The 288,358-nt window shown below is 44.5% G+C and overlaps 1 protein-coding gene across 5 annotated transcripts; it reads right to left on the bottom strand.

The window, feature by feature from the left end:
- Window positions 1-95,558: 95,558 nt before the first annotated feature.
- WASF1 (WASP family member 1) lies at window positions 95,559-273,524 on the bottom strand. 5 transcript variants are annotated; one of them, XM_033939544.1, is made up of 9 exons: window positions 273,503-273,524; window positions 205,268-205,428; window positions 184,683-184,817; window positions 175,983-176,136; window positions 167,629-167,746; window positions 155,761-155,933; window positions 140,578-140,757; window positions 120,470-121,113; window positions 95,559-96,412 (listed from the first exon to the last, which is right to left on the bottom strand). In XM_033939544.1, the coding sequence occupies exons 2-9, from the start codon at window positions 205,398-205,400 to the stop codon at window positions 96,255-96,257; spliced, it is 1,695 nt and encodes a 564-aa protein (XP_033795435.1). In that variant the 5' UTR covers window positions 205,401-205,428; window positions 273,503-273,524; the 3' UTR covers window positions 95,559-96,254. The 5 variants fall into 5 exon arrangements, with proteins under 5 accessions (XP_033795435.1, XP_033795432.1, XP_033795433.1 ...); XM_033939541.1 differs by lacking the exon at window positions 273,503-273,524 and adding an exon at window positions 273,066-273,196; XM_033939542.1 differs by lacking the exon at window positions 273,503-273,524 and adding an exon at window positions 272,871-272,981.
- Window positions 273,525-288,358: the final 14,834 nt, after the last annotated feature.

Genomic DNA, 288,358 nt, shown 5'->3' with positions numbered 1-288,358 from the left:
AATGTGTGGTTTTTAGAGCCCCAGTCAGAAAAGGAGACAGAATCAGCAGAAGGCAAAAAATGGGCCAGGCACGAAAGAAGAACGTGATCCATACCTTCAAATTTCATTAGAGCAGATGCTTCTGAGCAAGGGTACCAACACCCAAAATGGTCCATCCCGTGGCCCAGCAGTCATATATCCATATGAATCCAAATAACTCTATGGACTCCAACACCCACACCCTCTGCCCCTCCTCCAACCTGTGGCTGTAAAACTAGAAAAATGCCTTTCCCCATTCCCCTCACCCAACCTCTTAAGCCCACTCCTCATTCCCCTATGCCCTTCACACCTTTCACCTTGCTCTCCCTTTCCCCTGTCCCTCACCCAATCAGCTTCACTTCATGTTCTCCTCTGCACTTCATACCTTTCAACTTCACTCATCCTTCCCCTTTGCTCCATCCAACCTTTCAACCCCATTTCCTCTTCCCCCTCACTCATCCTTTCACAAAAGTCAACACAGTGATGGGGTGGTGGGTTCGGCTATAGGAGCTTCGGTTCTTGGCCAAATCTCATAATTCTGAGTGTATGTGAAAACTCTACTTATTCATTCTATAAACCAGATATATAACTTATTGACTTACTTTTAAATTCAGGAGTTTTATTTAGCAGTATTGTATTCAACTACTTTGACTCCCTAGTCCTTTAAGTTTTGATAGAACAAACTTCCCTACTTTATTTATTTATTGTGACGAAGTCTTCACACCTTTCAACCACACTTTCCTTTCCCCTCTGCCCCTTGCTCAACCTTTTAACCCCACTCCCCTTTCTCCTATGCCATTCACATCTTTCAACCACGCTTTCCTTTCCCCTCTGCCCCTTGCTCAACCTTTTAACCCCATTCCCCTTTCTCCTATGCCCTTCACACTTTTCAACCACGCTTTCCTTTCCCCTCTGCCCCTCGCTCAACCTTTTAACCCCACTCCCCTTTCTCCTATGCCCTTCACACCTTTCAACCACGTTTTCCTTTCCCCTCTCTCAACCTTTTAACCCCACTCCCCTTTCTTCTATGCCCTTCACACTTTTCAACCACGCTTTCCCTTTCCCCTCTGCCCCTCGCTCAACCTTTTAACCCCACTCCCCTTTCTCCTATGCCCTTCACACTTTTCAACCACGCTTTCCTTTCCCTTCTGCCCCTCGCTCAACCTTTTAACCCCACTCCCCTTTCTCCTATGCCCTTCACACTTTTCAACCACGCTTTCCTTTCCCTTCTGCCCCTCGCTCAACCTTTTAACCCCACTCCCCTTTCTCCTATGCCCTTCACACCTTTCAACCACGCTTTCCTTTCCCCTCTGTCCCTCGCTCAAACTTTTATGTAGGACCATTTCCCTATGGGGTTGTAATTGATGCTCCACACAGGTTACCCCCTAATGCTTTTCAATAGGCATGTTACATAGAAACATGATAACATACATGATAACATTTTCTTCTATACTGCAAGTCTTCACAAAGATTCAATGCGGTTTCCAACAATGAATGATGGCGGAACAATGAATGATGGCGGAAAAAGGCCAAATGGCCCATCCAGTCTGTCCATCCACAGTAACCATTATCTCTTCCTCTCTCTGAGAGATCCCACTTGCCTATCTCAGGCGTTCCTGAAATCAGACACAGTCTCTGTCTCTACCACCTCTACCGGGAGACTATTCCACGCATCTACCACCCTCTCTGTAAAAAACTATTTCCTTAGATTACTCTGGAGCCCATCACCTCTTAACTTCATCCTATGCCCTCTCATTCCAGAGCTTCCTTTCAAATGAAAGAGACTTGCCTCATGCATATTTATGCCATGTAGGAATTTAAATGTCTCTATTATATTTATTTATTCAATTTTCTATACTGTTCTCCCAGGGGAGCTCAGAATGGTTGACATGAATGTATTCAGGTACTCAAGCATTTTTTCCTGTCTATCTATCTAATGTACCTGAGGCCAGGGTAGGATTAACCAATAAGCCAACTAGGCACATGCCTAGGGCCCGAAATAGTCAGGGGGCCTGATGAAGGAGGGCATCAACATTGTTTTTTCCAAATGGCGATGGACCCCTCCAGCATCGATCGGCAACGCGGGCCCCACCCGATCGGCAGTGCGGCCCCCCCCATCGACAGAAAGTAAGACAAGCAAGCAACGTGGGTAAGAAAGGCAACGGGAACTGTAATTGTGCAAGCGGTGCTGCTTGCCCAAAGCTTCCCTCTGACGCAGCTTCCTGTTTCCGCCTGGGCGACTGGTGGGGTGGGGCGGGGTAGGGGGGCCTAGTGTACTTGTGTGCCTAGGGGCCCTCGACGAATTAATCCTACCCTGCATTAGGCTTTTAGGCCAGCTGCAATTATTTTGTAAATCCCTGAAAACTTTGTTGTTCCCACAATTTTTAAATGGTTTAATTACAGCCTCAACAAAATGATAATATTATAGTTATTTTTCCTAAGCACTTTAGTTTTTCATTAGTTCTTCCTTCGCTTATGTTTTCTGCTATGTACTTCTTGTCTTAATTATATGTGAACCGAGTCGAGCTCCACTGGGAGATGACCCGGTCTAGAAACCAAAGATCAGAATAGATTAGATTAGATCCCAAGGCAACTCACTAGGCGAACGGAACGTGACTCTTCAACTCGAGCCAATGCCGAATCCACCATCTTATCCTCCCCAAAACGCTGCTCCTCTTTCTCTTTCTTTAACACCTTTCCCGGACATGTCAACCCCCAATTTTGTGATAAATTAGTCCATATACTACAGTATATAGCTATGTAGCAATTGAGGCACAAACTGAGTCATAAATTCTCACAGAAAATAAAATTTAGGGTCAGCAAAGCATGGGAACCCCAGAGAGCATCACACAATCTCAGTGTTTTTTTAGAATTGGCTCAGCACCCATAAATCTGGTGCTTAATTTCTAGCACCAGTTAGAGAAGGATAATTTTCATCTTCTACCAACCTGGCTACGCTCATGTCACTCCTCTCCTCTCCTTAGGTCACTTCACTGGCTCCCTATCTGCCATCATATACAGTTCAAGCTCCTATTGCTGACCTACAAGTGGGTTCATTCTGCTGCCCCTCAATATCTCTCCTCATACACCTCCCAGAGAACTCTGTTCCTCAGAAAAGTCACTCTTAATGTTACCCTTCTCCTCCTCTGCCAATTCCAGATTTTGTTCCTTTCATCTAGCTGCCCCCGAGTTTGTCCATCAAGCCCCTTCCCTTCCTGTGTTGAAAAGCAGACTGAAAACCCACCTTTTTGATATAGCTTTCAATCCTTAACCCTACTCCCGTCCCAAGCCAAAAGATTAACTGTTCCCCTTAACTGTATCCACGACATCCTGTTTGTCTGTCTTGGCTGTTTAGATTGTAAGCTCTTTGGAGCAGGGACTGTCTCCTTCGTGACTCTGTACAGCGCTGTGTGTGTCTGATAGCACTATAGAAATAATTCAGAGTAATAGTATGTTTTCAGGTGCCTCTTTGTCTTTATAAATGCTTAGCCTACATAACAGAAAGGAGCTGCTGCCTTGAGGGTGTAAATATCCACTTCCAGATTGATCATTTTAAAATGTGTGTGGGTGCTTCTGAGCTCTGCCCAAACTCAGACTCTGTACAAGCAATCGGCACCATCATGACACATCTTTTTGACTCAAGTCAGTGTTTTGTAAGAGCCAGTAATGATGTTATGCCCTAAAGCTCATCTTTTTTTCTTTAAGGGGCTTTTTTGAGGGGTACCGAGTACCAGCACCTTTTCCATTGCTGGATAAAAATGACCTTTGGTGCCCAAGTAGTGACAAAAGGGCTCAGGTTTTGCCTTTTCATGGATTCTGTGGCTAGTTGCAGAGGGCCTGGGCTACTGTGGAGTGTGTCCCTCAGGGTCTCTTTCATTTGAAAGGAAGCTCTGGAATGAGAGGGCAGAGGATGAAGTTAAGAGGTGACAGGCTCAGGAAGAATCTAAGGAAATACTACTTTACAGAACAGTCTCCCGGAAGTAGTGGAGACAGAGACTGTGTCTGAATTTAAGAAAGCCTGGGATAGTCACGTGGGATCTCTTAGAGAGAGAGAGAGACGATGGCAGATGCTGCGGATGGGCAGACTGGATGGGCCACTTGGCCTTTATCTGCTATCATGTTTCTAGGTTTCTATGTTGATCAAGTTACTCCAGAAGAATATAGCCTGGTATTTGCTCGAAAAAATGTACTGGTTAGAGAACAGAGAAAAACTGAAAGGAGGTCACAAAAGAGAGAGAAACCCAACTGTGTGCTTTTGTGCTCTGAACGCATTTTCTCTTCGTTATTATCAGCCTCCTATTACCTTCCCAGTCTTTGGAGCTGCCGATTATTATATCTGCCACTGCAGGGTAAATAATATCTCGTCAGGCTCCTTGAAGGGCTGTTTGCAAGTTTCCCGTAAAGCTGCTGATTGTTCTAACTTGCAAAATGTCGATGAGAAACATTTTAAATGTAATGCCAGGTGTTAATCCGACGTGGAAAAGGGAAGAGCTAAAATGAAGTCACCCCGAGTGCCTCCTTTCTGGGTCAGCAGGAAGAAGGTCCCACCTGTGATGCTCATCTTGTCCCAGTTTGCTGGAAGCAGAAAAGACACTTCGGAACTGCAATTCACAATTTGTTTGTGTAAAGGTCTCGTCTCACAAGGGTCTGTGTGCCAGGTTGGTGGCCTGAAAGAAATGCTGATGAAAGAACAGGGCATAGCCTGATACAGGACATGTAAATATTTATCTCATAGTAACATAGTAAATGAACGCTCCATCCAGTCTGCCCATTAGTTATACCCATTAAAAATACATGATTACTCTTTGATATTTCTGAGTCATAGACTTTAAAGTCCACCTGGTTCCAAATGCTGAAGTTGCCATCCAAGTTCACTCCAGCCCATCCAACTATTCTGTTTGCAGGATATCTACCATAACCAAAGACTCAGCATTCCCGCAGATGAGCAAGGCACGTAAATGCTCTTACAGCCAGTTCTGGAACCAGTTACCCACACAGATAAGGTCACTAGACTCATTAATGACCTTCCGTAGAGCAGTAAAGACCTTCCTCTTTCGCCAATCGGAACATCAGTGACCAGCTTCCTCATTTTACTTCTCCAAGTACTCTTTGCTGGGACCAGTCTGGATTCTAGAATAAGATCTGTAACTGTCTAACTGTAACCTATGTGTTGTCATGACTAGTCTGTTCTTAAATCGATTGCGAATGTCAATTTGTAACCCGTTCTGAGCTTCTGGGAAAACGGGAGAGAAATCGAAATAAATAAATAAATAAAGTCTGGCCAGTAACATCATCATGTTCCAAGTTAGTGGAGTTCCCATCGATGCCTTCCCCAGCCCAATCCTACACCAAATCACCACATATGGGACATAGACCGTGCAAGTCTGTCCAATATCAGCCTTAGTTAAGAACATAAGAATTGCCGCTGCTGGGGTCAGACCAGTGGTCCATCCTGCCCAGCAGTCCGCTCATGTGGCGGGCCCCAGGTCAAAGACAAGTGCTCTAAATGAGCCCAGCCTCACCTACGTACTTTCCAGTTAAGCAGGAACTTGTCCAACTTTGTCTTGAATCCCTAGAGGGTGTTTACCCCTACAACAGACTCCAGGAGAGCATTCTATAATTTACATTCTTCGTTTTCTAATTAGAGATCCCCTATGTTTATCCCACGCTTTTTTGAATTCCATCACCATTTTCCTCTTCACCACTTTCCTCGGGAGGACATTCCAGGCATCTACCACCCTCTCTGTGAAAAAGAATTTCCTAACATTGCTCCTGAGGCTTTCTCCCTGTAACCTCAAATTATGCCCTCTAGTTTAACCATTTTCTTTTCTCTGGAAAAGATTTGATTCTATATTTAATACCTTTCAAGTATTTAAACATCTGTATCATATCTTCCCTGTCCCTCCTCTTCTCAGAGTACTGTATACATATTTAGGTCTTCCAGTCTCTTCTCATACTTCTCTTGGTTCAAACCCCTTACCATTTTCGTCACCTTCCTCTAGACCACTTCAAGTCTTGTTATATCCTTCACCAGATAAGGCCTCCAAAACTGAACACAATACTCCATGTGCGGCCTCACCGATGACCTATACAGGGGTATCAACACCTCCCTTCTTCTGCTGGTTATTCCTGTCTTTACAGCCTAGCATCCTTCTGGCTACAGCCACTGCCTTATCACACTATTTAGATGCCTTTAGATCCCCAGAAACAGTTACCCCAAGGTCCCTCTCTCTGTCAGTACTTATCAGCCTATCACCTCCCAGGACATACATTTCCCTCTCTAAAACATCGGAGGTGACCAGTGGACTGCCGCAGGACTCGGTCCTGGGTCCACTCCTTTTCAACATATTCATAGGGGATCTGACTCAAGGGCTTCAAGGTAAAATAACACTATTCGCCGATGACGCCAAACTATGTAATATAGTAAGTGAATGCAGTTTACAGAATTATATGGCGCAGGACCTGCTTACATTGGAAAGTTGGTCCTCAACCTAGCAGCTAAGCTTCAATGCTAAGAAATGTAAGGTAATGCACCTCGGAAGCGGAAATCCATGCAGGACGTACTTCTTGAACGGAGAAACTTTAACTAGGACTTCAGCAGAACGAGATTTAGGAGTAATCATCAGTGCAGACATGAAAACTGCCAATCAAGTGGAGAAGGCTTCATCTAAAGCAAGGCAGATATTGGGTTGTATCAATAGAAGTTTCGTCAGCCGAAAGCCTGAAGTCATAATGCCGTTATACAGGGCCATGGTGAGACCTCATCTGGAGTACTGTGTGCAATTCTGTAGGCCACATTACAGTAAAGATGTGTGCAGAATTGAATCGGTTCAGCGGACGGCCACCAGGATGATCTCGGGGCTCAAGGGTCTCTCGTACGAAGAGAGACTGAACAAATTGCAGCTCTACACTCTCGAGGAACATAGGGAGAGGGGAGACATGATCGAAACATTTAAGTACCTTACGGGACGTATCAAAGTGGAAGATGATATTTTCTTTCTCAAGGGACCCTCGGCCACAAGAGGGCACCCGCTCAAACTCAGGGGCGGAAAATTTAATGGCGACACCAGAAAGTATTTTTTCACAGAGAGAGTGGTTGATCATTGGAACAAGCTTCCAGTGCAGGTGATCGAGGCAGACAGCGTGCCAGACTTTAAGAATAAATGGGATACCCATGTGGGATCCCTACAAGGGTCAAGATAAAGAAATTGGGTCATTAGGGCATAGACAGGGGGTGGGTAAGCAGAGTGGGCAGACTTGATGGGCTGTAGCCCTTTTCTGCCGTCATCTTCTATGTTTCTATGTTTCTATTTCACCTTCCCCTCAATCAAGAGAAACACCCACAAGAGATTCATCAACAAACTCCTACCCTACCAAGCCGCCTCCAGGGATCCTGAATGGAGCCAAATGGTCAGAACATCCACAATCTACATGCACTTCAGAAAACTCCTCAAAACGCACCTCTTCTCCAAAACCAACAACCCACCTTAAATCCCCAGAAAAACTCTGCCGACTCCATTGATCCGACTCCATGTTGCTATGCTCAGACTATGAACTCCTTTATTTATTTATTTATCTCCCTTCTCGGTTAGGTCCTCTTAATTCTCTCTCTGCGATTCTCCAGTCTCTCAGTTCTCTTCTCCTTTAATGTAGCTCGCTGACTCTTCTCAGCCATTTGTATGTAAACCGCCTTGTACCAAAAGGCACTCGTGGTATATAAATAAAGATTTATGTTATGTTATTTCTACCCCCAAATGCCTCACTCTGCACTTCTTCACATTGAACATAAGAACATAAGAACTGCCATCTCCATTTCAGACCTTCGGTCCATCAAGTCCGGCGATCCGCACACGCGGAGGCCCTGCCAGGTGTACACCTGGCGTAATTTATAGTCCACCATATCTTTATATGCCTCTCTTAAGGAGATATGCATCTAGTTTGCTCTTGAAGCCTAGGACGGTCGATTCCGCAATAATCTCCTCTGGGAGGGCATTCCAGGTGTCAACCACTCTCTGAGTGAAGCAGAACTTCCTGACATTAGTCCTGAACCTGTCCCCCCTTAGCTTCATTACATGTCCTCTAGTCCGTGTCAAATTGGACAATGTAAATAATCTTCTCTGCTCTATTTTGTCGATTCCTTTCAGTATTTTGAAGGTCTCGATCATATCCCCACGCAGTCTCCTTTTCTCAAGGGAGAACAATCCTAGTGTTATAAGTCTGTCCTCGTATTCCAGTTTCTCCATACCCTTCACCAGTTTTGTTGCTCGTCTCTGCACCCTCTCCAGCAGTTTTATATCCTTCTTTAGGTAGGGAGACCAATGTTGGACGCAGTATTCCAAGTGGGGTCTGACCATTGCCCTATAAAGCGGCATTATTACTTTCTCCGATCTACTCGAGATTCCTTTCTTTATCATGCCCAACATTCTATTTGCCTTCTTTGCCGCTGCCGCGCATTGTGCCGACGGCTTCAGGGTCCTATCTATCAGTACACCCAGGTCCTTTTCTTGTTCACTCTTCCCCAGAGTTGCACCTGACATTGTATACTCGTATTCCTTATTCTTATTGCCTAAATGCATTACCTTGCATTTCTCCACATTGAACTTCATCTGCCATTTCTCCGCCCATGTTTCTAACCGACACAAGTCGCTCTGGAGTTTCTCTATATCCTCCTGCGATCTGATCGCCCGGCATAGTTTTGTATCGTCTGCAAACTTGATGATCTCACTGGATGTTCCTTCCTCCAGGTCATTGATATAAATATTAAAAAGGATCGGCCCAAGTACCGAGCCCTGGGGTACACCACTAGTCACTTTCTCCCAGTCGGAGAACTTCCCATTTATGCCCACTCTCTGCTTTCAGTTTTCCAGCCATTTGCCTATCCATCTTTGTATATCCCCCTCTATGCCATGGCTTTGTATTTTCCTGAGAAGTCTTTCGTGTGGAACTTTGTCGAACGCTTTCTGGAAGTCCAAGTATATTATGTCCACCGGCTTCCCATTATCAATTTGCTCGTTCACGGTCTCAAAAAATTGGAGTAAATTTGTCAAACATGATTTCCCTTTCCTGTATCCATGTTGACTGGGTTTCATCAAGTCGTGTGCGTCCAAGTGCCGGACTATACTATCCTTTATCAGTGCTTCAACCATCTTGCCGGGGACAGACGTAAGACTCACAGGTCTATAGTTGCCCGGTTCCCCTCTCGATCCTTTTTTGAAAATTGGGGTGACGTTCGCTATCCTCCAGTCGTCCGGTATCTGTCCAGTTCTGATTGTCAGGTTTGCAAGTTTTTGCAATAACTCTCCGATTTCAACCTTCAATTCCTTTAAGACTCTCGGGTGAATTCCATCCGGTCCAGGGAATTTTAGTTGCCAGACGCTAGACCATTCTTCTAACTTTTGCAGATCCTTTTTCATGTTTTCCATTCCCTCCGGGGTGTCCACTCTGTTACAAATCTTGGTATCATCCACAAAATGGCTATTCTTACCTTCTAACCCTTCAGCAATGTCACTCACAAACATATTGAACAGAATCGATCCCAGCATCGATCCTTGAGGAGCTCCACTACACACCTTTCCCTCCCCTGAGCAAATTCCATTAACCACCACCCTCTGGCATCTGTCCGTCAACCAGCTTATAATCCAGTTCACCACTGTATTGTTACAGGAATCAGGCTGAAGAGTGGTTGCAAAGGACAAAAACATGGATTTTAGCAATGACAGGCCAGGGCTGAGCAGATAGAGGTGAGAGGTCAGACAATGGGCTTTAAAAAAGAAACTGTAGGACCTCTTTTTATTTTTCAATGTAAGAAATGAATGACTGTGTGTGCAATAATAAATCTTTGCTCATAAGTAGACCTGTAATAGAGCTATAAAGTGAAAACGCAAAACAAAGAGACGTCCAACAGTTTTTCAGTGGAGAGCAAACTACTAAACAAAAATGGAAAACTGCAGAGATGATGTAAGTGATTCAGGAACTATTATTTTCCACAATGTGGTTCTCAATGTTAGAAACCGGGACCCGACACGGTCCATGTTTCGATGAAACTTCTTCCTCAGGGGTCCGAGATGTCTTAAAAGCCTCAATGGTGGAAAGCCATAAAAATAATAGATACAGCTGAATAGTAAGAATAGTAAGAAAAGGGTCCTGTAGCAGGTACTGAAAACGAAAGCACTATAATGTGATCATGCAAGAAATATGTAGCTAGAAGCCGTAGGATTCGATATCTCAGAGTCAGTGCTGTGAAACAGAAAAGCAACACAATGTACTGATGCCTACTACTTTTAGTCATAATGTTACAGTTGAAGACGGATTTGTTGTTCCTGGAAGTTATGTATTGGGACTTGACTTAGCGCAGCCTTGCAGAGATGGCGGAACATTGTTCATTAGTCACGGCTTCCTCCCTGTCATTATTATGAGGTGAATCGGCAGAATGGAGGTGACAATTAACTGAAGATCTTCGAACACAGAAATATTCCACATGGAGGTAGATTAAAATTACAAAAAAAGAAGAAGGGCCTCGATCTTCTTATATGCAAAGGATGCCTTACAGTACATTAATCCAGTAATATGAAAAATTTTATTAACTGAATAAATACAGCCACGCAGCCTGTGACCTTAACCACTGCCCCCATACCTATTGAAAGCCTCAAGTACACTATTCCGCTCCCTGCTCCTACAATGGATACAATCTCTACTCTTAGATGGACAATTCCCACAAGACCTCAGTGAAATCATCATAACCCCAAAGGAACAACGAACCAACCATCCAACTACACACCCATAGCCTCAATCCCACTGTACGTCAAGCTGATGGAAGGTCTCGGAGCCATAACATTCCTAGAAAACCACAACTTACTCCGCTCCACACAGTCTGGTTTCAGAATCAACTACAGCACTGAGACCCTACTAGGAACACTAATAGACATAGCTAGACAACATCTCTGTACAGGCAAGAAAATCCTGCTCATACAACTAGACCTCTCTGCAGCCTTCGACCTGGTAGACCATGACATCCTCCTACAAACACTAGACTCCATAGGAATCTCAGGCAAGATACTCTCATGGTTTAAAGGCTTCCTACAATCCAGAACGTACAGGATTAAAACAAATAAAGAAAAATCTGAACCATGGTCCAACCCCTGTGGAATTTCCCAGGGATCACCTCTTTCTCCCACACTATTCAACTTATACATAGCCTCCCTCAGCTCCTACCTAGACAAACATGGCATAACCTCATATAGCTATGCAGATGACATCACCATTCTCCTCCCCTTCAACCAACCAGAATCCACCATGACAGGCACAATACACAGAACACTCGAAACAGTAGCAACATAGATGACAGAGCACAAACTAAAGCTTAACTCTGACAAAACAAAATTCATCCTCCTAGAAAACAGCAAAACTCCAACCTTAACAAACCTAGTAATAAACTTGATCTCATACCCCATTCAACCCACACTAAAACTTCTTGGAGTACTGATTGACAGAGGCTGTACCAAGCAACCACAAATCAACAAAGTAATAAAAGCATCATTCGTGACTATGAGAAACCTAAGACAAATTCAAAAATTCTTCGACAAGAAACAATTCCAACTTTTGGTACAATCTCTTATCCTTGGACTAATAGACTACTGCAACCTCCCTTGCCCAGCGGCCTTGATAAAGCAACTACAAACAATACAAAATACAGCCCTAAGGCTCATCTACTCATTGAAAAAATATGACCACATCACAGAGGCATACCACGACTCACACTGGCTCCCAATAAAAGCAAGAGTACACTTCAAATTCTATTGCCTACTATTCAAAGCTATTAACGGAAACAGCCCAACCTACTGGAACAACCGACTAACCCAATCCACCTCAACCAGGCACAGGAGAACCCACTCACCATTCACACATCCACCAACCAAAAATGTTAAACGAGGAAAATTATATGACAACCTAATAGCCACCAAAGCAGCTAAACTAGACAGACAAATCACCAATCTTTTGTCTTCGACTACAGACTACAAAATCTTCAAAAAAGAAACCAAAACCCTACTCTTCAAAAAATACATAAAACCTATCTAACACGAACAGTTCCTTCTCAAACTCCACCTACCACAAACTCTACCCATATCTAATCTAAAATGTTTCTTTTTTTAAAAAAAAATCTTTATTCATTTTTATAACTTACATCAAGTGTAACAAAAATTAACATCATTTTAACTTAAATATATCACTTGAAATTCTATAATTAATCATACTCAATATATTTTATCCCATTCCCTCCCAACTCTTCAATATATCATAACACATATATCATATAATAAAGACTTTCATTCAAAGCACCTAGTGAAAATTCAAAAAATTACCCCCCCTCCCCATTATTTCATTTGTACTAACCACACATCTTGAAATGTATTAACATTTCCTTTCTGAAGAGCTAATGTTCTTTCCATTTTATAAATATGACACACTGAATTCCACCAAAAACTATAGTTTAATCTAATCCAATTTTTCCAATTGCATGTTATTTGTTGTATGGCGACTCCTGTTAAAATAAGTAAGAGTTTATTATTTTTGGAAGATATTTGTCTCTTAACCCTCATAGACATGCCAAATAATACTGTATCATAGGATAATGCCACATCATTTTCTAACCAACTATAAATTTGGCCCCAAATTGATTTCCAGAAAGCCATAATAAATGGACAATAGAACAATAAATGATCTAAAGTCCCTGCTTCAAGATGACAATGCCAACATCTATCCGACTTAGAGCAATCTAATTTTTTTTAAACGAACAGGGGTCCAGAATGCTCTATTTAACAGGAAAAACCATGTTTGTCTCATAGATGCAGACATTGTTCATCTCATCCTCCAAGACCAAATTTGTGGCCGTTGAGACGCTTAATCTCAATGCTCCAAATGTCTCTCAGACCAGTCTTTGGATTTTTATTCCTGGTGTCCCAGAAAATCCACCTGAAAGCATAAGAACTCCAAGCTATATTGATTATTAAGATTTTTCCATTCAAGGAACCCCACCTGATAAATACATACACTCCCTAGAAACCAACCCAATAATTAATATAATATTGTGCCTTTTCCACCTTTCTCTCTTGGTGTATAAGTCTGATACATATATAGAGAATCTTTTTCTGGGAGTGTGATTTTATTCACATGTTTGATAACTTTATAAAGTTCTCATTTAGACTCTGGTCTGGTGCTGGTCACCTATGAGATACAGCCCGAGCCATAATTCCCCGTTTATTTATCAAGAGCTCATAATGATGTCCATTATTTAAAGAACTTTTTCTACTCTATTTATTTTTCCCAGTTCAGACTTTTTAGTCCAAGGGATTAAGTGTGTTAGCCAATTGTTAATTGGATTTCATTACTATTTTTTGGATAGTATTGGCTATTGTCCAAAGGGTTATATATTTTTGTGCTGTTTTGGTAAATTTAACAAAAGCCATGAATGATCCAGCCTTTTCTGTATCCTTGGATGCAGAAAAGGCCTTTGATTGGGTAGAATGGGCCTTCATGTATCAAGCAATGGAATGGTTTGGTATAGGTTCAGGATTTATACAAATGATCCAAACATTATATAGCTCCCCTACTGCTAGATTGTATATTAATAATACTTTTTCCAGAATGTTTTAGTCTGTAGAGGGGGGGGGGGGTTAGACAAGGTTGCCCTTTGTCTCCTTTACTTTTTGATATTGTATTAGAACCCTTGTTATTAGCTATTCAGCAAGCGAAGGAGATACAGGGTATTCCTTATTCAGATCGGGAATATAAAGTTTCTGCTTATGCAGATGATATATTGCTTCATTTGAGAAATCCAGAAACAACCATTCCAACCTTACTAGAATTGTTAGAAAAATTTGGAAAATTTTCAGGGTACAAGATAAATTGGAGTAAATCAGAAGTTCTTCCACTTAATGTCCATTGTACAAAAGGTTTATTTGAAACATTCCCCTTTTTATGGAAAGAAGATGGAATAAAATATTTAGGCATTTGGATAAAAAACACATTGGAAGAAACAATGAAAGTGAATGAAAAATTGTTATTACAGAAGGCAACAGAAATATTGGTGGGGGAGAGTTCAAACTATTAAAATGATGATTTTGCCTGTGGTTTGTTATCAAATGGGTATATTACCAGTTTTTTTTCAGGGGTCCTTTTATAAAAAGTTAAATTTTATTCTTACAAAATTTATTTGGCTGGGCAAAAAGGCTAGAATTGCTTCAGTATCTCTACAAAAACCGATTACAGAGGGAGGGGTAAATTTTCCCAACTCTATAGGTATCATCAATCCTATATTATGCGCCAGGGTATGTATTGGATCCTCCTAGAGCCTGTTGATAATATCCCGGATTGGTTATGGTTGGAATGGTGCCTCATGTTTCCTCTTCGATTATGCCATGTACTTAGTATCAAAATGCCTAGATTATATAAAGAAAATAGATTATTTGTTGACACATGGAAAACAATAAGATATGTGAGTAATTTATCACCTATTCCAATTCACAAATCAACAAATCAAACTATATGGCTGAACTCCAAGATTCAGATTGGCAGATTTAAGGTCATCTGGAAGCATTGGATGATTGCAGGAATACCTGTATTAGAAGATGTTATTTCTAACGGTAAACTGCTTGAGTTTTCACAGTTGCAACATAAATATGGCCTTGATAATTCACAAAATTTTAGATGGATGCAACTGAAGCAGGCCATTCAGGCGGGGTTCCCTGAATGGAAAAATCTTAATAATCAATATAACTTAGAGTTCTTATGCTTTCAGGTGGATTTTCTGGGACACCAGGCCGCTCAGTGGTACAAATTAATATCTGGATTTATGAATAAAAAATCAAAGACTGGTCTGAGAGACATTTGGAGCATTGAGATTAAGCATCAAATTACTGTCTCAATGGCCACTAATTTGGTCTTGGAGGATGAGATGTACAATGTGCTTCCTCCGCCCGACGCCGTGCAAGCAGGAGGACTCTGCTCTCTCTTAGAGCCCCTGCCTCTCCAGCCACCGGGGATCGCCGACGCAGCCCGACTTTTGAGTCGGATTTTTTTTTTTTTTTCTTCAGCCCTTGAGGGCCACCAAAAGCCTCTCCCCCCAGCGACTTCCTAGGCAGAGGAAGGAGGAAGTTTCTGCCATCTTGTCCCTCCTTCCTCCGCCCAACGCCGTGCAAGCAGGAGGACTCTGCTCTCTCTTAGAGCCCCTGCCTCTCCAGCCACTGGGGATCGCCGACGCAGCCCGACTTTTGAGTCGGATTTTTTTCTTCAGCCCTTGAGGGCCACCGAAAGCCTCTCCCCCCAGCGACTTCCTAAGCAGAGGAAGGAGGAAGTTTCTGCCATCTTGTCCCTCCTTCCTCCGCCCGACTCCGTGCAAGCAGGAGGACTCTGCTCTCTCTTAGAGCCCCTGTCTCTCCAGCCACCGGGGATCGCCGACGCAGCCCGACTTTTGAGTCGGATTTTTTTCTTCAGTCCTTGAGGGCCACCGAAAGCCTCTCCCCCCAGCGACTTCCTAGGCAGAGGAAGGAGGAAGTTTCTGCCATCTTGTCCCTCCTTCCTCCGCCCAACGCCCTTAGAGCCCCTGCTTCCTCCAGTCACCGGGGATCGCTGAAAGCCTCCTACCAGTGCAGGTTACTTATCTGGCTGCCTCTGCCCAACTTTAACTGGGTGTTGCGACCCAGTTCTACCCCCCCCCCAGATCCCTGAAACCACGCGGATCTCAACCAGAGAAGGGCTACTGGCCGGTTTTCAACCGCCCTCATTCCCAGCTCTCCCACAGCTCTCTTCTTTTGCTCCTGCATTGAACCTTACAGTCACTCTCCAGCCGCTAACCAACAACATGTCACCCCCCCACTACCAAACTCCTATGCACACTATTACTTCTCTCCCTACTCACAACAAACTGGAGAACAGCAGGCCACCACTTTTCACCAATACCAATAGTGACAACAACATACAGGCAGACACTATCACCCAAGAAACTTCACCAGACAAGAAACCTAATAGAATGCACAACAGCCTCACAAGAAAGCATCCCACCCACTTGGGGATGAAAACCACCCCCCAACACAAAGAAGTCGGGTCATAAACTCCCCCATACACCCAAGAACCTCCTTCACCCACAGATTAGCCCCAACTACCACAAACATCTTTTCTCAATCCCCTGTGCATACATGAACATAAGATCAATCAGCCCAAAGGCAGACCTAATAAAAGACTGGATAGTTAATGAACAGCTAGGCTGCCTTTTCCTATCCGAAACCTGGCTATCCTCCTACTCGGACCCAAGCATTACAGAATTTTGCCCCAAGGGATACAAACTTGAATTAGTCTGCCGAGAAAAAAAGCGAGGGGGCGGTTTGGCCATCCTAGTAAAAAACAACCTTACCATCACTGTCCTAGACAAACACTCCACCCCACAATCAGACCTGCTTGCCGTCCAAATTTCCAGTAACTCATTCAAAAACACCCTTACCTGCATCCTCTGCTACATAGCTCCAGGAAAATGGAACACCACAAAACACGATCTTGAATATTTCATCTTCCGGAACTCATTAACCTCAACACACAACCTGCTCCTCGGAGACATAAATCTCCACCTAGAAGACACCTCCTCCAAACAAGCTTCTGGCATAATTTCATACCTCAACGCACTCTCTTACCAAATTCTATATCCTCAACCCACACATGAAAAAGGCCACCAACTTGATATTGCAGCCTACATGTCACAACACCCCCACGCACCGAACATTCATATCTCCAATGGGGCCTGGCACCCCTCCCTCTGGTCTGACCACTTCAAATTCACCTTCAACATCAACTGGACTCAAAGCACAAACAAGCACGAAACCCACAAAACCTCCTTCAAAACCCGACCAAAAATCGACCCTTCTACATTCTGGACCACAGTAGACCCATTAATCGTCTCCATAGACCACGATGTATTCATTCACCAGTGGCGCTCGCTGAGCGAAACAACCTTGAACGGTCTAGCCCCAGAAAAGACAAAACACAAACTCTGCAGATCTTCAGACAAATGGTTCGACACAGAACTTCTTCAACTAAAGAGACACTGCAGACAACTCGAAAGAGCATGGCAAAAAAAGAACCAAGAACCAACCAAAGTAGCTTGGAGAAACCTAATAAAACAATACAAGATCAAACTTAAGGAAAAACGAAGAGCTTATTACTCCAAACTAATAGGCACAGAATCCTTAGACACAAAGAAACTCTTCCAACTTGTGAAGAACCTCACCGACACTCAACCATTCCTAACCACTCAAGGAATCCACCCTCCAACGGCCACCCAACTAGCGGACCATTTCAAGAATAAGATTGCCAATATTAGAGCCTCCTTCAACAACTCACCGTCCCTCCTAGACGAGATCATAATAAACCCTACAACAGATGAAGCCACTGCAGCTGACAGGCACTGGTCCAACTTTACAAAGGTGCAATGGCTGGACATGAACAGACTCTACAGAAAATACAGTCGAGCGTCATGCGACCTGAACAACTGCCCGTCATATCTACTGACAAACGCATCCCCAAAATTTAGAGCTTGCCTCTTGCAATGGATCCAAACAACTCTCACGGAAGGCCAATTCCCACAAGACCTAGGGGAAATCATAATCACCCCAATACTGAAAGATCCCAAAGGACCAATAGACACCCCCTCCAACTACAGACCCATCGCCTCAATTCCATTATATGTTAAACTAATAGAAGGCCTGGTTGCCAAATACCTCACCAACTACCTTGAAGACCACAACCTACTCCACCCAACTCAATCGGGGTTCAGATCTAACCACAGCACCGAGACACTGCGAGCTTCCCTTCTAGATATAGCCAGACAGCACCTTAGCAAAGGAAGAAGGATGCTGATAATTCAACTCGACCTCTCTGCCGCATTCGACCTGGTCGACCACACCATACTTCTTCAGATATTAGAAGCAATAGGGATCTCAGGCGAAGTATACAACTGGTTTCAAGGATTCCTTAAAACAAGAACATACAGAGTAAAAACAAAGGATCTTATATCGGAGCCTTGGACCAACCCCTGCGGAGTACCCCAAGGTTCCCCACTGTCACCCATGCTCTTCAATCTTTACATTTCCTCCCTCGGTACCCTGTTAGACAAACTCAAAGTAACTTCATTCAGTTATGCAGACGATATCACCATACTCCTCCCCTTTGACACACAAGACCCCACCAAATCAGGCACCCTGGAAAAAACTCTAGAAGCAGTGGAAAAATGGATGACAGAACATAAACTGAAGCTCAACCCAGATAAAACTAAATTTCTACTGCTTGAAAAGGACAAAACCCCTTCTATAACTGAGCTAGAAATAAAAACCACCAAATATCCCCTACAACCCACTCTCAAACTCCTTGGAGTAACAGTAGACAGAGGTTGCACTCTTCAGGTGCAAATCAACAAAATCACACAAAAAGCTTTCTTCACCATGCGCAACCTTCGCAAAATCAGAAAATTCTTTGAAAAAGAACAATTCAGACTCATAGTTCAATACCTAGTCCTAAGTCTATTGGATTACTGCAATATCCTCTACCTTTCTTATCCTACCTACCTACCTAATAAAACAACTACAGACCGTGCAGAACACTGCCCTCAGAATGATCTATTCCCTTGGAAAATTTGACCACATCACCAACGCCTTCCTAGACTCACACTGGCTTCCAATACAAGCCCGCATCCAATTCAAACTATACTGTATGTTATTCAAAACCTTAAACGGAACGGCACCCACCCACCTAAACAACCGTCTAAACAGGAACCTCTCAACCAGACAGAGGAGAACCCAATCCCCTTTCTCCTTCCCCCCTTTTAAAGGAACTAAACGCAAAAAGATGTATGACAACTTACTTGCAACACATGCAGCTAAATTGGACCCCTCCATCACCAACCTACTGACAGCATCAACTGACCTCAAGGCTTTCCGCAAAGAAATCAAGACCCTACTATTCAAGAAATTCACCCAAACGTCCTAATCCCTTCCTTTTCCCCTCTCTCCCCCTCTTAGAATCTACTCATCAAAATTGCTTTAGACCTTACGCCTTAATTGTAATTTGTATTTCTCTTCCTGGAAATGTCCAGTTATCGTTCTGATGTAATCCGCTTAGAACTGAAAGGTACAGGCGGAATATAAGCCAGTAATGTAATGTCTGCATCTATGAGACAAACTTGGTTTTTTCTGTTACACAGAGCATTCTGGACCCCTGTTCAGTTACAAAAATTAGATTGCTCTAAGTCGGATAGATGTTGGCATTGTCATCTTGAAGCAGGGACTTTAGATCATTTATTGTTCTATTGTCCATTTATTATGGATTTTTGGGAATCAATTTGGGGCCAAATTAATAGTTTGTTAGAAAATTATGTGGTATTATCATATGATACAGTATTATTTGGAAAGTCTATGAGGGTTAAGAGACAAATATCTTCCAAAAATAATAAACTCTTACCTATTTTAACAGGAGTCGCCATACAACAAATAACATGCAATTGGAAAAATTGGAATAGATTAAACTACTGTTTTTGGTGGAATTCAGTGTGTCATATTTATAAAATGGAAAGAACATTAGCTGTTCAGAAAGGAAATTTTAATAACTTTCAAGATGTGTGTGGGCCATTAACAAATTATTGCAATGAGTAGGTGTTATTTTCCCTGATTTGTACAAATGAAAGAATGGGGTGGGGGGAGGGGGGGACTTTATTATATGGTATATGCGTTATGAGGTATTGAAGGGAAGGGAGGGAAAGGGATAATTCTATGTAATTTAAAGAATTGTAGAATTTCAAGTGATGGATTTAAGTCAAAATAGTGTTATTTTTCGATGCACTTGATGTAAGTTATAAAATTGAATAAAGAATTTAAAAAGAAATATGTAGCGTGATAAATATTCTTTGCAAATTTCATGTAATAAAGGGACCCTGAAAAGCCACATGAGCAAATGAAAATGATAAATATGAATGCTCAAAATCAGCTATTTCCACTGACAGTTTAAAGTGATGTCTGAAATGTCGGCCCTTTGTTGCAATGCAGGCGCAGAGATACATGCGCCAATGATGCGCTGGTCCAAGCGCTCCTGCTCCTCCAGGATTCGCTGCTGGGATTCATTAGCGTCTTGCCCGTAATATCAATTTCATAAATACGTTTCTCCCATCCAAGTGGTTTTCAGGAAACATTTTCGCTCCAAAGGGGTTCCATTGGTCTGGCATTGTCTATCCAGGTCTAAGCTAGCGACAGCAAGTGTATAGAAATGCTCATCTTCACTGGCTAACTATTTAGGGAGAGGACAAGTTTTGTATCGTAAGAGTAATATAGGGCTTTGTCTCAGGAGTTTCAGCTTTCCAGAATGGCTAACAGAGGTCCAACACTGATGACTACCATATGATCGAAATTCCCTGCAAACGACTAACACGGGATGGAATCTGGATGAAGGTTGGCTTCAGGCACCAATGACAGCTATCGCTTGGTCACTGCACAGTCACGGTCACAAATGCCAAATCAAAAGGTGGTGTTCAGTGGATAAAGCATGGGATGAACCCAGAGGATCTCTGATTAGAAACTGAATGATATAAAATGAAGAGCTAAGGCCGGTACTGGGCAGACTTGCAGAATCTGTGTCCTGTATATGGTAATTCATAGAAACATGATGGCAGATAAAGGCCTATAAAATACTGATTGGAGTGGAACGAGTAAATGTGAATCACTTGTTTACTCTTTCCAAAAATACTAGGACTAGGGAGCATGCAATGAAACGACTTAGTAGATTATAAAGAAACCAGAGAAAATATGTCTTCTGAGGGGTACAGGAGCGTCCATCTGTAGACCAGACATGATGTCCCAGGAGGTGTGCTGTCGGCCTGGTGCCAAAATCCAAGATGGTACGGAGTCAAGCCTGATGACTATTATCCAATGCTTCTCATCCACGTTGGCACTAACAATACTGCCAGGTACCCCTGTGAACGTATCAAAAGTGACTTTGTGACTCTAGGAGAGATGGTGAAGCAATCGGGTGCGCAGGTGGTATTCTCGTCCATCCTCCCTGTCGAGGGTAAATGCCAGGGCAGAGAAGCACGCATCTTGGAGATGAATGCATAGCTCCATGAATGGTGTTGACGAAAGTGTTTCGGCTTCCTGGACCATGGGATGATTTTCCAAGGGCTGCTGAGCAGTGATGGGAAGAAGTGTCTTCACCAGCAGGTTGGCTAATCTACTCAAGAGGGCTTTAAACCTGAAGTGATGGAGCAGGGTGATCACAGCTCCCGGGTGATTATAAGCCCTCAGGTAAGTAAATCATTAAATACTTCTACATGGAAAAAGGGGGAAAGAGGGGCAATGTCTGGAAAGCAGTACATACTAATGCTTGAAGAATGGGAAACAAGATTCTGGATCTAGAAGCTGTGTTGGAAGAAGAGAAGTTGGATATAGTGGCGATCATGGAGAACCATGACTGGGATGTAGTTATATCTGTTCAGGAAAGACAGGATAGGAAGAAAAGGAGGGAGAGTAGCGTTATAAGTTAAAGATCATATGAAAGCCACACAATTGCAGGATCTGCAGGGCAAGGAAGAGGTACTGTGGGACAGATGGGATCTCTTAGGGAGCGGAGGATAGCGGATGTTACAGATGGGCCATTCAGCCTTTATCTGCTGTCATGTTTCTATATGGCTCCAGAAAAAGGAAAATGGGCTGAGACATCCAGGTTTTACTTTGACTGAAAGCGATGGAAGTAAAGAGGACAAATGGTGACATCTGGATTTTACGTCCATTGAAAGCAGGGTTACCATATGGCTTCCATCTTAATGCGTTTTCTGGAGTCAAATGGTAAGCCTAATCAAGGGGAAAAGCCCCAGTGTATGATTTGGAGCAAGGACGCTGTTGAAATGGGGAAATGAAAGCTGGCTGATAGAGAGGAGATGGAAGACGCCACACTAGCTCAGAGAGATTTAAATAAAGTGCTGACAAACATGAATGATTCCAAATTAGCTAAGTGGGTTACAAGTAGGAATTAGAACTTTGCACAGTGTGAGCCATTCCCAAAGCAAGTCAGCATGCAGAAAGAGAGCTTGAGGAAAATCGTGCACATGAAGGGGATATGTTATGCTTTAATAAATGACCCCATGCATGCAAGTAAGTGTTATAAGCAGGGTTGCACCTGCCCAAGCACTTCCATAATGAAGCCACGTGCACCGATATTGACTCCCAAGCTGGTGTTAATATTTGGGTTGCATTGTAGCAGGCTTATAAATAATCCAGGGCGCATTTATTTAAGCATGGTCAATATTTGCACTTAACACACAATAAATGCCGAGATCGATGTGTGGTGAGGCGTGTCCAGTGTGTCCCCAGGCGATTACTCTACCGGAATGTTCTTTAACATGTGTTCAAGTGGTGCTTGATTGAGGTGCCAGTAAGGTCACCTCTGCAAACTGCACAAGCTTATTCTCTGCTCAAAATCGGCGCAGTTCCTGCCCCTTAGCCTGGCCGGCAGTTAACACCTGAATAAGGTACAAGGAAAGAGTTTCCACGCACATGCTCTAACATTCAACATGCACTCATCCACACACCGACTTAAGAATATAAGAATTGCTATACTGGGACAGACCAAAGGCCCATCAAGCCCAGTATCCAGTTTCCAACAGTGGCCAACCCAGGTCCCAAGTACCTGACAGAAACCCAAAGAGTAGCAACATTCCAGAGCTGAGATTGTGATGTCATAATGCCTCATTCCACCAATGCCTAAGAGCCAACCTCACCAGTGATGTCACAATGGTTGGATTGTCCTATACTTGGCTCACATAAGAACGTAAGAATTGATGTACTAGGACAGATGAAGTTTCAAGTTTATTTCGTATTTGATTAAATCGCTTTTTTCAAAGATTAACAAAGTGATGACCAAAAAGTTTTTTTATTTTTTAAAAGAGAGAGACATACAATACTATATAGGGCTAGACAGACGTGCATTTCATAGGGAAGATCAGGGGAGAACTACAATTTGATATAGGAAAGAGAACAAGTAAGGATAAAATAATAGGAGTTATATTATATTAGATCAGTACTTGCCTACTTCAAATGGAAACAGTAATTCAGCTAAGAAGGCAAATTAATTAAAGGCGTCTCTATATAAGAAACTTTTTAGTTTTGATTTAAATTTTTTGAGGTTTTTTTCTTCTCTTACCTGAGCTGGTAATAGGTTCACGTTTGGGGAGCAGTGACAGAGAAGAATGTGGTAAGTCTAGCATTTATAATTCGTAGGGATTGAATAGCAAGTAGATTTTTGTCCTCGGATCGTAAGGAGCGGGAAGGAGAATATGGAATAATGACTCGGTCTAGAAAGGTCCATCAAGCCGAGAATCCTGTTTCCAATACTGGCCAACCCAGGTCCCAAGTACCTGACAGAAACCCAAAGAGTAGCAACAGTAGAGTAGCTGAGATTGTGATGTCATAATGCCTCATTCCACCAATAAGAGCCAACCTCAACAGTGATATCACAATGGCTGGATTGTCCTATTCAACATCTTTATAAGAGACTTGGCAGAAGGGCTTCGAGGTAAAATAACATTATTCGCCGATGACGCCAAACTGAGTAATGTAGTGTGCAAATGCACAACAGACGAAGATTCAGTGCCCGACAACATGATGCACAACCTACTCCTACTGGAGCGATGGTCTAGGACATGGCAACTAAACTTCAATGCCAAAAAATGCAAAGTTATGCACCTGGGCAGCCAGAATCCATGCAAGTCTTATACCCTTAATGGCGAGATCCTAGCAAAAACGGTAGCAGAACGAGACTTGGGGGTAATCGTCAATGAGGACATGAAGTCTGCCAATCAAGTGGAGCAGGCTTCATCCAAGGCAAGACAAATCATGGGCTGCATACGAAGGGGTTTCGTAAGTCGTAAGGCAGAAGTCATTATGCCATTGTATAGATCCATGGTGAGGCCCCACCTGGAATACTGTGTGCAATTCTGGAGGCCGCATTATCGCAAGGATGTGCTGAGACTGGAGTCGGTGCAAAGAATGGCCACCCGGATGGTCTCGGGACTCAAGGATCTACCATACGAAAAACGGCTTGACAAATTACAGCTATACTCGCTCGAGGAGCGCAGAGAGAGGGGGGACATGATCGAGACGTTCAAGTATCTTACGGGCCGCATCGAGGCGGAGGAAGATATCTTCTTTTTCAAGGGTCCCACGACAACAAAGGGCATCCGTTGAAAATCAGGGGCGGGAAACTATGAGGTGACACCAGGAAATTCTTTTTCACTGAAAGAGTGGTTGATCGCTGGAATAGTCTTCCACTACAGGTGATTGAGGCCAGCAGCGTGCCTGATTTTAAGGCCAAATGGGATCGGCACATGGGATCTATTCACAGGGCAAAGGTAGGGGAGGGACATTAAGGTGGGCAGACTAGATGGGCCGTGGGCCCTTATCTGCCGTCTATTTCTATGTTTTTATGTTTCTATGTCCTATACTTGGCTCACATAAGAACATAAGAATTGATGTACTGGGACAGACTGAAGGTCCATCAAGCCAAGTATCCTGTTTCCAACAGAGACCAACCCGGGACGTGACATGACATCAAAAGGGAGCCAAGGCTGGCACAAGCAGAAGGTGGAAAGTGAACATTTCAAGAGGTACGCAGGGGATGGGGGCACTCAAGTGGCAGGGAGGAATCCATGACCCAGTGATGCAAGGTCAATTTCCTCACTACGCCATTGCAAGACTTTTCCTTTCCCTTTGCCTGTGAAGTAGCATGACTCGTGTTTCTGAACTAATAAAGAGTTTCGTTGCACCCCTCATGCGTGTGTCTGACCCCGAAACCCACTCCAGCTATTACACATGGGTTTTTCTAAAGGATAGGTGCCTTGTTTTGAATACGCCTGATTCACGTACAACTTAAGGCCTGGTTTTCATTGACCAAAATGGATGCGTCTAAATGTTACTCAGATGTACAGGTTCTAAAGCGCAATTCTATATATGCAAGCGCCTTTTATAGAATCGTGCTGAGCGTTGTTCTGGTCAGTGCTAAATTTTGGGTGCTACATACAGAATTTGGGGGACTGTGTATGAAGGATGCCAGGTTTTGAAAACCTGTCCAGTCACCTGGACAGTCCCAGACATCTGGTAACCCTGAGCTGGCCCCATGTACAGGGCAGAAATAACTCTTTGATGGACCTAGGCAAATAAGCACACGGCCCCATTGTAATATATAAGGTCTGGAGGGCCCGGAGCATGCGTGGATGTATGTTGTCACACACCCGGTATTGGCTAGTCAGAATGGCTACCGGGTGCTGCGCACAAACACAGTTCCTGGACGTGCCTTCGCGAATTGAAAGGCCCTGCTGGTGATAATAATGTCAGGAAACACAAAAATGCTCAGGATATCTCAGCTTTTAAAGATAGCACACTTTATTTAATACAGTCTCTGTGCTCATGTCCAAATCAAAAAGTAAAAGAAAACCAAAAGAAAGCTCAGTAGTCCAGCTTATTTCAGAGCTAAACATGAGCAGCCCTTTCCTCAGGGTAAGTCTTTATCAGGTAGTCCTTATTATTGACACTTAAAGTCAGTTTGTTTTAGCAAGCACACTGTGTTAGCCTGAGTATTCTACAGGCTTCTCCCCTTTTAAACCAGCCAAACTGGCGGGGGTGGGGGAGTTGCTGAATTCACTTCATTAACTTGCCAGAGAATGGCCCCTCTATCCCAACCTTGGATCTTTGTGAATTCAAACCCCACAACTCCCACTGAAAACAAACAGTAGCTCTTTATCCCAAAAGAAAAAGGAAAAACAAAACTCAAAACAGAGTTCACAGTAGAGGTCTGCACGGGAACGGGGATCGCGGGGATCCCGCGGGTCCCGCGGGGATCCCGCGGGTTCCCCCCCTGGCCCACGGGACTCCCACGGGGACGCCCCCCTGGCCCACGGGACTCCCACGGGGATGCCCCCCTGACCCACGGGACTCCCACGGGGACGCCCCCTTGCCCACGGGACTCCCACGGGGATGAAAACAACCTACCTAAATTCTGGCGATGCAAGTCTGGCGTCGCGTCGGGAAATAGCCATGTTGAGCAGTGAGCTCAGCACGTACACAGATGAAAGCCTTGCTTGCTGATTGGTCCGGCGGCCCCGCCCCACCGTGCCGCCGGACCAATCAGCAAGCAAGGCTTTCATCTGTGTACGTGCTGAGCTCACTGCTCAACATGGCTATTTCCCGACGCGGGCATTAGGCTGTTTTTTGTCATTTCGGGTGGGGGATGGCAGCGGCAGCAGCAGCCTGAAAAAGAAATCATCCTGGCCGGGTTCGGTGTCATGCTCCGGAGCTTCTACAGCCTTCCTATCTCCCTCTCCCTTCTACCTGCGGCTCTCTTCGGCATCTCAGCAGCAGTGATCGACACAAGCTTCTGGCGTCGGGGCCTACCCTCTGCGAGTCCCGCTTGTTTCAACTTCCTTTTTCCACAAAGGCGGGACTCGTAGAGGGAAGGCCTCGATGTCGGCAGCTTGTCTTGATCACCGCTGCTGACGAGTTGCTTAAGAGAGCCGCGGAGCAGGGGGGTGTTGCCAGGTGCAGGTAGAAGGGAGAGGGCCAGATGCAGGACTCGTGGGTGAGGGAGGAGAAGAGAGAGAGAAAGAGAGAGGGGAGGGAAACAAAAGGAAATATTTCATACTGGGCTGGGCCGGAGTGGAGGGAAGGTGGAAAGATTCTGGCTACCGGGTGCAGTAACAAAGGAAAAGGGGGGAAAGCTGAAAATGAAGATAGTGACACAAAGAAGAGAAAGTAAGCAGGACCTACTGAATAAGGATAGAGATACAGAGGGGACATGAAGAGGAGGTGAAATAGAGACATATAAGTAATGCTGAAAAAGTGTGTGGGGGGGAGATAAAGACATTGAAAGGGCAAATGGTGAACATGGGGTAAAGACAAGGACAGAGACAAATGAAGATTCTGAAAAAGTGGTGAGATAGGGATATAGGTGAGATGGACACAAAGAAGGGTGATGCTGGAAAATAGGTGGAATGGTAATTCTGACAGACACAGAAGGGAAATGCTGGATCAAGGAGAGATGGGGCTCAGGCTGGATGGAATGAGGAGAAATGCCTTGTTGGCCCGGAACTTCCTCTCCTACGTCAGAATTGACGTCAGGGAGCGGAATGCTGGTCAGCGCGACGCTTCTGCAGGGAAAGCTTGGGACAGCGGTGGCTTGGGGACTATTCCCCGATGGCGGTGGCAGCAAACCGAGTGGCTTGGGGGAGGGCACGGAGAAAGAAAGAAAGGGGGCAGACAGAGAGACAGAAAGAAGGGGGAACAGGGAGACAGAAAGAAAAAGTTGGGGGAGAGAATGAGGTCTGGAGGAGAGGAAACATACAGGAGGCTGAAAGAAAGGAAGAAAGATTGGATGCACAGTCAGAAGAAGAAAGTGCAACCAGAGACTCATGAAATCACCAAACAGCAAAGATAGGAAAAATGATTTTATTTTCAATTTAGTGATCAAAATGTGTCTGTTTTGAGAATTTATATCTGCTGTCTATATTTTGCACTATGGCTCCCTTTTACTAAACCGCAATATTGTTTTTTAGCGCAGGGAGCCTATGAGCATTGAGAGCAGCGCGAGGCATTCAGCGTAACTCCCTGTGCTAAAACCTACTATTGTGGTTTAGTAAAAAGGGAGGGGGTGTATTTGTCTATTTTTGTATTTTGTTACCGAGGTGACATTGCATAGAGTCATCTGCCTTGGGAAATGTATATGGCAGATATCTTTGTTTTGTGTTCAAAAGAAAAGGAAATGCATTTCTGGTTTTATTTCTACAGTGTTGAAGTACTTGTTGGCCCTTGCTGTGACTGGTGGGGATCCCCAAGCACCGCCAGCAGAGGACCTCCTCTAGAGATGGTCAGAACTCCCCTCCACCAAGCGCAGCAGTCGCTGGCAGCATCCATGAGCCACTGAGGTGCCAGCATCTGTGACTCAGGGACGCTACTGCTGCCTGCCAAGCTTGGCAAAAGGGACCCCAGGCCAACTGCAAAGGAAGTCCTCAGCTGACAGTTTGTGGGTTCTCATCAGCTGAGTATTTATATTTTATATTTACATTAGAGGTTCTGGTAGAAACCCATTTACAAAGTATGTATTCTTCCCAATTAATATTTCCAAATTAATAGTCTCTTTGCTTATTTGTAAATGGGTCTCTACCAGAGCCTTTAATTCAGTAGCATAATTAAATAAAATAACTATTTCTGAAGTTTATAGGGAAGGATGGTGACGGAGGGGATTCCTCGCGGGGACGGGTGGGGACGGAGGGGATTCCTCGCGGGGACGGGTGGGGACGGAGGGGATTCCTCGCGGGGACGGGTGGGGACGGAGGGATTCCTCACGGGGACGGGTGGGGACGGAGGGATTCCTCACGGGGACGGGTGGGGATGGGTGGGATTTTGGCGGGGACGGGTGGGGACGGGTGGGATTTCTGTCCCCGCGCAACTCTCTAGTTCACAGTCCTTAGAGTTTCTTTAGGGTGAGACTTAATAAAAATGCTCACACACACACAGTCCCAGCCAGCACAAGTCCCAGGTGCCTCAAAACACCAATCAGTTTTGTAAGAGAAGAAAAAACATAGAAAAAACAACTTAACTCTCTTCCATGCAGTCTTCTCCAAGCTCGCAGGTAATATCCATTGCTTCCTCAGGTAGGCTTGCCAAAGGGAAATCACTCAGGTCCTTCATCTCAATCTCGTTCCCTTGCTGAGCCACGGGAGCAGCACCTGGCCATGAGTCTCCTTCCAAGGTTGGATCCAGACTGAATCTTCCCAGCTTGGACTGCTGGTTATGACCAGACCTGAGAAAGCCACGCCCTATCCTGAAAGGGGAATGGGTTGGCTTTTGCTGAGCCTTCTGGTGTTGCTCAATTAGTCTCAGGAGCTGGGTGCTAGCTTGATTAAGAGCCTGCCTACCAGAGTGCTTTTTAGCAGGGACTGTTCTAGGTTCAGGGAAGTTCTCAAACTCATCCTGCTTCCCCTCCCCCCAGGGCTCCTGCTCTTGGGCACTCTCATCAGGGCTAGAATCCTGTTCTCCCCTGTTAGCACTGCTGCTACATTGATCAGCCCTTTTAAAGATTAGGGGTTTTTGTATTTTCAAAGGCACAAACCTGACCTCAGTATCGGGTTTGTGACATAGTGACGTCATCCGCTCATGCTCACAGGCCCTCCAGATGTAGCCAGAGTTTATCAGAGCTTTCCAAAACCCGGACAAGCTGCTGGGTTTTGGAAAGTCCATCCAGGACCCCGGACAGTCTTCTATAGAAAGGACATGTCTGGGTTTTTCCAGACATCTGGTAACCCTATCTCAATCCGTCCTCTTTTCTCTGGAGCCATAGGGTGGAAGTAAAACCCGGATAGCTCAATCCGTCCTCTTTTCTCTGGAGCCATAGGGTGGAAGTAAAACCCGGATATCTCAATCCGTCCTCGTTTCTCTGGAGCCATAGGGTGGAAGTAAAACCCGGATAGCTCAATTCGTCCTCTTTTCTCTGGAGCCATAGGGTGGAAGTAAAACCCGGATAGCTCAATCCGTCCTCTTTTCTCTGGAGCCATAGGGTGGAAGTAAAACCCGGATAGCTCAATCCGTCCTCTTTTCTCTGGAGCCATAGGGTGGAAGTAAAACACGGATAACTCAATCCGTCCTCTTTTCTCTGGAGCCATAGGGTGGAAGTAAAACCCGGATAGCTCAATCCGTCCTCTTTTCTCTGGAGCCATAGGGTGGAAGTAAAACCCAGATATCTCAATCCGTCCTCTTTTCTCTGGAGCCATAGGGTGGAAGTAAAACACGGATATCTCAATCCGTCCTCTTTTCTCTGGAGCCATAGGGTGGAAGTAAAACACGGATATCTCAATCCGTCCTCTTTTCTCTGGAGCCATAGGGAGGAAGTAAAACACGGATATCTCAATCCGTCCTCTTTTCTCTGGAGCCATAGGGTGGAAGTAAAACCCAGATATCTCAATCCGTCCTCTTTTCTCTGGAGCCATAGGGTGGAAGTAAAACCCAGATATCTCAATCCGTCCTCTTTTCTCTGGAGCCATAGGGTGGAAGTAAAACACGGATATCTCAATCCGTCCTCTTTTCTCTGGAGCCATAGGGTGGAAGTAAAACACGGATATCTCAATCCGTCCTCTTTTCTCTGGAGCCATAGGGTGGAAGTAAAACCCGGATATCTCAATCCGTCCTCTTTTCTCTGGAGCCATAGGGTGGAAGTAAAACCCAGATATCTCAATCCGTCCTCTTTTCTCTGGAGCCATAGGGTGGAAGTAAAACCCGGATATCTCAATCCGTCCTCTTTTCTCTGGAGCCATAGGGTGGAAGTAAAACCCGGATAGCTCAATCCGTCCTCTTTTCTCTGGAGCCATAGGGTGGAAGTAAAACCCGGATAGCTCAATCCGTCCTCTTTTCTCTGGAGCCATAGGGTGGAAGTAAAACCCGGATATCTCAATCCGTCCTCTTTTCTCTGGAGCCATAGGGTGGAAGTAAAACCCGGATAGCTCAATCCGTCCTCTTTTCTCTGGAGCCATAGGGTGGAAGTAAAACCCGGATAGCTCAATCCGTCCTCTTTTCTCTGGAGCCATAGGGTGGAAGTAAAACACGGATATCTCAATCCGTCCTCTTTTCTCTGGAGCCATAGGGTGGAAGTAAAACCCGGATATCTCAATCCGTCCTCTTTTCTCTGGAGCCATAGGGTGGAAGTAAAACCCGGATATCTCAATCCGTCCTCGTTTCTCTGGAGCCATAGGGTGGAAGTAAAACCCGGATAGCTCAATCCGTCCTCTTTTCTCTGGAGCCATAGGGTGGAAGTAAAACCCGGATAGCTCAATCCGTCCTCTTTTCTCTGGAGCCATAGGGTGGAAGTAAAACATGGATAGCTCAATCCGTCCTCTTTTCTCTGGAGCCATAGGGTGGAAGTAAAACCCGGATAGCTCAATCCGTCCTCTTTTCTCTGGAGCCATAGGGTGGAAGTAAAACCCAGATATCTCAATCCGTCCTCTTTTCTCTGGAGCCATAGGGTGGAAGTAAAACACGGATATCTCAATCCGTCCTCTTTTCTCTGGAGCCATAGGGTGGAAGTAAAACACGGATATCTCAATCCGTCCTCTTTTCTCTGGAGCCATAGGGTGGAAGTAAAACCCGGATATCTCAATCCGTCCTCTTTTCTCTGGAGCCATAGGGTGGAAGTAAAACCCGGATATCTCAATCCGTCCTCTTTTCTCTGGAGCCATAGGGTGGAAGTAAAACCCAGATATCTCAATCCGTCCTCTTTTCTCTGGAGCCATAGGGTGGAAGTAAAACACGGATATCTCAATCCGTCCTCTTTTCTCTGGAGCCATAGGGTGGAAGTAAAACACGGATAGCTCAATCCGTCCTCTTTTCTCTGGAGCCATAGGGTGGAAGTAAAACCCGGATATCTCAATCCGTCCTCGTTTCTCTGGAGCCATAGGGTGGAAGTAAAACCCGGATATCTCAATCCGTCCTCTTTTCTCTGGAGCCATAGGGTGGAAGTAAAACCCGGATAGCTCAATCCGTCCTCTTTTCTCTGGAGCCATAGGGTGGAAGTAAAACCCAGATAGCTCAATCCGTCCTCTTTTCTCTGAAGCCATAGGGTGGAAGTAAAACCCGGATAGCTCAATCCGTCCTCTTTTCTCTGGAGCCATAGGGTGGAAGTAAAACCCGGATAGCTCAATCCGTCCTCTTTTCTCTGAAGCCATAGGGTGGAAGTAAAACCCGGATATCTCAATTTGTCCTCTTTTCTCTGGAGCCATAGGGTGGAAGTAAAACCCAGATATCTCAATCCGTCCTCTTTTCTCTGGAGCCATAGGGTGGAAGTAAAACCCAGATATCTCAATCCGTCCTCTTTTCTCTGGAGCCATAGGGTGGAAGTAAAACCCGGATATCTCAATCCGTCCTCTTTTCTCTGGAGCCATAGGGTGGAAGTAAAACCCGTATAGCTCAATCCGTCCTCTTTTCTCTGGAGCCATAGGGTGGAAGTAAAACACGGATAGCTCAATCCGTCCTCTTTTCTCTGGAGCCATAGGGTGGAAGTAAAACACGGATAGCTCAATCCGTCCTCTTTTCTCTGGAGCCATAGGGTGGAAGTAAAACCCGGATAGCTCAATCCGTCCTCTTTTCTCTGGAGCCATAGGGTGGAAGTAAAACCCGGATATCTCAATCCATCCTCTTTTCTCTGGAGCCATAGGGTGGAAGTAAAACCCAGATATCTCAATCCGTCCTCTTTTCTCTGGAGCCATAGGGTGGAAGTAAAACCCGGATAGCTCAATCCGTCCTCTTTTCTCTGGAGCCATAGGGTGGAAGTAAAACCCGGATAGCTCAATCCGTCCTCTTTTCTCTGGAGCCATAGGGTGGAAGTAAAACCCGGATAGCTCAATCCGTCCTCTTTTCTTTGGAGCCATAGGGTGGAAGTAAAACCCGGATAGCTCAATCCGTCCTCTTTTCTCTGGAGCCATAGGGTGGAAGTAAAACCCAGATATCTCAATCCGTCCTCTTTTCTCTGGAGCCATAGGGTGGAAGTAAAACCCGGATATCTCAATCCGTCCTCTTTTCTCTGGAGCCATAGGGTGGAAGTAAAACCCGGATAGCTCAATCCATCCTCTTTTCTCTGGAGCCATAGGGTGGAAGTAAAACCCGGATAGCTCAATCCGTCCTCTTTTCTCTGGAGCCATAGGGTGGAAGTAAAACCCGGATATCTCAATCCGTCCTCTTTTCTCTGGAGCCATAGGGTGGAAGTAAAACCCGGATAGCTCAATCCGTCCTCTTTTCTCTGGAGCCATAGGGTGGAAGTAAAACCCGGATAGCTCAATCCGTCCTCTTTTCTCTGGAGCCATAGGGTGGAAGTAAAACACGGATATCTCAATCCGTCCTCTTTTCTCTGGAGCCATAGGGTGGAAGTAAAACCCGGATATCTCAATCCGTCCTCCTTTCTCTGGAGCCATAGGGTGGAAGTAAAACCCGGATATCTCAATCCGTCCTCGTTTCTCTGGAGCCATAGGGTGGAAGTAAAACCCGGATAGCTCAATCCGTCCTCTTTTCTCTGGAGCCATAGGGTGGAAGTAAAACCCGGATAGCTCAATCCGTCCTCTTTTCTCTGGAGCCATAGGGTGGAAGTAAAACCCGGATAGCTCAATCCGTCCTCTTTTCTCTGGAGCCATAGGGTGGAAGTAAAACACGGATAGCTCAATCCGTCCTCTTTTCTCTGGAGCCATAGGGTGGAAGTAAAACCCGGATAGCTCAATCCGTCCTCTTTTCTCTGGAGCCATAGGGTGGAAGTAAAACACGGATAGCTCAATCCGTCCTCTTTTCTCTGGAGCCATAGGGTGGAAGTAAAACCCGGATAGCTCAATCCGTCCTCTTTTCTCTGGAGCCATAGGGTGGAAGTAAAACCCAGATATCCCAATCCGTCCTCTTTTCTCTGGAGCCATAGGGTGGAAGTAAAACACGGATAGCTCAATCCGTCCTCTTTTCTCTGGAGCCATAGGGTGGAAGTAAAACCCGGATATCTCAATCCGTCCTCGTTTCTCTGGAGCCATAGGGTGGAAGTAAAACCCGGATATCTCAATCCGTCCTCTTTTCTCTGGAGCCATAGGGTGGAAGTAAAACCCGGATAGCTCAATCCGTCCTCTTTTCTCTGGAGCCATAGGGTGGAAGTAAAACCCAGATAGCTCAATCCGTCCTCTTTTCTCTGAAGCCATAGGGTGGAAGTAAAACCCGGATAGCTCAATCCGTCCTCTTTTCTCTGGAGCCATAGGGTGGAAGTAAAACCCGGATAGCTCAATCCGTCCTCTTTTCTCTGAAGCCATAGGGTGGAAGTAAAACCCGGATATCTCAATTTGTCCTCTTTTCTCTGGAGCCATAGGGTGGAAGTAAAACCCAGATATCTCAATCCGTCCTCTTTTCTCTGGAGCCATAGGGTGGAAGTAAAACCCAGATATCTCAATCCGTCCTCTTTTCTCTGGAGCCATAGGGTGGAAGTAAAACCCGGATATCTCAATCCGTCCTCTTTTCTCTGGAGCCATAGGGTGGAAGTAAAACCCGTATAGCTCAATCCGTCCTCTTTTCTCTGGAGCCATAGGGTGGAAGTAAAACATGGATAGCTCAATCCGTCCTCTTTTCTCTGGAGCCATAGGGTGGAAGTAAAACACGGATAGCTCAATCCGTCCTCTTTTCTCTGGAGCCATAGGGTGGAAGTAAAACCCGGATAGCTCAATCCGTCCTCTTTTCTCTGGAGCCATAGGGTGGAAGTAAAACCCGGATATCTCAATCCATCCTCTTTTCTCTGGAGCCATAGGGTGGAAGTAAAACCCAGATATCTCAATCCGTCCTCTTTTCTCTGGAGCCATAGGGTGGAAGTAAAACCCGGATATCTCAATCCGTCCTCTTTTCTCTGGAGCCATAGGGTGGAAGTAAAACCCGGATAGCTCAATCCGTCCTCTTTTCTCTGGAGCCATAGGGTGGAAGTAAAACCCGGATAGCTCAATCCGTCCTCTTTTCTTTGGAGCCATAGGGTGGAAGTAAAACCCGGATAGCTCAATCCGTCCTCTTTTCTCTGGAGCCATAGGGTGGAAGTAAAACCCAGATATCTCAATCCGTCCTCTTTTCTCTGGAGCCATAGGGTGGAAGTAAAACCCGGATAGCTCAATCCATCCTCTTTTCTCTGGAGCCATAGGGTGGAAGTAAAACCCGGATAGCTCAATCCGTCCTCTTTTCTCTGGAGCCATAGGGTGGAAGTAAAACCCGGATATCTCAATCCGTCCTCTTTTCTCTGGAGCCATAGGGTGGAAGTAAAACCCGGATAGCTCAATCCGTCCTCTTTTCTCTGGAGCCATAGGGTGGAAGTAAAACCTGGATAGCTCAATCCGTCCTCTTTTCTCTGGAGCCATAGGGTGGAAGTAAAACACGGATATCTCAATCCGTCCTCTTTTCTCTGGAGCCATAGGGTGGAAGTAAAACCCGGATATCTCAATCCGTCCTCTTTTCTCTGGAGCCATAGGGTGGAAGTAAAACCCGGATATCTCAATCCGTCCTCGTTTCTCTGGAGCCATAGGGTGGAAGTAAAACCCGGATAGCTCAATCCGTCCTCTTTTCTCTGGAGCCATAGGGTGGAAGTAAAACCCGGATAGCTCAATCCGTCCTCTTTTCTCTGGAGCCATAGGGTGGAAGTAAAACCCGGATAGCTCAATCCGTCCTCTTTTCTCTGGAGCCATAGGGTGGAAGTAAAACACGGATAGCTCAATCCGTCCTCTTTTCTCTGGAGCCATAGGGTGGAAGTAAAACCCGGATAGCTCAATCCGTCCTCTTTTCTCTGGAGCCATAGGGTGGAAGTAAAACCCAGATATCCCAATCCGTCCTCTTTTCTCTGGAGCCATAGGGTGGAAGTAAAACACGGATATCTCAATCCGTCCTCTTTTCTCTGGAGCCATAGGGTGGAAGTAAAACACGGATATCTCAATCCGTCCTCTTTTCTCTGGAGCCATAGGGTGGAAGTAAAACCCGGATATCTCAATCCGTCCTCTTTTCTCTGGAGCCATAGGGTGGAAGTAAAACCCAGATATCTCAATCCGTCCTCTTTTCTCTGGAGCCATAGGGTGGAAGTAAAACACGGATATCTCAATCCGTCCTCTTTTCTCTGGAGCCATAGGGTGGAAGTAAAACACGGATAGCTCAATCCGTCCTCTTTTCTCTGGAGCCATAGGGTGGAAGTAAAACCCGGATATCTCAATCCGTCCTCGTTTCTCTGGAGCCATAGGGTGGAAGTAAAACCCGGATATCTCAATCCGTCCTCTTTTCTCTGGAGCCATAGGGTGGAAGTAAAACCCGGATAGCTCAATCCGTCCTCTTGTCTCTGGAGCCATAGGGTGGAAGTAAAACCCGGATAGCTCAATCCGTCCTCTTTTCTCTGAAGCCATAGGGTGGAAGTAAAACCCGGATAGCTCAATCCGTCCTCTTTTCTCTGGAGCCATAGGGTGGAAGTAAAACCCGGATAGCTCAATCCGTCCTCTTTTCTCTGAAGCCATAGGGTGGAAGTAAAACCCGGATATCTCAATTTGTCCTCTTTTCTCTGGAGCCATAGGGTGGAAGTAAAACCCAGATATCTCAATCCGTCCTCTTTTCTCTGGAGCCATAGGGTGGAAGTAAAACCCGGATATCTCAATCCGTCCTCTTTTCTCTGGAGCCATAGGGTGGAAGTAAAACCCGGATAGCTCAATCCGTCCTCTTTTCTCTGGAGCCATAGGGTGGAAGTAAAACACGGATAGCTCAATCCGTCCTCTTTTCTCTGGAGCCATAGGGTGGAAGTAAAACCCGGATAGCTCAATCCGTCCTCTTTTCTCTGGAGCCATAGGGTGGAAGTAAAACACGGATAGCTCAATCCGTCCTCTTTTCTCTGGAGCCATAGGGTGGAAGTAAAACCCGGATAGCTCAATCCGTCCTCTTTTCTCTGGAGCCATAGGGTGGAAGTAAAACCCAGATATCTCAATCCGTCCTCTTTTCTCTGGAGCCATAGGGTGGAAGTAAAACCCAGATATCTCAATCCGTCCTCTTTTCTCTGGAGCCATAGGGTGGAAGTAAAACCCAGATATCTCAATCCGTCCTCTTTTCTCTGGAGCCATAGGGTGGAAGTAAAACCCGGATATCTCAATCCGTCCTCTTTTCTCTGGAGCCATAGGGTGGAAGTAAAACCCGGATATCTCAATCCGTCCTCTTTTCTCTGGAGCCATAGGGTGGAAGTAAAACCCGGATATCTCAATCCGTCCTCGTTTCTCTGGAGCCATAGGGTGGAAGTAAAACCCGGATATCTCAATCCGTCCTCTTTTCTCTGGAGCCATAGGGTGGAAGTAAAACCCGGATAGCTCAATCCGTCCTCTTTTCTCTGGAGCCATAGGGTGGAAGTAAAACCCGGATAGCTCAATCCGTCCTCTTTTCTCTGGAGCCATAGGGTGGAAGTAAAACACGGATAGCTCAATCCGTCCTCTTTTCTCTGGAGCCATAGGGTGGAAGTAAAACCCAGATATCTCAATCCGTCCTCTTTTCTCTGGAGCCATAGGGTGGAAGTAAAACACGGATATCTCAATCCGTCCTCTTTTCTCTGGAGCCATAGGGTGGAAGTAAAACACGGATATCTCAATCCGTCCTCTTTTCTCTGGAGCCATAGGGTGGAAGTAAAACCCAGATATCTCAATCCGTCCTCTTTTCTCTGGAGCCATAGGGTGGAAGTAAAACCCAGATATCTCAATCCGTCCTCTTTTCTCTGGAGCCATAGGGTGGAAGTAAAACACGGATATCTCAATCCGTCCTCTTTTCTCTGGAGCCATAGGGTGGAAGTAAAACCCGGATATCTCAATCCGTCCTCTTTTCTCTGGAGCCATAGGGTGGAAGTAAAACCCGGATATCTCAATCCGTCCTCGTTTCTCTGGAGCCATAGGGTGGAAGTAAAACCCGGATAGCTCAATCCGTCCTCTTTTCTCTGGAGCCATAGGGTGGAAGTAAAACCCGGATAGCTCAATCCGTCCTCTTTTCTCTGAAGCCATAGGGTGGAAGTAAAACCCGGATAGCCCAATCCGTCCTCTTTTCTCTGGAGCCATAGGGTGGAAGTAAAACCCGGATAGCTCAATCCGTCCTCTTTTCTCTGAAGCCATAGGGTGGAAGTAAAACCCGGATATCTCAATTTGTCCTCTTTTCTCTGGAGCCATAGGGTGGAAGTAAAACCCAGATATCTCAATCCGTCCTCTTTTCTCTGGAGCCATAGGGTGGAAGTAAAACCCAGATATCTCAATCCGTCCTCTTTTCTCTGGAGCCATAGGGTGGAAGTAAAACCCAGATATCTCAATCCGTCCTCTTTTCTCTGGAGCCATAGGGTGGAAGTAAAACACGGATATCTCAATCCGTCCTCTTTTCTCTGGAGCCATAGGGTGGAAGTAAAACCCGGATATCTCAATCCGTCCTCGTTTCTCTGGAGCCATAGGGTGGAAGTAAAACCCGGATATCTCAATCCGTCCTCGTTTCTCTGGAGCCATAGGGTGGAAGTAAAACCCGGATATCTCAATCCGTCCTCTTTTCTCTGGAGCCATAGGGTGGAAGTAAAACCCGGATAGCTCAATCCGTCCTCTTTTCTCTGGAGCCATAGGGTGGAAGTAAAACCCGGATAGCTCAATCCGTCCTCTTTTCTCTGGAGCCATAGGGTGGAAGTAAAACCCGGATATCTCAATTTGTCCTCTTTTCTCTGGAGCTATAGGGTGGAAGTAAAACCCAGATATCTCAATCCGTCCTCTTTTCTCTGGAGCCATAGGGTGGAAGTAAAACCCGGATATCTCAATTTGTCCTCTTTTCTCTGGAGCTATAGGGTGGAAGTAAAACCCGGATAGCTCAATCCGTCCTCGTTTCTCTGGAGCCATAGGGTGGAAGTAAAACCCGGATAGCTCAATCCGTCCTCTTTTCTCTGTAGCCATAGGGTGGAAGTAAAACCCGGATATCTCAATTTGTCCTCTTTTCTCTGGAGCTATAGGGTGGAAGTAAAACCCAGATATCTCAATCCGTCCTCTTTTCTCTGGAGCCATAGGGTGGAAGTAAAACCCGGATATCTCAATTTGTCCTCTTTTCTCTGGAGCTATAGGGTGGAAGTAAAACCCGGATAGCTCAATCCGTCCTCTTTTCTCTGGAGCCATAGGGTGGAAGTAAAACCCGGATAGCTCAATCCGTCCTCTTTTCTCTGAAGCCATAGGGTGATAGTAAAACCCGGATAGCTCAATCCGTCCTCTTTTCTCTGGAGCCATAGGGTGGAAGTAAAACCCGGATATCTCAATTTGTCCTCTTTTCTCTGGAGCTATAGGGTGGAAGTAAAACCCAGATATCTCAATCCGTCCTCTTTTCTCTGGAGCCATAGGGTGGAAGTAAAACCCGGATATCTCAATTTGTCCTCTTTTCTCTGGAGCTATAGGGTGGAAGTAAAACCCGGATAGCTCAATCCGTCCTCGTTTCTCTGGAGCCATAGGGTGGAAGTAAAACCCGGATAGCTCAATCCGTCCTCTTTTCTCTGAAGCCATAGGGTGATAGTAAAACCCGGATAGCTCAATCCGTCCTCTTTTCTCTGGAGCCATACAGTGGAAGTAAAACCCGGATATCTCAATTTGTCCTCTTTTCTCTGGAGCCATAGGGTGGAAGTAAAACCCGGATATCTCAATCCGTCCTCTTTTCTCTGGAGCCATAGGGTGGAAGTAAAACCCGGATATCTCAATCCGTCCTCTTTTCTCTGGAGCCATATGATAACCCTAGTAATATGTATATATATTTCTAAACTCCCAGAAATGGGATCCCATGTGGCTCTGACTGCAGAGAAAATCTTCTACTACTGCTACTGTTTATCATTTCTATAGTGCTGAAAGGTGTACACAGCACTGTACATTTACTGGCAGAAGAAGCACCGTTCACCATCCCTGCCAATCGAAGGACAAAACACAGGGGACTGGGAGAACAGATGAACCTGTGCATGTAGCAGTGGCTTTTCTTTCAATTACAACTAATTTGGCAGGGCTGGTGCATGTTTTCATTTGGAATATGGCTTTTACTGACTGTCCCTGAGCTGGTTGTCTGGGCATTGCCTAACATGTCACCATTGTGGAGGCACAGCGCCATCTGGTGACTGAGACAGTTCCTGCCACACAGTATCAGGACATCAAACTCTGCCAAGTCACAGTCACAGTCCACCGAAGTAAGGTTTGGCCGTAGTAAGGACAGTCTGACCTGCACAGGGTTACTCAAGCAAGCAGGTTTCATTAAATGAAGCTGGGAGGAGCAAAACTTAAAAAGCAACATCAGGAAATAACTTTGCCTGGAAAGCATGGTGGGGAGGGGACCAAAACAGTGAAAGGAAGATCCTTCTCCATATGTAGTTCCCCCCACTTATCCCTCTTGTTAAACTGCATCTTTTGTCATAAGTCTGCGTTGCCTGATTTTATATTTTTATGTATATAAACTGCTTAGAAGCATGATAAGCGGAATATCAAATTTTAATACGACTTGAAACTCTTGGAGTAGACTTGGAGGAGCTAAGAAAGACCAAGAGGTACATAGAGGAGACCTACAGGGATGTTGTAGAAAAGTCCCATCTCCAGTCTGGTTGCCTCTGTGCTGCCTCGGAGGAGGGAGGTCCTTGTCAAGGAGAGCATGACTCTGGTGAAGTAAGTGGCAATCCTGTAACCAGGACCTGCCCACCAGGGTATGCAGTGTCCTCTCGCACCGATGATGTGTCTTCAGAGGCTTCTGCCCAAGAAGGAAGGGTTAGGACAGTCATTATAGTGGGAGATTAGCCGGGTGGCTGGTGAACGTGAGGATCTCTTGGTCACTTGCCTGCTTGGCGCAAATGTGACGGAGCTCATGTGTCAACTAGATAAGATTTTAGATAGTGCTGGGGAAGGAACCTGCTGTCTTGGTACATGTGGATACCAGTGACATAGGGAAATGCGGTAGGAAGGTTCTGGAAGCCAAATTTAAGCTCTAAGGCAGGAAGATAAAATCCCAAACCTCCAGGGTAGCATTTTTAGAAGTGCTCTCTGTTCCACGCGTAGGTCCCAAAAGACAGGCAGAGTGCCGGAGTCTCAATGCGTGGATGAAGCGATGGTGCAGGGAGGAGGGTTCTAGAATTGTTAGGAACTGGGCAACATACTGGAAAAAGTGAACAAGCGTTTCACATCCATCCTTTTCACTCCACTAAGTATTTTATAGACTTCTACTACTATTTGTTATTACTATAGCGCTGTACATTTTAACATACAATAGACAGTCCCTGCACAGAAGAGCTTACAATCTAATTTAGATAGTTCACTTCAGGGTTGGGGAGATTATGGTAGAGGAAATGATACAGTGGGTAAAGGTATCTGACAGCAGTGACTTGGAGTTAAGAGTTGAAAACAGATTTAAAAAGTGGGCTTTTAGCTTGGATTTGAACGCTGCTAGGGATGAAGCAAGATGTATTGATTCAGGCAGCCTGTTCCAGGCATACGGTGCTGCAAGAAAGAAGGGACGGAGTCTGGAGTTGGCAGTGGAAGAGAAGGGTACAAATAAGAGGGGCTTGCCCGATGAACGGGGATCACGGGGAGGAGCATAGGGGGAGATAATTGAAGAGAGATAGCGGTGGGGCTTCAGAGTGAATGAACTTGTAAGTCAGCAAAAGGAGTTTAAACTGTATTCGGAAATGGAGAGGGGTAATGTGAGAATAGCGGCTCTCACGGAATATGAGTCGTGCAGCAGAATTTTGAACGGATTGAAGAGGCGAGAGACGGGTGCGCGGGAGACCCGAGAGAAGTACATTGAAGTAGTCTAAGCGCGAGGTGATGAGAGTGTGGACAAGAGTTTTGCTTGTGTGTTCAGAGAGAAGAGGACGGATTTTGGTAATATTATAGAGGAGGAAGCGACAGGATTTGGCGGTTTGTTGGATCTGAGCAGAGAAGGAGAGAGAAAAGTCAAAGATCACCCCAAGGTTGCGAGCTGATGAGACAGGGAGGAGGAAAACGTTATCCACAGAAATAGAGAATGGTGAGAGGGAAGAGGTGAGTTTAGGTGGAAAGATAAGGAGTTCAGTTTTAGCCATATTCAGTTTGAGTTGGGGGGGGGGGTGGAGACATCCAAGCGGCAATGTCAGACAGGCAGGCTGAAATTTGGGCCTGAACTCCCGCAGAGATATCTGGTGTGGAGAGGTAGATCTGGGAGTCGTCAGCATAGAGGTGATATTGAGAGAGAGGGGATATAGGGAAAAGAGGAGAGGGCCCAGGACAGAGCCTTGGGGTACACCGATAGACAGTGAGATGGCAGTATCATATCATCCCTCAGCTGTCTCTTCTCCAAGCTGAAGAGCTCTAGGCACTTTAACCTTTCCTCATGCGCCCAGGCGGAAACAGGAAGCTGCGTCAGAGGGAAGCTCTGGGCAAGCAGCACCGCTTGCACAATTACAGTTCCTGTTGCCTTTCTTACCCGCCTTGCTTGCTTGTCTTACTTTCCGTCAGTGGGGGGGGGGGACCGCGTTGCCGATCGATGCTGGAGGGGCCCATCGCCATTTGGATAAAACAATGTTGATGCCCTCCTTCATCGGGCCCCCCTGACCATTTCAGGCCCTAGGCCTACTGGGCCTATTGGTTAATCCTGCCCTGAGTGGTACACCTCTGCCGAAATTCTATTTTACAAATATTTGTATTTTTTACTGTATTATTGTATTTGGCAGATTGTCCAGCTCTTTTTAGTGTAAACCGCCTAGAACTTTTGGTTATGGTAGTATAAAAAAATAAAGTTATAATTATTAAAAAGAGCTCTGTGTCAGCCAGTGACAGTTTCCCATCTAGGGAGTTACCTCCCAAATGAATATAATGCACAAATATGACTCTGAGCCGTACAAACTAGAGAGCTGCACGGGGACGATGGGGATCCCGCAGGTTCCCCCTCCGAGTCACAGGGATCCCGTGGGGACGCCCCCTCTGGTCTCCACAGTAGACACTTTCAGCAACTTGTAACTGGATTCTTTAAGCAGTCACAGAACACGTGCTGGGTTTTATGGCACTTGGCAAACGAGAAAGGCTCGCTGAAGTCAAGAACTATTCCAAACTAGCAGCCCTAATCTCAACTATTGCATTCAGTAGTAATAACTTCCTATCGCTTCCAATCTTTTAAGCAGGCACCGATTTTCACAGCATAAGCCGCCTCAAACTTCACCAACTCGGCCAGTGTTTTGTGGTTCTTGTTAGGGCATAGACAGGGGGTGGGTAAGCAGAGTGGGCAGACTTGATGGGCTGTAGCCCTTTTCTGCCGTCATCTTCTATGTTTCTATGTTTCTTCTGGGTTTATTGATATTAGGACGGTTTTCTTTTTCGATTCAGACTTCAAGCCTTTCTCGTTCGCCAAGTGTCATAAAACTCAGCACGTGTTGTGTGACTGCTTAAAGAATCAGGTTACAAGTTGATGAAAGTGTCGACTGTGGAGATCAGTTTCTCCCGATACCAATACATAAATACAAAAAAAACTAAAAAAGAAAAAATATTTAAAAGAAACTAAGAAAGATAAAGTAGAAAGGAAACAGTAAGAAGTAAAGAGGATAAAAAAGATATTAGGGAGGATGGTGGTTTAGGCTGATGATTATAATCAAGATCTAGATCTGAGGGCGTTTTTCCACCTTAGGATAGGAAACATATTGTGTGACTATAATCTGGGTTTATGGTTCTTATTCAATGGATTAGTAGAATTACTAATTAGTTTATAGTGTCGGTTCTAAATTATTTTGCTAGATCTACAGGTAGCCATTTGAATATTTTTGTTGTCCAGATGACGGGGCCATGAGCCACTCTTGCTATATAGTCAGTGTTGCCGTCAGTCTGGACATCAGAGCTCAACATCCAGAACTTTTTCAACCATTGCAGCTGATATTTTTTAAAAAACCATTAACTTCAGCAGCTGATTATCGACCTGTTAAAATCCCAAGCAAAGAAAAGAGATGAGATGCCACCCGCTTGAGGTAGGAGGTACTTGTATAGCCTAAGGGCCAGTGTTGTGGCCACTCAGCAAGCTCCAGGAATGCCCTCTTTTCTGTGCAGTGTTTGCATCCAAGCAGCCATGCTACACACTCCCCCCACGGTGCCTGTCATCCAAACAGCAGGCCCAAGCACTTAATTCAATCTGAAATGCTCCTTCAGCCACCTGCCATGCTCTTGATTTCTACTGACTGTCCCAAATAGAGCTCATTCTACTTTGTCAACAGAGCAATTGCTTAACAACAAAGAGTAATTGCTTAATTTCGGAGGCAATTACTAATTAGCATTGACTAGGCAAGCATTTTAGCTGGGTGCCTGATTAGGCCAAGGATAATCAGATGGTTTTCTAAAAGACTCGGGAGTTTGCAGTTCTGCACTGAATGGCAATCGGCTCCCTGCCGTGAATGCCAGGCGGCATCAGATGGCCCAGTTACCAAATAGTTCCTGCTGATGAATTCAAATAGAACTTCCTGACCTGATGTGTAGAGAAAATGGGATATATCCAGCCTGGAGCAACCCTCAGAGTTATTTCTGCTTATTCCCCACAGATTCTGCACATCTGCACCTTTTAGAAGCATCTCTACACGTTCTAAGCAATTTAAAGAAGACCTTTCTTATGCACCAAAATTTCCATTGCATCCCTGTAAAGGTCAGGCCACCGGTGCACCAAGTCCAAGGTCCTTTCTCTGATAGCAGGCAATCCAGATCACGTTGAAGTATCCACCAAGGAAAACCTGCAAGATAGAGGGAGGGAGAGAAACATTATTTCCTAAGGTTTTGCTCTTTTTCCCTCTCACCCTCTGCCAAGACCAATACATCCACTCAGTGGCATACTAAAGAGGAGCAGGGAGGCTGGACTGTACTGGATGCCATCTTGGTGGGAGCGCAGGTTCTTTCCTACTCTCTGCCCCTCCCATTTCTCCTCCACCACGTGCCTTCACATCCTCCCCGTATCTCTAGCTCTTCACCGGTGTGAGCAGTAGCTCTAACTTCCAGCTCACACCAGCCATGGCTCTTCCTCTGATGTCACTTCCTGGTCACGGGATCAGGAAGTGACTTCAGAGAGAGAGCCACGGCTGGTGCAGCAAGTTGGACATGCTGCTCACTCCTGGGATGTTAAAGAGATATGGGGGAAGGGGTGGGGAAGAAGTGGGGCTGAGAAGAGGGCAGGGTCACCACTTCCTCGGGCGCCTCTCACCCTCACTACACCACTGCATCTAGTGGGGAAGAGGGGGAGGGAAAGAAGATACAATTAAAAGCTGTTTATATATTACATAAAGGTACTTATTTTGCACCTGGAGCAGAGGAGGGTTAAGTGACATGTTCAGGGTCACAAACACTAGGCAGTTGCCTAGAGCAGTGGTTCCCAACCCTGTCCTAGAGGACCACCAGGCCATTCGGGTTTTCAGGCTAGCCCTAATGCATGAGAGAGATTTGCATATAATGGAAGTGACGGGCATGCAAATCTGCTCCATGCATATTCATTAGGGCTAGCCTGAAAATCCGATTGGTCTTGTGGTCCTCCAGGACAGGGTTGGGAACCACTGGCCTAAAGCACTGAAATTCTGGGGAGTGGCAAAAGGTTGGAGGCCGGTACATTAAATCCCCTCCCTCTCAGTTGTCCAATCTTAGCCCATATCCCTGCGGCTCAGCCCACGAGGCTCAGGACTGAAATTCACTGTTTCTGGTCAACGTCAGTCTCATGGTACGAGCTGTGAGATCTCATAACCTCTTGGCTCAAACTGGAAGACTGCCCCAGCCAGTGGAGGAAGCTATTACTCTGTTAGACCACAGGGCTGAGCACCAGGGAAAGTGTTGGGTTAAGACCTCGGGGGGGGGGGGGAGGGGAGACCTTCCCAGGAGGTTGCAAGAGGAGCCAACGCCACAGGTACAGGCAGGTGTAAGATTAAAAGTTTGACTGCAACACTAACTATCCTTACACTGGCCCAACTTTCGGAACTGACAACTGTCTGAAAACAGCAACAGCCGAGACTGAGATGTCCAGCTTGTTTTCATATACAATCAGTTCCCAACTGGTGTTCTACAAAATGTCTGGCAGTTTATTGCCATATGACAAACTACCACAAGGGGGAGCCAAACAGTGACTTTCTTACTCCATTACTGGTTTCCTTCTGAAATCAGAACCATGCAGGATCACTAGGGCCCAGATTCACGAAAAATAGCGACTCAATCACTGTTGGCTGATTCTCTGGCCGATTTTCCAACAGCGATTGATTCACTATCAAGTATGCATGCAAACGATTTGCACAGAGGTGCAAATCATTTGCATGCAAACCCACCGACTCAATTGCTCAATGAGTGATTGAGTTGGTGCAGAGCCCTGACAATAGTGAAAGGATAAGCATCCTCCTGTCACTGCTGTCAGGGCTTCTGCTTTTTTTTTAATGGGACAGATGTTCTGCGCAAATTAAACGTGCATCATCTGTCCCATTAAAAATGCTGACAATTGCCCATCCCTCCCAAGCGACCATTCCCCTGCTTGCCTGATCCCCCGAAAAAAACGGCAGGAGGGATGCCCACTCCCTCCTGCCACCCAACACTTCCCCCTCCACATGCTGTACTTAAATATTATTATTATTATTATTATTATTATTAGGTTCTTATATCCCGCCATACCCAGAGAGTTCTAGGCGGTTTACATTCGTTACATTAGGATCCGGTCTGAACCCGGATTTACAAAAATTTTATCGGAATTGCAGGTAGCGCGGAAGGAGTCACAGGTTTATCGTAGTTGGGTTAGAGGATAAAATGGAGGGAGTGGGAAATCAGAAGAGGGGGGGGGAGAGGGAGGTGGGGGTGGGGGGGGTTGGAGTGTATGCGGGGAGTAAGGACTAAGGGTCTTGTTCGCGGAAGAGGTGTGTTTTGAGAAGTTTTCTGAAGTCTAGGTAGGTCGGGGCCTCTAGCATCATTTGGGCTAGCCAAGGGTTCAGCTTGGCCGCCTGGAAGGCGAAAGTTTTGTCGATGAATCTTTTGAGCTGGCATGATTTTATGGAGGGGAAGGTAAACAACTGGATTCTGCGGGATTTCTTGTTGGTGCGATACATATTGAAATGTGGGGAGAGGTATTTTGGTGAGAGACCAAATACTGTCTTGTAACAGATGCAGGCGAACTTGAAGAGGACTCGGGAATCGAAGGGTAGCCAGTGCAGTTGGTGGTAGAAGGGGGTGATGTGTTCCCATTTGTTCAGGCCGAAAATGAGGCGGACAGCTGTGTTTTGAATCAGTTTTAGTCTTCTGGTGATTTTCTTTGTGGAGCTTAGGTAAATGATATTGCAGTAATCCAGTATGCTGAGGATAGAGGATTGAACTAATAGTCGAAATGCAGTGTCATCGAAATATTTCTTTATGGTACGGAGTTTCCAGAGTGCTGAAAGGCCTTTCTTGACAATGAGGCCGGTGTGGTTTTCTAGGGATAGATGTTTGTCAAGCGTGATTCCTAGTATTTTTAATGTTTGTTCGAGTGGGAAAACCAATCCTTTCACCTGGATTGTGGTGTCTTTGATTTTGTCTTTGGGGGTGGCTAGAAAGAATTTTGTTTTGTCTGGGTTGAGCTTTAGTTTGAAGGAGAGCATCCAGAGTTCTATCTGGCTGAGTATGCTAGTTATGTAGTTGAGAAGATCCTGGGATAGACTGGTTAGAGGGATGACAATTGTGATGTCATCTGCATAGATGAAGAATTTTAGCTTAAGTTTGTGAAGGAGGTTACTGAGGGAGGCGAGGTAGATATTGAACAGGGTGGGGGATAAGGGGGAGCCTTGTGGTACACCGCAGGAGTTCACCCAGCTGTAGGAGAAGTTGTCCTTTTTGTGTACCCTGTAGGATCTGTTTCGTAGGAACCCTTGGAACCAGCTGAGTACCCGGTCTGAGATTCCAATGTGGGCCAAGCATTCCAGGAGAATAGTGTGGTCAACTAGGTCAAACGCACTGCTTAGATCAAATTGTAAGATCAGGGCGCTGGTGCCCCGACTGAAGAGTATGTGCAGGTGGTCTAGTAAGGAGGCGATGATGGTCTCTGTGCTGTGGTCCGTGCGGAAGCCCGATTGATTGTCGCTTAGGATATTGAATTTTTCCAGGTATGCGGAGAGTTCTGCTTTTACTGCCCCTTCCGCGATTTTGGTGAATAGTGGTATGTTAGCTATTGGTCTGTAATTGGAAGGTGCGTTGGAAGAGTCCTTTATGCTTTTTATGATTGGGGTTATTAAGATATGTCCTTGTTCTGGAGGGAAGTTTCCTGCGGATAGTAGGGAGTTGACCCATAGTAGCATGTTTGCTTTGAAGTAGATCGGAGCCGTTTTCATCACATTTGGGGGGCAAGTATCTAGTTTGCAGAAGGATTTGGTGTATTTGTTATAATATTTGTTGAAGGTTTTCCAGTCGATTGTGGTAAATTGGTTCCAGTTTAGGTCGGATCTAGACCCTTGGTCTGGTTTAGCTATGTCGGTGTCAGGGAGGATGGGAAAGAGCTCCAGTGGGTTGGTCTTGGTGGGTAGTGCTGATCTTAGTTTTAGGATCTTGGAGTTGAAGAAATCCGCTAGGGTGTTGGCGGTTAGTGTTGAGTCTTCCTGGTTGTTAGTGAGTGTTTCAATGTTGTAAAGGTTATTGACGAGTTTGAAGAGGTTGCTGCTGTTGGATGTGATGTTTCCAATTAAGTGTGAGTAGAATTTTTTCCGTTTTTCCTTGGTAAGGTTTTTGTAGGTTTTTAGTTTGAGTCTCCAGGCAGTTCTGAGTTCCTGGTTCCTGATAGGAGGGATGCCCGCTCCCTCCTGCTATTGGCCCCATCGGCATTGGCACCCCCACGCCGAACAGCAGGAAGGATGCTCACTCCCTCCTGCCACTGCAATGCCCCCTCCCCTGCGCCCATAACCTTTGGCATTGGGAGCAGGAGGAACCGCAAACACCTCCTGCTCCTCCGTCTGGCCTGCTATGCCACTGGGCCTTAGGCCTCGCCATGGTGCATTTTTTCTGTTACAGCTACTATTTGGAATTCCCTTCCATTACACATTAGAACAGAACAAAATTTAGATAAATTTGAGGGCAATTTAAAAAGCTTTCTTTTTAAAGATGCTTATGAGTAATTCACCATTTGGATATTTTATTATTTTTAACTTACCCCCTCCCCTCCTTGATGTTATTTCCTTTTTTGATCTCTTTTCTTTAATTAATGGCGTTCTCTCCCCTTTCCTCTTGTTTTACATCCCATCCCAGTATGTTAGTAGTTCTGTACTAAGTCATGTTTGTTTTAATATAAATTCCCCCATTTATTTTAATGTACAATGCTTTGAATTCTATGTTAAGCGTTTAATCAAAATTTAAATAAACTATAAAACTATGAACTATGCACAGGGAGGGGCCTAAGGCCCTGATTGGCTCAGACTCCTCATGCTCCTCCTTTGACAGGGACCTGAGGCATCTGAGCCAATCAGGGACTTCCTTAGGAAGGAGCCTAAGGAAGTCCCTGATTGGCCATTAATAATAATAATAACTTTATTCTTGTATACCGCCATACCCAGTGAGTTCTAGGTGGTTCACATTAATTAGACATGGTAACATGCAGTTAAGTATTAACTGAACGGATTTACATTAATTAAACATAGTTACGTGTATAGTTACATGTGGTACACATTATTTAAACATAGTTACATGCAGTTAAGTATTAATTAAACAGTTTTACGTAGAGTTAAGTGTTCAATTAAATAGGGATGCGGGCAACGAAGTAGATAAAATTGGGGAGAAGGATAGAATGGATCGGGGGATGGGGGTGGGGGCGAGATAGAAAAGGGGGGTGGAATGGGGTTAGATGAGAAGGTAAGGAATAAGAGGTTAGTTTTCATAAACTACAAAAGATCACAGAAACAGGAAGACAGGCAAAAATATCTGAAAACGTTAAGAGAGGCTGGTCGTGTAGTCAGGAAAGCAAAGATGCAAATGTAAGAAAAATAGCTAACATGGTAAAATGAGAAGACAAGACATTTTTTTAGATATATTAGTGATAGGAAGAAGTGCAAAAGTGGCATTGTGAGACTCAAAGGTGAAGGGGAGGAATATGTAGAATCTGATAAAGAAAAGGCCGAATTGCTTAACAAATATTTCTGTTCTGTGTTCACGGCTGAAGCGCTGGGAGTGGGATCGCAGAAGACAAACGTGAATAGGGATGGAGGAGTAATAGACACTGATCAATTTTCAGAGGGTTGTGTTCAGGAAGAGCTAGCTAAAATAAAGTAGACAAAGCGATGGGGGCAGATGGTGTACATCCGAGGGTGCTGAAGGATGTACACCACTGACTGACCTTTTCAACGAGTCTCTAGAGTCAGGAGTGGTACCGGAGGACTGGCGAAGGGCGGATGTGGTCCCTTTCCACAAAGTGGAAGTAAGGAAGAAGTAGGGAATTACAGGCCAGTAATTCTGATTCTGTGGTAAGCAAATGAATAGAAACGCTTTTAAAACAGAGAATGGTCAAGTTTCTGGAATCCTGTGGATTACATTTGGGCTGCAAAAACCAGAGGGAATGGTACAGTTTAGGGGGTGAAGAACTTATGTGCACAACAGAAGAGCGGGACTTGGGTGTGATTGTATGTGATGATCTTAGAATATTGTGTACAATTATGGAGGCTGCACCTTCAAAAAGATATAAAAAGGATGGAGTCAGTCCAGAGAAAGGCTAATAAAATGGTGTGTGGTCTTCATCATAAGGCGTATGGGGACAGACTTAAAGATCTAAATCTGTATACTTTGGAGGAAAGGCGGGAGAGGGGAGATATGATAGAGATGTTTAAATACCTACATGATGTAAATGCATATAAGTTGAGTCTCTTTCATTTGAAAGGAAGCTCTGGAATGAGAGCATAGGATGAAGTTAAGAGTTGATAGGCTCAGGAGTAATCTAAGGAAATACTTTTTTACAGAAAGGTTGGTGGATGCGTGGAACAGTCTCCCGGAAGTGGTGGTGGAGACAGAGACTGTGTCTGAATTCAAGAGAGCCTGGGATAGGCACATGGGATCTCTCGGAGAGAGAAAGAGATAATGGTTACTGCGGATGGGCAGATTGGATGGGCCATTTGGCCTTTATCTGCCATCATGTTTCTATGTTTCTAGCTTTTGCCGTCACCTTTGCAACCTGTTTGGCCACCTTAAGATCATCACATACATTCACACCCAAGTTTCGCTCTATCTACTCTATTGTAGATTTTGTTATCAAGTGACAATAGTGCCCCTTTCATTCAAAATACAATTTTCTTAGGTTAAATATTCAATTCATGACTTTGCCAATATAAGGAAATAATCATCAAGTGCTCAGTTCCACCACCAGGTCATTGCTAATGCAGTTCAGACCCCCATCACTGCACTTCTTTGTTCCCTGCCGTCCATAAAGCATAGTGTGCAATGGCTTGGATGTTACTCAAAAAAGGTGCTGGTATTCCAATTACCTATATAGTTGTTTTAAAAAGCTATCAAAAACATCTTTAGAACTGTACTTATCTTGCTGTTCTTGTTGCGTTTAACTATCAAGTGTCATGAACTGTATGAAATCAATCCATATAAAGTGCTGTCCTGTGTCGTTTTAAAATAATATAGTCATGCTTGCAATCAAGTCTAATCTTTCACTGCCCTATATAGGTAACGTTACGAATAAATGTGTGGCCGTCGCTATGGAATAAAAACTTCTGCAACAGTGCTCAGAGCCCAAAGACGTGCCAGCACGGTTGCAGAAGCTTTTATTCCATAGCGACGGCCACACATTTATTCATAACTTTGAAGATTCTCAAGACTCCTGAGGCAGACCTGTTTGGCCGAAACTTGGACATGTCTAGTCATTGAGTTGTTGGATGAATAAAGTCATTTGAACCATCAGATGAGTTAAAGGACATTTGTATTTCTGTGTACTTCATTCTGATTAGGACAATTCCACTCTATTTTTTGCAGGTTTGGATCTAGCCATACTCCTAAGTTTCTCACTCCCTCTGTGGATGATTTTTTGGTGTTGCCTTTCAGAGTTAATTGATAACTCGGGCTATTCCCCTGTTTCCCCTCCCCCCCCTCCACACACACACACACACACATTTGTTAATTAGAAGTAGTTCAGTTTTTTCCCTCTTGGCTACTAGTCCCTTTATTTGGAATCAACTGAAGATTTTTCTCTAGGCCTGTCTTGAATTTCTGCTTGGTCTTTATGACCCATGTCTTCACTAGGATGACCAGTTGGATGCCATCTGCATAGATGTAGCATTCCCATCCTTGTTCTCTGATGAATTTCCCCAATGGTGGGTGGAAGATGTTGAACAGTATGGGTGACATGGCTGATCTCTGCGGTACTCCTATGTCTGCTTCCTTCCAGTTGCTTGTAGATCCCTGCCATTCTACTCTCGTTAGTCTTTTTGACATAAAAGGATTTTATCCATGCCATGACTTTTGCTTTGAGGCCTAATTCTCCGCATCTCAATTTTAGCAGTGTGTATTGGACTAGGTCAAAGGCTGCTGAGAGGTCCTGGAACCCCAGCATCACGTCCTCTCCTTTAGCATGATGTTTGAAAACCAAGACCTTACACCATGAACGGTGAGACCTTAGCTAGAACTTCAACAGAACGAGACTTGGGAGTGATCATCAGCGCAGACATGAAAACTGCTGATCATGTGGAGAAGGCTTCATCTAAGGCAAGACAGTTGTTAGGTTGCATCCGCAGGAGTTTCGTCAGCCGGAAGCCTGAAGTCATAATGCCATTATACAGAACCATGGTGAGACCTTATTTGGAATACTGTGTGCAATTCTGGAGGCCACACTACTGAAAAGATGTGCTGAGAGTAGAGTCAGTGCAACGGATGGCCACCAGGATGGTCTCGGGACTCAAGGATCTATCGTACGAGGAAAGGCTGAAAAATTTGTGGCTGTACTCACTCGAGGAACGTAGGGAGAGAGGAGACATGATTGAGACGTTTAAGTATATTACCGGCCGTATCGAGATGGAAGAAGAGATTCTCTTTCTCAAAGGACCCTCAGCCACAAGAGGGCATCCGCTCAAACTCAGGGGCGGGAAATTTCATGGCGACACCAGGAAATATTTCTTCACCGAGAGAGTGGATGATCCTTGAAACGAGCTCCCGGTGCAGGTGATCGAGGCAAACAGCATGCAAGAATTTAAGAGCAAATGGGATGCCCAGTGGGATCCCTTAGAGCAGGAGTGTCAAAGTCCCTCCTCGAGGGCCGCAATCCAGTCGGGTTTTCACGATTTCCCCAATGAATATGCATGAGATCTATTTGCATGTACTGATTTCATTGTATGCTAATAGATCTCATGCATATTCATTGGGGAAATCCTGAAAACCCGACTGGATTGCGGCCCTTGAGGACCGACTTTGACACCTGTGCCTTAGAGGGTTAAGCCAAGGGAACCTGTCACCAGGAGTGGGATTCCTAGGATAGTAGACTTGGGGGTGGGTCAGTAGAGTGGGCAGACCTGATGGGCTATGGCCCCCAAGACAACAGGATGACCTGGATATGGAAATAATCGAAGATATAGAAAATATCACCTTGCGTGGGGACACAGTATTGCTAGGTGACTTCAACATGCCTGATGTGGATTGGGTTACACTTACCTCTGCTTCCGGCAGCAGCAGGAGGCTATTAAACTCTATAAAAGGAGCAAGCCTCAGGCAACTGGTGTTGGAACCGACAAGGGATCAGGCAATACTGGACCTGATACTTACCAATGGAGAAAGTGTCACAGAGGTCTCGGTGGGCGACACATTGGCCTCCAGTGACCACAACATGGTATGGTTCAATATCAGGAAAGGTTTCACTAAATCTACTACACTAACCAAAGTCCTCAAATTCAAGGACACAAATTTCAAAGAAATGGGAGACTTCGTTCACCAGGCGCTACAAAGCCAAGAAGAAACCGATAACGTGGAAGACATGTGGTCGACTTTGAAAGCAACCATACAAGAAGCAACAAACCGCTATGTAAAATCAGTAAGTAAACGGCGAAGGAACAATAAGCCACAGTGGTTTACTGCGGAGATCTCAGACCTGATCAAGGAGAAGAAAAAAGCATTCATCTCTTACAAACAATCAGGGAAGCAGGACTCTAGAGCAGACTACCTGGCCAAATCAAAAGCCGTCAAAACAGCAGTCAGGGAGGCTAAATTCCTCATGGAGGAGTCTCTAGCAAAGAACATCCAGAAGGGAGATAAATCCTTCTTCAGGTATATCAGTGATAGAAGAAAAAACTCAGGCGGGATTGTACATCTTAGGAAACCAGACGGAGACTATGTGGAAAAGGATTCGGAAAAAGCCCAACTATTAAATGAATACTTCTGCTCAGTCTTCACCCGAGAAGCGCCAGGGCTCGGCCCTCAGCTACAGACAAGGGTTGGCTCAGTTGACCCGTTTAGTAACTTTGAGTTTACGCCCAGCAGTGTCTAAGGTGAGCTGTCAAAGCTCAAGGTTAACAAAGCAATGGGGCCGGACAACCTGCACCCCAGGGTGCTTAGGGAGCTGAGTGATGTCTTGGCGGAGCCACTGTCCGCGCTCTTCAACCTCTCCCTTAGTACAGGCAGCGTCCCGTTGGACTGGAGGACGGCTAACGTCATTCCACTCCACAAGAAAGGCTCAAAGATGGAGACAGCAAACTACAGACCAGTGAGTCTAACATCGATAGTGAGCAAACTAATGGAAACTCTAATCAAACACCAATTAGATAAGATCCTGGATGAGGAGAATCTACGGGATCCCCGACAACATGGATTTACTAAGGGGAGATCCTGCCAATCCAACCTGATCAGCTTCTTTGACTGGGTAACGGGGAAGCTGGATATTGGGGAGTCCCTGGACATCGTGTACCTGGACTTTAGCAAAGCATTCGATAGCGTACCACACCGCAAGTTACTGAGCAAGATGAGTTCTATAGGATTAGGTAACACATTGACGAAATGGGTTGGGAGCTGGCTTGGAGGTAGGCTCCAAAGGGTGGTAGTGAACGGCACCCCCTCCGAAATGACGGAGGTGATTAGTGGAGTACCACAGGGCTCAGTCTTGGGCCCAATCCTATTCAACATCTTTATAAGAGACTTGGCAGAAGGGCTTCGAGGTAAAATAACATTATTCGCCGATGACGCCAAACTGAGTAATGTAGTGGGCAAATGCACAAGAGACGAAGATTCAGTGCCAGACAAATTGATGCACGACCTACTCCTACTGGAGCGATGGTCTAGGATATGGTAACTCAACTTCAATGCCAAAAAATGCAAAGTTATGCACCTGGGCAGCCAGAATCCATGCAAGTCTTATACCCTTAATGGCGAGATCCTAGCAAAAACGGTAGCAGAACGAGACTTGGGGGTAATCGTCAGTGAGGACATGAAGTCTGCCAATCAAGTGGAGCAGGCTTCGTCCAAGGCAAGACAAATCATGGGCTGCATACGAAGGGGTTTCGTCAGTCGTAAGGCGGAAGTCATTATGCTATTGTATAGATCCATGGTGAGGCCCCACCTGGAATACTGTGTGCAATTCTGGAGGCCGCATTATCGCAAGGATGTGCTGAGACTGGAGTCGGTGCAAAGAATGGCCACCCGGATGGTCTCGGGACTCAAGGATCTACCATACGAAAAACGGCTTGACAAATTACAGCTATACTCGCTCGAGGAGCGCAGAGAGAGGGGGGACATGATCGAGACGTTCAAGTATCTTACGGGCCGCATCGAGGCGGAGGAAGATATCTTCTTTTTCAAGGGTCCCACGACAACAAGAGGGCATCTATTGAAAATCAGGGGCGGGAAACTACGAGGTGACACCAGGAAATTCTTTTTCACTGAAAGAGTGGTTGATCGCTGGAATAGTCTTCCACTACAGGTGATTGAGGCCAGCAGCGTGCCTGATTTTAAGGCCAAATGGGATCGGCACATGGGATCTATTCACAGGGCAAAGGTAGGTGAGGGACATTAAGGTGGGCAGACTAGATGGGCCGTGGGCCCTTATCTGCCGTCTATTTCTATGTTTCTATGTTTCTAAATGGCTTTCTTTCCCAGAAGCACAGTCCTTGCTACAAAGGCTCTTGGGCGTAGGAGTCCAACGTCTACCCCAGACAACGCCAGAAGTGAAGAATCAGAGGACAGGTCCAAAGCATGTGTCCCAAAGAGGCATGGGCTTCTGCGCACTTTGGGCAATTATGAGTAAAAATTTAAAGCTGCAAAACTACCTTCAATTGTAATTCCCAGTGAGTAACATTGGCAGACACCCTCTTGATGGTTTTCAGCACCTGTCGTACATGTTGGGCTGTCAAAGAACGCTGCAGGTCTTCCTCCCAGGAAGCCGCCAAAATATCTAGATTAGGTCCCGGAGGCCCAGTAAATGAAATTTAAGAGGGATCATCTGTTGAGCTGAGAGACTAAAGAGCTCAGAGAGTGCTTCACGACTGTCCTCCGTGAGATGTTCAACTGGCAGAGACTGAACATAATATCGTATCATAGAAACATAGAAACATAGAAAAAAGCAGCAGAAAAGGGCTATAGCCCACCAAGTCTGCCCATTCCAAGTATCCCCTCCCCTGAATTTACTCCCTTAAAGATCCTAAGTGAGTATCCCATTTTCTCTTAAAATCCGTCACGCTGCTGGCCGTTATCACCTGGAGTGGGAGTCTGTTCCAATGATCCACTACTCTTTCGGTGAAGAAGTACTTCCTGGAGTCGCCATGAAACTTTCCTCCCCTGATTTTCAGCGGATGCCCTCTGGTGGTCAAGGGTCCCATGAGCCAGAAGATATCATCTTCTGACTCGATGTGTCCCGTGATGTACTTATATGTTTCAATCATATCTCCCCGTTCTCTTCTTTCCTCAAGTGAGTACAGCCGCAATTTTTTAAATCTTTCTTCATACGTGAGATCCTTGAGCCCCAAGACCATCCTGGTGGCCGTTCGCTGAACCGACTCGATCCTCAGCACGTCCTTTCAGTAGTGTGGTCTCCAAAACTGAACACAGTACTCCAAGTGAGGCCTCACCATGGCTCTGTACAACGGCATCATAACTTCAGGTCTCCTGCTGACGAAACCTCTGCGGATACACCCCATCATTTGTCTTGCCCTGGAGGAAGCCTTCTCCACTTGATTGGCAACCTTCATGTCCTCACTAATGATCACCCCTAGGTTGCGTTCCGCCGTGGTCCTAACCAAGGTCTCACCATTTAGTACATAAGTTCTACGCGGGTTTCTCTTACCCAGATGCATTATCTTGCATTTTTTAGCATTGAAGCCTAGCTGCCAAGTAGTTGACCATTGTTCCAGCAACAGTAGGTCGTGTGTCATATTATCAGGTAATAAGCTTTTGCCTACTATGTTGCAAAGTTTGGCGTCGTCGGCGAACAGTGATACCCTTCCTCTAAGTCCTTGCGTCATATCTCTTATGAATAAGTTAAATAGAATCGGGCCCAGGACCGAGCCCTGCGGCACTCCACTGATCACGTCCGATGCTTCGGATGGGGTACCGTTCACCACCACCTTCTGAAGTCTACCGCTCAGCCAATCCCCAACCCATGTAGTTAGAGTGTCTCCTAATTCTATCGATTTCAGCTTGTTCAGTAATCTTCGATGAGGGACGCTATCAAATGCTTTACTGAAGTCCAAATATACCATGTCCAGTGACTCTCCGGCGTCCAGTTGTCTAGTAACCCAGTCAAAAAAGCTAATCAGATTAGATTGGCAGGATCTGCCCTGGGTGAACCCGTGTTGGTGTGGATCACGCAGTTTTTCTTCGTCTAGGATTGTGTCAAGATTCTGTTTGATCAGTGTTTCCATGAGTTTACACACTATAGACGTGAGACTCACTGGTCTGTAGTTTGCTGTCTCTGTCCTGCAGCCCTTTTTGTGGAGTGGGATTACGTTGGCGGTTTTCCAGTCCAAGGGGACCCTTCCTGTGCTTAGGGAAAGATTGAAAAGAACAGATAATGGTTCTGCCAGGACTTCCCTTAACTCCCTGAGCATTCTGGGGTGTAGGTTATCCGGTCTCATGGCTTTGTTTACCTTGAGTCTTGATAGTTCGTCATAGACGCTACTGGGCGTAAATTCAAAATCTTGAAACGGGTCTTTCTGGTTATCTCCCGTCTGCAGCTGTGGACCAGCTCCCGGCGCTTCGCGGGTGAACACTGAACAGAAGTATTTGTTTAGTAGTTCTGCCTTCTCAGAATCTGATTCCGCAAAGTTATCGTCCGATTGCTTCAGGCGTACTATCCCATCTTTGTTTCTTTTCCTGTCACTAATATAGCTGAAGAAAGATTTATCCCCTTTCTTAATTTTCCGTGCTAGCTCTTCCTCCATTCGGAGTTTGGCTTCTCTGACTGCTGTTTTGACAGCTTTAGATCTGTCTAGATAGTCCTCTTTCGCCCCATCTCTGCCTAAATGTTTGTAGGTGATAAATGCATTTTTTTTTCTGTTTAACTAGGTCTGAAATTTCTTTACTGAACCATTGGGGTCTTTTGTTTCTCCTGCGTTTACTTACTGTCTTTATGTATCGGTCTGTTGCTTCGTGTAGGATGGACTTCAGAGACGACCACATATCCTCCACATTGTCAGATATTGCTTGTTTATGTAGCTCCTGATGGACAAAATCTCCCATGCGGTTGAAGTCTGTGCCTCTAAAGTTGAGAACCCTTAGAAACATAGAAACATAGAAACATAGAAAAATGACGGCAGATAAGGGCCATATAGCCCATCAAGTCTGCCCACACTATTTACCCACCCTCTTAGGTCTTCTGACCTCTTAAGTATAATTGTAATTATACTGTCACTCTACTGACCTGCTCATTGTAATTATACCGTCACTCTACTGACCCGCTTATTCAAGTCCTAGTGACCCTATCCTTGGCATGACCTCGTAGGGATCCCACATGGGTATCCCATTTGTTCTTGAAGTCTGGGATGCTGCGTGCCTCGACCACCTGCACTGGAAGCTTGTTCCAATGCTCGATCACTCTCTCCGTGAAGAAGTACTTCCTGACGTCTCCACGAAACTTCCCTCCCCTGAGCTTGAGCGGATGTCCTCTTGTGGTCGAGGGTCCCCTGAGAAGAAAGATATCATCTTCCACCTCTACCCGTCCCGTGATGTACTTAAATGTCTCAATCATGTCTCCCCTCTCCCTACGCTCCTCGAGAGTGTAGAGCTGCAATTTGCTCAGTCTTTCCTCGTACGGGAGACCCTTTAGCCCCGAGACCATCCTGGTGGCCATCCGCTGAACCGATTCAATTCTGAGCACATCCTTACGGTAATGTGGCCTCCAGAATTGCACACAGTACTCCAGATGAGGTCTCACCATGGCTCTATACAATGGCATCATGACTTCAGGTTTCCTGTTGACGAAGCTTCTCTTGATGCTGTGTTTGTCTTAGGGAAACCTTTCTTGAGGTTGAGCCATACCATATTATGGTCGCTGGAGGCCAGTGTGTCTCCTACTGAGACTTCCGTGACGCTATCTCCGTTGGTGAGAACTAGGTCTAGTAACGCCTGGTCCCTGGTGGGCTCCAATACCAATTGCTTGAGACGTGCACCCTTTATGGAGGTTAATATTCTTTTGCTGCTACCCGTAGTCGCGGAGAGTGTGTTCCAATCTGCATCTGGCATGTTGAAGTCTCCTAGCATTACTGTGTCCCCGCGCAGTGTGATGTTCTCTATATCCTCGATTAATTCCATGTCTTTGTCCTCCTGTTGCCTGGGAGGTCTATATATCACCCCAAGGTATAGGCATTTTTCATTCCCTCTGGCCAGGTTCACCCAGAGGGATTCCCCGGTGTATCTAACATCTGTGATTCTGGTGGTTTTGATGCTTTCCTTAGTGTATAGCGCTACTCCTCCTCCCAATTTACCCTCTCGGTCGCAACGAAGTAGGTTGTACCCTGGTATAACCATATCCCACCCATGCGATTCCGTGAACCAGGTTTCGGATATCGCTATCACGTCAAGATCGGCGTTTGTTATCTCAGTCTCTAATGCTAGAATTTTATTGCCCAAGCTGTGTGCATTAACATACATAGCCCTCCATATCTGTGAAGAGATTCCTTTACGAGCTAGTGTGGCTCCTAAATGATCTGTGATATTTCTCCCTGAATTATTGTGGATATCATTGATACTTACCTTAGACTTGGTAGTGTGAGTGCGACTTGCCTCCTCAGGGTGGTTTCTTACTGTTCTGGGATATAAGTATGTACCCTCCCCCAACTTACCTAATTTAAAGCCCTATGGAGTAGGTGGGCCAATCGATGTCCAAATACGTTTCTACCTCTTCTGGTTAGGTGGAGTCCGTCTGGTCCTTGTAGTCCCTGGAGCGTCTCGCCGTGGTTTAGGAATATAATAAGCAAATAAAATAAAATCTGTTTTAATAATAATTTATTCTTATATACCGCCAAACCATCAGTTCAAGGCAGTTCACAGCAAGAAGACGCTGTACAAACAGTGAATTACATACATGGCAATTAAGTCACATATTTATCAAACAGGTAAGTTTTAAGAATTGTTCTGAATAAATAGTAAGACTGAGCTTGGGGAATAAGAGCATTCCTACATGAATTCATTGCACTAGCCTGGAATGCAAAAGTTTTCCCTACGAATCTCTTGCTGCGACATGCTTTTACCGATGAGAAGATAAACCAATAGATTTTTTGTGGATTCTTATTTGAATTATAAAATTCAAAGTGGGAAAAGAGGTAGGTTGGAGTCAATCCAAATAAAACTTTAAAACAGATACAGCCAAATTTAAACAAAATTCTAGCCGCAAATGGCAACCAATGGAGCTTTAGATAATAGGGGCTTACATGGTCATATAACAGACTGCTGTATTCTGAATCTATTAAGAGTTTTTTTAAAATAAGATTCCAGATAAACAATATTGCAGTAGTCCAGAATAGACAAAAATCGATGACTGAACCAGTAACCTAAAAGACGTTAAATCAAAAGATTTTTTAATAGTACAAAGCTTCCATAGTACATAAAGCATTTTTTAATCAGTAGATCAGTATGGTCGAATATTTTGACCATTTACTCCTACCTGTATGTTCCGTGATCCGAATGTCCATGGCAGGCAGGAATGCGCATGCGCGCTTACAGTTCTATGAGCTTGGGAGGAAAAACGGCACCACACTCACATACCCCAAGGATGTTCTCACCGAAGTAATTTTTAAGTTCAGCGGTAAGTTATGGCCAGTTATTTTTAAGTTCAAAGCCACCGCCGCGGCTCCTCTCACGAGCCGCACCTGCGTCGGAGAAGGCTTCCGACACAGGCGGGGATCAAGAGAGGAACCGCGGCGGCAGCTTTAAACTTAAAAATACCTCAGACACAGAACTAAACGGTGGGCAACAGAACATCAGGAATTTCTTGCGATCCCGGCTGCTCCTCACACACACTAGCCCGCAAAACAGTTTCCCACGCACCCAAGCACCCTCTAAGCACGGGCCTCCCTGCTCTTCAGCTCCTCCAGGCAGCGGCAGACCTATCCACAGCCAGGGAGCACTGTAAGGCCCTCTGCTGCTCTTCTGTCTGCCCTCCTCTTCTAAACAGCCAGATGCTGGACAGAGGGAGCAGGTAAGTGGAGCTGCAGTAGAGGAGGAGCAGGAAAGAGGTGCTGCTGGACAGGGGGGAGGTAACAGGCAGGGAGGCCTACTGCTGGACAGAGGGAGCAGGGAAGAGGTGCTGTTAGACAGGGGGGAGGGAAGGTAACAGGAAGGGAGGCCTATTGCTGGACAGGGGGAGCAGGGAAGAGGTGCTGTTAGACAGGGGGGAGGGAAGATAACAGGAAGGGAGGCCTACTGCTGGACAGGGGAGCAGGGAAGAGGTGCTGTTAGATAGGGGGAAGGTAACGGGAAGGGAGGCCTACTGCTGGACAGGGGGAGCAGGGAAGAGGTGCTGTTAGACAGGGGGAGGGAAGGTAACAGGAAGGGAGGCCTACTGCTGGACAGGGGGAGCAGGGAAGAGGTGCTGTTAGACAGGGGGGGGAAGGTAACAGGAAGGGAGGCCTACTGCTGGACAGGGGGAGCAGGGAAGAGGTGCTATTAGATAGGAGGGGAAGGAAACAGAAAGGGAGGCCTACTGCTGGACAGGGGAAGCAGGGAAGAGGTGCTGTTAGACAGGGGGGGAAGGTAACAGAAAGGGAGGCCTACTGCTGGACAGGGGAAGCAGGGAAGAGGTGCTGTTAGACAGGAGGGGAAAGTAACAGGAAGGGAGGCCTACTGCTGGACAGGGGGGGGAAGGTAACAGAAAGGGAGGCCTACTGCTGGACAGGGGAAGCAGGGAAGAGGTGCTGTTAGACAGGAGGGGAAAGTAACAGGAAGGGAGGCCTACTGCTGGACAGGGGGGGGAAGGTAACAGAAAGGGAGGCCTACTGCTGGACAGGGGGAGCAGGGAAGAGGTGCTGTTAGACAGGGGGGGGAGGTAACAGAAAGGGAGGCCTACTGCTGGACAGGGGAAGCAGGGAAGAGGTGCTGTTAGACAGGAGGGGAAAGTAACAGGAAGGGAGGCCTACTGCTGGACAGGGGGGGGAAGGTAACAGAAAGGGAGGCCTACTGCTGGACAGGGGGAGCAGGGAAGAGGTGCTGTTAGACAGGGGGGGGAGGTAACAGGAAGGGAGGCCTACTGCTGGACAGGGGGGGGAAGGTAACAGAAAGGGAGGCCTACTGCTGGACAGGGGGAGCAGGGAAGAGGTGCTGTTAGACAGGGGGGGGAGGTAACAGAAAGGGAGGCCTACTGCTGGACAGGGGAAGCAGGGAAGAGGTGCTGTTAGACAGGAGGGGAAAGTAACAGGAAGGGAGGCCTACTGCTGGACAGGGGGGGGAAGGTAACAGAAAGGGAGGCCTACTGCTGGACAGGGGGAGCAGGGAAGAGGTGCTGTTAGACAGGGGGGGGAGGTAACAGAAAGGGAGGCCTACTGCTGGACAGGGGAAGCAGGGAAGAGGTGCTGTTAGACAGGGGGGGAAGGTAACAGAAAGGGAGGCCTACTGCTGGACAGGGGAAGCAGGGAAGAGGTGCTGTTAGACAGGGGGGAAGGTAACAGGAAGGGAGGCCTACTGCTGGACAGGGGGGGGAAGGTAACAGAAAGGGAGGCCTACTGCTGGACAGGGGAAGCAGGGAAGAGGTGCTGTTAGACAGGGGGGGAAGGTAACAGAAAGGGAGGCCTACTGCTGGACAGGGGGAGCAGGGAAGAGGTGCTATTAGATAGGAGGGGAAGGTAACAGAAAGGGAGGCCTACTGCTGGACAGGGGGAGCAGGGAAGAGGTGCTGTTAGACAGGGGGGGGGAAGGTAACAGGAAGGGAGGCCTACTGCTGGACAGGGGGAGCAGGGAAGAGGTGCTGTTAGACAGGAGGGGGAAGGTAACAGGAAGGGAGGCCTACTGCTGGACAGGGGGAGCAGGGAAGAGGTGCTGTTAGACAGGGGGGGAAGGTAACAGGAAGGGAGGCCTACTGCTGGACAGGGGGAGCAGGGAAGAGGTGCTGTTAGACAGGGGGGGAAGGTAACAGGAAGGGAGGCCTACTGCTGGACAGGGGGAGCAGGGAAGAGGTGCTGTTAGACAGGGGGGGAAGGTAACAGGAAGGGAGGCCTACTGCTGGACAGGGGGAGCAGGGAAGAGGTGCTATTAGATAGGAGGGGAAGGTAACAGAAAGGGAGGCCTACTGCTGGACAGGGGGAGCAGGGAAGAGGTGCTGTTAGACAGGGGGGGGGGGAAGGTAACAGGAAGGGAGGCCTACTGCTGGACAGGGGGAGCAGGGAAGAGGTGCTGTTAGACAGGAGGGGGAAGGTAACAGGAAGGGAGGCCTACTGCTGGACAGGGGGAGCAGGGAAGAGGTGCTGTTAGACAGGGGGGGAAGGTAACAGGAAGGGAGGCCTACTGCTGGACAGGGGGAGCAGGGAAGAGGTGCTGTTAGACAGGGGGGGAAGGTAACAGGAAGGGAGGCCTACTGCTGGACAGGGGGAGCAGGGAAGAGGTGCTGTTAGACAGGGGGGGAAGGTAACAGGAAGGGAGGCCTACTGCTGGACAGGGGGAGCAGGGAAGAGGTGCTGTTAGACAGGGGGGGAAGGTAACAGGAAGGGAGGCCTACTGCTGGACAGGGGCAAGGGGGAGGTAAAAGGAAGGGAGAAGGGCTACTGCTGGACAGGGGGAGCAGGCAAGGGGTGATAGTGGACAGCCGAGGAAAGAGAGAGATAGAAAGAAAGAAAGACAGACAGACAGACAGACAGAAAGCATCCAAGGAGAAAAAAAAGAAATACAGAGACACACATCTATTCTAGCACCCGTTAATGTAACAGGCTTAAAGACTAGTAATAATAGAACAGTTTATATATCGCAGGACCTTGAAGTTCTATGCGGTTTACAATAATTAAAAGATGCTACAAATTGAGTGGATTTAACAAAGTTAAAAACTAGTGATTAACAGCTCTAGGGATCAGTTATTGTGGGATGAGGTTAGTTGCCTAAGTACTTTAGGAACAGATATGTTTTTAGGCGTTTCCTAAATTCCCCATAAGTAGCAGATGTAAGAAATTGTTCTAAATGGAGTTCATTTTCATTGAGATCTTATCAGGTACTTGTGTGCCCTGGATTGGCCACTGTTGGGAACAGGATACTGGACTTAAAGGACCTTCGGTCTGTCCCAGTATGGTAATGCTTTCCTTTTAGTGAAAAAGACAGAATTCATAGAAAGCTGCACTTCTCCTTCATGTCCACCAAGTGGCAGTATACAGCCACTCTCAGTTCAACCTGGAACCTGGCTCAAAGGCTGATCTCAGCATATCTGAAAGGGAGAAAAGTCAGAATCCTCAGAAGGGACAAACATTTCCAGACTCAAGGCAAAGGATGGAGCACTGTCGCACAGTTAAACACCACAGTTTCAATGTTATTTACCAGGGACTACATAGAACTTCAGTGTTTTTGGAAAACAAGAGAATTTGTAATGAGTGAATATTTGTATTTATTTATTCCATTTTCTATACCGTTCTCCCAGGGGAGCTCAGAACGGTTTACATGCATTTATTCAGGTAATCTATCTAATGTACCTGGGACAATGGGGGGATTAAGTGACTTGTCCAAGGTCACAAGGAGCAGCGTGGGTTTGAACCCACAACCTCAGGGTGCTGAGGCTGTAGCTTTAACCACTGCGCCATATGAAATTTTGAAGGAACTATATAGTAGCCACAGATATTGTTTATTGTGAGCTTCTATACTGCTACTTATGACTGGGGAGTCAATTCAGAGTGGTTTGCATGAGCTTCTGTAAAGGTGTTACAACACAGAGTTATTAAGACCGGCATAATTATGGCATAATCATCCTACTTATGTTACTGGCACATCAATCGTCCTATCTATATTCACATCTAATATAAGAACATAAGAATTGCCGCTGCTGGATCAGACCAGTGGTCCATCGTGCCCAGCAGTCCGCTCACGCAGCGACCCCCGGGTCAGAGACCAGTGCTCTAAAATGAGTCCAGCCTCACCTGTGTACCTCCCAGTTTATCAGGAATTTGTCCAGCTTAGTCTTGAAACCCTGGAGGGTGTTTTCCCCTACAACAGACTCCAGAAGAGTGTTCCAGCTCTCCACCACTCTCTCTGTGAAGAAGAACTTCCTTATGTTTGTATGGAATCTATCCCCTTTCAACTTTAGAGAGTGTCCTCTCGTTCTCCCTACCTTGGAGAGTGTGAACAGTCTGTCTTTATCTACTAAGTCTATTCCCTTTGCCATAAATTTATCTTCTAAAATGTAAATGTAACATCACTGAAAATGTATCGTCCTAAATGTAAGTGTAACATTACTTAAATTGTAACTTCACTTTAAATGGACAGTCTCTTCATTTGTTAACCGCATAGAACTTCCATGGTAATGCGGTATACAAGAATAAAGTTATTATTATTTTGAATGTTTCGATCATGTCTCCTCTCTGTCTCCTCTTTTCAAGGGAGAAGAGACCCAGTTTCTCTAATCTCTCTATGTACGGCAACTCCTCCAGCCCCTTAACCATTTAAGTCGCTCTTCTCTGGACCCTTTCGAGTAGTACCATGCCTTTCTTCATGTACGGCGACCAGCACTGGACATAGTACTCCAGGTGAGGGCGCACCATGGCCTGGTACAACGGCATGATAACCTTCTCTGATCTGTTTGTGATCCCCTTCTTTATCATTCCTAGCATTCTGTTTGCCCTTTTTGCCGCCACCACACATTGCATGGATGGCTTCATCGACTTGTCAATCAGAACTCCCAAGTCTGCGAGGTCTCCCCAAGTACCGCCCCAGACATCCTGTATTCGTGCATGAGATTTTTGTTACTGACATGCATCACTTTGCACTTATCCATGTTGAATCTCATTTGCCATGTCGTTGCCCATTTCTCGAGTTTGATTATGTTTCTTTGTAGATCTTCGCAATCCTCCTGTGTCTTCACTACTCTGAATAACTTTGTATCATTTGCAAATTTAATCACCTCACTCATACCAATGTCCAGATCGTTTATAAAGATGTTGAAGAGCACGGGTCCAAGCACCGAGCCCTGCGGCACCCCACTGGTGACACTCTTCCAGTCCAAGTATTATCAATTTACCCCCCACTCTCTGTTTCCTACGCTCCAGCCAGTTTTTAATCCATGTGAGTATTTCACCCTCGATTACATGGCTCGCAATTTTCTGAAGTAGTCATTCATGCGGAACCTTGTCGAACGCCTTCTGAAAATCCAGATATACAATGTCAACTGGGTCGCCCTTGTCTATCCGCCTATTTACTCCCTCAAAGAAGTGCAGCAAGTTCGTCAGGCAAGATCTGCCTTTGCTGAAAACGTGCTGGCTGGTCCTCATTAAACTGTGTTCATCAAGGTGATCAATGATGCGGTCCTTTATCAGCGCCTCTACCATCTTTCCCGGTACTGAGGTCAGACTCACCGGTCTGTAGTTTCCCAGATCTCCCCTCGAACCCTTTTTGAAGATCGGTGTAACATTCGCCACCTTCCAGTCTTCCGGAATCTTTCCTGATTTGATCGACAGATTGGCTGTTAGTTGAAGCAGTTTAGCTACAGTCCCTTTCAGTTCCTTGATGACCCTCGGATGGATGCCATCCAGTCCTGGGGATTTATCACTCTTAAGCCTATCAACCTGCCTGCATACCTCTTCTAGACTGACCATCAACCCTGTCAATTTCCCGTCTTCGTTTCCTCCATATAGCCTGATGGGTTCCGGTATGTTGTGTTGGTCCTCTTCAGTAAATACAGACGAAAAAAAAATGTGTACAATTGGTCTGCAATTTCTTTATCCTCCTTTAGCACTCCCTTTATGCCATGGTCATCCAATGGTCCCACCGCTTCCTTCGTGGGTTGTTTCCCCTTAATATATCGAAAGAACGGCTTGAAGTTTTTCGCCCCCTTGGCTATTTTTTCCTCGTAGTCTCTTTCAGCCCCTCGTAGTCTCTTTTAGCCCCTTTACACACCTCCTAAGGAGTTGACCTATTTAACGAAATATAGTCTATATACAAGTAACTGTATCATTGTTTTATGTTTATCTTTGAAGTATTATCTTCCTCAGAGTCTAGTTTGCTGGGCTTTAGCCCTTGGTTTATTTATGTCCTTTTGTGTTCTTCCTATCGAGTTCCTGATATTTTTTTTTTGGGGGGGGGACTAGCCAACTGTCTGCTCTATGTTGTTTTATTGGCTAAAGTAGTCTATGAAGAGGATGGTCTTTATCCCTTTCTTTAACTTTCTGGTGTCTTTTTCTAGTTTTAGTTCCTTCGGAAGGGCATTCATAGAAACATAGAAACATAGAAGATGACGGCAGAAAAGGGCTACAGCCCATCAAGTCTGCCCAATCTGCTTACCCACCCCCTGTCTATGCCCTAATGACCCAATTTCCTTATCTTGACCCTCGTAGGGATCCCACATGGGTATCCCATTTATTCTTAAAGTCTGGCACGCTGTCTGCCTCGATCACCTGCACTGGAAGCTTGTTCCAATGATCAACCACTCTCTCTGTGAAGAAATACTTTCTGGTGTCGCCATGAAATTTTCCGCCCCTGAGTTTGAGCGGGTGCCCTTTTGTGGCTGAGGATCCCTTGAGAAAGAAAATATCATCTTCCACTTCGACACGTCCCGTGAGGTACTTAAATGTTTCGATCATGTCTCCCTTCTCCCTACGTTCCTCGAGAGTGTAGAGCTGCAATTTTTTCAGTCTCTCTTCGTACGAGAGACCCTTGAGCCCCGAGATCATCCTGGTGGCCGTCCGCTGAACCGATTCAATTCTGCGCACATCTTTGCTGTAATGTGGCCTCCAGAATTGCACACAGTACTCCAGATGAGGTCTCACCATGGCCCTGTACAACGGCATTATGACTTCAGGCTTTCGGCTGACGAAACTTCTGTTGATACAACCCAATATCTGCCTTGCCTTAGATGAAGCCTTCTCCACTTGATTGGCAGTTTTCATATCTGCACTGATGATTACTCCTAAATCTCATTCTGCTGAAGTCCTAGTTAAAGTTTCTCCGTTCAAGAAGTACGTCCTACATGGATTTCCGCTTCCAAGGCGCATGACCTTACATTTCTTAGCATTGAAGCCTAGCCGCCAGGTTGAGGACCAACTTCCCAATGTAAGCAGGTCCTGTGTCATATAATTCTGTAAACTGCATTCACTTACTATATTACATAGTTTGGCGTCATCGGCGAATAGTGTTATTTTACCTTGAAGCCCTTGAGTCAGATCCCCTATGAATATGTTGAAAAGGAGTGGACCCAGGACCGAGCCCTGCGGCACTCCACTGGTCACCTCCGATGTTTTAGAGAGGGTACCATTAACCACCACCCTCTGAAGTCTGCCACTCAGCCAATCATTGACCCATGCAGTTAGTGTCTCTCCTAACCCCATCGATTCCATCTTGCTTAGCAGCCTGCGGTGTGAGACACTGTCAAAAGCTTTACTGAAGTCCAGGTACACGACGTCCAAAGACTCTCCCAAGTCCAACTTTCTTGTTACCCAGTCAAAGAAGCTGATGAGATTGGATTGGCAGGACCTACCCTTGGTGAATCCATGCTGACTGGGATCCCGAAGATTCCCTTCATTCAAGATCGTGTCCAATTTGCTTTTAATTAGTGTTTCCATGAGTTTGCACACTATTGATGTGAGACTCACCGGTCTATAATTCGCAGCCTCTGCCCTGCAACCCTTTTTATGCAGAGGAACGACATTAGCTAATTTCCAGTCCAGGGGAACTTTCCCCTTACTTACCTTGGAGCCATCACCAAGTACATACTATTCCAGACGCTTTTGTATTTGATGTCTCTGAAGGAGTTAATTTCCAGCAGGTGATTTTGGCTCGAGTGTAGTGCCTATGGTGTTGTGTGCTGATGTAATCTGGCCGCTAGATATTGTGGTTCAGAGAAATACATGATTTTGTGCGTCGGCAGTAGGATTTTGAATTTCACTCTGCTTTCAGTCGGAAGCCAGTGTAGTTCTTTCAGTAGCAGGGTGGCACTCATATGCCTCAATTTGCCCAGCAGAAATCTTGCTGCTGCGTTTTATACCATTTGAATCTGTTTAATCATGTATTTTGGAACACCCAGTAGGATTGCGTTGTAGTAGTAAAAAATTGACAGTACCAGGGTTGTTATTACGTTGGACATTGCTTGGTGGATAAGGTAGGGTTTGAGTCCTCTGACCCAGTAGAGTTTGCCATATGCATTTTTCACAATGCTTTGATCTGTGTTATGTCTAGGTTTGGGTTCAACCATACTCCTAGATTTCTCACCCCATCCATTTTATGGTAAAAACGGATAGCGTAACATAACGTAACAATTAGCTTATATACCGCAGGACCGTGAAATTTTATGTGGTTTACCAAAAGTAAGATATACAATTGAATGAAAGAAATTAGTTAGCCAAATATTTGACAAATAAGTATGTTTTTAGATGCCTTCTAAATTCCAAGTAAGAACTGGAGGACGCAATTGATCCAAATCCTTACCCCATAGAGCCACCTTGTAAGACAAAAGATGGTGATTTTTTTTAAGTTGACAACCTTTTATGGGCAGAAAGTCAAAATTCAGATGCGAACTTCTATGTTTATTAATAACAAAAGAAAAAAGATCAGTTAAATATTTAGGGATAAGATCAAACAAAACCTTGTAACAAAAACAACCAAACTTAAACTTCACCTGGGCCTTCACTGTCAACCAGAGTAATTCCTGAAAAAAAGGTGTTATATGGTCATATTTCTTCAGTCCAAAAATTAATCTGACCACAGCATTTTGAATTACGCCTAGTCACTGCATATTTCTCTGAGATACTGCTAGATAAGCAATATTGCAGTAATCAAGTTGACTAAGTATAAGGGATTGCACTAAGAGTCTGAACAATGAGACATCAAAGTAAGCCTTAATGGATCGAAGCTTCCAAAGGGTAAAATAATCCCTTCATAACCAAAGAGTCTACCTGAATCCTCATGGTCAGGCCCTGATCCAATATCACACCCAATATCTTAATGGTTGACTGAATAGGATAGCTATGTTTATTTATAATCAAAGAACGTAGCTAGTTTTAAGAAAGGTTTGGACAAATTCCTGGAGGAAAAGTCTATAGTCTGTTATTAAGACATGGGGGAAGCCACTGCTTGCCCTGGATCGGTAACATAGAATGTTGCTACTCTTTGGGATTCTGGAATCTTGCTATTCCTTGGAATTCTGTATGGAATGTTGCTACTCCATGGGTTTTGACCAGGTACTAGGGACCTGGATTGGCCACCATGAGAACGGGATTCTGGGATTGATGGACCATTGGTCTGACCTAGTAAGGCTATTCTTATGTTCTTATGGTATTGCCGTTCAATGTTGGTATCTTGGGCTATTTTCGCCCCATGTGTTAATTAGTAATAGTTTCGTTTTCTCCTTGGGGGCTACTACTCCATTTGTTTGGAGCCATCCGAAGATTTTCCCCCGGCACGTTTCGATCTTTTGTTTAGTTTTCACATTTTGCTTCTTTAGTGGAATGATCAGTTGGATGTCATCTGCGTAGATGTAGCATTCCTACCCCCGTTTTCTGATCAAATTCCCCAGCGGTTGGATGAAGATAACGAAGAGCATAGGTGACATGGTTGATCCCTGCAGTATTCCTAGGCCCATTTCTTTCCAGTTGCTTGTATTCCCCTGCCATTCCACCCTCGTTAGTCTTTTTTGTAAGAAAGAATTCTATCCAACCATGACAATATAAGTTTCAAGTTTCAAGTTTATTCAATCTTTTGATGGATCGCCTATAACAGTTTCTAAGCGATGTACATAATATAATACAAAGAAATAAGAAACTTAACAAAATAGCTATATTAACATAACATAAAAACATTTAAAACTTACTTGGGGGGAAAGGGAAAAAATAAAAGTTACAATTTCGGGTTTCGTAAGAATAAGGGGAAAGAACAAGAGGTAGGGTAAAAGAGGTAGTACAAGGTGGCTCAAGCACACTTCATAAGCAATAAAACCAAAACCAAAACCAAAAGTTACAATTTCGGGTTTCATAAGAATAAGGGGAAAGAACAAGAGGTAGGGTAAAAGAGGTAGTACAAGGTGGCTCAAGCACACTTCATAAGCAATAAAACCAAAACATAAGAAATTTAAAAGAACTGTTAAAAATCAAAGGCATCTTTAAATAAATATGTTTTTAAAAGTTTTTTAAATGTTGTAATATTTTTTTCTATTCTAATAAATTGAGGGAGTTTATTCCACCTTTGTGGACCAGCGACAGTAAATATATCTGCTCTTCTAGTGCCTATGATTTTTAGAGATGGAACAGCTAATAAGCATTGATCAGTAGAGCGAAGAGATCGATGAGGTTTGTATGGGATTAGAGATTTGGAGATGAATTGCGGTTCATTGGATGTTAGAGTTTTGAAAATTAGGAGCATTAGTTTAAAAAAGATCCTATGATTTACTGGTAACCAGTGTGCATCTATCAGTAGTGGAGACACATGGTCAAATTTTTTAGAATTATAAATTAATTTTATTGCTGTATTTTGAATTATTTGTATTCTTCTTATTTCTTTTTGTGTGATATTTAAGAATAGGGCATTACAGTAATCAATTTTCGCTATTATAAATGAATGGATTAGAACTTGTACAAAACCATTTTAAACCCATCTCCATTAACCGCTGTTATCATATTCTCTGGCAATGAGTTCCAGAGCTTAACTATTCACTGAGTAAAAATAATATTTCTTTTAAAAAAATATTTCCATGTAAGTTCATCGAGTGTCCCCTAGTCTTTGTAATTTTTGACGGAGTGAAAAATCGATTCACTTGTACCCGTTCTACTCCACTCAGGATTTTGTAGATTTCAATCACATCTCCCCTCAGCCGTCTCTTTTCCAAGCTGATGAGCCCTAACCTTTTTAGTCTTTCCTCATACGAGAGGAGTTCCAACCCCTTTACCATCTTGGTTGCTCTTCTTTGAACCTTTTCTAGTGCCACTATAGAGGAGAGTGTGGCATAATGGTTAGAGCTACAGCCTCAGGACCCTGAGGTTGTAGGTTCAAACCCCTCACTTCTCCCTGTGACCCTGGGCAAATCACTTAATCCTCCACTGACCCAGGTACATTAGATAGATTGTGAGCCCATCGGGACAGATAGGGAAAATGCTTGAAGTACCTGTATGTAAACCGCTTTGAGTGTAGTTGTATAACTACAAAAAGGCTGTACAGTAGAATCTCAGTTATCTGGCACCCATGGGGATTGGTGGATGCCAGATAATTGTAGTTTCTGTTTATTTGAAAGTTATTGTAAAAATAGTATTGTTTCCCTTCCCACCTCACTCTATCATCCCCCTGCCCACACTTGTAGGTCCAACATCTTCCTCCCTTCTTTCTTGGTCACTTTCTCTTTCCCCTTCTCCCCCTACTCCCTCCCTCCCTTATCCAAAGCAGCAGAGCCGGTCCTGACAACCTCCTCCATCCCTCCTTTCCCAAAGGAGTAGAGCTGGTCCTGACAACCCCCCTCCTCCCCTCCCTTGGAAGTGAAGCGGCAGAGGAAATGGACTGCCAAGGCTTGTCAGAAGTTGCATTTACCGGCGCTTCCTCTATTCGCCACCTGCCGCTATATCATTGGGTGAGAGAAGGAAGAGGGAAGGAGGGGGGTGTCAGGACCAGTTCTGCTGCTTCGGGAATAGGGGGAGGGAAGAGGTTGTCAGGACTGGTTCTACTGCTTTGGGAAAGGAGGGAGGATGAGATTGTCAGGACTGGTTCTACTGCTTTGGGATTGAGAGAGAGAGGAGGTTGTCAGAACCGGCTCTACTTCTTTGGGAACAGAGGAAGGGGGTTGTCAGGACTGGCTCTGCTGCTTTGGGAATGGGAGGGAGGGAGATTGGTGGCTGTCCTAATGCTCCAGGATCTGGAGGGAGTAACATTGGTATAAACTGACCAGATACTTGTTTATAGCTGGTCTATCAAATTATAAATAAACTTGGAAACTTGGTTGCCATGATACTTTGGGAGCTAGAGGGAGGGAGATTTGTGGCTGCTGCGGATGCCTCTGGGGCTGGAGGGAGGGAGGGGAGGTCATTGGATCAGGAGCACCACTTTGGATGTTGTCTTAGAAGAACTGGAGACAATTTTTTTGCCGATAATGTTTTTGCCAGTTGATTGAGAGTGTTGGTTAATTGAATGCCGGTTAGCTGAGATTCTACTGTATACACGTTCCAATCCCTTTCCCCCCCCCCCCTATATCTTTCTTGAGATAAGGAGACCAAAACTGAACGCAATACTCCAGATGAGGTTGCACCGTGGAGCGATACAGGAGCATTATAATATTCTTAGTCTTGTTAACCATCCCTTTTTTAATAATTTCCAGCATTCTATTTGCTTTTTTGGCCGCTGCTGTACATTGGGCGGAAGGTTTCATTGTATTGCCTACAATGACACCCAGTTCCTTTTCTTGGGCGCTAATCCCCAAGGTGGACCCTAGCATCCAGTAACTGTGATTCAGGTTATTCTTCCCAATGTGCATCACTTTGCATTTGTCCACATTAAATTTTGTCTGCCACTTGGAGCCCGGTCTTCCAAATTTCTAAGGTCTTCCTGCAATTTTTCACAATCTGCATGCGTTTTAACAACTTTGAACAGTTTAGTGTTATCTACAAATTTAATCATCTCACTCATCGTTCCAATTTCCAGATCATTTATAAATAAGTTAAATAGCACCGGTCCCAGTACAGACCTCTGTGGCACTCCACTGTTTACTCTCTTCCATTGAGAAAAATGACCATTTAACCCTACCCTCTGTTTTCTATCTGATAACCTGTTCCTAATTCACAACTGAACTTTGCCACCTATCCCATGAATCTTTAATTTTCTCTGGAGCCTCTCATTTAGAAAGACATGGGGGAAGCCTATGCTTGCCCTGGATCAGTAACATGGAATTTTGCTACACCTTGGGTTTTGGCCAGGTACTATACAGCCCTACAAGACAAACCAGAAACAGCAATCTATTTGCATACCCAAGCATTACCGGCTGCAAATACAAAACCTTTCTGGATAGAACTTTTATGTACCAGGCAAACATACAACAACACTGGTTTGACAACTACATCAATGGAGCAAGCTTGACCTATGACACCTTTAGAAAAGCCATAAAAACTGCCTTATTCGACAGAAATATTGCCTAAAAAGTATCTACACAATCCCTAAATCAATTCCTAATATTTCAAACATGTCCATTTCTGCGTATAAGACAATAATTTATTCTGCATTCTGTATTTCTTTTATCTCTGCATATTGTAATTCGCTGACTGTCCAGCCCTCTTCAATGTAAACCGCCTAGAAGTCTCACTATTATGGCGGTATAGAAGAATAAAGTTATTATTAGTAGTAGTAGTAGTAGTGACCTGGATTGGCCATCGGGAGAACAAGTTAATGGCTTGATGGACCATTGGTCTGACCCAGTAAGGCTATTCTTATGTTTATAACTCCTAATTTGTACTCACGTGTAAAGGACCCATTTCTGTTGTAATCTATCCCACCATAAGCAATTCCCGAATCCCTTGTTTGCCTGTCTTAATTAAAGATCAAACACGGCTTGTCTCACACGTGTTTCGTGTATAGTGCTGCATGCGTCTAATAGCACTATAGAAATGTTAAGTAGTAGTATTCCTTTTTTTTTATTTACCAATAAATATTTTTAAGAAAAGAGGCTAACCAGTGTGGATTAATGGGCATTGATGGAACACAAATCCTTCCTTAGCTGAATAATAATAATAATTTATTTCTTATATACCGCTATACCAGAAGTTTGAAGTGGTCTACAACAAAAGTACATTACAGTACACAATGCTATAACACCCACCCCACTACTGCTAAGAGCTGCTCGTCCCTCTCCAGTCTTCTCTTCTGGGAATTTATTGCAATGGCTGTTTTGGACCATTTTCTAATTTTGAAAAAGCTCTCTCTCACATGCACAAAAAACCCTGTTCCTGGACTCCAGATGGTGTTCTAATAATTTATTTTCAATTGCTGTTCTTTTGAAACCAGCTTGGCAGAGAAAACCACGCTGATAATATGTTCCATAATCCATATCATCCTGACAATTTGTCACAGACACTGTTGGCAGCTGTATCAGTTTGGCTCCCGGTGCCAGGGACCATGGGAAGGAAGAAGCAGCATGCCTGTAAAACCGGTAGCGCTGACCTGTGACACTGCAGACCATATTCTTCACGACTGGTCAAGCCATTATGTAGCTGCAGGAGAACGAATCTTGCATACCATCAGCAAGCTAAGCACCAGAACCTGAGCCATCTGTCCTTTCAATTAACGAGTTTCAGTCAATTCCAGCATGCAACCCAATTCTTTTTAACAAGACACCCACGCCAGTTCTCAGGCTAATCCCATGTGCAATGCCAGGCAACAGCTCTTACAAGTAGAATACAGTCAGGAACAGAGCATAGAATGAATTCATTCCATAACATTGCCTAGCCTAAAAGGATTATGGACTTGCAGAGCCCATTGTTCTCTCCACCAAAGTCTTGTCATAGGATATGTACTCTCTTGTGCTGATGCTTTATGAGGACATGAATGGTTTCAGACTCACAATGTTATTCACATCGGCAGGAAAGAAGGGATGGCAGGGAGCAAGTGCATGACCAAAAACGTTCAAATATTTGACAGGTTGCAATAAAGCACGGAAAGGTGGTGTTTTCCACAGAGAAGGAAACTGGAGGACAAGGGATTATGAAGTTTAGTTGCAGCAAGGAAGCTACATAAGAAGCATGAGCCAGATGGATTCTAGTTATGGTTATTGATGCACAAAATGTCGATCTTGGCCCAAGTACTTCATGACTGTGAGGTAAAATAGTTGGGAATTATGACAGATTCTAATATTTTGAGGAAAACTATGCCTGGTTTGCCAACTGAAAATGGATTTAGAACCCCAGAATGTCCATGGTAGGTTGTAATCTCTAATTTTGCCCTTGACTATTGGAATAGTCTATATGTCATAGTTCATGGATCCACTCTGTACAGATTATACAGAGTCCTGCTGCCTACTGAATCTTTAATCGGTGTAAATATAATCACATTTCACCTATGGCTGTGTTTCTGTATATTGTTTAAAGGACAGCATAACTTATTCAACTCTGATCTGCTCCTATGACCCTAACAGATTAATTACTCAGATCATAGAAACATAGAAGATGATGGCAGAAAAGGGCTACAGCCCATCAAGTCTGCCCACTCTGCTTACCCACCCCCTGTCTATGCCCTAATGACCCAATTTCCTTATCTTGACCCTCGTAGGGGTCCCACATGGGTATCCCATTTATTCTTAAAGTCTGGCACGCTGTCTGCCTCGATCACCTGCACTGGAAGCTTGTTCCAATGATCAACCACTCTCTCTGTGAAGAAATACTTTCTGGTGTCGCCATGAAATTTTCCGCCCCTGAGTTTGAGCGGGTGCCCTTTTGTGGCTGAGGATCCCTTGAGAAAGAAAATATCATCTTCCACTTCGACACGTCCCGTGAGGTACTTAAATGTTTCGATCATGTCTCCCTTCTCCCTACGTTCCTCGAGAGTGTAGAGCTGCAATTTGTTCAGTCTCTCTTCGTACGAGAGACCCTTGAGCCCCGAGATCATCCTGGTGGCCGTCCGTTGAACCGATTCAATTCTGCGCATATCTTTACTGTAATGTGGCCTCCAGAATTGCACACAGTACTCCAGATGAGGTCTCACCATGGCCCTGTACAACGGCATTATGACTTCAGGCTTTCGGCTGACGAAACTTCTATTGATACAACCCAATATCTGCCTTGCCTTAGATGAAGCCTTCTCCACTTGATTGGCAGTTTTCATGTCTGCACTGATGATTACTCCTAAATCTCGTTCTACTGAAGTCTTAGTTAAAGGTTCTCCGTTCAAGAAGTATATCCTGCATGGATTTCCGCTTCCGAGGTGCATGACCTTACATTTCTTAGCATTGAAGCCTAGCTGCCAGGTTGAGGACCAACTTTCCAATGTAAGCAGGTCCTGCGCCATATTATTCTGTAAACTGCATTCACTTACTATATTATATAGTTTGGCGTCATCGGCAAATAGTGTTATTTTACCTTGAAGCCCTTGAGTCAGATCCCCTATGAATATGTTGAAAAGGAGTGGACCCAGGACCGAGCCCTCCGGCACGCCACTGGTCACCTCCGATGTTTTAGAGAGGGTACCATTAACCACCACCCTCCGAAGTCTGCCACTCAGTCAATCATTGACCCATGCAGTTAGTGTCTCTCCTAACCCCATCGATTCCATCTTGCTTAGCAGCCTGCGGTGTGGGACACTGTCAAAAGCTTTACTGAAGTCCAGGTACACGACGTCCAAAGACTCTCCCAAGTCCAACTTTCTTGTTACCCAGTCAAAGAAGCTGATGAGATTGGATTGGCAGGACCTACCCTTGATGAATCCATGCTGACTGGGATCCCGAAGATTCCCTTCATTCAAGATCGTGTCCAATTTGCTTTTAATTAGTGTTTCCATGAGTTTGCACACTATTGATGTGAGACTCACCGGTCTATAATTCGCAGCCTCTGCCCTGCAACCCTTTTTATGCAGAGGAACGTTATTAGCTAATTTCCAGTCCAGGGGAACTTTCCCCTTACTTAGGGAGAGATTGAATAGCTCAGCCAACAAGATTTTAATTTTTTCAGCTATAAGTACTTCCCATTGCTGTGGCTTGACGTTCAAAGACACATACGTGAGCTTGGTCAGTAGCAGACCCTCATCAATGGAACAGCCTGCCCAGGCAGAAAAAGGATGATTTCATGTAACCTTTTCCTGCCAGATTCAGTATTATGTTCATGAACTGGTCCTTCTCTCCCCTACTAGGTGAGGTAATTACATATAGCACAGTTACTTACTGTAATGGGTGTTATCCAGGGACAGCAGGCAGATATTCTCTAAATGTGGGTGACATCACCGACGGAGCCCCCTAGTGGACGTTTTCACAAGCAGACTTGCTTGAAGACCTTCAAGCTCGTGATTGGCCCGCACATTCGCATGTGCCCCTCCCACCCGGTCTACGGCATGCGTCTCCTCAGCGTGTCCTCAGTTTAGATAGCTAGCAAAGAAGCCAACCATGGGGAAGTGGGTGGGTTGCGAGAATATCTGCCTGCTGTCCCTGGATAACACCCATTACGGTAAGTAACTGTGCTTTATCCCAGGATAAGCAGGCAGCATATACTCTACATGTGGGAGACCTCCAAGCTAACCAGAATGGGATGGAGGGAGAGTTGGCAATTTAGGAGAACAGATTTTGCAAAACGGACTGGCCAAAATAGCCATCATGCCTGGAGAAAGTATCCAGACAGTAGTGCGAGGTAAAGGTATGAAACGAGGACCAAGTGGCAGCCTTACAGATTTCCTCAAGTGGAGTCGAGCAGAGGAAAGCAACTGACACCGCCATCGCTCTGACCTTGTGGCCTGTGATGCGACCCAGCAGGAAGAGACCAGCCTGAGCGTAACAAAAGGAGATACAAGCGGCCAACCAGTTAGAAATGGTCCGCTTTGAAACAGAGTGACCCAAACGATTAGGGTCGAAAGAGAGAAACAGTTGGGAAACAGAACGATACGGAGCGGTGTGCTTCAGGTAGAAGGCCAGCGCACGCTTACAATCAAGAGAATGCAGAGCCACTTCTTCAGGGTGAGAATGGGGCTTTGGAAAAAATACAGGAAGAACAATGGATTGGTTGATGTGAAACTCAGAAACAACCTTAGGCAAGAACTTAGGATGGGTACGGAGCACCACCTTATCTTGATGGAAGACAGTGAAAGGAGGGTCCGCTACCAAGGCTTGAAGCTCACTGACCCGGCAGGCAGAAGTGAGAGCAATAAGAAACACAACCTTCCAAGTAAGATACTTCAAGTGAGCCCGTGCTAGCAGCTCGAACGGGGGTTTCATTAAGCGAGCAAGGACCACATTAAGATCCCAAACCACAGGAGGAGGTTCAAGGAGCAGATGAACGTGGAAAAGGCCTTTCATGAAGCGGGAAACCACAGGATGAACAGAGATAGGCTTCCTGTCAATCGGCTGATGAAAAGCAGCAATGGCACTAAGGTGGACTCGAACCGAGGAGGACTTGAGTCCAGTGCCAGACAAGTGTAACAGTTAGTCAAGGACAGCAGATAAGGAGGCAGACAACGGCTCCTGCTGTCGAGCAGCACACCAGGAAGAGAAACGGGTCCATTTCTGATGGTAACATTGGCGAGTGGACTCCTTCCGAGATGCCTCCAGGACGTCCAGCACCGGCTGTGAGAACTGGAACGAGGGCATTAAGTCTCGAGGAACCAAGCCGTTAAGTACAGAGACTGAAGGTTGGGATAAAGCAGAGAACTTTGACTCTGTGTAAGCAGAGAAGGAAAAACAGGCAGAAGAAGAGGCTCCCTGGAACTGAGTTGCAACAGAAGGGAGAACCACGGCTGCCGGAGCCACCGAGGAGCTATCAGGTTCGTCCAATCCAGCAGGAAAGCATCTGCCTCGAGTCTGAGTGGGGTATAGACCCTGGAGCAGAAGCGAGGAAACTTGTGATTGTGGGGGGACGTGAACAGATCGACGTCCGGAGTCCCCCAATGAGCAAATACCTGACGCACGGTCAAGGAATGGATGGACCATTCGTGAGGCTGCAGCACACGACTCAACTTGTCCGCCAGACAATTGTGTTGGCCCTGAATGTAGACCGCTCGAAGGAATATGTTGCGGCAAATGGCCCAAGCCCAGAGCCACATCATCTCCTGGCACAGGGACCAGGAACCCATTCCCCCCTGTTTGTTGATATAATACATGGCGACCTGGTTGTCCGTGCGGATCAGCACCACTCGGTCGCGAAGCAAGTGACAAAAAGCCTTCAGGGCGAGGAAGATCGCTCAAAGCTCCAGCAGATTGATGTGACAAAGTCGGTCGGCACTGGACCAAAGACCCTGAGTGCGAAGACCGTCCAGATGAGCCTCCCAAGCGGAAGGGAGCCCGAAAGCTCGGACCGGAATTGTCGGCTGGGCATTAGTTTGACGTGGTTGCTGTTGTTGAGGCCGCTTTGGGGGAGGTCGGGAGTACGCAGGAGTAGATTTCTGCGGATACCTCCGGAGAGGAATTTTATATTGCTGAGCTGGGGGGACCTTCGTCTTAAGTTTCACCAGAGAGGCAAAGGACCGTTTGGGGTCCGATAGGCGCTTGGTGGCCGCTTCGATAGATTCATCGAAGAGCTCATGACCCACACACAGGAGATTGGCAAGACGATCCTGTAGATTCGGATCCATATCCACAAGATGGAGCCAAGCGAGGTGACGCATGGCGACCGCAAAGGCTGTGACCCTCGAGGACAACTCGAAGGCATCTTAGGCCGCCTGGAACATATAGAGGCAGAGCTGGGAGAGGGTCTCATCGAGGAGGCGAAACTCCCAATGCCGAGATTCCGGGACGTCCTCCCGGAACGAGCGGAGGGTGTCCACACAGAACTGGAGGTAGGACGTGAAGAGAAAGTTATAGTTGAGGACACGATTTGCCATCATTGAGTTTTGGTAAAGACCAAACGTTTCCATCGTACTGCTCTCACGGCCCGGAGGGACGGCAGCGTAAACCTTAGAGGGGTTGGACTTCTTCAAGGAAGACTAAACCACCAAGGGCTGATGAGAAAGCTGAGAACTCCCTAACCCCTTATCCAGAATCGTCCGGTAACAGGACTCCGACTTGGAGGGAATGGCCGTGACCTCATAGGGGGTCTCCAGGTTCCGGAGAAAGGTTTGCCGGAGAACCTGGTGCCAAGGCAAGCGTAACGCCTTGCGGGGCAGATGATCAACACCCATCTCCTCCAGATATTCCTGGATATAACGGGACTCAGACTGGAGGTCCAGTTTCAAGGCCCTACCCATGTCAGAGATGAAACGAGTAAAGGAGAAGTGTCAAGAAGAAGACTCATCCTCTTGAGGAGACCCTGAGCGAGATCTGGGGGCAGCCAAGAAAGAGGGAGAAATTTCCCTCGAATAGTAAGCTGGGACCTCAGAGTCCCGCGAAAGGGAGACTGAAAAGGCCCTACTAAAGTGTCTGGGGGGCAGCGTGGGTCATTCAGCGCAGCTCCCTGTGCTAAAAACCGCTATCGCAGTTTAGTAAAAAGGGAGGGGGAATATTTGTCTATTTTTGTATAGTTGTTACTGAGGTGACATTGCATAAAGTCATCTGCCTTGACCTCTTTGAAAACCCGCGGAATATAAATGATAATTAACATTTTCTCTGCGTACAGCGTGCTTTGTGTTTTTAAAATTTTATTGTTGGTAGATCATTTTGACTTGGCCACAAAGGTAAGGGGGAGGGAGGGAGGGGAGCTGCTGAAAGACATCTAGTAATCCTTGCAGGCTTGACTGTGCAGGGAATTATTTTTGTAAAATCATGTTTTGTTATGTGACTGGCATTATCTAGACTTTAATTTCTATGAATGAATAAAATGAAAATGATATAAAATTACTTGCTTGCGGGGACCACATGTTCCGGCTCACACAAGGAAGAAGGGGGTGAAAGGGAAAAAGTTTCTCTTCCTTGGAAATAGATTCTGAAGTGACCTCATCAAAGAAGACCAGCACCAAATGTACAAGAAATCCCTTAAACAATGTCAAAAGAGCCCAAAATAGAAAACTGCTACTGCCTTGAGACTCCATTATTGAAGGAATCAACTTGAAATCACAGAAGAGACAGGAAAAGGTTAAATGCCTCATGGAATCCTCAGGTACAAAACACAAACCAAATTGTGAATAAAATCAGAGCAGACAGTAAGAATTATAAAATTGATGTCATTATCCATCTGAAAAAAAAGGCGTACTAGAAATAATGCCTCAGCAATACAATTTTCAGAAGTTCTATTTGCTCATGGTAAGGGAGAAGAGAGACTGCTAGTGATGGTGGGGGGGACTGATAGAAGATATGAAAGAAGGGTGGTAGAAAGGAACAGATGGTAAAGGAGGGAGGGAAGGGTGGTGGTGGAAAGGAATAGAACAGACATTGAAAGAGGGTAGAGAGGAACAGACCCTGAAAGGAAATGTGGAAGGCAGAGTGGGGAGAAGACGCTGGAAGGGAAGAAGACAGATGCCAGACTATGGGAGAGCGGAGGGAAGAAGATGGGTGCTAGACCGGGGTGGAGAATGGGATGGCAGTGGCGGTGATGGGGCGGTGAAAGGGATGGCGGTGATGGGGCGGTGAAGGGAACGGCGGTGATGGGGCGGTGCAGAGGATGGTGGGCCGGGGGCGGTGCAGTGACGGGGACAGATTTTTCCCCGTGTCATTCTCTAACTTCAAGCTCATATGAAGCTTAATGCAACAAAGACAAAATTATTATGGTTTGGCCCAGAAATTGGTAATTTGCCATCTTCAGTTATTCTTAAATCCAGTGATATTTTGCATATAGAATCATCTTCAAGAGTATTGGGGGTTGTTTTGGATTCTTTTCTCTCTTTTCAATGCCAAGTAAATAATCTTACCAAAAAATGGTTTCTTTAGGCTCCACATGCTGAGAAAAGTTCATTAACTGTTCCATCAAGATCATTTTGCAGTATTGGTTCATACCATTATCTTGGTACAGTTGGATTACTGTAATTCCATAGTGGAAAGACTGAATGAATTATTTGCTTCGGTCTTTACATAAGAAGATGTATATCAATGTGCAAATGTGTTTATGTATTATCACACTTATTGTACATATAAAAATGAATAAAGATTTACAAAAAAAAAAGAAGATGTAAGAGATCAACCTGACTTGGAAATGGTTTTCAAGGGTGATGATGCGGAGGAACTGAAAGAAATCTCGGTGAATCTGGAAGATGGACTAAGCCAAATCGATAAGTTAAAAAGTGATAAATCGCCTAGACTGGATGGTATACATCCCAGGGTACTAAAAGAACTCAAACATGAAATTGCTGACCTGCTGTTAGTGATCTATAACCATCACTAAAATTGTTGGCAGTACCTGAACATTGGAGGGTTATGCTGATTGGCCAAGATTAGCTGGTTGGCCAAAATTGGCCAATGTTACGATGATTTTTTAAAAGGGTTCCAGGGGAGATCTGGGAAATTACAGACCAGTAAGTCTGACTTCAGTATTGGGCAAAATGGTGGAAACAATTATAAAAAATAAAATTGTGGAACACGTAGAAACATGATTTAATGAGACGGAGTCAGCATGGGTTCATGTTTCTGTTTTATCCAAGAAGATAGCATTTCAGAGTGTCACTGTATAAAAATTCTAACGTTGTTATCTATCTGGGAACAAATGACCTGGCCAACAACTCCACACTTGCAGCACAGAAAGCTTTTTGGGAGCTTGGTGAGGGCTTGAAACCTTTTGTAAATACTGTAGCTTTTTCAGAAGTACTGCCTGAATATGAAAAGGGAGAGGAAAAAGTAAAAATCACAGAGGATTTCAATAGGTGTCATCAAGAAGGCTTTAAGTACAGTACATAGGTGGATGGGGAAAGACAAGAAACTATATGGGTTGCTGAGAAATTTAGACAATGTTTTTAGGCATTTAAATTAGAAGGTGGGGGTGGCATATGTATGAAATACAATTATGGAGGCCACCCACAGCAAAAGACAAGATGTGATGATAGTACAGATAGCAACGTAAACAATATTAGCAAGTCACTTCTTGGCAGTGAAACTCAACATAAACTTATACAAAAAACAAGTTTAATGAAAGATAGCTGGAAAATAATGACCACAAACGCTCGCAGTCTATGCAACAAAGTTCATGATCTGCAAGCCCCCGATGTTAAAGGCAGATCTAGATATTGTTGCAATCACAGAGAATGGTTCAGCGACTCCCATGGATAGGACGCAAACATACTCTTTTTAGGAAGGACAGAGATGGTCAAAAAGGTGGAGGGGTAGCTCTCTATGTAAAGATCGATATCCAAGTGACTGAAATGGGGACCTGGAGCGAGGAAGAAGAAAGATGGATCGCTCTGAAAAGAGAAGATGAAACTTCCATATATGTGGGTGTAGTCTACAGACCTCCAACTCAATCACTGCAAGGTGATAAAGATCTGATTGCAGATATCCAAAAGTTTGGAAAGAAAGAGGAGATGCTGCTGTTGGGTGACTTCAATCTGCCGGACACGGACTGGAAAGTTCCATCTGCGGAATCGGAAAGAAGTAGGGAGATTGTGGATGCCTTTCAAGAGGCTCTGCTCAGACAATGGTGACGGAACCAACGAAGAAAAAAGCGATACTAGATCTAGTCCTCACAAATGGGGAGAGTATCTCTAATGTTCGAGTGGGTGCCTATCTGATAAATAGTGATCATCAAACAGTTTGGTTTGATATAAAAGCTAAAGTGGAGCGCGGCCACACAAAACTCAAAGTCCTAGATTTCAAACGTACAGACTTTAATAAAATGGGACATAAAGGAAGTGGAAAAACAGTGGTCTAAGCTGAAAGGAGTAATAAAAATGGCTACTGACCTTTATGTGAGAAAAATAAATAAAAACAAGAGAAAAAGGAAACTGAAATGGTTCTCTAAACTTATGGCGGAGGAAATAAAGGCAAAAGAGTTGGCGTTCATGCAGTGGCGTACCAAGGGGGGGGCGGGAGGGGCGGTCCGCCCCGGGTGCCAGCCCTGAAGGGGTGCTCCCGGCCTTGCCGTTCAGTCCCCCCACACCCCCGAAGGACCGCTCGCCCCACTGACCTTCCTGCACCACCTGTGAAGCAGCAAGCAGCAGGATTGCGAGGTCAGCTATCCCTGAGCTGCTTGGGCGCTGCTTCCTGCACCGCGGTCCCGCCCCTCCTCTGACGTCAGAGGAGGGGCGGGAACGCGGCGCAGGAAGCAGTGCCTAAGCAGCGCAGGGATAGCTGACGTCGCGATCCTGCTGCGGCTGCTTCATAGGTGGTGCAGGAAGGTCAGTGGGGCGAGCGGTCCTTCGGGGGTGGTGGGGACTGAACGGCAAGGCCGGGAGCATAGGTAGTGCTGCTTCATAGGTGGTGCGGGGAGGCCAGGGGGGGCGAGTGGTCCTTCAGGGTGGGGCGGGTGGGCAGGCAGGCAGGCATTCAAGGGGGAGGGGGGTGACAGGCAGGCAGGCCTTCAAGGGGGGGGGGGGACAGGCCTTCGGGGGGGTGTGCAGACCTTCAAGGGGAAGGGACAGGCCTTCAAGGGGGGGGCAGGCAGGCCTTCAAGGGGGGGCAGGTCTACAAGGGGGTGGGCAGGCCTACAAGGGGGTGGGACAGGCCTTCAGGGGGGGTGCAGGCCTTCAGGGGGGGTGCAGGCCTTCAAGGGGGGGGACAGGCCTTCAAGGGGGGGGACAGGCAGGCAGGCCTACAAGGGGGGGGACAGGCCTACAAGGGGGTGGGACAGGCCTTCAGGGGGGGTGCAGGACTTCAGGGGGGGTGCAGGCCTTCAAGGGGGGGACAGGCCTTCAAGGGGGGGACAGGCAGGCAGGCCTACAAGGGGGTTGGACAGGCTTTCAAGGGGGGGACAGGCCTTCAGGTGGGTGCAGGCCTTTGGGGGGGGTGCAGACCTTCAAGGGGGGGGACAGTCCTTCAAGGGGGGGACAGGCAGGCAGGCCTACAAGGGGGTGGGACAGGCCTTCAGGGGGGGTGCAGGCCTTCAGGGGGGGTGCAGGACTTCAGGGGGGATGCAGGCCTTCAAGGGGGGGACAGGCCTTCAAGGGGGGGACAGGCAGGCAGGCCTACAAGGGGGTTGGACAGGCCTTCAAGGGGGGGACAGGCCTTCAGGGGGGTGCAGGCCTTTGGGGGGGGTGCAGACCTTCAAGGGGGGGGACAGGCAGGCAGGTCTTCAAGGTGGGGGGACAGGCCTACAAGGGGGAGGGACAGGCCTTCAAGGGGGGGACAGGCCTACAAGGGGGTGGGACAGGCCTTCAAGGGGGGTGCAGGCCTTCAAGGGGGGACAGGCAGACCTTTAAGGGGGGACAGGTCTTTGGGGGGGACCCTGGTTTAGAAGTACACGGAGGGAAGGGGGTGTTCAAAGAGACGTGCATATGCCAAACTTTGGGGGGGGGGATGAAGAAATAATGGGTCTGAAAATAGAGGAGAGGGAGAGAAATGATGGACCATGAGATTTAGGGAGGGAAGGAACTGAAAGGGAGAGAAATTGGACACAAGGGATGAAGTGGAGGAGGGATAGAGATACTGGATAGGAGGGTAATTGGGAAAAGAAAGGAAGAGATGGTGGACTCTGGGGTGGTGGGGAAGGAGGGAGAGATGCCGGATGAAAGGGTAGTTAAGAAAAGGTGGATCTGTGGAGGGAGATGAAAAAAAGGAAAGATGCCAGACTTCCTGGGGAGGGAAGGGAAATGGAAAGGGAGGACAGAGTTGGCAGATGGATGGTTAGCACGCAGAAAGAAGAAAGATGGAGACCCTGGCAAGCAAGTTATCAGAAGAAAACCAGAGCCTTGGACCAACAAGATTTGAAATATAACCAGACAACAAAAGGTAGAAAAATTAATTTTATTTTCTGTTTTGTGATTATAATATGTCAGATTTGAAATGTGTATCCTGACAGAGCTGGTGTTGGACTGCAAACGTGAGCTAGGATTTAACAGAGAGAGGAAAAGTCCTTTTTGTTTCTTTATTTTATTTACACCACAGCGCCAGTGTGGTTAGGAGAAGCCAAAGGGGGTGAAAAAGCTATAAAACCCACCAGGAGTTTTGAAAAAAATCACCCAACTGGGCAGGAAAATCAAATTGAAAAACCAATTCAATAGGCTGAATCGGATCGAAATTTTTTTTCCTGAATCTGGCAGCAGTAGTTTGCGCTACTGTCTTAGACTTTAGGACCTGGGATTGGGGAGAGATGGCATCCTCAGTACTTTATAATGCAAGTGAAACGAGGATTTGGTCAGACTTTTGAAGGGTCTGCAGAAAAAAAATATTGTATAGGCCGGGGACATGAAACAGCAGGAAATGGGAACTTTTCTTCCTTCTATTTTTGTGAATGGAAAGGCTGAGGATGTCAGAGAGTTCAGTTAAAATATGTGCTTTATAAGAAAATATAATAATGTGTTTTATAAAGTTTATAGCATAGCTGGCCTACCCAGTGAGGTGTTTCTAGTGGTGGTGGTGGCAGCGTGTCAATGTGTTGAGAGGAAGAGGTGGTCTGGGAAATTCTGCTGAGCAAACTCCGGGCCCATTTCCACCCCCCAGTTAGTCCACTCCACTCAATTGGTTCACACACTGAGTGGGTCTTTGGGTGTTGTGTTGGGATCTCTTCCAGTGGTTTATCAGTATCTCCTTCTGGTCCAAGGAAGGAAACTTTGTTATCCTTAGCATTGACCTACAGAATATGTTTGTAACAGCGCTGCTTGTGTAGCATTAGGCTATGTAGTGATCGAAAGAAAAAAACAGACCTTTGCACATTTTTGCACTATATGGTGGGTGTATGAGGAGATTCACATTTCCTGCACAGCTAAGTCCATGTGAAGTTACCTTGTGCTGTATTTGACATCTAGCAAGGTCTCTGTTTGAAAGGAAAGATCTAAACTTAAAAATGAAGTGGCCAGAAGTTATGGTAAAAGCAGATAGTGTAGCTGGTTTTAAGAAAGATTTGGACAAATTCCTGGAGGAAAAGTCCATAATCTGTTATTAAGACATGGGGGAAGTGTCTGCTTGCCCTGGATCGGTAGCATGGAATGTTGCTACTCTTTGGGTTTTGACCAGGTATTAGTGTCCTGGATTGGCTACCATGAGAATGGGCTACTGGGCATGATGGACCATTGGTTTGACCCAGTTAGGCTATTCTTATGTTATGTTCTCATCTGTAGGGGCCTTTATTTTCACTTCTTATTTTAATGTATTTTTTTTCTGGGAACTTATCAGTGTTTTTTATAATGGGAAAAAAATGGAAGAGAATTAATGTGTGTGGGATGAGGGGGTAACTAATTTCTTCAGCTAAATAATTCAATCCACTTCAAACAGACATAGGAGAACTCACGCACCATTCACACACCCTCCAACCAAAAACGTCAAAAGGAAAAAACTGTTCGACAACCTCCTAGCCATTCGAGCTGCAACACTCGACCCCCAACCCTACAACCAATTGACATCGACCACATACTGCAAAACCTTCAAAAAGAAATAAAACCCTTCTATTCAAAAAACACATAAAACCGAACTAACACAATCAGAACTGTCCCAAGCATCACCTGCAACTACTCCATATGTACTTCTGATGTCATGACAATTCAGACATAATTTATGTTATGTTATGTTTGGAATATAAGAAAATTTTCACTGCCTGTTTCTATTCTGACCATTTATTCCATTTCATGGTCATTACAAAAAATATTTTTTTACATGGGGGGGGGGGGGGGGTGTCAAAAAATGATGGGCCCCGGGTGCCACATACCCTAGGTACGCCACTGCGTTCATGAAATATAAAAATACCTAAGAAGAGGAGTACAGAAAGGACTGCCAGGTGAACCTGAAAGAAGCCAAGAGAGAGATACGTCTGGCAAAAGTGCAAGTGGAAGAACAAATGGCTAGAAATGTAAAAAAGGGAGACAAATTTTTTTTCTGATATATTAGTGAAAGGAAGATGAAAAATGGAATTGCGAGACTAAAAGATGATATGTATCGATATGTGGAGAGTGATGAGGAAAAAGCAAACATGTTAAACAAATATTTCTGTTCTGTATTCACAGAAGATGATCCTGGAGAATGACTAAGATTGTCTGGCAGTTACACATGAGAATGGAGTAGATACCACACTGTTCACGGAAGAAAGTGTTTATGAACAACATGAAAAATTGAAGGTGGACAAAGCATTGGAACCAGACAGGATCCATCCCAGGATATTGAGGGAGCTCAGAGAGGTTCTGGCAGGTCCTGTTAAAGATTTGTTCAACAAATCTTTGAAGACAGGAGTGGTTCCCGGGGATTGGAGTAGAGTGGATGTGGTCCCTATTCACAAAAATGGTCGCAGAGATGAAGCGGGAAACTACATGCCGGTAAGCCTCACTTCAGTTATTGGAAAAATAATGGAAGCTTTGCTGAAAGAAATGATAGTGAAATTCCTAGAATCAAATAGTTTTAGTAAAGGTAAATCGTACCAAACAAATCTGATTGAATTTTTTGATTGGGTGATCAGAGAATTGGATCAAGGGTATATTCTAGATCAGGGGTAGGGAAATCTGGTCCTCGAGAGCCATATTCCAGTTGGGTTTTCAGGATTTTCCCAATGAATATGCATTGAAAGCAGTGCATGCAAATAGATCTCATGCATATTCATTGGGGAAATCCTGAAAACCTGACTGGTATATGGCTCTCGAGGACCGGAGTTCCCTACCCCTGTTCTAGATGTAATTTACTTAGATTTCAGCAAAGCCTTTGACACGGTTCCTCATAGAAGGCTCTTGAACAAACTTGATGGGCTGAAGTTAGGACCCAAAGTAGTGAACTGGATTAGAAACTGGACAGATGCCAGAGGGTGGTGGTTAATGGAATTCACGCGGAGGAGGGAAAGGTGAGTAGTGGAGTCCCTCAGGGATCAGTGCTGGGACCGATCCTGTTCAATATATTTGTGAGCGACATTGCCAAAGGGTTAGAAGGAAAAGATTGCCTTTTTGTGGATAATACCAAGATTTGTAACAGAGTAGACTCTGAGGAGGGAGTAGAAAACATGAAAAAGAATCTGCAAAAGTTAGAGGAATGGTCTAATATCTGGCAACTAAAATTCTGTGCAAAGAAGTGCAGAGTAATGGATTTGTGGAAACTATGTGCCTTGCCTTGCTACGTGCCTACTTTGAAATTTGTCTTTAAAATTCTCGTTCAGTTTTTATTGTTGAGCCTTCTTGACTACTGCAATATCATTTACTGTATTTCCCTATATATAGGCCGCGGCCTATAAATGAGTTTTAGAAACCCGTGTATAGGGGTGCAGCCTAGTTATATGGGGTGGCCCCATCATCCCATTTGAAATCATCTCCCCCACCCCGGTACCTTTTTAGGAAGCCTCCTCACTGACGCGTGGCTCGGATCTCCAGCAGTGCAGGGCAGCCGCGATCTCTTCGGCATCTGGCCTGCCCCCGCACCGCTTGCTGAATGGCTGAGGTCAGTTCTCATGAGTGCTGCTACGAGCAAAACTTATCAACAGCCTGCTACAGATAAAAGCTAAGAATCAAGCAAATGAATTGTTCATTCACTGTTATTAACTTGTACACTAATAAATGATGGGATTATATGGGACCAATGATAGCGCATGAATTGGTGGTGTTGACAAGACAAATTCTACAATCAAACAACTATGAGCACTTGTAGTCACCATTCCTTATATAAAACCATAAAAAGGATAGAGTTTACTCCCTATTAGAAGCACATTAGTAGGGTGTTGTGTCATTGACAGAAATTCATTACATTAATACAGAAGAAATATGACCACATGACTCCATTGTATCGTGAACTGCACTGGCTCCCCGTGGAGGCCCGTGTTGCTTTCAAGTTGGGGTGTTTGTGTTAAAAAGTTGCTTTTGGATCAGCCCCATCATATTTCGTGGATATACTTCTTATAGCACCTCATAAGAATAGCAGAAAGTCTTTTCAACAGTTGGGGCAAGAAGTATTTTGAACAGACGCTAGCATATCAAGCAGCAAACTATGACAGAGATTTTCACCATTTACGGCTCATATCTTGTTCCTATGAACAATTTAAAAAACAACTGTAAAATTTCTGCCTTAACAATCCATACTGTATCTTTTGCAAAAGCTTTTGTAAACCACATAGAACTTATGGTTATGCGGTCTAGAAATCTGGTGTTATGTTATGTTACTTCAGTAGATAGAACCTACGCACACTACCGGGCAGGGCTCTGGGCTTCTGGTCCAGAAATATCTAAGAAAAAGGACCATTTCAATTAAATGATTAATTTATGTAGCCGTCATTTATTATGTTACTATGTATGTCACAGATGGGTGGTAACAACTCCACTGCAAGATGTTGCCAATAACCCAAGAATTGTGGCTATACTTTTATAATCTGAAGTTGGGGCTGAATGAAAGGACATGACTTGGAGATCTGAACCCTGCTTCTCCCTAGGATTGCTGAAACTTCTGGCATGACTTCCGGACCTGGTTTTTTGAGCTGCTGAGAAGGTGTGTGTGAACCAACTAGCCTGTTGAAAGAACAGCCAGTAATTTCAAGCCTGCCCTATCTGAGGGTTTTCGATAGTTTCTAATTTCCACACTTATCCAAAATGTGTTTTGGTACCTTTTGGTAAGTCCCAGATTATAGTTCTATCTAAACCAGAGCAAGATTCTACTTGTGTGGAGAACTATACGCCTATTTCATTGATCGTTATGCTAAAACACTTTCAATGAGGAGATGGGTGGTGTCCTCAGTGGTTGCAGCTGTAACGGGCTTTGGTGTCTCCGATTCCCTTAGTTGGCTTGCTGGCAATGAAGGTGGAGAACATGGTTCCTTCTAATGTGGTGATGGATGTGATAATGCGAGTGCTTAAGTTCTTAGCAGAGGGTTTGGATCTGGCTGATCTTGTTTTCATCTGGCATAATCCTCAGTTAAGGATACAAGATGCTGTGGTTAGTTGGGCTGACTGGCAAGACAAGGGTATTTGGTATGTTACTCAGCTTCTCTATGGGGGTGAGTTTAAGGCTTTTGAGGAGTTGAGACAGGAGTTTGGTTTAGTTTAGGGGTGTTCAAAATATACTGTTAGTTACAGCTTCAGCATTGTTTGAAAGATTGTAGTTTATTCGGTTTGTTCAGAAGGGAGGTTCTGGTTTGGGGAATTTTTGTGAGGGGTTAATCGGGCAGAATAAAAAAGTCTCAGCCGTGTACCGGACGTTTAAGTTAAAAGGGGTTAATTGATGTATGGCTTTGGAGCACATTTGGGAGCATGGTTTTGGGGAAACAGTGGGGAGGATGACTGGGTGACTTTTTGGACAAGGGTTTCAGTCACACAGTCCCTCATGTGGGTCATCGGGCCCTTTGGACACCCTATAAATGTCACAGTTGTCAAAGGTAGGGAGTCGTTTGTTGGTCTTGTGTCTGAAGGTGGGGACTTTTCAACATATGTTATTTGCCTGTTCTTGTGTACAATTGTTTTGGAAATCAATATGGGGAAGAGTTTTAGCTATTTTTTAATTTTACGTTCCACTAACTTACAGATCGGTTGTTCTGTGGCCTTGGCTTCAGTGTTAAATAAAGCAAAAGCTAAGTTATTTGATGTACTAACGGGTTTAGTGATTCAGCATGCTGGAAGAATAGTTGTGAACTTTCAGATTGTGCCTGGTGGAACGATATTTGTTTGGTGTGGGAGTACGAGGAAGTAGTTGGCGTGTTTTCTAAAAGTATGGAGTTAGTTGGATTCTTCTTGTCAGACTGATGTATAAATTGATAAATCCTGAAAAAGATATCTTGACAAAACTGCTTGGTATAAAAAGCATCTAAAATAATCATTTTATATTGACATTACTTGTGCAGTCATCCAAGCAGATTTTCACTTCTCCCATGCTAGTACTTCATAAAGCATGCGTGTATAATTGTACAAATATACACCCTGCTGTGTGTTAATCCCTGCAAACAGGATTTGACTGCTGATCTGCTGTAACTCGGTAGACAATGTAAAGAGAAATTCGATGCATGGCGTAGCGTTTGTTGAAGCTCTGAAGCTCTTTGAAAGGAAAATGACCCCCCTGCGTGTACTACATGAATTAAGGCTGAAATGGGAAAGCAAAGGGGGAGGGATCCGATATACCTCTTTTCTGTGGCTGCAATCTAGAAACTGCAGCTATACACACTGGCCCCCAGAGAGCTGGATGGGAAGAGAGGAAAACACTAAAGATTATTTCAATTTCCAGGTGGAAACTCTGATATTTACATTACATTAATGATTTTTATTCCGCCATTACCTGTAGAAATGACATTGCTTGTGGATGCCCATAAAATGTAGAAATTGCAAGGAAACGTGGTTCAGGCATGCTTGGGCTCCCTCCTGCTGATGATTGGTGCCGGGGCAGTTCTTCGGCAGGCGGGCTTGGGCTCCCTCCTGCCGATGATCGGTGCGGGGGGTTCTTCAGCAGGAGAGATTGGACATCTGTCCTGCCGGGGAAGTTCAGGGGGGATCGTGGCAGGAGAGATTAGGCATCTCTCCTGCCGCAGTCGTTGCAGGGGGTGGGGGACGACGGTTCCAGGATTCTGTAACCGGCGTTGTTTATGACAGACACCGGTTAGAGAATCCTGCTTTTAGGGAAAGGACTGGCCCCTCTTTCATCTAAAAGGTTTTGTTTTGGGCGTTTGGGACTTGGGAGATTTTTTGGTCAGAATGTGTGGTAAGGATAGGCAGTCTGGATGATTACACTGCTGAACGTAGAGGTAGGCCATTCTAACAACCCTTCATTTTGGATGTTTTTTTTGAGAATGAACATTTCCCTGCTGCCTACTTTCTGCGCCTAGGGACTTGGATGTTTCTTTTGATTATGCCCCTCTATGTGTCCACTGAGGCAAGCAGTTATAAAAAGCATGAGAACAGCATTTTTCATGCTCAAGTAGACACTTACAAAATTGTCCTGGAATGTGGCTTGGCATTTTCAAAAGGACATTCAAGGAAGTACATCATATATGGACACCCATTTCCTATGTATTTTAAAGCTGGATCTGGTTCTAAAATAGATGCCCAAGTACTGGCTACGTCCAGCAAAAACATGCAAACTAAGAAAAGGGCATACAAGAAATATAGACGTCTTTATTGCAGCAGAGGAATGTCCATATTTTAAATGGCTGAATAAATGTCCCTGTGGAAGAATTCACTAATGATCAGAACAGTGGGCTGAGAATCAGAAGCTGCAATTTCAAATACCAGTACAGTTCTTTGTAAATTCCTTTTATTTTTTAAATTGTAAGCCCTCCAGAAAGATAAAAATACCTCCTGTGACCTCCAATACTCCATCCAGTGGAGAGCTGCTTAATCGGAACACCTTTCTGTAACTTGGACTTGCTAAGTTCCAGATCTAAATTCAGATGGCCATCATTGTGGACATGCATGTTCCTTCTCCCTTCAGCAACTTGAGTTTGATGTAATTCTTTTGGCTCCTCCCTAGTCCTCAAAATACCACACCTCCTTGCCATATGGACATACTGCAGTTTTAAACATTCATATCCTGGATGTATAAAACAGGAATTTTGATGTCCATGTAATATGGAAGCCTAAAAGCCAGTTTTCAGACATCCAAAACATGAATAGAGCTTCTAAAATGGCTCTATGCATAGAAGCAGGAACTCAGAATACAAAACACTTAGACATTGTCAGGATGAAGGAGGGGTGAGTGACACTTGTGTATCTTCTAAAACACAAGCACCAATTCTTATGCTCCTCCTCCTGCCTTGGGGTACATATAACTTTAGAAACATAGAAATAGACGGCAGATAAGGGCCACGGCCCATCTAGTCTGCCCACCCCAATGACCCTCCCCTACCTTTCTCTGTGAATAGATCCCACGTGTCTATCCCATTTGGCCTTAAAATCAGGCACGCTGCTGGCCTCAATCACCTGAAGTGGAAGACTATTCCAGCGATCAACCACCCTTTCAGTGAAAAAGAATTTCCTGGTGTCCCCGTGCAGTTTCCCGCCCCTGATTTTCCACGGATGCCCCCTTGTTGCCGCGGGACCCTTGAAAAAAAAGATATCTTCTTCCACCTTGATGCGGCCCGTGAGATACTTGAATGTGCAATTTTCAGGGACACTATTTGATAAAAGGTACATACATGTATATATGGCCTACATAAAGTCTCTTAGAGAGAAGAAATAGTGGATGCCTTTATCTGCTGTCAAGTTTCTATATGCGTCTATGAGCCCTGACTATCTAAATCCCTGATATAAAATTACATTTTGGAGCTGCTTTCCATTTCAGTTTGTTTCCGATATTAAACCCCGAGGCCCAATGCACTAAAAAATGGTTGTTAAGACTGTGTGGGTCGCTGTGGTCCGATTTTTAATAAAACAAAAACTGGTGAAACATACACACCCATCACAAAGAAGAGAGATGGCACACAGCCCTACAATATATCAAACTGGAAACTTTGCCACATGGGAAAAACATTCAGCATCCAACGTGGTATATATCATTCAATGGAAAAAATGTAAAGGAGAAACAAGCCAGATACTATATTAAAAACTGTAATGCCAACCAAGATATCACCTCTGTAGGATGACATTTCAACAAACAGAAAATTGCATCAATGATTTTATGGTGAGAATACGGAAAGGAAATTTTTAAAACTACCCAGGGACATAAGACTTTTGAAATCAAAATGATAAAACTATTTTGAAACCCACAAAACAGGACTCTTTCATTTTTTTATGACTTTGTCACCTCACCCAAACCACCCCCTCCCTCCAGTGACTTGTCACTAAAATGCTTTGATGTTCCACTTCCATATACTGACAGTTGTCAACATCTGCCTATTTATGATGTTTGAAGGAGACAACAACAACTGTGGACATTTAAAATGAAGTATTTATTAAATCAAACTGTTATTTGTAACAGTTACATAAGTTACACAGCATGTTTAAGTCAGAAGTTTTCACATGGAAAAAAAGTTAATTCTTGTATGCAGGCAAAATGATACCACACAACATGTACTTCAGGAAAAGATTTACCATCACATTCAAAGAAGGCCATAATTAAATACATTAAAAAGAAAAATGAAACAATAAAACCAAGGCTCCTTCTTTCCCTAAGGAAGTTCAGCACTGCACCCTACACAAACCAACTTAGGGGACAGTGTTTATCGAGGCAGTGATTTTGATAACTAGGAATAAGGTTCCTTAAAAAACATTTTCAAAAACAGAATTTCAATCTCAGTTGCCTTAATTAACTTAAATCTCACAAAGTGCATATGTGAATATGTGAAAAAAACAAAACAAAACACCCTCCCTCAGTTTGCCTGTCTGTCAGCAGCTGCCTCATGCTTAATACTTAGTGGTCTATCTGAACAAACTGATAGTCTTCCAGAGAAAATGGACAAAAAAAGCCACTGGCAAATGCTTTGCTTTGTTTTCCCTGATGTGCTAGCTTGTCATCTTGTAAACTTAAAAGCAAGGATTACTCAGGTCGTGTAAAGGGAAGGAGAACAAGAAGCCTCAAGCACCACAACGAACATCAGCATTTGGGCTCTTTTGTAGTGTACACGGCCTACTCCAACCACTCCACTTCATCAAACTCCGAATCGTCTTCGGAATCGCTGTACTCCACAGCAATGCGGCGGGATAAGATAGTGGCTACGTCATTCTCAATGCGTTCGTGCTTAGCTTCCTGTTCACGCTGCTCCTCTACCTTCCGAAGCTGGATACCTAGAACACAGCCAGGAAACAACGCAGTGCTTTACAAAGGAAATCAGACTCTACCAGGATCAAGAGCATTTCTAGATGAGTTATAGGCAACACATACAATAAAAATATACATTAAAACAACCTGAATATGGAAGACCCTTTTATAACTCAGCCCCAAAGACCTTGGTAAACAGCAAGGTTTTCAGCTCTTTGTTGAAGGAAAACCAAATTTGGCTCCTGCTACTAAGCAAATGAAAGACCATGCTGTAACTATCCCAACTCATACAAAAAAATATCATACAATAGAAAACTTGTAAATTCACCTAGTCATAGACCAATGTGTCATGTCTTTACAACTTCAACATGTTTAGTAAAGTAAGGTAAGTTTTTAAGCTTAAGAACATAATAGCCATCCCGAGTCCCATCAAAGGTCCATCAAGCCCTACACCATATTATTAGAAAATTATTGTACTAGTGAAGTTTCCCTAACGCAGCTGCTGTGAACTACAGCCCATGTCAGGAACCAACAATAAAACTACTGCATTGTATTTCAAGACTAACCCCCTCTTTTACTAAGATTTAACCGTGCTAAATCGGTTAGCGTACCTTAGTAAAAGAGGGGAAAGTTTAGTTATTTCATCTACACTGCAAATTTGATGCTAAAGTACTTTAGTGAGCATGTACCCCCAGATTTTATATAGATTACCAAAATTTGGGTGCGCAGAGCAGATATGCGCAAATTAAAGAGGGGTAAAAGCGGCTCTCAGGGAAGACAAGGCCTAGCAGAGATATTAAATGAATTCTTTGCTTTGGTCTTCACTGAGGAAAATATGGGGGAGATGCCAGAAATGGTATTCAATTCTCATGAATCAGAGAAACTCAAACAAATCTCTGTAACACTGGAAGATGTTCACTGACTCCCAGTTCGCTTTAGGATCCAGTTTAAATGCGCGTACATAATCTTCAAGCTTCTCTATGGAATATTTGATCCTTTTGTCCCCTTAATGTTGGAATCCCCTTAGACTTTGCCATTTGAGAAACACACAAAGATATGTTAGCATTCCCTTCCGTTAAGGGAATTAAATCTGTTGGGAAGCTCAGTCGATCAAGTTTGTAGAGATCTGGAATGAACTTCCTGACTCCATTAGGCTTTTAGGCCAGCTGAAATTATTTCGTAAATTCCTGAAAACTTTGTTGTTCTCGCAATTTTTAAATGGTTTAACTATAGACTCAATGAAATGATAATATTTGGATTTCAAATATTTTTATTGATTTTCAATAACAAATAGAGAACAAAATCATCAATTAACAGGTGAACAGAAGGGTTCAATAGAACCAACCGGAAAACCAAAAGGATATCATACAAAGTATCTCAAATAGCAAATCTGAGGAAAACCAGAGGGTCCGGGGGAATCCTATATAAAACCTGGGGAGGAAATAAAGAGAAAAGAAGAAATAAAGAGAAGATGAAGATGAATCAAGTTAGAGAGATATTAAAAGAGAGAAGCTAGTATATAAAGGATACGGGACGGACATCCCACCCCCATATGGGAGAGCGAACAAAGAAAGAGAATAAGGACGAGGTCAAAGGAAACTAGGGAATGACAACGGTTAAGGAGAAAAGTGTTGAATGGGTTCCCCATATACGGGAAATAATCCGATTTCTGTTTGAAAATTCTGCTGCTTTCATCTCGTACAGGTGGATCATTAGAACAGTGTTCCACCAGAAAACCACATTAAGTAAGTCGGCAGACTTCCAGTTGTGAAGAATCATTTGAATTGTTAAAGCGATCAATATATTAAGAAGAGATTGTTGACTGGTGGAAAGAGGGTCTGATACCGCTAAAGCTCTAAACAGTAAGATATCAAATGAGAACGCAGAGGAAATAGGAAGAATGCGCTGGATAATGCGCCAGACTTGGGTCCAAAATTCCGTGAGGATAGGGCATGCAAATATCATATGATGGAGATCCACCAAGTCAGATGCACAGTGCCAGCATAAATTAGAGTCTCTGAGGCCAGCTAGAAACATCTTATTAGGTGTCCAGAAGACTTTGTATGCAATAAAATATAAGGACTGGGATAAGCTGGCAGATGCAGTAGGGCGAACGATTCTACTGAAATAATGATCCCAGTCCTTATCAGAACCTCTCCAAGTAGTATAGGGTGACCAAACATCAGTAGTTCTCTTAGATCTAGGGTATAGATGAGAGCGAAGTTCTTTATAGAAGAGCGATTTGGTATGACCAAGTTCCAGACCTATATGTGAGAGTGTCATGAAGGCAGTCGTTTGAGTATATGTAAAAATGGAAGGAGAGCATTTTATCAAGCAATGAGAGAGTTGAATCCAATGAAAGCATTCGGAGGGTGGTAGGGCAAACTTGTCCATGATCTGAGCAAAAGATAAAAGCTTCCCATTGTCTACAATCTGATTCAATGTCCAAACCCCCCTATCTATCCAGAAGTGCCAGCAAATGAGACGATTATCGATACGAAAGGAGGGGTTGTACCAGATAGGCGAGAAGGACGTAAGGCGTTGAAATTATAATATTATAGTTATTTTTCTTATGCTTTTCTTATGTACTTTGATTTTTAATTAGTTTTTCCTTCTCTTATGTTTTCTGTTATGTACTCTAGTCTTAATTATATGTGAACCGAGTCAAACTCCACTGAAAGATGACCCAGTATATAAACCAAAGATTAGATTAGATGTAATGGGTCAATTTGACAAATTGAACAGTAGCAAATCGCCTAAACCAGATGGTATAATCCCAGAGTGCTGAAATCCAACATAGTACCAGAAGATTGTAAGATGGCCAACATGATGCCAATTTTTAAAAAGAGTTCCAAAAGTGATCCGGGAAATTATAGACCAGTGAGGTCTAATGTTGGTACCAGGCAAAATGGTAGAGACTACAGAACAAAATGACACAACATATACATGAGCATGGATTATGAGAAAACCAACATGAATTTACTCTAGGGAAATCTTGCCTCACTAATCTACTACATGTGGATAAAGGTGAGCCAACTGATATTGTGTATTTGGATTTTGAAAAGGCATTAAACAAGTACCTCATGAAAGATGTCTGAGGAAATTAGAAAGCTATGGGATAGGAGGTAATGTCTTATTATGGATTAAGAACTGGTTGAAATAGAAAACAGAGAGTGGATTTAAATGATCAATATTTGCAATGGAGAAGGGTAAATAGTGGGGTTCCCCTGGGGTCTGAGCTGGGACTGCTGCTTTTTAACCTATTTATCAATGATCCAGAGATGGGAATAACTAGTGAGATAATTAAATTTGCTGATGACACAAAGTTGTACAAAGTTGTTGAATTACAAGATGATTATGAAAAATTGAAAGATCTTGTGAGACTGGACGATTGGGCATCAAAATGGCAGATGATGTTTAATGTGAGCAAGTGCAAAGTGATGCATGTGGGAAAGAGGAATCCAAAGTATAGCTACGTGATGCTGGGTTCTATGTTAGGAGTCACTGCTCAGGAAAAGGATCTAAGTGTCATCATTGAGGATATGTTGAAACCCTCAGCTCAGTGTGCAGTGACGGCTAAGAAAGCAAATAGAATATTAGGAATTATCAGAAAAGGAATGAAAAACAAAGAAAGAAATGTTATTATGCCTTTGTATCGTTCTATGGTATGGCTGCAATCCTGGTTGTCATATCTCAAAAAAGATATAGCAGAATTAAAAAAGGTAGAGAGAAGGGCGATGAAAATGATAAAAGGGATGGAATGACTTCCCTATGAGAGCCGGCGTGGCTTACTAAAGAGGTGAAGGAAGCCATAAAAGAAAAGAAGGACTCCTTTAAAGCATGGAAACGCACGAAAACAACCGAAACTTGGAACAAACACAAGGATGATCAGAAGAAGTGTCACAAGGCGGTGAGGGATGCCAAAAAGGGCTATGAGGAGAAAATAGTGCAGGAGGCCAAAAACTTCAAGCCCTTCTTCAGGTACATGAAAGGGAGAAAACCCGCAAAAGAGGCAGTGGGTCCGCTGGACGATCAGGGAAGGAAAGGGTACATCAAGGAAGACAAACAAATTGCAGACAGACTAAATTCCTTCTTTACGTCTGTCTATACAAAGGAAGACACTGCAACAATTCTGGAAGCAGTGAAAGTGTTCAAAGGAGTAACAGAGGACAGCCTTACCACAGTAAAAGTGGACTTGGACCAGATTTACTGCCAAACTCAAAAGTGACAAATCTCCTGGACTGGACGGAATTCATCCGAGAGTCTTGAAAGAGCTAAAAGTGGAAATCGGAGAACTATTGCAAAAACTTGCCAACCTGTCAATCAAAACAGGACAGATACCGGACGACTGGAAGATAGCGATTAAAAAAGGATCAAGAGGAGTACCGGGCAACTATAGACCTGTGAGTCTCATGTCGGTCCCTGGGAAGATGGTTGAGGCGCTGATCAAGGATAGCATAACCCGGCACTTAGACACACACAACCTGATGAAAGCCAGCCAACATGGATTCAGGAAAGGGAAGTCATGTTTGACGAATCTTCTTCAATTTTTTGAGACAAACTGATAATGGAGAACCGGTGGATATTATATACTTGGATTTTCAGAAAGTGTTCGACAAGGTTCCACTTGTAAAACTCCTCAGGAAACTGCAAGGCCATGGAATAGAAGGTGAAATGCTAAGATGGATAGGCAAATGGCTGGAGAACAGAAGGCAGAGAGTGGGCATAAATGGGAAGTTCTCAGACTGGGAGAATGTGACTAGCGGTGTGCCCCAGGGCTCGGTACTTGGGCCCATCTTATTTAATATTTTCATCAACGACCTCGAGGATGGAACATCCAGTGAGATCATCAAGTTTGCAGATGACACAAAGCTATGCCGGGCCATCAAATCGCAGAAGGACAGTGAGGAACTCCAGAGTGACTTGAGCCGATTGGAGAATTGGGCAGATAAATGGCAGATGAAGTTTAATGTGGAAAAATGCAAAGTGATGCACTTAGGCAGAAAAAATAAGGAACACAAATATAGTATGTCAGGTGCAACTCTGGGAAAAACCGAACAGGAAAAGGACCTGGGTGTATTAATCAATAGGACTCTGAAGCCATTGGCGCAATGTGTGGCGGCTGCGAAGAACATGAATAAAATGCTAGGCATGATAAAGAAGGGAATCACGAGTAGATTGGAGAAAGTAATACTGCCGCTTTATGGGACGATGGTCAGACCACACATGGAATACTGCGTCCAACATTGGTCTCCATACCTAAAGAAGGATATAAAAATGCTCGAGAGGGTGCAGAGACAAGCAACAAAGCTAATAAAGGGCATGGAGAACTTGGAATACGAGGAATGACTTAAAGAGACTGGGATTGTTCTCCCTTGAGAAAAGGAGACTGCGAGGGGATATGATCGAGACTTTCAAAATACTGAAAGGAATCGACAAAATAGAGCAGGAAAAAACAATATTTACAATGTCCAATGTGACACGGACAAGAGGATATGGACTGAAGCTAAGGGGGGACAAGTTCAGAACAAATATTAGGAAGTTCTGCTTCACGCAACGAGTGGTGGATACCTGGAATGCTCTCCCTGAAGAAGTAATTGCGGAATCCACTGTTCTAAGATTTAAGGATAAGTTATATGTACATCTCCTTATGAGAGGCATAAAGTGACATGGTTAAGGGTAATCTAGATACACTTCTCCTTATGAGAAGCTCAAAGTGATATGGGGACTAAAACTATGCCAGGGTAGACCTGGAGGGGCCTCCGCGTGTGCGGATCGCCAGACTTGATGGACCTGGGGTCTGTTCCGGGGATGGCACTTCTTATGTTCTTATGAGGAAAGGCTAAAGCAGTTAGGGTTCTTCAGCTTGGAGAAAAGACGGCTCAGGGAAGATATGATAGAGGTCTATAAAATACTGAATTGAGTTGAAATAGGAAGATGTGAATCACTTGTTTACTGTTTCCAAAAATACTAGGACTAGGAGGCATACAATGAAGTTACTAAGTAGATAATTTAAAAACAAACCAGATAAAGTATTTCTTTGCTCAATGTGTAATTAAACTCTGGAATTCATTGCCAGAGAATGTGGTAAAATCAGTTAGCTTAGCAGGGTGTAAAAAAGGTTTGATTTCCTAAAAGAGAAGTCCATAGGCCATTATTATAATGGATGTAGGGAAATCCTCCCTTTATTCCTGGGATAAGCAATTTAAAATCTGTTTTAGTACTTGGGGCCTGTGTTGGCCACTTTTGACAACAGGATACTGGGCATGATGGACCTTCAGTCTGTCCCAGTATAAGAACATAAGAAAAGCCTTGTTGGGTCAGACCAATGGTCCATCAAGCCCAGTAGCCCCTTCTCACGGTGGCCAATCCAGTTCACTAGTACCTGGCCAAAACACAATGAGTAGCAATATTCCATGCTACCGATCCAGGGCAAGCCGTGGCTTCCCCCATGTCTTTCTCAATAAAAGTCTATGGACTTTTCCTCCAGGAACTTGTACAAACCTTTCTTAAAACCAGCTACGCTATCTGCTCTTACCACAACCTCTAGCAATGTGTTCCAGAGCTTAACTATTCTCTGAGTGAAAAAAATTTCCTCCTATTGGTTTTAAAAGTATTTCCCTGTAACTTCGAGTGTCTCCTAGTCTTTGTATTTTCTGACGGAGTGAAAAATCGATCCACTTGTACCCGTTCTACTCCACTCAGGATTTTCAAGACTTCAATCATATCTCCCCTCAGCCATTTCTTTTCCAAGCTGAAGTGCGTGCCCTAACCATTTTATTCTTTCCTCATACGAGATGAGTTCCAATCCCTTTATCATCTTGGTTGCTCTTCTTTGAACCTTTTCTAGCGCCACTATATCTTTCTTGAGATAAGGAGACTAGAATTGAACGCAATACTCCAGATGAGGTCGCACCATGGAGCGATACAGGGGCATTATAACATTCTTAGTCTTGTTAACCAACCCTTTTTTAATAATTCCTAGCATCCCGTTGGCTTTTTTGGCCACTGCCGCACATTGGGCGGAAGGTTTCATTGCATTGTCTATGACAGTGGTTCCCAACCCGTCCTGGAGGACCACCAGGCCATTCGGGTTTTCAGGCTAGCCCTAATGAATATGCATGAGAGAGATTTGCATATAATGGAAGTGACAGGCATGCAAATCTGCTCCATGCATATTCATTAGGGTTAGCCTGAAAACCAGATTGGCCTGGTGGTCCTCCAGGACAGGGTTGGGAACCACTGGTCTAAGATGATACCCAGATCCTTTTCTTGGGCGCTAACCCCCAAGGTGGACCCTAGCATCCGGTAACTGTGATTCAGGTTATTCTTCCCAATATGCATCACTTTGCATTTGTCCAAATTAAATTTCATCTGCCATTTGGATGCCCAGTCTTCCAATTTTTCACAATCCGCATCCGTTTTATCAACTTTGAACAGTTTAGTGTCATCTGCAAATTTAATCACCTCATTTGTCGTTCCAATTTCCAGACCATTTATAAATAAGTTAAATAGCACCGGTCCTAGAACTGACCCCTGCGGCAATCCACTGTTTATTCTCCTCCATTGAGAAAAATGACCATTTAACCCTACCCTCTGTTTTCTATTCGATAACCAATTCCTAATCCACAATTGAACTTTGCCACTTTAATTTTCTGAGGAGCATCTCTTGAGGAACTTTTATCAAAAACTTTCTGAAAATCTAGATACACTGCATCAACCGGCTCACCTTTATCCACATGTTTATTCACACATTCAAAGAAGTCAAGCAAATTGGTGAGGCAAGATCTCTCTTGGCTGAACCCATGCTGACTCCATCTCATTAAATCATGCATGTCTACGTGTTCCACAATTTTATTTTTTATAATTTTTTCTACCATTTTGCCCAGCACTGAGGTGAGGCTTACCGGTCTTAATTTCTTGGATCTCCCCTGGATTTCTTTTTAAAAAATTGGTGTACTGTACATGTCTAAGTCGTGTCAAGCAGGTTCCTATGAATTTCAATTTCTGTGTCAGGCATAGTTGTGATTTGGGGTAGATTATGACAAGTGTTGGAAGTTCTAGCATCCAAAGTCATAGAAACATAGAATCATAGAAGATGACGGCAGAAAAGGGCTACAGCCCATCAAGTCTGCCCACTCTGCTTACCCACCCCCTGTCTATGCCCTAATGACCCAATTTCCTTATCTTGACCCTCGTAGGGATCCCACATGGGTATCCCATTTATTCTTAAAGTCTGGCACGCTGTCTGCCTCGATCACCTGCACTGGAAGCTTGTTCCAATGATCAACCACTCTCTCTGTGAAGAAATACTTTCTGGTGTCGCCATGAAATTTTCCGCCCCTGAGTTTGAGCGGGTGCCCTCTTGTGGCCGAGGGTCCCTTGAGAAAGAAAATATCATCTTCCACTTCGACACGTCCCGTGAGGTACTTAAATGTTTCGATCATGTTTCCCCTCTCCCTACGTTCCTCAAGAGTGTAGAGCTGCAATTTGTTCAGTCTCTCTTCGTACGAGAGATCCTTGAGCCCCGAGATCATCCTGGTGGCCGTCCGTTGAACCGATTCAATTCTGCGCACATCTTTATTGTAATGTGGCCTCCAGAATTGCACACAGTACTCCAGATGAGGTCTCACCATGGCCCTGTACAATGGCATTATGACTTCAGGCTTTCGGCTGACGAGACTTCTATTGATACAACCCAATATCTGCCTTGCCTTAGATGAAGCCTTCTCCACTTGATTGGCAGTTTTCATGTCTGCACTGATGATTACTCCTAAATCTCATTCTGCTGAAGTCCTAGTTAAAGTTTCTCCGTTCATGAAGTACGTCCTGCATGGATTTCCGCTTCCGAGGTGCATGACCTTACATTTCTTAGCATTGAAGCCTAGCTGCCAGGTTGAGGACCAACTTTCCAATGTAAGCAGGTCCTGCGCCATATAATTCTGTAAACTGCATTCACTTACTATATTACATAGTTTGGTGTCATCGGCGAATAGTGTTATTTTACCTTGAAGCTCTTGAGTCAGATCCCCTATGAATATGTTGAAAAGGAGTGGACCCAGGACCGAGCCCTGCGGCACTCCACTGGTCACCTCCGATGTTTTAGAGAGGGTACCATTAACCACCACCCTCTGAAGTCTGCCACTCAGCCAATCATTGACCCATGCAGTTAAGTGTCTCTCCTAACCCCATCGATTCCATCTTGCTTAGCAGCCTGCGGTGTGGGACACTGTCAAAAGCTTTACTGAAGTCCAGGTACACGACGTCCAAAGACTCTCCCAAATCCAACTTTCTTGTTACCCAGTCAAAGAAGCTGATGAGATTGGATTGGCAGGACCTACCCTTGGTGAATCCATGCTGACTGGGATCCCGAAGATTCCCTTCATTCAAGATCGTGTCCAATTTGCTTTTAATTAGTGTTTCCATGAATTTGCACACTATTGATGTGAGACTCACCGGTCTATAATTCTCAGCCTCTGCCCTGCAACCCTTTTTATGCAGAGGAACGACATTAGCTAATTTCCAGTCCAGGGGAACTTTCCCCTTACTTAGGGAGAGATTGAATAGCTCAGCCAACGGTTTCGCCAGGACATCGCTTAATTCTTTGAGCACTCTTGGGTGCAAATTGTCTGGTCCCATGGCTTTGTTCACCTTGAGTCTTGCCAGTTCACTGTAAACGTCACCTGGTGTGAACTCAAAATTCTGAAACGGGTCTTCTGTGCTTTGTGTTGCCTTCAACTGCGGACCGTGTCCCGGTGCCTCACAGGTGAAGACTGAGCAGAAGTATTCATTCAGTAGTTCGGCTTTATCAGAATCTGCTTCCACGTAACTTCCGTCCGGTCTTCTAAGGCGTACTATCCCGCCTGTGTTCCTTTTTCTGTATACCTGAAGAAGGATTTGTCCCCCTTTTTAATGTTTTTTGCCAAAATTTCTTCCACTCGAAGTTTTGCCTCCCTAACTGCCATTTTGACCGCTGTAGACCTGGTCCTATATTCTACTTTTGCCTCTCTTTTCTCCGTGCGCTTGTAGGAGAGAAACACTTTTTTCTTCTCCTTAATGAGGTGCGAGATCTCCGCGGTGAACCATTGGGGTTTATTGTTTCTTTGTCGTTGATTTACTGATTTTATGAAGCGGCTAGTTGCTTCATGTATGGTTGATTTCAGTGTTAACCACTTAGTTTCTACATCATCGGTCTCCGCTTGGTCCTGCAGCGTCTGATGGACGAAATCTCCCATGCGTGCGAAGTCTGTGCCCCGGAAATTGAGTACCTTTGTTTTCGTGTTTGATCTAGGGAAGCCTTTCCTAAGGTTGAACCATACTATATTGTCGCTGGAGGCTAGCGTATCTCCTACTGAGACCTCTGAAACGCTTTCCCCGTTGGTGAGTACCAGGTCGAGGATCGCCTGGGCCCTAGTGGGCTCCGTTACCATTTGTTTGAGACATGCTCCCTTTATGGAGGTTAAGAGCCTCCTGCTATCGCTGGTTGTCGCTGAAAATGAGTTCCAGTCTGCATCAGGCATATTGAAGTCCCCTAGCAGTACAACTTCTCCTCGTAGAGTGATATTCTGTATGTCTTCAATTAATTCTGCGTCCATGTCTTCCAGTTGTCTTGGGGGTCTGTATACCACACCTAGATACAGGCATTTTTCTCTGCCTCTTGCCAGGTTTACCCAGAGGGACTCCCCGGTGTACTTGACATCTGTGATCCTGGTGGTTTTGATGTCCTCTTTAATGTATAGAGCTACCCCCCCTCCTAACCTGCCCTCTCTGTCCTGACGAAGTAGATTGTAGCCCGGTATAGCCATATCCCACCCATGTGAGTCCGTGAACCAAGTTTCAGATATTGTCACAACATCTAGGTCGGCATTCCTTATTTCAGCCTCCAATTCTAGAATTTTGTTACCTAAACTGTGTGCATTGACATACATGGCCCTCCATATCTTGTGTTTGCTAAGTCCCTGTGAGGCGTATCCTACCCGAGTCGGTGTGACTCCCAAAGAACTGTTTGCAATGTGGGTACTTACCTTGGACATGGAAGCGGAGTTTCGACTCACCTCATCAGGATAATTCCTTTCTGCACTAATATGTGAATGGGTACCTTCCCCCGACTTACCTAGTTTAAAGCCCTGTGAAGCAGGCGGGCTAGTCGGTGTCCGAAGACGTTCTTACCCCTACTGGTCAGATGGAGTCCATCTGGTCCCTGAAGTCCTTGTAGCGCTTCCCCATGGTTTAGGAATCCGAAGTTCATATCCCGGCACCATCCCTGTAGCCACTCGTTCGTCCTCAGGATACGTTCATCTCTGGCTCTTCCCTTGCCTCTAAGTGGGAGGATCGATGAGAAAACCACCTGCGCTCCTGTCTGCTTCAGCCTCTCACCCAGTGCTCCAAAGTCTCTGGTGATGGTCTCCGGTGTGTTCCTGGCAGTGTCGTTGGTTCCTATGTGGACAAGAAGCATAGGAAAGTGGTCTCGGGGCGTGAGTAGTCTATCCAGACTGGCGGTGACATCTCGTATCCTGGCTCCAGGCAGACAGCAGACCTCCCTAGATTGCAAATCCGGTCTGCAAATTGGTCCCTCGGTGCCCCTCAGCATGGAATCCCCGATGACTATTACTCTGCGCTTCTTTGGGGGGAGCCGGTCAGTTGTCCCTGGAGATGGAGCTGTGTGTTGGGCCTGCTCCTGTTCCTCATCGGCAGTTCCTTCCTGAAGAATCTGGAATCTGTTCCGCAGGGTGAGTTGAGGGGTTGATATATAGCTGCCCTGTTTGTAAGAAGAAGGAGAAGATGAAGAGATTGAAAATGGGGGGGGGGGGGGGGTCTCCTATGTTTGCCCGTGGAGGAGGTCACCAGCTGCCAGGAGTCAGTGCCGCTAGCCATTTCCTGTATCCCAATTGTTGGTTTCAAAGCTGATGATTTGGGTGTCTCGAGGATGGACTTGTCATGGGCCTGCTCGGTGATTTGGGACAGCTCCTGGACGACTCCGTCGATGTAGGCCTCGTCCTCTCGGATGCTTCTCAGGCGTATCACCTCCTCCCTGAGGCTCCTTAGTTCCTGCATGAGATCTCCATCCAGCTGCGCAGCCTCCTCTGTCTGTGTAGAGACTGTAATGTAGTGCTGGGGGATGGTCTCGGTCTGCACAGAGACCTCTGTCCACCGTCCTGGGTCTTCCTCCTTCTGCACGCAGTCCGTGGTCGCTTCCTGGATCCCCATAGCGACTGGAATACTGGTCTTGATTGTAGACTTCACGCTTCTTGTCCTCCCTGCCATTGCTGTACAATTATTCTTTTGCACCTTCCTCTTATTTGTTCTTGAGTAGCCAAATGTCCAAGTAAGGAAACATATGTATCCCCAATCTGTAGAGCAATGCAGTGATGGTACCAAAAGTGGTGTTTCCCTGCTACAAATCTCATTCATGATCTGGATGTGGGTATAAGCATCCTTTAAAAGTTCAGAGAACATAAACATTCTTCTTGTATCAAGGGTATGAAAGTGGCTAAGGAAACTATCCTGAACTTTTATACATGTCCCGTAGAGCTAGAATGGGATGTAATTATTCCATCTTTTTTGTGATAAAAAAAATACATGGAATAAAATCCCTTCTCTCCTTCTCTTGGTGGAATGGGTTTGACCACATTGGCCTGTAAGAGGGAACAGAGTTTCTTGGCAAGCAATTCCTGATTCTGAGAACTTAACTTTGATGTTCTCAGTGAGCAATATGGAGGACTGTGTCTTCTTGCTTGGAAAAAATTCAGCTCCTCTCTATGGGTAGGCTATCCTGGATTGTTATAGAGATTGAGATTATGCACTGCCAGAGTCAGTGTAAAGATCATATGTGTTTCGACTGCATTGCTAGCTGGGACTTTTGGGCCCTTTGCTAATTTGGAAGGTGGAGGATATCTATGCTTTTCAGAGCTAAAGTACCTCCTGGGAGAGAAGGCTGAGATAGGAGTTGGCCTGGAGAAGGTAAGTGTGACTAAGCATGTCTCAATAATAGTGAGCTCTTGCACTTTTTCTCTGAAGAGATTTTCTATAAGGTATGGATCATCACCTAGTTCCACCTGCACTTCTGGCCTGAGGCCCACACCCATGTGAATCTGCAGACACCAATCTTCACCGACAAGGCTCTTTGTGCTATACTGAAAATACCATAGGCTGCACAGACCATTAATATTCAACTCACAAGAAGTTTGGCTACTAGCTGAAAAAGTTCATCTGCTTTTTTCCTAGGGAAAGTGACTAACTCTGCCACACTGTGCAGAATTATCTACTAGTGTATGCTAAGAACATAAGAACAGCCATACTGGGTCAGAGCAATGGTCTATATTGCCTAGTTTCCAATTTCCAGGTCACTGCACCTGGCAGAAACCCAAATAGTAGCAACATTCCATGCTACTGATCCACGACAAGCAATGGCTTCCCCCATGCCTGTCTCAATAGCAGACTATGGACTTTTCCTCCACAAACTTGTCCAAACTTTCTTAAAACCTAGCTACACTAACCGCTGTAATTGCCTTTTCTGGCAACGAATTCCAGAGCTTAACTATTCTTGTGTAAAAAAAATATTTCCTCCTATTTGTTTTAAAAGTATTCCCAAGTAATTTCATTGATTTTTATTGAGTGTCATTTGTTTTTTGTACTTTTGGAAAGGCCAAAAAAATCAATTCACTCTTACCCGTTCTATACCACTCAGGATTTTGTAGACATCAATCACATCCCCCCCCCTTAATTGTCTCTTTTCCAAGCTGAAGAACTGGTACATAGCTATATGAGATCTAAGCATAATATTCTGATTAAAAAAAATTTCCCCAAAGATTCCAAGGTTCTCACTACTCTCTTTGGCAGCATAGAGAAATCAGTCTTTAATTTTTGACTCTTCTGAAAACAGATCTGACCATCATGGAATGGTGAGGAAGGTACAGCTTCTTAGATCTCAGAGCCTTCTGGACTCTATACATATCGTCAACTACTTTGTTCACCTGCTATACAAAAAGGGGGTGGGGGAGGACTCCCACATCTTCATCTATACTTGCCTCAGGATTCTGTGAATGGACACTGGGAGGAACTTAAGAAGATATCTCCCTGAAAAAAAAAAATGTTGAATGAGAGCTCCTTAGGGGGAGATTTACATCTCTTGTGTAGTAGGGAGGGGTTTGAAGGGAGACTAGTTGACTCCTCCTCTGAGAACTCCTCTGTCTCTTCTTCAGATTCCTAGGAGTGTTCAGACTTGGACTCATAAAAGTACTGTCTGTCTCAAATGACTTTAAATCCTGTGGCGTTAAGGCATTGAGGATCTTCGGTACACCAAGGAAGCTTTCTCCTCTACTGGGCTGGAGATCAACACCAGCATGGTTTTCACCAAGCTTAATGACCTTCAATACCTTGGTGTAGATGAATCACCAGCAAGAGTAGACATGTCTGTTTCAGACTTTAAGTTCAAATTAAAAACCTATCTGTTCAAGGACGCTTTCAACGTTTAACTGTACTGTTAAGGATGCAATCTTTTTGAATCTGACTGATGTACTTGCTACCAGTTCCCCTTCCTAATGTTCGTTCTACTTGTACTTTCTTTATAAACAATGTAGTTCTACCACTTCCCTCTTGTACCAGTTTGTCCGTTTGTCTTATTAAGTCCTCGTACGACAAACCTTCATTGTACTTTTAAATATGTGCACTTTTAATATTGGATGTGCACCACCTTGAATTCTGATTTGGTGGTATAACAAGATTTTAATAAACTTGAAACAATCAACTGCTACTTGCTGAGCACTCTGTCGACTATGGGCATAGGAGGGCAATTTTTCTCATGGGTGAAATTGTTGTATACTAAGCCGCTGGCTGCTCTGTTGATCCATGGTGGATGTACGGAGTCTTTTGAATTGGAATGGGGTACTAGACAGGGCTGTGCCCTATCACCCCTTCTTTTCGCCTTGACGATGGAGCCTTTCGCTAACCTTATTCGTCTTCGTCAGGACATTAGGGGCTTTACTCATGGTGAGGACTCTACTAAGTTGCTGCTTTTTGCAGATATTATACTTACTGTCACGCGCCCGGTGCTCTCTCTCCCGGGAATAGTGGCAGAACTTGAACGTTTTGGCCAGGTTTAAGACGAATATGGATAAGTCCGAGATTCTTAATTTGTCGATGACTCCGGGTGATAGGGTTCAGTTACAACGCCGGTTCCCTTTTAAATGGGCGGCTAAATGTATCAAATATTTAGGGATTAATATTACTTCTAGTCCTCAGTCTCTTTATGATTTGAATTTCCCTCCTTTGCTCATGTCCCTTTGGGAAGATTTTGATAAATGGGAGGCCTCTTCTATCTCTTGGATTGGACGCATCCAAAGTGTGAAGATGATGGTATTACCGAAACTTTTATATCTTTTTCAAGCTTTGCCGATTCCACTCTCGGAGGTCTTTTTCCACAGGCTCTCTAGGAAACTGTTTCAGTATATTTGGAAAAGTAAGCCCCCACAGGTTCAAAGGAGCTACACGATGGGAGGGCTGTCATTAAGTGAGAGTACCCAAGAAAGGGACTTGGGGGTAATAGTAGACAAGACAATGAAGCTGTCGGCGCAGCGTGCAGCGGCCGCTAAGAAAGCGAATAGAATGCTAAGTATAATCAAGAAGGGTATTACAACCAGAACAAAAGAGGTTATCCTGCTGCTGTATCAGGCGATGGTGCACCCACATCTGAAGTACTGCGTCCAATATTGGTCACCATACCTAAAGAAGGATATGGCAATACTCGAGAGGGTTCAGAAGAGAGCGACATGTTTGATAAAAGGTATGAAAAACCTTTCTTTTTTTTTTTTTTTGGTATTACACAGGCACCTTTATTTTCCATAAAATAACAACACGACATGGTTACAGCATACAGCATACATTCCATTAAAATCCATGGCCAGGGGCCTTTTCAAACTTCCTGGTCATTCCTTGGGTCCTCCCTAGACTCCGTCTCCTCCAGGTCTTCTCAAGTCCTTCGTCCGACCCTCCATTGGCCCTCTCCATCTTTGGCAACTTCCAGTGCCATTACCGGTCAATCCGCCAGTTGCCACCATCTCAGCCAGTCCCTCTGCCAGACACTCCTTAGATCTTGGCCAATGCTCCCAGGGCCTCTCAGGCTGCTTCCCAAGGAGTCTTTGAACAGCTCTTAATGCCATCACCAATCTCTCACCGACCAGCCACCTCACCCCATCAGCCTTGGACTCTGCCAGCTCTTCCAGCTGCCTCTTGTGGGGCCACTGCCAGGCCCTCACTCCCTGGCCTCTTGGATCCCCACCACCTAGATCCTTCTTCACTGGTCCCAATGCCGGTTGTCATACGCTGAAAGATTGGAGAAACTGGGGCTCTTTTCCATGGAGAAGCAGAGACTTAGAGGGGACATGATAGAGACTTACAAGATCATGAAGGGCATAGAGAAAGTGGAGAGGGACAGATTCTTCAAACTTTCGAAAACTACAAGAACAAGAGGCCATTCGGAAAAATTAAGATGGGACAGATTCAGAACCAATGCTAGGAAGTTCTTCTTCACCCAACGGGTGGTGGACACCTGGAATGCGCTTCCAGAGGAGGTGGTAGAACAAGGTACGGTATTGGAGTTCAAGAAGGGTTTGGACAATTTTCTGAAGGAAAAGGGGACTGCTGGGCATGATGGACCTTTGGTCTGACCCAGCAGAGGCACTTCTTATGTTCTTAATTCCGGGACCATGGTGGGATGGGTGTCCCTTGTTTGAAGCGTTATTATGTGGCAGCCCAATTGAAGGCATTTCTGACTTGGTGTAAAGCTCGCTCTAAAAGTTGGGTCAAGATCGAACACCCACACATTGCTGATGACCTCTGTGTTGGGCTTCCCTGGCTGTCTTTGCCGGAGGCCCAGGCTTTATTGCGAGGCTCTAACCCTTTTCTTTCTCTTACCTTTAACATTTGGGCCCATACTCGGGCTCGTTTGCTTCCTGGTAGGTGCTATTTTTTTGTCTACGCCCCTTTGGGTGGCAGAGGGGTTTACACCTGGTAGACTGGACCTGCGATTTAAAACTTGGGCCCTCCAGGGCCTTGCGGATTTGGGGGATTTTCTCGAGGAGGGTCGGATTGTGTCCTACTCGGATTTACAGGAGGCTTACAATTTGGAGGACCTGGATTTCTTTCACTTTCGCCAGGTCTGTGATTTTCTCCGGCGTAGGGCCCTAGGCGAATTGTCGATCCCAGAAACTTTATTGGAATGGGCCATGGGTGGCAGTTGTGGTCGTGGATGTGTTTCTCGCTTTTATAAGGCACTTACTTCCCAAAATGCCCTACCTATCAAATATATTCAGGTTTGGGAGACTCTGTTGGGGCGGACCTTTGCTTCTCGATGGTGGGCCAATCTTTTCAAACGCTTGCTGCGCCCCTCTATTGCTAGCTCTTTGGTGGAAAATGGATACAAGATGCTCTATCAGTTCGTTTGCACCGTATTTATCAGCACACCTCTGACTTGTGTTGGAGGCAGTATGGGCAAAGAGGTGCGTTTTTGCACATTTGGTGGGATTATTCTAAAGTGGTCCCCTATTGGTCTATGGTGTTTGATATCCTTACTGAAATTTTTCATAGGCCAGTTCGTAAATCTATGGGCAGTGCTTTATTGCATATGCCGCATGGGGCGTTGCCATGCTCCTGTCAGACCTTGGCCTTTCATGTGTTTACAGCTAGCAGATTGTTGTTGGCTGCACAGTGGAAGCAGGTTCACCCACCTACTCGGCAGCATTTATTGGGGAAATTAGTGTTTATTTTTTGCATGTCTAAATTGACAGCTCTCCTGCATAATCGCCTCTCTCAGTTTTTGAAAGTTTGGGGTCCTTACATTAAGTGGTTGTTGGTTTCCTAGTGGTCTCACCCAGCTACTTTGGTGGTTTCTAGTTGGTTTTCTGCACACAAATGGGATGGGGGCTTGGGGAGAGGGGAGGTAGGAGGGGTTGCGTTTTGCGTTGGTCTGATTTGTCTCGTACTGAAGAATCCCAGTATGACTTTTGGTGGGGTAGAGGGTTGTGCCTGTATTGGATGTTGGTTGCCTTGTTTATGGTTTTGTATTGTTTTGCATTTTCCCAATAAACTTTTGAAAAACAAAAACAAACAAAAAAAAAGAAACTATCAACTGCACCACCTTGAGCCTTGACACTGATACACATGAAGTCATAGCTTTACATCAGGTAAAGAAGAACTCCATATATTCTTCAAATTTCCTCATGAGCTTCTTCTCGAAGGAACCTTGAGATGCATCAGAAGCTGTGTCTTGGCTCTTCAGAGGCTGTCATTGTCCTCATGTTTGGAATACTTAGAGGATACCAAAGCTCTTGGTATCAAGCTTTGAGGGGGACTGATGTTGATGTGACTTGGCCTCTGCTTGCCATCCAGCATCCTTTTCCCTCAGTGTGATAAGGATTAGAACGAATCTTTCCTCTTCTTTGGGAGGAGATCAGAGAAATGACTGACCCCACTGGCCTCTATTGATACTTGATGTCAAGGATGATCGATGCTGACGCATTCTCAGTGTCCAGTATGGCTCCTGAAGCCATGGAGACCAATGTTTTCCATGCCAATGGACTGAATTTGTGCCAAAAATAGTGTAATAGTTTAAATACATTTAATATACCATCCTTCACAGTTATAATTTCTGATGTTTCTCTCAACCCTTGATTCCGCATTTTGACATCTGCGAACAACACAATTTTGACAAGTTTCCTAACTGGGTAACCCCCCTCCCCCAGCCTACATATGACTCAACCAGGCTGTAGAAAAAGCAATGTTACTTACCGTAACAGTTGTTATCCAGGGACAGCAGGCAGCTATTCTCACTAGTGGGTGATGTCATCCGACAGAGCCCCGATACGGACTTCTTGCATGTCTTGCTTTAAGAAACTCAGAAGTTTTGAGATGCCCGCACTGCGCATGCGCCAGTGCCTTCCCGCCCGATGGTCCGGGCGTGTCTCCTCAATTCAGGTAGCTAGCAGAGAAGCCAACCCAGGGGAGGTGGGTGGGACGTGAGAATAGCTGCCTGCTGTCCCTGGATAACAACTGTTACGGTAAGTAACATTGCTTTATCCCAGGACAAGCAAGCAGGTATTCTCACTAGTGGGTGACCTCCAAGCTAACCTCAATGGGATGGTGGGAGAGTTGGCAACTTAGGAGAATAAATTTTGTAACACTGTTTGGCCAAACTGTCCATCCCTTCTGGAGAACGTATCCAGACAATAATGAGAGCTGAATGTATGAACCGAGGACCAAGTGGCAGCCTTACAAATCTCCTCAATCGGTGTCGATCTGAGGAAGGCTACAGAGGCTGCCATCGCTCTGACCTTATGGGCTGTGACCTTACAGGGAAGGGGTAATCCAGCCTGGGCATAGCAGAAAGAGATACAAGCTGCCATCCAGTTGGAGATGGTACGCTTTGATACAGGTCGTCCCTACTTGTTCGGATCAAAGGAGACGAATAGTTGAGGAGCAGCTCTGTGTGGTTTGGTGCAATCCAAGTAGAAAGCCAAAGCACGTTTACAGTCCAGAGTGTGAAGAGCTGATTCTCCAGGATGAGGCTTTGGAAAAAGCACTGGAAGAACAATGGATTGGTTGAGATGAAATTCAGAGACCACTTTAGGCAGGAATTTCGGATGAGTGCGGAGGACCACCTTGTCATGATGGAATACTGTGAAAGGCGGGTCCGCCACCAAGGCCTGAAGCTCACTGACCCTGCGAGCAGACGTGAGGGCCACCAGAAAAACCACTTTCCAAGTGAGAAACTTTAGTGGAGCCGTTTTCAGAGGCTCAAAAGGAGGTTTCATAAGCCGAGAAAGGACAACATTGAGATCCCAGACCACTGGAGGCGGTTTGAGAGGAGGATTGACATGAAAAAGTCCTTTCATAAATCTGGAAACCACAGGATGAGCAGAGAGAGGTTTCTCTTGTAGAGGCTGATGGAAAGCCGCAATAGCACTCAGGTGGACTTGTATAGATGTCGACTTGAGACCAGACTGAGACAGGTGTAGAAGATAGTCCAACACAGAGGATAAAGAGGCTCACTGAGGCTCCTTAGAGTTGGAAACACACCATGAAGAAAATCTAGTCCATTTTTGGGAGTAGCATTGACGAGTAGCAGGCTTCCTGGAAGCCTCCAAGACCTCCCTCACCGCCTGGGAAAACTGGTGAGGGGCTACGTTGAGAGGAACCAAGCTGTCAGGTGGAGAGACTGCAGGTTGGGATGAAGTAGAGAACCCTGATGCTGAGTAAGCAGTGAATGAAATACCGGAAGGAGGAATGGCTCCCTGCTGCAGAGTTGAAGTAGAAGGGAGAAACAAGGCTGTCGGGGCCACCGAGGAGCTATCAGAATCATGGTGGCATGGTCGGACCTCAGCTTGACCAGAGTCTTTTGAATGAGAGGAAATGGAGGAAACGCATACAGAAAGCGATTCCCCCAATCCAGCAGAAAAGCATCTGCCTCGAGGCGATGAGGAGTGTAGATCCTGGAGCAAAACTGAGGCAGCTTGAAGTTGTGGGGAGCCGCAAAGAGGTCTATCTGAGGCGTTCCCCACTGAGCAAAGATCTGATGAAGGGACGTGGAATGGAGTGTCCATTCGTGAGGCTGGAGTAGACGACTCAAGTTGTCTGCCAAGACATTGTCCTTCCCCTGAATGTAGACAGCTTTGAGGAAGGCGTTGTGGCAAACCGCCCAATCCCAGACTCTGAGAGCTTCCTGGCAGTGGGAGGCCGAGCCCGTGCCCCCCTGCTTGTTGACATAATACATGGCGACCTGATTGTCTGTGCGAATGAAGACCACCATGTCGTGAAGCAGATGTTGAAAAGCTTGAAGAGCATTGAAGATGGCTCTGAGCTCCAGAAGATTGATTTGATGGAGTCGGTCCGCACTGGTCCAGAATCCCTGAGTGCGAAGACCATCCAGATGCGCTCCCCAGGCATAGGTCAAGGAATCGGTTGTGAGAACCTTCTGGTGGGGAGGAGTGTGAAACAGCAAACCTCTGGATAGATTCGAAGAGGTCATCCACCAAAGTATAGACTGCCGAAGAGCAGGTGTGACTACGATGTGTCGAGACAACGGATCCGACACCTGAGACCATTGAGACGCCAGGGTCCACTGCGGAATTCTGAGATGGAGTCTGGCAAACAGCGTCACATGAACTGTAGAGGCCATGTGCCCCAGGAGGACCATCATGTGTCTCGCTGAGATGGACTGGCGAGAAGACACAGACTGGCAGAGATGAAGAAGAGCATCCATGCGCTGAGGAGGAAGGAATGCTCGAAGACGGATGGTATACAGGACCGCCCCGATGAAGGGGAGCGACTGGATAGGCTGTAGATGGGATTTGGGGAAGTTGATCTCGAAGCCCAAACTCTGCAGGAAGGAAATAGTGGCCAGGGTCGCCGAGACGACCTCCGGAGCCGAGGGGGCCTTGATGAGCCAGTCGTCAAGGTAGGGAAATACCTGGAGACCCCTGTTCCGGAGTGCAGCGGCCACCACCACCAGACACTTCGTGAAGACTCTGGGAGACGAGGACAGGCCGAATGGAAGCACTCGATACTGCAGATGTAGATGTCCCACCCGAAATCTGAGGAACTTGCGGGAGGCTGGATGAATAGGAATGTGAGTGTAGGCCTCCTTGAGATCCAGAGAGCATAACCAGTCATTCTGCTCGAGGAGGGGATAGAGAGAAGCTAGGGTCAGCATGCAAAATCTCTCTTTGACCAAGAACTTGTTGAGGACCCTGAGGTCCAGAATAGAGAATAGAGTAGATAGGACTCGAGGCCGTAGATCGGAGAGGCGGAAGATTCGTCGCCTCCCCAGATGCCGCCCAGGCTTGATAGGGGGTACGGAAGAACTCGTCCTGCTTCCGGCTATGCCCAGGACTGGGAGGCCTCGAAGGTGGACGCCACACCGACTCATGGGGAGGAGTAACAGGCTCCAAGGGAGGTAAGTCATTAAGGGAAGCTTTCCTCGAAGGAATAGGCTCCAAGGGAGGCATGTCACTAAAGGAGGCCTTCCTCGAGGCACTAGGCTCCAAGGGAGGCAGGGCACTACTCGAGGCCGTCCTTGAGGAACGGGACGCCGACCGTCGCTCCTCCTCACCGAGCAACGAGGTCGTGCATCGCGGTGGAGGAGGAGGGGGCGGTCCGCCCCTCGGAATCGGAACTGGGAGGTCACCCTGGATCGAGGCAATCAGCCAGGGTCCCATGGTGGTCATGAGTTCCACAAACTGAGCCTCCAGAAGGGACAGCAACAAAGCCGATATGGAGGGATCCGCACCAAAAGGGGGCCCTTCCGCACGGTCTCCGCGCTCCTTCGGTGCCGAGTGCTTTTGCTTGCCAGCCTTCGGCACTTTGAGCACCACCAGTGGAATAGTAGGGGTCGGTACCTGGTCCGAGGAGACGGAGGAAGGCACCGGCGCCGAGGTCGAGGCCGAAACCGGCGTGAACGATGCCGGTTTCAGAAGACTTGAAACAGCCGGGGAGGCAGAGGGCTTCGCAGATGGAGTCGAAGCAGCAGTCAATGTCGAAGCTGAAGGATCCAACGCAGCTTCCATCTTGAACATGGACTCCCACAGAAGACAGCGACGCTTAAACGCTCGCGCTGTCAGAGTGGAGCAAGGCTGGCACGATTTCGGAAAGTGATCCGGACCCAGACACTGGAGGCAGCGTCGATGCGGGTCCATGAGCGAAATCGCGCGCTGGCACTTGCTACACTTTTTAAAACCGGTTATTGGCCGGGACATAGGCCGGAAAAGCTCCGCCGCAAGGTCGAAGGCGCGGGGCCCAAGCCACGCGGCCGACCCGGTGTCGGAAGAAAAATTTTTTTTTTTTAAAAAGAAATCAAAGAAAGAAACAACACACGGCAAGAGTAAAAGGAACTCAACTCGCGGCGATGCAGAAGGCAAAAAATCGAATTCAATGGGCGCAGAAATGAAGTAAACTTCTCAGCTCCGCGGAAGAAAAAGAACTGAGGAGACACGCCCAGACCATCGGGCGGGAAGGCACTGGCGCATGCGCGGTGCGGGCATCTCGAAACTTCTGAGTTTCTTCAAGCAAGACATGCTTGTGAGACGTCCGTATCGGGGCTCTGTCGGATGACATCACCCACTAGTGAGAATACCTGCCTGCTTGTCCTGGGATAATAAATGAAACTTTTAAGTGCAGAAAATCCTTACTCAGAAAAGTATTACAGGGGCTTAAACTGACTCATGTGACCAATGACAGGACTTAAAAGTTTAAGCAACAAAACCTGAAAAAAGACATGGATAGCCAATTACTGATGTAAGCTGAAAGGTGCACAGAAAAGTGTGATTGACTGCTCCTCAGAAAAATAGTGACTGGCTAGATCCTATATGACATTGGCTGGCACATGCATAGTACAACTTTCTAAAAGCTGTAAACAAGCTGGAGAGCATTTCCACACATCCAGTTGGAAGAGGATTTTTATTTTGCTTACCTAGGACAAACTATCTTAACTAACTCTTCCAGATTCAATGTGATGCTCTTTAGGCTTATTACATGAAAACTTTTCTGGTAAAATATGTTGGATATAAATTCGGATTTAAGTAAATTATGTGAGCACTGAAAGGATAACCTAGGGAGAGGAGAAACACAAACAACTAACTTGCAATTGGATTGGATATTTTAGATAACACTTATCACAATGTATTAAAACAGTTTATATTTTAAAAAGAGATACTAAAGAAGTAATTAAAAGACTGACAATCTTAATACTGATCATACTATGTTTGAGAATATTAAATTTCAAGTTCAAGTTTTATTGTGTTTAATATACCGACCATCAGCGTGTATCTGGCTGGTTTACAATGCAAAAAAAAAAAAAATGAAATAAAAGGTAAAATAATAATTATATATATATATATATATATATATATATATATATATATATATATATATATATATATGAGGGAAAAGTGAACATTAAAATGACGATAAACAAGAACTTACATGAATTTGAGGGTAATAAGGGGAAGGAAGGGTCAATAAGTACATTATTAAAATGAAATTTAAAAGAAAGGGAGGGGGGGATAAGACATAGTATACAAATAGAGGATAATTACCTTTCCGTATTGCTTCCAGAAGAACACTTCTAGCGTCACTAATTACTGGAAGAGTTGAAGGATGGCGTTTAGGTTCAGATGCAGGGTTTATCTGAGATGGTGGTGAAGGAGGCATTAGTGGAGCATGAGGACCAGGGACAATGGATGTCAGAGGGTGCAGACCAGGGGGTGGGTGAGAAATAGGCGCCACTGGAACAGGTGAGGATGGCTGAATGCCAGGAGGTGGCAGTGGTGGAGGGGGTGGGGGGGGGGGAAGCCCCTGCATAATGTCATCCTGTGGAATATTTTCACATACTTGGATGGCTCTTGGGACTGGAGGAGAGGGCTGTACTAGGGGTGGCGCTATTGGAGGAGGAGCTGGGTGAAGGACCCCAGGAGCAATTTGCAGGGGAGCTGGAGGTGGTGGGACTGCTACTGCTGGAGCCTGCAATGCAGTTGTAGGAGGTGGAGGTGGTGGAGGAACTGGTGGTGGTGGAGTAGAAGTTATTGCAGCTCGTAATGAGGAACTTGACAAAGCTGATGGAAGAGGGGGTGGAGGTGGTGGTAAAGGTGGTGGAGGAGGTGGGGGCATAGGGTTCACAAACACTGGTGTTCTGCCTGTAGCTGGCGACTGTGGGCGATTTTCTATCAAACCTGAGGTGGAGCTGAAATAAGGAAAACAAGAAGAAAGCAAAGTTACAAATGCTGACTGCAATATCAATAGCTATGATAATTAAAGGGCCTACTACTGTATTTATGCTCCTAACTTTAAAAGTTAAGTTTCTTTTTTTTTTCCAACCACCCCGTTGTTTGCAGGATATCTATTTTTATTTAATAATCTTTATTCATTTTTAAAAACACTTTCAACAAGTGAAAATAGAGTAATTAAACATTGTACACTTTAGACATCACTTAATATATAATACAGATCAATACCCTCCCCCCACCCACCCTATTCTCTATCATTAAGATATCTATAAAATTTTATCTTAGTTTCCGAAATACACTATACATTACACATATATAACCATTTAGACTTATTTATCAATCCTCAAAAATACCACCCTTCCCCCCAATTAGCATCCTTAAAAATAATCAATTAAAAAACTTATATTCCTCCCCCCCCATGTGCATTTTATCTAACAGCATTTTATCTAACAACCTAGAAGAAGGAACATCCAGTGAGATCATCAAGTTTACAGATGATACAAAGCTATGCCAGGCAATCAGATCCAAAATTACTTGTGTCAGTTAGAGAAATGGGCGGAGAAATGGCAGATGAAGTTTAATGTGGAAAAGTGCAAAGTAATGCATTTAGGCAGAAAGAACAAGGAACACGAACATAGAATGTCAGGTGCAACTCTGGGTAAGAGCGAACAAGGAAAGGACCTGGGTGTACTGATAGATAGGACCCTGAAACCATCGGCACAATGCACGGAGGCGGCAATGAAAGCAAATTGAATATTAGGCATGATAAAGAAGGGAATCACGAGTAGAGCGGAGAAAGTTATAATGCCGCTTTATAGAGCAATGGTCAGACCACACTTGGAATACTGTGTCCAACATTGGTCTCCCAACCTAAAGAAGGATATAAAACTGCTGGACAGGGTGCAGAGATGAGCAACAAAGCTAATAAAAGGTATGGAACGACTTAAGAGACTGGGATTGTTCTCCCTTGAGAAGAGGAGACTGCGAGGGGATATGATCGAGACCTTCAAAATAATAAAAGGAAAAATAATTATTATTTTTTTTTTTTTTTTTTTTTTTTTTCAGGGGGGACACAGGGTCCTTTTATTTCTTATAGACAAATTGTAAAGAGTGTTTTATCAAATTAAATAGAGTCTTGTTCCCCTGTATGGACAACACTCATTCTAAATAACAAAATAATTCATGAATATATTGAGAGTGTCATTTTCCAATTAAAATGTGCAAACTTCATTACAGAATTTTTTCTAAATCAATGTCCCTGATAAATCCACAGATAAGGTGACTTTCAACTTATTTTATACCCTTCCACCCCACCCCATACAGTGTGCTGAAGCTTTTCTTTGAGAATGCTTGGATTGGGTCTTTGCTTCCCCACCTACCCTTCCATGCACTTTGTAGAAAAGATATTTAAAATTGCCAGCAGGATCAGGAGGTCAAAGAAAAACAACGGACTTCCTTCTACCCGTTTCTGCTTGCAAGAAACTCTTGGAAAAATAATTATTTACAATGTCTAATGTGACATGGACAAGAGGACACGGATTGAAGTTAAGGAGGGAACAAGTCCAGGACAAATATCAGGAAATTCTGCTTCACGCAACGAGTAGTGGACAACTGGAATGCTCTCCCAGAAGAGGTTATTGCAGAATCCACTGTTCTAGGATTTAAAAGCAAACTAGATGCACATCTCCTTATGAGAGGCATAGAGGGGTATGGGTGACTTAATTTACGCCAGGTGTACACCTGGCAGGGCCTCCGTGTATGCGGATCGCTGGACTTGATGGACCAAAGTCTGATCCAGTGATTGCAGTTCTTATGTTCTAAAAGACATCAATGGACCCTAAATTAATTTAAAGTTTTTAATATTCCCTATCAAATCAGCTCTCATTTTCTCATATTTATAGATTAGACATAGACTTGCCCACCAGAATGTAAAGTTAAGTTTCTAAAGTGGCCTCTTTAAAAATTTACTAGGGGTAAGTGCCTAATTTTATAAGAAAATAAGAACAGCCATACAGGGTCAGACCAAGGGTCCATCTAGCCCAGTTTCCTGTTTCCAGCAGTGGCAAATCCAGATCATAGTACCTGGTAGAAATCCAAAATTCCATGCTACCGATCCAGGACAAGCAGTGGCTTCCCCCACATCTATCTCAAAAGCAGACTATAGAGTTTTCTTTCAGGAACTTGTCCAAAACTTTCTTAAACCCAGCTATGCTAACTGTTGTAACCACATCCTCTGGCAAAGAGTTCCAGAGCTTAACTATTCTGAGTAAAATACATTCCTCCTATTTGTTTTAATGTATTCCCAAGTACAGTAAAACCTTGGATTGCAAGTAACTTAGTTTACAAGTGTTTTGCAAGACAAGCAAAACATTTTATTAAATTTTAACTTGTTATATAAGCAATGCTTTGCAATACAAGTGCATACAGTATACACACATTACAACTGAGCCGATGGTTCTTCTCTCTCTGACAATGCAGGAGTGCAGTGACTGTTCTAAATGAGCGAGGTCTTGCAATACATGTATAATAATAATAATAATTTATTTCTTATATACCGCCAAGGCCAATAGTAGTTTGAGGCGGTTTACAACAAAGAAGGGCTAGACAATCAGCGAATGGTACAATCAGAGAAAATGGTAAATCAGAGCAAAAGATAGGTACAACAAAGAGGGGCTAGACAGTCTGTGTACGGTTAGAACCAAGAAGAAAGTAATGTGAAGGGTACAGTTCGAGAATAAAGGGTAGAGGGGAATAATGGGGGGTATGATCGTCAGAAGGAGAAACAATTTAAATGAGTAAACAGGACAAGGTGAGATAAAAGAGGGCGAAGCAAGAGCATAGAGGTCTTAGGGTGTAAATCGGGTGAATAGGTTAGTTTTTAGTAGTTTCCTGAAGTTTAGATAGGATGAAGCGCGAGGGATAATGTTGGCTAACCAATTGTTAAGCTGATCTGCTTGGAAGGCGAGAGTTCTATTCATATATCTTTTGTACCGGCAGGCCTTTAGGCCCTGATTCTCCAAAAGTGCGTCCCGATTTTAGGCAGCTGTAGGCGTCCTACAGCTGTCTAATCAGCCAATCGGGATGCACGTTTTCTAAAAAAAATGCTCCCCAGGCAGGCCTGAAGGCGCCTCCGGGAGCCTAGGGAGACCCGCAAGACGCCTAAGCTCGCCTAAGGGCCTTATGCGGGCCTAAGGCGAACCTAGGTGGCCCTACGCGTCTCCCTAGTAGAGGAAGAAACCTTAAAATGTAGGCCAGCAAAATGCTGGTCTACATTGTAAGTAGACGCAGCCGCTATACTTATCGCGGCAAGGGATCTCTCTGCCGCTATACATATAGCGGGCCGCGGCCTGTCCGATCGGATGCCCCCCCCTCCGACACTACCGACCGCCCCCCCCCCGACACTACCAACCGCCCCCCCCGACACTACCAACCGTCCCCCCCGACATTACCGATCTCCCTCACACCCCGACACTACCGATCACTGGCAGGAGGGTGTCCAATCCCTCCTGCCCGAAGACGCACCCCCCCCCCGGCGCTAACAACCCCCAAACCTCCAAACTAACCTGTTCTTCAGGCCAGACAGTCCTTGCCCGCCTCGTCGAAATGAGGCGGGCTCGCCCCTTCCCGGCCCATCCCGCCGAAGCCTAAGGCCTGACTGGCCCAGGCTCTAGAAGCCTGGACCAATCAGGCCTTAGGCATAGCGGGTCCGCCCATCCCACTAAGTCTAAGGTCTGATTGGCCAATCAGGCCTTAGATTAAGTGGGGATGGGCGGACCCACTATGCCTAAGGCCTGATTGGTCCAGGCTTCTAGAGCCTGGGCCAATCAGGCCTTAGGCTTCGGCGGGATGGGCCGGGAAGGGGCGAGCCCGCCTCATTTCGACGAGGCGGGCAAGGACCGTCTGGCCTGAAGAACAGGTTAGTTTGGAGGTTTGGGGGTTGTTAGCGCCGGGGGGGGGGTGCGTCTTCGGGCAGGAGGGATTGGACACCCTCCTGCCAGTGATCGGTAGTGTCGGGGTGGGAGGGAGATCGGTAATGTCGGGGGGGGGGGCAGTTGGTAGTGTCAGGGGGGGGCGGTCGGTAGTGTTGGAGGGGGGGCATCCGATCGGACAGGCCGCGGCCCGCTATACTTATAGCGGCAGAGAGAACCCTTGCCGCAATAAGTGTAGCGGGCCGTGTCTAATCTAACCCGATTCTCTAACCAGCGTCTGTAACATGGACGCCGGTTACAGAATCGGGGTTTTAGTGTAGGCCGATTCTGAATAGGACGCCTCTCCCGGGCGTCCTATACAGAATCAGGGCCTAGGTGTCTTGCGGGCCTCGCCTTCAATATAGGCGTGTGGGATCCCTAGGATAGCAGACTTGGGGGTGGGTCAGTAGAGTGGGCAGACATGATGGGCTATGGCCCTTATCTGCCGTCATCTTCTATATTTTTATATGATATACGAGTGCTTTGGATTACAAGCATGTTTCTGGAACGAATTATACTCGCAAACACAGGTTTTACTGTAATTTCATTGAGCGTCCCCTGATTTTTGTACGTTTTGAAAGGGTGAAAAATTGACTCACTTTTATCCCTCAGCCATCTCTTTAACAAGCTAATCAAATTGGAGGGGGGCTGCGCTATACGTTAAAGAGGGAATTGAATCCAAATAAACATTCTGCAAGACATTGATAGTAGCGAATCCATATGGGAATTCATATGGGCTGAAATTCCATATGTGAAGGGAAGGAATATACAGGTAGGGTTATACTACTGTCCCCCGTGACACAAGGAGCGACAGATGAAGAAATATATTTAGAGATTAGGAAAGCTGGCAAACTGGGTAACAATATAATAATGGTTGATTTCAATTACACTTATATACTAAACTTGCATTTGTTATTAAACCACCCAACACTCCTCTATATAATATCTGCACCAGATCACCCCTACTAACTACCAAATATATTAATAAAAATAAAATAGAGTGGAGAAAAAGACCTCCGTTAGTCTTCCTTGGTCAGAAAAAAACCTCCATTCTCAAGTCATATTCAAAAATATGAAAGATAATCTGGAGACGCCTCAGGCAGATTTAAGGACTGAAATTCTACACCCTCAATATCAATGTCTTGAGGGCCAAGGTCTGGGAGGTGGGATGCAGAACAGACTCTTCATTCTGAGTGATGAGGGTTGGAAAACACTCCAGTTGTTTAGAAGACAACTCCAGAAGATGTGTGAACCAGATCTTTCCCGGCCAGTATGGGACAATCAGAATCCTAGAAACATGTTGGCAGATAAAGGCCAAATGGCCCATCTAGTCGGCCTGATCGTGCTTGACTTTCAGCAAAATCTTCTCTATGAGCGGTTATAGGAGGATACACATTAGGGTGGTCCATAAGACTATAGACAATTTCCTGGAGGAAAAGTCATAGTTTGTTACTGAGAAAGACATAGGGGAAGCCACTGCTTGCTCTGGATTGGCAGCATGTAATTTTGGTACTCTTTGGGTTTTGGCCAGGTTCTAGGGACCTGGATTGGCAACTGTGAGAAAGGGCTACTGGGCTTGATGGACCATTGGTCTGACTCAGTAAGGCTAGTCTTATGTTCTTATGGTAAAAATTCAACCTTATCAGAATATGTCTCCACAAGTCTGAATATGTTCCACCTCATGTAGATAAGATATGGTTAAAATCTGAAGTAATTTGGGACAAATTTAGAGGTCGCTCATGGACCTACAATATCATCATAATGCGGCTAGCTAGGTATTCATAACAATGCGGTTATGTGGTTAAAAACTGTTACTCAAAATAAATCTCGGGGATAATAAAATAAAGCCAGCACTCGCAAAAATATATCACAGAACAATAGTGCCTAAAAAAATAGCATATATTATTAAATTAATGCACAAGCATAAGAGCAAGAAAAATCTCATAAAACAAATAACACACACTGGTCATTAGAAATGAAGGCCAATGGAAGAGAGAAGCAACAGAGTAGATATTCAACTTTTTTGAAGTGAACTTCTGGTTCTTGCTTTTTTGGACTTTTTGTGTCACACTCAGGGAGTGTTTTGGATTACATACCAGTTTGGACACTGAAGCTCCTGGATTAGTGTTTTCCTGTTCGACCTCGTGCTGCTGCATTGGGACCTTCTACAGAACTTGAGCAGTGTTCAGATAAGTAACCCTTTTTTTCATTCTAATTTTTTGCTGGTTACTTGATTTTAGTATTTAGAACAGGGGTGCCCAAAAGGTCTACCGCGATCGACCAGTAGATCACGAAGGCAACGTGAGTCGATCGCGGAGCCCATCCTGGGCTCCATGATAGACTCGCGTTGCCTTCCGTTCTACCTGCTTCCCGACCCTGTAAAGAGGACCCTGAAGCATCAGGCTGACCAATGTTCCTCACTCGACATCAATTCTGACGTCGAAGAGGAAGTTCCAGGCCAGCCAATTGCTGACTGGCCCGGATGTTCCTCTCCGACGTTAGAATTGACGTCAAGTGAGGAAGGTTGGTCGGCCTGGCGCTTCAGTGTCTTCTTTACGGTGGCGGCCTGTTCCCTGGGTGGCTTGGGGGAGGGCAGGGAGACAGAAAGACAGATTGGGAGACAGACAGAAAGGAGACAGGGAGACAGAAAGCAAGAAAGGGGGCAGGGAGAGAGAAAGACAGACATACAGAAATAAAGGGGGGCAGGGAGACAGAAAGAAAGATGAAGAGAGGGAGAGAGGAAGAAAAAGTTGGGGGAGGGAATGAGGTCTGGAGGAGAGGAAGCATACAGGAGGCTGAAAGAAGGGAAGAAATATTGGATGCATAGTCAGAAGAAAGTGCAACCAGAGACTCATGAAATCACCAGGCAACAAAGGTAGGAAGGAAAAATTATGTTCTTACCTGTTAATTTTCTTTCCCTTAGACGCAGCAGATGAATCCAGAGACCAATGGGATAGCTCACATCTACCAACAGGCGGAGCTAGAGAAACTGATTAACAGGTGGTCCTATTGGCTGGCACTCCTCCTGTTGATTCAGTATAGCTCCTTGCCCAAGCATCCGTAACCATCAATAGGCATAGCATGTAAAAAACTTATTTCCCATAACAAATCTCAAAATGGAATAATACAGAAAACAACCGGTCATAATAACAAACTGCGCAAGTTGCAAAAGAAAAAAACAGAGAGACAATATCCAGAAAGGGTGGGGCTCTGGATTCATCTGCTGCGTCTAAGGGAAAGAAAATTAACAGGTAAGAACATAATTTTTCCTTCCCTAGCAACAGCAGCAGATGAATCCAGAGACCAATGGGATGTAGCAAAGCAATCCTCAATCTGGGTGGGAAGCAAACGCCGCCTCCGCAACAACCGAAGCACAAAACGCAAAACAAATCTCCTCCAAGGAAAAACCTCTGGGCCGAGCCCAAGAAGTAGCCATCGCTCCGGCAGAATGGTCACGAAGTTCCTTCGCCAACCGCTTCCCTGCCAGCAAGCAAGCATAAAGAATGTCCTCCTGGACCTATTGAGCGATGGAGGCTTCGGACGCCGCCATACGTTTGAGGCGTCCCTTGAAGAATACAAAAAGGAGATATAAACAACTAAAAGTCGTTAGAAACCGAGCTCACGGAGAACGCTACGTACGTATCAAAAAATGCAGTGAATAAAAGCACTGCTCCCAATTTCTCCTCCCAGGAAGAAGGAAGGAAAAGCGAGCATGACATAAAAGAAAGGAGACAACCCCCTAGAAAGAAAGAGTGGTACCAGCCGAACTGATACCCCATATATCGGAAATCAGAAATAGGAATTCCCGTTGAACAAGGCATGCAACATAGAAAACTGCAGAGCTGAAGCCAAGGCCACAAGAAACCCCATGTTCAATGGCACAGCCCTTTAGAGTCCCAAAAGACAAGGATGAAATGAAGCCTTCAGTAAATTGAGAAGAAGTACGTGAAGATCGTACTCCAAACCGGGCTTTCCAAGGGGCGCATGAATATACCGCACTCTGTTTAGGAACTGGACTACATGAAGCTGAGAAGTAACGAAGAGCAATATACCTAGCCTTTGTAACAAGCCAAGAATGGCACTAGAAGCTGAGGGGAATTGAACGCTAAACCCTCGGCAATACACTTGTGTCAAAAAGGAACTCTGGAGTGGTTCAAACGTGAAGAAGCACCCAAGAAAGGAAAAACCTCCAAAAGGAAGCAGAAGCCACAGGAGAAGACGTCCGTAGCACCTGGATAAGAGAAGAAACAACCTGTTCTGCCTAACCCTTACAAGTAAGCCAAGGTTATTTAAAAAACCAGGTCGTAATACTACAGTTAGTACAAACATCCATGTTGATCGGACCCTAGGCGAGCAAAGCCGGAGATACCAGGAAACTTCTTAGTCCGGCTATCGAAAGACTCATCAAATCCGCACAGCAAGGATAGATGGCGCCGCCAATCCAGAGATTCTACAAATACTGTGCCTGGAAAGCGAGCTCGAGATGGCAAATCCAAGCCATCATCAGCCCGTGGAAACACCGAAAAAGAGAAAGCAGAAGCGAGAAAGGAGCCATGCAGCTACCCCCTCTAACTCCCCCTTCCTTTACCCGCCGAAGAAGCCAGGAAGCTTAGAATTGAGAGACGAGGCCATGAGGTCTAGGTCAAGGAGATCTCACGTCCATAAAAAGAGCTAGAACGCCCGAGCCACAAATCTCAATATCCAGGATGCAGAAGATTCCACTATTACCAACATGCACACTTTCCAGCGCGTACCCAGTGCTGTACACTGTAACATACAAGAAATGGGCCATGCTCAGATTCCGCGGAGCGAAAGTCTTCCCAAACTCTTATCCTGAGCCATAAAAGGATCTGCCGCAGAAGATGAAGATGAGAGTCCATCCATTGAAGCAGAACAACTTCACCTGCCAACTGAGTACAACCCTACGGCCCAAGCTGTAGATAAAAAACCCCCATCCTAATACCGACCAAAGGGACCGTTAGCGGTATTCAGGAAGAATGATCTGGAGCTTCAGAAAGGTAGCCTGACCCTGCTCAAGAGTAGAAGAATGAACAACCACTGAGTCGCCTCTGAAACTCAGACTCCTGGAGCTGAGGATGGAAGCCACCGAGCCCCCCAACTCAGCCCGGGATGGTCAGTGGTCATGAGCAAATCCAGCAAAGACTGAGGCAGGCCTTGAAAAGAGAAAACGCGCTGAGCCACCAAATCATACAGAGCGTAGCAGGAGGAGCATACCAAATAATTGGAGTCCTGAGATACCGGGAAATCCCAGAACCAAAGCACTACCGCAGTGTGCTCACGCGAAAAGCGAGCCCAAGTTACCAGTGGAGCCAGCACCTAGGAACCCAGAACCAGCACCGAACTTAAGTGCATGGTCGTGGGGCCCTAAGAAGGTGGCAAACCTGAGACAGCAACCCATCGCCCCAGGCTCCGGCAAGAAACACAACGCTCTCCCACATGAACCACCAAATCTCCCTGAAATATCAATAAGTAGGGAATGAGAAAGGAAATCATCCTTGGGAGTCCGTCAAACGGACCTGGCTGGAAGAAGTCCAACGCAAGCAGGTATCTAATAAAGGAAACCCTCCTAATCGATAACCTCCTGGAAAGCCATGGATAGGCGAAGAGCATCCATCAAAACCGATAGCGCTGCTCAAAAAGATGCAAGCGAAGCAAGAGCGGAGTCCGCGACCCTAGTGAAAAGGAAAACCTGCTCACAGTGTGTCCTCGGAAAAGACAATGCAGAGAAACTACTGCAACAGAATGAGATCCAGCCCCAGACAGATTAAATCTCCCGTCCCAGGCCCCATGATGTAAATGGAATAACTTCCTTTAGTTCTGGAAGAACCAAAAAACACAGAAGGAAGCTCAAGACAAGGGACTCCAAGAAGGAAAGGGAAACCGGAGGAAAATGCAAAGCATCCGTAAAAGCTGTCAGCAGCCTGAAAAAATCGTCAAGGCCCCCGACCTGAAATCATAGAATACCCCCTCTCACGAGAAATCCTCCAGAGCAGGGAGAGGAAACCAAGACCCCTCTCAGAATGAAGAGCAGAAGGTCGGGGAATGGCTGGACTAGAACCGTAAAATCTGGAAGAAGAAAGGGACCCTTCTATGAAAATTCCAGGTGCGCAATCCCCGAAGGAGTAGATCGGCACTCTGAAAAGAGTACCATATCCATGCAATGATAGCGGAAAAAAAACATACAGCCAAGTAAATGAAGATACACGAGATGTGATCAAAATACTGCAGTTACCGCTCCAGGCAGGTAAGAAACCAACCTCCAGATATCTTACGCCCCTCTCAAAAACCAACCTGCGGCAAAAAGAGAGAGACAGCATAGAGACCTGGCCTGGGAGCAAAACGGCGAAAGGGGACCCTATTCGAACCGAGCCACTAAGCAATAGTCTCAGTGAAAGAATCGACACCCCCTTGTCCACCAAATGACGGCCCCGGGCCACAAGTAGCTGCACAGCATTTGCTGGCTGCAAGGTGGGCCATCCAATATGATGAAGTAGCAGATGGCAGTCCCAGACCATATCTGAACAGAGTCCGAAACCTGGAGGATCCGCCACCCAAAAAGAAAGGTAGACAGCCCTTTCACAGGAATAGGAGAAGCGCCATCTGGCTGCAACGCAGAACATGCGAAGGAAACAACCATGAAAGATTTAGCGAAAGTGTCACCAACCACCTGCAATGACAAGCAGAGATCCAGAGAACAAAAAACCTCCCAGAAGGCAAAGCCCCGAGAGAAACAAGGAGAATCCCACACAAAGCACGGGCAAACTCCAAACCTAATGGTACTCAGCCGCGATGCGCTGTGGGCCGAACCAGAGTAAAGGGCATATAAACAGGGCAGGCAAACACTAAGAGAAAGTGGCCACACCACACTCTGCCGTATCTAACAAGCCTGGTGCCGAACACAAGCACGCACTAGAAACCCCAGGCAAAATGTACCTAAACACTCTCAAGACCAAAGACCGCATCCATGATGCGTTATTGGTTCCCTGGTGTTATTTTTTTTTTTTTTGTTATACAGAACAAAAAAGAACATCGAGCTCATCTACGTCCAACAACCCAGGCACTTCGGTCCCACCGAAAATGAACGCCTTGGCAAACACTGCGGCTCAGGCGATCGTGAACGATCCCGGCCCGCCAAAAATAACTGCCACGTGCAGTGCTGTGGCACCGCCGACAGCTAAGGAGAACGGCCCACCGAAAGGCAACAGCCTTATGAAGCGCTGCGGCTCACCCAACAGCGAAACAGCTCGGTCCTAAGGAAATGGACAACGCTGCGGCTTGCCGACAGCGTAGGAGCTCGGTCCTGATGAAATGCACAGCCAGAGACCACGCTGCGGCACTGCCGACAGCACAAAGAGCTCAGTTCCGCTTAAAGTACATCCACAGAAACCTGATTCTGCTGAAGCAGAAGAGCTGAAGTGTACCCTGCCCGCGCGCGGGAAAATGTCCGCCATGCCACGGCTTGCAAGATACAAAACCGGAGGCCTCCAAAAAACATATTCGCAAACTTGAAATACTCAATGTACATAACACCAAACTGCGCACACTTAGCACAACTGAAATTCCACATGTCAGTGCTGCCCAAACAAAACCGCAGCGGGGATAACACAAACTACAGCTGTGGTACTCACGCGACTCAGAACCCGCCTTATACGCCGGAACCGCCAAGACAAGCAAAAGCAGTGGGATAGTGCTGAGTGAAGCCAGTAAACGTCGGTTGTCCAAGACAAACCTGGCAGAATGCAGTATCCGGGTCTCTTTTTTTTTTTTTTTTTTTTTAATAAAGGGAAAGAAGAAAAAAATGGAGACTCAGGCAGACCATCTATCAATGGAGGGAGGGTGAGGCAGGGACAAGGGGGGGGCCCAAGTGTAACCTCTAAAGCCGGCACCGTTCAGCCGGACACCCCTGTCTCACTGAAGAGAAAATCTCAACAGGAGAAATAGCACTGCCAGTTCACTGAAGAGAAACCTCAACAGGAGAAACAGAATGGCAGTCTCACTGAAGAGAAACCTCAACAGGAGAAACAGAATGGCAGTCTCACTGAAGAGAAACCTCAACAGGAGAAACAGAATGGCAGTCTCACTGAAGAGGAAACCTCGACAGGAGAAATAGCACTGCCAGTTCACTGAAGAGAAACCTCAACAGGAGAAACAGAATGGCAGTCTCACTGAAGAGAAACCTCAACAGGAGAAACAGAATGGCAGTCTCACTGAAGAGAAACCTCAACAGGAGAAACAGAATGGCAGTCTCACTGAAGAGAAAATCTCAACAGGAGAAACAGAATGGCAGTCTCACTGAAGAGGAAACCTCGACAGGAGAAACAGAATGGCAGTCTCACTGAAGAGAAACCTCGACAGGAGAAACAGAATGGCAGTCTCACTGAACAGAAACCTCGACAGGAGAAACAGAATGGCAGTCTCACTGAAGAGAAACCTCAACAGGAGAAACAGAATGGCAGTCTCACTGAAGAGAAACCTCAACAGGAGAAACAGAATGGCAGTCTCACTGAAGAGAAACCTCAACAGGAGAAAATAAAGTTCCAGCCACAGCCAGAATTCAGGAGCTAGTTGAATAGCGACCTTTTCCTGCTGGGAGATAGAGCATACTGATGATACAGGAGGAGTGCCAGCCAATAGGACCACCTGTTAATCAGTTTCTCTATCTCCACCTGCTGGTAGATGTGAGCTATCCCATTGGTCTCTGGATTCATCTGCTGCTGTTGCTAGGGAAAAATGATTTCATTTTCATTTTCAATTTAGTGATCAAAATGTGTCCGTTTTGAGAATTTATATCTGCTGTCTATATTTTGCACTATGGCCCCCTTTTACTAAACCGCAATAGTGTTTTTTAGCGCAGGGAGCCTATGAGCATCGAGAGCAGCGCAAGGCATTCAGCGCAGCTCCCTGCGCTAAAAACCGCTATCATGGTTTAACTAATAAAAATAGTACACATTTAATTTTCCCCACCATGCCCCACCCGGCTACTTTTTCATGCCACCCGGCTGGAAAAAATTTCTGGGGAGAACACTGTCACTCATATGTGAAAATACTACTGGCTTGATTGTCCTCGGAAAATAGTTGAGCCCTGTGAAACAAGAATCAAATAAAACTAAAACCTAAATTCTATCATTGAATTTCTTGAGTTTCAGAGTTCCTAAGCAAACCGTTCTGCTAAGACAAAGCCTTTTGCAGAACATCAGCATTTCATGCACTTTTTACTAACTTCCTCCCTAAGCAGTTCAAGAGTATTCGCTAGTCTCAAGATCTGAGGGGTAGGAGGGGGGGGGGGGGGTCCCATAGAAGTAGCAGGTGTCTTTCCTTCATTCTCAGATCCCAGATTTGAACAAGTTGCACCCATGGCACATCTGAGTCTTGCCAGCCCATTCAATTTGTGGCTCAACTTCATATCGTCTGTAATGCAACAGAGTACTAGTACTTAAGAGTTTCATGCAACTAAATTGACAGGTATAAAAAATGCATGGAAAAGCAGGAGACACTAAACATCGGAACTTCAAAATGAAATCACAATGCATACTTCTGCTGGCTGAGCCTCAGCTTTGGTGCCATCTGTTATCCCCATGGGGAAAAGTATGTTATTACAGCATAGGTGCGGAGGTACTTGGCAGGTTCAGGGTTTTTTTGGTAAGGTAGCTGTGGAGTGCTCTCCTATTTCATCACTGGGATAAAAACTAAGTCTTATGGGTTTCCAGCCATTTATTCATTCAGATGACATCTTTATTTTTATTTATTTTACAAATGACTTACTAGTGATATTACCCTAAATCCAAACTTGGTTTCAGTATAATAGAGTCTTGGGCAGGTGCTTTTAAACTAAAACTAAATAGGGAAAACACACACCAGCCATCATTCAGAGCAATTTAAGTGGGCAGGAGAGGCCATGACCTGCTTAAATTGTGGTGATCTGCCCAACTGCCAATATTCAGTGGCACTAAACCAGGCCCATAGGCCTTATCGGCCATCATTTTCTATGTTAGTATGCAACTTTTCTGCATCTCCTCTGTGCCAAGTCCTGCCATCAGAGGAGCCCCTTTACTTTTCCTAGTAAAAGAAAGTTAGGAGGTCACGTGACGCTATGAGCTGCTGAGGACACGTTCCTGCTCCGCTCCGGGGCCCCGATCCATCTCCACGAGCTTCACTCTGTTTTACAGCACCCTGGCCGCCCCGATTTGTGGCACAACGGATCCGGAATCAATGGACCAATATCTGACCCGCTCGCAAGAAGCGGCTCGCCCTCCCTCCACCCGAAAAACTCCGGCGCACATGAAGCCTGGCGACACGAAAATGGCGGCGGCCTCGGCCGCGGCGGTGTCTGTGCTGGCCGACACTGCTATTGCAGACATCCAGAAGGCAGTGGCACAGGTGCTCGGGCCACAGCTTGAAACTTTAACAGCCCAAATGAATCGTTTGGAGCACCTCTTCACAGACACTGCGGTGCGCACTACAGAGTTGGAGCAGAGGGTGTCTGCAGCGGAAGACTCTGTTAATTCCCACAAGCTGGACTTAGCAGCCCTGCAGGAAACGGTACGCCTACAGGCTGACAAGCTGGACGACCTGGAAAATCGGTCGCGCTGGAATAATTTACGGTTTTTGGGTGTACCCGAAATAATCCCAGACGCGCGCCTTTTGGCTGAATTGGAGGGTTGGCTCGAGCTGGAATTTTCTGATGCTGTGGCGCCTGGCTCTTTCTGTTTGGAACGGGCCCATCGCTTAGGCGCACGACCTACCCGTGAATCCAGACCACGTGTGGTAATTGCAAAATTTCTAAACTACCGACACAAGATGGATATATTGCGGCACTCCCGGGCCAAGAAGGACTCCTTAAAATTACGGGGTTCTGTTATACGTCTTAGCCAAGACTACTCATCTGCACTTACTGACCGGCGAAAGGCATTCTATCCTCTATGCTCCAGATTGGGGGAGCTTAAGCAGCGCTTCCTCTTTGTCTATCCGGCTCTGCTGAAGATCCAGTATGATGGTACTTGGCACCCCTTCTCAGTGGCTTCGGAAGCAGCAGACTTTATTAACCAACATCTTGGCTCTCCCTCGGCCCCACCTTGACTTTTTCCATCATAGTCTGGTTCCTTCAGGGCCAGGGTGGACTTTTCTGACTCTTGATGGTTCCTGTTCATTGTGTTGAGGCTCGAGTTATGCTTCCATGTTTTCTTTCGTAGTTGGGTGGATTGGGGCCCCGTAAGGTGTCTTCACGGTCCTCTTGCATATTCCTTGGGATATGCTGTTTGGGTTTTTTGGGGGATGGGAGGGGAGTTGGATGTTTGAATGGGAACAGTATACAGGATTACTTGTTTGGTTGTTGTTCTTTTTCTGGCCTCCTTTGCTTTACTGTTTTTTGTTCTTGCTATTTTTTTCTTTTGTTGCTTGCAGGGTGCTACCAGGGGTATCAGGTGAAGAGCACTTGGGTGAGGCTGGGTGCCTGGGTGCGGAACTTGTTTCTTACTTGTTGTATGTTACCTATGTCAGTGGATCCTGGGTGACAGCTCACTCCGTATTGTTTCCTGGAACGTGTCCGGGATTACGTCCCCGGTGAAGCGTACAAAGCTGCTAAAACAGTTGAAACACCATCGTGCTGATTTAGCTTGCTTGCAGGAAACTAAACTGACGGTAGAGGAGCATAAGAAACTACAACGGGGATGGGTTGGCTCAGTGTTTTATGCTTTTTCTTCGGGTAAAAGGGCTGGGGTATGCTTGCTGATCCGTAAGGGTCTGAAGTGTGCTGTCACAGTGTGTCACCGGGACACTCAGGGTAGAAATTTATTGTTGCATATATCCTTGCAGGGTACAGAATTCCGCTTACTGATTACCTATGGGCCTAATTTCTATTCTCACTCCTATTTCACTACTTTGATCTCTCTAGGCCTCTTGGATTCTTCCTTTCCTCTTATTGTGGCTGGGGACCTTAACCAAGTTTTAGATTCCTCTCTGGATCGATCTACTGTCTCCACTTCGCCAACCAACACATCCACAAAGGGAGTATCATTTCTCTGTAAGTCCCTGGGATTGGTCGATCTCTGGCGGCTTCTCCACCCTTTTGAAAGGGACTATACTCACCAGTCTAGAGCGCATGGGTCCTTCTCCCGCTTAGATTATCTTTTGGTCTCGGAACATCTCTTTTCTCGTGTCACTGAGGCCGCTATCGGACCCTTGGAGGTATCTGATCATTGCCCTATATGGATAGATGTGGCTTGGGGTGTTCCTCCCCAGGGATCCCTCCGGTGGCGCTTTCCTTCCTATTTACAAGATGATCCGCACTTCTTGACTTATTTACATAAACAATGGGAGGATTTTCTTCTTACTAATGGTCAGCATCAATCTACCCCTGCCCTCTTTTGGGAGACAGCCAAAGCAGTTCTTCGGGGGGAAATTATATCGTATGTTTCTGCTCGTCGTAAACGGATTTCGTCTGGCATCCTTAGATTGGAAAAACAATATTCCCAATTGAAAGCTAAATTTCTTTGTCATCCCACAAACACACTGAGGGAGGAACTTCACGCGGCTCAGGTGGCCCTTAACGCCTTATTGCACGATCGAACCAAGCGCTCTCTTTTTTATAGGAAATATCGTTTCTACCGGTATGGTAACCGGACAGGAAAAATGTTAGCTACCCTGACGAAGAACTGGCAGGATGATCGCTATATCTCTAAACTTAAGGCGGACAACGGTTCTTATCAAACCAAGACAGCGGATATAGCGGACGCCTTTTACCGGCATTTCTCTACCTTCTATGCCAGTCCTGGGCCCTATAGTGGTCCCGATGTTCTTGATTACTTAGAGGACGCTGGTATGCCTCGGTTCACTGATCTGCAGAGGTCTGTATTGAACGGACCCTTTCGGGGCACGGAGATCCAAAAGGCGATAAAAAACTTACGCTCTTGCACGGCTCCAGGCCCCGACGGGTTCTCCTCTGAATTTTATAAGATGTTCTCTCTGCAGGTGTGCGAGCCTCTTTTAGGTTATTTTGTCGTGGCGTTGGAGACAGGAGCGTTTCCTTCTCATGCTAATTCTGCCACTATTACGTTATTGCCAAAGCCGGGTAAGCCACGGGATGAAGTCGACTCCTACAGACCAATTTCCCTTATTAATGTTGATTTGAAGATTTTGGCTCGCCTGCTAGCCAATCGGTTGACACCTCTCTTGCCCCATGTGATTTCTCCGGCGCAGGTAGGGTTCGTGCAGGGTCGACACTCTGTGGTCAATGTTCGACGGGTGTTGTTGGCTGTCTCCAGAGCCCAGTCTACTTCCACGCTTGGACTTTTGGTGAGCCTGGACGCAGCCAAGGCTTTTGACCAAGTCCGATGGCCCTATCTTTTCCAGGTTCTTAATTACGTGGGGTTGGGGGGCTGGTTTGGGTCTGCTTTGCGTGCGCTCTATTCTGCGCCCTCAGCCTCAGTTTTAGTCAATGGGATTCTAACTAAGTCCTTTGAGGTGGGTCGGGGGACGCGTCAGGGTTGCCCTCTTTCCCCATTGCTTTTCCTTCTTTATCTGGAACCCCTACTGCGTACGATTCAAGGAGATGATGAGTTGGTTGGTTTGCCGGAAGGCTCTTCCCAATTACGTGTGTTGGCTTTTGCCGATGATCTCTTGTTTACTCTGGCCCACCCGCAACGCTCTCTGGAGCGTGCTCTGGAGCTTCTAGATGAATTTCATTTGTTCTCTGGGTTGACCCTCAATAAGCAGAAGTCTTTCGTGTTACCATTGCAGCTCTCAGTACGTGACACATGGACGGGTCCCTTTCCTTTAGTGTGGGCTGACTCCTCGATTAGATATTTAGGTATTCTAATACCCAGGGACCTGGCTACACTTTACTCTATCAATGTACTTCCTTTGTTGGCTGGGACCGAGCGGCGGCTCCGGGCCTGGCGCTCTTATCCGTTATCCCTTTTGGGGAAAATTGCCCTGTACAACATGATGGTGGTCCCTCAATAGCTTTATCTTTTTCAGACTTTACCTATTCTTTTACAGCGTTGTCACTTGTGGCTTCATCACCGTTCCCTCCGCTCCTTTTTGTGGGGTGGTAAGCGGTCTCGCATTCCTCTATCTTCTCTATCTTTACCAACTGCACAGGGAGGACTTGGGCTGTTACATCTGGGTAGATTTAATATGGCTTGTCAACTTAGGCATTTGAATGATTGGTTCTGTGCTACATCTTACTTTTCCGCTGCTGCAGTGGAGTACAGTTCCTTAGCTCCTTACCATTTCAGTTACTTACTTCATGTGAAATGCTTGCCCCCCCGGCGGCAGCTGTATGGGGATTTATTTCTCCTTCCTTTACGAAAAATTTGGAAACAGCTTTGTACTCAATTAGCTCTTCGGTTTGATGTGACACCGTGTCTACCCATTACTGGTAATGGTGATTTTCTCCCTGGTATGGGCTTGTGCGCTCATCCCAGGTGGCCGGGGAGGGGCATGCATTACTTATTTCATGTTTTACAATCTGATGGCACGTTACAGTCTTTCCAGACACTCTGTGCTTCCTCTGCCTTGATGGCTGGGGATTGGTTTTCTTATGGACAATTGCAACATTATGTTCAATCCCTTCCTAGTTCGTCCCTACGTGAAGATGTTCAGGAGAAGCTGTCCGAGGCAATCAGTCTTACTGCTCAGATGCTCATCCCTCTGCGATTTCATCATCGCTCTCTTCAGGAGATGGCTGGAGAATTGGATTATGCAGCTTTGGCTACTAAGTGGTCTGTGGAGCATCCTTCATGGGACGAAATCCTTGGTCGCTGTGACAGAAAGGGAACGTTATTATAAATTTGTGGTCCGGGCCTATTTTGCCCCTGTCCGAGCCTTCCATGCACATATCTGCTCAACTGATGCTTGCCCCAAGTATGCGGCCCCTCGAGCTTCATTGGGTCATATGTTTTGGCTATGTTCAGGAGTTCGGGCTTTCTGGAAACGCCTTTGTCTTCATATAGCAACATTCTGGAATTGTACCTGGACTCCCACGACCACCTTTCTTTTCACCCTGAAGTTATCTTTGCATCCAATTCGTCCTGGCGCAACGGTGTTTGTACGGAAGGCCATACTGGTGGGCATCAAAACCATCCTTCAACGTTGGCTGTCGCCCAATACGCCTACTGTTTCGCATTGGCGAACTCAGATGATTCACCTAGCGGGATGTGAACGCTTAGACATTGCTAATGTGGACTCTAGATGTGGTGCCCTGCATCTTCGCTGTTGGTTACCTTTCTGTTTGACTTTGACACCGACGGTGCGCAGCAGATTATTGAATTGATCTGTTGGCCTTTGAGTACTGTTCCCATGGGATGGGGTGGGATGGGGGTGGGTGGGCTGGGTTTTGTTGGGGATTCCTGATTGTATTTGGTGGCTGTTTTCATGTTTATTTTTTTTGAAACTAATAAACAGATTTAAACATAAAAGAAAGTTAGTACTCACCTGACAAAAGTCGGTATTGGTTTTCCATCCCCTGTACCAGGCATGGGTGGAGGTGGCGGAGGCTCATGCGGTCTGATTATCACCCGGTCTTCGGCTCTCGTCAGGAGCTCACTCATCTGACTATAGGGTAATGCTGCCAGTGAGAATGGTCCATCTATGTGATCCATATATGCCTGAGGTCTAAGAAGAAAGAGAGAGCATTTCTAGAAATGTAAATAAATAACCAAGAATCTGGTTTGCTAAAATGAATCCTTTATTGCCTCAGTTTTTATTTCAAAGAAGCAGAAATGCACTTTTGTACTGATCAGAAACTCCATAAGTTTTAGTTGAATCCTGCTTAACTTTGCACCATAATATCAACTTTTCCCACATGAAAGCACAGCTATCAGTACTATAACCCCTGCTTTCTTCTGGTTGTGCCGATTCTCAATCTACCATAGCAAGACAACTTTCAATCTCTCATTTATCAGCATAGTTTCCAAACTGAATTTAACTGCAGACCTTAGACAATATATGTGCTGGTATGTGAAACTTTCCTGATCCATGCCATAGAGAAAGTAATTTTATAGTGTTTCATAGAAGGAAAGGAGAAATTAGGTTCTTACCTGCTAATTTACTTTCTTTTAGCCTCTCCAGACAAGCATAGGGTTAATCTTACAAGCAGGTATGTATCTCATCATGACCAGCAGGTGGAGACAGACAAAACTTTGGAACTGTACATATCATGTGACCCCTCCCTAATTACCTCAGTCTGCCGAATAGCCAAGCAGAACTAAGAACTATATACAGAAAAACAAACAAGACTCCAAACAGGAGCATCCACAAATAAAAACAGAAATGCTGTTGGAAAATGCAAAGGAACAAATGCAAATAGCAAAGGAACAAATGCAAATAGCAAACAGCTTGTCAGCCAAGCCACAGTCGCTGTTCTTAATCTCCCCGGCTCTAGAAAAATGCTAGAAACCGATCGAAAAATGAAAATCTGCACGCAAGAACACAACAATAGAAAGGATGGGGTCCTATGCTGGTCTGGAGAGGCTAAAAGAAAGTAAATTAGCAGGTAAGAACCTAATTTCTCCTTCTTTAGCAACTCTCCAGACCAGCATAGGGTTAATCTTACAAGCGGGACGCACCCATAGCAGTCCCCATCATGGGTGGGACCCCAAAAGGGCAGATACCAGAACTCGCGCGAATGTCCACATGGTAGTGTCTGACAAAAGAATGTAGAGAAGACCAGACCACCGTCTTACAAATATCCAGAGGAGGCACCAGCAAAGACTCAGTCCAAGAAGCTGCCTGTCCACCAGAATGAGCCTTGAGAAATTCCGGAACAGTCTTTTTCTGAAGAAGATAAGCGAACACGACAGTTTCCTTGATCCAGCGTGCAATGGTAGCCTTGGAAGCGCCATCCCTCCTATGAGGACCTGCTATAAGGAGAAGATGATGATTTGATTTTCTGATCTTCTGGGTCCTCCGCAAGTAGGCACGAAGGATCGATCAACATCCAATTTGCGTTACTGTTTCTGCTCAGAAGAACCTGCCTGACTACCCAGGACCGGGAGGACCACAGTGATTGACATAAAAAGGAGAAACTACCTTTGGCAGAAAGGAAGGAACGGGCCTCAACACTACCCACTCCCTAGAAAAACTCCAGGAAGGGATACCTACAAGAGAGAGCCTGCAGCTCCGAAACACGTTTAGCAGAAGTAATAGCTATCAAGAAGACCACCTTAAGAGTAAGGTCCTTCAACATGCAGGCACCCAAAAGTTTAAACAGGGAGCGCACAAGCCCAGACACGACCAGATTCAAAACCCAAGAGGGAACAGACGGTCACACTGGAGGATTGAGCAACTTGGCCGCCCGCAAGAAGCAAACAACATCATGAATGGGAGTCAGATGCTGACCCCGTTATAACCCACGAAAGGCTGAAAGGACCACAAGCTGAACCCAGAGAGAAGACCAAGCCAGGCCCCTGTCCAGGCTATCCTGCAAGAACTCTAAGATGTTAGGCAGGGAAGAACAAAAAGCCACCTCTCCCCGCATTGTACACCACTCCTCAAATATACGCCAAACCCGCAAATAAGCCCGAGAAGTAGAAAGTCTGCGGGACCCCAAGAGAGAGATCACTTTACCTGAATACCCCTTTCTACCTAGGCGTTCCCTTTCAAGAGCCAAGCCGTAAGACAAAAAAGGGAGCCTGATCGAACAGGGGAATGGGGCCCTGAGTCAGAAGATAAGAACATAAGAATTGCCGCTACTGGGTCAGACCAGTGGGCCTTCGTGCCCAGCAGTCTGCTCACACAGTGGACCCCAGGTCAAAGACTAGTGCTCTAAGGAACTTGTCCAACTTTGTCTTGAATCCCTGGAGGGTGTTTTCCCCTATAACAGACTAAAGAAGAGTGTTCCAGTTTTCTACCACTTTCTGGGTAAAGAAGAACGTCCTTATGTTTGTATGGAATCTATCCCCTTTCAAGTTTAATGAGTGCCCTTTCATTCTTCCTACCTTGGAGAGGGTGAACAATCTGTCTTTATCTACTAAGTCTATTCCCTTCAGTATTTTGAATGTTTCGATCATGTCCCCTCTCAGTCTCCTCTTTTCAAGGGAGAAGAGGCCCAGTTTCTCCAATCTCTCACTGTACGGCAACCCTTCCAGCCCCTTAACCATTTTAGTTGCTCTTCTCTGGACCCTTTCGAGTAGTACAGTGTCCTTCTTCATGTGCGGCAACCAGTGCTGAACGCAGTATTCCAGGTGAGGGCGCACCATGGCCCGGTACAGCGGCATGATGACCTTCTCCAATCTGTTCGTGATCCCCTTCTTTATCATTCCTAGCATTCTGTTCACTCTTTTCGCCACCACCACGCATTGCGTGAATGGCTTCATCGACTTGTTGATCAGAACTCCCAAGTCTCTTTCCTGGGAGGTCTCTCCAAGTACTGCCCCAGACATTCTTTATTCGTGCAAGAGATTTTTGTTACCGACATGCATCACTTTACACTTATCCACGTTGAACCTCATTTGCCATGTCGATGCCCATTTCTCAAGCTTGATTATGTCACGTTGCAGATCTTCGCAATCCCCATGTCTTAACTACTCTGAATAACTTTGTATTGTCTGCAAATTTAATCACCTCACTCGTTATACCAATGTCCAGATCATTTATAAAGATGTTGAAGAGCACGGATCCAAGCACCGAGCCTTGCGGCACCCCACTGGTGGCGCTCTTCCAGTCCGAGTATTGTCCATTTACCCCCACTCTCCGTTTCCTATGCTCCAGCCAGTTTTTAATCCATGTGAGTATTTCACCCTCAATTCCATCGCTCGCAATTTTCTGAAGTAGTCATTCATGTGGAACCTTGTCGAAAGCCTTCTGAAAATCCAGATATACAATGTCGATTGGGTCGCCCTTGTCTATTTGCCTGTTTACTCCCTTGAAGAAGTGCAGCAAGTTCGTCAAACAAGATCTGCCTTTGCTGAAACCATGCTGGCTGGTCCTCATCAGACCGTGTCCATCAAGGTGATCAATGATGCGGTCCTTTATCAGCACCTCTATCAAAGAGGCAGAGGAAAAGGATCTGACACCAGAAGCCGCACCAGATCCGCATACCACGGACGTCAGGGCCAATCCGGAGCTACCAAAACCACCAGGCCCGGGTGTAGAACAATGTGGAGAAGAACTCTGCCCACAATGGCCACGGAGGGAACAAATACAACAGCCCTTCCATTGGCCATGGTTGAACCAGAGCATCCAGACCCTCGGCCTGACCGTCTCTGTGACGACTGAAGAAGCGGGAAGTTTTGGCATTAACTCCTGTGGCCATCAGGTCCATTAGGGGCTGACCCCAAGACTGCACTAACAAGTGAAAGGCCACATGGCTTAGACACCACTGTGATGACTGAGGAAGTCCGCTTGAACATTCTCCACTCCAGCTATGTGTGAGGCCGAGATGTCCTGAAGATGCAACTCTGCCCAGAGCATGAGCAGAGCCACCTCCTGTGCCACCTAAGTGCTCTTGGTGGCCCCCTGACGAGTGACATAGGCCACCGCCGTGGCAAAGTCTGACATACCCCAGACCGATTTGCTTGACAAGGCTAACAGCTCCAGATGGATGGCTCTGGTTTCCAGAACACTGATCAACCAGGTCGCTTCCTCTGTGGAGCAGGTGCTCTGAGTTGAGTGACTTAGACACAGAGCTCCCCAACCGAGAAGACAAGCATCCGTGAGAAGCACTGACCACTGTGGCTGATTCAGACTCATCGCTTGAACAAGATGGGAGGTTTAGAGCCACCAACGAAGACTGGAGCTAGCCAAGCCCCTCAGAGAAACACGGTGATCTAGACTGAGAGTCTGGAGTGACTACTCTGAAGCAGGGAATACTGAAGAGGACACATGTGGGTCCGAGCCCACCTCACCAAGTCGAGGGAAGCCACCGTTGACCCCAAGACTTGGAGGAAATCCTGCATCCGAGGACACCGGGATGCCATAAGCAGTCGAATTTGATAGTGTAATTTGCTTACCTGGGCCTCTGGGAGAAAGACCTTCCCCAAGAAGGTTTTGAACAGCACCCCAAGATTCTCCAGGCACTGCGAGGGGGCCAACCGGCTCTTGGCAAGGTTGACAACCCAGCCCAGCGACTGCAGGAACTCCACCACCCGAGCCGTGACCCGGGTGCTCTCCTGGAAGGATTTTGCGAGAATCAACCAGTCATCTAGGTAAGGATGCACCAGAATGCCCTCTGTCTGCAAGGCCGCCACAACAACCACCATAACCTTGGTGAACATTCAGGGAGCCATGGCCAGACCAAAAGGGAGCACACAGAACTGAAAGTGCTGGCCCAAGATCGCAAAACTAAGGAAGCGCTGATGGGAGGTCCGGATTGGAATGTGCAAGTAGGCTTCTATCAGGTAAAGAGAGGTTAGATACTCCCCCGGCTGAACCACCAGAATCACTGATTGCAGTGTCTCCATGTAAATAGATGGAACTCTGAGAGCCCTGATGACCCCTTCAAATCTAAGATGGGCTGAAAAGTCCCTTTCTTGGGCACCACAAAGTAAATTGAGTACCTGCTGGTGCCCAACTCCTGAGGGGACACTGGAACCACTAGCAATCTTTTAAGGATCTGGCAAAAAACCTGCTTCTTCCATGGTACATGACAAGGAGAAGCTAGAAAATGATTTGGCAGGAAATGGGCAAACTGCAGAGCAGAACCGTCCTGAAACACCTGAAGGAGAATTCCGGTTGGACCCCTTTCCTGCGGACCGTCGGGATATTACTACAGTCTCCACCTGCTGGTCATGATGAGATATACTGTATACCCGCTTGTAAGATTAACCCTATGCTGGTCTGGAAAGTTGCTAAAGAAAGGGCTCTTAAACAGAATACAAGTGCTGTCCGATGTAGACCATATACAGCTGTTCCCAGGGGCATAGTTAGGACAGAATGGGGTTGGAGTTATTATGTACACATGTATTTGATAAAACTAACTACCAAAACAATCCCACAAAACAATATCAATTTATAACGCAGCAGCACCATAGCAAATATAAGCCTGGTTTGGGAACTGTTACCTTAGAAGTCAACTTCAGAGATCAAAGTGCTCTATTTTTTTATAATTTATGTGCAATTTCTTCTCTCTGGTTGTGCAGAAACTCCTTAGACAGAAATGAATTGTCAACTTAACTGAATGCCATAAGAAAACACTTGTCCAGCCTTTACAACGCAGCCAGTGTTTCATGGTACTTTGATTCTAACATGTCCACATTGATTCTAATATGTATGAGTGAGACAGATAAAATGTTGTTAATGAAACTTTACTTTAAAAATAGACTGACCAAGTTCTGTGGGGATTTGATTAGTATATTTCCAGATGTCTCAAGAGCTACTCAGTTTAGAAGAAAATAATTTTTGAAATTGAGAACTAGAGTAGTGGCACTCGAGGCATCATTTTTCTTGAAGTTTCCTTGTAAATGTCTGGTTAAGATACAAGATACTGAATTTGTCTTTTGGGACCCCATTCAATTGTAACAATTTTTGGTAGCTCGTGAACAGAAGTGAGATTTCTTTTCTTTTTCTTTTATTTATTGATGAGGAATTAGGGTAGGAATGTCAAAATGTCCTAAACTTAGTTGGGAATGATTTGAGTTCATTGGAACTCAACCATTTTTTTGTTTTCCTTTAAAAATTTATTTGAAACTAGCTGATGCCCCGGCGTTGCACGGGTATTTAATTATAGCAATAACACTGTAAATGGATTCAAATAAAGATACTTTATAGTGGTGAATGAAATTATTGTTTTACAGCTTAATAAAAAGTAAAATATTCAAATTATAATGTGAAATATTTGACAAAATGAATACAATACAACTAACGCAAAACGTGATTACAAACAAAATTTTTAGTTTCATCTCCAGGAGCAAGAACATATAAATTGTTGGGGGAACCCACCCTTGAGCAAGCAACATAGAGTGGTGGGCCGAGAGACCCCCAGAACATATCACCCCAGGTAGTGAGGGATCTGCATACCAAGTTTCGTTCAAATCGGTCAAGCCGTTTTTGAATTACTGTGAGAATGGCAGCTTTTTACATTTTTTCCATTGACATGAATGGGTGATATCTGATTTTCTGTTTGTAGCTCCGCCCACGTGTGCAGGTGGGCCGCGAGACCCCCAGAACATATCAGCCCAGGTAGTGAGGGATCAGCATACCAAGTTTCGTTAAAATCGGTCAAGCCGTTTTTGAATTACTGTGAGAATGGCAGCTTTTTACATTTTTTCCATTGACATGAATGGGTGAAATCTGATTTTCTGTTTGTAGCTCCGCCCACGTGTGCAGGTGGGCCGCGAGACCCCCAGAACATATCACCCCAGGTAGTGAGGGATCAGCATACCAAGTTTCGTTCAAATCGGTCAAGCCGTTTTTGAATTACTGTGAGAATGGCAGCTTTTTACATTTTTTCCATTGACATGAATGGGTGAAATCTGATTTTCTGTTTGTAGCTCCGCCCACGTGTGCAGGTGGGCCGCGAGACCCCCAGAACATATCACCCCAGGTAGTGAGGGATCAGCATACCAAGTTTCGTTCAAATCGGTCAAGCCGTTTTTGAATTACTGTGAGAATGGCAGCTTTTTACATTTTTTCCATTGACATGAATGGGTGAAATCTGATTTTCTGTTTGTAGCTCCGCCCACGTGTGCAGGTGGGCCGCGAGACCCCCAGAACATATCAGCCCAGGTAGTGAGGGATCAGCATACCAAGTTTCGTTAAAATCGGTCAAGCCGTTTTTGAATTACTGTGAGAATGGCAGCTTTTTACATTTTTTCCATTGACATGAATGGGTGAAATCTGATTTTCTGTTTGTAGCTCCGCCCACGTGTGCAGGTGGGCCGCGAGACCCCCAGAACATATCACCCCAGGTAGTGAGGGATCAGCATACCAAGTTTCGTTCAAATCGGTCAAGCCGTTTTTGAATTACTGTGAGAATGGCAGCTTTTTACATTTTTTCCATTGACATGAATGGGTGAAATCTGATTTTCTGTTTGTAGCTCCGCCCACGTGTGCAGGTGGGCCGCGAGACCCCCAGAACATATCACCCCAGGTAGTGAGGGATCAGCATACCAAGTTTCGTTCAAATCGGTCAAGCCGTTTTTGAATTACTGTGAGAATGGCAGCTTTTTACATTTTTTCCATTGACATGAATGGGTGAAATCTGATTTTCTGTTTGTAGCTCCGCCCATGTGTGCAGGTGGGCCGCGAGACCCCCAGAACATATCAGCCCAGGTAGTGAGGGATCAGCATACCAAGTTTCGTTAAAATCGGTCAAGCCGTTTTTGAATTACTGTGAGAATGGCAGCTTTTTACATTTTTTCCATTGACATGAATGGGTGAAATCTGATTTTCTGTTTGTAGCTCCGCCCACGTGTGCAGGTGGGCCGCGAGACCCCCAGAACATATCACCCCAGGTAGTGAGGGATCAGCATACCAAGTTTCGTTCAAATCGGTCAAGCCGTTTTTGAATTACTGTGAGAATGGCAGCTTTTTACATTTTTTCCATTGACATGAATGGGTGAAATCTGATTTTCTGTTTGTAGCTCCGCCCACGTGTGCAGGTGGGCCGCGAGACCCCCAGAACATATCACCCCAGGTAGTGAGGGATCTGCATACCAAGTTTCGTTCAAATCGGTCAAGCCGTTTTTGAATTACTGTGAGAATGGCAGCTTTTTACATTTTTTCCATTGACATGAATGGGTGAAATCTGATTTTCTGTTTGTAGCTCCGCCCACGTGTGCAGGTGGGCCGCGAGACCCCCAGAACATATCACCCCAGGTAGTGAGGGATCTGCATACCAAGTTTCGTTCAAATCGGTCAAGCCGTTTTTGAATTACAGTGAGAATGGCAGCTTTTTACATTTTTTCCATTGACATGAATGGGTGAAATCTGATTTTCTGTTTGTAGCTCCGCCCACGTGTGCAGGTGGGCCGCGAGACCCCAGAACATATCATCCCAGGTAGTGAGGGATCTGCATACCAAGTTTCGTTCAAATCGGTCAAGCCGTTTTTGAATTACTGTGAGAATGGCAGCTTTTTACATTTTTTCCATTGACATGAATGGGTGAAATCTGATTTTCTGTTTGTAGCTCCGCCTACGTGTGCAGGTGGGCCGCGAGACCCCCAGAACATATCACCCCAGGTGGTGAGGGATCTGCATACCAAGTTTCGTTCAAATCGGTCAAGCCGTTTTTGAATTACTGTGAGAATGGCAGCTTTTTACATTTTTTCCATTGACATGAATGGGTGAAATCTGATTTTCTGTTTGTAGCTCCGCCCACGTGTGCAGGTGGGCCGCGAGACCCCCAGAACATATCATCCCAGGTAGTGAGGGATCTGCATACCAAGTTTCGTTCAAATCGGTCAAGCCGTTTTTGAATTACTGTGAGAATGGCAGCTTTTTACATTTTTTCCATTGACATGAATGGGTGAAATCTGATTTTCTGTTTGTAGCTCCGCCCACGTGTGCAGGTGGGCCGCGAGACCCCCAGAACATATCATCCCAGGTAGTGAGGGATCTGCATACCAAGTTTCGTTCAAATCGGTCAAGCCGTTTTTGAATTACTGTGAGAATGGCAGCTTTTTACATTTTTTCCATTGACATGAATGGGTGAAATCTGATGTTCTGTTTGTAGCTCCGCCCACATGTGCAGGTGGGCCGTGAGACCCCCAGAACATATCACCCCAGGTAGTGAGGGATCTGCATACCAAGTTTCGTTCAAATCGGTCAAGCCGTTTTTGAATTACTGTGAGAATGGCAGCTTTTTACATTTTTTCCATTGACATGAATGGGTGAAATCTGATTTTCTGTTTGTAGCTCCGCCCACGTGTGCAGGTGGGCCGCGAGACCCCCAGAACATATCATCCCAGGTAGTGAGGGATCTGCATACCAAGTTTCGTTCAAATCGGTCAAGCCGTTTTTGAATTACTGTGAGAATGGCAGCTTTTTACATTTTTTCCATTGACATGAATGGGTGAAATCTGATTTTCTGTTTGTAGCTCCGCCCACGTGTGCAGGTGGGCCGCGAGACCCCCAGAACATATCACCCCAGGTAGTGAGGGATCTGCATACCAAGTTTCGTTCAAATCGGTCAAGCCGTTTTTGAATTACTGTGAGAATGGCAGCTTTTTACATTTTTTCCATTGACATGAATGGGTGAAATCTGATTTTCTGTTTGTAGCTCCGCCCACGTGTGCAGGTGGGCCGCGAGACCCCCAGAACATATCACCCCAGGTAGTGAGGGATCTGCATACCAAGTTTCGTTCAAATCGGTCAAGCCGTTTTTGAATAACTGTGAGAATGGCAGCTGTTTACATTTTTTCCATTGACATGAATGGGTGAAATCTGATTTTCTGTTTGTAGCTCCGCCCACGTGTGCAGGTGGGCCGCGAGACCCCCAGAACATATCACCCCAGTTAGTGAGGGATCTGCATACCAAGTTTCGTTCAAATCGGTCAAGCCGTTTTTGAATTACTGTGAGAATGGCAGCTTTTTACATTTTTTCCATTGACATGAATGGGTGAAATCTGATTTTCTGTTTGTAGCTCCGCCCACGTGTGCAGGTGGGCCGCGAGACCCCCAGAACATATCACCCCAGGTCGTGAGGGATCTGCATACCAAGTTTCGTTCAAATCGGTCAAGCCGTTTTTGAATTACTGTGAGAATGGCAGCTTTTTACATTTTTTCCATTGACATGAATGGGTGAAATCTGATTTTCTGTTTGTAGCTCCGCCCACGTGTGCAGGTGGGCTGCGAGACCCCCAGAACATATCACCCCAGGTAGTGAGGGATCTGCATACCAAGTTTCGTTCAAATCGGTCAAGCCGTTTTTGCGTGATCGTGGCACATACACACACACATACATACCTCTGATTCTATATATATAGAATAAGAATATAGTAATATGTCTCCCCTTTTTAGTGGGCTTGTAAAGGATTGGTTTTTTTTTGTATTATTTCTTGAATTGAAAATTTGTATGGAAACCTTTTTTTCTTTGATATCTTTATGATATTGTAAAAGTATTAAACTCAATTAAAAAAAAAAAAAAAAAAAAGATGCAAACATTTGCTCAACCAAACTGTGCGGTTTTAGCGGTGATAATCCCAGAATTGCCACAAAACATGGCTGCATTGGAAAGACTGACGAAGCATTTTCTTAAAGTCTTCAGTTTGAATTCTGAAGCTTTTTCCTGTCCTGAATGTTTCTACTAAGGTAACAATGTTTACCTCCACTCAACTATCTCCTGGAATGGGGAGAAACAAATCAATTTTTCTGTCTTTCCAAAAGTAGAAGAACTAGAGTTTAGTACAAAATTACTAAACAGTACATTTAGGACAAATTGGAGTAAATATTTCTTAATATACAAGTAAGCTCTGGAATTCGTTGCCAGAGAATGTGGTAAAAGCCATTAACATAGAGTTTTTAAAACAGGTTTGGACAAATTCCTATAAGGAAAGTTCATAAATCATTATTAAGTTGGGCTTGGGGAAAATCAACTACTTATTCCTGGGGTAAGCAGCAAGAAATCTAATTTACTCTTTTTGGATCACTAGGTAGTTGTGACCAGGATTGGCCCCAGTTGGAAACAGGATATTGGGCTTGATGTGCCAGTACGGTAAGTACTTACTAGAAAATATGCCATTGTTTATAATTGTAACTTGCTTGTGTGAGTGAGTGGAGGAGCAGGCTCCTATTTAGTGCAGTGGGATCCTAGAGACCTGAAATCAATTCCCACTACAGCTCCATGTGACTCTGGGCAAGTCACGTAACCCTCTGTTGTCCCAGGTACAAAATAAGGACAGCTTTGATTGTAACCACAGAAAGGTAGCATATCTCAAAAGCCAACCCCTTTCCCTTTATCAGGTAACAGGGATAATTTGCAGTCTTTCATTTCTGACTGTAGTTTTGCCTTTATTGCAACCTTTCTATCAGGATGTTCTAACTTCCTCTGAATCATGCACTCCTGAGCGATTGCCAGCTTTCCCCTGGGTTCTAATTTAAAGGCTAACCTAATGGTTAAAGCAACATGTTGAGAACCAGGAATGCCTGCATCAAATCCCACTGCTGCTCTTTGCGATCTCGGTTAGGTTAACTTTACCCCCTATTACTTCAGGTATAAAGTTGTAGTGGTGTCCCCAGTGTATCACTTGGGTTCAAAAGAGGCCTATGAACCAAACTGCTCCTGCATCTACATTCCAGTTGCCATCACAAGGACATTGTAGAAGGAGAAAGTTCTGCCCCATTTTTAAACAGTTCATAGAAACATAGAAAGATGATGGCAGAAAAGGGCTACAGCCCATCAAGTCTGACCACTCTACTGACCCACCCCATTAAGTCTGAGTGCTAATGACCCAGTTCCTTAACTCGACCCTCGTAGGGATCCCACGTGGATGTCCCATTTATTCTTAAAGTCGAGCACGCTGGTGGCCTTGATCACCTGCACATGTTTTGTAAGAGTGCGGCATGAGTTTGGTTCAATTAGCTTTATCAGGTTAGTGTTTCAATATTTGTAAACTCTTGGTCGGTCAGCTTTTGAATATAAGTTTAATTGTCCTATGCCATCAATGTATATTAGCCCCTTATATTTTTGGCAAGCTTTTTAAATATAAGCACAGAGATCACACAGTTTTCTTGGTGCTTCTCAGAGTCATACATATTTATATATACAGAATAAACAGCTGATTTTTAAACCTCAGTAAATGCATGCGTACAACTCTTTGGCGCACTGACATTTAAGAATCCTTTTATATAGGCGCAGTAGGGGTTTAATGCACAGAATACTGCGCGTTAAACCGCCTGCCACACTAGTCACCAATGCCTCCATTGACGAGGCATTAGTTTTTTGGCTTGCCGCAGGGGTTAGCGCGTGATGAAATGTCCAGCGCGCTAACCCCGCTAGCGCGCCTTGATAAAAGGAGCCCCTAGTATGCTACTGTGATGGTATTCCGATTCCGATTTCAGAGTTTGTATTTCAAGCAACAGTAAGTACATTTTGCTACTGGCTCTTTTAAGTTTTAGAGCATATTTTTTCCACAAACTTTAACAGATTAATCTTATTGAAGCAGTGCTCTTTAATTATGATTTCTGGGCATGTGTGTTGTATTTTTTTCCTTTTCTCTGTGACATTTAGTAGCTTTCTGACTGACTTGACTTGAGTTTATATATATCACTTTATCCAATATTTATATTGTTTCAGTATTTGTCACAATGTTTTCATCATTTTTTAAATAGCTTATATTTTTCATTCTTTTGGGCAGTCCGCCCAGTTTACTTCACTGGATGGTTTTGGTCGCTGTTTGATCTCTTCCTACTCTGGTCTTTCTCATATGATCCTCTGGGCATATTTTTTAAATCTTAATTTATTTGCATTTTCTGACTTATATTCAGATATGAAGCTACAAGCTCAAACCTTTTTAGACAATACTTTTATCTGTTTATGTTTATTAATACTGAAATTCTACATTTATACATATTTTTGTTTTTATTATATTTATATCGTATTTTTGCCCCCTGAAGAAGACAATTTTATATTGTTGGGACCTATATAAAAAAAAATTCCCTTTTGGACTGATCCGACATCTCATTTGCCCTTTCTTTTATATTTACATCACAAGGACAATGGCACTTCATCGCAGTGTGCACAGTTGTAAAGAAGACAGATTTATAGGACACCAGAATGTGATAAGACCCCATGGGCCCCTTTGTCCAGCGCCTGTACCATAAGGAATGGTGTCTACACCAACATGTAATAGAGTGTTCTTCAGGCCTGCTTTTCAACTCCTGAACAGGAGGAATGTGTAATCTGATTGGGTCAAGACAAGTCACCTGTGACCAGGCTTTGGTTTGAAGAAAAGATAGAACATGGACAGTATGGATGCATGCTCTGACTTCCTCCATGGCAGCAAAGAGTCTGCCAGACTGAAGGTGGAACTTCTGTACTATTTATTTCTTCATTCAATTTTCTATACCGTTTTCCCAAGGGATCTCAGGACAGTTTACATGAGTTTATTCAGGTTCTCAAGCATTTTTCCCTGTCTGTCTCAGTGGGCTCACAATCTATCTAATGTACCTGGTGCAATGGAGGGATTAACTGACTTGCCCAGGGTCACAAGGAGCTGCGTGGGTTTGAACCCACAACCTCAGGGTGCTGAGACTGTAGCTTTAACCACTGTGCCACACTCTTCCCTTACTATGACCCCTATATATCTCTCTATCTCAATGCCTCCAAATCTGCTACTCTAGCTTCAAGAAATCAAACTTGTTCCCTGAGACTAGCTAGAAGCTCTTTGTACCAAATGTGCACATATGATCTCTCACCAACTGAGAAATAACTGTACACATGGCACCTGGCCTTGTATTGATCATTTATTTCATAATTTAAATTGTAATTGGAGTAAAGATGCTCAGATATTCTTTCCCCTTATAACCCCAATGTATTATGTAATTTCTTTCTCTCATGTATTCCTTCCCTATGCTTCCCTAATTATTATGTAACTTCCTTCTTATTACATTGTGTATTTCGCTGATTGTCCAGCTTTCTTTCTATGTGAACCGCCTAGAAGTCAGTTTGACTATGGCGGTATAGAAAAATAAAGTTATTATTATTATTATTAAACTAAAAGTCTCTTAGACTTTTTAGGTATATTGTATGCTATTTATTTTATGTTTGCATCAAGATGAACTGCAAGTATCTAGAAATAATCTATTCCTGAAGGCTAGTAACTTTCTGATGAAGATACCCAATTAAACCTTGAGTTTAAAAAACTGGGACCGTTTAGAGCAGTGTTTTTCAACCTTTTTACACCTATGGACCGGCAGAAATAAAAGAATTATTCTGTGGACCGGCGGTTGAAGAGCACTGGGCTAAGTCGTGGGCCAGACCCCGCCCATCTCTACCCAATCTCCACCACAGACCCCACCCCATAATAGTACTAATTGCACCTTGCATGTCCCGTGCCTCATCTGGAAGCCTTCCCTCTGACTTTGCAACGTCAGAGAAAAGGCTTCTGTTTCAGGCGCAGGATGCCCGTAGGAGCCACTGCCCGTGGCTTTGTGCACTGAATCAGTTAGGAAGAGGGAGCTGGCTCGAAGATAACGCCGTATCGATCGCACCATGGACCAGCGATTGAAGAACACTGTTTTGGGCCTGATGCACTTGCTGGCCCTGTGGACCAGCAGGAAATTTCTGTGGATCGGCACTGGTCCATGGACCGGTGGTTGAAGAACACTGGTTTAGAGAATCTGGGCCTGAGCGTTCACTTAAAAACATGCATGTACCCACAAATGCAAGTACTCTTTAAATTTAAGCATGCAAATGGTGCTTAATTTAAGGCGCTAAGATATGAAATGCGGGAGAACTAATTATGAAGGCAAAAGATGGAAAATCTAAGAAAGATTCCTTCCATTAAAAGCCACACTTGAAGCTCTGATATGCAACATAGACATCTTCTGCATGGGGGCTGTGTATACGGTACACACAGTTCACCAGGGGACCTGCTCAATATTCACTGAACTTTTCAACTACAAATGTTAATACTGACTACCAAGGAACAAAGGTATCTGCTCTACAGCAAAACAACAGATGATTGTACATGTAAAAAAAGAAAAATTGGAAATCTAGAATAAGCATAATAATTTCACCTTGTTTCAAAGTGTGGGGCTGGGCCATTAAGCACTTCCAGGTGCTTGTGTAAGAGATTGATTGTATCATCAGCCAGCTCTTGACCTTGGGCTAATTTCTGCCATTCTCTGCGTCTATCATGAGGAGCCCGGGGCACTTTCTCTGGCTCATGTGGACGATCAAGATTCTTCTGCTGCAGAAGAGTGATTATAAAAGCAAATAAGCATTATTTCCAATCAATAAAAATTCAAAATGTTAGAAATATATCATTCTGTTATTTTGTTTATCAATTAATGAGTGACAGAATCTAAGTGCTATCTGACACTAATAGTACAGATCTCATGAACTGAGAGTTGAACAACATAAGAACATAAGCAGTGCCTCTGCTGGGTCAGACCAGAGGTCCATCATGCCCAGCAGCCCACTCATGCGGCGGCCCATCAGGTCCAGGACCTGCATATTAATCCTCTATCTATACCCTTCAATCCCCTTTTCCTCCAGGAAAACATCTAATCCTTTCTTGAAACCCAATACCGTACTCTGTCCTACCATACCCTCTGGAAGCGCATTCCAGGTGTCCACCACCCTCTGGGTGAAGAAGAACTTCCTAGCATTGGTTCTGAATCTGTCCCCTCTTAATTTTTCCAAATGCCCTCTCGTTCTTGTAGTTTTCGAAAGTTTGAAGAATCTGTCCCTCCACTTTCTCTATGCCCTTCATGATCTTGTAAGTCTCTATCATGTCTCCTCTAAGCCTCCGCTTTTCCAGGGAAAAGAGCCCCAGTTTCTCCAATCTTTCAGCATAGGAAAGGTTTTCCATACCTTTTATCAATCTCGTCGCTTTTCTGAACCCTCTCGAGTATCGCCATATCCTTCTTAAGGTACAGCGACCAATATTGGACACAGTACTCCAGATGCGGGTGCACCATCGCCCGATACAACCGAAAGATAACTTCCTTCGTTCTGGTTGTAATACGTTTCTTGATGATACCTAGCATTCTGTTCGCCTTCTTAGAGGCCGCTGCATACTGGGCCGACAGTTTCATTGTCTTGTCCACTATTACCTCCCAAGTCCTTTTTTAGGCTACTTTCACCCATTACTAGCCCTCCCATCATATAGCTGTACATCGGGTTTCTGTTTCCTACATGCAAGACTTTACATTTCTCTACCTTGAATTTCATCTACCATCTTGTTGCCCACACCCCTAGTTTGTTCAGGTCCCTTTGTAAATCTTCACAGTCCTCTTTAGTCCTAGCCCCATTAAATAGTTTGGTGTCATCTGCGAATTTTATTACTTCGCACTTCGTCCCTGTTTCTAGATCATTTATAAAGACATTGAATAGCAGCGGACCAAGCACAGACCCCTGCGGAACACCACTCGTGACCCTCCTCAAGTCAGAGTAGTGGCCCTTCATTCCTACCCTCTGCTTCCTAAAGTTTTTAAATTAATTTAATTCTATCCACGGTTCTACTGTATTGTCTTTCTTTTGACCCAGCTGTCCAAGTAGCCAACAGCAACATTGGGAATAAAATTCAAATCTCCTCTTACAGTGCTTCTTTTATATCAGTCCCCTTGAAAACTGATTCTACACTTCTAATCTTTGGCTATCTCATGGCTCAGGCAGAGAGCAAATACACATCACACCAAAGATTATTGCTTAGACAGAGCTTCGATGCTTGGGATGTGGGGAGGGAGCAGCAGCACAAGTTTCAAGTTTATTAAAAAAATGTTTATACCGCTCAATCAAATTTCTAGGCAGTGTACAGTAATAAAAAAATATCTTAAAAGGAACAAAACAAGTTGGAGTTAAAATACTATACAGAATCGGGTTAGGTTAGTAGACACATACAAGTCAACCAATTCCTCCCAACATTTAACATGTGTGCCAGGGGGAATAAAAGTAGAGAAAAACTTAAGGTAGTTGCAAATGATTCTAAATTTAAAAAAACCTAACTTTGTTCAGATGGGGGATTATGTCAAGTAATTGTTGTCTGGAGGGAATATCTGGAAAGAAGTGGGCAAATCTGAAAGGAGCTATTTTAAAGGCAACAAACCATTTTGTAAGAAAAGTAAGAGGAAAAGAAGGCAACTTTGGTTCTCAAAAGTAGTAGCAGAGAAGGTAAGGAAAAAGAGATTAGCCTTCATAAACTTCAAAAAAGACAGGCAAAAATATCTGGAAAAGTTGTTGGTCGAGTACTCAGGAAAGCAAAAATGCAAATGGAACAAAAAATAGCAGACATGGTAAAACGGGGGGGGGGGGGGGGGAACAATACATTTTTTAGATATACTGTATTAGTGATAAGTGAAAGTGCAAATGTGGCATTATGAGACTCAAAGGTGAAGGGGAGGAATATGTAGAAGCTGACAAAAGATTAATCTAAATTGCTTTCCAAATATTTCTGTTCTGTGTTCCCAGCTGAAGTGCAGGGAACGGGACTACTGAAAACTAAAACAAATAGAGCAAATAGGTGCTCCAAAGTCGGGCAAGGAAATGAAATAGAAATGTTAGATTTGGAGGAATCCTTACCTGCTAATCAGCTGCCATGCCTGGAACCACAGGAAGCAATGGAAATTGTTCTGCCACCAGTTGGTGAACAAATGGACGTGAGTTGAAGCTTTCTTTTTGGCTACAGTAAAGAAGCTGATACTGCTTTGGTGTTTATTTGATAAAAGGACTGTGTTTTGCTGGCTGGTTTTGTTCCCAGAAGCCTGAAGCTGTTTTGGAAGTTTGTAAGGGCAATTAGCAGGGAAGCAGTCCTGCCTGAAAAGGACTCTTGTTTTTCCAAGTTTATTTGAAAAGGAAATACAAAGGCTGTTACCACTGCTGCCTTAGAACACTGCTAAACTCTGAGAGCACTTGTCTGTGCTGTCTACAGGACTTTGTACTGTTTTTTTGTTTTGTGTTTTTTTCAAATTCTTTATTCATTTTTCCATCATACAAGTACACAATATTACATCATATAAACTTTTACATATCACTTGAAATTCATTCAATTATGATTTTACATATATAAATTTATTCCCTCCCCACCCATCCTTCCCACAAATAATTTAATTCAAAGTATCATGTACATACTGTATTACTATCTATTAATAAGACCTTTAAAATAAATTTTACCCTCCCCCCTCCCCCTACGTATAAATGTACTTTATTTTCTGCCACTGATTGCTACAGCAGGGATTGTGGGGCAGAATCCACATGAAATCCAAGGGTCGGGATTGTGGTTTTTGATAGTAGATTCAGCAATTCCCCACTCCTCCAACTTTACTAGAGTTGGTAGGGGAAGCATGACTACATTTAGGCATGCACAGTGAGTTTGATAGTGAAAAGTTTTATGATTCAATGAACTGTGAAATACTTACCTGTGTTGTATTTTTGGTTTTGTTTTTTTCACTGGCAAATTGTCAGCTGTTTGAATTCCTGGACTTACCCTGAAGCAAGGGTGTTGCCAGCTATGCGCTGACCTGGCAGCCAGAGGGGCTGCAGTGCAAATTGCAGGAACAGGTGAACTGTTTGATTTTTGTCTTTATTTTGATAGTTTTGTAATCACCTGTAAGCAGAAACTGAGACCCTGATTTACAGGGAATTGAAGAAGCCAGGCCACTGGCCTAATGCTAGTTTTCTTTTGATACATGTTTGAACACTGGCTTAAGTACCAGATAAAGCCTTCTTTATTTGAACAGTGGCTGGACTGTGGCCTTATTGTGAATTTTGGGAGCTTTGCCATTCTGATCATTATTTTTCCCAGCAGGGGCTTCACCTTTTGGAGGCGCACCAAAGTTATACATAGTGCTCAGCGATGGTACCCGCCTCAAGGCCCGGCACCCGCTGTGCGACAAGATATGGTATCTGTCTCCTCCTCCTCCCCCAATGCTCTGGTATCTTTCCTTTCTATTTCTTTTCTGCTCTTCCTTCTCAATTTGTTTTCTACCTCTTGTCTACTTTCTTATTTTCCAGTCCTCAATTTCCCTTTCATTGTGTCTACCTACAGCTTGCCACCTCTTTCCCTCACTGCTGAGAACATGAGACATGTGGCTACAAAATTAAAAATGTTCTCTAATGCTGAAATGTCTCTTTGGAACAAGCTGTCTGGTCACTTGAGACTATGTACTCATCGTTACAGTTTTAGGAAACTGTTAAAAATCTAAGCTATTAGTGGATGCTTATTTCTAGAACTACTTCAGCCTATGTTAATCTTTTTCCATTTGGAAAACAGCTTCATTTTTTTTTCTCTCTGTATAAGATTATGGGGCCCATAAGTAATTAGCTTTACTCATCCGGCTTAACTATAGTATCAATGAAATGATAATAATACAGCTCGTACTTCTCTCATGCTCTTCTTCTTATATACTCTAGTCTTAATTACATGTGAACCAAGTCGAGCTCCGTTGGAAGATGACTCGGTATATAAATTGAAGATTAGATTAGATCCAGGTTGAATAATCTGTCAAAAGGATTCCAAGGTTGTACATTTGTTGTCTGTGGAGAGTGCGTGAAGTTACTACTCCAGTTTGATGTGAATGATTTTTTTTATCAATTGCAAGATTTGTATTTAATTGTGTTTACTGTATGGAAACCACTGAGATTCCAGGCGGTATATACATTTTTAAATAAATAAATCTCACTAACTCTATCCTCTTCCCCCAATCCAACATGAGCCCTTTTTTTCTTTGTCCCCTCCTTCCATCCAGTATGTGCTCTCTCTCCTCTCCACTTCCTTCCAAAGTCTTCTCCCCTCTCTGTGTTTGTTCCCCTTTCTCTCTCCTCTCCCATCCAGCGTCTGCTCCCTTTTATCTTCTCCCCATTTCCTTCTAGCACCTGCTCCCTTTCTATCCTCTCCACTTCCCTTCAGTGTCTGTTCCCCTCTCTCACTCTCCCCTTCCATCCAGCATCTGCTCCCCTCTCTCTCTCCCCTCCTCACTTCCCTTCAGCATCTGTTCCCCTTTCCCCTCCCCCCTTCTCTCTCTCCACTTCCCTTCAGCACCACTCATCCTCTTCCCCTCATCAGGCCATCTCCCTCCCTTCCTCTCACCTTCACGGGTGCTTTTCAGAGTTTTCTCTGAGGTGACCAGACACGGCAACCATTCTCACAAGTCCCATGCTACTGTCCCGAAACTTCTCCTCTGATGCACCTTCCTATTTCCACCTGGGTGACTTGCGTCGGAGGAGAAGCTTTGGGGCAGTTGCACAGGACTTGTAAGAACGGTTGCAGCATCCGGATACGTCAAAAAGAGAAAACTCGGAAAAGTGCCCGCGAAGGTGAGGGGAAGGGAAGGAGATGGCTTGATGAGGGGAAAAGATGCCCAGACCGCAGAGCCCCCTGGAGCTGTGGGGCCCAGGGCAACTGCCCTGTCTGCCTTCCCCAAATGCCAGCACTGCCTGTGTCAGCCCCTTCGCAGCTCCCACAGCAGGCCTACCAGCCTCTTCAAAGCCTCCTGAAGTCAGGGCTGCTCTGACCGGAACCTTCTTGCCGCCAAAGTGAGGCTTCTTGTTACCAAAGTGAGGCTTATGGGTCTGTGGTTTGCCGCTTCATCTCTGTGACAACTTTTGTGAAGAGGAACCAAGCCTGTGCTCTTTTCCAATCCCATGGAACCACTCCTGTCTCCAGAGATTTATTAAACAAATCTTTAAGTGAAGCCACCAGAACCTCTCTGAGCTCCTTCAATATCCTTGGATGGATGCCATCCAGTCCCATGGCTTTGTCCACCTTCAATTTTTCAAGTTGTTTATAAACACTTTCTTCCATGAAGGATGTGGTATTCATGCCATTCTCACATGTAATTTTGCCAATCATGGTCCATCTCCAGGATTTTCTTCCGTGAACACAGAAGTATCCGTTATTTTGTCTCAGATTCTTAAACTGTGAACCGCATAGAACTAAATAAGGTTATGCGGTATACAAATAAAGCACAGTTACTTACCGTAACAGGTGTTATCCAGGGACAGCAGGCAGATATTCTTGACTGATGGGTGACGGCACCGACGGAGCCCCAGTACGGACAATTTTAGAGTGATTGCACTCTAAGAACTTGGAAAGTTCTAGTAGGCCGCACCGCGCATGCGCGAGTGCCTTCCCGCCCGACAGAGGCGCGCGGTCCCCAGTTAGGATAAGCCAGCTAAGAAGCCAACCCGGGGAGGTGGGTGGGACACAAGAATATCTGCCTGTTGTCCCTGGATAACACCTGTTACGGTAAGTAACTGTGCTTTATCCCAGGACAAGCAGGCAGCATATTCTTGACTGATGGGTGACCTCCAAGCTAACAAAAAGAGGGATGGAGGGAAGGTTGGCCATTAGGAAAACAAATTTTGCAAAACAGATTGGCCGAAGTGTCCATCCCGTCTGGAGAAAGCATCCAGACAATAGTGAGATGTAAAAGTATGAACTGAGGACCAAGTAGCAGCCTTGCAGATTTCCTCAATAGGAGTGGAACGGAGGAAAGCTACAGATGCTGCCATAGCTCGAACTCTATGGGCCGTGACAGAACCTTCCAGTGTCAGTCCGGTCTGAGCATAACAGAATGAAATGCACGCTGCAAGCCAATTAGACAACGTACGTTTAGAAACAGGACGTCCCAATTTATTCGGATCAAAGGACAGAAAGAGTTGGGGAGTTGATCTGTGGGGTTTAGTACGCTCTAAATAGTAAGCTAGAGCCCGCTTACAGTCCAAAGTATGCAGAGCCTGTTCACCAGAATGAGAGTGAGGTTTCGGAAAGAAGACAGGCAGAACAATGGATTGGTTGAGATGGAATTCAGAGACAACCTTAGGGAGAAACTTTGGATGTGTACGCAGAACCACCTTGTCATGATGAAAGACCGTAAAAGGTGGATCTGCAACTAGTGCATGTAGCTCACTGACCCTCCTGGCAGAGGTAAGAGCAATAAGGAAAAGTACTTTCCAAGTGAGAAACTTGAAAGGAGTGGTAGCCAAAGGTTCAAATGGAGGCTTCATTAAGGCAGAAAGAACCACATTGAGATCCCAGATTACAGGAGGGGCTTTAAGAGGTGGTTTCACATTGAAAAGACCCCGCATGAACCTGGACACCAAGGGATGAGCTGAGAGAAGTTTTCCATGAACCGGCTCATGAAAAGCAGCAATAGCACTGAGGTGGACTCTGATGGAAGTAGACTTAAGGCCAGAGTCAGACAAAGAAAGCAGATAATCCAACAATGTCTCCACTGCCAGGGAAGTGAGATCAAGATGATGAAGAAGACAACAGGAAGAAAATCGTGTCCACTTCTGATGGTAACATTGCAGAGTGGCCGGTTTCCTGGAGGCATCCAGAATGGAACGAACGGGCTGAGACAAAAGAGTATCATGAGAAGTCAGCCCGAGAGATACCAAGCTGTCAGGTGCAGAGACTGGAGGTTGGGATGTAGAAGGGTCTCCTGATGCTGTGTAAGCAGAGAAGGAAACAGTGGAAGAAGAAAGGGTTCCCTGGAACTGAGTTGAAGTAGAAGGGAGAACCAATGTTGCCTGGGCCACCTTGGAGCAATCAGAATCATGGTGGCTCGTTCCCTCTTGAGCTTGAACAAGGTTCTTAACATGAGAGGCAGAGGAGGGAAAGCGTACAGGAACAGATTGGACCAATCGAGGAGAAATGCATCCGCTGCCAGACGGTGAGGAGAGTAGAGTCTGGAGCAGAATAGGGACAGCTGGTGATTGTGAGGAGCTGCAAAGAGGTCTATCTGAGGAGTGCCCCATTGAGCGAAGATGGACTGCAGAGTGAAAGGATCGAGTGCCCACTCGTGAGGCTGGAGAATTCTGCTGAGCTTGTCCGCTAAGGAATTCTGTTCTCCCTGAATGTAGATAGCTTTCAGGAATAGATGGTGATCTATGGCCCAAGCCCAGATCTTCTGGGCTTCCTGGCACAAGAGACGAGAGCCTGTCCCACCCTGCTTGTTGATGTAGTACATTGCAACTTGATTGTTTGTGCACAGCAGGAGGACTTGAGGAAAGAGAAGATGTTGGAAGGCCTTGAGGGCATAAAACATCGCTCTGAGTTCCAGGAAATTGATGTGATGCTTCATTTCCTGAGCTGTCCAAAGTCCTTGAGTTTGGAACTCGTTCAAGTGAGCTCCCCAGGCGTAAGGGGAGGCGTCGGTGGTGATAAATTGATGAGGAGGTAGATGGAAGAGAAGACCTCTGGAGAGATTCGAGGATATCAACCACCATTGTAGAGACTGACGAAGAGATGATGTCACAGATATGTGACGTGAGCAAGGATCTATCGCTTGGAACCACTGGGTAGCTAGGGTCCATTGAGGAGTGCGCAGGTGAAGACGTGCGAAGGGTGTGACATGAACTGTGGAGGCCATGTGACCCAAGAGTATCATCATTTGATTGGCAGAAATGGAACGTTGTGGAAGCACCTGCTGGCATAGAGATTGAAGCGTTTGAAGACGGTTGGATGGCAGGAACGCTCTCATGAGGACTGTGTCCAAGATCGCTCCAATGAATTGAAGTCTCTGAGTGAGGATGAGATGAGATTTGGGTAAATTGATCTCGAACCCCAGAAATTGAAGAAACAGGATGGTCTGGGTGGTGGCCTGAAGTACTGTCTGAGATGAATTGGCCTTTATCAATCAATCGTCCAGATAAGGAAACACCTGAAGGTGGTGGGAACATAGAAAGGCAGCCACCACAATCAGACATTTGGTAAACACTCTTGGAGAGGAGGCAAGACCGAAGGGTAGCACCTTGTATTGGTAATGACAACGATTGATCATGAAGCGTAGGTACTGCCTGGAGGCCAGATTGACCGGTATGTGAGTGTATGCTTCTTTGAGATCGAGGGAACATAGCCAGTCGCCTTGATTGAGAAGAGGGTAAAGAGTGGCCAGAGAAAGCATTCTGAATTTCTCTTTGACCAAGCACTTGCTGAGATCGCGAAGATCTAGGATGGGTCCGAGATCTCCTGTTTTTTGGGGGACTAGAAAATATCGGGAGTAGAATCCTTGCCCCTTTTGATCTAGAGGAACTTCCTCTATGGCGTTCAGAAGGAGGAGGGATTGAACCTCTTGAAGAAGGAGGGAAGACTGAGGAGTGTTCAAAGCAGACTCTTTTGGTAGACCTTGGGCAGGAAGAGTCTGAAAGTTGAGAGAGTAGCCGTGGCGGATGATGTTGAGGACCCACTGATCCGAGGTGATGGTTTCCCAACGGCTTATGAAATGAGTAAGGCGTCCTCCAATAGGCAGCGGAAGATGGGCAGATGGAGGGATACTGGCTATGTCCTGGAGAACCAAGTCAAAAGGGTTGTGAAGATTTTTGTGGAGGAGGAGGCTTCACCTGTTGTTGCTGCTGTGCTGGTCTAGTGTTTTGCCTCTGTTGTTGCCTCTGACGCCTGGGTTGTTGAGGTGCCGGTGGCAAAGGACGAGCCACAAATCGATGTTGGTAGGCCAATTGCTGACAAAAAGGCCTGGAAGGTGGGGTCTTCTTTTTTGTTTTGAGGAGAGTATCCCACCTAGTTTCATGAGCTGAGAGCTTTTGGGTAGTGGAGTCCATGGATTCTCCAAACAGCTCATCCCCCAGGCAAGGTGCATTAGCCAGTCGATCCTGATGAATGACATCAAGTTCTGAAACTCTGAGCCATGCCAGTCGGCGCATGGCCTCCGACATAGCTGTGGCCCGAGAGGTTAGCTCAAAGGTGTCATAGATCGACCTGACCATGAACTTACGAAGTTGTAAGAGCGATGAAGAAGTTTGGCGATAGGCAGATCTTTTACGGTCAGGGAGGTACTTCTCAAAAGCAGTCAGATTTTGTATGAGATGCTTGAGATAGAATGAGAAGTGGAAAGCGTAATTCCCTGACCTGTTGGCCAACATCGCATTCTGGTACAACCTCTTGCCAAATTTGTCCATGGCTTTACCTTCTCTGCCAGGAGGGACTGAGGCGTATACACTAGCTCCTGTGGATTTCTTTAGAGTGGATTCCACTAATAGAGACTCATGTGGGAGCTGTGGTTTGTCAAACCCAAGAATCGGGATGACTTTATATAAGGAGTCTAACTTGCGGGGGGCTCCTGGGATGGTCAAAGGTGTCTCTAAATTCTTGTAAAAAGTCTCTCTCAAGATGTCATGGAGAGGTAATTTGAGATATTCCCTTGGAGGTTGGTCAAAATCCAGTGCATCAAGAAAAGCTTTGGATTTCTTTGACTCAGCCTCCAAGGGAATAGAGAGAGAATCACACATCTCTTTCAAAAAAGATGAGAAAGAGGTTACATCTGGTTTAGAGGATGGGTCTAAAGCAGAAGGATCCTCATCACCAGATGAACATTCCCCTTCAGAGAGAAGAGGGTCCTCCGAGTCACCCCACAGATCAGGATCCCTAACCTGAAAACTGCGGTCTCGAGATTCCGGTGTGGAGGGTTCCAGGTGTCAGGATTTGCGTGCCGACTTACCTGACCTCATAGACACGGTACCGGGAGACGTTAAGGGATGCATCGGTGCCGAAGTCTGAACAGACTGGTATTGAGCTCTCGGTTCCGGTGCGAGGACTGGCATGGAGACCGAGGAAGCAGAATGTACCGGTACCGACAAAGTGGATGCCGATAGAAGGGGCTGCTCCACTGTCGGTACCGGTGGCTCAGACCGGACCGGGACCGGAAGGCTCGGTGTCAAAAGTGCAGGAAGGAGTTGTTGCAACTGTTCCTTAAGCTGCACCTGCAGGACAGCGGCAATCCGCTCGTCCAGCGAAGGCACCGGTACCGCCTTTTTCTTCTGTGGTACCTGCGGTGCCGCTCTACGCCCCGAGGATGAGGAACCCGACGTCGAAGGGCTCACCTCTATTGGGGCGGAGCGCTTCCGTGGGCGCCTCGAGGTCGGCAGGACTGGGCTCGCTGCTACTGAGACCGGAGGACGTTCCAACGGGGAAGGCTTCTTAGCCGGCTTACCTGAGGGATGCGACGCCGACGCGGTATCGTGCGGTGTCGACGAGGTGGGTGCCGACTGAGACGGGGCTGATGTCGGTGCCGGTGCCGCAGAATCACCGCTCGATGGTCAGGACCAAGACACTGTAGACACCAGTTGTGCGGGTCAGTGAGTGAAATTGGTCGTGCACACCGCTGGCACTTCTTAAACCCGGGTTGAGGGGGCATGAAGGTAAAAACGGCTTCTGCCAAATCGAAGGCCGAGGCCTCGATGGTGGCAACAGGCCCCGCCAGGGCGAAACTGAAAGAATTGAAAAAAAAAAACCAAAGTTTTTTTGGTTTTTTTTTAAAGAAAAGAAAAGAAAATGAAGGAAACAATATTTCCTTAAGGGTTTACGCGAGCGGGAAGGCGATACCAAAAAAGTCTTCAACAGCCGTTGAAAGAAACGCGTCTTCTTAGCTCCGCGGAAACTAAGAAACTGGGGACCACGCGCCTCTGTCGGGCGGGAAGGCACTCGCGCGTGCGCGGCCTACTAGAACTTTCCAAGTTCTTAGAGTGCAATCACTCTAAAATTGTCCGTACCGGGGCTCCGTCGGTGCCGTCACCCATCAGTCAAGAATATGCTGCTTGCTTGTCCTGGGATAATAATGCAATGTATTTGTTTAGCATGTTTGTTTTTTCCTCATCCCTCTCCACATAGTGGTTCATAGCTTCTTTCAGACTCGCAATTGCATTTTTTGTCTTCCTTCTTTCCCTAATATACTTGAAAAAATTTCTGTCTACCTTTTTTATATTTCTAGCCATTTGCTCTTTCATCTGTGCTTAAACCAGATGTATCTCTCTCTCTCTCTCTCTTGGCTTCTTTATATGGGAAAGCGTCCACTTACTCTTCTGTACAAAAGAACCAAAAAGTTGATGTAGTTCTCCTGGAAAGGCCTACTGTAAGTGCCTATTTAGAAAATTACTTCCTTATACTAAATGTCTTTACATATATAAGAAACCATTAATAGTACACATACCTTCTGTTTTCTCTTCTCTTTCCTTTTGTCCTCTGTGTCCTGAAGCATCTTTTCTTTCCAGAGATCAAAGAAGTAGGACGGATTGGTGTAAAACTTCAAGCCCTCTTTACCATCATCTCTGGCATAAAGCAATCAAAATGAACATACTTAGAAAAAAATACAAAATGAAAGTACAACATTGAGTTTGAGATGATCCTAATAATATAAATTCGGTTAGGTGTGACATCACTGTTTGGCTTATAATTGAAAATAATAAGGCAATAAAGAGCAAATCTTTGTTTTAAATATAGATACTTCTTAATTAGCTTATATCTGACCCTGTCATTGTGAGGAGTGAAACAAACAGAAGAACCCACTGCAGGTCAATAACAGAAACAAACAACAGAAGGATACAGCCAAACCAGTGGTACTCCAAGTTTAATTGAAACTTTCTACCCTGCCCAACAGTGCATGACATCCAGGTAGCTTACAATCTAAAAATGCATACATCTATATACAAGAAACCTACAGGCATGCAGCTACCTCCACACCCCTCACATACAAAAAATCCATTATACACAGCCAAGTTGCACGATACCACCGTATCTACTCTGACCCAAGAGACAGAGATAAACACCTAAAACTCATGATTGAATCCTTCAAACAAACAAACAAAAAAAAGATACCACCTAAAATAATCACCAAGAATGCTACCTCATCTCTTAAAACACCCAGAGAAAACTTATAGCATTACAAGAACAAGAAAACCACAGAAAGGACCTCATCGTTAGTGATTTACAATCCAGAGTTGGAAAAACTTTTTTTAAAGATCTTTATTCATTTTTACAACAAGTGCATCAATAAATTGACAATTGAAATTAAATACATCACTTGAATTTCTGTCATCTTTAACAATAATACATAAAATTTAACCCCTTCCCTCCCACCCCTACCATAACATATGTAATCAAATATATCGCATGAAATATTCTTTTTTACTGATCTAAACATTTAATAAAATTCAGAATTCCCTCCCTCCCAACCCTTCACTTGTATTGTACTTATAATGGAAAAATGGTATCTATTCATTTTAATAATTTGTCAATGGCCCCCATATCTCTTTAAATTTTTTATAATTCCCTTTTTGTATGGCTATTCTCTCCATCTTATAGATGTGACACAATGAATTCCACCAAAAACTGTAATTAAGCCTTCTCCAATTTTTCCAATTATGCGTGATATGTTGTATGGCGACTCCTGTCATAATCAATAAAAGCTTAGAGGAGCATAATCAAAAAAAAATGTCTAAGTCCCTTTTTGGCCTAAGGCCTTAAACGTTGAAAGTGGAAGCAGGGAAAATGTCCATAACCAAAAAAACGTCCTTTTTTTGATAATGGCCTGCCTCTACATTCAACTGTTTAAACGCCCAGACCACCACTACGTCTACACTTATCCCCCCACGACGTCTACACATACCCTATAATGAACCAAAAAAAACGCCTAAGCCCCAAATGTCCAACACAAGGGCTTTTAGGCGAAGGAGGAGCCAGTCCTTTGCCTAAAAGCTGGATTCTGTAACTGGTGTCTGTCAAAAACAACACCGGTTAAAGAATCCCTCCCACCTTAAAATTATCCGGGCAGGAGGGAGCCCAAGCCCTCCTGGCCCGTGGCACCCCAAACCCCCGACTATGTTCAGGGCAAGAGGGAGGCCAAGCCCTCTTGCCCCACCGACTCCCCGACAGCATTGGGGTAAGAGGGAGCCCAAGCCCTCTTGCCCCGCCGACTCCCCGACAGCATTGGGGTAAGAGGGAGCCCAAGCCCTCTTGCCCCGCCGACTCCCCGACAGCATTGGGGTAAGAGGGAGCCCAAGCCCTCTTGCCCCGCCGACTCCCCGACAGCATCGGGGCAAGAGGGAGCCCAAGCCCTCTTGCCCTGCCGACTCCCCGACAGCTTCGGGGCAAGAGGGAGCCCAAGCCCGGCAAGAGGGATCCCAGGGCCTCCTGCCCTCGACACAACCCCCCCCCCCAACAACGGCCCCCCCCGCCGACCCATGACCCACCGATGACCCCACGACCCCCCACCCCCAATCCCACCCCCTATACCTGTAAAATGTTGGCCGGACAGACGGGTGCCAAACCCGCCTGTCCGGCAGGCCAGCCGGCTGCAGAATGGGGCCGTATTGGCCCAGGCGTCTGAACCCCGCCCACAGGTACGGCCTAAGGTGCTTGGCCAACCAGAATAGGCCCGGGAGTCTTAGGCCCCTCCTGTGGGCAGGGCTCCCTCCTGGCCTGATCGTAATCGGGGGTTGCCGCGGAGCAAGAGGGCTTGGGCTCCCTTTTGCCCCGATGCTGTCAGGGAGTCGGCGGGGCAAGAGGGCTTGGGCTCCCTCTTGCCCCGATGTTGTGTGTGTGTGGGGGGGTGATGTATCACGGCAGGAGAGATGCCTCATCTCCCCTACCGCGATGCCATCACTCCTCTACCCGAACTGCCGTGATCCGCGGCAGGAGAGAGGGCATCTCTCCTGCTGCGGGTCGCAGCAGTTCGGGTAGAGGACTGATGGCAATGCGGTAGGGGAGATGAGGCATCTCTCCTGCCGCGATCATTGTTGTAGGGGGTAGGCAGGTTGCTGGGGCCGCTGAGCTGATCGCAGCAGCCACCATCAGCTCAGCGGCCCCTTTTTCGGTACTTAGACCTGTTTTGACTTCGTCTAAGTCAAAAACGTATAAGTGCCGACTAGGCAACCTGCCTAAGGTTTTGGTTATACCTGCTGCATGCCTAGGTGTAGGTCGGCCCACCTCCCGCCCTTTCCCCGCCTCTAAAAACGCCTCTTTTCTCTCTGTGCGTTTAGTGGCAGGGGAAAGGCCTAAGCTGGTTTTAGATACGTCTAAAACCAGCTTTGGTTATGGGTGTTTGGATGATCAGGCTTTTTGATCGTCCAAGTAGCCATTTAGGATACTTTTTAGACGGGTTTTTTTTTTTTATTATGAACCCCCTTATTATTGTTTGATGAAATTTGGCTCTTTGTTCTCATTGACATACCAAATGGAATCGTGTCGTACGACAAAGCCACAGGAATCTCTAATAAACAATTTATTTGGGTCCAGATTGATTTCCAAAAGGTCAAAAATGATCTAAGAGTTGGAAAAACTAAGAAAAATTATATCTACAACCATTGCTCCAAGAAGATGAATTACTAAAAAAATACTCCCAGCTCGAACCTGTGCTGGCCTTCTATCAGCCACCTAATCTGAAACAGAAACTGGCAAAGAGCAAATTCCCTACACAAACCCACAAAGAAGAGAATGGAACACATCCTTGCAGTGTGGAAAGCTGCTAACTGTGCGAGCACATCTCAAAGGATCCCATGGTCACTCATATGGGAAAAACATTCAAAGTAAGGGGACCCTTCACATGCTCATCTTCCAACATGGTATGTATCATTCAATGCAAAAAGTGAAAAGAAGGGTGCTATAATTCAAGTTTCAAGTTTATTAAGTCTTGATATACCATTTTTATAAAACAAGTGGTTTACATCTTTACAATGTTTAAAAAAAAATAGTTAAAAATCAGGGAAATGGCAAACAAAAATAAAAGTAACTAATGAGACAAAAATAAAACGAGGGGAGAAAGGGTAAGGATACAATATTAAAAATAAAAAGAAGAGGGTACAGGGAAAAACATCAAGGAAGGGGTTGAAAGGAGCAAGCATCTTTACAGATTTAATAGTGAATTTTTTTCCCTGTTATCAAGCGATGCTTGATAGAAACATAGAGTATGAAGGCAGAAAAGGGCTGACGGCCCAACAAGTCTGCCCACTCAAGAACCCTCCCTCCTTCGAGAATCCATCTTTTAAGCATTCCTCTGGAGCGACCCCATCTGTCTGTCCCATCGTCCCTTGAAGTCGAGCGTGGTACTGGCCTCAACTACCTGACGTGGAAGACCATTCCTTCGGTGAAGAAGCATTTCCTGGTGTCCCCATGAAATCTTCCCCCCTGAGTTTTAGCGGGTGCCCTCTTGTCACTTTGGGACCTGTAGGATAAAATATTTCTTCCTCCACCTCAATGCGGCCCGTGACATATTTGAATGTTTCTATCATGTCCCCCCTTTCTCTGTGCTCTTTGAGAGAATATAAACGCAGCCTGTTCAGACATTCTTCATATGGGAGATCCTTGAGTCCTAAAACCATCCTGGTGGCCATTCGCTGAATCGACTCCATTCTCTTCACATCCTTTTGATAATGTGGCCTCCAAAACTGAACACAGTACTCCAGGTGAGATCTCACCATGGATCTGTATGACGGCAGTATAACTTCCGGCTTTCGGCTGATAAAGCTTCTTCTAATGCATCGGCGTCGGCACAGTGTGCCACGGCCTCAAGGAAAGCAAACAGAATGTTGGGTATCATTAAGAAGGGTATCACGACCAGGACAAAGGAAGTCATCCTGCCACTGTATCATGCTATGGTGCGCCCGCACCTGGAGTACTGTGTTCAGTTCTTGTCGCCGTACCTCAAGAAGGACATGGAGGTACTTGAGAGGGTCCAGAAAAGAGCAACTAAGCTGATAAAGGGTATGGGGGACCTCTCATATACTGACAGACTGAAAAAGCTAGGGCTTTTCTCCTGGAAAAGCGGAGACTTAGAGGAGACATGATAGAAACCTTCAAGATCATGAAGGGCATAGAAAAAATAGACAGGGACAGATTTTTCAAATTAAGGGGATCAATAAGTACAAGGGGGCACTCAGAGAAATTGAAAGGGGAGAGGTTTAGAACAAACGCCAGGAAGTTCTTTTTCACACAGAGGGTGGTGGATACATGGAACGCGCTACCAGAGGTTGTGATAAACAGGAGCACGCTACAGGGGTTCAAAGAAGCTTTGGATAGGTACTTGGAAGACAAAGGGATTGAGGGGTACAGATAAGAGTAAAGGTAGATTATAGGGATGGGATTAGAGGTAAGTTACAAAATTAATCAGGGACCACTGTTCAGGCACTAGGCCTGATGGGCCGCCGCGGGAGCGGACCGCTGAGCAAGATGGACCTCTGGTCTGACTCAGCGGGGGCAACTTCTTATGTTAGATACGTTAGATAGATTGTGAGCCTACCGGGACAGTGAGGGAAAAATGCTTGAGTACCTGATTGTAAAAACCGCTTAGATAACCTTGATAGGCGGTATATAAAATCCTAATAATAATAAACTTCAAACTTCAAACTTCTTCTTATCCCATCATTTGTCTAGCCTTTGCTGACGCTTTCTCCACCTGATTGGCAACTTTCATATCATCCTGGATGATTACTCCCAAGTCCCATTCTGCTGCAGTTCTTGTTAGGTTTTCACCATTCAGGGTGTACGTTCTGCATGGATTTCCATTACCAAAGTGCATTACCTTACATTTTTTGGCATTAAAATTCAATTGCCAAGTACTGGACCATTGTTCTAGTAAAAGTAGGTCCTGTTCCATGGTGTCAGGCATGGTTACGCCGTTAGGTTCTGCTGCGCTGCCCACAACGTTGCATAGTTTAGCGTCATCAGCGAATAATGTAATTTTGCCTCGAAGTCCCTGAGGCAGATCCCTTACAAAGATATTGAATAGTATTGGGCCCAAGACCAAGCCCTGCGGCACTCCACTAGTCACTTCCGACGTGTTTGAGGGAGAATCATTCACCATCACCCTTTGAAGTCTACTGCTAAGCCAGTCTTCTACCCATGCTGTTAGTGTTTCTCCAAGGCCCATCGTGTTCATCTTGTTCAATAACCTACGGTGCGGGACACTATCAAAAGCCTTACTGAAGTCTAAATACACGATGTCCAGGGACTCTCCCTTATCCAGTTTTTTTGTCACCCAGTCAAAGAAGTTTATCAGATTGGATTGACAAGACCTTCCCTTAGTAAAGCCATGCTGGTGGGGATCCCTTAGTCTTTCGTCATCCAGAAACGTGTCCAATCTGTTTTTGATCAACGTTTCCTTAAGTTTACACACTATTGATGTGAGATTCACCGGTCTGTAATTTTCGGCCTCTGACCTGCATCCCTTTTGATGTGTTGACAATGGTAAAACAGGCCATATGTTAAAAACTAGGATCAACTTATAAAAATATCATATTAAAAATTGCAATGCCAACCAGGATGTTACATCTATCAGACAACACGTCACCATCTCCTCATTTCTAGCTTTTCCGTGGAGCTGAGAAGTCCTTGTTTCTGGCTCTGCGCGAATCGTTGCCTTCTCAATCACTGCGGCTTTGTTATTTTTTGGTTTCTTTTTCCTTAAAGTAACGAGTCACTGCGTAGCACGTATTAAAAAAAAACCTATCATTTTTCGACGACTTGGCTGAGGCCGACTTTTTTCCATGCCCCGGCCTCTTACGGGATTTAAGAAGTATAGCCAGTGTAATCGTGCGATCTCCATCACTGACCTGTACCACTGGTGCATTCAGTGTTTGGGACTGGAACACCGTCCAGAATCGTGTGCACACTGTGCTACTCTTCAAAAACGAGCTCTGAAGAGACGTCAAATTCAACTTCAAAAATTTTTCAGGGTCATGGATCCCTCTACAGAAAAGACATTGACTTCGACCTCGGTCTCGCTTTGATATACGAGTGCTTTGGACTACGAGCATGCTTCTGGAACAAATTATGCTCATAAACCAGGGGTGCCCAAAAGGTCAATCGCGACCGACCAGTAGATGGAAAGAGCAACGCGAGTCGATCGCTCACGTTGCCTTTGCATTCTCCCTGCTTCCTCAACTTCCAAAGCCAGGCCCGTGCAGCCACTACAAAAGCGTTCTCCCCCCCACGTCAATTCTGATGTCGGAGAGGAAGTTCCAGGTCAGCCAATCGCTGCCTGTCTGGCCCGGAACTTCCTCTCTGTCAGAACTGACATCAAGGGAAACGCTTGTATAATGGCTGCACGGACCTGGCTTTTGCATATCGGGGAAGCAGGGAGAAATCGGCGGTGGCGGCTTGGAGGGGGAGCAGGGAGAGAGAAAACTTGGGAGAGAGAAAGAAAGATAGTGGCTTGGGGGGGCAGGAAGAGAGAAAGAAAGATGGTGGCTTGGGGGGGCAGGGAAAGAAAAAGAAAGACGGTGGCCTGGGGGGCAGGGAGAGAGAAAGATCTCAATCTGTATACTTTGGAGGAAAGGCGGGAAAGGGAAGATATGATAGAGATGTTTAAATACCTACGTAATTTAAATGTGCATGAGATGAGTCTCTTTCATTTGAAAGGAAACTCTGCAATGAGAGGGCATAGGATGAAGTTAGGAGGTGATAGGCTTCGGAGTAATCTGAGGAAATACTTTTTTACAAAAGGGTGGTACAGGTGGTGGAGACAGAGACTGTGTCTGAATTCAAGAGGGCCTGGGTTAGGAACGTGGTATCTCAGAGAGAAAGAGATAATGGTTACTGTGGATGGGCAGACTACATAGGCCATTTGGCCTTTATCTGCCATCATGTTTCTATGTTTCAATAAGAAAAAATTATTTTTTCTACCTTTGATGTCTATGGTTTCTGCTTTCCTCATTTTCTCTTCACTCTCTGCCCTCTTTCATTGCCACTTCCATCTACTGTTTGCCATCTCCCCCCTTCCATATGGCATCTGCCTTATTTCTTTGTCCTTTCCATAAACTGTCGACACTATCTCCTTTCCATCCAAGTCTGTGTGCTCCCTCTCTCTTTTCTCTGTCTCTTCCCATACTCTGGCATGTCTCTCCTCTCTTTTCCTTCCTTCCTCATTCCATCCCATGGTCTGGCATCTCTGTCTTCTACCCCTCCATAGCTCCCTCCTTTCTTCCTCCTCCTTCATACACTTCAAATTCATGCCACCATTCCAGTCTGCCCTCTCGCTGGCCAAATAAGAACACTATACCCACTTTACAAACTCTCTTAGCTCCAACCCTCGTCGTCTCTTCACCACACTAAATTCCCTTCTTAAAGCATTGGCTTCCTATCCATTTCCTAATACAATGCAAACTCCTCTTACTGACCTACAAATGACGTCACCCAAATGTGAGAATATGCTGCCTGTTTGTCCTGGATAAACATACTTACATCAAAACAAATGGAAAGTCTTGTGAAAATGACTAGGGGATCATTAATGTACACAAAGTAGGTAGACTGAATCGCTGTTTCCTTCATCAGCCAGTCATCTTCTTCAAAGTATGTCCAAATATTAGTTATGTGAAACTCAGCTTATGAGATGTTAGAGATAAGAGCCAGAGAAGTTATAAAGAAGTTATGGATTCAACACGACATAAAAATGTAGATAGTGATAGTGAATACATACACTATTTTTCTCTTTTCTTGTGCCCTGCTCTCTATCAGTGCTGACACATACTGGTTGAAAGAGAACACATACTCTTTGGCATATGTGTTACTAACCTGTAAGGTGTGAGGATGTTAAGAGGTGGAGGCTGTTCACATAGGTCATAGGTCTCATGTAAAGGAATGGGCAAAGTCTTGCGATGAAAAAGTTGCTGATCTTGAATAGTGGAACTTCGAAAAGCTTTTCTCATTGTAATATCTTGAAGTGAAACTGAAAGAGAATATCAAGATATAAATTAGATCTTGTGTGCATTTTGCCCAAAACATTCATTTTTGTTATTTGAACTAAACAGATTAATTTCTGGTGCTGTGTGAATAGCTTTCTTTTAGAAATTAGTTAAAAAATCATTTCACTAATAATCAAGAAAGTAAACACTTGGGGGCTTTCTTTCCATCTAGTAAGATCATTTCTTGCCTAATTTCTAGGCCATAGAAGTACGGTAGTTCTAAAGTTGAAAAACCACTGGTTCTTAAATACTGCCTTTCTGAGGTATAACCAAAGTGGTTTACAGATAAAGTTTCTTATGGCTGGGCCAACCCGTGTCGAGTACCTCAGGGCTCCCCTATGTCCCCTATCCTGTTTAACATCTATCTTGTTTCATTGGGTAACCTTTTGCAGAGTTTAAAGCTTAAATTCTTCATTTATGCAGATGACATCACTATTGTTATCCCGTTAAGCTCCCTTACATCTGAGCTTATAAACTCTCTATCAATCATTTTAAATCAGGTGGAACTCTGGATGTCTGCTTTTAGATTAAAATTAAATAAAGAAAAGACTAAATTTTTTCTAGCAGCCCCTAATGACAAAATCAAGGCTACTATGATACAGGTAAATGGGATGAATTATAATATTGAACAATCTCTAAAAATACTAGGAGTAACTTTAGATAAACATCTCACATTAGAAAAGTATTCTGATTTAATGTTTAAGAAAAGCTTTGCAGTGCTCTGGAAACTCCGTACTATTAAAAAATATTTTGACGAAGTTTCCTTTCGCCTACTAGTCCAATCCTCTATCCTGAGTATTCTTGACTACTGCAATATTATATATGTAGGCGCTCCCAAGAAAATTATTAGAAAATTAAGGGTGGTTCAGAACATGGCTGTCCACCTTATTTATGGCTTAAAGAAATGGGAACACATCACCCCTTTCTATCAAAAACTCCATTGGCTGCCATCTGAATCTAGAGTTCTGTTTAAGTTCTTCTGTTTCTGTTACAAAATAACATTCGGTATGCTTCCGAGTTACCTAAACTCTCACTTCAATCTAAGTTATACAAATAAGAGTTCTCGAAGATTCGCCTATCCCTCAGTTAAATTTTGCCAGTATAAAAGGTTTGGGGAAAGAATCTTTGCCTTTCAGGCAGCCAAACTAAATATTTGGCTTGCCCGGTGTGTGTTAGAGGCCTCTTCTTATCTGGATTTTAGAAAACAGATAAAAACTCAATTATTTACTAGGTTAGGGTCTTAACACTTTTTATATTTTTTGCTATGTAAAATTCTCCACATTCTTTTTATGCATTTTATAATTTTATGTATTTCTCTGTTTACTGGCTTCTGATTGCTGTTTTTATATAACTTGTACTGTTTGTATCTTATTCAATTGTTGTGAACCGCTTAGAAATCCCGGGTATGGCGGTATATAAAAATAATTTTTTTATTATTATTTATTATTATTATATTATATGCAGGCTCTTTGTCCCCAGTGGACTCACAAGTTGTTTTGTACCTGGGGCAATGGAGGGGTAAGTGACTTGCTCAATGGTTAAAAGGAGCTGCAGTGGGTATCAAACCCATTTTTCGAGTGCATTATTATTAGGCTACTACTAGTCATTAGTAAGTGGGAAATAACTGATATAACATACCCCCTTAGAACTGGCCCACGTTTTGAACCTGCCCACCTTTTACTGAAATCAACTTTCTGCCACTTCTCAAAGGGCAAAAAATAATCTAAACAAGTAGAAAAAGCATACGTAGCTTAGCTCATGGAATTCTTTTAAGCCATCCAAGTATGTGTATGTGTATATAAGAAAATATATTCCATGAAATCAGAGAGTGGAAACCAAATGTTCAAAAACCTTTTTATTATGAAGATTCACAAGCAGAACTGGATTCTTAAATAGGACTCAACACAAGCTGTGTTTTGGCAAAAATCCTTTATCAGGAGTCCATCAACATCAGAATGTTCACAAATCAGTAAATAAAATCAAAGCAAAACTAGTTTGAAGGACTATGCTAAATCGTCACTGTATGGAACGTAACTGTGCTCTTGTGGGAAGTCTTCAATATATTCCATGAGACATGCTATGTATATTTCCTCTACTTGTCTGAATATATATACTCGTATCTATATATACACACACACAGAGGGGTTGGTAACGATATGTAAGCATATAACGCTGACTTACAGAAGAGAAAGGAGGGGGGCAGTTATGTTCATGGATTTCCCCGTACACCTCTAGTAAGAGCATTATGAAAAATGCAGACCCTAGATTTAGGTGTGGATAGGGGCAGCAGCTGCTGCTTGAAACTCAGCGTGATGACTGTGTAAGCACAAGCTTTGAATAAACTGACCTACTTACTGGTTAGAAAAGTGAGCTGACAACCAGGAAAGAAGAACCAGTTATTTCTATCTGCAATTGCATTTGGCAAAACAAAAGGAAAGAGAATAAGTCCTACAAACCCAAGTCCAAAGACAAAAAACAAGAAGAGCAAGGAAGATGTCACTTCATGTCTCCAGAATAAAATCTTTTGCAAACCAGAAATGCCAACAGTGGACCACTTCACACAGTAAAATTAAAGACCAAAGAGAGGTTTGCAGGTACTATGTCAGAGGTCTATATCTACAGTTTTAACTGTCAAAAAGGCTTCAGAAAATTATATGTAGCTTTCTTTGGAGCCACTAAAAGGACATAATGCACAAATATTAAAACAAAACAAATAAAAAAACATGACTCACCAGTAATGCTAGCAAAGAAATACACAGGTGACCGACAAATGCAATATCAAATACACATGTCCCTGATAGAGCAAAGAGGAGGCAGTATTGGAGCAGTTTTCAAAGGAATTTGGACAGCTAATTAGCTCTCTAGGTAAATTCCCCAGACAGAAAAGTTCCTTTCATTTAACATTCATACAGCCCAAATTTTCAAAGAGAAACACTATTAATGTGACACTAGCTAGCAACTTCTTTATTTAGATCCTCCAGCTTCCTCCAATCATGAGATGTAAAAGAACCCATCATGTAGTCTCTTTTATGATTTCCTTTTATTTATGTTTTTGCATCAGTACATTCCAAATTTTTATTATCAATGAAATGAAATCTCTAGTTTCTCACTAAGGTTTGCCTTCATTTAAGAACATAAGAATATACTTACTGGATCCATCAAGCCCAGTAGCCCGTTCTCATGGTGGCCAATCACTAGTACCTGGCCAAAACCCAAGGAGTAGCAATATTCCATGCTACCAATACAGGGCAAGCAATGGCTTGCCCCATGTCTTTCTCAATAACAGACTATGGACTTTTCCTCTAGGAACTTGTCCAAACCTTTCTTAAAACCAGCTACGCTATCTGCTTTTACCACAACCTCTGGTAACGCATTCCAAAACTTAACTATTCTCTGAGTGAAAAATAGTTTCTTCATACGAGAGGAGTTCCATCTCCTTTATCATCTTGGTCGCTCTTTTTTGAACCTTTTCTAGTGCCGCTATATCTTTCTTGAGATAAGGAGACCAGAATTGAACGAAATACTCCAGATAAGGTCGAATCATGGAGCGATACAGAGGCATTATAACATTCTTAGTCTTGTTAACCATACCTTTTTAATAATTCCTTGCATCCTGTTTGCTTTTTTGGCCACTGCCACACATTGGGAGGAAGATTTCATCATATTGTCTATAACGACACCCAGTTCTTGGGCGCTAACCCCCAAGGTAGACCCTAGCGTCTGGTAACTGTGATTTGGGTTATTCTCCCAATGTGCATCATTTTGCATTTATCCACATTAAATTTCATCTGCCATTTCGACACCCAGTCTTCCAATTTCCTAAGGTCTACCTACAATTTTTACCAATCCACATTTGAACAGTTTAGTGTCTTCTGCAAATTTAATCATCTCACTCGTCATTCCAATTTCCAGATCATTTATAAATAAGTTAAATAGCACCGGTCCCAGTATAGACCCCTGCGGCACTCTACTGTTTACTCTCCTCCATTGAGAAAAATGACCATTTAACCCTACCCTCTGTTTTCCATCCGATAATCAATTCCTAATTCACAACTGAACTTTGCCACCTATCCCATGACACTAATTTTCTCAGGAGCCTCTCATGAGGAACTTTATCAAAAGCTTTCTGAAAATGTAGATACACTATATCAACTGGCTCTCCTTTATCCATATGTTTATTCACACCTTCAAGAAGTCAAGCAAATTGGTGAGGCAAGATCTCCTTTGGTTGAACCCATGCTGACTCTGTCTCATTAAATCATGTTTGTCTATGTCAGGGGTGCCCACACTTTATGGGCTTGCGAGCTACTTTTATAATGACTAAGTCAAAATGATCTACCAACAATAAAATAAAAAAAACCACAAAGCACACTGAAAGGCAGAGAAAATGTTAATTATTCATATTCCGGGTTTTTTCAAAGAGGTCACGGCAGATGACTCTATGCAATGTCACCTCAGTAACAAAATACAAAAATAGACAAATACACCCCCTCCCTTTTTACTAAACCACAATAGTAGGTTTTAGCACAGGGAGTTACGCTGAATGCCTCGTGCTGCTCTCAATGCTCATAGGCTCCCTGCGATAAAAAACGCTATTGCGGTTTAGTAAAAGGGAGCCATAGTGCAAAATATAGACAGCAGATATAAATTCTCAAAACCGACACATTTTGATCACTAAATTGAAAATAAAATCATATTTCCTACCTTTGCTGTTTGGTGATTTCATGAGTCTCTGGTTGCACTTTCTTCTTCTGACTGTGCATCCAATCTTTCTTCCTTTCTTTCAGCCTCCTGTATGTTTCCTCTCCTCCAGACCTCATTCTCTCCCCCAACTTTTTCTTTCTGTCTCCCTGTTCCCCCTTCTTTCTGTCTCCCTGTCTGCCCCCTTTCTTTCTTTCTCCGTGCCCTCCCCCAAGCCACTCAGTTTGCTGCCACCGCCATCGGGGAACAGCCCCCAAGCCACCGCCATCCCAAGCTTTCCCTGCAGAAGCATCGCGCTGACCAGCATTCCGCTCCCTGATGTCAATTCTGACGTAGGAGAGGAAGTTCTGGGCCAACAAGGCATTTCTCCTCATTCCATCCAGCCTGAGCCCCATCTCTCCTTGATCCAGCATTTCCCTTCTGTGTCTGTCAGAATTACCATTCTACCTATTTTCCAGCATCACCCTTCTTTGTGTCCATCTTACCTATATCCCTATCTCACCACTTTTTCAGACTCTTCATTTGTCTCTGTCCTTGTCTTTACCCCATGTTCACCATTTGCCCTTTATCTCCCCCTCCCCCACACTTTTTCAGCATTACTTCTATGTCTCTATTTCATCTCTTCTTCATGTCCCCTCTGTATCTCTATCCTTATTCAGTAGGACCCTTTGTGTCACTATCTCCATTTTCAGCTTTCCCCCCTTTTCCTTTGTTACTGCACCCTGTAGCCAGAATCTTTCCACCCTCCCTCCACTCCGGCCCAGCCCAGTATGAAATATTTCCTTTTGTTTCCCTCCCCTCTCTCTTTTTCTCTCTCTTCTGCTCCCTCACCCACGAGTCCTACATCTGGCCCTCTCCCTTCTACCTGCACCTGGCAAAACCCCCCTGCTCCGCGGCTCTCTTAAGCAACTCGTCAGCAGCAGTGATCAAGACAAGCTGCCGACATCGAGGCCTTCCCTCTACGAGTCCCGCCTTTGTGGAAAAAGGAAGTTGAAACAAGCGGGACTCGCAGAGGGTAGGCCCTGACGTCAGAAGCTTGTGTCGATCGCTGCTGCTGAGTTGCCGAAGAGAGCCGCGGAGCAGGGGGTGTGGCCAGAAGCAGGTAGAAGGGAGAGGGCCAGATAGGAAGGCTGCTGGAAGAGGTAGAAGTTCCGGAGTATGACACCGACCCGGGCCAGGATGATTTCTTTTTCAGGCTGTTGTTGCTGCTGCCGCCGCCACGCCACGACACCCCCCCCCCCAAAATGACAAAAACAGCCTAATGCCCAGCGTCGGCGTCTTTGACGTCGGGGAGAGGAAGGCTGATAGGCCCGGTAGATCGGGACGGCAACACGAGTCTATCACAGAGCCCGGGATGGGCTCTGTGATCGACTCACGTTGCCTTCCTGAGCTACCGGTCGATCACGATCGACGCGTTGGGCACCCCTGGTCTATGTGTTCCACAATTTTATTTTTTATAACTGTTTCTACCATTTTGCCCACTGTTTTATCAAGAGCATCTGTTGTGTAGAGATAGCATAGGCTGAGACCTTGCTCATAACTCTGATAAGATCATACAGAGAGGAAAATTTGGGGATCTATCTTCTTCATCCTTTGGATCTGAGGACAGAGACAGGCGAGTGTGACAAACACATGCCACAAAGGAAGAGGTGACTGCCACCTTAATCCCTAGGGTCAAAGCTTCAAATTGCTGCTTGAGGAGCAAGTCCACTTTACAGTCCTGAGTATCCTTTAACATCACCCTTCCTTCACTTGGCAGGAAGGTTCATTTAGTGATCTGCACCACCAGTGAAACCACTTTCGGCTGAACAAACAGCTGTTGGAAATCTGGCACCATCGGATACAGCTTGGTCATAGTTTTAGCCACTCAAAGAGATCCCTCTGGTGACTCCCAGTGGTCAGTAACCAGCTTAGTGATGTCTGGATGTGAGGGGAAAAAAACACAGATGGAGCCACAGAACTGCTCATGATAGAGCATTGATAAGAGAAAGCTGGAGGAACTTCCAACTTTAATTCTTGCAGCGAGGTGGAAATAATACTCAAAAGCGCAGAGGCCTTGTACAGCCAGCGCATCGTGCTTGTACAGCGCCTTGTACAGCCCTCTGTTCCTGGGTTGCTACCACCTCTTGAACGCTGTCCTTCTGCAAAGAAGCAGACTCTGTCAGAGAAACTTCATCCTGGGATAAAAGTGGCATGGATTTGGATTTTCGATCCTCCCAGTCAATGACAGGCTGAACCTCCTGGTCCACGTCTGTGTCCTCGTCTGGTCGGGGTGCTTGCTGAGAGGAGAACCCCTGCATCGCCGCCACTGGTGCACTGTTAACAGATTCTGAGGACCCTCGGCAGTTCAAATAGTCATTCCACATAAGGTTCACAAAATCCAGGGTGAAGACCCCAGCAGGGACCCCCTACTGGTCCTCCTGGGCTCCATGGGACCCACGCGACTGTGCTTGGCCAATACATTTTCAGAGGGTCTTGTCCTCTGGAAACGCACCTCCTGTGTATCCCCCCTCCCCACATACTTCATTGCACATGGGACATGGACGCTTTTTGGCCAGCCATTCAGCACAAACCTGGCATATGGGGTAAAAAGGCCTGAATCCATCTTTGTTGATTTTAAGCAAAACTGAAGGGTTTTGAGGCAGATGGAGACTACAGAAAAAAAACCTGTTTAAAATCCATAAGGCCGCTGCCAGAAAAATTGCACCAAAAATGGCCCATGGAGACCTCCTTGAAGGAAAAATATTCACAGGGAAAGGGGTTTTAGATGTGGGGGACCTAGGTCCTGTGGTCAGAAACCTTTAAATTCAACTTTTGGGAACCCAATTTTCCCCATGGGCTACAATAGCCTTACTAACTGTGCATGTGGTGCCTGCCTGCCTGAGCATATGATTTCAGCTGGAATCAATGGAGAAGACATCTGCCTCACAGATTCGCTGGACAAACCTAGTCTTCCGGCTGCCAGATGGACTGAGCCTCAACCCCCGAAAAACCATGCTGCAAAAGGGGGAAGAACCACATAGCTAGTCCACTTTAGTCCCAGCCGAGCTGGGAAGGAGCTAAACAGCCTGCGCTCAAGATTCTGAGTAAATCAGGGATATGAACAGCTACACAGTGGATGGCCTCTGAATTCCAGAAATATAAGAGGACCAACAAGTGCAAAACTCTTGGCACCAAGCCTCTAAATGAACCCCCCCCCCCTGAAAATTATAAAACTGCAGAGCAGATCAGAAGCACTTCAGAAAACAAACTGAGAGGGCAGGAGCAGCTCCATGAGAAGGAGGTGGAGTTGAAAACATGACTAACAGTTTTCTGCAAGCAATATGCAAGTTGAGATATAGAACCCTATTGTTTCAGTACCATTAAACTAAACACATCCTCTCCATAATTATAGAGCTTGGCACAGTTTACAAGAGCTTAATATAGGAAGGAATAACATAATGGGTTTGGAGGTTGAGTACAGGGGGGGGGAGAGCATTACATTTTTGTGCCTAATTTTCAGGTGCTTTCGGAATAGTTGGAAGGAGCCCAGATTCCGTAGTGGGGCAGTAAGATTATTCCAAAGCCCTGTGATTCTGAAGAGGAGAGATTTCCCCAATTTTCCCGTATAGAGGATACTTTTTAGCGAGGGGAAGGATAGTTTAAGTTTTTGGGTGGGCCTGGTGGTGTCACATTGCACTAGGTTTTCAGCTACAGAGGAAAAATAATGCTCATTATTTAGGAAGTTAGTTGGTTGGGTTGAGAACTTTTCAGCACCCCCTCGTACCAACATGTGCACATAAAATCAAAGCAATCATTAACAAATAGCAAATCTCCAAATCAGACTTACGTTCTTCCTCCTTTGGGTCTAACTGTGTAACGCTGACTGACAAACGATCCACACGTTCTTGTAAAGAATTCACTCTGAAGGAAAAACTGTGTGCCTCATTAAAAAGCTCCCCAAATATATCTTCAGCATATTTACCTGCATAAAAAGGAAATTATGATATAAAATGCTGTAAAACGAGTTTCTCACATCGATGCTCCCAAAATAATTAAATATGAATTATCTTTTTTGCTCAGCAGTTTTGTTACACTTTAGACATGTTATTATTCAATAGGGAAAATGATGACAATTATAATAATAATTTATATATATTGAATCCATCAGCAAAATCATATGCAAAGTAATAAATTCAGAAGAGATTTAATTAATTGGCAATTTAGCATCTTGTCACAATGCTTCATCCCTTTGAGTCCCTCTCCTGACCTGTGCTTATCAGTCTCTTGCCTCCTATCTCATACATCTCCTTTCGATTTCTGTACCCCAAAACATTAGACCATTCTTCTAATCTTTCAAGATCCCTTTCTCATTGAAAGATTAGAGAAACTGGGCCTTTTCTCCCTCGAACAGAGGAGATTGAGAGGGGGCATGATCGAAACATTCAAGGTACTGAAGGGAACAGACTTAGTAGATAAGGACAGGTTGTTCACCCTCTCCAAGGTAGGGAGAACGAGAGGGCACTCTCTAAAATTGAAAGGGAATAGATTCCGGACAAACGTAAGGAAGTTCTTCTTCACCCAGAGAGTGGTGGAAAACTGGAACGCTCTTCCGGAATCTGTCATAGGAGAAAACAACCTCCAGGGATTCAAGGCAAAATTAGACAAGTTCCTGCTGAACCAGAAAGTACTCAGGTAGGGCTAGTCTCAGGACGCTGGTCTTTGACCAGAGGGCCGCCACGTGAGCGGACTTCTGGGCACGATGGACCACTGGTCTGACCCAGCAGCAGCAATTCTTATGTTCTTATGTCATGTTTTCTACTTCCTTTGAAGTGTCCTTCTGTTGTTAATCTTTGTGTCATCTGCAAAAAGGCAAATTTTTCCTTCCAACCCTACAGCAACATTGCTCACAAATATATTAAATAGAATGAGCCAGTGCCAATCCTCGAGACTCCACTGCTCACTTTGTTTTTCTCCAAGTGGATTCCATTTATGATTATGGTTTACTCAGCTTAATATATTGTTCTTCAAAGGGCTTAACAGACTAATGTACAATTTAAACATAAGTAAACTGTTTGATAGTGCTATAGAAATAATAAATAGTAGTATAGAAATTTTTAGTTCCTTTCATTTTACATTTTTGATTGTTCAATAACTCTTTCCTGTCTGTTTTGTGGCAGTCTTTTTTAAACAGTTTACTTATTTTTAAATTGTACATTACTCTGTTAAGCCCTTTGAAGAACAATATTTTAAGCTGAGTAAACCATAATAAGGAGGGCAGTTAGGGTTCAGCAATGGCTTTTTCAGGAGCGGCTTAACCACAGCATGTTTGAAGGCAATCAGGTGTGTTGGAGAGCAATAGGTTGAGGAATAGGCAGATAGGTGGGGATGACAGTAGGGGAGATGGTGATCAGCAGACGGGTGGGAATGGGATCAGAGGAACAAGTAGTGAGTTTGGAGGAGGAAAGAAAATGCACAGTTTCTTCTTCAATGATTTCCGGGAAGGAGGAAAAGGTAGTAGGGGATGACGGAGGGTCAGCAGGGCAGGCTGGAGGAGGGAGAGACAGATAAGGGTTGATCGAGAACTCAAGGGTAATTTTGTGGACCTTGTCATAGAAGTACTCAGCTATGGTCTGGGGAGAAAGCGAAGTAAGAGTCGGAGGCGAGGGCACCTTTAATAGAGAGTTGATCGTAATGAACAGACAGTGAGAGTTATTCATCTAATTAGTTGCCAGATCACTGCCAAATTAGGGGCATTTTCCAAAAAACTAAGATGTCCAAAAAATGGCATAAATAGGCACTTGGACATCCTAATTACCAGGATTTTCTAAACCGTCTTTCTGGACACCTTGCAAGGCATCCTAGCCACTTGTGTGTCCAAAACTAAAGGGAGCATGTTAGAGACATGTTATGGATGGGTTTTGGGCATGCTTAAATTTGGATGTCTTATGGTAATAATTGAATCTTTCCCAAGATGCCCTGGACGGAACTTTGACATTCTAAGCTAGACCTGTTTTAAAAGCATTTAAGTGCCAAAAAGTTACCCAAACTGACCAGATGACAACTAGAGGGATTAAGTTATGAGCCCCCACATTGGTCCCTAACCCTCTCCCACCACACAAAGATCTGAATGAAACAGTACATAACTGTCTCTAGAAGAGCCAAAAGAGAATCCTTCAGAAAGTGGAAAAAGGATCCGACTGAAAATAATTGTAAATAACATATGGAATAGCAAGTCAAATGCAAGGCACTAATAAGGAAGGCAAAGAGAGACCTTGAAAAGAAGATTACATTTGAAACAAAAACACACAGTAAAAACTTTTTTAGATATATTAAAAGCAAGAAGCTGGGAAGACAATCAGTTGAACCACTAGATTACCGAGGGATAAAAGGGGATCTCAGGAAAGACAAGGCCAAATGGAGAGATTAAATTAATTCTTTGCTTTGGTATTCACCAAGGAAGATGTGGAGGAGTTACCAGTGCCAGAAATGGTATTCAATTCTGATGAATCAGAGAAACTCAAACAAATCATAAGTTGCATAAGAACCGCCATCTCCGGATCAGACCTTCGGTCCATCAAGTCCGGCGATCCGCACACGTGGAGGCTCAGCCAGGTGTACACCTGGCGTAATTTTAGTCACCCATATCCCTGTATGCCTCTCGTAAGGAGATGTGCATCTAGTTTTTTATTAAATCCTAGGACAGTGGATTCCGCAATAACCTCCTCTGGGAGAGCATTCCAGGTGTCCACCACTCACTGCGTGAAGCAGAACTTCCAGATATTTGTCCTGGACTTGTCCCTCCCCAACTTCAGTCCATGTCCTCTTGTCCGTGTCGCATTGGACATTGTAAATAACTTATTTTCCTGCTCTATTTTGTCGATTCCTTTCAGTATTTTGAAAGTCTCGATCATATCCCCTTGCAGTCTCCTCTTCCCAAGGGAGAACAATCCCAGTCTCCTAAGTCGTTCCTCATATTCCAAGTTCTCCATACCTTTTACCAGCTTTGTTGCTCGTCTCTGCACCCTCTCCAGCAGTTTTATATCCTTTTTTAGGTTGGGAGACCAATGTTGGACACAGTATTCCAAGTGTGGTCTGACCATTGCTCTATAAAGCGGCATTATAATCCTCTTCGATCTACTCGTGATTCCCTTCTTTATCATGCCTAACATTCTATTTGCTTTCTTTGCCGCTGCCACGCATTGTGCTAATGATTTCAGGGTCCTATCTATTAGTACACTGGAAGATGTTGGGTCAATTTAACAAACTGAACAGTAGCAAATTGCCTGGACCAGATGATATACATCCCAGAGTGCTGATAGAGACATTTAAATACCTACGTAATATAAATGTGCATGAGTCGAGTCTCTTTCATTTGAAAGGAAACTCTGCAATGAGAGGGCATAGGATGAAGTTAAGAGGTGATAGGCTCCGGAGTAATCTGAGGAAATACTTTTTTACGGAAAGGGTGGTAGATGCGTGGAACAGTGTCCTGGAAGAGGTGGTGGAGACAGAGACTGTGTGTGAATTCAAGAGGGCCTGGGATAGGCACGTGGGATCTCTCAGAGAGAGAAAGAGGGAATGGTTACTGCGGATGGGCAGACTAGATGGGCCATTTGGCCTTTATCTGCTATCATGTTTCTATGTTTCTATGATAGAATTGAAAAATGAACTTGCAGAGCTATTGTTAGTAATTTATCATTTTCTCTAAAATCCAGCATATTACCAGAAGACTGGAGGGTGGCCAACATGATGCTGATTTAAGGTTCCAGAGGTGATACAGGAAATTATAGACCAGCGAGTCTGACATCGGTGCTGGGCAAAATGGTAGAGAGTATAGAACAAAATGACAGATCATAAGCATGGATTAATAATAATAATAATTTTATTCTTATATACCGCCAAAGCCATGAAAGTTCAAGGCGGTTTACAACAAGAAACGCTGGACAATCAGCGAAGAGTTCACAATTCAAAGTCGTCAATACAATCTTACATAATGGAAGAAAAGGTTCTCAAAGTCATCAATGCAATCTTACATAATGGAAGAAGTGGAAAGCTATATAGATATTGCCAAATTTCTTTACCCATCATCTTTAAAAATATTGATTCACTCCTTCATTATAGCTAAAATTGATTACTGCAATGCTTTACTTTTAAACATTACCCAAAAAGAAAAAAGAAGACTTCAAATTATCCAGAATACAGCCATCAAACTGATTTATAATGCAAAAAAATTTGATCACGTTTCCCCATTATTGATAGACGCACACTGGCTACCGATTAGCCATAGGATCTTATATAAACTTATGTTTTTAATTTTCAAGACCCTTTCCTCTAGTGAACCGCAATTTATATCAAAATCTTTGATTCCTTATAAAACCCAACGATCTCTGCGTTCTTCTGAGCAAAGTTTATTAACAGTTCCTTCATTAAGGACCATAGGGACACGTAGGGCTGACATGTTCACTGTCGCGGGGCCACAATGGTGGAATACTCTCCCCCAGTACATTAGAACAGAACAAGATATGGCAACGTTTAAAAACTTTTTAAAAACCTACTTATTTAAGGATGCTTTTAATCTCTAAATAACAGATGATTAATTAATGTTTACGAAATGTGCTTTGGTAAATTTTATACCCCTCCTTTTGTTCTTCCCTTTTTTTTTCACCATACCCAAAAATGTAACTTTACCCGCCTTCCTATTACTCATGTTAGTCAGAATTGGAAAACATAGTTATTGTATTAAGTTTCTTTATTGTATTTTATTGTACCTTGTACATCGCTTAGAAATTAAAATAGGCGATTAATCAAAAACAGAAATAAACTTGAAACTTGAAACTTAAGGTTACTGGTTGAATTAGCAGAGGTATAAAAATTCTTAGTTTACAAACCGATTGAACAAACTTGTTTTTACCAATTTTCTAAAATTGAGGTAGGTTGAGGAGTGTGTGATGATGTTAGTCAGCCAATCGTTCCATTTGCCTGCCTGGAAGGCAAGGGTTCTGTCCAGGAATCTTTTGTAGTGTCAGGCCTTTATTGTCGGATATGAGAGAAAGCCAGCATGGATTTTATTAGTCAAGGGAAATTTTGCCTCACCAATTTACTGCATTTCTTGGAAGGGGTGAATGAACATGTGGATAAAGCTTAACCAGCTGATACTGTGTATATGGATTTTCAAAAGGCATTTGACAAAGCACAGTTACTTACCGTAACAGGTGTTATCCAGGGACAGCAGGCAGCTATTCTCACATATGGGTGACGTCATCGACGGACCCCCGATGTGGACGCCTCACAAGCAGACTTGCTTGAAGAAAGTAGAAGTTTCGAGTCGCCCGCACCGCGCATTGCCGAGTGCCTTCCCACCCAGCACAGGGTGCATCTCCTCAGTTCAGATAGCTAGCAGAGAAGCCAACCAAGGGAGGTGGGTGGGTTGTGAGAATAGCTGCCTGCTGTACCTGGATAACACCTGTTATGGTAAGTAACTGTGCTTTATTCCAGGACAAGCAGGCAGGTATTCTCACATATGGGTGACCTCCAAACTAACCAGAATGGGATGGTGGGAGTGTTGGCAATTTAGAATAAATTTTGTAATACTGTTTGGCCAAACTGTCCATCCCGTCTGGAGAAAGTATCCAGACAATAGTGAGAAGTGAAGGTATGAACCGAGGACCAAGTAGCAGCCTTGCAAATTTCCTCAATAGGTGTAGATCTGAGGAAAGCTACTGAAGCTGCCATTGCTCTGACTTTATGGGCTGTGACTTTACTGTGAAGGGGTAATCCAGCCTGGGCATAGCAGAAAGAGATACAAGCTGCCATTCAATTGGAAATGGTACGCTTAGAAATAGGATGTCCCAACTTATTTGGGTCGAAGGAAACAAAAAGTTGAGGAGCAGTTCTGTGTGGTTTGGTATGTTCCAAGTAGAAGGCCAAAGCATGTTTACAGTCCAGAGTATGAAGAGCTGATTCTCCAGGGTGAAAATGAGGCTTTGGAAAAAACACAGGAAGTACGATGGATTGGTTGAGATGAAATTCTGAGACCACTTTAGGTAAGAATTTCGGATGAGCATGAAGAACTACTTTGTCATGATGGAACACCGTGAATGGTGGGTCAGTAACTAAATCTTGCAGCTCACTGACTCGTCGAGCAGAAGTGAGGGCAATGAGAAATACCACTTTCCAAGTGAGATACTTCAGATGAGCCTTATCAATTGGTTCAAATGGAGGCTTCATGAGTTGAGTAAGGACAACATTGAGGTCCCAAACCACAGGAGGTGGTTTGAGAAGAGGTTTGACATTGAAAAGTCCTTTCATGAATCTGGAAACCACCGGATGAGCAGAGAGCGGTTTCCCGTCAATAGGCTGATGGAAAGCCGCAATTGCACTGAGATGGACTCGTATGGATGTAGACTTGAGGCCAGAATTGGATAAGTGCAAAATATAGTCCAAAACTGAAGATAAGGAGGAATGTTGAGGCTTCTTATGATGACAAAAACACCATGTAGAAAATCTAGTCCATTTTTGGTGATAGCATTGTCTAGTGGTAAGCTTTATAGAAGCTTCTAAAACGTCTCTTACAGATTGAGAAAACTGAAGAGAGGTTATGTTGCGAGGTACCAGGCTGTCAGGTGTAGAGACTGCAGGTTGGAATGAAGCAGAGATCCTTGACTCTGTGTAAGCAGAGAAGGAAAAACTGGTAGAAGGTATGGCTCCCTGCTGCTGAGTTGAAGTCGAAGGGAGTACCAGGTTTGTCTCGGCCACCGAGGAGCGATTAGAATCATGGTGGCATGATCGTTCTTTAACTTGACCAGAGTCTTGAGAATGAGAGGGAATGGAGGAAATGCATAGAGGAAAAGATTTGTCCATTCCAGAAGAAAAGCATCTGCCTGAGGTTGAGGAACATGCATGACTTCTAGATATTCTTTAGAATATTTGGAGCCAGTATCCAATTGAACATCTAAGTCTACAACCATCTGTCACAGGAAAGACGAGAAAGATAGCTGATCTGCCAATGCTTTGCCTCGAGAAGGACTCGAGGACGTCGAGGCAGCCTGTGTCAAAGAAGAAGCTTTGGCTTGGAAAAAGGCATCAAAGGAACCTGGTGACTTGGACGAGGCAATCGAGACCGGGATATCCTCGAGGTCCGGCATCGGAGACCTCAAATGAGGAGTCGGTGGTCTGGTCGAGGTTGGAGTAGATCAAGGCTTCGAGGAAGATGGTCTATCCTGAGAAGAACGATGCCTGGAAAAATGCCTCGATGAAGGCCTCGAATGGTGGTGAGAACTGTGTCTGGAACCAGATCTCGAGGATCGAGGAGATTTCGCCTCGGAGACATAAGCAGCCGATGCCAGTGTATGAATAGGACTAGAGGCTGTAGAGGCTTCGTGGAGGAACCTCGATGCACTCTCAAAGACTCTGCTCCTTGTTTACAGTGTGAGGATTCTTGTCGATGCACTCGCAAAGAATCTGCTCCTTGCTTTTCGTGCTTGGATGGCAGATCAGACACTCGCAGAGACTCTGCTCTCTGCAAAGACTGTGGAAGCTCAGACTGGGGCATAGGAAGCGGCTCGACCTCGCGAGAGTCTGCTGAATGCCCAGGCTGGATAAGAGGAAGCAGTTTAGGTCCCATGTTAGTAAGGAACTGAATAAACTGCTTCTCTAACATGGTCTGGAAAGAAGTAGGCAAGGATGGATCTGTGTCTGAAACCGGACCACCTGCATTGGCTGGAGGTTCCTTTGAGGTAGAGTGAGTGTGTTTCGACTTAGAAGTCTTGGACACTTTAATCACCACCGGTGGAACCGACTGCTGAGCTATCTGACCTGAGGAAACAGGAGAAGATACAGCAGATGACGTCGAAGCAAGAGCCGCTGCAAACGATGAAGGTCTGATGAGGCTCGAGGTGGAAGCAGTAGGCGCCAAAGGAGCCTCGATGGAAGTCGAGGCCAAAGACGCTTTCGAAGTCGAGGGATCAGTAGGAGACTCCATCTCGAAAAACTTGTCCACCAGAATGCAACGACGCTTGAAAGCATGAGGCTGAAGTGTATGGCAAGGCAGGCACGACCTAGGATGATGTTTCGGCCCAAGGCACTTGAAGCAGCATCTGTGATGGTCCGTGAGAGAGATCGTGCGCTGACACTTGCTACACCTCTTAAAGCCTGTGACAGGCCGGGACATAGGCATAAAGATAGCAGCTGCAAAGTCGAAGCCCTTGGGCTGCGGTCGAGCAGCCCATGCCGGAAAACGAATGGAAGAAGAAAAAAAAATTTTTTTTTTGGAAGTAATATAAACTAAAACAGCGATTCGTGAAGAAACAAACACAAACCGCGGTTGAGAGAAGGCAAAAAATGAACGAAGTTAAATGCAGAGAGTCAAAGACGAACTTCTCGGCTCCGCAGAAAACTGAGAACTGAGGAGACGCGCCCTGTCCTGGGTGGGAAGGCACTCGCGCATGCGCGGTGCGGGCGACTCGAAACTTCGAGTTTCTTCAAGCAAGTCTGCTTGTGAGGCGTCCGCATCTGGGCTCCATCGATGACGTCACCCATATTTGAGAATACCTGCCTGCTTGTCCTGGGATAAAGTACTTTACTCTATTCTGAAGTTCATTGCCCCTGTCACTCAGAGACAAGGCCTAACTCCTAATACTAGCCCAACAGCTCAAGTTCTCGCTGACTACTTCTGTAAAAAGAATGATGACATACGGAAAAAATTTGATCCCACTCTGTCTATAGACACTCCTAGTGCTCCAGCAGACTTCCATTTACAACTCGCTAAATGTTCCACTTTCAAACTTCCCTCGATATCTGCTATTGAACGCCTTTTCCAAAGAGTTAATATAAAGGGTTCACGCTTAGAGATTATTCCACCTCTCATTCTAAAAAAAATTTTTTCTTGCTTTGGTTCCTTTATACACACTCTCATCCTAAACAGCCTTAAATCAGGATCATTGCAATTACTATGGAAAACTGCCACAGTCTACCCGATTGTAAAGGACTTCAAAGCTAGCTTGGAAGACACTTCAAATTACCATCCTATTGCTAATATCCCGTTCATAGCCAAACTTAGAGAAAGAATAGTATTTGATCAATTATCAGATTTTGTTGAATCTATCAATGCCTTACAAATCAGACAGGTTTTAGGAAAATACCATGACAGAATACTCACTAACAGGTATGACCACAAACATACTCTTATCATCTAGACCAGGGGTGTCGAACTCAATCAGAGAAGGGGCCAAAATCTAAAATCCAGCCTAAATCGCAGGCCGAATGGTTTACTGAACAGTCATAAACTGACAATGTTAACCAGAAATGTGAATTTAAAATGAGTGGAACAATCTTTTCCTTAACAGTGCTGTTAACCAACTCACATGCTATCAAGCAAAACAGTAATATTGGTATCAAGCAAAACAGTAATATTGGAATGTACCTAAAATGCTCATTGTTTTGTTTTCTGGCTAGATGTCTGACACCGTTTTCCCCGTATCAATGAGTCAATGTTCGGTTTTATTTCTTGGGCTGTAGCAACCCGCAAAACAGCATGGAGGTTGTCATCGGTAATGCGTGATCTGTGCTTGTTTTTGTTCAGATTCATTATTGAAAACATCTGTTCACAAAGATAGGTGCTCCCGAACATGGATAGAATACGGGCAGCATGAAGTCGGAGCTCTGGCATTGAGTCAGGGGGCAGTAGAGGGTAGAAGTCCTCAATTTCAACATCCTGAAACCTTGATTTCAGGCCACTGTCAGACTGAAGCTCGATTATCTCCATCTGAAGGTGATGGGGCACATTGTTGACATCAACTGTAAAAGGATTGGCAAAGATGTCAAAGCCTGAGTGCTGTGTTCTAAAGTCAGAGAAGCGCTCAAATTCACTTAGTAAACGGCTAACTTTGGTAGCCAGCCGACTGCAAGGAAAAGTACCAGAAATAGTGGTTGAGATACTCAAACAAACGGGAAAGTGGGCAAGATTGTCCTGTTCCAGTTGGGACTTCCATAGTTGAAGTTTACGCTGGAATGCTGTGATCATGTCAGACATCTTCGTGATGACCTGTTTGCGTCTCTGCAGCTTCAGATTCAGTTGGGCGAGATGCTCGCATATGTCACACATCATAGCAAAATCACATAGCCAGGCGGGATCCGACAGTTCAGGCATGAAACTTTCCATGAAAAGAGCAATTTGTTCTCTGAGCTCAAAAAATCTTTTGAGGACTGCGCTCTTGCTCAGCCATCTTACTTCTGTGTGGTATGGCACATCTCCATGCTCTGCACCCACCTCCTGTAAAAACTGCTGGAACTGGCGATGATTCAGGCCACGTGCCCTTATAAAGTTAATAGTTTTAATGACTGTGGTCATTATGTCATTCATGTCCAGAACTTTTCCACACATAGCCTCTTGGTGGATAATGCAATGATAAGTAATCAAGGGTGTGTGGCAGTGACTTTTTTGCATTCTTTCCTTCATTAGTCCAACCAATTTCTTTTCTCCGCACATTGAAGGTGCGCCATCGGTAGTTAGCCCCACCAACTTTTCCCAGGGTAATTTAAAATTATTTATAGATTTCTCCACAGCCTCAAATATATCTCTACCAGTCGTCGTCCCATGCATGGCAGCTACATCCAAAAGTTCCTCAGTGACAGAGAGGTCGGTCTTCGTAGCACGTATAAAGATGGACAGCTGCGCTGTATCAGTGTTGTCTGTGCTTTCATCGATAGCAAGTGAAAAAGCGAGATAACTGCATGCCTGTTCGGCCAGCTGTGATGATAGATTTCCTGAGAGTTCTTGAACTCTGTCTGCAATGGTGTTTCTTGACAAACTGACAGTTTGAAAACTCTGTATCTGGTCTGGGCATACTTTCTCACACACTTTTAGCATGCATTGCTTCAAAAAGGCACCCTCTGAAAAACACCTTGAAGTACGGGCAATTTCTTTAGCCACTATAAAGCTTGCTTTCACTGCAGCATCATTTTTCGCTGTAGCCTTTGTAAACATTTGCTGCTGTGATTGTAGTTTGCCTTTTAGTTCTTTAACAATTTTATGCTTTTCTTCCAAAGTATATTTGCCATACTTAACATTATGTTTGGTGTCAAAATGACGACGTATATTGTACTCTTTCATCACCGACACTGTCTCATAACACAATATACACACTGGTTTGCCCTCACTAAGCACAAACATGTATTCATTTTCCCATTTGTCATTAAATTGTCTGCCTTCACCGTCAACTTTTCTTTTCCTGGACATTTTGGGATCAATATTGGCAGTAAAAGATGTAGTTTATTGGAAATCTGCGTTAGAATGAAAAAGTCAGTCAATAAATGCCTGGCTGGGTACAGATAGCAGATTCTGTTGCGATTTTTATGCCTACACTTTATGCCAGGAACTGGCAGCTTCTGCTGTGTATTTTTTTACATAGTTCCCCCCCCCGACGTCCGATTCACCCCAAGCAGGACCGCTCGCACGCACCTGCACCCCCACCCCGAAGGACCGCCGACTCCCCGACTCCCAACACGATCGGGGCAAGAGGGAGCTCAAGCCCTCTTGCCCCCCCGACTCCCCGACACGATCGGGGCAAAAAGGAGCCCAAGCCCTCTTGCCCCGCCGATTCCCCAACTCCCCGACAATATCGAGCCAGGAGGGAGCCCAAGTCCTCCTGACCACGGCGACCCCCCCCCACCCCGCACTACATTACGGGCAGGAGGGATCCCAGGCCCTCCTGCCCTCGACGCAAACCCCCCTCCCCCCATCGACCGCCCCCCCCCAAGAACCTCCGACCCCCCTGGCTGACCCCGACACCCCCACCCCCCTTCCCCGTACCTTTCTGTAGTTGGCCGGACAGACCGGAGCCAAACCCGCCTGTCCGGCAGGCAACCAACGACGGAATGAGGCCGGATTGGCCCATCCGTCTCAAAGCTCCGCCTACTGGTGGGACCTAAGGCTCCCGGGTCTATTCTGATTGGCCCAGGCGCCTTAGGCCCCACCAGTAGGCGGAGCTTTGAGACAGATGGGCCAATCCGGCCTCATTCCGTCGTTGGCTGCCTGCCGGACAGGCGGGTTTGGCTCCCGTCTGTCCGGCCAACTACAAAAAGGTACGGGGAAGGGGGGTGGGGGTGTCGTGGGGGTCGGCCAGGGGGGTCGCGGGTCGGCTGGGGGGGTCGGAGGGTCTTGGGGGGGGGCGGTCGATGGGGGGGGATAGATAGCAAGTACGGCCGGCGAGATCACAAGCCTCCTATGTCACCGCGCGTCATTGTGATGGAACGCAGCGGCGTGCAGTGATGACAGCGCGGTGCGGGCCACATTGCAAGGCCTGGCGGGCCGCATTTGGCCCGCGGGCCTTGTGTTTGACACATGTGATCTAGACCATAATAACTCTTTTATTCTCTTTTCTTTAGATCTGTCAGCAGCATTTGACACCATTGATCATGTGCTACTTCTTGAAAGGCTTTCGTCTATAGGTGTCTGTGATCAAATATTAGAATGGTTCAGATCTTCTCACCAACCGCTCATCTAAGGTTATCTTTAATGACACCATCTCCAAACCCTATGCTCTTAATTATGGAATTCCCCAATGATCTCTGTCTCCATTACTGTTTAACATCTTTCTGTCACCCCTCTTAGGCCTTTGTCAGTCCGTTGAATTTACCACCTTTACATATGCTGATGATATCCAACTTAAACCTGGAAAATAAAGAAGAAATACTTGAGATCAATAAAAAGCTTGAGTGTGTCAGACAGTGGCTAAATTCCAATATGTTACCCTTAAACATACAGAAAACAAAAGCTCTACTCCTCCCATGGAGGAAGAGAATAAATTTAAGTGAGCCTTTTATTCTTAATAACATTCACCTGGAACTAGTAACTTCATTAAAAATTCTCAGAGTCATCATCGACAATAAACTCTCCTACCACGAGTACAAAAGTAGTATAGTTAAATTCTGTCTCTATAGGCTGCGAATGATCCGCTCAATTTCTAAATTTCTGGAGCCAAAATCATTAAATATATTAATACACTCATTAATCATCACAAAACTCGATTTCTGTAATTCCCTACTAATAGGCATCACACAAAAGGAAAAAAAGCGCCTTCAGATAATTCAGAACATAATGGAAAAAAATATGACCAATTAACCATCTAATCACTTTCAAAGTTTTACTTTTATCATTGAAAACTCTCTCTACAAATGAACAACAATTCATTGATATATTACTCATCCCTTACAGTACTCCACATTCACTTTGGTCTATTAATCAAAAGCTTATAACAGTCCCCTCTTTGAAAGTTATTAGGACACGACGACACAATATATTTTCAGTGATGATGCCGCAGCTTTGGAACGCTATGCCACAACATTTAAGAGAGGAAAACAATTTGGCCCGTTTTAAAAGTAATTTAAAAAGCTTTCTTTTTAAAGATGCTTTTAACCTTTAAAGTACATTTGGTTTTTATATAAAATTCCTTTTCTAATTGCCTTTTTTCCTCTCTCTCTTTTCCTTTTCTTTCTTTTTTTAAATTCCCCGTCCTATTGTTTTTACCATATGTCTCTCCTCTGAACTTTAAAAATACTTAATTGTAGTTCTATCCCCTCTCTCCTTTTGTATTAGTTAGTCTATATGTCTAATTGTCTACCCCATTATTTTAAATTTTAAATTGTGTGTAAAAATATGTTTATATTTTATTACTTTTGTATCTCTCTTAGTAAAACAAAATAAGCGATTCATCAAAGTCGAACAAAACTTGAAACTACCTCATGAAAGACTTCTGAGGAAATTAGAGTCATGTGATAGGAAATAGAGTCATGTGATAGGAGATAATGTCCTATTATGGATTAACAATTTGTTGAAAGACAAAAACCAGCGGTATCACCACAGACTGGAACCCCACTATTTATCCTTCTCCATTGAGAATGACCATTTAAACCTACCGTAATTTTCGCTCCATAAGACGCACCTGACCATAAGACGCATCCTTATTTCCACCCACTTTTTTTTTTTTTTGGGGGGGGGAAGTGTGTCTTATTGAGCAAAAAATACAGTACCTTTATACTAATCTTAAAAAGACTCAGTTCATTTGTACACTATAAAGTATATGGTAAGTGTAAAATCTTTTCTTTCCTTTCTTTTTTAGAATGTGCTTCTCAAACCTGACCCATTGACTCTATAGCTAGGCAGATTTTCAGTATATTCATTATATGCCTGCTTCTCAAAGTAGACAATTTCTCTCATATACTGTATATTAACTGTGAAGATCTTGAATAAATGCAATTTTTTGTCTAAAGAGGTAAACCAAGGCAGGCTTAGGGATGCTCTGCTTTAGAGACATGCGAGGCCCACACGACAAACAATGAAATGTTTGTGCAAGTACAGTAAACCCTGGAATACTATTTAAAAATATACAGTAATTATAGTTTCCTAAAATTAGTTACATTAAGTGAAAGTGCAACACCTGTCCCTTAGAGTTGGATCCGCTCCAGGTGGTAATGGTTTCACGGTAGGGTTTTATAAATCGTGTCAAAATACTTTATTGCCTTATCTGCTAAATTTATATCACTCAACTAAATAAAGGTTGCATTACAGGCACTATGGCTGAATCTTTAACTATAGTTTTGCCAAAGCCAAATAAAGATCCCACTTTGGTTTCAAATTACTTCTGGCTAAACTTTTGGCTTTACGTCAGTGAGGACATGAAGTCTGCCAATCAAGTGGAGCAGGCTTCATCCAAGGCAAGACAAATAATGGGTTGCATACGAAGGGGTTTCGTCAGCCGTAAGGAGGAAGTCATTATGCCATTGTATAGATCCATGATGAGGCCCCACCTGGAATACTGTGTGCAATTTTGGAGGCCACATTATCGCAAGGATGTGCTGAGACTGGAGTCGGTGCAGAGAATGGCTACCCGGATGGTCTCGGGACTCAAGGATCTTCCATATGAAGAACGGCTTGACAAATTGCAGCTATACTCGCTCGAGGAGCGCAGAGAGAGGGGAGACATGATCGAGACGTTCAAGTATCTTACGGGCCGCATCGAGGCGGAGGAAGATATCTTCTTTTTCAAGGGTCCCACGACAACAAGAGGGCATCCGTGGAAAATCAGGGGCGGGAAACTGCGAGGTGACACCAGGAAATTCTTTTTCACTGAAAGAGTGGTTGATCGCTGGAACAATCTTCCACTACAGGTGATTGAGGCCAGCAGCGTGCCTGATTTTAAGGCCAAATGGGATAGACACGTGGGATCTATTCACAGAGAAAGATAGGGGAGGGTCATTAGGGTGGGCAGACTAGATGGGCCGTGGCCCTTATCTGCCGTCTATTTCTATGTTTCTATGTTACGCTTAGCTAAGGCTCTCCCTTATATTATTGGTATGCACCAAGCAGGATTCGTTGCTCAAAGACATTCTTCTAATAATACCAGATTGGCCTTTCATATGTTATATCTAACAAAAGCCATGAAAGATCCGGCCTTTTCTGTATCCTTAGATGCAGAGAAAGCCTTTGATCGAGTAGAATGGACCTTCATGTATCAGGCTATGGAATGGTTTGGAATAGGTTCGGGATTTATACAAATGATTCAAACCTTGTATAGTTCCCCTGCTGCTAGATTATATATTAATAATAACTTTTCAGAATGCTTTAATTTACAGAGGGGGGTTAGACAAGTTGTCCCTTGTCTCCTTTGCTTTTTGATATGTATTGGAACCCTTGTTGCTACCTATTCAACAAGTGAAGGCGATCCAGGATATTCTTTATTCAGAACGTGAATATAAAGTCTCTGCTTATGCAGATGATATACTGCTTCATTTGAGAAATCCTGAAACAACCATTCCATGTTTACTTGAATTGATAGAGAAATTTGGAAAATTTTCAGGATATAAGATAAATTGGATCAAATCAGAAATTCTTCCACTTAATGTGCATTGTCCAAAAGGTTTATTTGACTCGTTTCCCTTTATGTGGAAAGAAGATAGAATAAATTATTTAGGCATTTGGATAAAAAATACGCTGGAAGAAACAATGAAGGTGAATGAAAAATCTTTATTACTGAAGGTAACAGAAATGTTTGAGCAATGGAATCCTTTACATTTATCTTGGTGAGGGAGAGTACAAACTTAAAATGATGATCTTGCCTGTGGTTTGTTACCAAATGGGTATGATACCAGTTTTTTTTTCAGGGGTCTTTGTTCAAAAAGTTAAATAGTATTCTTACAAAATGTATTTGGCTGGGTAAAATTGCTAGAATTGCTTTAGTGTCTTTACAAAGACCAATTGTGGAGGGAGGGGTAAATTTTCCCAATTTTTATCAAGCCTATATTATGCGCCAAGGTATGTATTGGGTCCTCCCAAAGCCCATTGAAAATATTCCAGATTGGATATGGTTGTAATGGTGACTCATGTTTCTTCTGCGACTAAACCATGTTCTTAGTATCAAAATGCCTAGGATATATAAAGAAAACAGAATATTAATAGATACATGGAAAACCTTAAGATACGTAAATAACCTAACACCTATTCCAATACATAAATCAACAAATCAAACTATATGGCTTAACTCCAAGATTCAAATTGGCCTCAAAGCCCTGGTCATGCAATTCGACATGAGTTCAGCCTTTGACCTGGTAGACCATGGGAAAATGTTACAATGCCTAGATGCTATTGGTATCAGAGACGAGGTGTTGAACTGGTTTCGTGGCTTCCTTATGTCCCGCACCTATCAGGTACGTTTCAATTATGAGCTTTCCGATACCTGGAGCAACCCTTCCGGTGTACCACAAGGGTCACCACTATCCCCATTGCTATTTAACGTCTACATGTCCTTGCTGGGCACACAATTAACTCAGCTGGGGATAAAACTATTCAGTTATGCAGATGACTTCACGATTATCATCCCATTCGCCAACTCTATCTTGGAAACTATTCCCAAAGCTTCAGAAGCCATAAAAGTGATGGAACAATGGATGTCAGACTTCCGGCTCAAACTTAATTCAGAAAAAACGAAATTCTTCGTTGCTTCACCACATCCATTTGACACCAAAACACCACTATGCATCAATGAACTTAGTTACCCCAACCACCCCACCATAAAGATACTAGGAATAACTCTGGATCAGTGCCTAACTATGAAAGACCAGGTGGACTCCTTAATCAGAAGGGGTTTCTTCACTCTCTGGAAACTTAGATCCATCAGAGCTTATTTCGATACGTCGGCATTCAGAATCCTGGTCCAATTCCTCGTACTAAGTCTACTTGACTACTGTAACATTGCCTATTTATCCATCTCCCAAAAAAATATGAGACATTTACAACTAATGCAAAATGCAGCGGTCAGACTGATCTTCGGACTAAAGAAATTCGACCACGTGTCACCCTACTACCGGCAGTTGCATTGGCTACCGATGGAAGCACACATAAAGTTTAAATTTGCCTGCTTCTGCTATAAAGCACTATACGGACTGGCTCCTGGATACATAATTGACCTTTTCTCCTTCTCCACCAATCGACACAAGAGAAGCTCACATTCCAACTTCGTATCCCCCCCAGTTAGAGGTTGTAAACTGAAAAAACACCATGAACATCTTCTCGCTCACCAAGCAGCATCGTGGGGTAAAGACCTAGAACAACTTCTTTCGCCCACTACTTATGTGGAATTCAGGAAAAGTCTAAAAACGCACCTGTTCCTAAAATACCTACACAACTGACCCACTCACCCATTGACCCTCTATAATTGATTCCTCCTATGTCCTATTAATCACTTTCTCCTCAACAATAAATCTCCTGTCCTATTAACTCTCTTTCTTCACACCTCTTAAGTTCAATCAATTTTGTACCTCGCTTAAACTTTGTAAACCGCATAGAACTTAATGGTATTGCAGTATATAAACTGTTATTATTATTATTATTATCATCTGGAAGTATTGGGTAATGGCAGGTATACGTACTTAGTTTAGATGATGTTATATCTAAAGGTAAGCTGCTTGACTTTTCACAGTTGCAACATAAATTTGGTCTTAATAAATCACAGAGTTTTAGATGGTTGCAACTGAAGCAGGCCATTCAGCCGGGGTTCCCTGAATGGAAAAATCTTAATAATCAATATAGTTTGGAGTTCTTATGCTTTCAGGTGGACTTCTTGGGACACCAGGCCGCACAGTGGTATAAACTGATATCTGGATTTATGAATAAAAAACCAAAAACTGGTCTTCGGGACATTTGGAGTATTGAGATTAAGCATCAAATTACTGCATCTCAATGGCCACGAATTTAGTCTTGGAGGATGAGATGTACAGTATCTGCATCTATGAAACAAACTTGTTGTTTTCTGTTACAAAGAGCATTTTGGACTCCTGTTCATTTACAAAAATTAGATCGCTCTAAGTCTAATAGATGTTAGCATTGTCATCTCGAAGCTGGGACTTTAGATCATCTACTTTAGATCATTCTACTGTCCATTTATTTTGGCTTTTTGGAAATCAATATGGGGCCAAATAAATAGGTTATTAGAAAATCCGGTGGCTTTAACATATGATACTATTTTATTTGGCATGTCAGTGAGCGTGAAGAGTCAGATTTCTTCAAAAAACAATAAGCTTTTACTTATTATGACAGGAGTCGCCATTCAACAGATTACATTTAATTGGAAAAATTGGAGCAAATTAAATTACAGTTTTTGGTGAAATTCTTTATGTTATCTATATAAAATGGAAAGAACATTAGCCACACAGAAAGGATATTTTAGTAAATTTTGAGATGTTTGGGGACCATTAACAGATTATTGTAATCAGTAGTTAACATTTTCCTTTAATAATACAATTGAAATGATGGGATAGGGAGGGGGGGTTCTGATTCTTTATTAAATGTTTGGATTAATAGGAAAAATTATATTGTATAATATATGTGAATGCATATGATATGGGAGGGATAGGAGGGAAGGGGTTATAATTTCATTAATTTAAGTTGATTATAATAGAATATCAAGTGATGTTTTTAAGTTCAAATGTTATTTCTTGATACACTTGTTGTAAGATGAAAAAATGAATAAAGATTTTAAAAAAAGGAAATGCAACACCTACTATAAATTTTTAAGCAGCGTAGGCGTGTTAAGACAATGTCAAAATTTTGACACCAAACAGCATAAATAAGCTTAACTAGTACACACCGATTTGTAATCTATCCTTTTAGGAATACACATGCATGAAGTTTATACAAATGCATTAACTTAAACAAACTTAAATGTGGGGTTTTTTGTTTTTATTTTTTTACAATATGAAGGTGGTTTATTTGCCTTAATTATTTTTATTAGCTCTATAGTGCCAGCAGAGTCAAAAGCCCAGGCTATAGTATTACTCACCATCGGGAGTGCAGAGCCATCTTCCTATTCCTCAGCTGCTTCACCGGTAAGAAAGGCACTTGCCGCGCCGGAGCCCATGAAGAGGTTTCCTGCATACAAGGCATAGGGTCCCCTGCCAGAATATGAGGGACCACCAGGATTTATTTTAAATTCTTCCCTCCCTCCCTAGACGGCTCTCCTACTATTTACCGGCCAGCAGACGCACAGGTCAGGCGCGCGCTTTCCTTGTTCCCTCCTGGCTTTGTGCCGTTTTCTGAATGGCTGCTAGCAGTTCTCGCGAGTCCCGCAAGATGCCAACTATTCGAAAGTGGCACGGGCCCAAGCAGGAGCGCGTAAAGCTTGCTCCTGACCTCTGTGCTCCTGACTTGTGCACCACTGGCTGGGAAATAGTAGGAGAGCCGTCTAGCGAGGGATGGTTACACGCTGGACCAGCAGGATGTTTAAAAAAGGTACGACAGTGGTGGGCAGGGGTGTTTGTTTTAAAAAGGTGGTGCAGTGGCGGGGGTGTTTTAAAAAGGTGGTGCGGCGGCTGCAAGGTGGTGTTTACAACGGTACAGGGGGTACAAATTTTGTATCTTCACTGCATAAGACACATCGAGATTTCCACCTACTTTTGGGTGGAAAAAAAGTAGGTTTTATGGAGTGAAAAATACGGTATTCTCTGTTTTCTAACATTTCTCAATGATCTAGAGATGGGAATCACTAGTGAGATAATTAAATTTGCTGATGACACAAAGTTGTTAAATCGCAAGAGGCTTGTGAAAAATTGCAAGAGGCTGGGCATCAAAATGGCAAATGACGTTTAATGTGAGCAAGTGCAAAGTGATGCAGTGGGAAAGAGTAATAATTTTTTCTACAGTCAAGCTTGTATTTCATAGATTGTTGTCCAAATGTACAGCTTTGTTTTAGAGTCTGCTCAAAACTTTACACTAACTGAGCTCTGACAGAGCCTTTCCATCCCAGCAATGTGCAATGACATCACCTACTTGGGTGCCTGACTCAGTCCTGCTCTCAATAGAAAATATGCAGCACATTAGGGTTGTAATGGTGATCTTAGGAAGTTTGGCTAGAATAGAGCAATTTTAAGTTAATAAGCACTTACTTAGGCTACTTAGTTGCCTGATTATATTAGCCAAAGAAATGTTGGTCACACATTCCAGTTCATTCTTAATTCCTCTGGGCAGAGCTGTGTGACACAGATGCCTGGGATCTATGTTCCTTTTCACTAAGGGCATCTTTGGAAGACTTGGAACACCGGCACACCTGTAAAAACCAAAAACAGAGCTCAATCATTACCTTCTTGCTTACAAAGCAGAATGTTGAAGTGCTTTTTTTATTCCAAATGGTAAAAACAATTTCAAAACCAAAGCTGATGATATGTATTTGTATTCACATGGGCAGAATTTAGGCTGAGCATTGACAGTGTACATATGTACTGTATGTGTGTAAATTACGGAGTACCATAATTTATGTGTGTTCATGAATACATCACCTATAGGCCTATTTTAAGTGCTTCTACCTAGATATATGTAAGTTCTCTACCACCTGCACTGGTATTCTATAAATAAAAAGCATTTACTTACTTTTCTTTGTAGAATAGATCCACTCATTTTTTCTGATAAAATCAAACTACCCGTGTTTCCCTGAAAATAAGACACTGTCTTATATTAATTTGGGGTTTAAAAAACACACTAGGACTTATTTTCAGGGAATGTCTTATTTTTTTGTGTGTATAATCTCTCACCCATCCCCTTGTGCAACATCTTTCTATCCCTCCCTCCCATCCCCCCATGCAGAACCCCCAAAACAATTTCATTATGTTGCGTTAGATCTAATCTAATCATTGTTCTTGTATGCTACATCTTCCCTATAAAATAGAGCTTTAAATGGTTAACAAATAAACAAATTACAGATCATAAACAAACTGAAGTTCAGATGTCATAACATTTCTGAAATAAAAAAAATGGAACAGATAATACGAAGCCATTCCGCCTGTGCAGCAGAACCCCGACAACCCCACCAACCCATCCCATGCGCAGCATCTTTCCATCTCTCCCTCCCATCCCCCCGTGCAGAACCCCAACAACCTTGCCAACCCATCCCCCTGTGCAGCATCTTTCCATCTCTCCCTCCCATCCCCCCATGCAGCGGAACCCCATCGATCCTCTCACCACGAGGCCGACATATCTCCGTTCCAAACAGCAGCAGCACTGAACAGGCTGCTTCGCACCCTTCTGCATCATCAGTGATGCAGCGGCATAGGGAAAGCCCCGGCTGGGAAGACCGCGAAGCAGCCTGTTCAAAAGTATATCGGCCTCGCGGTGGGAGGGTTGGTGGGGTTCTGCAGCACGGGATGGGAAGGAGGGATGGAAAGATGTTGCGCAAGGGAATGGGTGAGAGAGGAGGAAAGATGCTGCACATGGGGGGTGGGGGGAAGAAAGCGCTGCCGCCAGCGAATCGGGGAGTATCAGGGACATTCGGGAAGGACTTCGGGAGTCGATCCAGCTACGGCTTATTTTCGGGGTAGGTTTTATTTTCAGGAAAACACGGTAGCAGGCCTTTTTCTGTTGTTAATGGTATTTACAACTACTGTAGTTTAACCATCATCTGTACTCCCTCTCAGTTCTCTGTATACTGGAAAGTTCTTTGCATTTTTGATAACTTTGTTCTTTGTGATATGCACAGGTTCTTGACATTGTAAGTTGCCTTGATACTTTATAGGCATAGAACAATCCACAAATTCTAGATATTCTCCTTGCTATAGAAAATTGAAAGAAGCCATGAATATACTTCATCCGGTCAAGAAAAATGGTCATAAAATTCAGAATGATTTAGATAGATAAAAAAAAGAAGCAGACGTGGAAGATAATGACAAGTGAAGTTTATTTTTTCTACTAAATTTATTTTTCATGTGCTGTAAAGTAACAAATGGTTTGATTAGTAGTTAAGGAATAATGTTCTTACTGCATTCCAAATCTGTTTTAAAATGTTAAGTTCAGCAGAAATTACAAACTCAATTAAAATTCAAATTTGAAATACATTCACAGATTTCATTAGCCTGTGCCTTTTATTAAACTTTAAGTGCTGCTCATGTTAATTAAAACACAGTTAGCAAAGACATCTGTCATAGCACAGAAGCATTGTAAAGTCCTCTTATTAAATCAAGCAGTAAGTGTGTGTTGAAGCATGCAGAGAACAGAATACAATGACTTGTAAATGCTGAAAAATCCATCCAGTTGTCCATTTTTTCAAACTATTGCAGTATCATGGACTCCATTTCTGTTCCCAACTCTTAGTATCCTCTGAGCTTATTTCAGGCTTTTTTGGAATTCTTTAACTGTTTTCTGTGAGGACAAGAAGGACTATAAAATTTTCACCTATGGGTGGCACCACTGATGGGGGAAAGCTTTTGATAAAGTTCTTCATGAGAGGCTCCTGAGAAAATTAAAGTGTCATAGGATAGGAGGCAAAGTTCAGTTGTGGATTAGGAATTGGTTATCGGATAGAAAACAATGGTAGGGTTAAATGTTCATTTTTCTCAATGGAAGAGAGAAAACAGTGGAGTGAGCATAAGCAGTACCTCTGCTGGGTCAGACCAGAGGTCCATCATGCCCAGTAGTTCGCTCACGTGGCGGCCCATCATGTCCAGGATCTGTATAGTTCTCCTCTATCTATACCCTTCTATCCCCTTTTCCTTCAGGAAATTGTCTAATCCCTTCTTGAACCCCAATACCATAGTTTGTTCTATCACACCCTCTGGAAATGCATTCAAGATATCCACCTTTGGGTAAAGAACTTCCTAGCACTGGTTCTGAATCTGTCCCCTCTTAACTTTTCCGAATGCCCTCTCGTTCTTGTAGTTTTCGAAAGTTTGAAGAATCTGTCCCTCCACTTTCTCTATGCCCTTCATGATCTTGTAAGTCTCTATCATGTCCCCTCTAAATCTCAGCTTTTCCAGGGAAAAGAGCCCCAGTTTCTCCAATCTTTCAGCATAGGAAAGGTTTTCCATACCTTTTATCAATCTCGTCGCTTTTCTGAACCCTCTTGAGTATCGCCAGAGTGCTGCAAGGGTTTGTACTGGGACCGGTGCTATTTAACTTATTTATAAATGATCTGGAAACTGGAATGACGAGTGAGGTGATTAAATTTGCAGACGACTCTAAACTGTTCAAAGTTGTTAAAACGCATGCGGATTGTGAAAAATTGCAGGCGGACCTTAGGAAATTGGAAGACTGGGCGTCCAAATAGATGAAATTCAATGTGGACAAATACAAAATGATGCACATTGGGAAGAATAACCTGAATCATAGTTACTGGATGTTAGGCTCCACCTTGGGGGTAAGCACCCAAGAAAAGGATCTGGGTATCATCATAGACAATGCGATGAAACCTTCCGCCCAATGTGAGGCAGCGGCCAAAAAAGCAAGCAGGATGCTAGGAATTATTTAAAAAAGGGATGGTTAACAAGACTAAATGTTAAAATGCCCCTGTATCACTCCATAGTGCGACCTCATCTGGAGCATTGCGCTCAATTCTGGCCTCCTTATCTCATAAGAACATAAGAATAGCCTTACTGGGTCAGACCAATGGTCCATCAAGCCCAGTAGCTCGTTCTCACTGTGGCCAATCCAGGTCACTAGTACCTGGCCAAAACCCAAGGTGTAGCAATATTCCATGCTAACAATACAGGGCAAGCAGTGGCTTCCCCCTTGTCTTTCTCAATAACAGACTATGGACTTTTCCTCCAGGAACTTATCCAAACCTTTCTTAAAACCAGCTAAAAAAGATATAGTAGTACTAGAAAAGGTTCAAAGAAGAGCGACCAAGATGGTAAAGGGGATGGAACTCCTCTCATAAAAGAAAATAAGAACATAAGCAATGCCTCCGCTGGGTCAGACCTGAGGTTCATTGTGCCCAGCAGCCCGCTCACGCGGCGGCCCAACAGGTCCAGGACCTGTGCAGTAATCCTCTATCTATACCCTTCTATCCCCCTTTTCCAGCAGGAAATTGTCCAATCCTTTCTTAAACCCCAGTACCGTACTCTGCCCTATTATGTCCTCTGGAAGCGCATTCCAGGTTTCCACCACACGTTGGGTAAAGAAGAACTTATTAGCATTTGTTTTGAATCTGTCCCCTTTCAACTTTTCTGAATGCCCTCTTGTTCTTTTATATTTTGAAAATTTGAAGAATCTGTCCCTTTCTACTCTCTCTCTATGCCCTTTATGATCTTGTAAGTCTCTATCATATCCCTCTAAGTCTCCTCTTCTCCAGGGAAAAGAGACCCAGTTTCTCCAATCTCTCAGCATATGAAAGGTTTTCCAACCCTTTTATCAAACATGTCGCTCTCCTCTGAACCCTCTCGAGTATCGTCATATCCTTCTTAAGGTACAGCGACCAATATTGGAGGCAGTACTCCAGATGCGGACGCACCATCACCCGATACAACGGCAGGATAACTTTTTTCGCTCTGGTAGTAATACCCTTCTTGATTATACCTAGCATTCTATTCGCTCTCTTAGCGGCCGCTACGCACTGTGCCGTCGGATTCATTGTCATGTCCACCATTACCCCCAAGTCCCTTTCTTGGGTACTCTCATTCAATAACATCCCTCCCATCGTATAGTTGTACCTCAGGTTTCTGCTTCCCACATGCAATACTTCCCACATGCAATACTTCAGTTTGGAAATGAGACAGCTGAGGAGAGATATGATCGAAGTCTACAAAATCCTGAGTGGAGTAGGACGGGTACAAGTGGATTGATTTTTCGCTCCGTCAAAAATTACAAAGACTAGGGGACACTCGAAGTTACACGGAAATACTTTTAAAACCAATAGGAGGAAATTTTTTTTCACTCAGATAATAGTTAAGCTCTGGAATGCATTGCCAGAGGATGTGGTAAGAGCGGATAGCGTAGCTGGTTTTAAGAAAGGTTTGGACAAGTTCCTGGAGGAAAAGTCCATAGTCTGTTATTGACAAAGACATGGGAGAAACTACTGCTTGACCTGTATTGGTAGCATGGAATATTGCTACACCTTGGGTTTTGGCCAGGTACTAATGACCTGGATTGGCCACTGTGAGAACAGGCTACTGGGCTTGATGGACCATTGGTCTAACCCAGTAAGGCTATTCTTATGTTCTTATGAACTCGTAGATCCATAACGCAGTCTTCTGTAGTTATGAAAGGAACCATGATTAGAAATGCATGATCCTTGTGGTTTACTATCTAGTAAGAATTTAGTATAGAAACATGATGGAAGACAAAGGCCAAATGGCCCATCTAGTCTGCTCATCCACAGTAACCATTATCTCTTTCTCTCTCTGAGATCCCACGTGCCTATCCCAGGCACTTTTGAATTCAGACACAGTCTCTGTCTCCAACACCTCTTCTGGGATACTGTTCCATGTATCTACCACCCTTTCTGTAAAAAAAGTATTTCCTTAGATTACTCCGGAGCATATCACCTCTTAACTTCTTCCTATGCTCTCTCATTGCAAAGTTTCCTTTCAAATTAAAGACTCGACATTACGTAGGTATTTAAATGTCTCTATCATATCTCCCCCTCTCCCGCCTTTCCTCCAAAGTATACAGATTGAGATCTTTAGGTCTGTCCTCATACGCCTTATGATGAAGGCCACACATCATTTTAGTAGCCTTCCTCTGGACCGACTCCATCCTTTTTATATCTTTTTGAAGGTACAGCCTCCAGAATTGTACACAATATCCTAAATGAGATCTCACCAATGTCTTATACAGGATGACGATCCATTACACTCAGGTCCTCCAATCATCAGGTTATCCAATCCTTTGCCAAAGTGCATTTGTCCCTTAAAGGGGAATCTGCTCAAAGTATCTTTGGACGCTGAATCTCCTGCCCACTGCCTGATCAAGAGCATTCTACAGGTGGAGATTGTATAAACTGAGACTTTATTCATAACTGATCATATCGTAGATAGCATCAGCCATATAATCCACCCCCGCCAGGACAGGGGGGAAAAACTGCCTCCTCCACGCCCAGATTCTGGCATAGCATTTTGTGGCAGGCTCACACCACAAAGGATGCTGCAGCCACTGTCTTAAGGCCTAAATCCAGCACCTCAAATTGTCTTTTGAAGATCAAATCCACTCTGCGATCCTGCAACTCCTTCAGGATCATGCCCTCTTCACTAGATAGTGAAGTCCGTTTAGTAACCTGCGCTACCAGCGAATCCACCTTAGGTGTATAAACAATTGCTGAAATTCTGAAGCCATGGGATACAATTTTGTGATTGCCCTTGCCCCCATTAAGGGATCTTCTGGCGGGATCTCAATGTTCCGTTATCATCCTGGTAATCTCTGGGTGAGAAGGGAAGGACGTGGCTGAGAATGGCAGGGGTTTCTAGATCCAACTCCCACAAAGAAACTATAAATCATTTCAGTTACGGTAAATCCGACGGTTTGAAAAGTCTTCAGACCATCAAATCCTCTCCTTTGTCTAGGACTGCCACTGATTCCTGGCTGTATGCCCCAAACTGTAAAATAGAATCCTCCAAAGACTGTCCCATTGTAGATTTTAACAGCAAAGACAATCCAACATCTGCCAGGTAAGGATCAGAAAGAGGATATCAACATAACAGGGTGTACACCCATGAGAAATCCCCTATGGTATTAGAAATGGCAAAGCAGCATGAAAACAGAGCTCATTCATTTTGGTGTGGGTGTTTTTTTTGTTTTGTTTTTTAAGTCTTTGACAGTCCAATGAAGTGGGGGGAAAAAAAGGATCATATGGGAGTACTCATCAACATAAAAACAAAGTGGGAAAAAAAAAACGGTGTGGAATATTGTACCAAGAATGGAAGAATAGCTAGAATGAGAATTCAAACTGGTATCTGGAAACTCAAAGTACTATATAGTTGATGACATTTGGTACCCTCGGTACGACATCGTACCATTGAAATATGGGAAGAGAGCATGAAACTACTTTTGGAATGCCTGCTCCGATATTTGGGTCATGGATGCTCATCATACTGGAGTCGTCATTATGGATAGAAGCACCGATACCAGTAATTTTAGAATGAATATGCTTCAGTACCCTCAACACCATCGGCAAGCATTGGCGCCATGGGCATCAGCGCCCTTGACATCGGTGACATCAACATCAGTGCCACTCGGTCGTTACTGGTGGCAGATTTAAAACTAGTACCCATTAGGCCTGCCTGCTGGTACTCAAAGTGTCATGTCTCACCTAAAGAGGGAACTAAGAAGATGCAACCCTCGTGAAATTAGGCGAAACGCAAGGTGGTTGCAGTAAAGTTGGCACAAATGAACTCAATGCCATAATGACTTGTGACTAGTCCTCTGTTGTTCTTGAAAATTCCCCCCCAAAACAGGACATTGATAAGGAAACTGCTGCAGCCAAAATTTAATCAGAGGGTGAGGAAGTATAAGGAGGCTTCGCCAACAAGAAACCCGTGAGGGAAATGAAAAAACTCGTAGCTTTAGGTTTGGGATTTTTTTTTACCAAAAGGACAATATTAAAAGAAAGAAAAAGAATTAGAAAGAAAAAAAACACGTGAGCGGGAAGACAAGGCAATAAAACTGAAGAGCATTAGAAAAGCTGACTTCTTAGCTCTATGGAAAAACAGAAACTGAGGAGATGCATGTCCTTCGTCAGGCAGGAAGGCACTTGTGCATGCGCGGTGCGGTCAGTCGCGAGCTTTCTAAAGTTCTTCAAGCAAGAATGCTTGTGCACATCGGGACTCCATGGATGAAGTCACTCACATGTGAGAATATGCTGCTTGCTTGTCCTGGGATAATTGAAGATAACACCTGAGAAGTCTTCTTTAAACCTCCAGGAGTACTCTGAAGCATTCAGTAGAGAAGTTTAAGTCTCTATCTGTACCTCAGCATCAGACCTTGGCAAAGAAGTTAAGAAACAGAGGATTCCTGATGCATTGGTGAAGCTTCCCTCCTTCTCCAATGCACTGGAAATTGACCCTGGCACAGCCAACATTGACTCTGAGCCCCTTTCAGTATCTCCTGCAGGCAGTGAATGAATCTTAAAAGATCAGTTGAATATTTTCCCATTTCGACACTGATTTTGTCGAAGCAGCAGCTTTGTGTTAAACAAAAAAACATAGTAAATGACAGCATATAATGGTCCATCCAGTCTGCCCAATAAAAGAAGTCCTCCATCCTTTCCTTTAACTTCTTCATGAGCAGCTGCTGGAACACTGCCACTGACAAAGGTATGGACTTCACAGTAGGAATTGTTGATATTAGGATGCTCTTGTCTTTTGGATTTACGATTCCCTGCAGCAACTCATTGCCTCTTCCTTCATGGGCTCACACACTCATTTTTCAGTGTTGTTGGTGCCAGTGAAAATGACAACAAACCCTTCCCTCTTCTCTGGGTGACAATTGGAAAATGACTGCTCCCAATGATCCCTTATCAAGGCTCAATACTGAAGGTGACCAAGACACTCTCAATGCTGATCCATCCCCATTATGCAAAGCAGCTCTAGAGCCCAAGGAAACCAACACTGATGATGCCAGTGTCAATGGACCTCTCTAATCTGCACCAAAAATATTATTATGCTATTTCTCACATCCACAAATTCCTCTCTTTGTCATCTGTGAACAAAGAATACAATAAGAAAGATCAAGGCTTGTCCTCGGACATTTCAAACACCAACCATGAGTATCCATGATAGGTATAGTTCTGGATTTAGTTCACCTTCCTGATGTGCACTGGATGTATGCGAGTTTCTACAGGAACGAGTTGTTTTTTTTAAGAAAATAATAGCAGCCATATTGGGTCAGGCCAATGGTCCATCTAGCCCAGTTTTTCATCTTCACAATGGCTAATCTAGGTCACAAGTACCTGGCAGAAATCCAAATAGTAGCAACTTTCCATGCTACTGATCCCCAATCCCAAGGCAAGCAGTGGCTTCCCCTGTGTGTGTCTTGACAGCAGATTATAGACTTTTCTTCCAGGATGAAAGTTAGTGAAATAAGAATAGCCTTACTGGGTCAGACCAATGGTCTATCAAGTCCAGTAGCCCATTCTTACGGCGGCCAATCCAGGTCACTAGAAGCTGGCCAAAGCCCAAGGAGCAGCAATATTCCATGCTATTGATTCAGGGCAAGCAATGGCTTCCCCCATGTCTTAAAAACAGACATGGATTTTTCCTCCAGGAATTTGTCCAAACCTTTCTTAAAACAAGCTTCCTATCTTCTTTTACAACAACCTCTGGCAACGCGTTCCAGAGCTTAACTATTCTCCGAGTGAAAAAAATATTTCCTCCTATTAGTTTTAAATCCACGAGTCTGAGTGCGCAGTGTGAGCAGTTTCGAAGCTTCACAAAGCTTAAAGTGCCAGTACACTTTTAGCACTGTCTATACCGGGCTCCATGGATGACGTCACCCACATATGAGAATATGCTGTCTGCTTGTCCTAGGACAATGCCACTGTAAAACAGGAATACATGAATAGTTTTCTGAAGCATTCAAACTCCCTTAAAATCTACACATCCCCTACCATCATCACATGTAAATAGCGAAATTGTAAAATCTATATGCTCCATAATGTATTTTTGTGCTTCCCATTAGAAAGAAAGCCTGTTTTACTGTATGAGCGTCTTCCTCCAACCCACACAACATTAAACTGTTCTTCCTGGCTGCAGCTCCCGTGTAGTACAGAGAAGCCCACTAATGGATCAAAACAAAGCACTTGACTGTGACACTTAATTGCTAACATAAAGGCAGAACTAAAGCACATCTTTTAAAATTCAGAAACACTGAAATCTTAGTACACGTTCTGTCTGCACGCTATGTTCTGTTCTATTTTCATTATATTTTAAAGTAGAATTTAAATATATTCCTTACCATTTAAAAATCAATGTTTATTTAGACACCTGTAAACAAGAATTTATGACAGCATAAACTCTCAACCTGGAATAATATCCAAAATTTACCTTTCTCACTATTTCCTCTTGAAGCTAAATACTGTAAATCTATAACTAACTGCAATACCCATATCCCCTTAGACACAGTTGCACAATCAGAAATAAAAGAAAGAGCATACCTGGTGCGTGGAGCTGCTCCGAGGGAGTATTAGCTCAAATCTGCTTGGCCCAGTGGCGACATGCGCTGCTCCGCTCTACTACAGCTGTAAACTTCCCTCTCGCTTATCAGCGGGTGCATCAACTTTTAGAATTCTGTGCACACAAAGAGCACTGCCAAGCCCGTCAATCACAGTGCTGGAGCATGATTAATCATAGCCAACAGCTCCTGTCATGGGATTGCTTTGAAATGTATTGGACCTTGCAGAAAAAAATCTGAATTCAGCACACGTTTTTCTCAATTTAACAGAGCTAGCTTTACAAAGAAAACACAGAAGCTAGCCTTTCCTGTAATCACAGACTGAACTGTGAAGGAATCCTCCTTCCCCAAAGGCAGACGCATCAAGAGATGCACACCAGCTAAACTATTAAATGATAGCAACATGGGCTGGGGAGAGAGTTGCTATGCTTAGGCTGGGGGAGGAAAAAGTGGCAGAGAAAAGAAAGAAATAGGCTGCAGAGAGGAAACTGGATGCTAATGAAGTAATAAAGAATGGCAAGCCTGAAGTCCAGCACACTCTCAGAGGTCTGCGACATTAGTAAAGAACCAAAAGGAGAAGAAGGACAGACACAATTATTCCAATAAAAACAGACATGCTTTTTGGCGTGTTCTGATGTTACAACATGCCTCCATGGAACGCCTGCGCTTTTCATCGCTGGACACGGTACTGGGGAGAGCGTGTTGTGCTCGCTGGGAACCATTCTGGAATACCTTGACACCTAGAGCCCGTAGTCAATCACTGAATGTCAGTCTGATCTCCACTGGACTGGAATATTTATATTGCATTTTGTGAATTCCTGTTGTTGGGGGTGGGGGGACGGGAGTTGAAATGGGCTGAACTATGGTACTCATTCACTTACTTCAATTGAAGACCACGTTACCGTTTTGTGTTATGTTTGAAAACTTCATAAAATAGACATATAAATAAAAGAAATATTAATAAAAAAATAGACATGCTTTAAATAGGTTCACATAAAGAAGGATAAACGGTCATGGATTTGATACTTGCCCAGGAGGAATGATGCCTATTCCCTCCTCTCTGTTACTAAAGGTATGTTGAGGCAGTGGGGTAGGGTGACTTTTGGGGGGAAGGGGGGTTGGGTTTGGGGGGAAGTTTGAGTCTAATGGAACACCAGGGCCTTTGGTGAGGGGGCCAGGAGGGGTTCACCAGACCACGGACGGTGGGGGGGACACCCAATGTTCAATGGGAAGGGGTAGAGACAGAATTCAGACTCTATGGTTGGGGGAAGGTGATTTGGGCCAAAACCAGTGGCATGTTTTTCTAACTTCAGCATTCATGCACTGACAGGAACAGTAGTTTAGAACGGTATTAATACCACGATTTTAATGCAGAAGTTTATTATTCTGCGTATGCCACTGTAGAATCTGATTCTACTGGCAGTGTGAACCTTTGAGCATCAGCCCATTAGAGTATCCTTGGGACTACCCTACTCCCCAAGCCCAAAACTGTTCAAAACAGTCTCTTCCAGCTAAATATTTCCCATGGGAAAAAAATGTACATAAACACTAGAGTCAGTGTTTATTTTTTAATACCAACTGCAGCATTTCAATTGTCCATGTATATTTATCCCCTACGGTATCCATTCTGTAGTGGCCATTGCTAGCTATACAAATAGCCAGATGACTAGGTAGTTAGTATAAGTTAGCATTCTAGCTTGATCTGCATAGCTATGAGGATAGCAGCTGAGTATCCATAGAGTATGGTGGAACCACCACTCTCCACCATGGCATTACGAAACAATACAAGAACAAAACAAAACGTACTATAATACGGAGCACTCCTGGGACTCAAACCTTCCATCCACCAACAATTCACAACTAGTGGAGAAAAAAAAAACACTCAATAAAACAGATCCTAGGTCATATTTCTAACTTTTGGACCTTTTATTATCATTGGTAAAAAAAAAAAACCAAAAAACTCCACCATAAAGTTGGTTAATAGAGCTGGTTTAAAAATAGGTTTGGACAAGTTCCTGGAGGAAAGCCCTAGTGAGACAGACAATGGGAAAGCTACTGCATGAAATATTGCTACTATTGGAGTTTCTGTCAGATAACCGTGACCTGGATTAGAAGAACCATTGGTCTGACCCAGACCAACTTATTTCTTTAGAAACTCACACACATCCAGTGCACTTTCGGAAGGTAAACTTTAATCCACAATCTTCAGGCTCATTAAATACAGCCCATATCCAAAAGCACTATGCGGCAACCTAAGCCATTAGCTATAAATCATAAATATTATGGGGTGTACTTATCTTCCATCTTAAGAAGTCAATCAGTGAAAGACTCGCAAGCCCAACCTGACCACTCCATGTGAGGAAAGGACTATGGCCAGGTCTTGGGGAGCCTGCCCTAATCCTGCTGCTGTACCAGTCCTGACCTGCAACATCTGCTGGCAAATAAATACTGGAGCTTTCAGGTCTGCAGCACTATATCTTATAGTTTGCCTGTAATATTACTGAAAGTTACTCTTTTGGTTGGGAAAAATAACTCGCTGGTCTGGACTAATCTAGCATGAGGATAAGGAAACATAGTCTAGCTGCAATCTACCAACCACAATTATCTCCTCTTTGATTAGAAATTCCAAAGGACTTAAAGGGGGCTCAAAGCTCAGATTTTCAACATATCACAAATTACACAGCGAGTTGTAAAAGAACAGTAGCTAATCAATGCAAGCTTTATGTAAATAACATAAAAATAATTTCCAAATTAAGGGGTTCTTTTATTAAGGTGCGCTAACTGGAATATAATGAATGTCAGCATTTAGATAAATTACTTTTTCCTTCAGAACATAAGAAAGTTATTACATAAAGAAATTGGTGGCAATGTAATCTCACAGAAGCACACGTAAGCTGCTCTTTAAGGAAAACGAGTCCAAGAAGGAAGAAACTGCCTTTAAAGACCCTCTCCTCCACGCCAAATGTCAGGTCTTTTATATATCTGTATAGCAAAAAGATTATTTTTACTTTCACTGCACAGAATCTGAAGCATATTGTTCTTACACCCACACTCTAGGTTCTGCCCCCATAAATGTAGCTGCAGGAAAGAAAGATATGCCTTTCAATTTGTTTCAAAGCCGTTTATGTCCAGAAAAATAAATTCAGCTACACAAGCATTGCAAGAGCTAAAAATGTGCAGAGGCTTAAATTTAGAGCAAATGTAAGGAAAAAAAACAAACAAACAAAAGAACCACAAAACACGTTAGCTATGAATCCATCTGGTCATCTGCCACTCATTCCTTATAGCAAAAAAGAAAGGAAAATGACCAGTGACAAAAGTGGATAATGTTTATTTCATTTTCTATACAGTTCTCCCAGAGCTCAGAACAGTTTACTTGAATTTATTCAGGTACTCAAACATTTATCCCTGTTTGAGCTAGGGGGCTCACAATCTATCTAATGTACCTGGGGCAATGGGGGGGATTAAGTGACTTGCCCAGGGTCACGAGGAGCAGCGTGGGTTTGAACCCACAACCTCAGAGTGCTGAGGCTGTAGCTTTAACCACTGCACTGCACTCTGACATTCACCAGAGAGATAAAAGACTTCTGTGCCTTCAACAGAGAGGCAACGACAGGAGAAAATTCTTTCCTTCTCAGATGTCTCCTTTCAAGGGTCAACGACATTAAAATTATATATTCTGTCATCTGCTATCAACATTGCTAGTTCTGTGGGCAATGTTGACAGCAGATGACAATTTCTCAATATGTATACTTTGGAGGAAAAGCAGGAGAGGGGAGATATGTAGGTATTTAAATGTCTCTATTGTATCATAAATGTGCATGAGGAGAGTCTCTTTCAACTGAAAGGAAACTCTGGAATGAGGGGGCATAGGATGAAGGTGAAAGAGGATAGATTCAGAAGTAACCAGAAAATACTTTTTCAAGGAAAGGGTGGTGAATGCTTGGAATGACCTCCTGATAAAAATGATGTAGACAAAAAATGTATCTAAATTCAAGAAAGATTGGGATAAGTACGTTGGATCTCTAAGGGAGAAGGGATAGTAGATGGCATGGTTAAGCAGCCTGAATACAAAGATGAAGGCAGATAAAGACCATATGGCCTATGTTTCTACATTAAAAACTGGAATGAAACACTAACTCGATGTTCAATCGATCTCATGTTGCTAACTATTGATGTATTAGACCCAATCATTCAAGGACAAAAACAAGATTTGCATTCTAAGATCGAGTTGATGAAATCACAAAGCACTGATGACTCATTCACTCAATCATACCAGGAACACGTTGACTCTATGGATAAATATAACAAAGAACAACGTCAACTTAAGATAAAAAAATTTCGTAGAGACGAGATGGATTTTACCAAGGGATACGTGTACCCCTGGATGAATCATAATAGTAAAACCAAACGGCAGAGACAATATAATAAATCTAAGAAGGTTGGATTTCACCTGTCAACAAGTGACTCTTCGTCTGATAATGAAAATCAAGCTTCAAAACAACCGTCCAATAAAGGCATACATACAGACTTTTCTACTTTATCAGAGTCTTTTTTAAGACTTCCGCCTCAAGCAGGTCCTCTTCAAGAAGCATACCAAATGGAAACTCGCAGCTCCAACAAGAGCAAGAAACCTCCAGTATAAAATCTACAGGAATATTTAATTTGTCATCACGTCTTTTAAATAAGCATGAAGAAGATCTACTATCTAAAGGGCTGTCGTTTGTACCTAGTGTCAAATATGACGGGTTTGACACTAGATCTCATCTCCAGAGGTTTTTTAGATCATTGAAATTGAAAGTGTTTTTTCAAGACAAAAACATCAATTCAAATGACTCCTCTTTACCAGTTGGATTGAGATGTAAGTCTACATGGATGCCGCCAGGTCCCCAAGACCCACTAGTTACCACATTTGAGCACCTTGTTCTTAAAGATGTTCAGTCTCTCGAACTTAATCATAATACCAACATACGGTCAAATTTAACAACTGACCAATGGAAGATAATTCAAAATCTACAAAATGATTCTTCCATAATTATATCGAGAGCGGATAAGGGAGGTGGAATCGTTATCCAAGATCACATAGATTATTATAACGAAGCAATGCGACAGCTATCAGATAGTGCTTATTACAGTCAGATACCACATGACCCTACTTCTGAGATAAAGCGGAAAATTGATGAGATCCTATACATAGCCAAAAATGAGCAGGTTATAACACACAAAGAGTTCAAATTTCTTACATGTGATTTTCCCAGGGTACCCACGATCTATTTCATACCTAAAATACATAAAACATTGATTAAACCCCCTGGTCGACCTATCGTTGTAGGCATAGGCTCTGTTTTAGAGCCAATGTCTCAATACATCGATAGTCATCTAAAACAATTTGTTCCTCAAGCTAAGTCATACATAAAAGATTCTTCTCATTTTTTGCAGTTTATAGATCAAATGGCTCAACAAATATCAACTGAGCATTTCTTGTTGGTCACAGCCGATGTTGTGGCCCTTTATACTAATGTGCCACAGCAGGCGGCTGTCACTTTAGTAGAATCTTTTCTGTCTAAACTGGATATATCTGATAAAAAGTGTTCCATGTTGAAGGAAATGACATCAATGGTCATCACCAATAATTATTTCAATTTTGATAATTTGATATATCTTCAAACACAAGGAGTAGCCATGGGAGCCACAGTGGCTCCCACAGTGGCGTGTTTATACATGACACAATTTGAAGAGCTATTTGTCTATACTTCTCCGTTTTTCCATCAAGTTATTTGTTGGAAAAGATTCGTCGATGACGTCTTTTTTGTATGGGGAGGTAATATAGATGATTTAAAAGAATTTATTGATGATATTAATCTTAAAGATCCAAACATAACATTTACTTACCAATACAACCAACATCAGATATCTTTTTTAGATATTATGATTAATAAATACAATAAGCAAATATCCACCTCCTTGTACAAAAAACCGTCTGATCGTAACTCACTTCTACAGTACGGAAGTTTCCATCCAAGAGCTTTAAGAAATGGCATCCCGTTAGGCCAATTCCTCAGGCTAAGAAGAATATGTTCAAATGAAGACGACTTCAACAAACAAGCGATGGAATTATATGAAAAATTTAAAGACCGTGGGTACCCTGGTAAAGTCATAAGAAGAGCATGGAAAAGGGCAAAAAATTGCCACCGCCCGTGGCTAATGTTACCTAGTAACCAACAACAAAAAGAATCTGATACTGTTTGTGTGTTGCCATACACTGGCAGTAGCAATGCCATCAAACATATCATTTTAAATTATTGGCCAATTCTTCAAAGTCATCCGTCGCTTATTCAAAGACCCAAGTTTGCCTTCTCCAGAGGGCCAAACTTGGGTGAGAAATTAAAGCACAAGCATTCAGATATGCCTATAACACAGAGGATGCCTCACCAGCCTTGCGGTAAATGTATAGTATGTAACAACGTTATTAATGCTGCTCACCTGATAATTCCATTCTCAGGAGGACGCAAGTTTTACTTAAACACTGATACCTCATGTGATTCAAAAGGTGTCATTTATTACATCCGTTGTCCTTGTCATAAAGTGTATATTGGACAAACATCTCGCAAAATTAAAACGCGTATCATCGAACATATGAGCAGCATTCGCACCAAACGTATTACCGCTCCTTTGGTGTCTCACTGGCTGAGTGAAGCGCATTCCCTTAGCGATCTCCAATATACAGTATTAATTCACGTTAAACATTTTCAAGGAGATTTATCTAGATTATTAATACAAAAGGAACAGCGCTTTATCTATAATTGGCACACTCTTTTTCCAGATGGTTTGAATTCCGAAATAGAATGGCTTTTAGTTTAAACACACCATTTCATTTTCCGCTTGATCTCATTTCCTGTTCAAATTATTGTATCATTTCCGGTTAGTGCTCTTCCTATATAAACATGTATCCTGGGCTTAGATATTCAATCTGCCCTTTCCTTTGGTCTGGTCCAGTCTTAGTGACCCAGCAATAGGTATGAAAGCTAATGAAATTTTCTTTATAATTTCTATCACGAATTAGTTTGAGTAACTTTTATGTTATTCCTGTGTTAGTATTTTAGTACGTTTAAATAAAAGAGTTCAATGTTTTTATCGCATTTTCTCCAGCATTAATGTCCCTCCCTGACGAAGAGACGAAACCTAGGTCGGGGGGACTGGGACCATAGGCTGAACAGCTCAAGCTGAGAAAATAATTTTTATAATCACATCACACGTTTTCAGTTGGTTTGAACTAGGATTACCTTTACCAACGACCACCTTGTCAAGATAAGTACATCTTTCTTTCTTCATATACTACAGGTGGTCAGGGGACTGTGAAGGCTATGATGGTCCCCTTGTTAACCTCGTTTTAGTGATTACACTAAGCTACACAGGTTATAAGGTTCTGAGCACTTCACATTTTATTTAGAACATTATTTACTGTATATTGTTTATAAGAGCTGTGATTATTGAAAATATCTATGTTTCTATGGACCACTTGGCTTCTGAGAGCAACCAACAGTACTGCACTACCCTGTCCAAACAATAAGCCCCAAAAGGGCCCATGGTTTCCCCTTGTAAATCCAGGTCCAGTGAAGTGGGAAGCCTCATCTGACTCTTGCCAGGCAGGACTTGCTTCCCTCAGGCCACCTGCCAGAAGTGTGGTCTGTAGCAAAAATGGCTGCTCTTCTGGCATTATCAATATACATTTTGCCCGGTTATGTTGTTTACTTTGGAGTCTCTTCCTAGATCCTCCCCGAAGGGATTTCGGAGTTTTCTGGAACGTACGATACTGTTGGGGAAGAAAGTGATACTTCACTGTTGGATCTCTTCGGACTCTCCTATGCTTGCACATTGGCGTACGTTGATGTTACAACAAGCCTCCATGGAACGTCTGTATCAATCCTCACGAGACTCAATGCAGAGGCTAGCGTCTTGTACTCGTTGGGAGCCATTCTGGAATACATTGACACCCAGAGCTCCACTGGTAAGAGACACACTGGACTGGAATATTTCTATTGCACTTTGTGATTTCTGTTGTTGTTGGGAGGGGAGACAGGGACAGGAGTGGAACTGGGCTGAATTTTGGTACTCACTGTTTATTGTTGTACACTACGTTGCTGTTTGGTGTTTATTTTTTGAAAACTTAATAAAAAAACATTGGGAAAAAAATGGCTGCTCTTCCCACTGAAATAGGCTTACCCAAGGTAGGAACAGAAACAACTTCAACATGATAACCCAGAAACAGCAAGGCACCCAGTAAATCCTCTGTAGGGTTTGCATCAGAAGCTCTATGAATAAGACTTAGAACTTTAAATATGTACACTCTAGAAGTGAAAAGAGAGATGGGGAGATATGCTTGATATCTTCAAACACCTGAAACATATTAATAATGTACAAGATAGATAAATAAAATAAAGATCTAGAACAGTGTTCTTCAACCACTGGTCCGTGGACCGGTGCCGGTCCACAGAAATTTCCTGCTGGTCCACAGGGCCAGCACGTGCATCAGGCCCAAAACAGTGTTCTTCAACCGCTGGTCCACAGTGCGATCGATGCGGCGTTATCTTCGAACCAGCTCCCTCTTCCTCACTGATTCAGTGCACAAAGCCACGGACAGTGGCTCCTATGCGCGTCCTGCGCCTGAACCGGAAACCTTCTCTCTGACATCGCAATGTCAGAGGGAAGGCTTCCAGATGAGGCACGGGACACGCAAGGAGCTGCTGCCCGCAGCTTTGTGCACTGCATCAGTGAGGAAGAGGGAGCCGGCATGAAGATAATACCGTGGGCGGCATAAAATGGCCAGGCGGGAGCAGGCCAGAAAGTAAGCCATAGCATGGAGGGAGGGAGTCAACAAAGGTAGGGGGGGAATGATTTTATTTTTTAATTTAGTGATTGAATTATGTCAATTTTGAGAATTTACATCTGCTGTCAGTGTGCTTTGTGTAGTTTAATTTTGTGGTTAACCATTATGTGTTGTTAATAAGATTATATTGTGTATCTGTGAAAAATGAATGGAAAAAATAGTGTTACAATTAGTACTATTATGGGGGCGGGATCTGGGGTGGAGATTAGGTAGAGATGGGCGGGATCTGGCCCACAACTTAGCCCAGTATTCTTCAACTGCCGGTCCACGGACTGATGCCGGTCCACAGAATAATTATTTTATTTCTGCTGATCCATAGGTGTAAAAAGGTTGAAAAACACTGATCTAGAACAAGGAGTTAAGATATGAGGTCCAAGGAGGTAATCCGAAGAGCAATATAAGGAAATATTAAGAGTGATGGATATATGGAATGCCCATCCCTGATGGATGGTGGAAGCTCAAGGAAGTCTTAAATAGCTCTATAGATATAGGCAACATTCTAATGCTTTTGTTTTTATAATAAATGTTCAGGAAGTCAATCAAAACTTACCTTTTTGACAAATTCCTCTAACTTCTCCCCCCTCTTCCCTGCCACTTCCTCTAACCCCAACTTACCCCAGTCTCTCCGACTCCCCCTATCTTTTTAGCCACTAAATGGCTTAGTAAAACGGATCACTCAATCCAGCTAACCATCCCATCTTCGTTACTCCTCATTCTAAATGCCTCTGCTCTACCTTATTGAACATCGCTGTATGTAACATCGCCATATGTATCACCGCTGTATGTAACTCACAGCAAATGTATCTTCATTTCAAATGTAACTTTGCTGTAATTTACTTCACTATAAATGTAGCATCGCTGAAAATGTAACTTCGCTGTAAATGTACAGTCTCTTCATCTGTTAACCGCATAGAACTTCCATGGTAATGTGGTATACAAGAATAAAGTTATTATTATTATTATTCCCATCCCGGTGGTAGAAGAGCCTCTTAAAAGATTAGCTATGGACATTGTAGGCCCATTGGAGAGGACCCCTCAGGGGTATAATTTCATTTTTGTGGTGATGGATGTGGCCACTAGGTTTCCCTGGGCTTTCCCATTGCGTAAGACATCATCTAAGGCGCTGATGAAGGAGTTAATGGGTTTATTCTGCACCATAGGTTTTCCCAGAGAGGTACTATCAGATCTGGGTAGTAACTTTCTATCCAGGGAGATGGAAGGATTTTGGAAGGACCTAGGGGTATGGCATATCAGAACATCCACCTACCATCCTCAAGCAAATGGTCTAGTAAAAGAGTGCTTTAACCAGTCCCTAAAGCACATGCTAAAGAAAGGTTTGGAAGGGAATAAGAAGGACTGGGATCTATTTATTCCCTATATTCTGTTCGCTGCCAGGGGGAGAGAGTCCAGGATTCTTTGGGAGTTAGTCCCTTTGAAATGATGTGCACCCAGAGGAGCGCCAGTTTAGAGTGGGAGATCGGGTATTAATACTACTACCGTTGGACCCTCACAAGTTTTTGGCACATTGGAAGGGGCCGGCAACGGTAGAAAAAATAGGTTCAGTGAATTATAGGGTGAAAGATGAAAGGAATCACCTCCAGACCTATTATATTAATCTCCTAAAGCCCTGGAAGGACAGGGAAACTTTAGCTTTGGTAGCCCAGCGGTGCCAAGAGGATGTTTTGGGCCTGCAAATAGCTGACTTGGGCTGTGAAGAGGGTATGAATATAGATGTAGAACTTTCAGCAGCCCAGTCACAGCAGGTGCAGACTTTTTAGTTAAAACGTTTTCGGATGTTTTCTCCCCCATTCCAGGGCGCACAAGGGGGATCACTCATGATATTATAACTACCCCAGGCAAGATAGTTAGGGTGCGCCCATATCGTCTGTCTGAGGAAAAGAAGGGGCTGATTAATGAGTTAGTGCAGGAAATGCTAGCACTAGGAGTCATTGAGCCCTCGCAAAGCCCCTGGTGTAGCCCAATAGTGATTGTCCCAAAAGCAGATAGGTCTCCCCATTTCTGCATTGACTTTCGGCAAGTCAACGAAGTCTCTCAATTTGATGCTTTTCCAATGCGTCATGTGGATGAGCTATTGGACCGCCTTGGCCAGGCTCAGTATTTGTCCACCATTGACTTGACCAAGGGGTACTAGCAGATTCCCCTGACGGCTGCCGCCAAACCCAAAACTGCATTATGTACTCCCTATGGGCTTTATCAATTCACCCGAATGCCTTTTGGACTTCATGAGGCAGCTGCAACTTGCCAACGCGCGGTAAACGAAGTCCTAAGGGGGCACCATGCCTACACCGAAGCTTACCTTGACGAAATCGTCATATATTCTCCATCTTGGGCTCAACACCTAGAGCACGTTACTGCAGTGCTGGAGTCACTTAGGAGGGCTGAGTTTACAGTGAATCCAAAGAAATGTTTTCTGGGGCAGCGAGAAGTAAAATACCTAGGGTAGAGGCCAAATTAGACCCCTAGTGGATAAGGTCCAGTGTATCCAAGACTATCCACGCCCAACCTCAAAGAAACAGTTGCGGGGGTTTCTGGGCCTCATGGGGTATTATAGGAGGTTTATCCTGAATTTTGCCACTAGAGCTACCCCACTAACCAACACGTTATAAAAGGATAGCCCCAACAATTTACAATGGGGATCGGGTAGTGTGGAGGCTTTTCAGGACCTGAAGGAAGTCTTTGTAGGCAGCCAGTCCTGACAGCCATTGATTTCAACAAGCCTTTAACCCTTCCGACAGATGCTTCCGGGTGTGGATTGGGTGCCATTCTCAGTCAAGAGAAACAGGGCTATATTTAAGTAGGAAGTTACACCCCAATGAAAGAATTATGCTGTAGTGGAGTTGGAATGCTTAGCTGCTAAATGGGCTATGCAGACCTTAGAGCACTATCTGGAGGAGCGCCCATTCACTTTGGTTACTGATCATGCTGCCTTGAAGTGGTTGGGCACCATGAGAAACAATAATGTGTGCCTTACCCATTAGTATTTAGCATTATAAACTTTCAGATTTACTGTAGTTCACCATCCAGGTAGTTTGAATACCAATGTCGACATACTCTCCCGTATTCCAGAAAATACTTCAGAGTTTCATGCTTATCAGGATAAGCATTCTTTTAATGAGGGGGTATGTGACCAGTCAGGCTCCATGCCTGCCCTGGTCCCTGTGGTTTACCTATTGTCCACCAGGGGAGCAAGAGAGAAGCAGGACCTGAAAGCAAGCCAAGGTCCTATTATCTAGGTCACCACCAGGGGAGCCAAAGAGAGGAGCAGATCCCTGCTGACTCAGGTAGATCAGGGCATGTCCCTCCCCTAGAAGGGCCAGCAGTCCTCAACAAACTTAGGCAGGATAGGGAGGAAGCTGAGGGCTCTCTCCCACGAGGACCTGCCTGGCTCAAGTAGGGGTAATGGCTGTGTGCCCATGGAGGTAGAGGAAGCCTGGAACCCCTCCAGAATTACCAGGAACTGCTGAGGAAACTCCCATGGAATTACAAGGGGAGCTGCCTGCTGAGGAGCTGTATGTGATTCCAGAACCAATGGATGTGGGAGTGGCGATCAGCTCAGACTGAGTAAAGGCTGTGAGTGTTTGTTCCTATTTTTGTGGCTAGGTTCTTTTTCCTGCTCACAGTCATTTTTCAAGGACTGTCTGAACTGTGCAGTTGTAAGTAGAGCTAAGAGTGAGGTGGTGGAGAAGTTTGCTTACATCCGAGAGGGAGTTTTGAAAGCTGTTTCTGTGCTTTTGGAAAGGCAAACTTATGGTATTCCTCCTCTTTGCCCAGCCCTGATATATTTTAGGCTGGAGGCTTTAGGTTTTGATATTTGCACTAAGGATGTTGGAATGGAAAAAGCATATTCTACAGACACTGTTTTGAACACTGTGGACTGCATTTACCTGAGCTCTGCTGTGGAGCAGACTTGGGGAAAAAGAAGTTTGGGATATAAGCAGCCCTGTGAAAGAATATATCACAGGCAGGACTGGTTCATTGAGAGAAATCCAGAATGCTGTCAGGGTTTTTCCCTCTGCCATTTTTTTTTTTTCTTGTTTGAACATTTAGTTGCTACATTGAACTTTGAGCCATTTTGATTCTTTGAGCCATTCTGACTTTATTTTGAGAAGTACATTTTCTTTATTACCATTCAAACAATTGTGTTGGTGTTTTGTTTGAGTTCCTTACAAATCCTGCAGGGTGACTCCAGTGTGAGTCACACGCTGGTGCACTTTTTGTTGGTAGCCACTGGAGGCACTACTGAGTCCCGGCCTAGGGCTCCAGTGCTGGCTACAACACCCTCCAATCAAAGAAGTTAAACGGAAAAAACTGTATGAAGGCCTCCTAGCCACAAAAGCAGCAAAACTAGACAACCAAATCTCCAATCTACTGATAACAACCCCAGACTACAAAACATTCAGAAAAGAAATAAAGACTCTACTTTTCAAGAAATTCCTGAAATCGACTTAATACCGCAAGCATCTTCCCATTTCCCCGAAGCAACCTGATCTACTCTTTATCTCCCCTGGAAATTGCCAGATATCGTCTTTTGTAATCCGCCTTGAATCGCAAGGTAATGGCGGAATAAAAATCACTAATGTAATATTAAGTGAAAAATATATCTCCTGTTCTTTTTAAAATGTACTACTTAGTAACCTCAGGGCCTGTCCCCCAATCTTTGCATTTTTTGAAAGACAACAATTGATTCATCTTTATTCATTCCACTCCAAAACAGATCTGAAAAGTCAACCTTACTGAACAACTTTATTGCTTATAGAACAGCCTAGTGCAGCACCGACTGTGACGTGCCAGATGACAGAGCACTAAGTTGATGCAATATCATATAGCAATAGCATGGAACAATCTCAAGGCATCATATTCATGCGCAGCTTTATAGTGTTGCCCTAAAGAGTTCCTAGTAATCAGTAGATTAGGCAACCCCTTCTTTATTTATTTAATTTTCTATACTATTCTCCCAGGGGTACTCAGAATAGTTTACATGAATTTATTCAGTATTCAAGCATTTTTCCCTGTCTGTCCCACTGGGTTCACAATCTATCTAATGTACCTGGGGCAATGGGGGATTAAGTGACTTGCCCAGGGTCACAAGGAGCAGTGTGGGTTTGAACCCACAACCTCAGGGTGCCGAGGCTATAGCTTTAACTACAGCGCCATACTCTCCCCTTAGGAACTGCCACCAGAAAGGTCATAAGAACATAAGAATAGCCTTACTAGGTCAGACCAATGATCCATCAAGCCCAGTAGCCCCTTTTCACAGTGGCCAATCCAGGTCACTAGTACCTGGCCAAAACCCAAGGAGTAGCAATATTCCATGCTACCGATCCAGGGCAAGAAGAGGTCAACAAGCTACCTCCATTGCTAGATGATACTGAGAGGTCAGAACCAAACAAAGTTTTCCTGGGTGAATCCTGGACTGCTTTGTAGAACTAAACGAAAGAACAAATTTCACCTTATCATCCTGCTAAACGTCCAGAAGAGTGGAATAAACCACTGCTATAAGGACCAGGCCCTGAAAACTTAGCTATAAAGACCCGAGCCAACTTCAAAACCATGCCCTTTGGAATGGAAGATGCTCATCTTCCCAAAATAAGCTATTCTCTCCTTCCAGCTCTGCACCTCAAAACAGCAACAGCAAGCTTTAGAAAGGGAGTAAGGGAACCTTACAGGGTGTGCTGACTGGTGACCACAGCCTCAGACATTCTCACCTTAGGCGCACAATGAAGATGGTGAGCATGCTACTATTAATCATAGAAACATAGAAAGATGACGGCAGAAAAGGGCTATAGCCCATCAAGTCTGCCCACTCTACTGTCCCACCCCATTAAGTCAGAGTGCTGCTCGACCCACGTAGAGATTCCACGTGGATGTCCCATTTATTCTTAAAGTCGAGCACGCTAGTGGCCTTGATCACCTGCACCGGTAGTTTGTTCCAGTGAACCACCACCCTTTCTGTAAAGAAATACTTCCTGGTGTCACTACCAAATCTCCCTCCTCTGAGTTTGAGCAGGTGCCCTCTTGTGACTGAAGGTCCCTTAGGAAAGAATATGTCGTTTTCCACCTCGACACAACCTGTGACGTACTTAAATGTCTCAATCATGTCACCCCTCTCCCTGCGCTCCTCTAGAGAGTAGAGCTGCAACTTGCCCAGTCTTTCCTCGTATGAGAGACCCTTGAGTCCGGAGACCATCCTAGTGGCCATTCGCTGGACTGACTCAGCTCGAAGTACATCTTTACGGTAATGTGGCCTCCAGAATTGCACACAGTACTCCAGATGAGGTCTCACCATGGTTCTGTACAGTGGCATTATGACTTCAGGTTTACGGCTGATGAAGCTTCTATTGATAATCAGAGCCCAGCATAGCTGAATCTCCCTCAACCCTAGACAGCCATAGCCCAAGAATTCTCTAGAGCAGAGGTGTCCAACTTGTGGTCCAAGGGCCGCATGCGGCCCCGTGAAGTATTTTGTGCGGCCTTGGTCGAGGGCGATGCAGTGTTTTCCTCTGCTGCCCCCAGATGTTTACCGTCTTGCTGGCTCCCTCCTCTGTCTTGTTGCAGCATTTGCCCCAGAAAAAATGTTTTCGGCCAATGCAGCCCAGGAAAGCCAAAAGGTTGGACACCCCTGCTCTAGAGCACAGTTTTTCAACCGCCGGTCCGCAGAAAATTTCTGCCGGTCCGCACAGGGCCGGCGAGATGGACGCCGTTAAATTTCCTGCCCTGATGTTCGCGGAAATCTTCTGTTCCTCCTAGCCTCCGGCGATCAAGACAGGCTGCCGACGTCGGGCATTCCCTCTGTGAGGTTCGCCTATGCGGAAACAGGAAGTTGAAACAAAATAGGCAGGACTCAGAGAGGGAATGCCAGACGTCGGCAGCCTGTCTTGATCGCTGTTCTTGCCGAGTCGCCAAAGAGGGCCCCGGGGAAGGTGCAGGTAGAAGGGAGATGGTCAGCGTGCGCGAGGGAGGGGGGGGGCGTCAGCGTGTGGATTGGGGCCATCAGCAGCGTCTGTGCTGAGAGTTTGCCCATGTGCAGAATGCGGCGGGTAGGATGCCTCCGGCTCGTCTTGGGTGGCAGGGCCTGCGGTGCAAAGCTGTTTTTGCCGGCTTGGGGGGGGTCGCGAATGTGCAGGGCACAGCAGGAATAAGATCATGGGGAGCATTCAACAGTGGCTGTCTCCTCTCCTAGCAGCTCTGTACTTACCAGGTGATTCACTTTGACAACTTCCCCTTTCCTCAGAGGCGGCAACGGACCCAAGGCTGCCTAAGGAAATCACTACTGCAGGCAAGTACTGAGAGCTGCTGGAAGGAGAGGAAGCCACTGTTGGAGGCTGGGAAGCTGCTGGATAAAGGGAGAGCTGCTACTGCACCTGGAGGGAGGTAGAAAGAGAGATGCTGCTGGGAGGGGAAGAGAGCTACTGTTGGATAGGGGGAAGGAGGGAAGGGAGATGGAAAAAAGGAAGGAAACAGCTGGCAGGGAGATTAGAGGAGGGAAAGGGGAGAGACAGGAATGAGAAAGTAGAGAGAGATTGATGCTGGAAAGGGGGTCAGCAGAGAAATGAGAGAGGGATAAAGATGCTAGATCTGGTGTAGGAGAGATAAAAATGAAGAAAGCAGTGAAGCTGGAATGAATGATGTAAAAAGGAGAGAGGAGGCACAGGCTGGATGGAAAAGGGAGAGGGGCATAGAAATAAGTCGGATACATATGGAAGGGGTAGAAACATAGAAACATAGAAAGATGACGGCAGATAAGGGCCATAGCCCATCAAGTCTGCCCACACCATTTACCCACCCTCTTAAGTCTACTGACCCCTAAAGTACAATAATTGTACTGTCATTCTACTGACCCGCCAATTCAAGTCCTAGTGACCCTATCCCTTAGCATGACCTCGTAGGGATCCCACATAGGTATCCCATTTGTTCTTGAAGTCTGGGATGCTGCGTGCCTCGACCACCTGTACTGGAAGCTTGTTCCAAGGGTAGAGGCCAGACAGTGGATGGAACGGGCAGACGCTGGAAGGAAGAGTGGAAAGAAGATGAAAGCAGAGACCACAAAAGGTAGAAAAAAATCATTTTATTTCTATTTTGTCATTACAATATATCAGATTTGAAATATATATCCTGCTAGAGACATAACTGGGGACTGCAAAGCCTAACACTATTCCTATCATGTGTGACTGCAGTATTCTGTTAGCATGATATTTCTGTGTAGCATTCTGTAATAATTTGGCTTGTTCAGTTTTCTTGATAGTAGAGGGGATATATGTGAAGGGGAGGGGAGACAGGGGTTTTGTTGGTCCTTGCTCTGAATATTTATATTTATAAAATGACAATTGTACAGAATATTGTTTCTTTTTATACTTTAATAAAATACGTTCAATATAAAATCATAACTGAGGCTTGTAGCAGATGGGATCAGATGGTCTGTGGGGACCAAGCTTGCGGTCTTAGTAGTTTGCCGGTCCACAAAATAATTCTTTTATTTCTGCCGGTCCACGGGTGTAAAAAGGTTGAAGAACATTGCTCTAGACTAGAGCATCTGTCCAATACACAGGATGTTGCCAATTGAGTAACACTGAAGAGCAAACAACAAGAGGGACAATTACCTGCACTTTGCATTTGTCCACAGATTAAAGTTCCTATGCCCATTGAAATGCCCATCTTTACTTCACCCCACAATCAAAATGATTTACACAGAGCTGCTCCCCCTCCTCCCACTCAAAAACATGTTTGGTACTGCACCAATCTGCTTCGGTTTCCTACCTGAAGGACATGCTTTGGTTGCTAAGCAACAGAGTTTTTATATCTGAATAGTTTCTTCCCTTCTGTGGCATTTATAGGTAGAAAAATATATGAGCAGAGAAGAGCAGTGCACATTAGAGACAGCTCTAAACGTAGATGTGATTTGGTTAAGCAGGTAGAATCAGTAGAAGAAAATTGTTCTAACACTTGGCATACTTATTTATGCAATTTATTGGGATTTATCAACTGTCTTTATGGAAAGATTCACTCAAGGCAGTGTACAGCAGGTACAGATTGGCATAACAATAACAAAATGAATAAATATAAGCACAAAATCAATGGGGTAAACTTGGAGATGGCATATTAAATCCATGTAATCCTTTCAAAGATCCGACTATTACATTCATGCAAGCAGCATGCTATTTTGCTTCAGTTCGATCTGTCTGCAGCTTTTGATGCTGTTAACCATGATGTTCTGCACTACTTGCTTTCAGAGATTGGTCTCGATCAGACTGTCTTGGAATGGTTCTCAAAATTTCTATCCTCCCGTTCCCATTCTATTAATATGTAAGGATATAATTCAAAATCTTGGAGAGCCCTCTGTGGTGTTCCTCAGGGTTCTCCTCTGTCACCAATTTTATTCAACATTTACATGAGTACACTGAAATATGACTTGAATATTCGAGAAACCTTACTCATGTATGCCAATGACATCTTTATGCTACTTGAGGTTGATCCTGATATTGATAATTTGACACCTAATATTAACCATTGTATTGTCAAACTATAGTCCTGGACAGTGATGGTCCAGATGAAACTAAATGCTGCCAAGACAAAACTTTTATGGTTAGGTCCAAAATTAGATTCTCTTCCTTCTGTTGAGTTTTCCTCGTCAATATTAAAGCATTGCCATCAATTCTTCGCTCGCATTCAAGGATCAAATAAACCCTCTTGTAAGGAAGTGTTTTTTCCGTATCTTGAGAAAAGTGAAAGCGCATTTTCATCAACAGCATTTTTCTGTTCTGGTTCAATCAATTATTCTGTCACAACTGGACTACTGCAACTCTATGTACTTGGGTCTATCCAAAGTCAGCTTGCAGAGACTCCAGCTGATACAGAATACTGCTGTTAGGCTTATTTTTGACAAGTGTAAATTTGACCATGTGTCCCCACTACTTAAAGAATTACACTGGCTTCCAGTCCATCTTAAAATCTACTTTAAATGCATTTGTATTGCATTTAAGATCTTATTTGACATTTTCACTATGCCGGATACACGAAGGCAGGAGTCCCAGCATACACGACGGCAGCAGGAAGTTGCAAGTCAGCTGACGCTGGCGCCTCTCTTCCTTCCAAGAATGCTAGATCACGTACAAGACCACGCACAGGCCGCAAAATAGCACCTGGGGGGACCGCAAGTTTGAGACCACTGATATAATAGGAACAAGGTTAGCAAAACTACAGGCAGAAGAAAAATGGCTAAAGATATAAAGATAGGTGTGACAAGACCTTTTTCAGAGGTATTGGGTAAAGGAGAGAGGCAAGGAGTGCAATTACTACTACTACTACTACTGTTTATCATTTCTTTAGTGCTGAAAAGCATATACAGTGCTGTACAAATCAACACGCAATAGACGGTCCCTGTTCAGAAGAGCTTACAATCTATTTGGACAGACAAGACATATAGAGAGTTGGGAATTCCTTTTATTTATTTGTTCATTTTTATAGCCTGTCCTTCCCAGGAGCCCAGAACATGTTACAATAAAATAAAATTAGGTACTTGGAGCTTCCCTAACTGTCCCAAAAGCTCATAATCCAGCTAAAGTACCTGAGAAAACAATTATGAAATAGTAAAGATATAACAATTCAAATAATAAAAAAATGAAAAGAATAACATTAAAATAAATCAAAACTTCAAAGACCCAAAGCAGTCCAAGCAAGACAGAGTAAAAGTCCAATTGGGCTCTAATCAGTGTAAGGTAACAGCAGGCTACAATGGCCGAGAAGAACCCTCGGTGATTAGCTCAGGCTTTCCAGCTGCTGCAGCCTCATCTTATCACTTTCAGGCAGAAGATGCAAAAAAATAGAACAATCCAACGCCGGGCTACACTGCTCTTGGCAGCACTCTGTCTTTATTGGCGGACAACCGGGAGGAGTCCACGGCACGGCCCCACTCCACGGATCCGGAGACACCACCAGCCCCTTCCCCAATGAGAGAGCAGACTCTGGTCCATCCTAGGCAACAACCAGCAGCAATCAACCATGCCTCCACTGGTCCTGCCGCAGCGATCTCCAGTCACCACATGCAGGTAGGAAGGGTCTCAGCTGAAAATTAACCGTTCCAGGCCTTTAGGTTAGTAGACAGTTATTCTGTGATTCTATAACTGTCAAACTCCTCCTATCCAAGATGTTTTCTGACTTGCCCGAGTGAAAATTAAAAGAATAAAGTACAGAACCCTGTAAAACTATGAATAAGGTAGATGAAAGGAACAAAATAAAGTAGAAACCAACAAAATACAACTAAATCGAACTAAAAACTTAAAAATATAAGGGAGAGACATTGAAGCCCAGGTCTTACTCATACAACGTTCTAGAACATTTTACCTCCCCCTGTCCAGCAGCACCCCTTTCCTGCTCCCCCCTGTCCAGCAGCACTGGTCCGTGGGTCGGCCTAGCAAATGCCACGCAGCTGCACAGCTCCGTGGGAGTAACAGAGTGGGACCAGGCGTCAGCGACAGAAGAGACCAAGAAGCAGTAATGCTGAATCCGATAATGCCATCTTTCCTCTCGGGGCAGGAACGTTGCTGGGGAAACCACCGCACGCATCGCAGGATCCTACTGCGCATGCAGGAGCACGGAGCCAAGGATCACTGATCATGGCTACACGGAGACTGAAGTGCATATGCACGCTAAAAGTTTTATTATAGCGGATTTTTGTAAACTGAGTCGTGCTCCTTTTGGTTGAAGACCCGGTCTATAAAATTAAGGTCTCCTTTTACAAAAGTGCGTTAGAGTCTTAACGCGCGGAATAGCACACACTAAAATGCCACATAGAAAGATGACGGCAGAAAAGGGCTATAGTCCATCAAGTCTGCCCACTCTTCTGACCCACCCCATTAAGTCTGAGTGCTAATGACCTAGTTCCTTAATTCTACCTTCATAGGGATCCCACGTGGATGTCCCATTTATTCTTAAAGTCAAGCACGCTGGTAGCCTTGATCACCTGCATTGGAAGCTTGTTCCAGTGATCTACCGCCCTTTCTGTGAAGAAATACTTCCTGGTGTCACCATTAAATTTCCCTCCTCTGAGTTTGAGCGGGTGCCCCCTTGTGACCGAGGGTCCTTTGAGAAAGATGTCGTCTTCCACCTCGACACGTCCTGTGATGTATTTAAATGTCTCAATCATGTCCCCCCTTTCCCTGCGTTCCTCTAGAGTGTAGAGCGCGCTAACCGCTGCCGCCTTCTCTTGAGCAGGCGGTAGTTTTTTGGCTGGTGCATGCTATAGCGCGTTAATTTAGTGCGTGCGCTAAAAACGCTAGCGCACCTTTGTAAAAGGAGCCCTAAGTTTTAGTTTAGCTTATATATATATATATATATATATATATATATATACACACACAATGGTACCTCGGTTTACGAGTGCACCGGTTTGCGAGTGTTTTGCAAGACGAGCAAAACATTTGCAAACTTGGTGCCTCGTAAACCGAGCTTGGCTCGCTGTACGAGCGCCCCCCCCCCAGCGAACCGGAATCCCCCCCCGCGATCCTACACACCCCCCCCCCGAGCACAGCAATGACATCCCTTACCCCCACTGGGCACCAATGCCGGTGCCCGAAGATCCTCCCTCTTCTGGCGCGGCCTGGGCTGGGCAGTGCGTCGGAGATCCTCCCTCTTCTGGTCTGGGCTGGGCTGGACTGGCTTTGAGCATTTGCGCATGCTCAAAGCCTTCTGGTCTCGCTCTCAATCTCGGAGAGGGGGGGGAGTAGGATCGTGGTGGAGGGGGGGCAACGCGAGTGGGGGGAGGATGCCGGTTCGCAGGGGAGGGGTTTGGAGCAGCGTTGGATTCCTCAAGGGGGGGGGGGGGAATGGAGCAGCGCCGGTAGCCTTGGAGGAGGGGGGGAGGAGGTGGAACCAATCAAAGCGAGTTTCCCTTACTTCCTATGGGGAAACTTGCTTTGATATACGAGCAATTTGGTTTACGAGCATGCTTCTGGAACGAATTATGCTCGTAAACCAAGGTTCCACTATATATATATATATATATATATATATACTAGCTTTATAGCCCGTTACATTAACGGGTGCTAGAATATATGTATGTCTGTCTTTATTTCTTTCTCTCTCTGTCTCCTTAGCCGCTTTTTACTGTCCATTCTCCCTTATTTTTACCTCCCCTGTGTCCACCACCACCCCTTCACTGCTCCCCTTATCGAGCAGCAGCCCTTCTCCCTTTGTTTTACCTCCCCCCTGTCCATCAGCACCTCTTCCTGCTCCCCCTGTCCAGCAGTAAGCCTCCCTTCATTTTTCCCCCGTGTCCATCATCACCTCTTCCTGCTCCCTCTGTCCAGCAGGCCTCCCTTCATTTCCACCCCTGTCCATCAGCACCTCTTCCTGCTCCCCATGTCCAGCAGTATGCCTCCCTTCATCCCCCCCCCGTGTCCATCAGCACCTCTTCCTGCTCCCCATGTCCAACAATAGGCCTCCATTCTTTTCCCCCCCATCCATCAGCACCCCTTCCTGCTCCCCCTGTCCACGGGAGTTAGTACAGGGCCGGTGTCTGCCATTCTCCCCAGAGTCCTTGCGCTCCCCCCCTTCCCACGGACCTGACTACCTACCCGGCGATTCAAGCAGCATGTGCAGCAGTCTTCACACGCTGCTTCGGGTCCTTCTACTGCCCTGATTTACTCTGGCACGTCCCTGATGACATCATCAGAGACGCGGCAGAGCAAATCAGGGAAGTAGAAGGGCCCAAAGCAGCGTGTGAAGACTGGTGCACACGCTGCTTGAATCGCCAAGGTAGTCAGGTCCATGGGAAGGGGGGTGAGCGGAAAAGGACTCAGACTCGTGTGGTCTGTCACAGAGGGAGGCCAGGCTCCATTTCAGCCGCAGGGAAGGCTCACTGCCCCAGCTCCTTACCCATCCGCAGCCTGGGCCAGGTCTCCCGCGCTTTCTCAGCGGCCCGGCTCGTTCGGTTTTGTTTTGTTTTTGTTTACCTGGCCACTCTGCTTCCTGCATTCGCTGCTCTCCGTCAGTGACGTAATAAGCGCGCATGCGCACTTGTCTTGCCACATCCCGACAGAAAAGGGATCAGGGAACACATGAGGCAAGTGCGCATGCATGGCTAGCATTTTATTATTTAAGATATATATATATATATTTTTTTTTTTTTTAAATCCTCTATCTGGACGTCCAGGTCATTGGAGTCTTATTTTTAAACCAAATTTTCAACCAAAATTTCATCCAAGTCCCAAGCGCCCAGAACAATACAATTTGGACTTAGATGGGGACAGTCCTGTAATGGACTGGCCACCCAGACATGGCAACAGAGCAGTGGGCACATTACAGGGCACTGCTGTGAACGTCACATAAAGGGTGCCACATAAACATCTCACCAGAACTCCCTTATAGGCTATGGTGAGCCCCTCAAAACTCCCCCAAAACTACTATACACACCTGTCTACAACCCCAATAGCCCTTGTGGCTGCAGGTGGCATCTATAAGGTAGCAGAGTAGGGTTCTGGTGGGCTCACATTTTCCATCATATATGTAGTGGTTAGAGTGGCTTATGTGACTTTCTACTCTTCTCTATGGTTCAATAGCCCGCCCATCAGGCTACTTAAGACACCTGTGTGCAGCTCTACTAGGCTTCCCCATACCAGATGCTGCTGTTTTAGAGACAAGTATGTACATTTTTGTTCTCACTTTTTGTGTGGTGGAAGGAAGTCAGTGAGCACTGGAGGAGGGTCTTACCTTGATGTACGCAGTGGTCATCTGGTCAGTTTGGGTATCTTTGTGGCACTTAGACCCTTCTAAAACAGGTCTAGTTCCAAATGTATAAGTTCCATCCAGGTTGTCTTAAAAAAATGTTTATCGCTGCAAGACATTCATGTCTAACCCGCCCTTGACACTGCCTAAATCCCACTCATAACATGCCTCCACCACGCCCATCTCGTGCTCTGAACGTACAGAGGCTTGGACACTTCGCTAGACGTACAGAAAAATTGTTTTGATTATCGGTACTTGGATTTCCTGGTGATTAGGACTTCTTAAATACTGATTTAGGATGATTTTTGGATGTCTGTTTTTTTTATTATGGGCTCCACCCTGTTTATATAATATTTTTGCTGTGAAGAAGCACAAATTCAGTTTGTTTGTTTTTTGAGAAATGCATAATATCTTCTAGATAGAAAAACTGCCCGTGACATTATGAATGGATTAATGAAATTCATTTACCAAAAAATTTAAACAATGCATGAATATACAGCCCTGTGACATAATTAAAAACTAATCCTTATTTCATAATGAATAACTTTTGGACTATAATGTACAGAAAACTTGCTGCAGTAGTGTGTCCCGGTGAAGCAAATGCAACGCAGCCCATAGGAACTGAATGGGCTGCATCACATTTGCCATGCAGCAATCACTACTGCAGTTTTGTAAAAGGGGCCTTAAATCTATCTGTGACAAATCAACAACAATGCATTATCCTAGACAACAGATATAAGACACAAAAGGAAGGGAAGTATGTAGGAGCACAACAATAATTACACAAGCCAACAAAAAATTTTTTCTGGATGTCTTGAGTTTTATGACCTGTTCCTGGGGTTATTTAGGGCGCTGATTCAGAAAATTACATTGGATAGACCACATCAACTCTAGTTTCTTAGATATAGTTGAATTTATTCATTTTTTTAATCGCTATTTAAAAGATCTCATCTGCAGAATAAGGATGTCATAACAAGCTTTCTTTTTTGAATAGGAAATTACGGTCGTGTGAAAAAATTAAGACGGCCAGCACAATCACCAGCCAATCGGGGAGGAGTCAAATGAACATGGCGGACTGAAGTCGTTTGGCTGAACGCTCCTGAGCCTATCTTCCTAGTAATGGTGAAGCGCAAGTCCAAAACTCGGGTTTTTCCTACTGAACCCGAGTTACAGCAGTTACCTGGCCCTATGGACGCGTTCGTCGAACGCCGGGCCCAACGAGATCCGGTGAGAGAGTCCTCGGCGCAAGGTGGGGGCGTTTCGGAGAGCCCTTCCACCTCTTTTGAGGCGGTCAGCTTCCCTCCGGAGGAACAAGACATGCCGGCGCAGCCACTCCCTCAACTGTGTTTACAGGGTGAGGAGAGTGAAGAGAGCGTGGCGGTAACTTCCGGGAGCTGTGAGGAGGAGGAAAATGAAGAACTGGCAGCCCGGAGAATGTCTACAGCATTTCCAACGCAGGAGGTCTTGGGGAAAATGGAGGAACGGCAAGAATCACCATTACCTTTAAATTCTCAAACAGGTACTGAGCAGCTTAAAGATTTGGATATAGCACAGTTACTTACCGTAACAGTTGTTATCCAGGGACAGCAGGCAGCATATTCCCACACATGGGTGACGTCACCGACGGAGCCCCGCAGCGGACAGCCTCGAAAGCAAACTTGCTTGAAGATCTCGATCTTTCGAGTGCTGTAGCGCGCATGCACGCATGCCTTCCCGCCCGAACTAGGGGGCGCATCTCCTGTGAGGATCCTCAGTTCAGGTACCTAGCTAAGAAGCCAACCAGGGGAGGTGGGAGGGTTGTGGGAATATCTGCCTGCCTGGATAACAACTGTTATGGTAAGTAACTGTGCTTTATCCCAGGACAAGCAGGCAGCATATTCCCACACATGGGTGACCTCCAAGCTAAGTAGAAAGGGATGGAGGGAAGTTGGCAAATTACAAAAAAAGATTTTGCAAAACAGATTGGCCAAATTGGCCATCCCTCCTTGATAAAGTATCCAGACAGTAATGAGAAGTGAAAGTATGAACCGAGGACCAAGTGGCAGCCTTACAGATTTCCTCAATAGGTGATGATCGAAGAAAAGCTACAGATGCCGCCATAGCTCTGACTTTGTGGCCCGTCACTCGACCTTGCAGAGGAAGACCAGCCTGAGCATAGCAGAAAGAAATGCAAGCAGCCATCCAGTTGGAGATGGTGCGTTTTGAGATAGGACGACCCAACCTGTTCGGGTCAAATGAGATGAAAAGTTGAGAAGATGTTCTGTGAAGTTGAGTGCGTTGGAGGTAGAAAGCTAATGCACGTTTACAGTCCAAGGTATGAAGAGCCGCTTCTCCAGGATGAGAGTGAGGCTTTGGAAAAAATACAGGCAGAATAATAGACTGGTTGATGTGAAATTCTGACACAACTTTAGGTAAAAATTTAGGATGAGTACGGAGGACCAGTTTGTCATGGTGAAAAACTGTGAAGGGTGGATCTGCAACCAAAGCTTGTAACTCACTGACTCTTCGAGCTGATGTGAGGGCGATGAGGAACACAACCTTCCAAGTGAGATACTTGAGGTGGGCTTTGTCAAGTGGTTCAAAAGGAGGCTTCATCAGTTGAGCTAGAACAACATTGAGATCCCAGACCACTGGAGGTGGTTTAAGTGGTGGATGAGGATTAAGAAGTCCTTTCATGAAGCGAGAAACCATAGGATGTGCAGAAAGAAGTTTCCCATCTAGAGGTTGATGAAAAGCAGTTATAGCGCTAAGATGGACACGAATAGATGTAGTTTGAAGTCCAGACTGTGACAAATGAAGTAAGTAGTCCAGAACGGATGTCAAGGAGGAAGATCTGGGTGATAAGTGACGTGTAGAACACCAAGCAGAGAATCTAGTCCACTTCTGGCCATAACATTGTCTAGTTGATGGCTTTCTGGAAGCAAGTAAGATATCTTGAACAGATGGAGAAAATTGAGAAAATTCTGTTATAAAGAAAGGTACCAAGCTGTTAAGTGTAGAGACTGCAGATTGGGATGAAGCAAGGAACCGTGACTCTGCATGAGTAGAGAGGGAAATACTGGTAGAAGAAGAGGCTCCCTGGTGCTGAGTTGAAGTAGAAGGTAGAACCAAGGTTGTCTGGGCCACCGAGGAGCTATCAGAATCATGGTGGCATGTTCTGACTTTAGTTTGACTAGAGTCTTGAGAATCAGAGGAAACGGAGGAAAAGCATAAAGGAACAGATTCCTCCAGTCCAGTAGAAATGCATCCGCTTCGAGACGTTGAGGAGTATAGATGCGGGAGCAAAATTGAGGCAGTTTGAAGTTGAGAGGTGATGCAAACAGATCTATCTGTGGAGTTCCCCAACGAGCAAAGATTTGGCGAAGAGTTGGAGAATTGAGTGTCCATTCGTGAGGCTGTAGAAGACGACTCAATTTGTCCGCCAAATAATTGTGTTGACCCTGAATATAAACAGCTCTGAGGTAGATGTTGTGAAGAATTGCCCAATTCCACAATTTCAGAGCTTCTTGACAGAGGGAGTGAGATCCCGTCCCTCCCTGTTTGTTGACATAATACATGGCTACTTAGTTGTCTGTACGTACCAGAATCACCATGTCGTGAAGTAGATGTTGAAAGGCTTTGAGAGCATAGAAGATCGCTCTGAGTTCCAACAGATTGATATGACACCGACGGTCTGCTTGAGTCCATAGACCCTGAGTGCGAAGCCCGTCCACATGAGCTCCCCATGCATACGTTGACGAGTCGGTGGTGAGGACTTTCTGATGAGGAAGAGGGTGGAACAGCAAGCCTCTTGAAAGATTCAAAGAGAGCATCCACCAACGGAGAGACTTCCGCAATGAAGGAGTTATGGAAATCAGTTGAGATGGTGGATCCACGGTTTGCTGCCATTGGGATGCGAGTGTCCATTGAGGAATACGAAGGTGAAGTCTGGCAAAAGGAATCACATGAACTGTAGAAGCCATGTGACCTAGTAGAACCATCATCTTTCGTGCTGGAATAGATGAAAGGTGGAAGACTTGTTGAGAAATCTGAAGAAGGGCGTCCTGACGCGGTTGTGGAAGGTAGGCTCTCATATTGATAGTGTCCAGAGTTGCTCCTATGAACTGGAGAGACTGAGAAGGAGTCAACTGAGATTTGGGAAAGTTGATGTGAAATCCCAAACTTTGTAGAAAAAGAATAGTCTGTTGGGTCGCTGCAATAACCCCTGAAAAAGAGGGAGCTTTGATGAGCCAGTCGTCGAGGTATGGAAATACCTGGAGACCCTGGTTGCAAAGAGCTGCAGCCACCACCACCAGACATTTTGTGAACACTCTGGGAGAAGAAGCCAACCCGAAGGGGAGAACTCGGTACTGCAGATGAAGGCTTCCTACTTGAAATCTGAGGTACTTGCGAAATGCTGGATGAATAGGGATATGAGTATACGCCTCTTTGAGATCGAGGGAGCACATCCAATCCCCTTGATCCATTAAGGAATATAAAGTTTGCAGAGTGAGCATTCGAAATTTCTCTTTGACTAGACATTTGTTGAGAGCTCTGAGATCTAGGATCGGTCGTAAATCCCCCGTCTTTTTGGGAACTAGAAAATAACGGGAGTAGAATCCCAAGTTCCTTTGTGGAAGAGGAACCTCCTCCACAGCTCGCAGGCGAAGAAGGGCCCGAGCTTCCTGAAGAAGAAGGGGAAGGTGCGACAGATCGGAAGGACACTCTCTTGGATGGCGATCTGGAGGTACCTGAAGGAACCGAAGAGAGTATCCCTCTCGTAGGATGGTAAGCACCCAGAGATCTGATGTAATGAGCTCCCACTGGTGATAAAACTGGGAAATGCGACCCCCTATGGGGAGGGGAGAATTTGAAAACAGAGAAATTTGAATGCTCAGGCTGAGACTGTCAAAAAGACTGAGCTGGTTTGGTGGCAGCAGGAGTCTGAGACTTTTGCTGGCGCTGTTGTTGCGGAGGACGACGAGGAGGAGGCCTGGAAAAAGCAGGAGTCGTTTTCTGAGGATAACGACGTGGAGTCTGTTTAAAACCTCTAGTTGGTGTAGGTTTAGGTTTTAGTCTGATGAGGGAAGCAAAAGAGCGTTCATGTTCTGAAAGACGCTTAGTAGCTGCTTCAATAGAATCATCAAACAATTCGTTTCCCTGACAAGGTAGATTCGCCAATCGATCTTGAAGATTGGGATCCATGTCAACAATGCGTAACCATGCCAAACGGCGCATAGCTACAGCAAAAGCAGAGACACGAGAAGATAGTTCAAAGGCATCATAGGAAGCTTGAAGCATGAAGAGTCTCAATTGAGAAAGAGTCTTAAGAATAAATTTGAATTCAGACAGACGAGTTGTGGAGATATCCGGGTAAAAAGATGGTAAGATCTTTAGAAAGTGGTTGAAGTAAGATGTAAATATGTAGCTATAATTAAGAACTCTATTTGACATCATAGAGTTCTGGTATAATCGGCGACCAAACTTATCCATGGTACGACCTTCTCTGCCTGGAGGAACTGAAGCGTAGATTTTTGAGGGATGTGCTTTCTTCAAAGATGATTCCACTACCAGGGATTGATGGGAAAGTTGAGATTTTTCATAACCTTTACATGGAACTGTTCGATAACGAGATTCCAATTTAGATGGAATGGCAGTGATGGAATAAGGAGTCTCCATGTTACGAACAAAGGTTTGTTTGAGAACAGGAGTCATTAGTAACCGTAGTGACTCTTTAGGTGGATGAGGAAGCTCCATATCTGCTAAATATTCAGGAGTGTATTTTGAATCTGAATGGAGATCTAGTATGAGAGCTTGTCCCATATCGAAAATAAATTTGGCAAATGAAATGGATTTGGAATCAGATGCTTCCTCAGGTGACACACTGCGAGATTTAGGGAGTGCTGAGTATGAAGGAGAAGCTTCTCTAGAGTATGGTGAGAGTGGTTCTGATTCAAGACGTAGAGTCACAGAAGAAGCTGTACTGTGTGGTGGAGTAAGAGAATGTTTTCTCTTAAGACTCCTGGATGGAGAAGTACCAGGTGTACGTGGTACTGAGTGGGTCGAAGTTTGAGGAGAAGTGTCTCGACGAGTGGTCTTCGACGGTGGAGTCCTCGGTCGAGAAGGGCTTCGATTCGATGTTCTGTGATGTCGAGAGCCCTGCTTCGATTTCGAAGAACGAGGCAATGAAGTCTCGGTGTCAAAAGCAGAAGACTCCCCTCGATGCTTGGAAGCAAGATGTTTCGAATGCTTCGAGCGATGCTTCGGAGGAGGTGATTCTGGAGAAGAATCCGAGGAAGGTGTTCTCTTCGGAGTCCGGGATCGGCCTCGAGACACTGCAAGCTGTGGCTGGGTGACAGGCTGATCCACCCGAGGCAAGGTCGAGGACGGAACCAATTGAGCCACCAATGAGGAAATCTGAGTGGTCAAGATAGACTTTAGCATGTCCTCCAGTATCGGCACCGAGACAGAAGATTCTGGTCTCGTAGGTGCAGCAGTACGCTCCGAAGAGGGCGACCTCGAAGGTGAGTATTCCCTTATCTTGGAGGTACGCTTGGAAGATGGGTGTGAAGAGGATTCCGGTGGCTTCTTAGGTACGGCACCTGAAATAGAACCAGGAGACTTACCCCCTATGGAAGATTTCACCGACATCACTGTCTTCGAGGGAACCGAAGGAGGCAAGGTCGAGGCTTTCGAGACCGAGGCTCCAGCTGGAACCAGGGTCGAACCCTTCGAGACCGTGGACGTTGAGGTGGACGGAGTCGAAGCCTTCGAGACCGGGGCAGCCGCCGCGGTCGAGGCCGGATCCGAAGATTGCTCCATGTCTCCAAAAAGTTGAAAAAATTGGGCACACCGTCGTCGAAAGGCCCGTGGAGTGAGAGTGAAGCAACGGTGACAGTCTTCTGGGGAATGGGAAGGACCCAGGCACTGAAGACAGCGGCAGTGGGGATCGGTGACCGAAATCACATGATTGCACTGACGACAACGTTTAAATCCGGTAAGGGGCCGGGACATAGAAAAAATAAAGTCCGTGTCGAACGGAAGGAGCAATTGGGCCTAGGCCCAAGGCTCACCGGCCGGACAAGAAAGAAAAGAAACAAAACAAATTTGTTTTTTGGTTTTTTTTTTTTGAAAAAGAAAAAAGAAAAGGAGAAATAGAAGAGCACAGCGACCGAACTAATCCGAAAAAAAGAAACAGCCGCGGTGAAGAGAAGGCAAATTGCTGCAGAGATGAAGAAAAACGTGTCTTCTTGTTTCCGCGGAATTAAACGAACTGAGGATCCTCACAGGAGATGCGCCCCCTAGTTCGGGCGGGAAGGCACGCGTACATGCGCGCTACAGCACTCGAAAGATCGAGATCTTCAAGCAAGTTTGCTTTCGAGGCTGTCCGCTGCGGGGCTCCATCGGTGACGTCACCCATTTGTGGGAATATGCTGCCTGCTTGTCCTGGGATAATAAATGTTTCCTAGCTCCTCTAGAAAAGCCTTCAGTGGTGGATTTAAACTCAATTTGGGAGGCAATCTCAACATTACAGATTTCCCTGGGAAATCAATTGCAAACTCTGTCTACTCATTCTGTAGGGATACTTTCTGAGACTTTAAAATTGCAAAAAAAAGTGGGCAAATTGGAAGAAAAATCATTAGAACATGAAAGAAAATTGGAAGTTATGGTGAACATTGAGAAAAAATCACTTGAGCAGGAAAAAAAGTTGGAAATATTGGGAGCACAAAATCAGCTCCTCATGAGGGATAATGATAATATCAATTTCAAGATGGAGGTTCTTGAAAATGTAGTACTGAGACAAAATTTGAGACTGATTAATTTTCCAAAGTTAATATCCACTACAGCTCTTGATATGTTTAAACGGTATCTTTTGGAGATTCTAAAAGTCCCACAGAGTTCCTTTCCACCAATTTCAAAAATATATTATATTCCCTTGGGAAAGAAGAAGACTCCAGAGGACAAGCAAGAACCAGTAATAGATGTATTGGACTTAACAAACCTATTAGAGAAGTCAGAATCAGAGGAATTAATGGTTGCCACACTTTTTGTACAATTAGCATTAGATTCAGATAGAGAATGGCTTTTGAAGTTGTTTTTTAAATATAAAGATGTTTTGTTTTTGAATCAAAAAATAAGAATGTATCCAGATGTTTCTAGGATAACTCAAAAAAAAAGGAAACAGTTTTTGCTCTTGAGACCACAGGTGTTAAAAATTGGAGCTACATTTATTTTGAGATACCCCTGTAAATGTTAATTAATTATAGGGGAGCTAAATATATCTTTTTTGAATCTGCACAGTTATCGAGGTTTATATTAGATAAGGAGGTGATCTTTGCAAGTACCCCTATTTGTAACCAAGAAAATGTTCCAAGTTAGTAAATTGGGTCCACTTCAGTCAGCCTAAATTTCTTATAATTTGTTGGATTAATTAATTAATCTCCGATTTGTGATACTTCTCCCTCATTATTGTGGACTAATTAACAGTAGAAAGAATGTTAAAATTTTCCTTATATTCTTTTATGTTATGTACTGTAAGGTGGATACTGTTTTATTCATTATAATTCTGTTATCATATAATTTAAACTCAATAAAGATAAAGTATTTAAAAAAAAAAAAAAAATTAAGACGACCCATGAAATATTCAGTTCTTTAAGAAATGTTCACATAGCGATGTCAAATATTTTTTTTAAATTTATCTCTGGAAAAGAAAGTGATGTAATTGCAGATAATCAACAAAAAATTTTCCTTGATTTACTCATGAAACAAAAGATATCCACAATACCTGCAATTACATCACTTTCTTTTCCAGAGATAAATAATAATAAAAAAGATTTGAACTCAATATGTGAACATTTCTTAAGAAAGAACTGAATATTTCATGGGGTGTCCTAATTTTTTCACATGACTGTATGTATTTAAATTATCCACATTTTTGTGTGTATAATGATTTTTGTTTCACAACTGTTCGTTTACTTCCTTTCCTATAATAACAGTGGTATTAAAATGTAAAAATCAAATGACAAAATCGCCCTTGTTCTGTTATATTACATAATTATGTGCAAAAAATTTAGATGGTAAATATGGTTTCCTTAGACTACATAAATTTGTATTTCAAAAGGTTTCTCAACCTGATCTGTTTAAAACAGTTGCATATGGATTTAAATTCTTACAGGTTTTTCAACTTTTTCTTCTGTTAACTGGTTTTTGTTTTTGAAAACAAGTTAGCAGATATGAGAGTGTTTACATATTTTCAACTGTAGTTTTACATCCAAAACATAACTGTATTATAGTTATGATCGTATAGGAGGTGTGTATATTTCCACTCATATCATTTCTTTTTTTCAGCTTGAACAATGTAGATGTTATGGTTACTTCAAGACGGAGCTGCTTGAATCATTGCAACATATTTTGCTATATTTTTGGGGTGTACGCACAGTGCAAGGGTTCTGCTGCACAGGGGGATGGGAGGATAGAAAGATGCTGCAGAGGGAAGGCACAAGGGGATGGGAGAGAGGGGAGGAAAGATGCTGCACATGTGGGGGAGAGAAAGGAAAGAGGAAGAATTAGGGTGGAGGAGAGGAAGGGAGAGATGATAATTATACATGAAAAAAATAAGACCTACCCCGAAAAAAAGACCTAGTGCGTTTTTTGGTCCCAATATTAATACTGTATAAGACACTATCTTATTTTCAGGGAAACACGGTAGTAAAACAGGATGGAGATTTTGAAGAGAGGTTTTATAGCAGAGGTTGGAAAGTCATCAAGTAGATTAAAGTAGGTCTAGAGTTAAAATGCTAAGTAAAAAGACAAGTTCAGTTCTAGGAGAGGTAGAGAAGCACATGTGCTTCCAAGACAAAGTGAAGCGTGTTTAACCTCACTCAGGCACAAAGGTCTAAAAGGAACACCCACAAGGCCAGGGGGGTGACGTGAAGTAACTATAAGGAAAAGAACCTGAACCAAGTTACAGAGGAGGTCATAGAAGGTAGTCTTTGATTGGAGAGAGAGAGTTCAGATCTTTGATGATCCATTAGAGCAAAGAGCGTAGTGATCTGGAGATATCAGGAGGTAGATAAGTCAAGCTTACCTGAGAGAAAAAAGAAGGTCTTTGCAAGAGAAAGGATTACCAGTAGCAAAGTTGTATACAGATACCAGGGGGTGCTGAAAAGTTCGCAATCCAACCAACTTCCTAAATTCTGAGCCTTATTTTGCTACTGTAGCTGAAGAGTGTTATTTTATTTTGCAAAGTGCCAATTTACAGAATCATAATACTATGTTTCAACATTGTTTCAGATCATTGATTGAACCATGTCAATGAAAAGTGTGGAATTTTCAAGTGTGAAACTCCAAGCTGTCATGAAGCTCCTATTCCTGCAGAAGAAAATGCCAAAGGAAATCCATGAATGGATGATGCAAACATTGAGTGACAAATGCCCATCACACTCCACAGTGAAGAACTGGTGGACAAACTTTCAGCGTGGACATTTCAAGACCAAAGATGCAGCAAAGTCTGGGAGGCCTCAAACAGTGTCAACTCCTGATTTTGGCAGACCGGCGAATATCAGCTAAAACAATAGCTGAGACACAACAGATATCCAGGGAACATGCTGGGTGCATAATCCATGAGCAGCTGGGTATGCATAAGCTATCAGCCAAGTGGGTTCCCAAATGTTTGAATGCTAACAAGAAACAACATTGAGTGGACACTTCCAAGTTGATTTTGCAGCTGGTGCCAACTTTTTGGAACTAGCTACTATTGATGAAACATGGTTATATCACTATGATCCTGAGACAAAACAGTCCATGCAATGGCTGCACTTAGGTTTTCCAAAGCCAACAATTCAAGACCCAAAAATCAGCAGGAAAGATCATGGCCACAGTGTTTTGGGATCAGGAAGGAAAAATTATGTTCTTACCTGTTAATTTTCTTTCCCTTAGACGCAGCAGATGAATCCAGAGACCAATGGGATAGCTCACATCTACCAGCAGGCGGAGATAGAGAAACTGATTAACAGGTGGTCCTATTGGCTGGCACTCCTCCTGTTTATTCAGTATAGCTCCTTGCCCAAGCAACCGTAACCATCAATAGGCATAGCACGTAAAAAACTTATTTCCCATAACAAATCTCAAAATGTAATAATACAGAAAACAACCAGCCATAATAACAAACTGCGAAAGTTGCAAAAGAAAAAAACGAGAGTCAATATCCAGAAAGGGTGGGGCTCTGGATTCATCTGCTGCGTCTAAGGGAAAGAAAATTAACAAGTAAGAACATAATTTTTCCTTCCCTAGCAACAGCAGCAGATGAATCCAGAGACCAATGGGATGTAGCAAAGCAATCCTCAATCTGGGTGGGAAGCAAACGCCGCCTCCGCAACAACCGAAGCACAAAACGCCCCTACCGCATGCGCCCCCACATCCAAGCAGAAATGCGGAGAGAGAGCACTCTCGGAAGACCAATTAGCCGCGAGACAAATCTCCTCCAAGGAATAAACCTCTGGGCCGAGCCCAATAAGTAGCCATCGCTCCAGTGGAATGGTCATGAAGTTCTTTCGCCAACCGCTTCCCTGCCAGCAAGCAAGCATAAAGAATGTCCTCCTGGACCCATCGAGCGATGGAGGCTTCAGACGCCGCCATACGTTTAAGGCGTCCCTTGAAGAATACAAAAAGGAGATATAAACAACTAAAAGTCGTTAGAAACCGAGCTCACGGAGAACGCTATGTACGTATCAAAAAAATGCAATGAATAAAAGCACTGCTCCCAATTTCTCCTCCCAGGAAGAAGGAAGGAAAAGCGAGCATGACATAAAAGAAAGGATGACACCCCCCTAGAAAGAAATAGTGGTACCATCCGAACTGATACCCCATATTTCGGAAATCAGAAATAGGAATCCCCTTTGAACAAGGCCTGCAACATAGAAAACTGCAGAGCTGAAGCCATGGCCACAAGAAACCCCATGTTCAACGGCACAGCCCTTTAGAGTCCCAAAAGACAAGGATGAAATGAAGCCTTCGGTAAACTGAGAAGAAGTACGTGAAGATTGTACTCCAAACCGGGCTTTCTAAGAGGTGCATGAATATACCGCATTCTGTTTAGGAACTGAACTACATGAAGCTGAGAAGTAAGCGAAGAGCAATATACCTAGCCCTTGTAACAAGCCAAGAATGTCACTAGAAGCTGCAGGGAATTGAACGCTAAGCCCTCGGCAATACACTTGTGCCAAAAAGGAATTCTGGAGTGGTTCAAACGTTAAGAAGCACCCCAAGAAAGGAAAAACCTCCAAAAGGAAGCAGAAGCCACAGGAGAAGACGTCCGTAGCACCTGGATAAGAGAAGAAACCCTTACACGTCAGCCAAGATTTTTCAAAAAACTAGGTCGTAATACTAAAGTAGTACAAATATCCATGTTGATCGGAACCTAGGCGAGCAAAGCCGGAGATACCAGGAAACTTCTTAGTCCGGCTGTCAAAAGACTCATCAAATCCGCAAAGTAAGGATGGCGCCGCCAATCCAGAGATTCTACAAATACTGTGCCCGGAAAGCGAGCTCGAGATGACAAATCCAAGCCATCATCAGCCAGCTGAAAACACTGAAAAAGAGAAGGCAGAAGCGAGAAAGTAGCCATGCAGCTACCCTCTCTAACTCCCACTTCCTGGGCCCGCCGAAGAAGCTAGGAAGCTTAGAATTGAGAGTTGAGGCCATGAGGTCTAGGTCAAGGAGATCTCACGTCCATAAAATGAGCTAGAACGCCTGAGCCACAAATCTCAATATCCAGGATGCAGAAGATTACACTATTACTCACATGCACACTTTCCAGAGCGTACACAGCGCTGTACACTGTAACATACAAGAAATGGGCCATGTTCAGATTCCTCGGAGAGAAAGTCTATCCAAACTCTTATCCTGATCCATAAAAGGATCTGCCAACAGAAGACGAAGGTGAGAGTCCACCCATTGAAGCAGAACAACTTCACCTGCCAATGAGTACAACACCTACTGCCCAAGCTGTAGAGAAATACCCCCATCCTAATACTGACCAAAAGGACCCTCAGCGGCAATCTGGAAGAATGATCTGAAGCTCCAGAAGGTAGCCTGACCCTGCTCAAGAGTAGAAGAATGAACAAGTACTGAGTCGCCTCTGAAGACCAGACTCCTGGAGCTGAAGATGGAAGCCACAGAGTCCCCCAACCCGACAGCCCGGGATGGTCAGTGGTCATGAGATAGTCCAGCAAAGACCGAGGCATGCCTTGAAAAGAGAAATCGCATTGAGCCACCAAATCATACAGAGCGATGCAGGAGGAGCATACCAAATAATTGGAGCCCTGAGATACCGGGAACCATCGGAACAAAAGCGACTGCTGTAGCGTAAGAAGGGGAAAGCAAGCCGAAGTCCCTAGTGGAGTCAGCAATATGGATCCCAGAAACTGTACAGAATCCCATACTCTTGGTCATGGTAAGCGAAGAAGAATACCAATCTGAGACCGAGACCCCATGCCCAAGTCTCCGGAAAGAAACACATGTCTCTCCTATATGAATAAAAGCATTACCCCGATATACCTATAAATAGTACAGGAGAAAAGAGCGCTGTGCAAATTCGAAGATGCACGTGTAAAGAACTGAGGAAAAGATATCACCCTTTTCGTGTCAGTCAAATGGCCCGACTGGAAGTCGTCCGAATCAAGCAGGCAGTCAAGAAGAAATTAGATGAATCGCCTGGTAGCGCCAAAACGGTACCACCGCCCACATCACCTAAAACGTTCGTGAAGCCTTGAGTAGGCGAAATGGCATGTGCCAAAACTGAAAGCGCCGCTCCAAGAGAGGCAGGCAAACCAAGTGCCGATTCGGAGTCCATAGAGAAAATGTAAATATACTCCCAGGTTGTCTGCAGAAATGTGTAACTCGAGAAACTAATTCAGCAGAATGGGATCCAGCCTGCCCAATGGCCCCGTCTCGGGCACCATGCAGTAAGTGGAACAACATCCCTTAGTTCCCGAAGAACTACAAGAACTGTCCTGAGGACCAGTAACACTGAAAAGGGAAACACAAAACATAGAGACTCCAAGAACGAACTGGAAACCTGAGGAGAATGCAAAGATGCAAGCATCCTGAAAAATCTTCACAGCCCCCTGACCTGACATTATAGCGTCTTCTCCCTCATGAGAAAGCCTGAAGAATCATTGGAAGAAGTCAAGATCCCCTCAGAATGAAGTGCAGAAGGTCAGGGAATGGCAGGATGAGACTGTAGGATCTGCAAGAAGATTCTCCTAGGAAAAATCAAGTTTCACAATGTAAAGAGGAATATACCGGAAAGCACAGTTACTTACCGTAACAGGTGTTATCCAGGGACAGCAGGCAGATATTCTTGACTGATGGGTGACGGCACCGACGGAGCCCCGGTACGGACAATTTTAGAGTGATTGCACTCTAAGAACTTAGAAAGTTCTGGTAGGCCGCACCGCGCACGCGCGAGTGCCTTCCCGCCCGACAGAGGCGCGCGGTCCCCAGTTATGATAAGCCAGCTAAGAAGCCAACCCGGGGAGGAGGGAGGGACGCAAGAATATCTGCCTGCTGTCCCTGGATAACACCTGTTACGGTAAGTAACTGTGCTTTATCCCAGGACAAGCAGGCAGCTATTCTTGACTGATGGGTGACCTCCAAGCTAATAAAAGAGGGATGGAGGGAAGGTTGGCCATTAGGAAAACAAATTTTGCAAAACAGATTGGCCGAAGTGTCCATCCCGTCTGGAAAATGTGTCCAGACAATAATGAGATGTAAAAGTATGAACTGAGGACCAAGTGGCAGCTTTGCAGATTTCCTCAATGGGCGTGGATCGGAGGAAAGCTACAGATGCTGCCATAGCTCGGACTTTATGGGCTGTGACAGAACCTTCCAGTGTCAGTCCGGTCTGAGCATAACAGAATGAAATGCACGCTGCCAACCAATTAGACAACGTACGTTTCGAAACAGGACGTCCCAATTTATTTGGATCAAAGGACAGAAAGAGTTGAGGGAATGATCTGTGAGGCTTAGTACGGTCTAAATAGTAAGCCAGAGCCCTCTTACAGTCCAAAGTATGTAAAGCCTGTTCACCAGAATGAGAGTGAGGTTTTGGAAAAAAGACAGGCAGAACAATGGATTGGTTGAGATGGAATTCAGAGACAACCTTCGGGAGAAACTTTGGATGAGTACGCAGAACCACCTTGTCATGATGAAAGACTGTAAAAGGTGGATCCGACACTAGTGCATGGAGCTCACTGACCCTCCTGGCAGAGGTAAGAGCAATAAGAAAAAGCACCTTCCAAGTGAGAAACTTGAAAGAAGCAGTAGCCAAGGGTTCGAATGGAGGCTTCATTAAAGCGGAAAGAACTACATTAAGATCCCAAATAACAGGAGGGGCTTTAAGAGGTGGTTTCACATTAAAAAGACCCCGCATGAACCTGGACACTAAGGGATGAGCTGAGAGGAGTTTTCCATGGATTGGCTCATGAAAAGCTGCTATAGCACTAAGATGGACTCTGATTGAAGTGGACTTGAGGCCAGAGTCTGACAAAGAAAGGAGATAATCCAACAATGTCTCCACTGCAAGGGAAGTGGGATCATAATGATGGAGAAAACACCATGAAGAAAACCGCGTCCACTTCTGATGGTAACATTGAAGAGTGGCCGGTTTCCTGGAGGCATCCAGAATTGAACGAACAGGCTGAGACAAGAGTGTATCATGAGAAGTCAGCCCGAGAGATACCAAGCTGTCAGGTGCAGAGACTGTAGGTTGGGGTGTAGGAGAGTTTCCTGATGCTGAGTAAGCAGAGAAGGATACAGAGGCAGAAGAAAAGGTTCCCTGGAACTGAGTTGAAGTAGAAGGGAGAACCAATGTTGCCTGGGCCACCTCGGAGCAATCAGAATCATGGTTGCTTGATCCCTCTTGAGCTTGAATAAGGTTCTCAACATGAGAGGCAGAGGAGGGAAAGCGTACAGGAACAGATTGGACCAATCGAGGAGAAAAGCATCCGCTGCCAGACGGTGAGGTGAGTAGAGTCTGGAGCAGAATAGGGGCAGCTGATGATTGTGCGGAGCTGCAAAGAGGTCTATCTGAGGGGTGCCCCATTGAGCGAAGATGGATTGTAGAGTTACCGGATCTATTGTCCATTCGTGAGGTTGGAGAACTCTGCTGAGCTTGTCCGCTAAGGAATTCTCCTCTCCCTGAATGTAAATAGCTTTCAGGAATAGATGGTGATTTACGGCCCAAGTCCAGATCTTTTGGGCTTCCTGGCATAAGAGGCGAGAGCCCGTCCCACCCTGTTTGTTGATGTAGTACATCGCAACTTGATTGTCTGTGCACAACAGGACAACTTGAGGAAAAAGAAGATGTTGGAAGGCCTTGAGGGCATAAAACATCGCTCTGAGTTCCAGGAAATTGATGTGACGCTTCTTTTCCTGGGCAGTCCAAAGACCTTGAGTTTGGAACTCGTTCAAATGAGCTCCCCATGCATAAGGGGAGGCATCGGTGGTGATGACTAGTTGATGAGGAGGTTGATGGAACAGAAGACCTCTGGACAGATTTGAGGATACCAACCACCATTGTAGAGACTGACGAAGAGATGATGTCACAGATATGTGACGTGAGCAAGGATCCGTCGCTTGGGACCACTGGGTAGCTAGTGTCCATTGAGGAGTGCGCAGGTGAAGACGTGCAAGAGGCGTGACATGAACTGTGGAGGCCATGTGACCCAAGAGAATCATCATTTGCTTTGCTGTGATGGAACGCTGTGGAAGCACCTGCTGACATAGAGAGTGAAGCGTTTGAAGACGATTGGACGGCAGGAACGCTCTCATGAGGATTGTGTCCAAGACAGCTCCTATGAATTGAAGTCTCTGAGTGGGGATGAGATGAGATTTGGGTAGATTGATCTCGAACCCCAGAAGTTGAAGAAACCTGATGGTTTGGTTGGTGGCCAGGAGAACAGTCTGAGATGAATTGGCCTTTATCAACCAATCGTCCAGGTAAGGAAAGACCTGAAGGTGGTGAGATCGCAGGAAGGCAGCCACCACAATCAGACATTTGGTGAATACTCTCGGAGAGGAGGCAAGACCGAAGGGTAGCACCTTGTATTGGTAATGACAACGATTGATCATGAAGCGTAGGTATTGTCTGGAGGCCAGATTGACCGGTATATGAGTGTACGCTTCTTTGAGATCGAGAGAACATAGCCAGTCGCCTTGATTTAGAAGAGGATAAAGAGTGGCTAGAGAGAGCATTTTGAACTTTTCTTTGACCAAACATTTGTTGAGATCGCGGAGATCTAGAATTGGTCTGAGATCTCCTGTTTTTTTGGGGACTAAAAAGTAACGGGAGTAGAATCCCTGTCCCTTTTGATCTAGAGGAACCTCCTCTATGGCGTTCAAAAGGAGAAGGGATTGAACCTCCTGGAGAAGAAGGAAAGACTGATTGTGCGAAGCAGACTCTTTTGGTTGACTTGGAGGAGGTAGAGTTTGAAAGTTGAGAGAGTAGCCGTGGTGGATGATGTTCAGAACCCACTGATCTGACGTGATAAGTTCCCAACGGCTTATGAAATAAGAAAGACGTCCTCCTATAGGCTGTGGAAGTTGAGTAGGAGGGAGAAGACTGGCTATGTTCTGGAGAACCAAGTCAAAAGGGTTGAGTAGACTTTTGTGCAGGAGTAGATTTTACCTGCTGTTGTTGCTGAGGTTGTCTAGCAGCTGGACGCTGTTGCCTCTGACGCCTAGGTTGTTGAGCAGTTTGAGGCAGAGGACGAGCCACAAATCTACGTTGGTAGGTTGATTGTGGACGAAAGGGCCTAGTTGGTGGAGGCTTCTTAGGTTTAAGAAGCGTATCCCATCTGGTCTCATGAGCCGATAATTTCTGGGTAGTGGAGTCCATGGAATCTCCAAACAGCTCATCCCCTAAGCAAGGTGTATTGGCTAGCCTATCCTGGTGATTAACGTCCAGTTCTGAAACACGAAGCCAGGCTAGCCTTCGCATGGCCACTGAGATGGCCGTGGCTCTGGAGGTCAGCTCGAAAGTATCATAGATAGATCTTACCATGAATTTTCGAAGCTGTAAAAGAGATGAACAAGTGTGGTGAAAAGCAGACTTTTTCCTATCAGGAAGATATTTCTCAAAAGCAGTGATATTTTGTATTAAGTGCTTAAGATAAAAAGAGAAATGGAATGCATAATTTCCTGATCGATTTGCTAACATAGCATTTTGGTATAGCCTTTTACCAAACTTGTCCATAGATTTGCCCTCTCTGCCAGGAGGGACTGAGGCATATACACTAGCCCCTTTGGACTTTTTCAAAGTGGACTCAACCAAAAGGGACTCATGAGCTAATTGGGGCTTGTCAAACCCAGGAATAGGAATGACTTTATACAAGGAATCCAACTTTCTAGGCGCTCCAGGAATAGTTAAAGGAGATTCCAGATTTTTATAAAACGTCTCTCTCAATATATCATGGAGAGGGAGTTTAAGGTATTCCTTTGGAGGCTGGTCAAAGTCCAAGGCATCAAGGAAAGCCTTGGATTTCTTTGACTCAGCCTCCAAAGGAATGGAGAGAGAATCACACATTTCCTTCAAAAATGAAGAAAAGGAAGATACTTCTGGTTTAGAGGAGGCTTCTAAAAGAGACGGGTCCTGCACACCGCTGGCACTTTTTGAAGCCGGGTTGGGGGGGCATGAATGTAAAAACGGCTTCAGCCAAATCGAAGGCCGAGGCCTCGATGGTGGCTAAAGGCCCCGCCGGGGCAAGGCCGAAAAACAGGCAAAAAAACAAAATGTTTTTTTTTTTTTTTTTTAAGAAAGAAAATAAAGAAAAAAGGAAAGGAAATAATATTCCTCAAAAAGTTTACGCGAGCGGGAAGTTCACAAAAAATCCTCTCACAACAGCCGTTGAGAGAGACGCGTCTTCTTAGCTCCGCGGAAACTAAGAAACTGGGGACCGCGCGCCTCTGTCGGGCGGGAAGGCACTCGCGCGTGCGCGGTGCGGCCTACCAGAACTTTCTAAGTTCTTAGAGTGCAATCACTCTAAAATTGTCCGTACCGGGGCTCCGTCGGTGCCGTCACCCATCAGTCAAGAATAGCTGCCTGCTTGTCCTGGGATAACCATGAAAACAGTACTAACCCCATGCAACATGAGCGAAATACGTATGTCCTTTAAAGTGAATATGTACTAGACTCAATCAATATGTTGCATCTACCGCCCTGTGGAAAACAACAGCATCCTTACAGGTATCAGACAAAGCTCACATCGCTAATGAGAGCTTCAGGGATGAGGCTAACAGCCACATACCGCGTGATCCTCTGCGGGTTTGATAGAATAGGTAACTGGCTCCTGGTCAAAAGGAGCTGTACAGCCCTTCCTGTCTGGTCGGTGGCCCCGTCTAGCATGTGGCATGAGAAAATGGTGACAGGAGAAACCAGCGTGATAAGCATGGAAATCTGAAGTCCAGGCCCCCTCAGAAATAGAGAAAGAGAGTCCTGGCCGCAGGAAAATGCGCAGTGTCATTATGCCCATAGACACAGCCCGAACTTGGAAACTGTTTGTACTACCTTTAGGCATATATATCCTGTGCCACTACTAGACACATGCAGCTCAGCACAGAGGCCCAAATAAGGACAGTTACCAACAGACAAAGGCTCAATCTGCAGGGACCCCAAGAGAGACAATGAGAAATACAGGGCACCTGTAAAGAGATACCTGTGTGAAATACAGGGCACTATCTTACTGCTGATCTCACTGTGCCGTGAGTTGCCGTATGTCGCCCCAGTCCGGAGACAAACCGAGACTGGGTGACCTAGCACAGGTCAGAGTCTCTCTGGTAAACCCCTTGAGTGCTAACCCCAGAGTTCGATTAAACAAGCAGCTTCCTTCAAGGGAGTACAGCAGGAACCCAGACATAGACATATAAAGCTGCCCAAGCTTGTCCCAAAGCTGGTGAAACACATACAACTTCTCTGAACCGGAAAGGAGAGAAGCCCCGGCATACCCTGACCAAAGTCAGCTGGAAATAAACTACCGGAACGCTGCAGCTCTCCCGCCATCGCCGGAGACCCAAGCGCACACCTGATTCTCACTGACACGTGGCCACTGCATCAACGCTCCTAGAAACATAGTCAGATTCAAGCTCCGCAAAATTTACCTTGCCATGGCTTGCATAGAAATAAAATCAGACTCAGGGAATAACCAGAAGAACGGCCCACAGCGCCGGAAAAAACATGTCCCATCTCATGCTGCTATAAACCGGCACCTGCACAATCAGCTGCACATGGCCGTGACAAACACCGATGAAAGAGAGCCTCAGAATAAACAGGACTACTGCTGCACTGAAACCCAACAATGAGAACAAGTGCGAGCAAGAAATCGCACCGCTACTGCCGCGCTGTAACCAACAAGGAAACCAAGTGCGTGCATGCAAAGGGCGGGAAGTCCCGGCTCCCTCCACAGATTTCTAGTCATAAAACTTAGTCTCAATAAAATATCCATACCTTAAATGTACGATGACCGAACCCACAGTACTAAGACTCCCAAACAGAACCTGAAGTTCAAACAACCGTAAAAGCCAGATATACTCACAAGCTTGTTGTTAGGGCCGGTTGAAGCCAGTTTGCAGCAAAAGCATGGCAGAATGTAACAACTGTGGTCTCCTTTTTTTTCTTTTTACAGAGAAGGGAAAGAAGAAAAATATTGAGACCCAGTCAGACCCTCTATCACTGGAGGGAGGATGAGGCAGGGACCTGGGGGGGCCCAGGTGTAACCCCTAAAGCCGGCACCGTTCAGCCGGACACCCCTGTCTCACTGAAGAGAAAATCTCAACAGGAGAAATAGCATTGCCAGCTCACTGAAGAGAAACCTCAACAGGAGAAACAGAATGGCAGTCTCACTGAAGAGAAACCTCAACAGGAGAAAATAAAGTTCCAGCCACAGCCAGAATTCAGGAGCTAGTTGAATAGCGACCTTTTCCTGCTGGGAGATAGAAAATACTGAATAAACAGGAGGAGTGCCAGCCAATAGGACCACCTGTTAATCAGTTTCTCTATCTCCGCCTGCTGGTAGATGTGAGCTATCCCATTGGTCTCTGGATTCATCTGCTGCTGTTGCTAGGGAAGGTGTTGTAATGACTATCTTCCAAAGGGCCAAACGGTTAATGCAGAAGAATACTATTGTAATTCGCTATGCCGATAAAGGAGGCATTGCGAGAAAAAAGGAGAGGGAAGCTGAGAAAAGGAATTCTCTTTTTGCAAGACAATGCACCTGCTCATAAGGCTGGCAAAATGATGGATGTAGACACAGTTGGGGTTTCAGTGCATAGACTATCCACCCTACTCACCAGATCTTGTTTCCAAGCCTTAAAAACAGTTTGAAAGCGCAACAATTTTCAAATGCTTCAGAGGTAATTGCAGCAGCGGAGCAGTATTTCAGTGACAAGACATCAGAGTATTTTTTGGAAGGGTTATAGAAGCGTCAGAGAAAAAGTGCCAAGGGGTGAATATGTGGAATAACTTTTTAAGTTTCATGGCTCCACATCATTCCCTTCTTGGTTGGGTTGAGAACTTTTCAGCACCCCCTCGTAAGGCTGGGATGGTTGCAGCATGTAAGAGAGTAAATTACATACAATGCATTGCTCACATATCATGGCTGGAAGTGAATGCAGCACTAAAACTCTAAGAAATAAGAATAGCATTAATACATCTTAGAGCTGGGGGCAGAACAGTTTTCTGTTAGCATTGACTGTACAGGTTTTATCTGTAATAATCTGGCTTGCTTAGTTTTACTGGTGTTCTAATGCTCATTGCAATGTTTAAGATGCTGTCTTTTCCTAGGTACACCCTTGTTATATGACATGGATTTTTACTAAAATTAATTTTTTTATGTAGAAGAGGGGGTGTTAAAAATGATTGGCCCCAGGTATCAAATACACTATGTATGCCAGTGGCTTTTTGGACACTTTTTCAGCACACTGGATCGGCCACCGTTTGCGTCTGCACCCCTGATTGATGGATCGTAAAGCACTGCCTAAATACACCAAAACCTGTATGCCACCGCAAGCATAACTCAATCTACTACCAAACATACAAATCACACTAAACAAAATCAAAAATGTGTGATATTCTAAAAACCAACCTCATTCCCAGTAAAACTTATCTGTGACACCCACCGGATCAAAAACCCACCATACTTCAATGATGCACACACCTGCAAAGCAAAAGCTATTTTACCTCTTATGTTAGGATATGTCCATAGAGAAAATGCTGCAAATTTAAAATACCCTATGTCCACTAAGTCTGAATGTTATGACTATACTGTAAAAGAAGTAATTTAAACCCCCTTGTCCATCAAGTCTGTATTTCCCACCAAAGTTTGTCCTGCTTATATTGTGTATGTACTCTTGTGATCCTTTCTGGGCTTCTTTAGGAGGACAGGCTAAATAGATGAATGAATAAATAAATAAAATAATTAACCATTAGTCTAATCCAGTATGGCATTCTTTAGTTATTTAATACAAACTAAAATATTGAACTACGGCAAATAACTTATGCAACATCTGAAGCAAATTAGATTGTTACAACTGAACTATGGAAATATATTTAAAAATAATACAAAATAAGTATCCACTAAAAAAAAGTGATCACATCCAACTGCAAACATAGAAACATAGTAAATTGAAGGCAAATCTTCCCCTCCATGCCAACTACTATCTTTTCCTCTCCCTTAGAGATCCTACATACTTGTCCCAAGTTTTCTTGAATTCAGGTACAGTTCCATCATACTTTTTGATGCAGGCAAATCCACCATTAAGAGACTACAAAGCCATTCCCGCTCCAAAGATCACGTTACACCCTTGCTAAAACAGTACCACTGACTTCCAGTAGCCTACCGAATACAATGCAAAGTGCTCTTACTTGCCTTTAGACAGGATTCTCCAGACTATACGTATATCTGCTCTCCCTGCCTAAATGACCACCATCTAGCCCAATTAAGAGTCCACTTGTGACTGTGCCTTCTTTTTATAGACCCCTTGCTTTTCAATAGCTTGCCATTAAATATGCATGCCAAGAGAAAAAAATCAAAATTTTAAAGCACTCCTGAAAACTTGGAGCTCCTTTTACTAAGGTGCGCTAAGTGTTTTAGCACACGCTAAATATGCACGCGCGCTAACCCTAACGCGCTCATTATGGATGCGTTAGTGTTTAGCACGCGCTAAAACGCCTTTATAAAAGTGTACCTTTTCCTCCTGAATTGCTCAACTATTTCCCTGCTCTCTTGATATGTATAATAAGATAGTTCTCTTCTGTCTAAAAAATCTAGACTTCTTTTCCTTACTTTTTAGCCTGTAAACTTCTTAGTTCAGCGCATCAGTTTTAGTGGTATAGTAAATGATGAATAAATATGTAAGTAAATAAAAAAAAGTTTTCATCTCCACCACATCCACTAGTGTTCTTCAACCCCCGGTCCATGGACCAGTGCCAGTCCACAGAAATTTCCTGCCAGTCCACAGGGCCAGCACGTGCATCAGGCCCAAAACAGTGTTCTTCAACCGCCGGTCCACGGTGCGATCGATGCGGCGTTATCTTTGAGCCAGCTCCCTCTTCCTCACTGATTCAGTGCACAAAGCCACGGGCAGTGGCTCCTACGGCATCCTGCGCCTGAACCGGAAGCCTTCTCTCTGACGTTGCAATGTCAGAGGGAAGGCTTCCAGATGAGGCACGGGATGTGCAAGGTGCAATTATGGGGGTGGTGTCTGGGGTAGAGATTGGGTAGAGATGGGCAGGGTCTGGCCCACAACTTAGCCCAGTGTTCTTCAACTGCTGGTCCATGGACCGATGCCGGTCCAAAGAATAATTCTTTTATTTCTGCCGGTCCATAGGTGTAAAAAGGTTGAAAAACACTGCATTAGGAGGCTGTTCTGTGAATTCACACCCTTTCTGTGAAGTAGTGTTTCCTCAGCTTACTTTTCACAGAGTCTGTCCCCTATTCCCTCATTCCAGAGCTTCCTTTCATCTGTGCATTTATGCCATGGAGGTATTTAAATGTCTATCCTATCTCCCCTCTCCCACCTTTCTGGCAAAGTTTACATATTGAGATGTTTAAGTCTGTCTTCATCTATGCCCTCTAAACCTACTCCATCCTGTTTATATCTTTTGGATAGTGCAGTCTCCAGAATTGTACACAATTTTCTAAATTAGATCTCACTGGAGTCCTATACAGAGGCATATCATCTCCTTTTCCCTCACGCACCTAAACATCCTACTGCTTTTGTCATCACCTTTTCTACCTGTTTGGCCACCTTAAGTTCATCACGTACGATCATTCCCAAGTCCCACTCCTTTTTTGTGCACAAAAGTTCTTTACCCCCTAAACCAGGGGTAGGGAACTCCGGTCCTCGAGAGCCGTATTCCAATCGGATTTTCAGGATTTCCCCAATGAATATGCATTGAAAGCAGTGCATGCAAATAGATCTCATGCATATTCATTGGGGAAATCCTGAAAACCCAACTGGAATACGGCTCTCAAGGACCGGAGTTCCCTACCCTAAACTGTATCATTCCCTTGGGTTTTTGCAGCCTAAATGCATGACTGCATTTTTAACATTAACTCTTAGCTGCCAAATTCCAGACCATTTTTCAAGCTTCCTCATGTCATCTACACCAGTGGTTCCCAACCCTGTCCTGGAGGACCACCAGTCAAGTCAGGTTTTCAGGATAGCCCTAATGAATATGCATGAAAGAGATTTGCAAGTAATAAAGATGATAGGAATGCAGATCCAACCCATGCACATTCATTAGGGATAGTTCAAAAACTTGACTGGCTAGTGGTCCTCCAGGACAGTGTTGGGGACCACTGATCTACACCCTCAGGGGTGTCTACCCTATTGCAGATATGGATATCATCCTCAAAGAATAAAACTTTACCACACAGCCCTTCAGCAATATGGTGGCATACCTCGACTCACACTGGCTCTCAATACAAGCAAGAGTACAATTCAAATTCTACTACCTACTATTTAAAACCATAAACGGAGACAGCCCAGCCTACCTAAACAACCACCTAATCCAAACTACCTCAACTAGATATAGGAGAACCCACAAACTGTTCACACATCCCCCAGAGACGTCAAACGAAAAAAAACTGTACAATGGCCTTCTAGCTAAACAAGCAGCAAAACTAGACTGCCAACTCTTCAATTTACTGATAACGACCCCAGACTACAAATCGTTCAGAAAAGAAATAAAAACCATCCTATTCAAGAAATCCTTGAAGACAAACTAACACCGCAAGACTCATCTCAATTCTCTGAAGCAACCCGCTCTACTCTTCAATTCCTCTGGAAATGGCCAGATAACTCTTTTTGTAATCTGCCTTGAACCACAAGGTAATGGCAGAATAGAAATCACTAATGTAACCAGGAAGGAAAAAAAAAAAAAAAGTAAAAGCAAAATTTTCTAAGCACAATTCACTGCTGCTAATGTGGTTTCAGGATCAAAGTTCCTTCCTTATCCTAATGCCAGCAATAGACAACATTCTGTATTTAAAACATGGGACAACAACCCTGCAGGTGCAAGTCAAATACCGTATTTTCACGCATATAACGCGCGCGTTATACGTGTTTTTACAAACCATAGAAACATATACATAGAAGATGACGGCAGAAAAGGGCTACAGCCCATCAAGTCTGCCCACTCTGCTTACCCACCCTCTGTCTATGCCCTAATAACCCAATTTCCTTATCTTGACCCTCGTAGGGATCCCACATGGGTATCCCATTTATTCTTAAAGTCTGGCACGCTGTCTGCCTCGATCACCTGCACTGGAAGCTTGTTCCAATGATCAACAACTCTCTCTGTGAAGAAATACTTTCTGGTGACGCCATTAAATTTTCCGCCCCTGAGTTTGAGCGGGTGCCCTCTTGTGGCCGAGGGTCCCTTGAGAAAGAAAATATCATCTTCCACTTCGACACGTCCCGTGAGGTACTTAAATGTTTTGATCATGTCTCCCCTCTTCCTACGTTCCTCAAGAGTGTAGAGCTGCAATTTGTTCAATCTCTCTTCGTACGAGAGACCCTTGAGCCCCGAGATCATCCTGGTGGCCATCCGTTGAACCGATTCAATTCTGCGCACATCTTTACTGTAATGTGGCCTCCAGAATTGCACACAGTACTCCAGATGAGGTCTCACCATGGCCCTGTACAACGGCATTATGACTTCAGGCTTTCGGCTGACGAAACTTCTATTGATACAACCCAATATCTGCCTTGCCTTAGATGAAGCCTTCTCCACTTGATTGGCAGTTTTCATGTCTGCACTGATGATTACTCCTAAATCTCGTTCTGCTGAAGTCCTAGTTAAAGTTTCTCCGTTCAAGAAGTACGTCCTGCATGGATTTCCGCTTCCGAGGTGCATGACCTTACATTTCTTAGCATTGAAGCCTAGCTGCCAGGTTGAGGACCAACTTTCCAATGTAAGCAGGTCCTGTGCCATATAATTCTGTAAACTGCATTCACTTACTATATTACATAGTTTGGCATCATCGGCGAATAGTGTTATTTTACCTTGAAGCCCTTGAGTCAGATCCCCTATGAATATGTTGAAAAGGAGTGGACCCAGGACCGAGCCCTGCGGCACTCCACTGGTCACCTCCGATGTTTTAGAGGGGGTACCATTAACCACCACCCTCTGAAGTCTGCCACTCAGCCAATCATTGACCCATGCAGTTAGTGTCTCTCCTAACTCCATCGATTCCATCTTGCTTAGCAGCCTGCGGTGTGGGACACTGTCAAAAGCTTTCCTGAAGTCCAGGTACACGACGTCCAAAGACTCTCCCAAGTCCAACTTTCTTGTTACCCAGTCAAAGAAGCTGATGAGATTGGATTGGCAGGACCTACCCTTGGTGAATCCATGCTGACTGGGATCCCGAAGATTCTCTTCATTCAAGATCGTGTCCAATTTGCTTTTAATTAGTGTTTCCATGAGTTTGCACACTATTGATGTGAGACTCACCGGTCTATAATTCGCAGCCTCTGCCCTGCAACCCTTTTTATGCAGAGGAAACCGTGCATAACCATGCGCGGTATACGCGTGAGCGCGTTGTACAAAAATTTTTTTACATATTCCCCCCCCCCCCCGACGTCCGATTCACTTTCCCCCCGCAGGACCGCTCGCACCCCCACCCCAAAGGACCGCTCGCACGCACCCGCACCCCCACCCCGAAGGACCGCTCGCACGCGCTCCCACCCGCACCCGCATCCTCACCCTGAAGGACCACTCGCACGCACTCCCGCCCTCTTGCCCCAGCCAACCGCGGCACCCCCGACACGATCGGGGCAAGAGGGAGCTCAAGCCCTCTTGCCCTCCCCCGACACAAACGGGGCAAAAGGGAGCTCAAGCCCTCTTGCCCCAGCCAACCGCGGCACCCCCAACACGATCGGGGCAAGAGGGAGCTCAAGCCCTCTTGCCCTCCCCCGACACAATCGGGGCAAAAGGGAGCCCAAGCTTCTTGCCCCGCCGACTCCCCAACTCCCCGACAATATCGGGCCAGGAGGGAGCCCAAACCCTCCTGGCCACGGCGACCCCCTACCCCCACCCCGCACTACATTACGGGCAGGAGGGATCCCAGGCCCTCCTGCCCTCGACGCAATCCCCCTCCCCCCAACGACCGCCCCCCCAAGAACCTCCGACCGCCCCCCCCAGCCGACCCGCGACCCCCCCTGGCCGACCCCCACGACACCCCCACCCCCCTTCCCCTTACCTTTGTGTAGTTGGCCGGACAGACGGGAGCCAAACCCGCCTGTCCGGCAGGCAGCCAACGACGGAATGAGGGCGGATTGGCCCATCCGTCCTAAAGCTCCGCCTACTGGTGGGGCCTAAGGCGCCTGGGCCAATCAGAATAGGCCCGGGAGCCTTAGGTCCCTCCTGGGGGCGGGACCTTGGGCACATGGTCGGGTTGGGCCCCCAGGAGGGGCCTAAGGGATCCCTCCTACCCGTAATGTAGTGCGGGGTGGGGGTAGGGGGTCGCCGTGGCCAGGAGGGTTTGGGCTCCCTCCTGGCCCGATATTGTCGGGGAGTTGGTGGGGTAAGAGGGCTTGGGCTCCCTTTTGCCCGATCGTGTCGGGGTGGGGGGGGCAAGAGGGCTTGAGCTCCCTCTTGCCCCGATTGTGTCGGGGAGTCGGCGGGGCAAAAGTGCTTGACGTTAGAAAAAGGGCGAACCGCTAGAAGAGGAAGCAGCGCAGGCGCAGGGCTCACGGAAGGGCCGGGACCGCCAAGAGAAAGCAGCAGGACACCGGTAGGAGCTTCTACATGATGGGGTGGGGGTCGGGAGGCTGTGGGGGTGCGAGCGGTCCTTCGGGGTGGGGGTGCGAGCGGTCCTGCGTTGGGGTGAATCGGACGTCGGGGGGGGCATCAGGTTTTCAGGGTGGGGACAGGACTTCAAGGGGGAGAGTCGGGGCGGGCGATAGGAGAGTCGGGGTAGCCAGAGGAGAGTCGGGCAGCGACGGGAGAGTTGGGCAGCATGCGCGGTATACGGGTGTGCGCAGTATATAAAAATTTCTGTACATAAATTTGTGTTTTCCGCGCGCTATACCCGTGTGCGCGTTTTACACGGGTGCGCGTTATCTACGTGAAAATACGGTACACTGGATGCTTTCATGCAATAACTACAATTAATATGGAAAAGGGGATTATAAAACAATGAAGAGAACCTACACAAAAACAAATAGAGATAAAATCATGTTTAACTACATCTGTACACATCTTCAAAGCAATAAGAATGGAATTTTCTACAGCATTTGTGGCTGTCTGTTAAACAGCATAACAGTTCAGTAAAAATGTGCTCTGTACACAACACAAGTGATTGCTCAGAAACTCCCTGCTGCTTCTGCTTAGTTTACCTAGATTTTCTTTCACAGCATAGGCTATTGCTCAACTAATTTGGGATATGAATCTCTGGTTCAGTTGTTTCCTTTCTGTATCATGCCACCCAGTCACCTCCTTTATATACAAAGGACTCATCTTGAGCTCTACATTTCATGTTTTCTATGTTGAAATTATTTGCAAAATAGATTTTACTCCAAATGTTGGGCAGTTCTGTTGTAAGACACAGAGCAATTTTGCACAGGTGCAAGGAAGGTTCAATTGAGGTGCATGTACTAAGCCAGGGGTGTCCAACCTGCGGCCCCGTGAAGTATTTTGTGCGGCCCCGGTTGAGGGTGATGCAGTGTTTTCCTCTGCTGCCCCTGGGTGTTTACTGTCTTGCCGGCTCCCTCCTCTGTCTTGCTGCAGTGTTTGTGCGGCCCCAGAAACATTTTTGGGGGCCAATGCGACCCAGGGAAGCCAAAAGGTTGGACACCCCTGTACTAAGTTTTTAACTATACAACACATTAAATATATGATTTTTTTTTTTTAATTACCAGAAAGGCTTCAAGCAAATTAGTCTCAAAATATGCCGTGCTTCTTTTGACCTGTGGGTTTGACACATTTCTTGTTGTGAACTTAAATATGAATTTTAAACTTATCACAACTACATTATCTAGAAGTATGTACCCACACGCACAAATTCTTTATATGGCATCTTAAGTTCTGTGTGCAAATCGGTGTACACAGACAATTTTTGCACATAACTTAAATTGTTTAATAAGGCTATTCAGCACCAATAATTGCCAATTAACATTTATTGATACTAATTGTGCACAACTTGGTAAGTGCATTCTACAAAGTAATGCATGTCATTTCCAGTGTGTTAACTTGAAAAGGTGGCATGGCTAGGGGAGGATAATGGGTGGACCATGGGCAATCCTAAAATTTATGCCCACAGTTATAGAATACTCACTATCCATACACAACCTAGGTGTAGGTATTTAGGCTTGGTTTTCCTTGGCCTAAATGGGTGCACCTAAAAGTTATAACATGCACTGGTGCAAGCGTGATTCTATATATGACGTAAGCCTTTTATAGCATCACACTAAGTGCTATTCTAGGTGACAGTTTTTTGGTGCAACATACAGAATCAGGCCCATACAGTATATACAATATCAAATCAAGATGACCAGCCAAATTAAAAAAAGAAAAACACTGAATATAAAATAAAATTCAATACAGGGAGCATTCATATACTGTATATGTAATGCATTGTCTGGCTAAAAACAAGCTTCCCTTTGCGGATGATCTGACCAGATTAAGGTAAATTATCCTGTGAGATTTTAGATAGATACACACATGGAATACATTGCATATCATCAAAACAGTAGCTACAGAGAACATACAGAAAATTTAAATTATAGGCCATTCTATGATTTATTATTTGTTTGTAACAAATTTACACTATTTTATATGCACTATTTTGTATTTCAAAAATATACAGAATAAGCAATGAAAAACATAGCTGTTAGGCAATTTTTTTTACTTCTTCAAGTTGCTTGCACCCCAGGTAACAGTCATGATTAGAACAGCATCCTGAGTGCTCACATAGAAGATTAGAGTTGTTCATTCAGATGATGCTATCTCTTATAAAAAGAAGTTGAAGAGAGACAGAATCTGCACAACTGAACAAAAGATAGAATAAAGCTTGGGGGAGGGGTTAATCAAGTACTTACTCCCTGATGTGGAATTATCAATTTGCTAGTGTACTCAGCTATATGGATTTAGTGAATTAGACAAACACTAGAAGCGGGAAAAGACGATAAATAAATCCTAATAATGTATTTCCATGCAGAAGATTCCAGTTCAATTCTCTGGTTGGGACCTTCCATTGCTCTGGTCAAAAGAGGCTAGGAGGTTTTTGGCCTTTGAGTAGGGTGATGTGATAGCTGATAAAACTCAGCCCAAGATATTTAACTGAAATAAGTTTAATTTTAGTTTATTTACTATTTGCTATACCACCCATCAAAATGTACATCTGAGTACTGTGTGTCCGGCATGCTGCAGGAGATATAATCCCCAGATAGTGTGAAAAAGGCTCATGACAGATCCCAGAAATATACAAACATAAGAAAAGCCATGCTGAGTCGCATGGAAAACGCATCAAGCCCTGTGGCCAGTCTGAGTCATAAGTACCCCAGAAGATGTCAAGAAGAACATCTATTCCTCATAGAGGATGGAATGAACAATAAGCAGCTGGGGGGGGAGGGAGCAGCTTAATAAAAAGATATAGTGTCTAGGCAGTAGAGAATGATACAGGGAAAAATTTGTCCCTGTCCCTGCAAGTTCTGTCAGTCGCATCCCTGCAAGGTGTTTGAGACTTGTGTAGATGAGAACAGAGCTTATAGGGCTGAGACAGGGACAGAGCTTGCGGGGATGGGGATGAAGACAGATCCTGCAGAGATGGGGGGAAAACTGTTCCCATATCATTCTGTACTTGGGAGTAAAAACTAATGCAAAACCATTTTTATCATGACATGAATACAATTAGAACATATGAATAGACCATACTAGGTCCGACCAATGGTCCATCTAGCTGGCCCAACCTGTTTCCACAGCAGCCAATCCAGGCCACAAGTTAACTGGCAACAACCAAACTAGGGGTACCATCCCATATTAGCGATCCAGGACCAGCAGTGGCTTCCCCCAATTCTGAGTGAAAAAGTAGTACCCTGGGAGGGTGTAGATGAGCTGGAGTAAGTCTTAACAGAGATTTCGGCAGTTGGAACCCAAGCACAGTACCGGGTAAAGCTTTGGATTCTTGCCCAGAAATAACTAAGAAGAAAAAAATAAAAAAATTTAAATTGAATTAGGTTGGGCAGACTGGATGGACCATTTGGGTCCTTATCTGCCGTCATCTACTATGTTACTATGTAACTTCAAGTGCCCGTCTTTGTCATTTGGACAGCGTGAAACACAAAAAGCCAACCCTTGTACCCGTTCTACAGGCTGCCACCGTTTCTCTCCCAAACTGCAAAGCATGCTTAGGGTTCCTGTAGCTATGAAAATGACAAGGCTCTGGTGTACTTCAATAACTTTATTGCTGAATTATTAAAATAAAATTATTTAAAAAAAACAAAAAAACTTTACTGGGTCCAGGTATAAAAGGAGGTTTAGGGTTTCCAGATATTTGTATTTATAATTGGGCTTGTTTATTACGACATATAAGGGATTGGGTTTTAGAGGATGATTCATTTACCCCTTTGTCGTATGAAAAAGCATTTTTTCACCCTTACCATTTATTATTTTTTATTCAAGTGCCAAGTTCAAGATTACCAGATTATTTAAAAGGTAATTCTATTTTGATTCCATTAAGATTGGTATGGAATAAATTATTGAAATTATGAGAATTTCATCAATTTGTTACAGATTTTTTGCCTATTCAAGGAAATAGTGATTTTTCTCCAGGTATGACTAATGTTACTTTTACACATTGGGCAAATAAAGGGGTTAAATTTACTGCTCATCTTTTAGATGAGTCTGGGAGATTACGTAGATTGTCTGAACTTTCCTTAATTGTTGGAAGTGGTCCAGGGTCATTGTATGGATATATGCAAGTATAACATTATGTAAGCCAAATCATAAGAGGGGGTTTTTCATTGGGTGTACACGAAAGGATTTTAAATTTTTTAAATCAATGTAATGATATTCCTATTTCGGTATCTTTATTACATAAATTGTGGTGGCGCTTGATTCCAAATAGAACATATGAGAATATTATGCAAAAATGGCATGATGAATTGGGAATTCAATTATCACTTCAAGATTTCAGTCAAGCTATTCATCGTTTGCCTAAAATTATTACAGGATATATTTGGAGAGAATGTACATATAGAGTTTTGCAGAGGGCATATTTTTCACAAGTACAAGCATTTCATGCAGGATTAGTTAATTCTCCTATTTGTATCAAATGTGAGAAAGATTCTAATACTTTATCTCATGCATTTTGGAAATGTCATCTGGTTAAATCTTTCTGGTCTGCCATCCTATTATTTTTAGGGTTATTATGAAATTGTCAATTGGTTGAATCTCCAAAAGGGGTATTATTCGGTAAAGCAGCAGCTTGTAGGGTTTTTGGACAGGATAGATGTATTCTATTTCAAAAGGCATGTTTGACTGGTCATAAATGCATATTGCAATATTGGTTACAAAAAGATCCTCCAAGTTATTGGCATTGGAGGAATCAATTCCATCGTTTAATTTTATTTGAGGTTTTGGAGGTTCATAAATTTCCTAAAAGAACAAGTTTATTTTTAAAAATCTGGGACCCTTATATACAAAAATTATTCTCGAAAGCAAGAAGTATGATTCTTAATACTTTATATTAAATTTAAGTAAATGTTTTTAGTATTTTTATTTATTTGGTATTTCATATCAACTTTCATTCTAGGGTAGGGAGGGAAATAGGAATAATGATTTTAATATATGTTAAATTACTTGAAATGTATTTCTGTTTAATTCATTTATTATAATATAATTATATTAAAAAACCAATCTAAAGTATAAATGAAATAAATAGAATGAAGGAGGATAAAGGTAAGGGGGAAAGGTAAGGGGTTAAGGGGGGTTATAGGAAAAAATAGATTAGGTATAAAGAAATATATTTTGGAGGAATGATAAAATATGTATGCAAATGTTTTATTATGAATTTAATTGTAATGAATATCTCTTTGTATCATATTATTGCATATTTATTTGACTCCTTCAATAAAATGTTATAACATAAATTCACAATAATAATATTTCCATACATATTTTTATCATTCCTCTCAAATATATTTCTATATACCTAATCCATTCCTTTCTATACTCCCCTTGATCCCTTCCCTTTCCCCCTACCCTTCTCCCCCTTCATTCTTTTTATTTCATTTATAACATTTTTATTTAATTTTTTTTTTTAATTTATTAACATTTTATTGAAGGAATCAAATAAATATACAATAATAAGATACAAAGAGTAGAATTAAATTAATAATAATATTTGCATACATATTTTTATCATTCCTTTCTAATTATAACATACGTAATGATATCATTATTTTTCTATAGGTAAATCAACTGGGCGCTAGAACCCCGAGATCGCCTTCACCGTCACCTCCGAGCCAATGGGAAGGAGTCACGACATCACCGTTGGCAGCACGAGAGCCGCGGGGGCGCACGCGGCACCTGCCTCGGACCAATGACCGCCCAGCGAGGTCAGGAACGTCGGCCAAAGGAGCCGCTGCGGAGGAAGGACCGACGAGCCCACGTCACCCCCCCCCCCCCTTGCCGCTCCCCCGCTGCCACTTACCCCGCGTCGAAGCGCTCTCCTCGAGCCGGCAGCGCTCGGCCGCCTCTCCGCGCGCACGTCCGTTGCCGGGGTCACCGGCTGGAAGCGTCACTCCCCCGCGCGCGCGCGCCTCAACCATAAACCTCGACGCCAGAAAGGGGAAGGGGTGTGGAGGGGAGGCGAGCTGTGAAACCACGCGTTTCCTGCTTCGCTTTGCACTCTTCTGCCCTGAATCGCAATGCCGTTAGAAGTCGCCGAGGTTCGTCCTCTTCTCCTCGAGCAGAGGACCTTGGATTCGAGCCCCCTCGGCGGTCGGCGTCCGTCTCCCCCCCCCCCTCCGTCTCTGCTGGTACTGGCCGGCCGCCTTGCTTGCTATGCGCAGCGCGAGCTCGGCGTGTCGTGACGCGGGACGTCTTTGCCCGGCTGAAGGGCTCGCGGACGGGTTCGCGCGTGTTTACCTGGAGCTGCTCGAAAGCCATTTCCCTCCCGTCGTAGAAGCGCTGCTGCACCATTGCGGGGAGGGGGGGAAGAGCGTTGTTAGGCCAAGGATTGCTCTTGATATGTAAACTAACCCCTGATTGGATTCATTTGATATACACGCTTATCAAATATTTCTAAGCGATTACAATTCTAAAATGGGGGGAGAGGCAATAATATACATGAACAAACTTCAAACTGGACTGGTATAGGATGGAAAAGGGAAAGAGCTACAAAAGTAATAAGTAATCCAGTGCAGAAAGGACCATGTAGGGTTAGCAGAATCAGGAGGAGATAAATGAAATAAAAAAAAGAAATGTTTTAACAAATTGAAATGCTGCTTTACTTAGTCACCCATCCACAATCTACAAATCTCTTTATATATAAAATGACCAAACAGTATAATACGTGCTTAATAGTGAAAGCTCAGACCCAGAAGCTGTGTAGAGACCATCATTGCTAGTTCACAGTCACAGAAATGACATGAAAGTCTTGCTCCTGGAGTCTAAGGGCTCCTTTTTACGGTTTAACGCGCGCTAAACTGCAAACCGCGCTAGCCGCCACCGCCTCCTCTTGAGCAGGCGGTAGTTATTCAGCTAGCGCGGTGGTTAGCACATGATAACTCACTTCGATAAAGCCGCTGACGCAGCTTCGTAAAAGGAGCCCTAAGTTTCAAAGGCATCCTTATAGAACAGTGCTTCTCAACCGTCCTAATGCCGCGACCCTTTAATACAGTTCCTCATGTTGTGGTGACCCCCAACCATAAAATTATTTTCGTTGCTACTTCATAACTGTAATTTTGCTACTGTTATGAATCGTAATGTAAATATCTGATATGCAGGATGTATTTTCATTGTTACAAATTGAACATAATTAAAGCATAGTGATTAATCACAGAAACAATATGTAATTATACTGTGAAATATTTATTTCTAATTACAAATAAATGTATGTGGGTGGAACCGCCTGGAGACAGATAGAGGAGCGGTGTCTCAGTTCCTAAGACCAGTGTTCTTCAACCTTTTGACACCTATGGACCGGCAGAAATAAAATAATTATTTTGTGGACACTGGGCTAAGTCATGGGCCAGACCCTGCCCATCTCCACCCCAGACCCCGCCCCGATAATAGTACTAATTGTAACAATTTTTTTCATTCATTTTTCATATATGCATACAATATAATTGTATTAACAACACATAATGGTTAACCACAAAATTAAAATACACAAAGCACACTGTATTACATTATATTACATTACATTACTGATTTCTATTCCACCTCAACCTTGCAGTTCTGGGCGGATTACAAAAGAGACATCTGGACATTTCCAGGATGATTACAAAGAGACTTCTACGAGAAGAAGAACATTTCCAGAGGAGTTACAAGAAGAATGGTGTAGTATAGTTTAGGGAATGGGATACGGCAAGGAGGATTGGGCTATTCCAGTGGATATACAATTCGGGATGCTGTACAGATAGGATATAGTGCAGTTTCAGTATATATGCAGTTAGGGAAGCAGTTGACAAGCTTGGGCTTTGAGGGGAAGGGTAACTGGTGAAGAAGGGAGGATGGGGAGTCACACTGAGGGGAATCCAAGTTGGAGTTATGACATCTGTATAAATTTTTTGAATAGATGGGATTTGATTTCTTTGCGAAAAGATTTGAAATCGCTTGTTGTCATCAGCAGGTTGGAAATGGAGTGGTCCAATTTTGCTGCTTGCGTCGCTAGTAGATTGTCAAACATCTTCTTACGCTGGGTGCCTTTGAGTGGGGGGTAGGTAAATGGAGTCTTAGATCTTCTTTGTCTAGCGGCGAGGTTTTGGTTCAGGCGGTTGTTTAGGTAATTGAGGGCTGAGCCATTTATTGTTTTGAATAATAGACAGTATAATTTGAATTGTATGCTTTTTAACATTCATTCCTACCAGAAAATAGATAACCCCATGCAAATGCAGGACCAAAAACTAAAAGTACTAATATTTACAAACAAACCCTAAGATACAAGACTCTGCAAGCAGTACAACCCCAGAGGAAAAGAAGCAAATGCATTTGTTCCTGAACAGACAAATCATTTACTAAATAAAAGTATTTCCCCTACCGTTGTTGTCTCTCTCCCTCCATGTGCTTTGCTTTCTGGCCTGCTCCCTGGTGTTATCTTTGGGCCGGTCCACTGTGCGATCAACGCAGCTTCTTTGGGCCGGCTCCCTGAGTGCTGCAGTGCACAAAGCTCCTCGTGCCCATCCTGCCCCTCATCTGGAAGCCTTCCCTCTGATGTTGCGACATCAGAGAGAAGGCTTCCGGTTCAGGCGCAGGCCGTGCTTGGGAGCCTTTTCCCTCAGCTTTGTGCACTGCAGCACTCAGGGAGCCGGCCCGAAGACACCGCGTTGATCGCACCATGGACCGGTGGCTGAAGAACGCTGTCTTGGGCCGATGGACGTGCCGGCCCTGTGGACTTGCAGAAAATTTCTGTAGACTGGCGGTTGAAGAACACTGTCTAAGACCATCGGAAATATGTGTTTTCTGATGGTCTTAGGCAACCTCTGTGAAAAGATCATTTGACCCCCAAAGGGGTCGCAACCCACAGGTTGAGAACCGCTGTTATAGTGGAAACTTTTGAGGGAGCCAATGCTGTTTCATTTCGCAGGTAACTTTGTGAGGGCGTTCCAGAGCAGTGGGTCTGTAACTGAAAAAACAGCAGTACTCCTTGTGCCAATGATTTTCAAGGAAGGAATGGAAAGAAGATGGTGTTCAGATTTGACCATTCAGGTCTTTATCTGCTATCATTTATTTGCAGAAATACAAATCTAATGTGTTCTAATCATGGTGAGCACACCAGGAGAGCACCCTAGAGTTGATTACCAGGAGAGGACCTGGTGGTGGTGTGAGTGACTAAGAGAGAGTCCTCACAGAGAACAGCTGAGGGACAAGAAATCCACAGGGCGAGCCATCAGAGAGAGAGAGAGAGAGACTGACTGGGAAGAGTCCTCAGGGTGTGCATCCAAGAGAAGATGCCTGAGTGACTGTAAAGAGTGCATGTGGGAGAAGACAACTGAGGGAATGGAAGAGAATTCAGTGCGTGCATCCAGGGTAGGTGTGCGTCTGGGAGACGATGACTGAGGAAAAAAACACCTGAGTGTCTGGAAGAAGGAGTAGCCAGAGGGCCCAGTAGAGCCTGGAGTCCAGGGAAGGGCTTAGGCTTGACAACTGGTGGAAGGACTAGTGAAGAAGTTTCCAGGACCTGTGGGGACCCAAGAGGCTGGGGAGCATAGGGACCAGTGGTGGCCCTACAAGAAGAGTCAAGGTCCAAGGCTGAGAAGGTCTGACAAGCGACTGGCAGAGAGACCGGTAATGGCACCGGAAGCTGCCAAAGGAGCCCAGGGGAGCATTGGCCAAAGGTCTGTGAGCAACCAGCAGAGGGACCAGTAATGGCACTGGAAGCTGCCAGAAGGCCCGGAGGGCCAATGAAAGATCAGGAGAGGACTGAAAGACTGTGGACATAAGAACTGCCATCTCCGGATCAGACCCATGGTCCATCGAGTCCGGCGATCCGCACACGCGGAGGCCCAGTCAGGTATACACCTGATGTAGTTTTAATCACCCATATCCCTCTATGCCTCTCGTAAGGAGATGTGCATCTAATTTGCCTTTGAATCCTAGCACAGTGGATTCCTTAATAACCTCCTTTGGAAGAGCATTCCAGGCGTCCACCACTCGCTGCGTGAAGCAGAACTTCCTGACATTTGTCCTGGACTTGTCCCCCCTTAGCTTCAAACCATGTCCTCTTGTCCGTGTTACGTTGGACAATGTAAATAATTTGTTTTTCTGCTCTATTTTATTGATGTCTTTCAGTATTTTGAACGTCTCTATCATGTCCCCTCGCAGCCTCCTCTTCTCAAGGGAGAACAGTCCCAGTTTCTTGAGTCGTTCCTCATATTCCAAGTTCTCCATACCTCTTATTAGCTTTGTTGCTCGTCTCTGCACCCTCTCCAGCAGTTTTATATCCTTCTTTAGGTTGGGAGACCAATGTTGGACACAGTATTCCAAGTGTGGTCTGACCATTGCTCTATAAAGCGGCATTATGACTTTCTTCGATCTACTCGTGATTCCTTTCTTTATCATGCCTAACATGACCAGAAGGAGCCTGGAGGGACCTGTTCACGTTTTAAGAGTGTATGGATGAGGTGTGTTTAACTGTGGTGTATTTGTTCCAGCAGAGCCTGAGTAAGAACAAGAGTACCTGGGGACAGCTATGTGACAAGTTGTTGACCGCTCAGCTAGATCACATGATGACAGCTGTACATTGGCATCCTCGAGAGTCAGGCTGGCGTCCAAAACGAAAAGGTAGCATAATTAGCTACTGAAGACCATTGCCCGCCCTTCCCCATGTCTTCAGCTACTAAAGCAAATTCACAGCACCTAAAGGTGCAGGAAGAAGTTAATCAAATAAATGCGAACAGCTTTACACATAGGGAGAGCGATTGCTGAAGTGGGGAGGGGGGAAGGATCAGAGTGCTTGCTGAGGTTTGGGAGTACAGAGGTAGAAGAGTGATTACTACTACTTGTCACATATATAGCGCTGAAAGGTGTATGCAGCACTGTATATTTTGACATTTATAGACTGTCCCTGCTCGGAAGAGCTTACAATCTAACTTGGACAGACAAGACATGACATAGAGGGTAGGTGATGCAGAACCCAAGGTGGCTGTAATTTAATCCTCCACATTAATACAGCATAATTAGATATTTGTGTTCTCAAATTTATGGGGATTTAAAAATGTATTTATATTATGTTTGGGGGAAGGGGCAACACGCTTCAGGCTAATCCTGCCCAGAATAAAAAGCAAGTCACAGTTCTGCACAATTATCAGTGGTAGCATAGCACCCTTTTTGTTGGGGAAGGACCACAAAAAAACAACCATCATACCTGATCCCTGACGCTTTATACAAGTTTTATTCAAATTTGATAAAAACGCTTTTATAATCAATTCAAAGTGATGTACATTTAAAATTAATCACATAGACACATACAATGGACTAACTTTTAGACGTCATACTTGAAAAGGTGGGCAAAAGGGTAGAACTACAATTTCAAAAGAAAAGAACAATTAAGGGAAAGAAACATTAAGGAAGTGGGACCCTGTTAGCCAGGCAAGCTTATGCTTCAAGATCACTGCATTTATGGCGGAGCAAAAGAAATCAGTTGTTTGTTTTTTTTATGCTAAGCTAAAGCATCAATGAAAAGGAAGCTTTTTAGTGAACTTTTAAATCGTTCTAATACTGATAATTCTCGAAGGTAAAGAAGTAAATGGTTCCATTGCTGCCTTGTATTGATTACCTTTAAGGAAGGGATTGTAAGATGTTGATCTTAGGGTTCTAGATATGGAATAAGGAGTCTATCCAGGAAAGTTGGTCATTTTGAACGTTATGGAGCAAAAATGTTGGTTATGCTCTAGCACTACTGGCCCACCCCATCCTACTCTCTGTTAAATCCAAAACAATCTGAGCATCAACTGTTCTCCAGTCAGATTATGTGTTTGGCTTGAGCATAGGATACAACTCAGTGGTTCTCTTGTATCACCCCAAGATTATGTGGAGACTTAATTTGTTCATTCTGCTTCCATCTTTTTTTATTATTATTTTCAGTCATAAACTGTAAACCAATGTAGTATGAACAGAGATGTGGGGGAACCTATCACCCTTCCCTTCTCCCCTATGCAAAAAAAAAAATGCCAGTACTTTATAGATAGTCAGCAGCATGTGCAAATTAACCATGAAGAGAAATAAAAACATTTCTTATATTGTGAGGTGTTTTGTTTGCACATTTGAGCTATTTTTCTCTGTTCTTTATGGTTAAGAAACTCTGTAGCATCTCCTCTCATTTTTAAGAAAGGATTCACTGCACATTTATGACAATAAATTAAAACACAGAATACCTGTAGTAATAAATGACACCAGCAAAGGTGCAGCCTGCAAACTGAGCCAGAGAGAATTAAGTTAGAATAAATAAAAACCCATTTGATTACAGAAGGAGAATAGATCTTGGTCCTCAGAAATATATCAAAGAGTGTTTGAACATTCTCCGTACCTAGTCAACAGATTTTTTTGGCTTCAATTTGGAAAGACTTTCCTTCTAGCCTGCCCAGCTTCTGAAGTTCTCACATGCCCCCAGCATTTAAGCTTTGCTAATTCGACTGAAGGTGGACACTGCCACCTCTAATGAGTTATTTCAGGACTCTGATCTAAAAGAGCTGTCTGATCTGTCTCATCAGTTTCCTTCTCTATCTCTCCTCTCAGATGAAAGAAAATACAATTATACTTTTTTATTAGACTAACTTCATACATATCAGAATATGTAAGAACATAAGAATAGGTCAGACCAGTGGTCCATCTAGCCCACTATCCTCTCTCCTATTACTTTTAAAAGTACTTCCATGTAACTTAATTGAGAATCCTCTTGTCTATCGTTTTTGATAGAGTTACAAAATGATTCATTTCAAAGACACTCTCAAAGGGAAAGGGGGATGAGAAATAGGGAGGGAAGGATGGATGGGTAATCAGAAGGTAAGAAAGCAATATAATTTTGGGGAGGGGCATAATCAAAACAAATGTCTTAAGTCTTATTTGGTTATATGGCACTAGACACCCAAAGTCGGCATTGGGAAAATGTCCATTCTTTAAAAATACATCTAAAAATTTTTTTTTTTTCAATAATTGTCTATCTGGACGTTCAGGCTACTGTTTGTCCAGACCGCCAGTACCACATTTTCAACCAAAATTTTGTCCAAGTCCCAAATAATAAATTTATTCTTGTATACTGCCCAACCATGAAGTTCCAGGCAGTTAACAACAAAGAAGAACTGTACAATCAGTGAAAGGTACAACAGGTCAATAAAAATGAATGACAAGAAGAAAATTACATAGTTATTTGACAAACTTATCAAACAAGTATGTTTTTAAAAATTTTCTAAAAACTTTATAAGAACAGGACCATTTGGGCATGGGAAGGGCCAGTCTTGTAATGGACTGGCCACCCAGACATGGGAACAAAGCAGTGGGGCACCTTAAAGGGCACTGCTGTGAACTTCACAAAAAAGGTGCCATATAGACATCTCACTAGAACTCCCTTATAGGTTAGGGCGAGCCCCCCCCCCCCAAACCCACTATACCCATCTGTCTACAACCCCAGTAGCCTTTATGGCTGCAGGTGGCACCTATATGTCAGTACAGTAGAGTTTGGGGGGTTTTACTGGGTTCACATGTTTGTACCTTGAATGTAGTGGTTAGAGTGGCTTATGGACCCACCTCCCAGGCTACTGAAGACACTTGTGTGCAGCTCTGCTAGCCTTTCCTATAGCAGGTGCTGATGTTCCAGAGACAGGTATATGCATTTTTATTCTGATATTTGTGGCAATGTGAGGAGGTCAGTGATCATTGGGGGAGTGTGCGAGGGTTCTTTACATTGTCTCTGTAGTGGTTATCTGGGCACTTTGGATACCTTTTTGGCACTTCTACCTGCTTTTACATCACAACGAGTTCCGTCCAGGATATTTAGTAAAACCTTCAATTATCCCTGCAGGACGACTAAGTCTAGGTCGGCCCACATCCTACCCTAATCACTCTTCCAGATACACCCCTTTTAGCTCTGGGCATACATCGAGATTCAGAGGCCTAAAAAGTCCCTTGACACGTCCAGAAAATCGGTTTGATTATCGCCACATAGATGACTTTTTAGACGTGTTTAAGTTTTGATTATGAGCCCCGTAGAGGGGCATAATTAAAAAAAAGTCTAAGTTCCTTTTTAGCCTAAGCCCCTAAATGCTGAAAGTAGCAGCATGGAAATGTCCATTCTCAAAAAAAACCATCCAAAATGTGGTCTTTTTTAGAATGGCCTACCTCGATGTTCAGCAGTTTAATCACCCAGACCACCACTACATCTAACCTTAAAACACATTCCCAACCCCAAAATTGCCCAAGTTCCAAACACCTAAAACAAGACCTTTTAGGCGAAGGAGGGGCCAGTCCTTCACCTAAAAGCTGAATTCTGTAACCGGGATTTGTCAAAAACAACACGTTACAGAATCCAACCCCCCCTGGCAACGATCGTGGCAGGAAAGATACCTAATCTCTCCTGCCGTGATCGCGATCCCCCCCCAAACGGCTGTGAACCGGCAGGAGAGATCCCAAGCCCTCCTGTCGACACCCCCGACAATACCTGCCGAAGATGGCCCCCCTGTGAACCCCCCCCTGACAATACTGGCAGGAGGGAGCCCAGGCTCTCCTGCCTAAGGCGTCTCCCCACAGCCCCGTGACCCCCCCTTGAATAACCCACCCCCCCACACTAACCTTAACGTTGGGCTGCCATCCTCTAAATGGCGAGCCTGCCCTTTCCCGGTGCATGTGGGATGCACCTTGGAGGGGCCTAGGGCCTGATTGGCTCAGGCACCACAGGTTCGCCCATAGGAGGGGCCTTAGGCAACTGGGCCAACTGGAATTGGCCTAGTTGCCTTAGGCCCCTCTTATGGGTGGATTTGTGGTGCCTGAGGCAATCAGGCTCTAGGCCCCTTCTCGGTGCATCCCACAATGCACCGGGAAGGGGTAGGCCCGCCATTCCAAGGATGATGGACGGATGGACCGGGGACCCGGCCAGCCGGTACAGACATGAATCAGCTCATACAGGCACCACATATGGTTGAGGTTCATAGAAAACTAATCCATTTAGAGACCTTGCCCCAGAGAGAACATTTGTCAAGACTTGGGCACTGCATCAATGAGCTCACGGTGAGACTACTAAGAAGAATGTTTAAAATAATCCAGGAATGTAAGACCTTTGAAATTAAGAAAATGTGACAGGATTTAGGGCCCCTTTTACAAAGTTGCAATAGTGAGTCCCAGCATGGCAAATGTGACGCAGCCTATAGAACTGAATGGTCTGAATTGCATTTGCTACCGCAGATTTGTAAAAGGAGGAGCCCCTAGACCTCTCTTATAATATTATAAATCATATAATTATACTGCTCTGTTATCTTATTTATTTCAGTATTTATATACCACTTATAATCCAAGTGGTTTACATACAGGTTCTCAAGCATTTGTCCTGGTGGGCTCATGCTCTATCTAATGTACCTGGGGCAATGGGGGATTAAGTGACTTGCCCAGGGTCACAAGGAACGACATGGGATTTGAACTCACAACCTCAGGGTGCTGAGGCTGTAGCTCTAACCACTGCACCTACCCCCCCCCCCCATTTTTGTATAACTTTTTATAGCATTATGATGGACAAAATCCATCTCTACTTGCTTCTCACCCTTCCTTTCTCTTTCTGGCTGATATTGAAGTGTTTTATATTTATTTCACCGACCGGACTGGCTGATCTCCTGCCTCATTGCTGCCCTGAGCTCTGGATCTCTGCCGCCTTCCCTGCAGTGTGAACCTGTGGGTTTAAAGTGGGGCTGAACATGCCGCAGTGCAGTCCCACTTGAAACCTGCAGGCTCGCACTGCAGGGAAGGTGGCAGAGAGAAGGAGAGTCAGGCGAGTTAAGGCCTAGTAGGATTCACGTGTTCTGGCTGATTGCCCTCCTCCCCCAAGTGTCTTCCATGCATGGAGAGAGCAAGCATTAGGATCGCTCAGTAGCGATCCATGCGGTCGGTGGGACGTTCCTTAGATCTCCCCCATTTAAATATTAGCCTGTAGTGAATTGGTTGGCCTGCCATGGATTGGTCACGATGGAGCAGGTTAGTGAATCGGGCCCATAGTCTATTTTCCTCATATTTAATAATAATAATAATAATAGTTTATTCTTATATACCGCCATACCCATGCGAGTTCAAGGCGGTTTACATCGAGTTAGACTAGGGTCTGCATAGACAGGCAGATTTACAATTATTTGTCAGAATTACAGATTTGTTATTAGAATTACAGAGTAACAGAATTTCAATTATTTATCAGCTTTATTTGAACTAGACAGAGGATGAGGAAAGTGGGGGAAAAGGGGGAAGGCCTCATGAGGGGGCCGGGTTGGGGAGGGGGGAGTTATTGTCAGGGGGGGGAACAATTCGGGTCTTATTTGCTGAATAGGTAAGTTTTAAGTGATTTTCTGAACCCGAGGTAAGTGGGGGCCTCTAGTATCATTTGTGCTAGCCATGGGTTCAGCTTAGCTGCTTGGAAGGCGAAAGTTCTGTCAAGGAATCTTTTGAAGTGACAAAGTTTGGGTGAGGGGAAGGCGAACAAGTGAATACGACGGGATTTCTTGTTGGTGCGGTAGAGGTTGAAGTGAGGGTTGATGTAGCTTGGCGAGGAACCGTTTACAGCCCTGTAACAGAAGCATGCGAATTTGTAAAGGACTCTAGACTCGAAAGGCAGCCAGTGGAGTTGGTGGTAGAATGGGGAGACGTGTTCCCATTTCTTTAGGCCAAAGATGAGGCGCACGGCGGTATTCTGGATTATTTTTAGTCTCCTGGTTGTTTTCTTCGTGGCGTTAAGGTATATGATGTTGCAATAATCTAGAATATTGTCCTGGACAGCATAAAAAATGGAATATCAAAAAGTGCTAAGCTAAATAGTATATAAACAAAAAAGAAGCACAATGACCTGAAGAACAGGGACCAAAATGTTCTTTATTTGGATGACCCAACCAAGGCCTGTGTTTCGGCAAGAAGCCTGCACCAGGGGTCTTTGAAACAATCTGTCCTTTTAGCATATCAAAGACAGCAAAGACTCAGAGAATATCACATATGCTGAAATTCTCGTTGAAACACGGGTGGTGTCAGGTCATCTGAATAAAGAAGATTTTGGTCCCTATTCTTCAGGCCATTGAGTTTATTTGTTTGTGTAGTTCTGGTCTGACTGGCACACAAACAGTCCGAAGGCACCCATGACTGGGGCTCACAAAAAGAAATTATATTTGGGCAAAGTTTATTGAGCTGGGTGTAGGCCAGGGCCAGACTTACCCAGTAGGCCGAAGGATCGCAATCCCGGGGTTCAATCACAACAACCAGTCCTCGCTCTATTCTCTTATCAAAGGAATCAAGCTGAGACCAAGGTGCAATTGATAACTGGAACATTTACTTGAACTTGATTGCAGCATCAGTGTTTAAACTACTGTATTTACATCTACAGGTGTGTATATTGAAATTGGTTTGTCTTCCAAAACTGTTTATGATTAAGTAAATTCAAGAAACACTTCTTTTTATGTTCCCTAATCTCTTCACTCCGTTCCTTTGTAAATGCGGTGAGCCATTCCCAGGTTCCATCCTCTTTCCACGGCCCGGGACCACTGTATCTTTCCCGTCAAGCTGACAAAAAATCTCTGCACAAACCAGTCTATTCACTCACTGTTTCCCTTCTGAGATGGGTCTTCACACACTCTTTACTCTGTCCTCTCCTAGTGACCCTTAGAAAAGTAAAGTTCTTTATAACTCTTTTCAGTGAAACTTCCCATGTTCCACTTTCTCTGCTCTTTTAGCAAACCCTCCCAAACTTTCCCTCCACAATCAGTCAGTAGTCTTCCTCAGTACTAGGGAATTAGGATAACCAAAAGCCTTAATTTCACTCCTCACTCCTCTTTTATATTGTTCTCCCTCCCACTTAGGCAAAGGGGCCTTCAACTCCTCCCACTGAACTCTGCTATCCACAAGCTAGGGTTACCAAATGTCTGGATTTACCCGGACAAGTCCTGTTTTTAGAGGACTTTCTAGGTGTCTGGATGGCTTTTCCAAAACCCGGCACTTTGTCTGGGTTTTGAAAAGCTTTGAGCTCGGGGCTGCATCTAGAGGGCATCTGCGCATGCAATGCAGTGACATCACCCACATGTGCAAATGTGTGACATCATCCCGTCACACCTGTGCATGCTTGGAGGCCCTCCAAACATGGCTCTAAGCTCGAGGTTTGGGGGCAGGGCTGTGTGGACTTGGTGGGGCTGGGGGTGGGACCATGTACAGATTTGACTGTTGTAAAATCTGGTAACCCTACCACAAGCACACATATTCAGTGACCCCCCCCTGAAAAATCCAGTGTCCCCTACTCTATAGCAAAGGCATTCTGGGGGGGGGGGGTTATATTTGTCTGACCTCCCTGAAAAATGCCTCTGCTTCAAAGTAGAGGATGTGGGATTTTTCAGGGAGTCACTGAGTTAAGTCAATGTGTAGACAGGGGTGCCCAAAAGGTCGATCACGATCGACCAGTAGATTGCGAAGGCAATTCATATCGATTACGGAGCCCATTCCGGGCTCCATGGTAGACTAGCGTTGCCTTCGCATTCTCCCTGCTTCCCAATGCCATAAACAGGACAGCAGATGCACTGGGCCCACCAGCCTTCCTTCCCCGACGTCAATTCTGACATTGGAGAGGAAGCTCAGGGCTACCAATCGCTGGGGGGAAGGTTGGTGGTCCCGGCACTTCTGCTGTCCTGTTTACGGCGTCGGGAAGCAGGGAGAGCTCAGAACTCTGTGGCGGTGGCTTGTGGGCCTGTTCCCCGATGGCGGCGGTGGCTTGGGGGGAGGGACAGGAAGACAGAAAGGGGGCATGGAGAAAGACAGAAAGAAAGAAGGGGGCAAGGAGAGAGGAAGAAAAAGTTGGGGGAGTGAATGAGGTCTGGAGAAGAGGAAGAATACTGGAGGCTGAGAGAAGGGAAGAAATATTGGATGCATAGTCAGAAGAAGAAAGTGCAGAGACTCATGAAATCACCAGACTACAAAGGTAGGAAAAATGATTTTATTTTCAATTTAGTGAAAATATGTCCGTTTTGAGAATTTATATCTGCTGTCTATTTTTTGCACTACGGCCCCCTTTTAATAAACCGCAATAGCGGGTTTTAGCGCAGGGATCCTATGAGCGTCGAGAGCAGCACGGGGCATTCAGCGCAGCTCCCTGCGCTAAAGACCGCTATCGTGGTTTAGTAAAATGGGAGCGGGTATATTTGTCTAATTTTGTATAGTTTTTACTGAGGTGACATGGCATAGAATCCTCTGCCTTGACCTCTATGAAAAAACCCCGGAATATAAATGATAATTAACATTATATCTGCTACAGTCATTTTATTTTATTTTTTCAAATCTTTATTCATTTTTAATCTTTCAACAAGTATACATAATAGAACCATACATAGTCTTGAAAACATCACTTGTAAATCCATCAAGAAAAACAATTGTATATATATAAACCCATAACCCACCCACCCTCTCCATTATTATTATTATTAATATACACAATATAATAAGAACCCTTCCCCCTCTCTATTATTCATGCTGTATATTTCAATAGAAAAACTGGTGTTTAATCATCACAAAAAGATGTCATTGGCCCCCATATTTTAGTAAAGGTCTTATAATTTCCATTTTGAACATGTGACATAACGAGTTCCATCAAAAGTTGAAACTAAGTCTACTGCAATCCTTCCAATTGTTGGTGATATGTTGAATAGCGACTCCAGTCACGATTAATAAAAATTTATTGTTAAATGATGATATCTGACTCTTTTTTCTCATAGCTGTTCCAAATAATACCGTATCATAAGATAGTGCTACATGATTTTCCAGTAAACAATTTACTTGATCCCAGAGGGAATTCCAAAAGTGTGTTTTAAATTTTATTGTTGGTAGATCATTTTGACTTGGTCATTTTAAAAGTAGCTCGCACGACCAAAAAGTGTGGGCACCCCTGGTGTAGAAAGTAAAGAGTTGGAGACCCCTTTGCCTGAATGGGAGGGGTGAGGTGTAAAAAGGGAGAAAGGAGTGAATTGAAGGCTTTTGGTTAGGCTGATCTCCTGCCAGAGCCTAGATTACTGACTGCTTAAGGGGGAAAGGTCCAAGAGGGTTTGCAGAAGAGGAGAGACAGCCTAATGAGGTTCACAGCAATAGAGCTAAAGGACTTTCATTTCCTAAAGGGGTCCCAGGAAAGTACAGAGGCTGTATGTGAGTGGAGTACGAAAGGAAGAGTACAAATTCCAGAGAAATAGTCTGTAGTGAATTCTGTCTGAATCATTTGAAATCAGTTTATTTCGCCTTTGAACTGGAATGTAAATAGTTTGTTGAAACTGTTGTCAAGTGAAGTAGAGTTCCAATTTATTTGTTGCATTTTGGACTCTGCCTGATACTTTCACAGGGGTTGGGAAATACGCAGAAATAAAACAAAAATACAACGGAAATACAAAGGAAAAAATAATACCTTATAGGGCTCATAATGGAATCTTAAAAGGATCTAACCCATCCCCCCCACAAAGTCGGCACATGGACAATCTAAAAGACAGGTTCTCCAAGTGCAGATAATAGAAACGGCTTTTTATAAGTATCCAGGGACTTTTTAGGCTCCTAAATCCCACTATGCACCCAGAGCTGAAAGGGGTGTGTTTGAAGGAGTAGTTAGGATGGGATGTGGCCCAACCAAGACTTAAGTCGACTTGCAGGGATAATCAAAAGTTTGACAAGACTACTTAGATGGGTCATTTGGCCTTTATCTGCCATCATGTTGGAATGTTTCTCTAACCATCAAGTTCTACGACGTCACAGTGCAGCCATAAAGAGCCTTAACCAGTAGGGAGAAGAGGAGAGAGTGGTTACGGTGGATGGGCTATTTGGACTTTATCTGCCGTCATGTTACAATGTTTCCCTAACCATCAAGTTCTATGACGTCACAATGCAGCCGTAAAGAGCCTTAACCAATAGGGAGAGGAGGAGACAGTAGTTCCTGCGGATGGGCCATTTGGCCTTTAGCTGCTGTCATGTTAGAATGTTTCTCTAACCATCAAGTTCCATGACGTCACAATGCAGCTGTAAAGAGCCTTAACCAATAGGGAGAGGAGGAGACAGCGGTTCGTGTGGTTGGGCCATTTGTCCTTTAGCTGC

The sequence above is a fragment of the Geotrypetes seraphini genome, chromosome 3 (assembly GCF_902459505.1).
Source record: "Geotrypetes seraphini chromosome 3, aGeoSer1.1, whole genome shotgun sequence".
Taxonomy (NCBI): domain Eukaryota; kingdom Metazoa; phylum Chordata; class Amphibia; order Gymnophiona; family Dermophiidae; genus Geotrypetes; species Geotrypetes seraphini.
Note: the sequence above shows the minus strand (reverse complement) of the source record. Positions and strands in the feature narration are given on the sequence as shown.

Coding starts and splice junctions, on each gene's coding strand:
- WASF1 (XM_033939544.1), bottom strand. CDS start 205,400: ATGCCCTTAGTGAAAAGGAACATAGATCCCAGGCATCTGTGTCACACA. Junction 155,934..167,628: donor AAGAGAAGAGAAAACAGAAG/GTATGTGTACTA, acceptor ACTCTTCTGCAG/CAGAAGAATCTTGATCGTCC. Junction 96,413..120,469: donor TCTGGAAGCAATACGGAAAG/GTAATTATCCTC, acceptor GCTGTGTTCTAG/GTATCCAGCTTCGGAAGGTA.